Source organism: Netta rufina (assembly GCF_964035555.1).
Source record: "Netta rufina genome assembly, chromosome: 4".
NCBI lineage: Eukaryota > Metazoa > Chordata > Aves > Anseriformes > Anatidae > Netta > Netta rufina.
The window spans coordinates 41355077-41643434 of record NC_140127.1 but is presented as its reverse complement, the minus strand read 5'-3'; the positions used below and the strand labels follow the sequence as shown (position 1 = coordinate 41643434).

At 38.2% G+C, this 288358-nt stretch overlaps 8 protein-coding genes across 10 annotated transcripts; 6 read left to right on the top strand and 2 right to left on the bottom strand.

The window, feature by feature from the left end:
- Positions 1 to 72163: 72163 nt before the first annotated feature.
- On the top strand, positions 72164 to 113384 carry INTU (inturned planar cell polarity protein; the record flags this gene model as incomplete). The annotated part of the gene is made up of 16 exons (XM_084285649.1): positions 72164 to 72330; positions 76416 to 77002; positions 85829 to 85914; positions 91316 to 91519; positions 96064 to 96182; positions 97035 to 97124; positions 97718 to 97795; positions 98897 to 99086; positions 102492 to 102545; positions 103923 to 103985; positions 104639 to 104860; positions 105418 to 105840; positions 106384 to 106481; positions 107154 to 107343; positions 111305 to 111456; positions 113273 to 113384. The coding sequence occupies 16 exons, from the start codon at positions 72164 to 72166 to the stop codon at positions 113382 to 113384; spliced, it is 2835 nt and encodes a 944-aa protein (XP_084141775.1).
- A 3598-nt stretch (positions 113385 to 116982) lies between these two features.
- Positions 116983 to 125190, top strand: SLC25A31 (solute carrier family 25 member 31; the record flags this gene model as incomplete). The annotated part of the gene is given in 10 exon segments (XM_084286506.1): positions 116983 to 117057; positions 117061 to 117114; positions 117118 to 117160; positions 118289 to 118474; positions 121696 to 121814; positions 121818 to 121850; positions 122105 to 122230; positions 124989 to 125001; positions 125004 to 125057; positions 125060 to 125190. Coding segments are annotated over 10 exon segments (834 nt in total).
- Positions 125191 to 126084: 894 nt separating this feature from the next.
- HSPA4L (heat shock protein family A (Hsp70) member 4 like) lies at positions 126085 to 152432 on the top strand. Its single transcript, XM_084285502.1, has 19 exons — positions 126085 to 126244; positions 130158 to 130215; positions 131619 to 131759; positions 133455 to 133577; positions 134779 to 134878; positions 136695 to 136828; positions 137806 to 138050; positions 138182 to 138258; positions 139456 to 139607; positions 140110 to 140216; positions 140609 to 140742; positions 141947 to 142149; positions 144263 to 144364; positions 144877 to 145014; positions 145924 to 146049; positions 147174 to 147281; positions 148361 to 148480; positions 149060 to 149221; positions 149647 to 152432. The coding sequence occupies exons 1-19, from the start codon at positions 126138 to 126140 to the stop codon at positions 149839 to 149841; spliced, it is 2532 nt and encodes an 843-aa protein (XP_084141628.1). The 5' UTR covers positions 126085 to 126137; the 3' UTR covers positions 149842 to 152432.
- An 18961-nt stretch (positions 152433 to 171393) lies between these two features.
- PLK4 (polo like kinase 4) lies at positions 171394 to 186509 on the top strand (the record flags this gene model as incomplete). The annotated part of the gene is made up of 16 exons (XM_084286123.1): positions 171394 to 171423; positions 171765 to 171860; positions 172648 to 172743; positions 172836 to 172950; positions 174880 to 175912; positions 177039 to 177139; positions 178759 to 179132; positions 180060 to 180164; positions 180537 to 180639; positions 181454 to 181603; positions 182487 to 182617; positions 183337 to 183428; positions 183809 to 183947; positions 185005 to 185145; positions 185898 to 186004; positions 186318 to 186509. 16 exons carry the CDS (start codon positions 171394 to 171396, stop codon positions 186415 to 186417), a joined length of 2913 nt encoding a protein of 970 aa, XP_084142249.1. The 3' UTR covers positions 186418 to 186509.
- Positions 175345 to 196971, bottom strand: MFSD8 (major facilitator superfamily domain containing 8). Of its 3 annotated transcripts, XR_014618367.1 has the most exons (17): positions 196823 to 196971; positions 196285 to 196370; positions 195241 to 195284; positions 194161 to 194401; positions 193760 to 193873; positions 193123 to 193267; positions 192447 to 192505; positions 191776 to 191884; positions 190668 to 190802; positions 190176 to 190279; positions 189824 to 190080; positions 189596 to 189658; positions 189153 to 189242; positions 188897 to 188989; positions 186310 to 186413; positions 184098 to 184242; positions 175358 to 175456 (listed from the first exon to the last, which is right to left on the bottom strand). XR_014618367.1 is itself a non-coding variant. In XM_084286124.1 (14 exons), exons 1-14 carry the CDS (start codon positions 196900 to 196902, stop codon positions 188921 to 188923), a joined length of 1596 nt encoding a protein of 531 aa, XP_084142250.1. In that variant the 5' UTR covers positions 196903 to 196971; the 3' UTR covers positions 188124 to 188920. The 3 variants fall into 3 exon arrangements, 1 of the variants encoding a protein (XP_084142250.1); XR_014618366.1 differs by lacking the exon at positions 184098 to 184242 and having other exon boundaries at positions 175345 to 175456; XM_084286124.1 differs by lacking the exons at positions 175358 to 175456; positions 184098 to 184242; positions 186310 to 186413 and having other exon boundaries at positions 188124 to 188989.
- Positions 196972 to 197116: 145 nt separating this feature from the next.
- Positions 197117 to 220850, top strand: ABHD18 (abhydrolase domain containing 18). The gene is made up of 14 exons (XM_084286155.1): positions 197117 to 197149; positions 200619 to 200745; positions 201472 to 201580; positions 204763 to 204847; positions 205432 to 205532; positions 207446 to 207524; positions 207614 to 207700; positions 208491 to 208516; positions 210360 to 210498; positions 212497 to 212586; positions 213229 to 213330; positions 214674 to 215052; positions 216888 to 217050; positions 218050 to 220850. Exons 3-14 carry the CDS (start codon positions 201489 to 201491, stop codon positions 218099 to 218101), a joined length of 1395 nt encoding a protein of 464 aa, XP_084142281.1. The 5' UTR covers positions 197117 to 197149; positions 200619 to 200745; positions 201472 to 201488; the 3' UTR covers positions 218102 to 220850.
- A 2946-nt stretch (positions 220851 to 223796) lies between these two features.
- On the top strand, positions 223797 to 257657 carry LARP1B (La ribonucleoprotein 1B). Its single transcript, XM_084286351.1, has 19 exons — positions 223797 to 224284; positions 231746 to 231807; positions 232877 to 232936; positions 235779 to 235947; positions 237379 to 237522; positions 240126 to 240269; positions 240533 to 240704; positions 244482 to 244626; positions 246180 to 246354; positions 247142 to 247314; positions 247648 to 248019; positions 249167 to 249290; positions 250147 to 250352; positions 250733 to 250839; positions 251386 to 251546; positions 251986 to 252130; positions 254411 to 254520; positions 254735 to 254862; positions 255680 to 257657. Exons 1-19 carry the CDS (start codon positions 224014 to 224016, stop codon positions 255914 to 255916), a joined length of 3105 nt encoding a protein of 1034 aa, XP_084142477.1. The 5' UTR covers positions 223797 to 224013; the 3' UTR covers positions 255917 to 257657.
- Positions 257658 to 263472: 5815 nt separating this feature from the next.
- On the bottom strand, positions 263473 to 274154 carry PGRMC2 (progesterone receptor membrane component 2; the record flags this gene model as incomplete). Its single annotated transcript, XM_084286505.1, has 3 exons — positions 263473 to 264031; positions 264764 to 264919; positions 273800 to 274154. 3 exons carry the CDS (start codon positions 274152 to 274154, stop codon positions 263934 to 263936), a joined length of 609 nt encoding a protein of 202 aa, XP_084142631.1. The 3' UTR covers positions 263473 to 263933.
- Positions 274155 to 288358: the final 14204 nt, after the last annotated feature.

The window sequence follows — 288358 nt, the reverse complement described above, 5'->3', positions numbered from 1 at the left end:
TTTGTGCAAACAAAGCAAAAAATCACTATTTTACTTTTTACCCTATGTATTGTTTTCCCAGATAAATCTGCTGTCTTTTGCAGGGAAATGGCCTACTAGCAAAGCTATTTGGAAGCAAATCTACACGCTACCTACCAATCATTTCAAGTAAATTATAATTATTTTCTTTGGTACTTCGTGAAATGTGACTGATTGTACATGGGGTTTGATGTCCGCAGGACTGGTGCTGTCATGCCCTGTGCACAGTACCACTCCTATAAAAACACCCTCTGCCAAGATAAACAATGGCCTGAAATTTGGTGAATTTTTCTCAGCAGAGATAATGAGGTGTGGCTGACTCTCATCAAGCTCAACTGGGCAAGTGCAACTGGGGTATTCCAGAGGCAGTGGGAAGGGCTGGCTGAAAACCAAAAAACACTTTATTTGCAAAAGGGGGGGAAGCAGAGTACATTATTAAAAAGAGCCTGAAGAGATCTCAGAGTACCCACTTCAGCTGAAAATAAAGAGAAGTCAGCAGCAACTCAAAGGGTTGGTCTTTCTGGTCTTTCTGGGAACTGGGATGGTCTTTCACAAGTCATCTGCATCGTTCATCCTACACAAGCTTTCAGAGACAACTCCTGGTGATGCTGAAACTTCTCATTCAATTATCTAAGTACTCAGGGAGGAATTCTATCACTCCCAGATGATCTGAAAATAACTAATTTGAATCAGTCAGCTCCTTTCTTTCTTTCTTTCATGCTGAGTACTTTTCCCTTTGCTGCTGATACTACACAAGCTTTCTTATCCTCTTAGTGAAGGCTGAAGGAAAAAGACATCTAATATTTGAATATTCTTGCTAGCATCTATTATTAGCTTTCCTTCCTTATTTGAAAGGTGGACAAGCTCTATTCTAGGTCTTCCTCTTAATATTAAAGTGTCTATAGAATGCCTGCTTGTTATCTATTGTGCACCTTCTTGCTACATTTTTGCCTTAGACTTTGATTGAATCCTTGTGTGTTCATCTGATCTCCCGTAGTACTCAATCCCATTCCTATTTCCTTACTAGTATTTTCACTAAGTCATTGTTGTTCTGTGGATAAAGGATTTCAGGTTCCCATTCACCAATTCAGATTATTTCATCAGAAAATCAGATCTGATATGCTACAAAAAGAATAGATTCCTTGCTGTTCATTATAACCCTTTCCTTCATTCCTGTGATTTACATTACTAAGACTGTTGCTTTACCTAGATGTTTGTCTTTTGTTGTAGATGTCTCAAATATACATAAGTATTTCTTTTTGTGACCCATAACCTAGGAAGAGAAAAAATGTGTATTCAGCAACCATCATGTATATAATTTGGACTAATAATAAAAGTAACTGAACTTTAGCTTTGAGGGTTGTGTTCAGTTCCCTAAAGGAACATGAAATGTATCTTTGTACTAATGGTATTTTGTCTGCAGTGTGTCATATTAAATTAGCAGTAAAACATTACCCATCTGTCCTGCTCAATTCCAAGTCAATATTTGTTTAGCAAATGTTTTCACAAACAAGTGAATGATGATCAAGCAAAAATGATAAATATTAGTTAGCAAAGAAATAGCAATAATACAAAGTTCATACAACTTTACATCTACATAAAAATTCAGTTCTAATCATTCATAATTTTGGCAAAAGTTTTCCGGGGCAGAAGTTTTCTTTGTTTGGTCTCAGTCTGAAAAGATCTTTGCCAAGTATGACAAAATATGATTCAGACATCTTATATGTTACCAGATCACAGCATTGTTGAAGATGCTTTTCGTTTCTCAGATAAAATAACACATCTGGGAGTTTTTTTAACCTCATATTTGGCAGGTGATACTATATTGAATTAAAAAAAAATCATATTTTAATCTGTCATTCACACAGTGTTGCCATTGACATCAAAACCTTGTATCAATAAGAACATTCAGGTCAAAATGGCTGCCAAATATTGTTTCAAAGAAGTCACATTAAAAGCTTTATCACCACATATGATTGTTTACATCACTCAGACATCTCTTTTTTTTTTTTTTTTTTTCCTCTGGGTCAATATATTTGTATTGGATATCCATCTGGGAACTCAGAAATACAGTTTACCTCAGGATGCAAGCTATAAGCCAATACATGGCTTTGCTGTATTCTTCTCTAAATAATTGTTTCCATATTTTTGGCTTCCTTTGGAAATAGTGTCAAATTGTTTTGATTATTAGCTGATGAAAATGAGAAGACTTTCTTTTCATTATGCTGCCATGCACATCTCACCTAATTCAAATTATTTCCTTTTATGTCATGACACACAAGTGCCATTAGCCACTTCATTCAAGAAATTTATTTTGTTTCCTTTCTTTATTCACTAGATTCTTGGGGTTATAAAGAACTTTGAAACTTACAAGCATACTGCTCACACATATATCCAGAATCTTACAGGCATAGAAGCATGAAATCGTCTCCAATGGTAACATAAAGCAGCAAATATTCCTCATACTTCAAAACTTTTCGAGTCTATAAACTAAGCCTCCTTACTGTTCAGGGAACAACTGTGGTAGATGATCACCTCCTTTCCAAGAAGCTAAAATGTCATTCAGTTTGAAAGCATGGCTTGCCACTGTCAAAGTGTTTTGCTTTGTTTTTTGTCCAGGCAACTGTAACAAAGCTGTCACAACAGGTTTGTAATATACCATTGAGCACTGTTTTCTAAAGAATCTTAGTATTCAGCTTTGTTATGCACTTATCGGGTATTTTGTGCAGGAGCAATTCTCTTCTGACATGAATGCAGCTAAATTAATTTGCATCAGTTGAGAAGCTGGCTCTGATTTCTTTACTGTTCTATTAATTTAAAGGATTACTGACAAGAAAATTGGGTAAAAGAGTTGCACAGCACTGACTTTCACTTTATTCTCTTTGTCCAAGTATTTGTTTCCTCTAAAGAAAGGGGTTATGAAAGACCTCTGAAGGGTTATGAAAAAATATACATAGCATTCCTCTTTTCTAATTAGGCCATTAGTAGTATATTTCAGAAAAAGATATGTCTGGAAAGTTAGGGTATTTTTGAGCACTGTGAAATGAATATATTCTGTGCTCAAAAAAAAAAAAAAAAAAAAAAAAAATTAAATCCTTAATGATACTATTCTATTGTTATGGAAAAAAAAAATGAAAAAAAAAAAAAGAAAAAAAAGTGGATTATAGGAAGAAAGTATATGCGAAATGATGAGATACAGAAAAGATATGGTTTTATTCTCCATTTGGCACATACATGTCCCAGCAAATGATTCTGAAAAGGCTTTGTGTATTTAGGTAAATTGTGCACAAAACCCTTAGATTAGAGCATTTTCCTAAGACATTGTGTAACTATATGCTCCTAAGCTTCTAACTTTTGGAGCAGAAAAACAGCTGAGTGATTTAGAATGAAAATCAAAACAGCAAAGATTCAAAGTATTTTAATTATTGCCTTCACCAAACTGTTAATTACCCAAATATGCAAAAGGTTTTCAATGTTTGACACCTATATAAAAAAAAGCACCTTCAATTCAGTTTTCCTCAGGTCTAAGTTTGACCTGCATATACAGTGGCTTATGTATAAAAAGTATCAGTGACTGACAACAGACATTTGTCATATCTGTAAAAAGCAACTGGTTTGATACCAGTTTCACTAGAGTACAAATACGGCCTTTGGCTTACAGATATAACTTGATATCCAGTTTGGGAGATCAAAACTGAAAATTAAAAATGAGTCAAGGAGACTGTCTTGAAAACAAGCCTTTGAGAGTCAGAAAGAACCCATGATATATGCTGATTCAAGTGATAGTTGACCAACAGGAATTTCTGGAGCGATTTTCTACATTATATAGATTTCTGTGGATTTTTCTACAACTGAGAAGCAAATCCACATGTCAGGTTGGGCAGATGTACTCAAAATCCCCACCTCTAACTATTTTGGCCTTCTTCTTTTGTGGTTTTGTAATCCACAAATCGTCATAATACCTCATACAAATCATTTTGAGAGACACATATTTATGGAGAGATCTACAGCCAACTCAAGGAGACATTATTTTCATTTCATTATTCACTTTTTCTTTTTACATCTCTGATAGAGTGGTTCAGATTCTGTATTCTATTGACATCAATTGGAGTTACATATATAATGCTCAAGAATAGGATTTATGTTCCAACATATTACCTCTGATTTTGAAAGGTTATATACACTATAGTTAGACTATGGTAGGAATCAGGGAACATATGTTCAACTTTCTAATTCTAAGGTGCATTCAAGACTATTTTTATTAAGAATTCCTTCCCTTTCATTTCTCTATCTAAGCATAAAACAGACTACCAGATTTCCAGCATTTTTTAAACTTACCACATCCAAAATATTCTAGATTTAGAAGAAGCCAAATACTATTGTTTGCACTTTGAACAGAAATTCTAAGCTATAAACCATGAATACAAAAGATATGATCCTGCTTTTTGTATTTTTGCCAGTCCACAGTCTAGTCCCCTGTGTATTTCAGAATGTATCCAAATAGCATTTGTAGTCCTCTGTCATTAAATAAAGTATAGTGTAGCTTTCCCACCTAATGATGACAATGCCATTTGCTTTCGTCTAGTGTTCAAAGCAGTAACAGTCCCCAGGCCTTGTCTGCTGTCTTTGCCTTTAGCAGATCCTCTATAATCTTCAGATTTTATAATGGTAAACCCCAATCAACTCACAAGCTTTTCACAAGGAAGAGAAGCAGATCAGTCATATTTTTCCAACCAAACACACAAGACAAGGACATTGTGTGAAGAATCTAACACAGACTTTTCTCTCCTAAGCTAGTCTTTCCTGCAAAGTTATTCACACCTCCTGTCCCAATGCCTGACTAATGGGATCCATCCGTTCCTACAGATAATATCAACATATAGAGGCGACAGCTATTTAACAGCAGCAGAATAATATAAGTGGAGCCAAAAAAAGTTCCCAGTTTCCCAATCACTTACTGGACTGCACATATGATGCTCTAGTCTTCTTTAGAGAAAACACAGAAACAAATTGAACTTAAAGGAAGCAAAGTGACTATATCCTGCAGTTCTTTTGCAATAAAGTCAAACGAATGGAGGCTGGAATTTCCCAGTTTTTCTCCTTCACCATCACTAGGAATTCAATAAAAGTAGAGCATATTAGTGACAGATTCATAGTTGCACCAGGGAGGCTTAGGTTGTATATTAGGGAGAACTTCTCTACCGAAAGGGTTGTTAGGCATTGGAATGGGCTGCCGAGAAAAGTGGTTGAGTCACCATCCCTGGAGGTCTTTAAAAGACGTTTAGATGTAGAGCTTAGGGATATGGTTTAGTGGAAGACTTGTTAGTGTTAGGTCAGAGGCTGGACTCGGTGATCTTGGAGATCTCTTCCAAACTAAATGATTCTGTGATTTTGTATGTAAATGACAGTCTTTATAAGAGCTTTGTTATTCATGTTCCTTGGTACATCACAGTGTGTGAGATCATTTAGTTACTGATGATTTCTCAGTAACTTTTTTTTTACCTGGAAATTATATTTGTCACCAAAATAACCCACTCACCAAACAATGTGGCTGAGAGCTCTTTCTATTGCTTTGCCTGGAAATGGTAAATGGAATGGTAAAGTTATTTCTGATTATCTATCCACAAAAAAAGGGGGTGATTTAAGGAGTCTTAAAGAATTAAAGGAAGCATCTACAAAGAAAGCTCATAGAGGATTTTTATTTCCAACTTCAGTTCTGGTAGCTCTTCTTCACCCCTACCTCCCCGCAGTGCAACTCAGATCAATAGAATACCAATGTTTCCATAGGTTTCAGCAGTCTGACAGGAGGGATGAGTTCTGCCTTTTAGTCTCTGTGTAAATGTTTATGTCTAAATAGATACACCAGCCTATATTCTGGGCTGTGTTCCAGCACTTCTACTCAGTAGAAGCAAGCTGGATGTCCCCAGTGGATACTTCATTCCTGCACCAAGGTGGAAGCCCAGATGACACAAGTTTAGTGGAATGGTTGTAGGCTTGTCTTCCCTGTTTCCCCTGGGGATGGTGAGAAATGGTGGCAAAGAAAAAGACACAAACTCAAAAGAGATACGAAAGAGACTTTTATGAAGGCGTAATGAGTTCTGGTTGATTCCACTGACTGTTCAGTTGTCCCTAAGACCACTGCAATGGTCACTGTCCTGGAAAGTCCTCAAAATTGTCTTGCATATGTTTGCAAAGATGAGCTAGTATGGACAGAATATTTGACTGATAGCCACTAAAAATTAAAATATTGATCTAATACAATGGAAAATATATATTTTTCCCCTTTTCCCTCTTTGATTCATCTTTTTTTATATCTATATCATTTTCATAGCAACTGCAAAACAAAAGTTCAGGATTTAGGCTTTAGCTTTGACTTTTATAGAAGCGGGATCTTTGTTGGACAGTTTTACTACATAACCTGTTAGCATCAGGAAGTGTTTTTCTTTAAATTCAGAGCCCTACACTTACAAAATGAGTTAGTATTTCTTTATTCACTTTAGGACAGCCATTTACTGCAATAAGCTTACTTCCCAAACTGGAATCAGCAAGACAGAAGCCTATGAAGAGCAGCAGAGCAGAGAATCTATCCTAAATGCAAGAGTTAAGTATATCACCAGTTCCTGGAATCAGGCTACAAAACCATAATTGATAGAGCAGGCTTGTTCCACCTTCCACCCCCCTCTCCCCCCAGCACATACACTATACACTACTCAGAAAAGTTCAAGAATGAGGACTTCAGACACAACCATTTCTCAAATAGGTTAAGTCCTGGGAATTCACAGCAAGAGGAAAAGCTAAAGTGTCACTAGCCACCTTAGGAAAATGTTACATTATCAGAGTGACAAATTTCAAGAGCTCCTTAATTGTATGGTAGTCCCAGTAAGACTGAAAAGAAGCCTGCCTCATTGTGGAGTGAGAATAGCTTTAAAAAGTCAACTCCCCCACTTCAGCACAGCACCACAGAGTGCTCAATCAACAGCTGTAACACTTGCTTTGAACATCAGAGCACCCATGCTTTGGCCACATGTTCTCTGTTGCATCAAGAGATGATTGGGGTCTCCTAAGTATTAATTCACATGTGGAGAAATTGTAGGATTTGGCAGATTGGATGGAAAATGATCGCATTTGCACCAGCTATAAAAAAAAAAAGAATTAAAAAAAAAAAAAATCTAAACTCTCTCATTTCTGGATCTGTCAGTAAAAAGCTGCATGTTTGACAAAGCACCCAACTGACTTCAGAAATTTGCAGCAATAGACCATTATATGCTAAGAACTAAAAGAGCTTCTTTCTAACGTGTTCATGCTTCAGCAGGAAGCCTGGAAGGAATCTGTGTCCTCAGAGGACAACTGCCAGACTATTCACAACAGCCTCTGCATTGTTTACATATTAAGAATGTTTTTAAGACAAATAACGTGTTTCATTTTTTCTCTCTATCATGTTTTATAGCTTTTCCTTTTGTTTTATTCCCAAGAGATTGTGTCTGGAGCTGCCTTGAATTCAGGGAGGTAATTAAATCATGCAATTTAACCTCCGCAAGAAAGTGTTGCTGTGGGTTGATTTTGAAGGAAGGGGAAGAAGGAGGCTACGTTCCATGCAGGGGCTCTAAGCCAAATAGATTTGAGATGGAGGAATGCCCAGCTTTCTTACAGCATGTATTCACTAACCATACTAACTCATTGTGCACTGCAATACCACAGAATTTATCAGATGCCTTGAGAATAATGCTCTGTGAGTTTGAAGCCCTTTGACCCCCTGTGCAATGTGGCCCTGCTCTGTAGAATAGGGGTGTCAATGCTCCTATGGCAGCACAGGTTGGATGAATTCCTCTTGATTGCCAGGGGGGAAATAAAATCCTGACTCTTGTACTCCAGTTCCAGCAGTGCTCATACCTCTTAAATACTATGCACATCAAAAAAAGCATCATGCTGCCAGTTTTCAATAGCTCTCACCTCCATAACCAAGGACTATTACTGGCATTTAAAAACTCTCTGGACTGATGAACAAACCAGTCACTGAAATAGCTAGTCCATGCAGATGCCTTTGCTTAGCTGTAAGTCAGTATGACCACAATCTCATCATTCATTCATGGAGACACTCTTGAAAAGGATTTTTCTCTGCCAGTCCTCACTCATTTTCAAGAGGCTAAAATACAAGTCATACTCCTACAGAAAGATAAGGTTGACTTTGTTGGTAAATCTATTGGAATATTAATCTGACCTTTTCTCTCTCAGCCATACGCAACCATGTTCAGAAAAGACCAACCAACGCATCTATTTTCCATCAGGAGGAAACTTTAATGTCACCTAGCAAGATCCTGATGATGCAATTTTTCAGATGCCTTTGATATGGTTGCATCAGAAATATGAATTAAGCTCTGTATACAATAAATATTAAACCGATTAAAGAAATGGTTCTCATCAAGCCATGCCCTTAACTGTCATATACTTGACTGACAAAGTTGCAAAAATGCCATTACATTGGTTGCAGGTAAATCAGATCACTTTTCCTATTATATCTGTAAGTGAGAATTTCTCCAAGTCTGGCATGTATCTTTTATATTCCATCTTCCTGATTTAGGATCTTTTGTCACTAAGTTGTCAATATACAAATAATTCTTTTGTTTTTGTTTTTGTTTTTGTTTTTGTTTTTTGTTTTTGTTTTTGTTTTTTTTTCCAAAATATTTGGGGAGCAAAAAAAGAGGAGGAATCATATGCAATACAATAGACACAGCATTAACCAGTTATCCCAGAGTCATGTCAGATGTTCATCTAGCAATAGGCAATAGGCAAAAATTATTCTCTGCATAGGACCTTAATTTCAACACTCAGGCAATGTTGACACCATACTGGCGAAGTCCTCTGATAGTTGGTATATCCAGATCTCAACACTGACAGACTTGTATGGATTCCAGAATCTTTTTCTCTAAAAAAATCTTTAGAGAAACTTCTAATCTGTAAAATCAGTTAATTCCTTGATCTACAAAATATTATTTCTAACCAGGTCATTTTGAGAACATCATTTTAAGAACAAATTATGAACTAGAAAGAATTATGTATCACAAATTCACAAAATCAAAATACCGATATAATTGACAATCATTGTGCTTTTAGCTATTATTCAAACTAAAAACTCTATCCAAAAGTTCAGTTAAAAAAAAAAAAAAATGTTTTTTCCTGTATCAAGAGCAATTTTATCCAGTTGAGTACTATAGAATAAAATCTAAAAAGAGGAACGCTAGAGTCTTAATTTAAGACCAAATAAATACATGCACGTCTCTGCTGTAACTGTGTGTCACCTCTTCATCTATATTGATTCTCAACAACAACGAACAGTTTCACATTGGTCTTACATTCAGGTAGATTGTTTGATAATTCCTGTCCATTTTATCATAAAATAAATTATTTTTGCTTCAAAGAATAAAAGTTTTTAAAAGAAGAGTTAATCTTCAACATACATTTAAAGGAACATTTTGACTAACTGAATAACCACAGGTGATTTTAAAAGACTAAACTTGTATGAACCACCTCAAAACACATGATACATCTCTTGGGAATTGAGAACACTGTTTCAGGCAAAGTTTTCTTTGCCAGTCTAGTCTCTTCTTTCATATACATGTATGTGGACTGTGTAAGAATCAAATCAAAGCTTTTTCTCCTTTGTTTCACAAACATCCTCTTCCGTGGCATTGTCTCTAGCTTTTTATATATACTAAATATAGTATAAGTATATATACACATACTAAAAGTAAATGATCAGATGATACAAACATTGATTATTCTGTATTGTACTGATGGATTAATCAGTAAGGAGCAGGGAGACCATTTATATTGGCATTTCCAAACAGTGTTTGATGGCTGATTTCATATTATGATAAACTGCCACAGAAAAATCCAGGGATGCAGAAGAATGCCCATAACAGCGAAGTTGTAAGAGCAGTGTAACTTTTACTAAGAAAGGAAACTATGAAGTAATGGAGGAGTGGAAGGAAAAAGGAGAGGACATAGATGTTCTCTCCTTATCTGCTTTGTATAGCCTTTAAAAGTTTAAATTCAGCATTTTATTTTCCACACACAACACACAAAATTCTAAAAAACTGTAACTTCTTACCAGCAAAATCACTTTTTCATGAATTTTCAGCTTAGAAATACAATCTGACATAAAAATATAAAAGTCATTTAGCTTGCTCTTGCATGGTGCCTAAAGCTCTCCCTCCCTTACTTCTTCACCAGACTTCAATACAATTAATTGTTAAAGAACCCAAAGCTCAAAATCCCTCTATCTGTATTTTCTGGGAGCAAATCTTTCAGGTGATGGTTATGGCTGAAGCTATGCTCAAAAGAGAGACAAGACTAGGTGGTCAAGAACAGAGACAGGAATCAGCAACAGATTGGTAACTGGGCATCTCAGCAGAAAGGGAGCCCAGACCACTTCCATAAATTAATCCAGAGACTTGATGAGATATGAAAGTATCAGAGAATTCAGGTTTTAGTTATACTGACAACTGTGCCAGTATTCTCTTTTGAAACTTATGATCAACATGTAGTGTTTTGCACATAGCCATTGCTTCTGGAACTGAGGGAAACTGACATCAAAGGGAATCGACATCAAACTGAGGGAATGGACATCAAAGTCTTACAGGATTTTAAAATAACTTTCTAGACCTTGGTAAGCTTTGTAAGAGGAACAACCTTGAACTGCAGGAATCAGAAAGCAACATATTAACATACAAAATCATTATTAATACTTAGCCCATGTCATGATTTGGGGAATCTATGAATTGTTAAAAAAATGTTTAGGGAGTGATAAGTTGCAAAACAGCCCATTTCAGCTTTACAGCTGCAAGAACACAACAGCAAAGGGGACAGAGAAAGGACCCAAGATGCTTTCTGTAATCATGTACACAGATACATGGAGTAGAATGTCAAAAAATAACTTTGACCTCAAAGGAAAACAAATTGCTAGGTGACAAAAAAAAAAATCAAAGGTGATCTGGAAAAGCTGCCTTTGTTTGTTTGTTGAGTTTTAGTGTCCCCAGGTAACTAGGGACAGCAACGAGGTAAGTTCTTATGCTTCACAACAAGGACAGTTACAAAAGTCTGGGAATTAGAACTACCAGAACATTTGATTAGGTTTCAATATAAGAGCATTGTGAATGAGCATCTCTTACAGGAATCAAGGGATGAGAGAGAACGTCAGGGGGCTCCTTCAGGAACAAGATGCACCAAACAGGCCATGAGGGCAGGGAGAGAACGGTGTTCTCATTTGGACTAGCTTGACTAGTTGGTGGTCTGTGCTAAGCTAGCTTCTTTTTCTGCTAGCACCTTTCTTTTTTCAACAGCAGGTTTAAAAGTTATGAAACCTGAATATTTTGCTAAGCCATTTAATAAAAATCCTAATTTATTCAACAGTGGCCCTTAAAAAGTGTCAAAAAGTGTCAAAACATGCTTTGTAGAAAAATAAGAACCAACACTGGCTGGAGCTATGGGAGCCTTCCACTTGCTTGAGTGAATAAAATAAAAAATGTAGTTCCAACAATTAAAAAGAGGTTTTATTTTTACTGAAGGTGATTGGTGTTCAGAGAATAATTCAAAGGCTTGAAAAGAAACTGGTTATGATCTTGGCTACTGGAAAAGTAATTTTTTTTTTATAACTGATCCTCAAAACAGTTAAGCCCCTGGGAAATCAACTATTTTTATATATTTTATTTTAAATACCATGAAATTTTCTTAAAAAAAAAAAAAAAAAAAAAAAAAAACTTTTACTTCTAAAACTAACAAATGGTTCTATTCTTTGAGGTGAAAATACGAATATACAGAAGATATTTTAGTCTTCTTTTGTAAGAGAAGTTCAAAGCTTCTGGAATATTGATAAGAATGTTGATAAGAATGTCTCAGCATTAGAGTCAAGGCGGAAAGCATCCCAGGAAGTGTTCACTAGGGTAAGCTTTCTCTAAAGCAGAAGACAACCACTGTTTTTGCAGATCTAACACCTAAGCCCATGTTCTTGCTAGGCTGAACATAAAAATTTAAATGAAATACTGCATACTTGTAGGACATTATTCTGGCACCTCTGGAAAACATGTATTAACACAGAAACCACAGTTCAAAACTTTTGTATTCGGATGAAATGGCCCTGTTGTCAAGGCACTAAGCAGCAAATTTGTATATTTTTATTAGGTAAACTTTCTATCTCCAATCTGTTTTGTGTACATAGGTAATTTCAGATGGACACAGAAAAAAGTTGCACACAATGAGCAATAATACATCTCAAGAAATGGTCAAACTGTGATTTATATGCAATGTGAGACATACATCAGTAGTAGCATAACAAACAAAACATAGGGGAAAATACTTAGGTTTTCAAAGATTCTTAAGACTTGGGCATCATTTTCCTATTGATATTCAATTTCCAGCTGAGAAGTCTGCTTCATTCCAAATATACATGAATAACTGGGAAGTATCACAAATTGTAAAATAAAGCATGGTCACTTAAATAATTTAACAAACCATTATAAAACAAGTATAACTACACTGTTACACTGTAGAAGCTCATTTTTGTGGAAATCTACGTGCCAAAGAGGACATGAAGCAGACTAATTTAACATTTCCCTGGACGTAAGCTATCTTCTTTTCAGTGTCTTCACTTCAAAAAGGGGGCTCACTGAGTTTAAAAGCAATGCATCACAGGCAGGTGTAGGCAGAACAGCAAGTGTTGAGGCTGCAGGACCACAAATTTTGACAATGCCAGCTGATGATGCCTCCCCTCTCCTGCCCAAGGCTGAGTATCCCTGTCCCCTCATGAGCACCTCTGAAGGTATGTGGTGGTCTCTGCATCTCTCTCATGGAGAACAGCTACTAGAAAGGGATGTAAAACATAAACATATCCAACTAGATAGTTTTAAAGCCCTGGAAGACTAACTGCACTACTAGGAAGAGAGAAGATACTTGTTTGCTAAATTTAGATTCAACTTGGAAAAAAAATAGTGTGGCTCTAAAGCATTTTTGAAGGTTTTAGGTCCTGGTTCTCTTTTGCTCTCATAAGATGAGAGTTCTTAAAAAGTAATTCCTTCACTAATGCCAGAACCAGAGAAGCACTGGCTTTAGAAAACCTCCCCTGTTTTTGCAGTACAGGCTTCCATTTAGTAAGAAATACATGTTTTTTAATTAAATTTCCCATGAAAAACAGTGGTTTAAATTGAAGGAAACTGTGCCTCACAAAAACTCAATAATATTGTTAAAACCAAAAGCTTATTTAAGAAGACAGGAGTTTTCATAAAAATCCTAAACACGTTCATTTGTCTATTTCTGAAGGTAAATAAATCAGTCATAAACCCTTCATTAATTCTTCCTCAGGCTTACCCATTTGGATTTTGCTGAACAAAGGATCAGGACAGATGTGCAATATTATGTAGAGATTCAGGGTTGCTTTCTACAGCTGTGTACTTGGTAGCAGTGGGGCAGCCCCGGTCCCTATCATACATATATATGACACCAAGTTAGGTGTGTGTGTCGATCTGCTAGAGGGTAGGAAGGCTGAGCAGGAGGATCTAGATAGACTGCACCGATGGGCTGAGGCCAGCTGTATGAAGTTCAACAAGGCCAAGTGCCGGGTCCTGCACCTGGGGCACAATAACCCCAAGCAGAGCTACAGGCTGGGAGATGAGTGGTTGGAGAGCTGCCTGGCAGAGAAGGACCTGGGAGTATTGGTTGATAGTCGGCTGAATATGAGCCAGCAGTGTGCTCAGGTGGCCAAGAAGGCCAACGGCATCCTGGCTTGCATAAGAAACGGCATGGCCAGAAGGACTAGGGAAATGATTGTCCCCCTGTACTTGGCTCTGGTGAGGCCACACCTCAATTACTGTGTTCAGTTTTGGGCCCCTCGCTACAAGAAGGACATCGAGGTGCTTGAGCGGGTGCAGAGAAGGGCAACAAAGCTGGTAAGGGGTCTGGTGAATAAGTCTTACAAGGAGCGGCTGAGGGAGCTGGGCTTATTCAGCCTGGAGAAAGGGAGGCTCAGGGGCGACCTTATCGCTCTCCACAGGTACCTTAAAGGAGGCTGGAGTGAGGTAGGGATTGGTCAATTCTCCCATGTGCCTGGTGACAGGATGAGGGGGAACGGGCTAAAGTTGCACCAGGGGAGGTTTAGGTTGGATGTTAGGGAGAACTTCTTTACTGAGAGGGTTGTGAGGCATTGGAATGGGCTGCCCAGGGAAGTGGTAGAGACACCATCCCTGGAGGTCTTTAAAAGACATTTCGATGTAGAGCTTAGTGATATGGTTTAGTGGAGGACTTGTTAGTGTTGGGTCAGAGGTTGGACTCGGTGATCTTGGAGGTCTCTCCCAAGCTAGATGATTCTGTGATATATGCAGCAGTACAACATGCATTCACATATAAACAGCAGTCAGGTTTACGTGTCTGCTTAAGTATATAAGTTGGTTTTGTTTGTTTGTTTTCTTGGTAGCATGTTCCAAATACATACGTTATGTCTTGATTCAGTGATCTCTTACAAACAATCAACTTCAAAATTTCAAGCAGCAAATCATAAACTGAACCTGCTACAGGAAAAGGCAAACTTGTCCTCTTCTGCACTTCTCCACCCCTAGTGACAGCACAAGGATTAACTGGATTAATCACATTTATCCATGATCCAGGTTAAACCCCCAGAGTTATTTGCTGGTTTCAGTTTAAACCAGTTCAAAATTACACCTTATCAAAGTTAACATAAAACTATAGTAAAGTGCAAGTCATCTGTTGACATAAAATCCAGATGTCCTTTGGTCTCTCAGCCATCACCATCTAAAAAGCACTGCAGATCTCTTGGCACAAGATTGAACAGGCCCTGCAGGGCTAACTGCCTCTCTCCTCAAATTACTACATCTAGCATAGTTCCGCGTTAATTAGGCTACTCTTCTAAGTACTCTTCATTTTTTTTCTCCCGGTTTTGGAGGTAATGGTTTAATTTGTACTTTTCTGTTGTGTATGCCAAGTATCTGTAAAGGGCTCAAAAGACAAGCACTTAGTTTTGAACATTGTTGGTGCTTTTTATTCAAAATGAAAGGAAAACCTGCTTTCCAAGTTACTTTTTTATTTATATCGACTTCTTTAAGTTATGTTGTCAGTAGCAGAATCCATGTTTTGGAAGTGAGGAATTGGGAAATCAGGGCTTACTATCATTTTACCAGAAAAAAAAATAAAATAAAAAAATGCTTCGTTAGCCTCAAATGAAAGAGACAACAGCAAGGACAAAACTGCCAACTCATGTTCCAGAATATTAAATAGCAAGTCATCAGATATGGAAAGGGTGAGAGTGGGAAGAGAAAATAATGGAACTGTTTACTCCCTTATGGCTTTAATTGAATAACAAAAAATGTAGTTATAACAAGAAAAAAAAAGAAATCTTGGCTTACTCCTGCAACAGCCCTAGGTTTTGGACAGAAGCAATGTTATAATGTATAATTATATAACTTACTTCAACAGTTGCTTTCCATATGGGAAGCAACATATTTGCCCAGCTGCATTTTGGCAAAGCCCAAATCTATCATTATTCGGGGTATAACAATTTTGCTGAAATTTGGAAGTCTTACAGAGAAATCTACACATTTCAGTGATGTTCCTTAACTCTGCTTCTCCTTCTAAGACTAATGCAGGGCTTCAACTCCTGTACAAGTGGACCTGAGCAATTTTATCTCACAGGATTGTCAGTACAATTGAGTTCTGACTATAAATGACTAAGATTACATTTCTTTCTTCCTGTGATTAAAGAAAAAAAACCTTCAGGAAACATGGAAAGGATGCCTTTGAAAGTCTAATTTAAACATTTTGATCTTGTATAATCCTCTGAATATACGGATTTAACTCAGCTGCTTTGTGACCTTCATTACATGTTATCCTGTGTCTTCTGTATCAGTAATTGAAGAGAGAAAAACCATCTTCAGCAGTCTCAAAGCAGCAGAAAGCATTTGTCATAATCAGATAGTTGTTTATTTCAGTAACTTTGCTATAACCAGAAAGTTGATTATATTTGTTAGTATTTTGAAAAATAGGATATTTATGAACCTGAACTAGCATTGATCAGGGCTATTTCTGTATCAAGAATTGTCATCCAATGGTTAGAGTAGCAATTGATCTCACCGGATTCCCTGCTGCTATGCCAGTGTCAAGAACTGCAAGATTTTCAAAATAACACAAAGAAAAATAATAGGGACAGATGTTTGGCATAGATATACAGGATATAAGTTGAGTGTGAGACTGTACAGAGAAGCCACAAAAACTGTCAGTTTCAGAAGATTGATGCCAAAGTGACCTAGTTAGCAGAATGTCTGAGTCCTCACATGTGAGTCAAATACATACCGATTGGAACGTCTTTTGCAGCCAACCTTTCAAACATTTTACAAGGCATTACTCTTCTAAGAATACTTTGCAAGTATATTCCACCTTGTGCCGGAATAAAAAGAAATGGGTCCAACACCAAAAAAATGATAATGCACTGTGAACTGAGAGAGCATCAAGAAGTGGCTCCATGAATGCCACTGTAGCCTCCTGGGAAAAGCTGCAGCCACATATCCCATAACATTTTCAGTATCCCAAAGGGAAATTACCTCAGATTTCCTGTGTTCTCATTTGTCTGACACATGTTTTTATTACATTTTATATCTTTAAGTGTTCTGCAGTCCATGAAATCACTCCAAAAAGCAATTTACCACATTATATTACTTTCTGCTATCTTTATTTATCATCAGAATTTTGAGAACTAAAACTACTGTGGTTTGGAGAATCCATGGAAGGCATCTGGCACAATTAGCAGAGCTCAAGAAGAGACTGCATTTGTTGCCAGATGGTCTTCTGCGTTTTGCACGAAAGAGTGCTTGGATAAAACACAGAAACAGGACCAGGGCAGGGAGAGGAACTGAGGCATGAGAGTGAGAATTTTCAACCTTCACATGCAGACAGATGAACCAAACCAGTCTTCTTACATCCCAGCCAGGTGCTTCAGACACAGAAAAAGCCTAAATGCCAATCCTGAAGATAGCAGTCCAGACTGAACTTCCCAAGTGGGTCAAGAAACCCTCCGAAGCCCACATTGAACCATATGATGGTCCAAATTTCAGGTTCACTTTTTTCCTTCATTTCCCTATTAGGCAGCATTGTGCTTAGCACAGCAGGTGTTTCAGTTATTAGTGACTTGCTCAGTGCTTTGGATGCCAATTTAGATACCAGCTCTAGGTTGGCTCTGATCACTTAATTTGAAGAGAGTTGTAAATCCAAATCTTCACCATGACTCCTGGCTGCTAGTGAATATTGAGAAGGAAACTGTATTTGAGGCTGCATGCTTTTTCCCGAAAGGTAAAAACTCCACATCACCCTGTGAAATAAGTGTTCCCCACACTGTGTATGAATCAGCTGTGACAATAAAGAAAGCAGCTCAGAACACAGGTTCCTCTTTGAGGAAAGAAAAGAAAGTAAGGAAATACACCACAGTTCTTGCCTTAAGGAGCACCACGAAAGCAACTAAATCATTGAGCATATTGTCTTACTGAGGCACAAAATACTTCCTCTACAGGGGTCCCACCGTACAATCATTTTCTAAAGTGCAAAATTTTGCTGACTTTACATTCCAGTAAGTGATCTGGAGTAGCTTACAAATGTTACCATATTTATGCAGAGGGAGTAACTTCAAAGTGCCAGCCCTCCACAGACCATGAAAACACTCCTTCCCCCAAACCCCACAGTTCCTACTCAGTGCTTTTGTAAACTTAAGGCACTGACAATATTTTAACTAGTTCCTCAATCCAACAAGTGCTCTTCTAACTTCCTGCCCCTATCAGAAACAGGGATTCGCTATGCTTTCAAAACTGCTTAAAGAAAATTTGTTAGTTGACTGTATATGTTTGATAAGAAAAATCATCTGTGAAGATGAAGGTGTGCATACTCCTAATCACAAGCTTTGAAAGAAAATAAACCAAAGCATTGGAATATGCAAACCATACTCTGGCCAAGGATGGGTTAATGAAGTGCTCTAGGCTCTGCCCCCTTACACTGGTAATAGGAATCAGGCTTGTAGGGAAGGATTTCTTGGTGACTGGCCAGGAAGAGAGCCTATAATCTGCAAAAGATGGGATTCAGGGCTGAGTCAGAAACTGCCTGAGAGTCTTCTGCCTGTCAGAGCCTCACTGAGAGAAGCTAAGCCTGCGTGTAACAACTGGAGATTTGTTACTGCGATCTTGTTTGTTTGTCGTGTAGGCAATGCTCTGCTTAAAAGGGAGCAATCGCCAAATAAAATTTGTCATACAATTCAACTATGCAACTTTTGGCTATAAAATTGTGGTGATCCTATTACGGTCACTTCTTAAGTTACAGTGGTCAAAGGCACATGAAATGGGGACCTTTCTTTATCATTTAGTCAACAATCAGCTGCCTTCACTTAAATGACAGAGCAGTTCTGGAATTGCAAAGCAATGGGGGAAAAAGTCAAAAGTTTTATTACTGGGGAATCTGGTATGGTTTAAGTCACAGAAGGAAAGACCAGAGCACTATTAGAAGAATCTCTTCAGAAGGGTCCAGACCAAGTCTAAAAACAGATGAAAATCTGGCTGAGATAAATTGAGAAAGACTATAAAAGGTTCATTAGTACATGAATTTTCTGATGAGCAGACAATTGTGATCAGTGTTCAGCACATCACTAGCTCAGACAAAAAAAAAAAAAAAAAAAAAAACCTTACACAAAAGAAAGCACAAGGAAGAACATTTTTTGTATTCATTTCTGGTCTCTCAGCTAATACAATACTCATATAAAAATGATAGATTGACAAATATGTATGGAGGCAAATCCAAACACTCTTCTCTTTCAACTTGGGCTGCTTTTGGAGTGAAATAATCATAGGACCCTACTGGCAGATGTTTTTAAATATATATATAAAAAAAAAAAAAAAAAAAGTGTTTTACTTGGTAGATTTATCAGGCTTACGATGTCCAGAAAAACATCAGATACACTGGGAAAGTTCTTTGCTTTCAAGTCAACCCCAAAAACTGTTAACAAAAATGCACAGTACACCTTCACATTTTCACATTTTAACATTCCATAAATACCTTCCAAAAAACCAATATTATCTTTGTGCATAGTGGATACCAAGATTGTGATAATACTATTGATAAGCGAGGAAAGAGATAATTCGTGATTTCTTCCACAAGAAATAAATTAGTACTTTTCCTCTTAAGGATTCAATATTTTTTCAGTACCTTAAAAGCAAAGATCAATCAAAGAGTCAGAGTGCCCTCTGGTGGTAGTTGGTCATTAGTGTTCATTTTAGAATATTCTTGTTCATACCAAACAAGGCCAACTATTTTCTTTCCCGATTGTTCTAGGGAGAAATCTTATAGCTACTAAGCTATCATACCTAAAAATGTCTTTAAGAGTGCATTTAGATCTAGACAATTAAGCATGTGGATCCGGACAACCAAAGGTCACCTCTGTATAATGAAGTCCAGAAAAACATAGCCCATGCTTTCTCACCACCAATTCAAGACATTGCAAAAAACTGAAATGCAAACCACAACTTGAATAAGCTTCTCAGTGGATAACTTGATTTGATGACCTAAGCACTACATTGGCACAACACAGAAAGAAGGAGAGGAAATTAAACCTCTTTGCTGATGAGTATAAATAACCATGTGGGTAAGGAAGGTAAAGGGAGACTTCCCAAATTACTCCTGCTGTGGCCAGAGAGGGGACTAATTCCCTCCAGGAGCCGCTGGTCCCAGAGTTTAAACTACATCTCTCTTCAGAGAGAGATATCAGGGTCTGCTGTGCAGAGACCTTCAGTTAGTATTACCACATTAACATCATCTTAGATAAACTCTTACAGCAGGTCCTGCAGCAGTGCGACTAAACAAGAAATAAGCTCTGCAGTGAAGCTAAAGCAGGCAGGCCGGAGTTAACTTCCAGGGGATTTTCACCCTCTGTTGCTAGGAGAAAGAAGGGATTCAGGCCTTCAATTTGTCCATCCCCCATCTGTTTCTTGGTTCCTCATGGGCTGACTCCAGTTTTCACTCAGGGATGATGGCAGCTTCCCCTACAGCAATAAAGGGACAGTTCAAAACTAAAAATGAGATATATTATTCCCCAGTTCAAATGAAGAACATCCTGCAAGCAATCAAAAGCAGATGGCTATTTTAATGCCTCGCTCTAGTGAGTTGCCAGTCACGTCATGACTGCCAGTCATGACTGGACCAATGTCTGCTTTGTAACTGATGCCACTGCACACAGAGTGGCAAAAAGTTCTGATAAAGGCAATATGCTGACCCACAGAGACCCCGCTGGTAGGTCACCACTGGCACACTGATATGAGAAGGAAACCTAAACTTGCAGAACTGATTGAAGGGTGAAGGGACAATACCAACATCAAAGACAACTAATTCAGTGTCCACACCCAGAAACAGAGCAACAGAAATACTCAAAGGAAATACTTCAGATCTTTTTCCTCAGGATCTCAAGTGTTTTATACTAAAGCACCTATAAATATTCAGTTCGTTTTTTCTAACATGTCTGAAAGGAACAAAACTAATACCGATATTCATTTCTCAATTTCATTAAATAAGAACATTTTAAAACAAAGCACAATTGGAGTTAAGAATATACATTTTCTGAATATCAGACTTTTCAGTTCCAGGAGACTTATATCCTTGAACAATAAACTGATGATTTAATATATTATCTACTGCCAAAGTTTCCCAAAGAGGGTAAAAATACCCTCTCTGGGCAATCTGTGTGCAAATGGAACAGCTTATTAAGGATTCCTTAATTGAGAACACGTAAACAAGGGTCTTAGCCACATCGAAACAATTTCTTGAGGCAAACTTCATGGTCTGATTTCCCAGAAACGCACTGGAAAATTAACAAAAGGGAATGTCTCTTGCTGCTTTGTTTTAAGCCACAGAAAACAATGCTGGGCCACACCCAAAGGGTCAGCTTGAATGCCCTGGCATTAACACAACTGCAACAAGTAACACAGCTACAGGGGAAAACAAAATCAGGTAATAGTATACGCTCAGTAGATATTCCAGACTGTAATATGTGACAGAAAGGCATCATTGAGCTTTCTAACCTGAAAGCCTGGTGGTGGTTTTCACATTCTTTCTGGTAGTTGTTGATTATCAGCATCACAATTAACCAAAATTTCCTGCTTCTCAGCTGAAAGTCATCATCTTAATGGTGACTGATCAGCACGACTCAGCCAATACATCCAGCCACATTTGCCAACATCAACTGAAGCAAAAACATGTATTGCTAAATCAAATGAAGTGTGGTTCCTCTCTGAAAAGTGGTTCTGTAAAATAAATAAGACTTGTTTCTTGCTTAATAGGAACCGTTTTCAGCTGCTGAAGTTGGATCTAGCCACTTGACCAATACACACATCTTTACTGCTTCCCCCCTTTACTAAAACAGATGCTCTGATCTGGAAATTGTACATGGTAAGGTGCAAAACTATGATTTTAGTGCTTACTAATTTCAAATATTCATTTTGGATTGTTGGTAGTATTAGATATTGTATTCCCTAACTCTTACTTCTGTTGCTCAAAGAGAAGACTTAGAGAAGTTTAGCACGCTGCTTCCATGTAGGCAAGTTTTGCTAAGGAAATTGGAGGCAGTACACAGATTCCACTGTTTTCCAACTGATGCCTTCAAATAACCAAGTCTGATTCTAGTCATAGACATATAGGGAATTGCTGACTAAGATGCACAGCTAAATAGCTCGGACTCCTCTCTCTTCTTCAAAAAAACAGCTTGATTGCTGGTGGCCTGACAGAGGGTTGGATGAAAGCATGTGCAGAAGTCCATACCGCAAAGAGGATCACGGAAGGAAGTCACCTCACCGTTGAGCTTTCTTAAGAGTTCAGCCTAGATCAAAAATATTACAGTGACTGAGAAAGGACAGATTAAGCAGTAACTCCCAGTCCAGACTTGTTCCTAAGATATTCTATTTATAAATCCAAAACATGTATCTAAACCAAATCCAATCAACACTGTTAAAAGAACTTCATTTGCTTAGCTGATCAGCTAAATCCCAGATTCTGCAAGTGCTTCTCTCTCCTCAGATTGTAAAAATATATTAAGGGGACTACATCTTGAACACATGTACTCAGTTCTCTCCCATAAAGTTACTTCTAGGCTTGTTTGCATTCCAATACCACTGAAGTCTTCCTCAGTATTGCAATGAAATACAAGGACAGTGTGCCTAAAACGGTTTTGCATCCTCTCTCATTCTATTGCATAGCCCATTTGAAGAGATTTAAACTTTCCTCAAGATACTTGCACAACTTAGAACAAGATCAGTAGCATGTGCTTCAGAACTGTGAAAGGATTAGCAAACCAAGTTACTGACAAATTATAAACCAACATTCCAATATTTTATTTTTTGATTCAATCATTATTTACTAAAAATAAAAAATAAAAACATTTGATGGACTGTCTTATTTCATGAGGTATTTCTACACATTTCTGAATCATCAGTAAACTTTTCCATATGACCTTGCATCAAGTTATTTGACCTACCTAAGTGTCAGTAAAACCAGCTGGAAAATTTTGTAATAGTGAGTTCAGCCTAAGTGAATTGCAAAAGCAATGAAAAGGTCTTACTGCTGCCTGGAGGCAGACCCATGCTGTGTTGCACTTGGGAGGCCCAAAATGTGAAGGGTGCAGCTGGACTCATGAGTCTGGGTGTTAGGCAGATGGAAATTCCTTAATGCCTGGCTATGTCAGAAAGCACAGTACCAGTAGAGACCCATTTTGCTGCAGCAGTTCTAAATTGAATCAGAAAGCTGAAGTTATTTTGCAAAACAACTTCATTGGTCTCTACCTACTGTAGGCCAAGAGCAGATGTAGAAAATACAAAATGTTGCTTTTATGTTCCAAGGATAGCAAACTTCCTTCTCATTTGAGGTTCACAATTACTGACCTCTTGGGAAAGTGTTCTGTTCAACCATGATTTACAAAAGTAGTTTTAAAATTACTTCATCTTTAGGATGTCCCAGAGCATTTTAGATTGGTTCAGTGAGCTTTTCAACTATACGTATTTCTGGGCAATACAGATTTTTAGTTTAAATTTATAGAGCTGAACACCCTGTTTTGGCTGTGTAGCACAGGATATTCACCCCATTAGTTTTCCAGACTTCTAGAAATATAGAACAAGACTTTCAGAGGATCCTAGCTCTTTTGAATGCAAGGAAGGAGATCAAGAGTACACAGATGTGTACATACGGGAAAGGGGCAATTACCCCTCTAATACAAGTAAAACAGCCTCATGCAAGCTCTACTTTCAAAAACCATCAGCCTTGACTCAAAGAGTTTTCTGACCTTCTGTTTTTGAGTCCAAATAGGTATAAGCTCTGTTATTAGGCACAATTTAATTCCTTTACTTGTTAACAGAATAGCAGCTCACCAAGTTTTCTGTGGGCATGCATGAGTGTTCCTCCCCAGATCCCTTCCAATGCAAAGAGAAACAGGTTATGAGCTATTATAAGCTATTATCATTACATATCAAGTTATATGTGATTTAATTTGATGTATCTGAGGTGAAAGAGCAAGCACCAGCCTTGTTCACAGACTTTGCCCAGTTCACCAATCATTCTGCAAGCAGAATTGTTCAGGCTTCCCTGAGACTGCCATCCTTAACATGCCCCTCATGGGTTGATGCACAGAGCCAAGAAGTTTGTCTGAATGATACATAAGTTTGATTTCAAGCTCAAGTATGGGTCTGAGGATGCTTTATGTATTGTGACCTTATGTGTAAAACAGAAATTTGTTGGAGGATAAAGGTTGTTTTTTTTGTTTGTTTTTTTTGTTTGTTTGGTTTTGTTTTGTTTTGTAAATGTGGACATCAATTCACTCAGCTTGAGTATTTTACCACTGAACTCAAGAGAAGGATGATGGCCCTAGTGGACAAGAGCATTAGTAGTGATTTTGTTAGTTTTGTCTCTGTTCTAGACTTAGTCTTAAAAAATTTCAAAGTACAACTTCAATGTGGTTTGAATTTATTCTACTTTTAATTTCTTTTACTTGGATCAAAAATGGGAGGATTACGATGGAATACATTTTATCATGCTACCATAATATAGAATATTTACTAGGGCATTGTGATCCTCTTTTAGCATGTATAATTTGTAAATTTAAAACAAATTTTCCATCTCAAAATAAAAAATAAAATAAAATAAAATAAAATAAAAAAGTACAAATTGTTAATTATGTTTGGCCACCCTGCACAAACTTCTATAAGTTTCTAGGTTCATTTTTTAAGTTTATATTTTCACCAACAGGTGGAGCCATAAATTCTGAATTCATTATCTGTTGGTCATCTAAACCAACCTACATCTTTACTAAGTAATAGCAGAAAATGTATTTCACATCCTATCTGATGCGAAAGAAAAAAATTTACAGAGTAGAAATTTATAGAGTAGAGAGGTCTTGCTGTTAAGGCAAGATATAAAGATTAGATTAAATAGGGTAGCGTGAAAAAATGAAATAGTGTTTCAGTATCACAACTGCTTTGAAATACTATTAGACTATTTTTAGTCTAAGTTGCACTAGAAGACTTTCTAATTGATTTTCTAATGCAATACTTTCTGTAGTCTATAACAGCAACTTCTAAAAAGGTTAAAGGAGCATAAAGTTTAATTACAGAAAAGGTAAAACAGAAATGTTTCAGAAGTTTAGAGAACATAGGGATCACACTGGAAGTGTTTGCTTTCTCCTGTGTAAGTTCTCAACTACAGCACTACAATTTCTAAAGTTAAGTTATTAAATTTTACAACAGAAATCTACTTCTGGATAAGCATATGCAACTACCACTGAATTCTTAAAATAACCTTTCCCCAAAAGTTACAGAAAATAAAATTCCCAAAGAATATCAAATTTATCATGCCATTATTTTCAGTCTACTTAATTATTAACTTGCTCTCCACCTCTCCACTGAAATAAGAAATTACGACTTTCAAGCTAAAACACATTGAACTTAAATCGTATTTCACATACAAATAAGCAGAAACCACCTACTTCCTGAGGTTTTGGCTTTATTGCTGTTTATACATTATGTAAAACAACAACTCTTGAGAAAACATTTGAGGGAAAAATGTTGAATAATTACTCCTTACAGTATTGCATATTTCAAAATACTAGCTTCACCATTTATGGTGCTCACAGGAGTAAAATAGTGAAGTTTCTTCCTGGTACAACACAACTAGCAGATTTATAGACATTCTGGTTCAGAGCAAATAGCCCTTTCTCTGGCAGGAATCAAAAGAAGGGAGGGTACAAGGACAAAGAAGCATTTTAGCCAGTACAGGAATTTAGCTAGAAACTCAAAAAAGGGGGAAAATAAAGGGATCAGATCTTCATTTTAAGTAAATCAGCACAGTCCTATTGATATTCATTTGATGTCAATAGACCAGGACTGAGAATTTAGAAACATACAGGGAAAGCACATACTGGTTGTGTTCCAGGAACACAGCTCACAAATCAAATTTACCTTCTTCATTAAATTTCAAAAATGATGACCAAAATTCTGATCCAGTAGTACAGTCTTCTATTCCTGTAATTTCTGGAATAAAGTCAGAAGACCTTTATTTATTGAAGTATTCCTTATTCTTATGAACTATCCCAATTTGTTTCAACAAATATTTTCATGAGTGAGAACTGAAGGTTCTGACCACACAAGAGAAACACTTTCTTTTTGCACCTTGAAAACTCAGTTTTGTGAGTGTTTTTTTGTTTGTTTGTTTTTTAAATTGCTCTGTTCAAGATGTCAGCATTTTCCTATTGCAAAGAATTTTTCATGTTTTCTGAATAGGATCAAGTGAATTGACTTGATAAGTGATACACCCATATAGAAAAAAATAGCACAGACTCTGTTCTGGACAAGCTTCAATCCCAGAAAATGCAAATGGAAGAGTATGAATACGCATTGACACCAGAAGGTAAAAGTGTGTGCTAGAGCATGCAACTTTCCCTTGAGAAAGCCATCAAACTTCTGTTCAAACAGCTCCATTTTATTACTAGTAATTTTAACACATTCTACCATGAGTGCTCAATTTCAGAAACAAAACAAAAGCCTCTGGAAAAATCTCACTGGTACCTCTAGAACTGGTCTGTCCTCTAGCTAAGATATCATGCTGGTTTCATCGTTTAACTTTAACCTTTAAAAAGGAAAATATAAATAAGATGCTTTTCATGCTGCTGACCAAGAAAAGCATCGCAATGGTATGGAGACAACCTTGATTTTAATTGTTTTGTTGTTTGTACAATATCAGTAAATGTTCACTAGGAAACTATTTACACAATCCATCTACAGTCCAATACAACCAACTGTATATATCTAATTAAGCCCATTTTTTCATCCTGAAAATGCAGTCATTGTTGAAAATGGCATCAGTGATTATTTCTTTTAATGTCTTCCGAGTGGAAAAAAAAAAAATGAAAAATCTAAATACAGCAAAAGCACTTAGCAGTCAGTGACACATAACCCATAGGTTTTCATGAATCTGCTATTGTTGTTGATGTTCTTACCTAACAGATGCTGGGGAAAAAAACAGAGCTGAGATGGCAAAGATAAATTTAAGTAGAAAAAATCAACTGGCCAAACTTTTTACTGACACGTTATTCATAACAATGTAATTTATTTTACTTTGTTAATTATTCCAACATATTCATGTTATCTGCCTCTATTATACATTCCTGAAGATAAACAACTTTTTGAAAGACATCTTTGAAATTAATTGCTTTTGCTCATAAGCTCTGTTTCAATTCTAGTGGTATAATATTTATTATATTTCAGGAGTACAATAATGTATGTTTCATGATATGAGCAAAAAAAGGAATGGATTTCTGAAGGTCACCCATACAAAAGCTTGGAAGGAGATTAAAGTCATGATGCTGATATTTTGTTGGTTCTTAAGCTTCATCCTCTACAAACATTTAATTAATAATACTTTCAATGTGTTGTGAGCATGCTGCACATAGATTACTGCAGAAAATGACTATTTAAAAGAGGAGAGTTGAAATCAAAGTGAAATCCAACTAACCCCACCAGGGTTGTTATGTTTGAAATTCAAGACACTATCTTTAGTGGTACACAGACTGACCTGGGGAATACACGTTTATTCTCTTTGAGTTCAACCGACAGAAAGAGCTGTAGTACAAATTAATATTAATTCATGCTGTTATAATTTATGATAAAAATATGGATAACATACCAATATATTTTCAGTAAGCTACTTAAAGCAAAACGACTGAACTTGCTACATTACAGCTGAGCAGATCCTTAGGAACATAGCTACCCATTTCCTACTGAAATTCCCTGTAGAATTGTAATATCTGTAAACTAGTTGCTAATGTCACTGCATGAGATCCAAACTGTGTACCCATGGCATCAGAACCTGTTCAGTATAGAGGACCACTACGTGCTTGGCCAGACTATTGAGAAACATAGTTTAAAGGAGCTCTCCCTCTAGTTCTAAGACACAAACTGAATTAAAAATGATCTCCGTGAATAATATTTTGCAGTTATGCATTATTTTGGCAAATAACCCTCACAATTTGGCTGACAGTAACCATTCCATACCAGTAGATGCTACTTCTGTCACTAGGTTTGTAGCTTTATTTTACCAGCTGTGTTTATCAGCATCCTTCAATATCTGAACATTTTCTCTGCATTTCAGCTGGTTACTGAAAATAATCCCCCATCAAGACGTGGAGAGTCTCAGGCCTGGGACAAATTATTCTCACAGACACTTGACCAAAGCAATCAGTTTTTATATGAGTGCTGTAACTTAATTTTGTCAAATATTTAATTATCTGATTTGCATTCTGTAGACCAGGAAAGACTGGAGGCTGTGACACAGTCTTCCAAAGTGTTCCAGAGGCTGCAAATAGTTGCTGGAGCAGAGTGTTGGTTTGTGCCATGTACTCTACTGCCTACTTAGAAACTGTTTTATTATTGGGTTCATGTGCTCTTTGGGATATCTGTTCTATCACAGACATTTCATTGGCTTCTATTTCATGTATAGATATTTTATATTTATATGCAAATATATATACATGAATAACTGTTGACAAACAATACTGTTTAAAACAAATGGCACAAATTCCTCTCATAAGAAAACCATTTTTTTCTGTAACCTAATATGAAATACTGTGATGTAAAATTTCTACAGAAGTAAACATAACTACTTAGTTTCAAAGCAGTTTATATATTAAAAAGTTATACTTGGCCTGCAGACTGAGATTTAAAATGCAGAAGCTACTACATTACTCTGGAGTACAATGAATGAGCATTACTGGCTCTGTTGTCAGTTTAAGTGTCTGTATATCTTGGATATACCACATGGAAGGGAGCTTGTTCTGGCTATTACCTGTGGAGGCAGGAAACCTGACCCATCAACTGGAAATAGCCATAATTGTGATCCACCTTGGCAGTCAGCCTGAAGCCATATATTGTACCTCTGTGTCCACTCCCACAGATGCCATAGAGTTTTGTCAATACAGACAAGAAAGGAAGAATGAGACTATAAAATTAGAGTCAGTCTGAGAAGGGTACTTATAAATAAATGACACACTCAGTCCCTTATGCATGGCTATAAGCCAATAATCAGCACTTGGGTGTAAACTGAGTGCAAATTCAAGTTCTCTAGTTACACTTCCTTATGCTTATTTGCTTACACACTTAGCTACTTCATTACCTCCTGAAGACGACTGTCTTTCACAAAGGGAGCTTAAAAGGCAAAAACATTTAAAATGTGAAGAGGTACTGCTACTTGGTATTACTACTAACCTGAGTCAGTTCTCTTCATTACCTATTCATTTTGTGCAACTCAACTCATTCAAACTGCATAAAAGTGTTAGAAACATTGATGAAGAGACTTCTCTGGTAGAAGGGAATGTCAGAGAGAAAGACCTCCCTACCTCTGGTTTCACACCAGTTCAAGCACATATCAAAAGGAGAATGGAAACCATTGATCTTTGGAAAAACATTACTGCAGCACAAGAACATAAGAAACAGCTGCAAGCGACATTAAATAATATTGAAAAACTGTGAAAAGGCAAGGATCCAGAAATAAAGAGTATGCTGCTTCCCTGCGTCAGCCTAATTTATTCTTAAAAAATAAAAAAGTAAAAAATAGCATGATAGCAATTCTCTGATGGTTCGTGGGGCCTGGCATTTCTGTGCTTCTTTATTGGAGCCCACTGATAACCAAATACACCCACACAGATATTTATCTCTCCTTTTTAACACTATCTATTTTTCTACAGAAACATAACTTATTTATTAATTCCATAGAGAAATGCCTTAATTCTTTAAGGACTCACTAAGAGAGTATTAATTTAAATAAAAAGTCTTTTGTGCCTCTCAAGCAACATAATTTTTAGGGTTTTTTTGGTTTTGTTGTTCAAGTTTTTAACAAATAAATATACTGATGAAAAACAACCAGAAAAATCACAACTTATAATAGGGCAGGCAGATACTGTGCAAAGGGAGGCTAAATATATTAAAATTTGCTGTAGCAACAATAAAACTAAAAATGCTTTAATCTTTCCCAGTATTATAATTACAATACACTCTTTATCCAAATTGAGAAGTTTATCTTGAAGGAGTCTGAGTATATGCTACAGAAGTCTATGTATTTGTTATATTCGGATTCTTCAGAACAAATGCAAACTGTTCACACAAACAACTAAAGCCAAGTACATAACACTTCTCAGATTCTACCAATTCAACTGGAAGAACAAGTAAGCAAATGGGTCATTTTTGTTAAGATGAAGCTGTGGGGAGAAAAAAAAAAAATAAAAAAAATAAAAAAAAAACAGGAAAGCATGACGTCTCCATTGCACAGTCAAGAATCCATGCAGACTACTGTACAAGAACCTCTAAGTTGATGCACAAATGATACTACTCTTTAAAGATAAATCTGTCTTTGATGGACACCTGTTTAACTCCAGTGAAATTACACATTCTTAGACAAATCTGTCCCAGTGATATCAGTGCAAATAACAGTGAAGAACAACTCATTAACTACTATTAACTACTGCTGTTAGTTTAGAGAAGGAAAAAAGGATAATGGAACTGTCAGATGATAATATGTTTGGCATTTAAGTAGTCAACTGAACTGAAGATTAATAGCGGCACAAAAACACTTTAGGGCTCACTGCAGCTCTGAAGTTTGCAGAAAGAAAAAAAAAAAATAATAGTTAATTATATCATTTGTAAAAAACACTAAGTAGTAAAGTAACCCAAATTTTACCAGTATGAACTTTTAAGAGCTAATTTCTTCCTGCTTACCTAAATTCTACAGTAATTCCAAAGAAACTGAATTACTCTTCACTTGCATTGCTCTGTATCAAAGGACAAATTGGTTTCTAACTTGTGATCTCATCCTTCAACAACTCAAGAACATATGAGGATGTTACCACACTTAAGTCAGATGTCATGGATACAAACCAGTAAAGTTTCTTCTTCATCAATATTCTTCAGTAAAGCAATTGACTGAATGAACTCTTTGATGGTGTCATTCTTGTAAGAGGTACATTCAACACAACAACAATCTCTCAAGACTAATAGGCACTTGCCATTCATCATTCTGGGCTCCTCAACACCTAAAAGCTTTTCTTCTTCCGGCTTGATCAAAACCACTTACAATTATTTATTTATTCATGCAAACACAGCCTCCACAGCCCTCTGTGGCAGCATCTTTGCCCACTCTGACTTCTTTACCAGTCCAGATTCACCCTCGACACACACATACGCACACTCACCCCTTTTCTCTTTGGCACTCTTCCTATTCACACCCTCTTTATCTGCTCCAAATTCATCAATCCCATCCAACTCAGTTTCATCCAACTGCTTTTCACCTCTCTTGTCAGAACCACATCACCACAAAACTGACCTTTGCCTGCACTATTGAGAAGCCCCAATCCAGTACTCAGCTTCCCAAATTTTGAACTTTTAACTAGTCTTCAATTTCACAAGGTCTAGACCAGAATCACTCTACTTCATGTAAGAATCTCTCTGCCCAAGAAGTACGAATCCAGGCATCAGGATAGAAATTCACCCTAACAGAAAGCAGGTGAAGTTATAGATACCAGCTGGCTCTGTAAGTCTTGTATTCCTTTTTTCATTCTATGTTCTTAAATTTAGTCTTTGACCTCTGTAATTTCTTTCTCACATGGACACAAAATCAGCCAAACAGCTTTATGTTCTACTTGATTAAATAAAGATAATAAATTACTTGTAATCTAAGCAAACTGCAGAAAGTTGACACAGCTTCCCTTTTTAGCAGTGTTCATGCTACATGTGAAATTATGCATCTTACACTTTCCCAGTGACAATGCTGGAAAGGAAACTTAATTTGCATTATTGTTTTCATAAATGCGTATGCAGATATTTAGACATCGATCAAACCTAGTGCTGTACAACAGATGTTGTAAAGAATGAAAGCCAAAACACTGAAACTCCTGCATTCCTAATGAACAAGCTGTTCCTTTTTTATTGTCTTAGTTATGGTATATTGCTAGATTCAGATAGCTCTGATAAATGTAATAATACAGAGATCTGTGTAATAGTTAAACACTGAGCAGGTGTACCTAATTAATGTCAGATACAGAAAGATGGTTCCTTGGAGACTAGAGATTTATATAGCTGAATGTTTTACATATTCAATACTGAAGCAAGCTCGATGCCATGACTCTAGGCCAAAACAAAGCCAAAGTTCACAGCTAGACTCTACAACATAACCAGCAATCAACTATTTTAAAATGTAAAGCAGAACATTTGCTTTAAAACTACCATGAGACGTAAGCTAACATTTAAGTTCTTCTGAAGCTTGAATCAGAATCATTTTTTCCCCCCTCAAAGTTTCTCCCAGAAAAAGGTAATAATATTACTGTAAGAGTAAGAAATGTAGTACTTTTGTTGGACAAGGAGATAGAACCTCTCCTCAGGCTCATTCGTACACCAGTTCATTGGGAGAGGCCAATAGGAGCTTTTGCCTCTCATTAGTGCTAACTGGTATAGCCTGCAATTCCACATCATGTGGTATAGGCTTGAGCTCATGGTTGTATACTCCACTCCTACACAGAGGCTGTGGGTCTTAGTATATGTGTACTTACTTCTGCTTCTTCCCACTTAAATGAAACATTTAAGTAAATATTTCATTAGTAAATGAAACATTAGAACAAATTGTGCTCAGGCAGCATGACCATTCCTCCTAATGGGGACTAGAATATGCTGGTCTTATTCCCTAAATTTTCTCATATGCTTAAGTAGGATGACTTCTGTATAAAGTGAATAGATATGATTATGTTTTAAAAAAAATGTCTTCATATGTCATTTTTCATCCCAATTTCTCACTCAATCACTCTTTCATAATAAAATTCTCTCATCTTTTCAAACAACAAACTCTCTACTCTATTTCACTTTAAAAATAACATTTCCCCTGAAAACAAATATCAGCTACTGCAAAAAAAACTTGATCTTTGTATTAAAAATATTCTTGATTTATTTTTGCTTACAATTTTTCAGCTTCTTACTGAACTTCCTCTTCTATTTGTGGACAGCAACCCAAGTCCCATTGGACTGAGTGTTTCAGCAAGACATAAGTCAGAAAGAACTTCCATGGACAATTTGTACAAAGAAGTATCAGGATATATCCATATATTCTCCATTGAAACAAGTGGGACACGATAGAAAGGGAATGAGGGCAGGTGTTGTGTACCACTTAATATGATACCGAGTGCTAAGGAACCTGTGAAAAGGTGGTATTAATCTGCAGCTGCTGCCCATCAAGTTACCACTTGCCTAGTGTTAGAGGGGGAATAGAGGATTCTTATGTATCTCAGTGCAATTCTTCCCCTTCCCTATCTCAGGATATGACTTTTGACATAATCTAACTCTTAATATGTACTGAATTAATATTGCTTGTATTTTAATGCAAGCATCCTTAAGTACTCCTGTAAATATTAGAATATTCACTGTACACATGCTCTAAAGTCTGAGTCTGACCTCTTCAAGAAGGACAAAGGGGAGGTTAGATTCCAAATATAGAAAGTGTTTGTCTTATAAATTCTTAATAAGAAAGGCTGCATTGAAGTTTTTCGCTTGGATGCATATGAATCCAGTATGGCTATTTCAAAACACATGGCAATGTGAATCACATGTCCAATTTCAGGAGTGGACTGCAAGAGTGAAATGTGATTGATTGGTAATACACCATGAATCAGCAATTCGTTCTCTGCATATGGTTATGAAAGTTACATTAATGGCAAATCAACCAATTTAAGAAAGATGCCAGAGTCACCTTTAAATTCTGGATGCACTGTAGTCCTGTCCCAGCCTCTCGTCCTCTGCTTTGCTGTTTGTATGAGCAGCTAATGCAGTTAACAGAACATTTGTACAAGAGTGCTGGCTCTATGGCAATCTGAGAACCTAAACTTTGTAATTATTTTCTGTTCACTGTAAGTCTAGGAACATTTTGAGTGTATTGCCATCAGACGATCTTTTTAACACACATCAAGAAACACGCAGCTTTGAAGTGAGAAGGAAGTAGAAGCAGCCCAGCTAAAGGAAGAAAACTAGCAGAACTAAGTATAAGAGGAAGAAGAAACCACAAGGAAAAGCAGTGGATAAGAGAAAGAAAAAAATAAACAAATAACAGGCAAAAGAGAATGACCTGGATGTGCCATTAAACAAAGAAAATGATGGAGAGATTTTTTTATTTTTTTTTTTTTGTCAATACCATTCAGAACAAAAAGAGTAGCTAGCAGTATCATAAAGTAAAAAATGCAAGTCTTCCTTCTACTGCTGGTACCACCACCCAGTCATGGATGTGGAAACTATGGCGTGTTGATATATTCAGCAATGTGGAACCATCAATTAAATAGAAATTAATCTGATAAATACAGGGTGAGATTTGCAAAAGTGTTAATCAGAAGACACAGTAACTTTAGTGGGGATTTTACTACTTGTGTTCAGAGCAATTTAGATAGATGCAGAGATTTTCTGAAGGTCGTACATATAGAGTTTAACTGGTAGCGCAGTTATACTCGTGTAAACCAGACATCCACCCAAGAAAGCTAAAGGACATTAGATCAGATTCAGACCCTTACGGCTTTGACTCCTGCCCCTTATGCAAGTTTCATTTGGTAATGGAATCCATGGTACATTGGGAACTTGGGAGGTTATCTGATATACCCCATAACTGGTAGGCAGAATCATATATATAAACTGTCATTAATCTGTGTTTTTCAAATCTGTTCTTAAATACTTCAGTCAGGCTTTCTCTGAGACCTGCTCCATGATTATGTATCTTAGATAGAGATTGCCACTAAATATTTCGTCTCATAAGAGCATGGCCTCTGATAATTCCCACCTAAATACAGTGGGGTTTATGTATTGTTGCTGAATTGTATTTTAAATACTTCAAAACTTTGTCCAAGATACTTTATAATGCTAGTGTTATCAGCTAATTCTAATAAGAATTATTAAATCTGAGATTCATTTCTCAATAGGAACTGTAATGAAATACTCTATTCTATCATTCATGTTATTAATAAAACTATGAACAATAATGGACAAAGGATAAACCTCCTGTGAACACCACTTGGCATATTTTTCCATTTTCTCGGGAACCTTTGATACTTATGTTGAGTATGACTTCCCAGAAGATTACGTATTCATGTGGCAGTAATTTAATCTACATCATCTTGTACTCATTTGCTTAAGAGAATGTAATCTGAGACAGCGTCAAAAGCTCTGTTAAAGTGCACGTGACACTTACTGCTTCTAATCTATTCAAGGAATCCTGCCAGAGAAAAAATTAGGTTGCTTTAATAACATTTATCTTGAAAACTCTATATTTGTTCTTTCTTAAGAAAGTCACTGAATTACCAGTTAGGTAACTACAAATAAATTAGTTGATTATTTGTCCTTTTACTCTTTCTGAGAGTTTTAAATTGGTATGACCTGTGTATAATGACCTTTTTATAATTTTATTCTGAAGACAGACATATTTACCTTCCATAAATCTCATCTCTTCTTCTTGAGTCCACAAAGACACCAAAACTTTAATATTGCATTGATATTATATTTCCAAAACATGAAGAGCTTAGGTACAGCTATATGAATAGCAAAAGACATGAGCTGTCACTCCTTGGCATAAAAGCATATTTGTCAGTACATATCACAACTTAATGAACCTCTTTTAAATGTTCACTTTTATATTTCAGAAGACCTGACAGGTAGGATAGTTATTTTTATGATGAGGATATATAAGTTGCTCATTTCTAATCTTTAGTGCTATACAATGAAAGTGTCATACATAAAACAATTCTGTCTAACGATGTTTTACTCTGAGTATATACTACAGAATGACTGACAAGCAGAATCTACCTCAGTACACCTCAATACAAAAGTGGGTTTTAATCTTCTTTGCAAGTCAGCATGTAGCTATTAGCCAATTCACACAGCCTTTTCAGAAAACATGAAAAATAAGTGTTCCATGTTAAAGTCTCTCCACATCTTTGAATTCTCACTCTTCTATTTCTAAAACTGTTTCTACAATAAGCTGTAAATCAAAACACACTAACTCAAACTGGTGGGCTATAGCCACTTGCCAGGTTTTGGCACTAAAGAGAACTGTGGGCCATTTCACTGCAAGCCCTGGATCCAACAGAACGTTTGCTACTGCAAGGGTAAGTGCCAGATTCCCAATTCTTCTTCCATGCCTTTTTGTATTTTGTACTAGACAAACAATTTGCCTAAATCTTAATAAAATGGCTTTTTTCTCCCTTGGCTGGTAGATTAAACTCTGAAACTGCATTGCTCTTAATTTCAATTAAACAAATAAGACCAACAACCATGAGCACAAAAGTACTGCTAGCATTTTATAAAAGATTATCTTACACAGCTTTTTGTGGGAACACAACAAAAGAGAGTGGCTATTTTCTCTCAATGAAATAACTTTGATCAAGAAAGTCAATGAATTATTTATAATTGCAAAATCCTGTGCATTTTATAATCTAACCTTTTAATACAGGGTTGGGATATGAACAATGGAGTTAAGAGTGCTTACAGACAAACTTTGCCATTCTCAGTGTGTGGAAAGCCGGGTTGAATTGCACTTGCTTTTAGCTTTCATAACTAGTGAAAAGCCATTCCACCAAAGGATTCTTACTAAGTATGTTAGAAAACCCCATGGGAAATCTGAAGGAACCAGCCTCGTGTAGTGCAGCAGTAAGTAGCTCTACTGCTTCAGACATTCAGAGAAACTGATATGAAAACTGTGTCCATTACCTAGGTGGAGAGAAAATTAATATCTATTTTATAAAAATGCCCCTCCTGGCAATGATTGAGAAAAAGTACTGTTAAAAAGTTGAAATACAAAGCATTAGAGCAGCAATTTCAAATTAAACTATAAAGCAGATTTCAGAGATTATATGACCTGAGTCTATCATGAGAAGACATCATGAATATGTCATTGTATTTTTTGCATGGCGATATCATATGCACGATATAAGGGTAGCTGGCTACCAGACAAATAAACCTACAGATCTGCTAAGACAGTCTGTGTGGAACTGTGTTAAAGAAAGGAATCATGCCAAAGCAAGCATCAGCACTTCAAAAACACTTTTTGAGATGGCTTTTTTCCTGGATAAAAAGCAGAAAAAAACATTTATAAAACAAAGGACAGGGCAGTAAAAAATAGAGGTAAAAAGGCAAGAGGAAGTATGTGGATAATACTGCCAAAGATGTTGAAGTGGTTGCTGAAAGAAGCAATAGTAAATCACTTTATCAGCTCAAAAAGGTCCCAGCTAGCCAGTTTACATTATCTGGAAAAGTTGTCAAGGATAAACAGAAAAAACTTTAACGGAGAAAAAAAACAAAAAGTGACACTTTTCAAAGACTAAATCAACTAGCACCATAAGACACTTCAACAAAGAAATCACATTCCCAGAACTAAATACTAAACATGTCACATCACAAAGTGAGGACTGGAAAGCCTACAGAAAGTTAAAATTTGTGAAAGTTGAGTGCAGTGGGGGAATGATATGGGACCAAGAAAAAACTTTACAGTAACAACAGTTGAAAATGAGATACCAAAAAATGTGTCTTACATGAGTGTGACTTAGTGTAACACTCGTTGAGGTGAGCAAAAGTATGGATATAAGTAAAGTCATCTGCAGTGTCATTTTAAGCATTTTTTTCTTTAGCTAAAGTACATATGAGCAAGCTGCATTTCATGTGTTGGCCAGATTTTTACCCTAAATATAATAAAAGGAGCATCAAATACCATTTACCACTCAGCACAAATTTCATAGATTTCCCCAGCACATGGAGAGCTTCTATCACAAACCACTACAGAACATCTTGAATTGCTATTATATGCTAACAAAAATAATTACCATCATTACAGTAGAGCTTGCATGGTAAAACATAGGCTTGAACAAATGGCTAATCATATAGACTGATATTAAATAGTGATATTTAATATCCAAGCTATCATGTTTGGCATTACCATTAATTTCAATATAAGACAATAAAGACATAAAAGGTAGACATTCCATTCCACAGCAACAATAGATTCTGAAGACCGAGACTCTGTCAATGAGATAGCTTTAAGTGCTAGCTCAACAAAAGAGCAAAAACAAAAGCAGACTATCAGTACCAAAAAAAAAGGATTTTTCTATTATGAGAAAAAAAAAATGTAATGAAATCCATAGTAAACTGCAACTCATTCACTTCATTATAAACAAAGTACAACACAAAGTGAGTCAATTTCCATACACCAACAGTGAAGAAAAAATTTACCAGATTTTGGTCATGTGGGCAAGGAGGTGGATGTATTACCAATTTAGGTAAGATTTGATCACTAAAAATCTACAGCATCAAGACCAATCTGTGAAATGGTAACACGCTATTTCCATCATACCAGACGGATCCAACAATTAAAAATCAATCAGAAATAAAGTTTTATACACCTCATTTTGAAGTTAGCAAAAAAGAAAATGGAGATACTGAGGACATATTAAAAGATGGTCTGTCAAAATTATCAGAATTACTTTTTCTTAAAACTCCTTGGAAGAAATACTGCAACGGAACTAGGAGTCTATTTACATTTTAAGACATAATGGTGAAGCCCTTTCATATCCTAACAGAACTGTGATGCTACAAAAAGAATTCAGACTTCGAACAATCTAAAAATGGCATGAAACAGCCATATTTGAACAATATTTGCTTGTATTACATGTTATTTATAGTTCTTGCAACAGCATCACTTACTGAGAATTCAATATAATAATAAAGTGCAAGAGTGCAATGTACTATACCATAAGTTATAAAAGAACAGGAGTCCATCTGGCAACCATGTAACAGATATAAAAAGACTATAAATGGAACTTCAGTGTAAAGTGTTTCTCAGATTTGATCCTTAAAATGTTTTCAGTTTATTTAAACTGGGCCAAGTCAGTTTTATACCCTGTATCAAAATATGTAGGACTGCTTTAGGTTATTGCCCAGATATGCCTGTAAAGCAATGCATACTGTAGTTGGGATTATGCTTTCCAATCACAGTAGGAAGTTCAACTATCAAAAAAATCTTCAGTTTTAATCCATTTCTAGAGAGTCTCACTTGCTAACGAGTGCTGCCTGCAGAAGAAACTGGAATAACCCAAATGCCTTAACAGCAACCAGAGGCATTTTGGATGCCCTAGAGCATCCAAAACATTGCCTGGCATGATCTGACAAAAGACAAATGGAAGAGCTGGAGGAGCTGCCCTCCTATGGCACCAGCTGGAATCCAGATGGGATACCTCAAAGCACCTAAAATAGCACTGGATACAGTTGAGAGATCTGACTGAGTCCCTTTTTTTATTATTATCTCTTTTATTAAAGTACCAAAAAAGGAATCTCAGTCTGATTAGAATATCGGCACAGGAATGTGGTACAAGAAATACACATAATTTGGTAACTTATTATGAGTTTGACCCATGCACACACGTCAAACATACTGATGAAGGGAGATAGCTTCATTTTCCTACTGTTGCTGTTAATCAGTGTACCTGACTAATATTAGTTTATCTGCATTCATGGCACATACATTGTCTAGATAAAAATATTTAATTTGGAGAAAGATGGCTTTGAATAATTTTATCCAGATGTTGGTCTGAAGATTCCAAAATAATAGAGTTTACACATGCTAGATCTAATGAACCTTATTTATTATCACAGATGGGATGCAGGATACTGTCACCCAAATATTAAGTGTAGGACCACCTGGTTTGACATAGGCAGATGTGGAAGCAACAACTTCTGTTACTGAAGTAGTACATCAAAACGGGACTTAAAGTACAGTTCGACCTCTGTTAATACGCACAGACAACCCATTCATTCTTCAAGAATCTGCTGTCTACCCTGGAAAGTCCAATCTGTTTTAGTCAACAATAAACACAAAAGACTTCACAAAGCTTCATCGTGCAATTTCTGATCACCAGTTTTGAAACAAACTAAACAAGATACTAGCAGGAAACAGTGTCCATCTCTTCCCATTTCCAGTACCCTCTCAGTCCTGTTGGCACTGTGCGGCAATAACTCTCTCTGACAGTTTTGTATTAGTGGGCAATCTGTATTTCACCCATGGACCAAATACAGTTTATGCTGTAGCAGTTTATGCTGTCAATTGGAAACTACTCTTGATGAATCTAAGCAGTCACAGGAGTTAAGGAACGTGTGCTTTTGAAGTCCAAGCCTTTCCTCTTCTGCCAAATCTAACCATTTTTTATAGAAAAACTGCCTTTCCGCATTTGTGCCATTTTGCCCCCTACAACTTCACAAGGCTTATTCCCATTAAAAAAAAAATAATAATAATAATAATTATAATAATTAAAAAAAAAAAAAAAAAAAAAAAAAAAACAGAATCAGGTACAACATTTATTGTTCTTAGCACAAATGGATGTTGACCTGGGCACACATAAACAATGCTTGAGACACTCTCCCACTATCCCACTATCAAACCAGAAAACACTCTTACCATATGACATGAGGTAAAACTCTAATTCATGGGGAAGGTATAAAAGTCAGTTAATCCCTTAAGGCAGTATATACCAATATATCACAATGCTGTTTTAATAATAGGTATTCTTTTTATCAGTTCAATTTAAATCAGCTTTGAAAATATTGTATAGTAAATGATATACCATCCCAAGTAAACAAATAGAAAAAATGTTCTTTTGCAATTCCTTTCTCTTATGGGTCTGTAACTCTTCTAAGGAGGGTTATTCCCTAAATGTTTGAAATCATGAAGACAAAGGCTCCATTTCTGAACTGAATTGGCCCCCATCCTATCTGGTGACAGGTGATGGGGTTTTCAGAGCATTTAGTAATGGGAAATCTGCTGGTATTCTAAGCATCACAAGTGTAATTTATTTTATATATCCAAGTTATCAATGGAGTCATCACAGGAATCTGAGCTGAAATATTAATTTCCAGCCTCCAAATAAAAACTTTGCATCAAAATCACCTCTAGATAGCAGTTACTCAATTTATTTCATAGTTTCACCAAAGGAATCACTAACAGAAGCTAAAAGCAATAAAAACATTTCCTCAAAGGCTGAAATTCAAAGAAAATTATTTTAATGAATGGAAAAACATACATACTTCCAAACACTGGCCAACTAAACCTATGCTATTATTTTGCTGCCTGTCCAAATCTTTGGATTTTATATTTTAATTTAGTTATTTTGTTTCCATTTTCTTACTGATACTTCTGTAATAGAACCATAATTTTATTCTTATCATAAGTTTAGCTAAATCAACTTGCACTGATAATGATAATCTTCTTCTGATACCCAGTAAGAAAGCAAAACAACTTTTTTGTTTCTTTAAGCAACAAAACTTTCAAAGATACATGCTTCAAGTCCACTCCATCATCAAACTGCGTATCAATCATTCTGAATAAATTTAATACAATTTTCATATGAAAAATATAATTCTTATATACAGTAGTCTTCCTCCATGAGATATGAAAACAGTGATGGAATAAAAACAAGAGGGAGCAGCAGTCAACAAATGAGTAATAACTGGGAAATTTGTGTAAGAAACTTGTGGATGCCAGCTAATAAAAAACAAAGAAAATGTGGGGAGAAGTGCAATCTGAACACATTAGTTGGGTGATCCTTCATATTGCATCCCAGATCTATTGCATCTTCAGTACACTATGTGAGTCAAACATTCTATTCCCTAGGAGAACAGTAGCTATATAAAATCACAAATATGCATCACTCAGAATTTCCTTCTTATTCCCTTGGTGTAAACATAATCTTAAATATGATGATCTGAAAAAAAAAAAAAAAAACAAAACTGCTCATGTATCACCTGAAAGTTTTCAGTAGAAACCATGCTGCAAACAAAGACCAATCTATATGAAGGATCAGAAGAGAGATGTGAACAGCATTAAAAAAAAAAAAAAAAAAAACTGCATTGCAGATATTAAAATAAATGTTTGCACTCTTCTGACTCTTCTGTCTCTGAAATTAGATCTCACATGTTTGTGCCTGCCAGGCAAGATTAAGTCATAAGGTGTACAATTATAATAATCAGCTGATGCTGAAGAATTCTGAGAAGATGTGTCATTTGCTCCTACAAAACCAGTTTACTTCTGAATGTCTTTACCAATTCAATTTAAGACACTGTGTTCTCATTACTATTGCTTTAAATATCCTTGAATATTGCTTCGACAATGATGAAATTACAGCCCTGGGGTAAATGATGAATTCTCATTATTTTCCCATTAAAATGTACCATGATTTCTTTAGTGTTAAATTAATCACTCTATAGCTTCACATTAGTTCTTCCTGCATCTTGCTGGAGGTATTGCTGCTTATTTCACGTGTATGCAGGAACAGTGTGGACTGGTAGATATTGGTGCCACGTAAGCTGAACTATATGAGAACTCCAGTGTCCTCTCTGTGTTACGTGAAACAAAACCAGATACAAGACCAATGAAAGCTTTTTACGGAAAATTATTTCCAAATCTGCATGACAGCAGACCCACAAAAGAGACAGTCATACATATATGTGTTACAGAAAAATCCTCAAAAATATTTGCTCTCTGAGATCCTTTTTCTTTTTATCTTAATGACAAAAGGTCATATTCCCCTCAGTCACACACATGTAGTCCCACAGAAAGCACTGGTGCTAAAAAGGAGAGCCTCTGACCCACTCTTGAGAGAGAAATGGTTAGCATGATAGTTGAAAGAGAAAGCTGAAGGTGGGAAATGGGAAAAAGAACTTTTGAACACTAGAAATCAGCAGAAGGAGAGGCAGTGGCTGAGGTGAGCCAGCTGTGCTGTTACACTGAAAGAGCTGCAAATGAACTTAAAAACAACAGGTGACCTGTGTCACATTCAGAGACACTCCACACATGCAGAAAATGGTGAGTTTTAAGATGCATTATCAAACATGATACAAATATATAAGTCAAGATGGTAACTTCTAATGAAAACTCGTGTGCTTTTTTCTAATTACTTCTGCAACTTTTTGTCAAACAAAAATGGCACTGTTACTGACGTTCCTATTCTGTGTGCAGCAATGATGATGCAAATCAGCCTGTGTATAAATGAGACTCACTTTTATTATTTTTTCATTATTAGAAGGTATTTCTGCAACAAAGCCATTCAAAAAAAAAAAAAAAAAATCCCCTGTTTTTGCAGTTCAAATAGTTATAAAACCTGGTAAAATAAATACCTTGGAGGCTCTCATTTTATCTCAATCTGAAACAGAATTGCTGGTTTTTAAATAGTTGCTTTCAGCTACTTGTTCAGAATCCCTTATAGAATTGAATATTCCAGCTTGTCTCTTACTAATCTGCTCGAGGCAGATTGCTATGTTTTCAGAACAAACAAATATTAAAATACACATAGAATTCAACTGAATGTTAACAATAAGGCCATGGAGCATGCATCTCACTGCAAAGTTTTCACAACACTCTGGACATTTCATGAAAATTAATTTCATGAAATTAATATAAGCTTCTGTTAATCAGAATGCTTCTATTATTTTTGCTTTCTTTCCTGAAGACCAAATCAGACCATCCTTAACTGGTGCAATGAGGCTGTATTAAGTCATATTTTAGTACTAACTACTCCAGATATAAGCAGAGTTTCTGATATAAGCAATCTAATGTTTCTGGACTCTGAAGGGAGATGTAGTACCATTCATTGTACTTGAAGGACAGAGAATTTTGAGTGTTAGACATAAAAAAAAAGAAAAAATGTGGTCTAGTGATCATATCATTTGCAAGTAAACATAGCTAGGGATAAAGTGAGTATCTTGAAAAGAGGAATACATAATGTTGATAATATTTCTTTCCTGATGTATATTTGAGCTCTTGTCTACTAACCATTCTCAAGTTTTACTTTATTTTTTTGAAAAATAGTTAAAATCCTGAATTAATATATATTTTCATATACAAATATAATACATTTAAAAGTTGTCCTGCTCAGATTTGATAGGGTATTTATTGCAATACTGATTGTAGGGAAGTTTGGAAGTCACATTAAAATTTGTGGTGCATGACATTCTCTTCACTGATTATTACTCAGATTATTTGTGTTACAATTCATCAAAAATAAAGCTTTGGTCAACTTCAATTTACCTACTGCCTATTTTGCAAGTACACCTGATCTGTGAGATTTTCAGGGGATTTCACTTCTCTGAAACAGGCAACTCTTCCAGGGTCAACTACAGTGGCAGGTTTCTTCTGGAGAACAGTACATGATCTCCACAGATCATGGCCAGCACAAGCCAAGCTAATTCTCAGGCCTATCCCCTTGGCAACTGTTAGTAACAGCACTGTCATGCTGGGCTTGTTGGTGAAGAAATACTTGAATGAGGAAAGGATGAAAACCTCTGATTTCATCTTCCCCACAAGGGCACAGTACACTGTTACTTGACCGGCGAAAGAATAAGCCCCAAGGCTTGCAGCTCTGAAAAGGATAATGAGTTACAGCAGCTGGCATTTAAAAGTGAGTACAATTTTAGAGGCATACTTATAATATTTTTAAATTACTTTTTTTAAATGATTGGTTCATCTTTTTATGACTTGACCAACTTTGGCGTTGATCTGAAGTTGATCTCAAGATTGACACAGTCTCTTCAAATGAACTTTTTTTTGTTGCCTTGAGACACATTTGATAGACTTTTGTGCACCATTGCATAACAAAACTAAGACGTGCTGAAAATATTTTCCCAAAGCGCACAACTGAAAAACACTTATCCTAATTACCACTTTCTAGAGTCATTCTGAGTGAGCACTTTGTCTTCAGTCAGTTAACCATAAAGGTCTATTGTTGCCATCACCCATTAGGGATGTAGCATGGTATTTAAAGCCCAGCAAGTTATAATACTTTTATTTCTGGGTACCAACACAATCTAGTGGTGACAGTATGGAGCTTCAAACAAGTTTTAAAATTTGCTTCCCGGGAGGTCCAGTTCAGTGTGGTTATTTTACTTGTCTTCTGTGTATTGCAAAAAAGTGTGCAGACATACCTTTATGAAAAACAGGAATTTAGTAGTTTGTGTCAAAAGGGGTTCATAACCACTCTGAAATGCTCTACGAGGACTAATGAAAGCTTTTTTTTTTTCAAAATTGTGTCTTTTATCAGGTGATCCTGTTGCCCTGCAACTTCTTAAAAAATAACTTTATAATTAATGTAACTGATTATTTACATATATGTAATCAGGACATTAGAGCATAGGATCTCTTGAATATTACTTGTATCCAGGTGCTCCTGTCTGACTGGTCCAATGCAGCTCTTGTAGGAACTTGTAGGACCCAGCACAGGCTTTATTCAAGACTTGCTGTATCTAAACAAGCACTTAGAATGTGTTAGCTATACCACGTACAAACATCATAGCCTGATAGGATTTGGTTGTGAAATCACTCATATACTTTGCAACAATATCTAGCCTCAGCATGTTAATTCAAGGTTCTCAAATATCTAAGACAAGTTGCATTTTCCTTAAACTTTCTTCTCAGCCTTTTCACAGGCATATCCTTTTGCTTGCACTCTTTTCCAAACAATCTCAACTTTTTTTTGACTCACATCCAAAATATTCTTTTTGAACTCTCTCAGCAACAAACCCTCCTCTGCACAATTTTGTACTATCTGCTCAGTTTTTCTTGTTTTCCTTGACATTCAGCAATCAGCAGGCCTGGCCTGTGATCAAATAAGTGTTAGCACTGAGTACCCCTGAACACATGGAGTGGCTGCTGACATCACAGGGTCAACTACAGGATAGATTTTCCTGGAGTCTTTGGTATAGAGTATAAAACAGACTGCTAATTGCTGTTGTTCTGATAAGTTATATCCATTTTTGCCCTAGTAAATTTTCACAAGGCACTGGAAAACTTTGCAGGCTGAAATTGATGGAGCGAATACATGTACTAATGGAAGAAGTCACATTACTGAAGATTCTAATTCACTGTTTATATCTGGCCAGATTGTGCGTCACATTAAAACTACTCACAATACAGGGCCTTGCCCCCTTATCCTCCATACTTGGCAACACCTGCACAGGCGTAGTATTTACCTTATAAATATATTGCTCACATTTAAGACTATCATATCCTATTCTAATTATAGACATTCAATAATCAGAAAGTATGATTACTTCTAATTATGAATAACTTGTATTTTAAAATTATTTAAGGCCTCATTACTATCCATATGCAAAATCAATAGCTCTCTGTGGTCAGGTTAGGAACGTCCAGAAAACCATCCAATCCAAACAGTTTGAGAGCCCAAAAATTTCTGAGCTAATGCTTTTTTCCTTTGTTTATCAGGAAATTAGGCTTATTTATATAATTTAGGTTCAGGCATGATCAGTCTTTCTGTATGCATAAAGAACTAGATCTGATACCCTAGTGGAGCCAAAAGAGATCACATACCTTTTTGAAAATAAATACACGGCCATTACATTTCCCTAATCATACAATTATGTTATGATCTTCCTTTTACATACATAATAAATGCTCTCAGAGCTGCTTTCGTGACAATTGTATCATAAAAACAGCCTGACAAAATGAGAGCTTAGGATACTGCCTTACAAGGGGCATCACTAGGAGACACTAAAAACAAAAGTATTAAAAATAGTTTTTCTAGTTTGAACAGATGTCTATGCACCCATATTAGATGCTGTAAACATCAAGGAGGGATAGGAATAGGTTACTTTAAAACAGGGCACTATAAATCAGGGTAATGGGATTATTATTCTTTGTTTTATGTAATAGCACCTACTGCCCGAAACTATAGGAGCTGAATTGCTACACACTATCCAAACACAGCAGGTCCTTGCCCGGTTGAATCAGATTGGAAGTTGAAGAGGAGATATAGCAAGTGATAATAGTATGTGGTGGAGGATGGCATAAAATGGAAAATGTTACAATAAGGCATACTGCTGCACTGGCTATTTAGGTAGAGACATTCTTCCAAATGACATAAAAGTTACTGAAATACTGTCTCTATTGTTCATAAATCTGGATGTTAGCAACCCATGCTGACTCTAGCATCTTTTGAAATCAAAGAATAAAAACAGGAATGGCACAGAGGAAACATTTTCCAACAGTGAGTTCTGTTGTGAGATGAAATGCTCATGCACAACTGAGGAGATTTTTATAGCTCAGGTCACTTGAAGTAAAAAGAAACTCAGTAAAATATGTAGCACTGGACAATGGGGAAGAATAATGAACAAAATATTTAATAGGGCCTGTATATAGCCTGAATCTCCAACAAGTATATATATAGATCTTGATGTGCAAGAAAGGGGAGCTCTAGTGAAAGACAGAATGAGAAATGGGAAGAGCAAATGCTGAGTGTCAGGGCAAAAATGGGAAATGAATGTGTGCCGGTTGTACAGTACAGGAAGGGAAGAGAATAGATGGAGAAGAGCTGTTAAAAATAAGGGAAGCAAAACATAGAAATCCTAGAAGAATGCTTAAAAGAGAAAAAAAAAAAAAAAAAAAGTGCCTTTTTTTTTTTTTAAAGGAAGAAATATGTTTAAGGTCTGGGGAGGAGGGAATAAACCAGAATATAAAGCTATAAAGTTATGAGTTATGGACTGGAATTTCATCTGAAGTTCTGCAACTTGAGTTTCACTCTTAATAAATTAACTTAATAGACCCACCCACTACTCTGATAGAAAAATGACCCTTCAGTTTATACTGAACTGTTTATTCTATATTTAATGCTCTCTGTAGGTGATGGAACTCTTGAGACTGCCAACTGTCAACACAGCAATCTGACATTTAGTATTAATGTGTCAATAAATATGCCCTTTTTGTTATGTATAAAGGCCCAAGATGTTCTTTTGTCTTTGATTTTTCGTATTCACTAAAAATATACAGCCTTTCAAAGAATTCCCTGTCAAACAGAGATAATGGAGATTTCATTGGCTATTGCCTTGCACATGCTGATATATCTTCTAAACAAAAGCATCAGAATGTTTACACAGGAGGGATCTGGCCAGCTGGTGGGCTTTACTGAATAATAAAATATAAAATTAAAGTATTTGTAACTGTTGCATGTAATGTAAAACTCTACAGAAAGTAATGAGTGAACGGGTAATTCAGAACAAAAGCACCAGCAGAGATATATAACTAAAAGCTGGCCTTAGAAATTCCTGTTCCAGATCTCTAGAGAACATAGTTGGAATATAGCATATATTTTTTTCAATGCAAAGCAATTATGGTCATCTCCAAATAATAAAAATCCATAAAATGTTCTAGTGTTCTGGTTCATTTTTTTTTATCAGATAATGTTGAAAAGTTACAAGATTCCATTGCATGTTGACAGCTCACTACCTCTGATAGAACACTGGGGATACATAAATGCTTATGTAATCAATGCTGTATAATTGTTTTTAAATGTACCCACTATGTATAGTACAGCATCATGAAAATGAATATACAAACTTGTTAAAATTGAGAACTGTATTTGCCCCTTAAAGAGTCAAATTCAGTGCCTGTGGACATGCAGATACAACTCAGAGTGCAGCCAGTACAACACAAAATAAATTTGCAACACAAAGTAAAATTTGGCCTGTAAAAAAAACATCTAAATCAACTTTTGCAACCTGCTATTGATGGTGATCATAATATCACCCACAGTGGGAAACTGAGCAACCTTTTATTTGCATTCTTATGTAAACTTTAAATACTCAAAAGTAAAAAGGATTTCCAGTTATTTTGAAAACTGGGATGTCCCACTTCCACACTCACAATAAAGGCTCATCCACAGGAAAGGACATTTTAAATTTTAAAGAATTTCTTCCTGTTCAAGTTGATCAAGATAGGCTAAGATGTTCCTATTTTACTTTGTTGCTACTGCAATGAAAATTTCATATTCTCTTCAAATGAATTCTCAGTGAAGCCAAAGTAAACATTTAATATTGAAATGCTCTGAAATGTTAATATAGATATTAAAAAAAAAAAAAAAGAGAGAGAGAGAGAGAGAGAAAGAGAATTTTATGTCTTCAGCAAAGTCAAAAGATACTAAATATAGACTCTATTTAACAAAAAGCCATGGTGTCAACAGAGTTGAATGAAGACAAATTTAAACTGGAAAAAGGGCACCGATTATTAACTGTGAATAACTGCTTAAACTGATTGTCCAGGGAAATGGTGGATTTTCTACCTCCTGATATATTCACATTAAGGCTGAAAGTGATGCTTTGGACAAAGCAATGATTAGGCTTGGAGTGTCAGTAAAAGAGAAAAATGAATAGTGATACATGGAACAGACTGAATAATTCAGGGACATTTTCTTGGATTTAGAAAAAAAAAATATATATATATATTAATCTGTTCATACTATTATTGAGAATGACTAAAACAATGAAACATCATAACCAACACAGTAACACAACTGCAGTCACCATCAAGCCCAGGCTACCCAAGATTCTCCAGGGTCTCAGCAGGTATGGACCTACAAGAAATGCAGAGCTAAGGGGAACCCCTCTCTGGCACAGCCATGGGAATTCACACCATGGCTCTCTCAGTTCCATTAATCTACATGGTAGTTGTAGAAATCATTGCTGTATGGTCAGAGATGTGTCTTTCTCCTCTTTGGCTGCTCCCCGTGTCAGTAAATAACCCAGCCTCAGGAGGAAATGGCTTAGCCCACCGCCACTTCAAAATAGAACTGTATCTGACCATCTCTGCCTTTCATCAGTTTTATTTCAGTGCTTTAATTTTGAATGGCTTCAGTAGTAAGTGCCAATATATTTTTGAAAATTAGCCTTTACTGACTATCTCTGATCAGAAAGATACCTAGAGCAGGAGAGGCAGAACTTCTACAGTTCCTTCAGGAAAAAAAAAAAAAAAATAGGGGAAAAGTGAAGCATCTTAAAACAGCTATAAAATCCTCACTACAGGGAGGAATTAAAACAAACGGCATAATATAAGAGTCTGTTATTTGATATTGTTACTGTATTTTTAAAGTGTATTTTGTTGACTAATAGTATCCCATGTCTTGATTAAAATATTTTGATTCTAACAGCTAAAAGAAATATTTTATTACAGTCATATGACACTGAGTGAGCTGAATGTAAAGGGTGTCTGGAAGCAGTAAGATGCCATTCCTTAAACTTACTTGCTACATAAGATGCAATCACTTCTTCAGCTGTACAATTTGTGCAATTTGTTCTGCTTCAGTCAGCTAGTACCTCATTAGTTCAAAGAACGCAGATATAACTCTTTCCCACTGGAAAAAAAATAATTATTATTTAGTGGTATAAAATATAAAATTTAATGGTTTAAATTTCCTTTAGTGGAGATGGTATAGACATTTTTATATACATGTCTGAGTACTTCTGGAATTATTTCATAAACGCTTGACAGTACCCTTGCAACTTTTCAGTTTAAGATAAAGTATACATATTATTCTTTGACAGAGTTGCCTGAAAAGAGAAGTTTGAAAACAAATTAAATGATCTATAATTGAAGAACAACCTCACACATAAAATGCTCTTACTGATTGGAACTGATAGTCCACTGATACCCAAAATATGGTCTGTATACTTAACATGATTAAAAATTCGTAACATATTAATTCTCTACATACGCTTTAGAGTTTTAGTAGCAATAGACTCAAACTAGAATACATACTGAAGAATACTGAGTTTATTATTTTTAATCATATTAAGATAGGGCAATAAAAGTATTGTTCCCTTTATCTTCTTAGGAGTTCTGAAACTGCCCATTTTTGAGATCTGTGGTCAGCAATTAAATGGATAGTAAATTAGGGAGGAAAACTCCCTTTTTTCTTATTTCCATTATACCTGCAAACTAGTTGACTATATTTGCCCAAATGCAGTCTTCCATACATTATTCAGCAAACATAAGCAAGCTTCTTGATCCTAAAAACACCTAGAAACCAAATTCTATAGGTACTTCAGGTACTAAACACTTGAAACTAATTCTCCAGGTACTAAACACCTGAAATATACATTCCCCTCTGATTATACCACCAAGTAAAACTTTTTTTCTTCCTTTCAGTTCTTGGGGAGTTTTCTAAGTGAGTTTAATGGAAAAGATATATTCTTTTACTATCCTCAAAAAGCAATATCCTAATATTAATGCAACTAGATCAGTATCTTAATTTCACTACATCTGTATTTTTATCTCATAAGAAACAGTTTTATCGTCTTTTGTAATACAGGATGGAGATTTATTTTTGGGCAGCTAAAATGGAGCCATAGCTCAGAAATTCATTCAGGAAGACTGATGTTTTTTTCTTTTGCATCTTAAGGGGCCTGTAGCACAACCAAAAAGCTACATGCACTACCTGATTGGAGGAATGCATTTTACACCTTAAGAAAAAAGACAGCATCTTAGTCCATTACTTAATAGAGAAAGAGAACAAATTAAGAGGAGGCCAACGTATACATTGCTCTCTCTAGTTACATTTTTATAAAACTAATTTTACAAGGTTATAGTTATGCATGTCAGTAGGCAAAGAAAAGGGGGTGCAAGCATATGAAAGCATAGATTTGGAATCAAAAATTACCTTGGGCAATTTGGGATATGATTCAGAATGATAGTAACAAATAAAGGTAAATGCCAAGTGTCACAAATGAAACTAAATAAACAAAAAAATGGGAAATAACTAATACATAGCAGATCAGGAAGTGAAATGAATCCCAAATGGTCCAAGTCAATAGTGCAATGCTACAAAAAAAAAAAAAAAAAAAAAAAAAAAAAAAAAAAGAAAAAGATTTGACCAGAATAGAATATATAAACATAATTGTTATGTCAAAAACGTGTAAAATTTGCTCTGTGACAGAAATTCAACCGAGCGCTCGCACAGTTTCAAGCTGTCATGTAGGAAGGATATAAACATGTGGGAAAGCATTTGAGGAGAACAGGAAGGAAACACTTTGAAAACATGACGTATCAGAGAAACTTGAAGGAACTTATTTTCTCTATTTCAGAAAAGAGAAAGGTGAGAATAAGACATCTTTCAGACTGCAAAAAGCATTTATAAAGAGAATAACATTTGATTTTTCTCCACAGTAACAGGGGTGGGGAGGACGGAAGGAAAGGAAACTTCAATTTGCCAAATAAAAGTAAATGAACATCCAGTTGGATATTAACAAAAAAAATCCAAAACTGCCAGCATGGGGAAATTCTGGAGCAGCCTAGTACAAGACAATGTGTTTAATTCATTACGACCTGGTTAGACCTGCAGCTCCCTGATTAGGAGCCATGACCCCAGTTGGGGTCAGAGCTTTTCTGTTGCAGGAGGATCAAACCCAGTGGATTGTCAGCTGCTGGGAACACAGGCAAGGCAGAGGTCCCAGAGAGAAGCAGGTCGGCAAGCACAGAGGTCTGAGAACTGCTGGATTAGGCAAACATCTGCATTTCTAAAGATCCATCTGATTGCCTAAGTAAACTCTAGACTGCTTCAGTGACAGGAGTAAAATTACATCTGCAATATCTCCAAGCAGATGCTCCTTGAAACAGATGTTCCTGAGGCCCCTGCTCACCCTACAGGTCTCAGATTTTAAAGGTCTGTGTGCATCAATTAGACTAGATTAGAAAATAAAGGTAACCCTGCCACCCTTTGCAATAATGGTAGATTTTATTTTTACATAATTGTGCAGAAAGTTCTCTGTTCTGAACATTCATACCCAGTAAGATAAAGAAGAAAGCAGGATATTTTAACAAATATCCAACAGTATGCACAGTACCACTGTGGTACTGGTAAATACAATAAAAGGTGCCAAAGCAAGTACAATCACAGAATCACAGAATCACAGAATTTCAGTGAGCTTTTAAAATGGTTGTATATTAAATGACTTATTTTTATTTTAGAAGTATTTTTAAAAATAATGTGCACATGTAATACAGGCTGGAACATTCTAAATGTTTCAAATAATACTGCAGGAAAAAAAAAAAAAAAAAGTGTACTTTATAGTTTACTATAAACTGGAAACTAGTGCATAATATAAACAATATGATTACACCTTACCTTTCCAGCAATCTCCAGTAAATTCATAGTATGACTTCATCAGTTACCAATAAGAAAACATAACCCTAAGCTACAGTACGAGTTTTATTGCATACCTTGTCATTGATTTATTATAATCATGAAGGTCTGTTATATATCTTGACATATCTGGCTATTAATAAAAACAGAGCTGCATTAGTTCTGCCTTTATAGATGTTTCTGGAATGCATTGGTATTATTTAGACATGCTCTTTTAAATTGCAAATATGTGCTCTGCTGTAACACAGTTGAATTTTTCTTCATATAAACCACTTGTGATTAAGAGAGCTAACGGTAAAGATAAGTTGAAGCAGTTCGTGCAGCAGCTACTAGATATGACAAACAGTTTAAAGTTAACCTCTTTTCTGTTCCAAACTAACAGATGAAGATTTGTCTTTTCTACTGTTTAGGTCGCACCAGTCTCCTTGAACTGAATGTGAAGCATTTACGTTGCTTTACTGGTTGGCAATACACTGATGTAGTATCTCTTCTTAAAGGCTTCCCAGATGAATCCTGCTTTTCTTCTTCAAGATAGTACTGAATATTAGTAGGCAATCAGCCAGGCATTTTCTGCACATTAAAGACACAAATAATTGCAGATTTCACCATTAAAGGCTCCATCTTATGATTCTGATGAGAAGGAAATGAGGCTTTATCTTAATTATCTAAAAATGTAATTACATTTCCCTTAAGTACACTATGATTTTAACATTAAACTCATTATACATCTTTTCCTGGTGAAGACAAAGGTGTTATACTCAGATTAGACAGCAGCAAGAATCACCATAAAATGATTCACCCTCATTCATTTTGGCTAGCTCTTGGGTATGCAGATGACTCTTTAACCTGGCCACAAATATTTCTGTGTTTTACTAACTACGATTGAAACAGCATATATAGGATAGACATTAGAAAGAGCAGCACATAATGGCAATCTTCTACCTATGTGAAGAATTATCCTTTAAACTGCTAGAAACTGACTTCTAACAAAAATTAGTGGGGAGGATGTAAATATCTGCCACTAAGTGAGATTTCAGGCACATTAGGCGGTAAGAAACAGGAGGCCAGCATCCCTGAGTGCAGAAATGCAGTGCTGTTAACTGACCCCATTAATACTCAAAGCTAAAACTGTTAATATCTTTATTGCAAGGCTTAACTGTGATCTTAGTAGTGCTGGTTAAGAGTCAGATTCAAAGTCTGGAGCTTTTATGTTATTCTTTGTCCTTATCTTTAGAGCTTGGCTTGGCTTGGACTGGCGCAAGCTTCGTTGGGTTAGAAACTGGCTGGATAGCCGGGCCCAAAGAGTCGTGGTGAATGGAGCCAAGTCCAGTTGGAGGCCAGTCACTAGTGGCGTCCCCCAGGGCTCGGTGCTGGGGCCGGTCCTCTTTAATATCTTCATCGATGATCTGGACGAGGGCATCGAGTGCACCCTCAGTAAGTTCGCAGATGACACCAAGTTAGGTGCGTGTGTCGATCTGCTTGAGGGTAGGAAAGCTCTGCAGGAGGATCTGGATAGGCTGCACCGATGGGCTGAGGTCAACTGCATGAAGTTCAACAAGGCCAAGTGCCGGGTCCTGCACCTGGGGCGCAATAACCCCAAGCAGAGCTACAGGCTGGGAGAGGAATGGTTGGAGAGCTGCCAGGCAGAGAAGGACCTGGGAGTGATGGTGGATAGTCGGCTGAATATGAGCCAGCAGTGTGCTCAGGTGGCCAAGAAGGCCAACAGCATCCTGGCTTATATCAGAAACAGTGTGACCAGCAGGGCTAGGGAGGTGATCGTCCCCCTGTACTCAGCTCTGGTGAGGCCGCACCTCGAGTACTGTGTTCAGTTTTGGGCCCCTCGCTACAAGAAGGACATCGAGGTGCTTGAGCGGGTGCAGAGAAGGGCGACGAAGCTGGTGAGGGGCCTGGAGAACAAGTCCTACGAGGAGCGGCTGAGGGAGCTGGGCTTGTTCAGCCTGGAGAAGAGGAGGCTCAGGGGTGACCTTATCGCTCTTTTTAGGTACCTCAAGGGAGGCTGTAGCGAGGTGGGGGTTGGCCTGTTCTCCCACGTGCCTGGTGACAGGACGAGGGGGAATGGGCTTAAGTTGAGCCAGGGGAGTTTTAGGTTAGATGTTAGGAAGAACTTCTTCACTGAAAGGGTTGTTAGACATTGGAACAGGCTGCCCAGGGAAGTGGTGGAGTCACCATCCCTGGAAGTCTTCAGAGTCTACAGTCCCCCTGTAGAGCTTAGGGATATGGTTTAGTGGAGGGCTGTTAGCGTTAGGTTGGAGGTTGGACTCGATGACCTTGAGGTCTCTTCCAACCTAGAAAATTCTGTGATTCTGTGATTATTTTGAGAGAAGATACCCTTTTAACAAGGCTGTGTCATTCACGCCACCTGGTGAAGCTTCTTCAAGTCTAAACACGGTCACGCCATGAGCTGCCATGTGGCTCACTTTGACCATTATTGTCCTTTAATCTGCAAAGATGTGAGGTATAGCAACAGGTAGAGTACTTCATGATTTCAATCTATTTTACACAATACTTTTTCCTGTAGCACTTCAGCTATTCAGCTATGAAATATTTGATGTGTTACAGATCCAGTTACTCTCTTCAGCTAAAGAGCAATGATATGATATGAATGTTGTCCCATCTTGATAAAGTCAGATCCAGTTCATTCAATTCTACTGTGCTTTGGTGTTTATCAAGATCAGGTCCACACACACACCAAAAAAAAAAAAAAAAAAAAAAAAAAAAATCCCACCCTACTCATTTCCAACTGATTTGCATATTCCAGAAACACCCAGCAAAAGCAACCCCAGCTCCATTGAATTCAGAGCCCAGCACCTTGCTTTGTGCCAGTAACATGCTAGAAAGCCCACTGCGGTGTGGCTCAGAGAGAATGATACATCTCAACTTATGACACAGATCATGACCAATAGTTGCACTGTCTCTGGGTTTGCAGTGGTGTAGTTGTTATTAACATCCATATAGTTTGGAACCTGAAAGGTGTGGATTAAGGCATGGATCATTGTGGCAACTCCACTGCCAAAAAAAAAGTGCTGAAATGATTTTCTAATTAGCCATAAATTAAAAACAACAACAACAACAAATAATGTATCATTCACCACTACATAAGGTGGGCAACAATTAAGGACTGATCAGCTGCACAAGTTGTTAGCTACAACTGATTATGGAAGGAAAGGATTTGGATTTGTAAAGAAAACAAGATTTTAAGATAAAAATAATGACAAGACACAAAGTATTTCCACTGCAGCAGTGGCAGATACTGTGTTTCAGTTCCTCTACACCTCTCATTTAGTAATTTTCATCTTGTCAGTGATAACCTTTAGCTCATCTGCCTGCATCTAAGTTCCCAACCTGACAGCTGCTAGCAAAGAGCAGAATCCACAGCATCTGAGACTCTGAATGGAGATGTTTTCAAATCACATGGTGCAATTGTTCTGGTAGAAACTGTAGTGGCAACTCTCTGCAGTGTGCCATAACAATAAAAAAAAAAAAACTATTCACAGAAGCTTAAACTGGTGAGCATGAATCTGATGCTGTTACAATGGGAAAAACTATGGGAGTTTAGGTCTTTCTGAACCTTAAAATTTTTATTGACAACTTGTGATGGGTGCAATAAGATTTCTGTTATTTTTTGTAACCCTTGGGGTTTATGACAGCAAGAGAAAGTCCATTTGATGTTTTCCCTTGCCAAAAGCTATTCTTTATGCTTGTTACTACCAGATAAATATACAATGTAGTATAACCTTGTCCCTGGTATTCTCAGAAGTGGTTAAATTTTATCTTTTGCTTATCTTTATTTTGGTCAGATATTTTGAAAGTGAATTTGAAACAGTAATCCAATGATGGGGGGAAAAATACCTTGGTTTTGCTTTTTTTTTCTTACAAAACATACTTTTTCCAAAACCACATCTGTATTGTGGCCATGACACCTAATTCAGATCTTCAAATAACTTATTTTCTATTTGTAAAAGTGCATTTTAAATCACTATTACTTCATGTGTGCAAGCCTAATACTATGACTCTAATGCTAGCATTCTACACTGGATTTTGCACAAAAGCTTTAAAGTAACAATGGACAATGATTCCCCTTTGGAAAATCACTGTTGTCTGCTTGTTTTCTTATTTCAAAACATACTTCATAGGATTCCTATCTACTACGTGTCTTAATTCTCTAATGGGAATATGTCTGTTGAAACTGGTTTACAGTCATGGGACATGATGTTTTTGTTGGAGTTGGTTTTCTATTTCTCTGCATCACTGCAGTGATATCCCTGATAATGTCATCAATGTGTGTATGTATCCTAGTTTTGTATAATGTATGCCTTATTTCCTCTGATTTTTCCAAAAGAAACTCAGAGACATAAATATGAGTAATGACTTTTTCTTGATATGCAATCACTGAGACCCCTGAGCACAGTTCAGATGTGACAGATGGTGCTAAAATAGCTACATGGGCTGGGTAGTGTAGAAATATGTAAAATGACTAAGGAAAAAACCAGCCAGATTTCATCATTTTTGGACACAAAAATATTTGAATATAAAATACCGCAGATCAACTTACAGATAAAACAGCAATAAAAGACAGAAGGTGGGACCCTTGGCATGTGATGGTGCATAGCTCTCCACAGGTTTGCAAAACTGGGAGGAATCAGAGAAGCAGGAGGAGGCAGCCTTTCCTTGCACCACTTTGCATCCATCTGGCACTATGGCAGCATTTGCACTTTTCCAGAGAATACTCCTTCAATGTCTGCTATGTACACATGTAATCAGACATGTAAAACAAATAAGGGTGTAGGGGAGGGTAAGAAACTTTTTCTTCTCAAAGGCATTCCTCTGTTATATCCCATGTGCACAGTTGTGTCTCAGGAATACTTTGCATCCCTGGAATCTTTCCTGCACTGTTCTTTCCAAGAAGAAAGATCAGTGGTATGTATTATCAGACACAGAATTTCTGAAGAGACCGTATTTTTTGCAGGGAAATCAATGAACCATCTTGCAGGTTCTCCTATCACTGACAAATTACTTCCAAACTACTCCTAAAGTCCTCCCTTTGTGTATACTCACTCTGTCTTTACTTCTCTCTTTATGAAGAATACACACAGCTTAGAAATCACTTAAATTAGATGCTAGTGACATTAACAGTATTTTTGTTAAGTTTGGGATGGAATTTTTACAATGCATAGGGGAAAAAAGCATTCCATTTCTCATCCCAGACAGAGGCTAGAATATACAATCCTACCAGCCCAGACCCAAATTATGCAATTCCACTTTCAGAAATGGCTATACCTAATACTGTTTTACTTCCATTTTGAGAGAAATCCATGTGCAACTTCAATCATGGTTTGTATTGTGTGTGTTGCACGTACTTGCTGACCAAAACAATCACTGTACTCATACTTTAAATGTCAGGAGGTTTTTCTCAATCTGCACATGGCCTTCACAGCTTTTTCCATCATTTTAGTAATCTTTTATTTGCTAATCTCATTGTGAAGACTGCTGTTAAAGTAGAGCACTGCAGTTACCAGATGTACGTGCACAGAACTTTTAATGCCCTCTAGTGTTTTTTACTTGGAAATTCGAATTTATAGTCAGGGAAAAATTGTTAGTGTGGCTGGGTACTTAGATTTTTAAGTCCCTGTGCAGATACTGAAAACAAACCCTTTGTAAACATAGCCATATTATGAAGCACAAGGATTAAGTAAAGTTGTCCTCAAATAAGATAGGCTGTGGGATGACTTCAGTGTCTGAAATTAAAACAGTGAGCAGCAGGCCTCTCAACATCTTTTTCAAACTGTAGCATCCTGTCTATTGGTAAACCCTTGCATTCAGCACATGCCTGCACAAGAAACATGAGGAATATGCACTTGTATCTATGGTCACGTGGTGAGAAAGAAGCTGTGACGCTACCTCCAGCTAAGGAATGAACCTTCCAGAGGTTTTGGGTACAGGATTAGGTAGCTCTGTCCCTGCAGTGCCACTGTCTCCCTTCAGCTATATGATCCTATGCACTTTCTACATGGAAGGAATCAAGGAGGTAGAAAGAGGCCATGTCAGATCAGAATTTCTTGATATGATGGAAGACCAAAAAAGAGGTGAGATTCCAGAGACTGGAAGAGACTGAAGTTGCATGACAGTTCGATTACAACTGCATTACCACAGTAAGTAAGAGAGAGCGTTCTGTCCCATACTCCATGGCTGGATGGATTTCTAATTCCACTGGTGAGAAGAGATGGGGATGTGAGAGACTGACATTGAATGTTGTAAGATGGAGCACAAAGAAACAAGAACAAGCTTCAGAAATGCAGAATCTCAGAACTCCTTGGGCTCTCTGTATAGAGCGAGTTTTCACATTACATCAATAAATATAAATTTACTTCTTCATTATTTTTTTACTTCTTTACAACTTTTTGTCACCAGAAAAAGAAAATGCCCCACTGGCATCAGTGGGAGGAATTCTCACGGAGAATGGAAAGGAGGGGGAAAAAAATAGGAGGAGAAAGTCTCGAGTCCAAAAGACAGCATATCCATAAAGTTCGCTGTACTGTTACCACACCATTCTTTACAGAAGTAGCCCCCTGATAGCAAGCACAGTACCAGAAATCTCCCTCAATAACATCCCCAAATGCAATAAGATGACCTGCACTTCTTGGCTTTGGGGGTGCCACAGGTTTATGCTGTGGCTTTCTTGAGGCACCAGTATCAACTATGGCAGTAGCCACCAACAGCAGTTAGCACCCACTGCCCACTGGCCTAGCCCTTCAGCTGAAGGCTGGGAGGACACCAAATCCAAGACGCAGTACTGGAAGTTGCTCCTACCCAATAAAGAGAAACTTCTGTGCTCAGAGAACTTTCTCTGCTGGGGAGGCAGTGAACTATCCTCCAATGTCAGGACAAAGCTTCAAAAAAAAACATTAAGCAGAAAAAAAAACTTTGTTCTTTCATGTTCTTCATAGCAAATAACAGTAAAAACCATTTAACCTTTTTTGCCAGTGTATCAAGTTTTATGGCAGTTTGTCATCCAATTAATTTCAGCAGGAATAAAATTATGCTCAGTGTTTTTCCCAAGCAGTTTTATTTACTGTTTAAGGGCAAGGTAGGATAGGAAAGATGCAGCTAATTTTTGTGGGAGAGGGTTTGTTTTTTATTTTAATAGTGAGATGTTGGTTTTCTTTCATTATTTGTGCAATCTTCAGTACTAGAAAGCCTGAAAAGTGACAGCACAGTCGGAGACTGAAACCTAAGCTGTAATTTTATGTAGCTAGAAGATGTTGCTTGAATTTAGGGTTCCTTCTGGGCTGTCACATACAAAGGGTTTTGATTTTTTTTTTTTTTTTACTTCTTATCAGCAAGGTAATTGAAGACTGTATAAATAACAAGCAGGAAATAGATGACCTAGATGCTATCTCTAATTCTCTCATTTGGAAAAATAAATACGTAATGGCTAGAAGATGAATCTCTAACTGAATTCTTAGGGATACATCCTCAGGCAACTTCCTGTTGATTTTGACAGTTTTTAGGCATTTCAAGTCCTTTCAGTATGCATGTCTTAACCTCAATTGTGCTTTTACTTCCCAGAACCACAAGGAAGCCCGGAAATAATTGAAAACAAAGAAAAAAAGTGGTGAAGTTCACTTTCTGCTGTAGTTCCTCATCTTCCTCATACATACACTAGATGCAGAAAAGACTAGAAATCAGGTTTTAATCTGTAACTTTAAGTATGTCTAGAACATTTAAGCTACAAGAACTTCTTTATAAGTCCCTAAACAGTGGCAAATAACAGATAAAAAATTAGGAAAAAGTACCTATGAGAAAAAAGGGCCAGGAAACAATAATAATAGAGAAAGCAATAATGTAATGTCCTTAATCTTTGACCTGAAATCATAATAGTGAAAGGCAGTAGTTTATCTATATAGCAATAATCTCAAAAAAAGTGATTTGATCGTAAAAACTTTGCTTAGCACCAGGTGGTGCTATTCTGCTTTTTTAAAAAAAATCTTATGAACTATTAAATATTTACATTTTTAAGAATAATCTATGATTAAAACTAAATAGCAAGAAAATTATCTATTTTCTCAATTTATAAGCCAATTGTGTGACTGCTCTTTGTCTTATGCATTCGTGTATTTAAGAAGCAGAGGATTGTCAGCACACCTGATGAGAAAATGTAAAGTGTCTTTAGCTTTAGTAATAATCCTACTTAGCTCGTGATTAAACCAGCTATACAAATTATTTAGTCCAAAAAAAATGCTACATATGTCTCTTTGAGAGTCTCACATGAACAAGAAAATTCAGCTTAATCCAAAAGCACTGTCTGTGAAATGGCATACAAGTACATACATTTGCTAGCAAATTTTTGAATTACAAACAGGGTGTTGAACTTGTGCTCTGTAATTTTCCTTCAGAGTTAAATCAGATTAATACACAATCTCAACATTACCATTACAAGAATATAGGACATTGTTCTTTGTCATGGGCTACCATCAGTGACTGTGGCATACCCTACACGGCCAAACCCAAATATTAATTACCAGAAGTCAAATAATTAATAGATATTTTTAATTATGAGATCTGAAAATAATTAAGGTAAGCTTTTGCCTTCTTACTTACCACCTATAAGGTTGTCATTTTCACAGTCTACTTTGAAACTACTCGGATTAGGTGTAGGAATAATGTTCTTCAAAGTAAAATGAAATTTTCACACGATTCTATAAACTGGACTTGGAAGGAAGATACTGATTTTTATGAAAGAAAAAAAAATCAAGAACAAACATTCAAGCAAAGTATTTGCAAATAAAACCATAATGCAACACCATCAGGATGCTTGCATTGGATGGGAGAGGCAAGCAGAATTACTTGCTGCTTAAAGAAGATGGAAAGAGTGCACTAGCCAAACACCAGGAGTCCTTGCCACCAGAAACTCAGACAAATGCAGAAGGTGGGGATAAAAGGGAGAAAGAGCAAAATCAATTTTAGGAAAGGAGAAATCTGTGAAAGAAAATAATTCTGGGGTCAAAGTTCTGGGATTTCTCTTGCATTTATCATGTTCGTCATAGATTCTTACATTTTGCCCAGATGTTCGTGTATAGCATAAATTGCCCCTTTTCATGGTTCTAATCTATTTCTCAGAACACCAGATAGTTACAAATTGCATTTAGAGATGAACTTATGAGAACTTTAAAAAAATCTTGTTTTATCAGTCTTTTCAATCCATCAGTGTCATATTAATTTTTCAGACCACTTTTCCAAGTAGATTTATTAGTAGATTTAATACAGTGGAAGCAAATTTGGCAATGAACCTGCTTACTAGAAAAGGCAGTATAACACAACATTGAACGACCAAGCGCTAACCGACCAGTTTCATTATAGGTTTTCATCCTTTGTGGTAATGTAGAGCCCCTGCTTGCCTACTACAACCAAATATAAACAATTTTCTATTTAAAAGTAAAAGGTAAACTACAAGGAAAAAAAAAAAAAAAAAAAAAAAAAAAAAAAAAAAAACAGAGGAAAGTAATCCGTAGGCTGTCAAATCTGTTTTCAGATGAGCAGAAAACGTGGTCTCTGGTTCATCATTCCTGGATCCCTTCAGTTACCACAGCTTAATGCAATAGATATGTGAGCTTGATACTGAGCTGCCACAGCTTATAGTTTGGCATAACAAAATAAATGGAAGTAGACAGGGGCTTAAGTTAATATGCTGGACTATGAATTGCAGCTGGTAAAATACATTTACAGTGCGTGTTCTGCTGTCTCTGTTACAGGGTAGTTTCATAAGGAAAGAGGTGAGGAAGGATGGAATAGCCAAGAAAGTAACGTTGTGCTCAGTCAACAATTTGCCACAACCCTTAGTTTTTGGACTGCAGTAGGTATAATCTACTTCACTCACAGGTATAACTGAGCTTAAAAAGCTTTTTAAAAAAAGCTTTTCCTATGAATTTATCACCAGGACAAAACAAATTATCACCAGAACAAAAATAAACTAAGAGAGACCAATTCTCTTTGCTTAGCATTCCTAATTTCCATTAAATCCCTACACTCTTGTCACAACTTCTGTCTTAACCAAATGGAGTTACAGTTAACTTACTTCCATGCAAGCCTTGTACTTATCCCACCCTGGGTCTGCAGCCAACAATAGCCCAGAGCTGGCTACATCCAGTATATTGGACTAAAGAAGTACGTGCTGCCTCAAGAGGAGTGCAAGAATAACTAGGACATTTTTGGGGACTGATTAGTAATTGTCTAGTATTTTCCTCTCCAAATTCAGTGGAAGGAATGAATAGAGACTTTTCCAAAAGATTTCAACCGTCCCCACAGTGCTAGCATCTCAAAGCTAATGATATAAACAGCAAATGACAAATAGAACGTAATGATAAGCTCACCTTCATCTTTTGCAGCCAATGAAAGCAGATTACTCTTGGATCCGTGGGCACGCTAAAACTCACTAGCCAGCTCAAGGAAGTCAAATACAGCAAAAGTAGCTATAGTACTTTGCTATATAGTACTTTGCTATAGCTAAAGTACTTTGCTATTTCTTTTACATCAGAAGAACCAGAATTGCTCTTAAACAAAGCAAAAGGGCACTCATAAGGCAGCTCAACTGGCAGCAAAAGTACCACAAAAAAAAAGTACTACAGAAGTTCCACTGGAAGGGAAGCCCAGGCACACTACAATTATTTTGTATGCAGGATGCCTGTTAAAATTCTTTTCTGTTGTCATTGCTCTGTTTTTAACGTGGTTAAATTTGTTTCTTTCCCAGTCCCTACTGCTTTTGTTTCTTTGCATTGCAGAACTTTTTAATCTTCCTCCTGTTGCATGTATTTCATTGGACAAGAAATACACTGTAATGCCATATTCTTAATACATAGTTAAATACAAGAGCTGACTTCAAGTGATGGCCTTCCTTTTTCTGTATCATACTGTACACGTGCTAAAATCTTGCACAAAATACAACAGAATAGCACTTCATATACCAGTGAAACTTCAGTCTGTAAGACTCATCTAAAATAATTCTTTTAACCATCAAAGGCTTCTGAGTTTGCATAAATTGCTTTTGAGAATGAATCCTTCTAGCTCAGAACTCTCTCTTTTAACTTAAACTTGTGTGCATAGGACATAAATTTATCCAGGGGAAAAAACTACGCAGCTCTGAATGTATACACCGTATCACTTTGGAATTTCTGTTCCCTTTTCCTTTTTCCAGTTGTCATCTGTAAATATTAAGCTTAGCCACACTAAATGTGACAAAGTTGTAATTCATATCTAGAAAAACATTCCATTTCATTTTTAAATGAGCAATTTTTAATTAACTGTTTATCAGCAGCAAAGTGCTGATGAATCTTTCATTTCATATGCTACACAAAACCTAAATCCCCATTTTTCATTTTGGCATATTTTGAGGCACCCTTGATTTATACTTACATGCTTTTTTTTGGTGAGTTGTAAGCAATTCTAATCAATTCACTATCAATTTTAGGTCAATGTGAAGATATAATATTAGTAGCAGATTATGTTATCATTAAGCTCAGCATTAGGTGAGTAGCTGTAAGAAACTCACAAAAAATGGTCTCCTGTAAGAAGGAACACAGGGACAAAGAAAAGTTGACGAATATCTTGGAAAGGCCTTCTGGCAATGCCATGTGATTTTGATGGTAATCTTTGTTTTTATTGTTCTCTACAAGCAAATGCCAGCCCTAGAAGTGAGTTTCATGTTGTTCTAAGCAAATTGGGAAAACACAACCCCATTGTGTACTAAATTAAACATCTCTGCTCCCTCAGGGCATTAAAAATAAATAAATAAATAAAATAAAATAAAATATAAATTAAATCTCTGCAGCTTATTGCTCTGCTGCTGTTACGTAAGGTTGTTCTCATTATACAGGACTGATGGGAATCCAGTGGTCCAGATAATCTGTTGAAGTCCCAGATCGATGTTAAATTCTAGAGTAAACTTTACTGCCTCAATATGCAGATGTGGGGAATTTGCCTCTCATTTGCCCAGGGAAAATACATGCAGTGCTATCATCTCTAGCTCCTAATCATGCTGCTCTCAGATTCTGAGTTGCTGAAAGCTGATTACTTCAAGAAAAGTTACAAAGTATTTCTGGACTCATTAATGCTACTTTCAACAGCATCCGCTAGTTTTTGCCTTTTTTTTTTCACCCCCAATTCAGGATATACACAGGAGTGGACAGCTTAAAATGAGCTCCACTACTTCCTTTCCACCTTCACAGGGCTACTTTTACCATAGCAGACATTCTGTGAAGACATGAAAGTAGCTCTGTTTATGAACAGAAGGAAAAATTTTAACCTTGCCATCTGATCCATACTGCCATACTGTGGAACACACTAAGTTTCATATCACACATTGCCCACTGATGTTGTCACCTAGAAACCTGGATTGTGCCTAAGTGGAGTCATAGAGTAATGGGGACAGGACCACCATGCTATTTGCATCAACTTTCAGAAATCAGGATGTAATATTGTAAAAGGTTCTTCTCACAGTGCCTCCTGCAGAGGTTTTATGGTCACAGTCCTAGAAAGTACTGCCGCTGTTGCTCACCTCAGCAGATGTTGGTTCTCACATCTTTGACAGTAGCATTGTTTTGAGGATACTGCCCTTCTCTTACAATTTCCAGCTGGTATCAAATAAAGGATTTTTTTTGGGGGGGGGGGGAAATAGATTGAAAGATACCTAGAGAATTCTAGACACAGACTTATGGTGATCCTGCATTCACCCTCTCCAGTGACTTGTTGCCACCGTCTCCTCAAGGCACGGTCTCCAAGAAAGCTGAAACTTGTGCTCAGTGTCATGGCCAAAATCCCATCGACTTGGGTGACAAAACATTCAGCAGCTTCCAGATTGTTATTCATTTTGTATCACGCTAATGGTCCTCCTCTTAACGGTCTTTCCAGGAAACCACGTCATTTTTATGTTATTGTAATTATCTCAGACACAATGACTGAGAGGAACTAAAACCAGCATTGTTAATAACTGATTGCAAGGTCTTACTTGTTAGCAATCTGTTAGCTTCTGTTAAATCACATACAGAAGAAAAGTGGAGGGGATGACCAAGTTTTGTCAAATTCAAAACATTACAGAAAGCTGACCCCTCTGTGAAAGGGAGCATAAATGATGGCTATTTATAAGTAAGAAATAAGAATGGCAAAGATTTGGGTCACACTTTTATACTTCCAGATCTCTGTTCATTCAGTGCACAGTGTCAGAGTTTCGCAGCTGGGAAATCAGTGAGGAGCCCTGCAACTCTCGAATCACCTAGGAGCGCTTGTAATTTCTATTTTGTGAAAGAGGGAAACAAAGGCTGGATTATTTCTGTGGGGTCGTCATTTTTAGCACCGATGTCTAAGGAAAGTGAGTCCACGCGGCAACTCCATTATTTGAACCAAGAGGAGCATGAGTGAGGAAAAGCGGTTTTCTGCCGTCGCGGGAAAAAACAAGCTCCAGGGCCGCCTCTTGGGAGCTCCCTCGCCGAGCTTCCCGAGGGAGTGGCGTGCGGGACTCCGCCAGCTGTGAGAGCAGCGCTCCCCGGGCGGCAGGTAGGCGCCGCGGGCCGGGCCGGGCGACGGGAGGCCGCCAGCCGCGACCGCCCGGACGCGCTCCTGGGCTGCGCTTCCTGGGGCTCCCCGCGGCGCGGCGCCGGCGGGCGGAGCGGGCGAGCGGGCGGAGCGGCGGGGGCGGGCGGAGGGGCGCCCACCTGCCCCCGGCCGGCCGCAGTCCCCGGTACGGCGGGGCGGGCAGCGGCGATGAAGGGCCCGCGGGCGGCCGCGATGTTCGGGGCGGGCCGGTACAGCATCCCGCGGCCCGTCACCAGGAACCTGGAGGACCTGGACTCGGTGCAGAGCGTCCTGCTGCACAGGTCGGTACCGGCGGCGGGGACTAGGACGGGGACGGGGACGGGGACGGGGAGGGAGGTCACGTCCCGGGCTCGGCAGGCTCCGGCGCCCCTCTCGCCTTTTGTTGCCGAGGCAGGCAGCAGCACGGGCCGCGGCACCTTCCCCTCAGCCTCTCGGGGTTCGGGCCGCCCCGGTGCTCGGCTCTTCCCCCGGGGGCGCCGCCGCGGCCGCACGCAGGTGAGGGCAGCCCGCCTAAGGCGCCTCGGAGAGGTGGCGGCACCCCGCCAGGCTCCGCTGAGCTGCGGCACTGAGTAGGGGTGTTCACACGGGTAGGAGAGCGACTTGACAGAAACTCTGCTGGATCGGCTCCACGAGCGCTTTGAGTCCTCCTTTAAGGAGAGAAGAAAAAGATCTGCCCTCGCACGCAAGTCCCAGATGGGCGATCCTTAAGTGAGTGTGCAGAAGCACTGCCTGAGAAGAAACTCCCTTTTCCCCTGCCTTCACCATCCCTAACAGGCAATGCTCCGTGGTACCCCACCACAGAGAAACCTTGCCAGTGAGACCGTGTCCAGGAGGCCAGAACAGGACTTTCCAAGCCACCCTTGCTGCCATCTTTGCGCTGGCTGAGGGCTGTTTAGCTGCACATGGCAAGCACCATCCCATCCAGCAGTGCCCAACATCAGCTCATCTGCAGTTGTGCCCCTTTCCTGAAGTATTCTCTCTGCTGCATTGATTTATTTCCTACTGTAAAGAAAAAGTGCACTTTCTCTCAGTGCCAGCTCCAAAGAGATATTGCTATGGGAGCTAACAGCTAATTAAGAGCTCAATTTCTCCTCAGCTGAAAGCACCAAACTGAATAGTTGCTTAAAAACCATTTCTGTGAGTGCTCAGGATGAAAACTGATCGCAGCAAATAGGGCACTCTGGGACCAGTCTGTGTAGCTGCCCGTGCTGCTCTCTGAAGTTGCTTTATCTATAAGCAATAAATGTGCCTGTGTCTTCCTAGGGGGTCCTCTGGTATTTGAAATACTGGAAATGCATTTGTTAGTGACTTAACAAAAAATGTTTTGCTTCAAAGTCGGATTAAAAACATGCTGCCCCCTGGTACTGCTTGCATGTATACTTTCAGTGTAATGAGTTACATTTTTGTATTTGAAACAATTTGATGTAGACTGATTGCAAATAACTTTCTTCCATGCTTGACATGCCTGCTATGTGTAGCAGGTGATACTAAAAAAGCCTGTGGATTTCAAGCAAAGCAAAAACAGTAGGAAAAATCTTATTTGAAATTACAGCTGCATTTCATATTGGTGGGAACTCAGCCTTCTAAGATTCTTTTCTGAAAGAATGAGATAAGTTAGGTTGAACTGGTGTTCCTGAATTCTTCGTGGCCATCTTCTGTTGTTTCTACTTTCTTCTGAAATACTATTTACAATCCATTTTGACAATCACATAGAGGGAAGCTGATAGAGGGGCTTTAAAAAGATAAAGAACAGTCAATTTATTCAGCACTAGTTTGTTTTCCTATAAAATGTAAATTCTTTTGGTCACAAAGGTAGCCTTCACTCTCTGTGTAGTCTGTTGAAATGTAAATATCCCAATTAAATGACAGTCCAGTATTCCGTTCAATTCATGACACTTTGCTGTGGATCGTCTCTGTATACTAATGTCAGAAAAGCTGTGAACAGAAGATTTAGTAATCACAGTCTTATTCATGTAATCTTGTGTAAACCTTATTGTAATCACAAAACCTTATTTGTTAAGAAAAGCCTTTGAAAAGTGCCTTTGCCTTTGAAGTAAAGAAAGGTTTTGTTGGTGAAGGGGAAAGCTGTACTCTTGTCATTAATCTTAAACAAAGAGTACCATTCCTGTCTCATTTTTGCTGATGCTGTGCACCGACGAAATAAAAAGTCAATAGGACTCAATAACGATAAGAACTGGAATGGGCAATCCAGTTTTACCATCAGTTCTTCTTCAGATGTTTGAGTAAAGGAGTTGTTAACCTCAAGAAACTTGAACAAAGATGAAAATGTTGTCCTCTTAGTATTGTCCATCTTATCTGTAATACGTCATGGTATGTCTGTCCAGTTGTTAGTAGAGTCTTCTCAGAAATATCAACTGATTTGAAAACTAGCAGAAAGGAAAGAATTAAGCCACAGTAAGTTATTTGGGCCTTATTTATTTATCAATAAAGAAGAGCTGTTATTGAAGTATGGAAAAGGAGAGGGGAAAGCAGAAGGACACTTAAAATGCCATTGATAAAACTGGCAATTGGAAGAAAGATTCAGCTGTGTGATCCCAGCACATCCAGTGGGATTTTTCTCACAGTATTACTAGGAACTGGTTTAGCCTGCACTGTACAAAAAACAAAACCAAAAACCAGACAGCTGTGAGATGCAGTCGCCAGAGAATTCTCCCAGTGTGCAGCGCTGTTCAGGTAGTACAACTGTCAGTTCTGTTCTTCACCCCCACGGGCATTTAGCAGGGCAGGTACCCCTGAAGAGGAAGGGGAGGTTGCTGACAAAGCAGTGACCTGGATAGTAATACCCAGTAATTCCTGGACAGTGTGTTGGCACCTCACAGGCATAAACCGGACACTCCTAGGTATCAGGCGGAGTTCCCGTATAGCAGAGGGAGCTGTAATTTGCTCCTCTGTACCAGAGGCATAACGCTGTCCCTATTTTCAGCCCTCTGTTGAAGACAGCATGGCCACATCTGTGATTCAGGCCCAGCACACCTGAATGCAAATCAGTGAAACCAATGTGACATTGACAGTGAATTGTGGGTCCTTGTAAATCTGCAAAAATTGTGCCTAACTATACAAAACTAAACAGGACAAGCTAGAGTAATCATAAACACAAATCCTGACTTTCCATGTGCTCTTACAGCTAACTGCTAAAAGAGACTACAATTCCCGGCTCATTTCTTCACCAGGTTGAAAAAATCAGTTGCCAATGTGTACAAATGTTAGTAGTTTAAATTTTCGGGTACATGGACAGTGGCTGGGGAGGAGTTGAGAAGTAACCATGCAACGGTACCAGAACTGAGTTGCATGCTCATTGTTTCTCTCCTTTATTAGAAAGGAGTATATCTCATTGGAAAGTCCTATGCACTGTCCTCTTTTAACTACTGTCTACAGCAAAGCATATGTGTAGATATGAAGATAGACTTATTTTTAAAGCACAATACCTCCTGATGCAGGTTAAGCCAAAAAGAAACAAGGAACTCTTGTTCTGAAATGAATTTCCACACATGGAGTTAGTTCCTTACAGGAACAGCTAATCAGAAAAACCTTTAGGCAAATATGTTTTTTAATTATCCACTTTTAAATGTTAATTAACCAGCTGTCCAGTAAGGGTGAGTTAGAAGTATTGAAGCCAATGGCGGCCATGGCGAATTTTTACCATTTGCTTATTAGTATCAGCAACGTAGCGTAGGAGGCTCAGGGGCTCATTAGTGAGAAGTATCAGCCCAACTACTTGGACTATGTGTAAAGTGTCTTCAGAAAACAAAGTATTTCAAATCTTTTCCTAATATTTATGCACAAGAAATTATGAGAAGCTTTCTTCTTATGGATTGTGTGGGAAAATCTGTGTCTCTGCTCAAATAAAATTCTGCTGTGTGTGATACGTCCTTCAATCTTTAATTGTTCCCACAGCAGCAAAATTCCACATTGATTTCAGAAAAATACTGAGGTGATTCCCAACTAGCAGTAGACTAAAATCTTCCATTATCCTTTCCTTCATGATATGGTTATCCCTATAAAATAGCAAGTGGTGTAAGACTGCCTCCTCCTTTTCAGAGAGCCTATATTTCTCACTTATTGAGCAAACAACTGGAAACAATTAACCAACTCTTGAACTCAGTGAAATTTAACATAACTAACGGGACCATCTGGCATAGACTATCACTTCTCTCCAGAAACACTTCAGTGTGCTGCCATTCACTGTATTAAAAGTGCTTGCAAGTATATGTGGAATTAGGGTGGGTGGGACTGTGTATTTCACCTACCTCTATTAAAATTTTAACTCCTGCAGTATTCCTTTTAGAAAATCCCAACTTATCAGGTGCTTTGGGAAATGCTGCTTATGCAGACTATTCTGTTTTTACAAAGTAAATTGTTTGGGAAATTGGGTATTTTTAAAATATTTTTTCCACCTGTTTTTCTGGAAGCAATAGAAAGTATGAAAGTTGATGCATAGCTTGCATTCTGGCAATTGGAAACAAATATGTGAATTTTTAAGAATCATCTACCATGCATGGATTATAGTCTTTGCGTAGAGCGTTTTTTGCCAGCTCAGATAGAGGAAAAAAAATATCTTGTCCTAATACATCTTGTCCTAAACTGAATGAAACTGTACTGGAACAAATTTACTTTTTTTTTTTTTTTTCTTTGGTAGGGAATATTTCCGTCTGGAATATTCGTCCTTCCTTTGAATAGATACATGTTGTTAAAATCCACACAACAGTGATGTATCTTTGAAATAAGCTCTTGTACTGGCACTTTGTGAGGTGCCACAAGATTTAAGATATGTGTCTCCAACTGCTGTGGTTGAAGCTTTAATCATGGGGATACAAGTCCAAAACATTCTTGTCTGTCAATTCACTTGAAATTGTATTTATTAATGAACATTTCCCTGAGACAGTTTCAAACACAGGAATTTCATACCAGAATTCTGCGACTCTTGCAAAATGTTCCAGCACTATAAAACCTCTCTGCTGAAGCTGTGCAAATATCCCACTGAGCAGAGATTAAATCCAACACATTTTAAATATTCCAACAATTATTCTCCATCCCTTTCCTTATTTACCATGTGTATCCTGACAGGTTTACTGACATAGCTACACAGCAAGCTGTCTGTAGGGCTGCCACGGGTCTTGCTTCTCATGCACGTGAATAATCTAAGTTCTGAAAATTGAGTAAGGTTTGGGTTTTTTTGGGGGGTTCCTCTTTTTACTGTGTATGATTTCACATTTATGGCCTGCATTGACTGCACTAAGGGGCCAAACCATCTAGCTTGTTTGGTTCTGCCTCACGTCCTTGCCCTTCCTCCCTCATTTACCCACTGTCCTAAGTAGCCTACAGAGAAGTAATCTTTGTTTCTCATGACTCTTTAAGGGAGTGTAATAGAGCATAACATAGCGCATGGGCGCATTCTGCTGCTAGCCCCTTGATGAAAACTACGAACTAATTCAGGTTTCTTTCCCCAGATCAGGTTTTGATTATAAGCAGTGCTTCGGGGCTCACCCCAGGACTATATGAGTTTCATCAATAGCCTCTTTTATGGGACCGTAGCTGGGGCCTCGCCGTCTGAGGGCTGAGCAGTCTGTTCTCCATTACGCTTTCCACACTTACCCGCCGAAAGACTTTCAAGAGACTACTGAGACTCAGATGGTGCTTTCGAGGAAGCGGGGCGGGGGGAGGCTGGGCGCTCCAACGGGCTGGGCTGCTCTGCCGGCAAGCCAGAGAAGGCACGGGAGGAGCTCTCTGTGCCGGGCCCTGCGCTACGGCCGCCTCAGAGCGCTGCGGGGCCGCCGGTGGCTCCCCGCCGCCTCAGGGCCTCGGAGGCGGCGCCGCGGCCGTTAACGGCCGTTAACGCTCCGCACGCGCCGCCGGCTTCCCGCGTCTCCATGGCTCCGGGCCACGGGCCGCCAATAGGAGGGCGCGGTGCTCGTCACGTGCGGGACGGGGCTTGCTGCGGCTGTCATGGCGTCTGGGGGGCACGGCGGGAGCGGAGCCGCCACTGTTGCTGCTGCTGCTGCGGGCGCGGAGCCGCTGCAGGGTGAAGGCGTTGGGCGCGCGGAGGGCGGCGGCAGTGGCAGTGGCAGTGGCGGGAGCGGCTCGTGCGCCTCCTCCCTGTCCGCGAGCTCCGAGTAAGGGCGGGGCGGCGGCGGCGGCAGCTCGGGGCTCGGAGGGTCGCGGGTTCGAGACCCGGCCACGGCGGGGCTTTGGAAGCGGGGCTTGCTGTAGCGTGGCGGGGCGGCGTTTAGCCTGGCGATAAAGGGTCTTGTTGGTGTTGTTTTTCTTGCTTAGTTTTTAAACTTACAACGAGGGGCCTCCCTGGCCCCTCAGTTCAGGCGTGTATTTCCAGTTCTAATTCACGGCGCTTTGTCGGGGACGTTGTTTTCGTTATGTGAGAAGAAAAAAAGAAACTTTTAGTGGGAGAGCTTTGAAGGGTGTTTAAATATTCTTTGTTTTGTGCTTATCCCGCCCATCTAGCTCAGAGAAACAAAGCTGTTGGAGGTACAGCCGTGTAATCCATGCCCGTTTATAAGCCACAACTCAGTGGTGACGCATTTCTGCCTGAAGCCGTGCATTTTTTTGGTTTCGTGTGCTTTTCTTTTCCAATGGTTTCACCTAAAATACCATCTTCCTGTCATTCTTAACTTGTTCTCAAGATCAAGCTGTGGTACAGTTCTCCACACAGAGCACAACATAAAATACTCCTGTACGCGTTGAAATGCATCGTTTCTGTCACTGAACCAACAGAACCATGAGACCCTAATTTTAGGTCCAACAGTTTCTCCTGTTGGCATAGATACCCCTGTAACACTCCAGCCTTCTAAGTTCAGAAACAAGATGGGGTTATGATGGGGTCTGTAGTGAAAAAGGAGTACGGTTTTGCCAAGTTGCAGGTACAAAGGTAGGTTTGGGAGCTATTTTGAGGTAATGGCATTTCTTCCTCTACAGATGAGCTGTGTGTGGTTTCATAATCAACCGGATTTGGTTAAATTAAAGAAAAGTTGTTAACAACTAGTAAAGTCCAGAAAAACTTCTGATGGTTGAACTGATAGTGCTCAATAGTACCACAAACATGGACAAAACAAAAGTACTCTGAGGAACACCAAAGAGAGGTCAGAAAAGAGAGGGAAAAAACAAAACAAACAACAAAAAAAGCAAAACAAAAATGTCTCTTTTTTTTTTTTAATTAATTTTGTCTATTTTAAGAATGTAATATTTGCTATCATTTTTGCTACTTTTGGTGGATCAGAGCCCCTGTAGGCAGCCATAGCTGTGAAGAGGATGGCAGCTCTGCGTGTGCCACACCGGTGCCTCAGTCCACAGCTCTGCTTTGTCCTTGCTTAGCCAAATGCTGGGGAAACTGAAGATAATGATCTTCCACAGAGTATTATATGGGTGGAATTTAATCATGCAGTGCCGTAAAATATTAAAACCTTGATCTGTTATCTTCATTAGTTGCTTTAGAACAAGGCTCATAGATGTTACTGCTTACAAGTTTCTTTGGGTGAAGTCTTATCTTGCTTCAAAATCGGAACTCGGTTCCTTCATTTCTAGTGAAGGTGTATCTCTTGCCATGAATGTACAACTTCAATTTGCATAGCTGTTCAGATGTTCATTCCCAAGAAGAAATTCTTGTGTGAAACTTCTTAGAGGTACGCAGGTCTTCCAGGTTGTTAGATCTTTAATGGAAGCCTTCAGACCTGCACAGAAGCTCAGTTTCTTGTGTGCTTGTTCTGGCACAAGGCAGAGTGCGAGAAATGAGATTTTTTTTTTTTTTTCCTCTTGTTTAAAGTAATTGTGAAATTGTAGCATTAGGTAACAAATAAATAAACATATCCTACGTACAGATTTCTTGTTTCAGACTTTCCTCTTTTTAGGTGCCTGTAGGGATCTGTATTTGGAAAGTCATAGTTCCTTTTTAGTGTGCCTTAGTGACAATGCCTTGAAGGAAAATAGTTTGTTCCCTTACAATACGTTCTCCATTCCCTGTGGGCTTATTCCCGTGGAACAACTTTACTCTGTGTTTTCTTCCTTGACAAGCCTTCGATCTCCTTCTGTTTGAGCGGACCAAGTGTGATGCTCCTACACATCCCTTTCTTTTTTTTTTTTTTTTTTTTCTTGGACCATCAAATAAAATAGATGACAAGTGGAGAACATCATTGTATGAACTGATATCCAAGTTGAAAGTTTGATGTCTACCCCAAAGAAGAAATAGCTTCCCCAAAGACCACAATCCCATACGAAGAGGGAGTAAAAATGCTGTAATATGTCACAGGTGTTTCTGCTTTGTTGGTTTCTAATGTTCCCTTCGTGAACCTTGTGTTTCCCAGTTTTGCTTATGCATGCCAGAATGCACTAATACTTTAAAAAAACAAACAAACAAACAAGTAATATGCTGTCGTGTTATTTCTTACATTGCACCTTTTGCAATGATAGATCAGATAAGTGTCTGTCCACAAAAGCCGTTAGGTGTTGCTATCATTCTGATGCTTCCTTGAATATTTTACTCAAGACTTGAAGTAAGAGCTTGCAAGCAATACAAGCTCTGATTTACTCATGGCCATAATGCCATCAGGAGTAGCCAAATTATCACAGGAGGCGACTTTTCTTCAAGAGAAAGTGCATGATGAGTATTCCTGTCTGCAGCATCCTTCCACATCTTTGAGTCTCTGGAGTTTCAGGAAGAGAGTATTATCAACATGTTTTTTTTTTTGTATTCTTTTTTTCCAGCAAGACCTTCCCTCTGAGCCGTTAAAGGTGCTGTGATGCAGTGTCCATGTGTAATGTTCTCTGCTTAGCTAAGTTTTGAAGCAGTATCATTAAGCCATGTGTTCAAATTATGTGGTAATACTATGGTTTTAAACAAAGCTTGCTTCCTCTATTCAGTCAAAGTAGCTAGTTCTAGTACAAAGTGTTTGAATGTACGTTAGCTTCACACAATTAATGGTGTTAAGTATTATGTGAGTCTCCATTCCATTTTTTCCTCGTTTGATTGTTATCAGTGCAGTCTCAGATTTGTAGAAAATGAGATGTGGCTGTCATTAAGTCAGTCCGTGCTGTTTTCCAGGGGCAGGGAGTTTGAGCTGGTGTTGTCTGTTGGTGAAAATCTTCCTTGCAGAATATCCCAGATGTGCTTACACAGACTGCTAATGCTGATTCTGTGTGTCCGTGAGATCAAAAAGCTCTCTACTATTTAGCTTTAATGTTTTGGTAAATTAAAACAGCGATTGCTCTCCCTATGTTGACTGTTGTGATCCTCAAGCTCCTCATGTACTAGTGCTCTGTGGTTCATCTTGGAGTGGGGGAGTTGACAATTTGGCCTGTTGCCTTTTCAGCTATCCTTTTTTTCCTCAACCAGAAGAGCATGATTTCCTTCAGTCTCTTTCCATTTAAAACATGTTTATAAACTACTTATTACTTGTTTCTGTGCTCTTGTTGCAGTTACTACATCTTTCTTAAACTGTTTGATCCAAAACTGGACATGGTTGACACGTCGCCATTGCCAAATTAGGACAAAAATGTTCTCTGCCTTGCCGATGGCGCTCCTGCTAATACATCCTGCACTTGCCTTGCCCTTGTAGCAGCTTGATGCTAGTGGCTTAGTGATCTGCTCCAGCTGCTAGAACTTTCTGTAGCAGCACTGCCTATTTTCTCCTGTGTTTTTGTATGTGAGTTTGGGTATACTAATTTTAAACGTGTCTTTAAAAGTGTTACCTGGATTTCATCTGTTTTTTGTTATATTAAGATTTTAAAATGTTCTTTACTTTCAATGACCTTGCAGTACGAGTCTTTTAAGTATGTAAGGGGAAAAATAATGGGAGAGAACAAATAGGGTGTGTTTCTTTTTCTCAAAGCCAAAGCCCCATCGTGCCCATGAACATAACTACTAATTAAAACTTGTAACACTTCTGTTTGCTCGCTTTCAGTAAAGACAGCACTTTTTGCTATGACTATTTTCCTGTAAGGCATTTGAAGAATCAATTTTAGTATCTGGGAGGAATGTCTTTCCTTCCTGTATCCATCATCTGTCCTGGAAGAGCTCCTATCTTCATGGCAAACTTCAAGCTGCTAAGCTTCCAATACTCAAGAGGCAGCATAGCTTTTTTTTGCCTTGCACTCTCTGTATTCCCCTCCCCACTTGGAAGTAAGCAGATGTCACTTGCATAGCAGTCATCCTTATCAGAGCTATCACTGATCATTCTTCTTTCCTTCCCAGTGACCTTGAGCCTGAATGGTTGGATGGTGTCCAGAAAAATGGGGAATTATTTTATTTAGAAATGAGTGAAAGTGAAGAAGAAGCTTTACTTCAGAACACCTGTCCAGAAATACCAGCAGTGAATCATGTCAGGTTTCGTGAAAATGAAGCTGAAGTTATTCAGGAGGGATCACGAAAAGAAAGAAAGTATGAACTGAAGAAATTGACAAAAATATTAAAAAAGAAGAATCTTTTGCCAAAGCATTCTGGTAAGAAAGGGAGTGGAAGCTGTAACGTGCACTCCACTGGTCCTACTTCCATACTGAAACACCAATCCACTCAGAAAACGGGTGTCACTGTTCAGCAAAAATACAAAGATATATATGTTTATGTAAATCCCAGAAAACTGTGCGGTGCTGGAGAAGATGAGCAGCCAAGGCTTCTGGAGGCCTTGGTAGGGATTGTCCATCAGTCCTCATGGAGCAGCAGAAGAGCAGAAAAACAAGGCAAGAAGGATAAAGTCATCAGAGGAATCAGTGAAGAGAAGCTTGTAGTGCATGGTTTGGTGCCAGGTAGTTCAGCAATGAAAACGGGTCAAATACTGATTGGTAAGTAATCAAATAAATGCACTCTTCTTTAAAATAAAGTTTTGGTTTTTTGAGAGGCAGCTGACTTGAATATTCCCAAGATGTAAGTATAATTACAACAACTATTTTGTTAATTCTTGAGGTGGTATTTTAAATAAACATCGCTGCGTTGGATGTTTTATTACCTATTCAATTTTACTGTATTAGTGGTTTCAAGAATATGTGACGTAAACCAGAAGGTGTTAATACAGCAAGAAGATGGCCGTCCGTTTAGCCTACAAGGAGTGAGCAGCTTGAACTTAAGAAAAACAAATACTTCTGCCCACCTTTACTTAATGCAGAATTTACTTTGTAGATAAGTGAGACTGGGGAAAAACTTGAGTAGGCCAAAAACTATATTTTGTAGTGATTCTTTTCTACTGCCCATCGTAGGTAAGATGCTTTACTGAATATCCATTAAATAGATTTTGGGACACAAAAATGAGGAAAAAGCATTGAGTGAAGTATATTCATATGTTATAGACTTCCTTTGTGCACAGCCTTGTGTAGATGTTCTTCAGTTTAGCAACAGCAATTGTGATCTGGCTTCCAAATATTTGGAGAGGCTGTAGGCCTGAGAAGGCAGTGAGCCAGTGTAGCAGCTCTCCTGTGTGCTGGGTTGGCTCCTCAGACACTTCCACAAGCTGGTACAACTAAGTAACCTGGCAGAAAACTAACCCGGAAGAAATATCGCCTGTCTAGTTTTTGGTGGTAAGTTAAACTGGGTCACAGAAGGCCTGACAAGCACCAGGGCTTGAATGACACAAAGGAATGAACTTCTGTGGCCAGCAGTGAAGGAGCAGAAGCAAGGACTCCCACCTCTAGCATTGGGAGGACACTGAAAGCACTCATGAGCCCCCAGTGTCAGGGACAGTAAATGTGAGACAGCTAGCCTGCATCTCTAAAGGGCAGGAGATGGTTAATTGCCCCTGAAGCTCCTCCCTCGTAAGGAGAGAGCAAAGATGTGATACTGCGTAGAAGATCATGAAAATCTTAATAATGTAGTAGCACAAATCCCACAAAGTCAGCATGAGTGCGTTTGAAATTCCAACGTTGTGTGCATAAAAAGGCAAATCGTGCTTTGACTAGCTGATTCTCCTAGCACGTGTTTTCAGTAGGGATGCTAAGGAATACTCCAGAGGGAAAATTGGATAACTTTCAAATTTTACCAGAAAGAACTGATTAGTCAAGAAGTAGGGGATGCAGAATCAGAGGAGGAGGGAGGGAGTTTCAGCTTCATCTGCTGTGCTTAATATAATGGTATTTAACCCAATTAGGGTAATGGTGGGTATTTATAACCTGCAAGTTAATTTGGGGAGACAAATTTTTCTGTAACTACCTGTTCGTAAGAGCAGCCATGAAGTCAGGGTGGTATAGGCAAACATGAGGTCCAGGAGATAAGGCAAGCCTTCTCTGTGGTTCATCTTCATCTGCAGCATTTGATGTTTCCCAGAGATAATGAGCACGTTAGCACAATTGTTTGATGTATTTTTTTGTTTTGTTTTAAATAGAAGAACACTTAAATTAATCTAAGGACTCTAGCAGTGTAATGTGTGTAGGGTTGTCAACCAATATTGCATTGGTTTTACATGTTGGAAAGAAATATTTTCAAGCATACTATAGTTATTCAGCTTGCAGTTGGGAAAATGAGCTGTGTTCTGTGCCAATGGTATAAAGTATATAATTTGAAAGTATTTTTATGTGAAAATTATACATCTATAGCGAACACTGAGTACTCTAAAATTTTTATGTGGTGCCTAGAAGCAGAGAAGCTTTGCATAAATTAGATGCTTAAGTTTCAGTGCTGTCAGCATAAAGAATACACAGTAAAAATAATTTTGTTTCTGTGGGAAAAAAAAAAAACTGTCTGGTTTACTGTCTCTGCACTGCACATCAGAGGATGAGATAGTTACAATATACACCCAAAGCATGATTTATAAGCAGTTCTAGTTCAGTAGATGGCCTCTTCACATCTTCTCAGATCCTCAGAGGATCTGAAGTTGGACAGAAAATTTAAGAAAAATACAGGAGAGCTTGTAAGTTCTAGGAATTCTGTTCTGAACTTTGGAAACATTCAGTAAAGAAAGCTGTGGTCAGTCTAAAATGAAAGTATTTGCATAAATGTTAGTAATTTCTGGAGCTGTTGCAAATGAGAAATACCTGATCAGTGCAGCATGATGCCTGCTGGCTGGCTTAGGTATAACTTTGTTCATCTTCATTAACTTGCAGCTTCCTGCTTTACTTTTAGCAACCTGTGAGGGATGGTTGCAGACCTTTTTTTTTTTTTTTTTTTTTTTCCCTTTTTTTCTTTTCTTAAAGTGGGTACCAAGTATATTTTCCTCTGCAGGAGGCTGGGATTGTGCCTATGGTGGCTTCCTTCTGCCACTCCTTGCTACTGACTTTTGTTTTCCTCTGCTGCATCAAGACTCCTCCACGGACCATAGTCCTTCAGGGAAGGAATCTTCTGTGGGCCACAACCCTTTGCCTACTGACTGCTTCACTTTCTTAAATAGACCTGGGCAGAAGTGCCATGGGCTCCCCTCACTGGGCTGTTTTGGGTGCATCGTGAGTTGCTTCAAAACTGGCTGTGAGCAGTGACACTGAGCTCCTTCCAAACAGGTCACTCCTGGAGCACCCTGCTCCCAAAATCCTGCCAGGTGTGCCGAGGAGCGTTCTAACTCTCCAGCCTTTACATCTGAGCTCTCTAGATTTCCTCTCCAAGACTTGTGTTTGTGATACATAAATAATCAAGTTACTGATTACCTGATATTTTCATTAGGAATTCAGTTGATTTATCAGCAGCAAGTATGTTAGCTATTTTAGTGGCTGCAAAGGTTGAATCAGGAGAGAGACTAAGCACTCTTGTTTTTTAACTTTGAATGACCAGTTACAAAGTGGTTATTACTTTAATGTTTTTAATAGAAATAACGGATTTTTTTCCCCAATAAATAATCATTTTCCTCAGGTGGCTTCTTCAATTTATTCTGAAATGTGTATCCTGTACAGCATCGAACACTCAGAAAATGAAACATCTGTTTATTATTTGTGCAGTGCACTATAACTTTTTTAAGTTTGCATATGGAAGTCGTAAGTCTTGTTGCTGTAATTTATTAACCAAGTAGAATGCAGCCGCTGACCATATGAAAGTAAATAAAAGTTTTGTAAGCCAAAAAAAAAAAAGACGCTTTAACCCCGTAAAAAAAAAAATAACACACTATCTATGTGTCATTTTTCAGTTTGTTTATTTATTTACTTTAACAGCCCAGTATCCATCTTAAATTTATGAATCAAGCAAGTCCTCATAGTTTTTTTTAATATTCTTGCTGTCACTTCCATTTGTGTTACAAAATACAATTACTTTTATCTCATGTTCCTTAAGTGTCTTTAGTATTTTTGGAGTATTTTTTCTTTCATTAATTCATTATTAACAATATGCCAAGCCTCATCTGCTGTGTAAATCTTTCTAGTTTCATCTCTAACTGTATCTTCAAAGATAAAAAGCTCCGCCAAATACTCACTTAGATCCAGTCAAATAAGGGTTGTAATAGGAAATGCCATTATAATTTGATTTCCTCCCCTCTCTCAACATCATGTTGAAACCTATCCAATTTACAGCAGGGGATACTTTCTGTAAATGCTGATGATGGCCATCTTTACTGTGGTATAAATGGAAAACTAATTTGAATGATACTGAAAATACAGAGAAGTTCTTTCACTATCAGAGTACGATCATCGCCCTCTTTGCTGTTATCTTTTGTTCTTACTACATTCATCGCTGAGGATCTGAATGCTTTGCATGAATTCTCTCATCTGACCAGTAGGCTCAACTGTCAAAAAGATGTGAGCACCACCTAGGGAGAGGGATTATTCCTGAAGCATAGTGAAGATGGACTATAACAATCTGGCTTTGAACAGCTATCTAAAAGATGCAGGCTACTCTTGCAAGCTTCAGTTGAAAGATCCAGATCCCAATCCCACTTACTGATGGATGGCTTTCTGTGGGGTTTTAGTAATTCTGTTGATGTTAGGTGGGAGGGTTATTTATTTCCACTGAATAAAGAAATGCTTAAGTAGTAAACTTTGCTCCTTTCATTTGAATAGTACAAACAGTTTTTACTCCTTTAGAGTACCTCTGCTGTTGAAGGTCCAAAGTTCAACTCCTCTGCATAATACCTGAATTTAGCAATTGGACACAGATCACTAAAACAGGCTATTGTCACTGGAAAGTGGTCTGTACTACACAAATTTAGAAGATACACACGAGTTTCAAACAATAATCCATCTACAAAAGAAACCTGCAGTCATCCTCAGACAGTCAAGGTAAATACTGTTTTTTTTCATTTGCAGAGGATGGAGCTAAGAGTTCTGGCAGAAAAATGTTCCTGAAAGGACCCCAATACTGTGAGAGTTTGAGATTTTCCGTGAGAAATTGCCATATATGGTGTACTTGTTGAAAAGGCTCTCCAAGGCGGAGATGCTGGGCACACAAGACAGAAACACAGAGCTTGTGTAAGCTTTGCTGTGCTCTCACTGTGGAGTTTGGGAAGTCGTTTATGTTCTTTTAATCTCCTCTTGAAGCATAACAGCGTTGGTAAAAGCAGCCTGTTAACATATAAAACAAGTAATTGATCTGGCTTTCTTCAGGAGAATGTGTTCCACGCTTTGCCTTTTTTGGAGAGAAGTATTTGAAGATTTATAAGTACTTCCACTAAGCCGTTACCAAGAACAGAGAAAACTAAATATCAGGATTTCATGGAAAAAAAAGTGTTCTCAGTCCTCTCCCATGTGAACAGCATGCTTCTGATTTTTAATTCAGCTAAAAATGTTCACTTCCCATCACAGTGTGGAAGTGGTATTCATTCATCAACCCATGCCCCCTGGTTAATGGGAAGAAGTTCTGACTTAAGAAATGTTGCAAGAGGGTTTAACTCTATGGAATGGATATTTAAGCTGTGCCTCATGGGGGTAAAGTGATAGCAGTCCTGAAATAAACATTTTAGGGATGCCATACTTTTCTGAACTTCATCTTTTTACAGACGGGAAAAAAAAATAATTTTTAAACCAGGTGTTTGAGATCAATGCATGTTGTTCTTAGGTAATAATGGGTGGATGTGAGAAATCATTTTCTTCTCAACAGAGAATGAAGAGTGAATAATGAATACAGGAGCAAATTCCTGATTCTCTTCTGCATGTATATGTTCCATCACTCTAATAAAATTCAATTCTGTTTGCCACTGGATGGAGAACATGTAGAGACATCTAATAGTTTCGTTGTGGACTGAGAACAATCTTTAAAAAAAAAAGTGATAAAACACAAAAACTTGATTATTCATTCTTCATTACTCAACAACAACAAAAACTTTATTCCTTTAAGAGAAGGATATATATTTTCTATAGCTATCTTTACTGACTGGAGATTTGATATCCTGATGCTATCAGAAAAAAAATGTACATCTTCTATTGCAGTAGCTCACAGTGTCCCTAAAGATGGAACTGAGACTTTGGTCTAATGTTCTTTATCCTGTAACATACATAACGGTGATTTTCATGATAGGCAATTACAAGCTTATGCGCTGGTAGAAATACAAGCCGATAAGAGCAGGTCAAGTGCTATTCCACAGAACATTTTATTATACAGTATAATTTTTGTATACAATGGTTAATGAAAAAGATAAAAAAGGAAAGTTTTACATTTTTGTATAACAAGTTTGAAAAGACCATTTCAAGGAAATGTCTGCTTCTTGTCTATGTAAGTATACATGTCTACTGCAGCAAAAAAGGATAAAGTTCACTTTGATTTCTGTAGTTACAAAGGTAATTTTTATTTTTTTTATCATGTTAATAGAGCACAGAAATGATGGGACAATGTATTTGCAGTACCATCTGTACAACCTTTTTATCTCTAGTGAAATATCTTTCTGCATCTCAAAATTCAGTTGTTTTAGTCTGGGAAAATTTGACTTAACTCTGCAAGCTATCAACCTCTTAAAAAAAAAGTCATGATTCTTTTTTGATCAACTGAAACAATTGTGAATATCATTTAGCCTTTTATTTTGTTTAACCTGAATTGCTTAAATGTGAGTGAAGTTAAACTTTGTATATTTGTGCAGTCTTTTTAATAGTTTTATCTAAGAGTGTAAGTCACTCACACTTCTAAGTTTTTCATGCTGCTAAAGGGGACTAAACATTTCTCAGTGAAAATGTAGAAGCAAGACTAACAGAGGAACTCTTGCATATATAAGCTTTCACTGGTGTTAGTTATCGCACTGGGTAGATCTTGTGGTCATGTGCCACTCAAAGATGCTCTGCGTTCATGTATTTACATACTTCCTATTGTGCCAGTGGTGTCTTTCAATTCTGTTGTGTTTGGTGAAAGGAAAAGGCAAACATCCCCACTCCGATTCTGGAAGGGCATACTGATAAATGTAGCTTTTCTTAGTTGTATGTCAAGTTGCAGTTCTGTAATACTGATACTGCATTTTCTGGCAAAATGAAGACAGCCTCATGGGATTGCCTTGGCTGTGTCTTCTGGAAGGCTATTCCATTTATCGTACATGATCACATTTTTACAAATTGAATGGAATAAATATTTACCGTTCCAATGAAAGTTTTACATACATACATTAGGTGTCAAATGAATAAAAACCATTTTGAGTATGTAACATGTAAATATTGATGGATCTTCTTCTTTCAAAGTGTATTTGTATATTCCACCCTGTGAGATGTGGTACAAAAATATTCCCTAAGTGCTAAGGTACATGTGTCTTCACTAAGTGTATGCAGCTGGTTTGAATGCCGTTTTGGAGCAGGGGATTAGATGCTTAGACTGTTGTCTTTGCAGTACAATTCATAATTTCCATAATGAAACAAGCAGAATACAAACAACTTTTTTTAAACAGTTCTCCAGATTTCTAGATTAGTACATATGTTTCCTCTTGTATTTGCGAGCCATGATCTTAAATATATATGGTACTACGCTGCTCTTCAACAAAGAACTTAGTTCTGTTTATAATTTCTTGTTGCATTAGTGCAGCCTGAATGCTCCACTCTTGACTGCTAACTTTCAAGTCCTGGGGTTCAGGCTTGGGCTCCCCTCGTTGCTCTTCAATGGTGTTTAACTTCAAATTTTCCTATCTTGCAGTTGTCCTTGTGTTGAAGATTCACTAGGTGAAAACTTTACTGTGTTGTACATCTAGAAACACAGAGGTTAGGGGGAGAGTTACTATTACTTGAAATAGGGGGGAAAAAAAAAAAAAAAGTCCTTCCAAATAGGATTTGCCTATTGCAGGTATAGCTGAATGCTATTACTAATGCTAACTCTGACAGTTTTTCACATGTCCTGGCACTTGAGAACAGGATAGGTGTCATGATAGCAGCTTCTAGCCTGCTAAATATGTTCTGGAATTCCTATACTAAATGGACGGAGCATAAATGTTATAAATGTAGGTACAAGTAATAAGAATACTGTGAACTGAGGAAATACATGATATGGGAAATACATAACATGAAATACCTTTAATTTGTATCCTTTTCTTACTGGAGCTTCCATTTGCTTTGAAAGTAGATGAATGTCCAAAAAAATCTTCTATTTTTTACTTCTTACTTTCTATTCCTTTTGTCAGGTCTAACTACTTTTATCCTTTGAGATTCTTTCTTAGCTTATTATTTTGTAATTTTTTTCCTCATCAATCTCTGTTTTCTTCCGTACACACTCCATGGTTAAACGATCTGTTTTTTCGAGGGGGATGAGGCAGAGGTTATCAACTAACGATTATCAACTAACTGTCATATTTCTCTAAAATATTTTCCTTTACTTGAGGTAAAGAATCTATTTGATTTTTGTACTTTCAGTGTGAGGGTGGTTTTTAAGTTTGTAAGCTTTACTTCAGTAAAGCTTCTCTTGGCTTTTATTACTGTGCCTTTAATTTTTCAAACCCTTTCTACTTGCACTTGAAGAATTTCTCTGGGATCCTGTTTTCAGATGCATTTTCAGTAATGGGAAAAGAGTCAGATTTCAGAAAACATGAGATGTCATTAGGCTGGAAGAACTGGCAGCCAAAAGCATGAAGAGGGCTGACTAAGATACCACAGAAGAGGGGAAGGCATTGGAAGGAAGAGAGCACTAAATTGTCATGTGACTTGAGAGACGAAGGAGGTGTAGGCATGAAATGAGGTAGCTGTGATTAAAAAGTCATGAAGATGAGTGATGTTTCACAAGATGACCAGCCAAACAAACTGCTCACCACCATCACAAAATAAGGGTGGCCAAAATCTATCATATCTTGCCTCTACAGTCCTTGTTCTCTTCTGCTAACTCTAGTGCTTGTTAGAGCATCTGGGTTACAAAAAGTACCTACCAGGGGAGTGAAGAGCGTTCTGCCAGTTCAGGGAACTGAGATGAGTTACTTAGGCGCACAGGAAATGCCAGGACTGCTTTGAAGAGAAGGGCTATGGGATGGTGAGATCCTCTCTCAGCTCACCCTTGAAACCTCTTCTGTAAGCAATGGGCTGGAACTTGTCAACAGCACAGAGGAAGATTGAGTCAACAGGAGTGACAGAAGCCTGGGCAGAGGGAAAAGGCTGTGCCAGTTGTTTTTGTAAAGCAATCAAGTGTGGCAGCTAGGACTTAGGAACATTCAGGTAATAAACTTGTTTCTAAGTACAGGAAATGTTGCAAGTACATGCAATCCACTTACTTGCAGTAGGTTAGTTATAATTGGATGCCATATTCATTTTTAAAACAAAACTCTGGCTTTGTACTGTGGTGTAATACCCTCTAATTTTTGCTTTTGTCTGTTTTATCTCCAGGAGATGCTCTAGTTGCTGTAAATGATGTTGATGTGAATTCTGAAAACATAGAAAGGGTTTTGTCTTGCATTCCAGGTCCGATGCAGGTACAGTAGTTGAACATTTATTGAATATGTCCTTTGTAAAAATGAATACTATTTATAGTTTTTTTTTCCTTAGGAAGAAGAACTTAGGTGGTCTTGCTCTTAGATGGGGAAGGTCTAATTTTTCACTGACATCAGTGAAATGTGCAATCTGGCAGTAGTGTGTATGAAGCAAGATATTGATGTCTAGCTTTCAAATAAATAAATGTCAGCTGGAGACGGGTAGTGGTATTGAATGGATAGATAATGTATACAGTGCTATTTTCATCTACCTTGGATAGACAAAGTGTCAAAAAATGTCTGAATGGCATTTTTTGTCTATTGCTTTTTTCTTAAAATATTAATGATTGCCATGCAAATACTTAAAACTCTATCAATATAAGAGAATCACAAGAGTAAAATTAAAATTGACAGTGCTATTAAAGACATCTAAAAGCATTTAAATGGAGAAAATGATAGTTTTCACATTTAAATAGAAAAAAAATGAATATTTAAAAGCCTTGAGATTAATTGTGTTTAAGATCTTTAAAAATTGAAGTGATTGAAATTGATATTAAACAAACAAACAAAAAAAAAGATGAAGAATGCCCTTTCCCACAAGACCTACTGCATTTATCTTGTCTTCTAGATGAACAATTATTTTGGAGCTATAATTTGGAGCTATATAATTACATAGCTATTCAAGAATTAAAACAGAAGAGTGTTAATTACCTGGGATGTTAGGAGCATAAGATTAAGTGGTTTTGAGTTACTCAGCTTAAATCCATTTCACTGGTGAACAGGAAGACAAGGTGAAAGTTGTAACTCGCTGAGAGAACAAGTTAAAATTAGTGTTTCTTACAGTAGGTCTGTAACCCCTTGGTAATTTTTCTTCAGATATAATATATGAGATGATGATGATAATAAAAGTGTTCTTCTGCCCCGAGATAAAAAGAAGTGGGAATTTTAGGTTTTGTTATACATGCCTCTGTTGACAATCTGCTGTAAGTGCGTATAGAACTGCATCTGCAATTGCAGTGAGATTGAGTACTAGTATGTCAGTTTAGGAAGCTTTCCAAGATACTAGACAGCAAGAAGCTTGCCTAAGCTACCGGAGTTGTGGTGAGGTATTGGCAGAGCTCCATGGCAGACAAACCTTGTCTTGCCTGTCTTTGACCAAATATGGAGCTGGTGTAAGTATTGTTAAACACAGAATGATTAAAGAAAAACAGAGATGATATAGTTAACTTAATTGTATCCTTGCTAGATTAGAGGATATATGTTACTTGTTGCTAAAATGCAATGCAACCCTTTGTTTAGTAGTTATTTTTAATGCAACATTAACATTTACGTTGTCAGTAAATTTGTCAAGTAGACTATGATTACTTGAAACGTATAACTGTTTGTCATGTTGGCTTTCCAAAACCTTCTATTAAAGTGCAATTATTCCTTTTTTTACTGTGCAATTTCAGTCAAGCCAGAAGAGTGATTGCTGAAATAGACCAATGGAGAATTTAAATACATGGTTGTTTTTTTTGCGGTGTAGAACACTGCGTTCATACTGCTGAAGAAGCAGAGGGTTGTTATTTCTGAGATTTAGTAATGAAGACAGCTGTTACACAAGCAAAATTGCTAATGTATTGTCATTCATTATACACTGCAAAAAATGATTTCTCATTCATTATACATTGCATCTAAAAAAAAGATGCACTTTAAAGAATCTTTAACATAGTTATAAGTTAACTAAATAATAAGCTGTGTCACTGTTCTGTGGGTTTAATGTTTAAAATTACTGGAAGTAATTTAGAAAATTACATACAAGGCTTCTCTCAGTTGCAGCAGGTGGTATAACTTCTCTCCTTATTGTGTCACTTTTCCCGGATTTTGTTTTCCTTACCTGAGTTTAGGCAAACTTGCTTCTGGGCTAGTTCAGCATATTTCTTGAGGAACAGCAGTCAACTGCTACATCAGTCCTGCCCCCCTCTACCTCCTTGCATGGCAGAGCTGTTTCTGGTGAAATTACTAAAATACACATAGGTGACAATTTAAATTAGTCACTGGGATAGTTAAAAATAAAAATTAAAAAAAAAAAAAAGTCATAGTGATCTCTTTCAATCAGGTAACATTTTAAATATCCCAAAACCTAATGTACCTGACAGTTTTGGTGAGCTTTGTAGTCCAAGTTCCTAAAGAAGCTGGTATATTTCAGAGAAACTAAATATTCCTCACAACAACAGAGTTGTTTTTGTAATTTAAGGATTAAAAAAGGTGCTTCTTGAACATCATTACTGCTGTTTTTATTGTGTAAGAATTACAGTGATGTCCTGTGCTGCCTGTGACTGGTAGCAGAGATATTACTGCTTGTCTGCCCAGCCACCAGTTCTTCAAGGACAGACTTGGAAGCAGCAGAACCTTTGAGATGTTTTCCTTGCACAAGAGAGAGGAGACCAAATAGGAAGAAGATGTGCATTAAGGAGCATACTTATCTTTAACCTGATACTTGGAAGTTGCAGAACCATATTACCTGAAACTTTCTAAAAATATTCAGCCTGAGGCAAATAGTCAGAATCAGAAATCTCAGCTTGAAATTTTGAGTAATGGTTTGGCAAATCATAAGCACATGGAAAACAGAGACTTAAACAGGAAATGGCAGGCAACCTTGAAAGGCAGGCAATGCCACCAGTTCTCCCTATAATAAAATCCATATTCTCAAGTATACAGCTTTCTTGCAGATAAACACAAAACATGCCTTTCTAGGTTAGACCAAAGGGGCAACAGCAATATTTTCTGTTTCTTACACCAACAAATGTTTAAGCAAAGAGAGTTAAGAAGAAAATCAAGTGTAGGGTGACCATTGCATCATATTTTTCCAGATTCCAGCAGTCCACCAGACTGCACAGGGCCTTGTTGGTCACCTACTGGTTTGTAGCTTATTTTAGTGTAGTGCGTAAAATTGCATTGACTTCCACAGCATCGTAGAGCAGTGATTTACATAACTGAGTTACATGTTCTGTTAATTTCTGTTGGTTTTCAAACTGCTACCTGAAAAGTGCTTTTGGTACCTGCAGGCTCCTGTGTTACGAGTAGTAGTTAGCTGTCCATGTCCATGTCCTATCATTCTAAGATTTTGGAGAGCGCTGTCATGTTCCATTTCTGTCCTACCTTTCCTAAGCTGACAAATCCCCATCTATGTACCTTGTAGTTTTTTTGTTATTGTCACCTTCATCAGTTCCTTCATGCAGTTAGATTAATTTTTTTTTGAGAACTAAGTATTGAGAATATATCCATACTTTATAGAATGGAATATTAATATTTTCTGTGCCTTTCCAATTCTCCATTTTGAAATGATTTCATTTTCTTTTCTATTTTCTGCTGTGCATTGACCTGGTTTTCTTTAAGAGAACTGGAATTAAAGCTGTGAAAGATTTCAGTATTCACAGAAGAGTTCTTCAGTTGTCACACATTTAATCAGATCCTGTGCATTGTTGAGGATGAAGATTTGTTTCTTCTCTACAAAAAAAAAAAAAAAAAAGCACTAGAGGGATAGGCTATGTAAAAATGTAGTCTCTTGGTCATTCTCTGTTTCAACATTTTCCAGCCTAGATGATCTTTTTCACAGTGAGCTTTTTAAAGACGAAAAGTAGATTAGAACTTGGATAAGAGTGAAGAGGAACAGAACAGGTCGTGCTTCTGGCTGCTATATAGAGTTAAGTAGACTCGGAAAGGAACTGGAAGCCACGTTACAGATACAGTTCTTGCAAATCTAGTGTCTTCACATCCGAGTAGTGCGGCATTGCACACAGTGATGGGGGAGTCAGCATGGAGCCCTGCAGGAGGGGGGAGAGTTGAGGTTCTGTTTGGCCCAATTTAGTTTGAACTCTTGCTTGGGGGGCCATATGGTTATGTCTCTAAGACAAGACAGACTGAGATTTTTTTGTTTGTGAGACCAAAAGATAGACTACAGCAAAAATTACATCTGTGCATCATTAGTGTAGGAACTGTAGCCTAAGTGTTATAAGTTTCCACAGACAAGATGTAGTAGAAGTTAAGAGAAATAGCTCTTGAGCCTTGAGGAAATCTGCAAAAAGTTAAACAGGGTATGAACAAAATCCTCTGAAATACATGCAGATGGAGTGACGAAGAGAGAATTGGGTCACAGAATGCTGCAGAAGGAAACCTGCATCTCTACAACTGTGAGTGATCAAGTTACTGGGTCTTAAAAAGCCACTGCCTCTTAGCTGGATGTTGCTGCTCCTTGAGTCCTGTTAATATGCAGTGTAATGAATTGAAACTGAAATGATGAGGAGAGAGTGAGGGATGAGTTGCAGTCAGAAAAGAAAGTGGTAGCACGTGGCAGGAGAGCATGATGGAGTGCAGTGCCATTCCAAAGAACAGGAATAGAAAAGAGGAGGAGGCTGATAGCAGCCAAAATAGGCGAGGAAAGATTAATGAGTAGTGTCGGGAGGGAGTAGACTGGAACGGGAAGGAGGCAGCCAGTGACACAAATGTTGTAGCTTGAAGAGCTGATGATGGCACTGCTCTCAGATCCAGTGACAGGCAGTGGGTGTTTTTAAAGCATTGCAATTCCTTGCTGGCACTCCTTTCAAAGTGTGTACATACACACAATTATGAAAATATAAAAGTATCTATATTTAAATGTATAAATTGCCTTTACTTAGGCTTTTCAGATTGATTGCAACTGGGGAACAAAGAAACCTTTGCACTAATCACTAGGCTAAACTCACTGGCTTCAAAGACAATCAGGATTTGGTGTGACACATGATGCTTAGAACTTCCCAGTCCACAAGCTTTTTAAGGATACTTGAAAGCAGACAAACCATCTTGGATAAAAACACATGAAATGAGGAACTGAGAGTGGGCCTACTTGGTTTTTGCTGTCCAATGTAAATGGATTTTCCTGTGCAGTTGTATCTGTCAGTGTGCTCAAAACACCAAAGAAATGGTCATGAAGGAGCCTTGAGGATATATATTTACGGAAGGGCTGATGTTTTGAAAGAAGTCAAATATTGTGTATGTTTAAAGATGGTGATAATAGGTTTTGTGTTCAAACAAACCCAGAGCAGTAAGTATATTTTTCCATTCTCAAATCCATAAAATTTGAGTATGAAAACACCCCAAACCACATGCTTACTCGCATCTTTCAGAGAGCATGTAATAGCTAGCTTTGTTGTTAATAATAAATGGTTATGTAACACTGCGTGTATAATTGTTTTTCCTCAGACAGCAGCAATTTTTGAATGCTTTTGTCTTGAATGTATGCTTACAAAAACTTACCACTGTGCCAGAGAAGTTTGCCTTTAGAAAACCCATCTCTTAAATGGCTAAAACTACGTCTCTGTCATCTGATCTTAGAATGTAATTGTAAGTACAGCATCATTTTCACACTGATTAATTATCTTCATAGGTAAAACTCACATTTGAAACATCAATATTTGAGCCTGAAGGAACATCTCAGCAAAGGAGCAAGCGGGCACAGTCAAGTATGAACAACCTGGTTCGGCTTTTGTGGGGGGAAGACAGCGCGGACCTTCAACAGGCAACACGAGATGTGCCTCATATTGTTATGTTCCTCTCGCTGAAACTGGACTCTGAAACATCTAAGGATGAGGTATGTTGCAAACTAAGAAAAATGAAGGTGAAAGATAAAAACTGACAACAGCAAATGTTATGTCTGTTGGTATTGAAAAATAAATAAATCCTGGTAATCATTTTGAATAGCCTGCCAAATATCTTTTTTTGACAGAAACAAGGCCTGAAATTCCGGGGGGGGGCAGCATCATTGCTGGCAAATTCTAATTATGCTTGAAATCACTTCGGCAGTACTGAATGTCTTGATAGAAAGAACAGACCAGGTGTTAACAGAGAAAGCAGAGGCAAATTCAGAAGTTCATTGTTGTCTCCCAAAAGCTCACTGTGACGTTTTCAATGCACCTCTCAAACTTGAAGTATGAAATCCTCCTAATCAAAAAAAGCTTTTCCCCAGCAGGAGCAGTTGGCAGCCTCCATACATAATCTGTCTAGTGCCTCCTGTTTTGAAATGCTAATGTACCTTTTCTTAGAAGACTCTTGCTTGCATGTCTGCTGCTTGCAGCCAACTGTTGATTCTTGCATGGGCAACATTTTTTGAGCTACCCAAGTACTCTTTCTTTGTCCCATAAAGTTCCCTTTCACTGCTCTTTCCTTTCATGCTCCTCAGAAAACTTGTGCCAGTGTATGTATAACCCTTTGTAAGTTTGTGTGGATGTTGTTCCTGGCGTAGCCATAGCTACAAAGGCTCCGGTCAGGATGCAGGGCAGGCACAGAACCGTGGGGAGGGCTGAGCTTGGCCTGAAAATGACAAATGGCCAAAGTGGACTCTTCAAAAACAGACGTTGGAAAAAGACTCTTGTCCCCGTCCGTAGAGTCTCCTCAGATTTAATATAGGCCCCGGTGACTTATATTATCTGTGCTGTGGAGGTAACAAATGAAACAGTTTTTTCCAGTCTCTGGGGACTGGTGGGACAGTGACAGAGTGGGGAGCAGAAGACAAACAGTTCTTTTTCCCTCCCCTAATTAGTCAGATCCAGGCAGCACTCCATCCCTTCTCTGGGATGTCTTTAGCTTTTTAATACTATTTTTCAACTGATAGAAGTCAGTATTGCTTTGATCTACTATAGAGAAAGTGTTACACATAATGGAGTTTATTTTCTAAAGACAGGGTTAGGGAGGAGAACCCTAGAAAATTGCATGATATTATGATACCATTAAAAATGTTGTATAGTTTGCAGAGTCAGTTGTGTGAAAGCTAGGAAATGACAGATTTATGGCTGCTTGTGCAACTTTAATTGAGACATTTTGTATATATGTAGCATGACATTGTCTGTATTATTTTTTTCTGAAAGATGCCAGTCTTGTGTAGAGCAGAAGATGATGGACAGATGAGTATGTATAAATAAGGCTTAATAGGCAGCCATAAATCCAGTACTTCATAACTCGACTTTGTAATATAAATCATGTGCTTTTTAACCCTAATATTTTTAAGGTAACATGTGCTTCATTATGTATTGCAGTTACATACTGACACTATAAGCTTTGGTTTGCAGTTCTTTCCAATCTTGTGTAAGAGACTATGGGTTTTCATAGAAGGTACCTTCAGTAGAAATTATTTTATATCAAACTCTTGCAAATTTTATAGAACCTTCTTTCTGTGATTTATACACACACACACACACACACACACACAGAGACTGCTTTCATTAAAACATACGATGCCACAGTATTTTTCTGCTTTGGTATTTCCCTGTAATAAAAATTAACAAAAAAAGCTCATTTAGCTGTGAATTAAATAAATGTTACATGTATGGAACAGCTGTGGGCAATTGTTGTAGACTTAAGTGACCAAGAAAACATTGGTCTTTAGATAAATTTTATGAAATATTAAAAAATAAAAAAATAAAGAAATCAAGGTCTCTGTCTCCTCTGTTGCAAGGTAAATAGATATGCAAATGCCTAATGGTAACACCTGCACTTCAGAGTAAATGGAACAGTGCTTTCTTGCCCCATTCTTTCTCTACTTTTTCCCTAGAAACAGGATTAAGTCAGAATGTTGAGCTGAGGTAAAAGAGGGATCATATTGCACTTTTTCTCCCTTCACACTGTGGAAGAATTGTTTCCCGATAAGTCTTGGCAGTTATGTAGCCCCAGATAGTCTCTAATGTGCAGATATGCTCTGCTGGTGTAATCGAGCTCTTTAAAACATATATTAACAAAAGACCACTGGCTTCTCCAAGGCATTTGTCTTTAGTTTCATTCGGTATACAGTAAGCAACATCCTGTAGATTTACCTTTCCAGACTTAGTTTACAGTATTTCAAATTAGCACTGAATTATTATACACCCACGCCATCTTGCACAATTGAAAAATATAATGGCTCTTTACTAAGTTTCTTTACCCATATCCAAAGGAAGCACCGTATGCAGATCACATCCTTGCAAACAGTGGCAACTAGGGCTAGTTACTAATTCTTCCACTTGTGAGCCTTTGGCACCCAAAGATCAAATTAATGATCTCTGAGACTTGTAAACTCAATCTGACAGTCACAAAGGAAAGTATTTAGGACGTGAGCATGTGTGTAGTGAGAAAGTTTGATCTTGTCTTTTATGCTTTAATTCCAGGTAGGTGTTATGATTATAACATACATTATTTGTACCAACATGCGTTATTTGCACCAGCAGACGTTACAACATCTTTATGCATTTGAACTGGTTTTGGTGATACCATGTTTTAGAAGAAATGGCCTTTGTATTCCTTCTACATGACAGTTTTACTGGTAGCACGTGGTTAGTACGTGTGCAAAGTAGGTGTTACTGAGTAGGCTGTTGAGATATCTTCGTTCTTACAGACACTTGGACTTCCTGTAGCATTTCACTCCATTTTTATTATTTCTAAATGAATCTTGAAGAATTTATAGCGTTCTTTTAATCTGTAATTTATTTTTACTCTCATATAAGGTGCAATTTAAAGCATCTTTTGTCAGTGTACTGTGAGGACAGTAGGAATTTTTTTATCTAGTCAGCATCGTTACGACACAATTCCTTTTATCCATTTTGTTTGTTGTCAAGACTGCGCTGAGTGAAAAAAAAAAAAAAACAATTTAGGCTGAGTTTGAGAAATAAAGAAAACAGAAATAAATAAAAGGGCAGCTGATAAGTTAAAGGCTAAGCCTTCAATTTAGATACTCTGTCCAGGTTTTGGGTGTTTGGGTCGGGGGAGGGTTCACATTTAAAAAACAAACAAACGAAAAGTGCTTCTAAGCTTTTGGATATAATGGTATTCTTCATCTTACTCTGAAGACAGCTGATCTTGTATGGAAGTATGTGCTGAACCTTGCTAACAACTCATTACTGTGTATATATATGATGCATCTAAGACCTTTTGTTGCAGTTGTCTTTTCTTTCCCTGGGAAAGTGTTCAGAGAATTCTCAAATGAGTTTTGTGTAAAGGCCCCAGTTCATAGGAAGGAGTGGAAAAGACAGAATGTTTTCTTTCTAGCCCTTTGTAATGCTGTAATTAGAAAATGGCATTTTTTTTCTCCTGCTGAGGGATTGACTTAAGAAAAAAAAAATCTGTGCTACTAATGAGTATTTGAAAATAGAGCTAATTAAATTGGATAAGAATGAAGAGTTTGCCAGGTCCTTCTACAATGAAACTTTATATACTTTTAATCTTGATGAAGGAAAATGTTCTAATGGATATTGGCACTGAGCAATAAAATAGCAAGATTAATCATATTGGTGTTTCTTTTGCTTGTGTAGAAAGATAATTTAGCCTCCCCTTTGCATTGGACAGGCTTAGTATTATACAGATTATTTCTGACCATCATGATTTGGCAGAAAGCAAAAGTAGTTCACTTATTACTGCTTTATTGTTAAAGTTCCTTAAATAATATAAAAATTTGCAGCATACTTAAAATTATTTTAATACAATAGCATTATATTAAAGAACTAGTTAGAAAAATATAAATAACTGTTACAAATATTTGTGTTTATTGAACTTCAGTTTAAGATTGACCTTTTTAAGCATATGATGATAGTTTGTGTTTTCGTGATAGAACTGTTAATGGTTTTATACATTATTTGAATGTATACCTCAGTTTTATTTTTTTGCTGTAGATGTAGGGTGATTAGGTAGGGCTACAGCGAGAGATGAGGATTCCTATATTCTTATGTGTTGGTTTTCAAGAGTTGTCCTCTTGATGGGCTCTTAAATCACAATTTAAATACTTAAGGAACTATACAAATGTTAGCAATCTCTTGGAATCTGATTTGTTAACAATGTATTTAAAACCATAAAATTCAGTGGCAATGCTATTTGTCATTTTATGTTTCTCCATATGATAGTGATTCAAAATAAGTCCTACCTTTCTATAAAGCAGAAATTAAATTGTTTATTTAATTTAAATGTAAAATGTAAAACATTCATGTTTTAGAACTTTCCCAGTAAGCCCAAGCGTGCATTGCTTGTTTTGATATCAAAACAAATGTTCAAAAATGTAAAAAAAAAAATATATATATATATAAATGATACCAGTAAAAAAAAAAAAAAAAAAAAGAACATTTTTGTTTGTTTTATTTGTGTTTGCTTTGCTTAACTAACAGTTAATTTTGTTCACAGCAAGAAATTCTTTATCAGTACCCCATATCGGAAGCGTCCCAAAAACTCAAAAATGTGAGGGGAATATTTCTCACGCTCTCTGACATACTGGAAAGTGTTACTGGTACCCAGATTATCAGGTAAAAGTATTTTGAAATTTTATGTATTACTGCTTCTAATATTTTATATGTATGTGTACAGAACAATGTACATGGGTCATATGCTGCTATCTTGCTATTTTGGCTGAGAAGTTTTAGCACAGTGCTTTAACTGTGCTTAAAAATTTCTATTTAATAAAAGCATGTTACTAATTAAGTGATCACTACAATGCAGATTGATTCTTAACAGCAGCTACTAAGCTGCTGATCATTTGCATGTACCAGTATTCTACTGCAACGTCACATGAATTGGCACTGAGGTGTGTTTACCACTTTTAAATGCTTGTGCATTATTAATAGGAATTCTCTGCTATAGAAGCATTTTTGACATGTCAAGATTTTCAAACATCTGAAAAAAACAAGTCAATCCATTTATGGATGATCTGTATTTGCAGTATTATCAGAAAGACAGTACAGAAATTCATGATGACTTCGAATCACATTTCCTGTTAAGGTTCTCCATTCCCCATTTTTAGATGAATTCTCAAAATATGGAAGTACCTCTGCTGGTCTCTATGGACTTTTGTCTTTTCAATAAATATAACAGAAAATCCCCAGCTCTTCTATGAAGTTTTTTCTGTCAGAAGAATAAATTATGATCAGTGTGTGTGTATTAGTACTGGTTTGACCTCTTACTTGGAAGGGAAATAAGATGGTCTTTGAGTTTTCTAATAATTAATGTAATTATCTAGCCCAGTTGCAAGTTGCATGCCTGTTACTTTACATGAGCATAAGACTTTATATCTAAAATACATATAGATCATTCCAGCTTTAATGGTGACCTTTAATAACTGCATACTGTTAATGGAAATACTCCCGGCTTAATTTTTCTAGTTCCTCCCTTTTCTTATGTGAAAAACTGGTTCAAGTTGTTTACTGGAAAGAATGTGACAAGTTGCTTGTAATTGGCCTTCCTGAAGAAAAGTGAGTTTTAAATATTTCATTTTTTTCCTTATTTTTCTCAAGTACAGTCCTCAAATTATACTGTTCTCCTATCAAAAAGCAAGAAAGGGAGGGTTTACAATGTACTCTTCTTAGTATACTTTTCTTAGTATACATAGATTTTTTAGTATACATAGATTTTATAGCAGCTATCCCACTTCTTGGATCAACTTTGTACACATCTTTTATATAGACCTTGTTACAGTTTCCTTTTTACTCCTTATGAAGGGAATGAGTTCTCGTTACATCTCAGAAATACATATAAACTGTAAAACAGTAATTTTCAGTGTTTGTTAAAGTCATGTCCCAATTAGAGACTACTGAATAACAAGAGTAGTAGCAGGTATTTATGTGTTCTGGGAGGCAAGAAGTACAGACATTTTTTTCCAGCTTTACTACTATGTCTGTGTGGTCATGGGCAAATCACTCAAATGAAAATTCTTATACAGTACGATAAAGTATATGTTGCTTGCTATCACTAGTTATGAATGCATCTCTCTTCAGAAGATGCCTATGTGTACTGACGGTAGTTAAAGATGTTATAAACATAGATGTATGTTTGACTTTTTTTTTAGTGTGCCACTTTCCCAGTTAAGGATCATGTTGGAAAATGTTGTCAGGACCTTAAAATTTATGTACAGCTCTTTAGACAGGTGAGTTATTTCAAAAGTATTTTCTTTTCAGTCACTAGTTTTTAACTGATGCTCACTGAAAAAGCTTTTTTTTTAATGTTTATATGGATTTTCTTTGCATGTTCTTTCACCTTTGCACAAAACCAGGATTCTGTTCTTGACTTTCTGTTTCAGTCTTAACACTAGTAAGACTCTTTTTAAAAAGTCTCTGTTATTTCAGAAAATTTGGTCCTTGATTAGGTTAAATCATTCACATAACCAATGTCACTCTAGATGTCAACAGCACTCTGCAAATGTGTTAAAGCACTGTCTGTAAAACGCACATATGAATCACAGTGTTATATTTGTAATAAAATAAACACTTCAGACTTCTCAACTTTATTTGGCAGAGTTCTCTGCATTTGGAAATCACCCAGAAAATTTTCAGTCTGACTGTAACCTAAATAAAATTGCCAAGGTAGGCTATTCATATGCTTGCATTCAATTCAGGGTGTAAGTGTGTATGCCATGGAGAAAATCCTAGCATTTATATTTTGTGCTGTTCAACACAGAGAAGTGTAGAAATATAGAAAGAATAATCACATGTAATATCAAGCCGTATCTTTTTCTTACAGCATTTTTAACGTCACTGCACTATGAGCAACTTACCCTTGCTATACTTGCAGCTATTTAAATGCATCTCAGAAAACATTTAGCTTTGAATATGAAGGGTAAAGTAGGTCGTTTTTATGTTAAGTATAGCAGACTATTTAGAAATGTAGAATTTTTTTATACTTTCTGAAGGAAAGTCATACAGTGATGTCTAGCACACCAAAGTAATTAAATTATTAAAATAAAGACAAAGAAGAATCTGGATTTCTGAAAGGATGAATCTGATCATTGCCTCATCTTATGTTGCTCTCAGATATCCACTATAATACTGTACTGCTTTCAGCTAGGCAGGCAGCGTCATCTTTGTATGTATGTACTGTCTGCATATTGGCCTAGTGTTTGTTTAAAGTGAATGTTAAAAAATTCAAATGTATTATTGTGCTGTAAAGAGACTTATATAGAATAGAGGGTTATATAAACAAGCTATACGTTTCTTGATGATATTCTAACTTGGAGTTCATGTTTGTTCAGTGCTTTTTGCCAGGTGGAAAATGTTTCTCGTCTGGATCATTTTTTCAACCTCTTCTTCCAGCGAGCACTTCAGCCTGCAAGATTCAACTCAAATGCCAGCTCCAGTGCTCAATACAATGATACCTTCAGTGCCTTATTCTTAGACAATCTCCCAGGCTTGCGCTGGCTGACATTGCCTCAGGAAATCAAGGTAATCTTGTTTTCACATCTCTTCAGAAAAACTTGTACATGAAAGGCCAGAAAATTGACTCAGGTCTTGCATATATCATTTGGTGTCATCGTGTAATTTGAATGTGCTTTACCCATCCAAAGCCACCATTTTTCCTCCAGGATCTTTTATTTAAATTTAGAAGTATGGAGTCAATTCCAGAGGAAACAGAATGCTATTGTGAGTGTAGTTTGGTGATTTCCTTTTCTTCTATTTTATTTCTTTTCTTTTCTATTTTTCTTCTGTTTTTCTATTTCTTCTATTGTGCCTAATGTGACATTTCTTAACTGTTTGGTGGGGTCCTTAGAACCAGTTTAAACATTCTTAGTTCTTAGAACTAGTTTAAACATTCGGATATTCCTTGCACCTACTTTTTTTTCAGTAGTGTGACTTGGGGTAGCAATCATCTCACCTTTTCTTCAGTCTGTGATAGAACTACAGTTGAGGTGCTAATCCTGATCTCTTCCTACTAATGAATGGGGAAAATTCAGCAATTCACTTGTCCTACTCCAGCTTTTTGCTTTAGTATTAGATGAATCATGCCTGAGGACTCTAACTATGAAGACAGCCTGAAGTGAAGGGACCATCTCAAACAGGCATGTCTATACTGTAGGTATTTAATGAAATGCAGCCTCATTCAAGGACTAAACATGTGACCAAGTAGCTAAAATCTGTTGGTCTTCAATGAGACAGACACATTTTGAAATTTTACTCTTTTCTATTTAAAACAGTCTTATTAACATACAAAACTCTAATATCTAGTCAAGTTCCTGTTGAGAAGGTTACTTTCCATACAATGCATATACTGTAATGACAATTTCCTACTAATTTATATATTATCCTATATTCCGGAAGTATCAGGTATTGTAGTAAGGCAGGGTGGACCCCTTAGATTTTCAGGTTTCACTTCAGGGTTTAGAATGAGTGAAAGAAAGATTTACTGCATTTTCATTTTCCATCCTCCAGTGAATATTAGTGAATCTAGGGAATCATGTTTTGTTTACCTTCATGATTTTTAAGTATTTTCAACCCTTCAGTTAGGAAGTTATTTTCCATATCATGTGAAGAGTTGTTTGCATATCATATTTATGTCAGCATGTGTTTTTACTAAATTTCACAGCAGAAAAAAATGAAGCTGGAAAGATGTTAAGGGTATGTTAGTGCCGTCCTTCTAGAGTTTGTTTTCTTTAGTAACTATTTGCCATGATTTAATGCAGATGAAACAGTTGGAAAATTTTAAGCTGGGAGTTTTCTTCCGTGGAAAGACCCAAAATATTTGTATGCTTGTGGCTAACACAGTTAAGGTTAATACTAATTATTAGACAACGATTGTGATCTGAGCTGACCAGAAGCTGTTACCTAAACTTATTTAATGAGTAACAGGAAAGAGACTTTGCAACAATCTTCACTGTTGTCCATGAAAGTAAAGACACCGTGCAATGGAAAATTACAAGTTCTTCTCAGAATGGCTCTGCAAGAGGACTGAGTTTGGATGCTCAAATGACCTTACTTCTGCAGTGGTGTGCTCAAATAAAGAATCTATAAAGAGCAAATTATTAACTAAGACTTACCTCGCTTTCTGAATTGCATGTTTAATGAGAAGACCTTGTGTATGATTTTTGTAAGTCTGCTTTCTGGGGAGGGAATAAGTGGTAAGTCTTACAACTTGAATATTGACAGGGTTTGCAGACTTGTTTCAGGCTTGCTACTGTTCATTAATAAAAGTTGCCATGGACATTGCAAGCTATGCATCACTGAGTGCCATTCATTACTAAACAGATTCCTGTTTGCTAGTGCAGACTTCTCTCTCCTTTCTCCATAATACAAATTGTCTTCTCTGACTTGGTTAGCAGACCCATAATGATTTAGTTCTCTCTACCTTGCCCCATGGTATCTGTTTAGATACACTTTTGCTAAACGTGCTGGATATGTTGGGGAGAATTTAGTCCAACTGCTGCATTTATACTACATGTTATATATGTTGCAGCTACAGAAGTGTGTATTCCCTGAGTGTCTCAAGAAAGTTACTTGTATATCATAACTCCGGAGTTATATCTACTATCCAAGTGAAAAATCTAGGGGGGTGCACATAGTCCTGTAACATACACATCCACTCACTTGCAAAATCCATGCTCCATAACCAAGGGGAATAAAATGTTTATGCAATACGTAATTGTAGAATATGGCCAATCTGCAGTCTAATATACATTAGAAATGTAACTCAGTGTATCTCCGTTGTCACATGTTCTTACACAGGAAATGACATGTTTATTTTCTTGTGCTATTTGGTGACAATTTTTTTTTTTCTCCATGTCTTTTTTCCTCCGTGCTTTTTTTCTTCTCTCTTACGTTTCTGCAGGGAGAGACTGTAACAGTTTGTTCTCTACCTTAGCTTTCAGGTTGCTTCCTTTCTTGTAAAATTCCAGGAATTTAGAAAACAATGTATTTTATTTTATATGTATGATATGAACAGGGGGTTCCAAAATTATCTTAGATCATCCACATCTGTAAGAATTATTTTTTTTTTCCTAGAAAAAAGAGGAAATTTCTGCAACATAAGTTTTAGTGAAGATCTTTTTATTTGTGTATTCTTTGGAGAATACAAATGTCAGTTGCTTGTTGGGCAGAAAGCCATTTATATCTTAACTGGGGAAAAAGCTGAGAGGTTGGTTAGTTTGTTGACTGCCAACAGCGTAGCTGACATTTCTGTTTGCAAAACTGGCTGTATTTCAATTAGAGTCAGCTTGTTTATATAGCCCAAGGAGTTTGTCATGGTGGGTTTAGGTTCTTTTCATTAGTAGCACATTTATGTCGTGAACTTCAGTGGCTAGTACAATATTCTTTAAAGCAAAGTATTTTTAGTAAAATTTGAGTTAACTAACCTCCTGAAGTAAGAGAAATGCAAAAGCATAGAGCAGTATAAGCAGAACAGAGCTAATGTATGAGAAACTGCTGCAGAATTCCATAGAAACAAAAACCAAATGTATTGTGAAAAAGATTTGTTTAATAACTCAGTTGGATATAGTAGCTTGCCAGATTTCTGTGTTGTCTCTAGCCTTCGAGGAGTAGTCACTAGGCCTCATATTTTAAACCACGCTGGAATAAGGGACATCTCCTTTATATACAGAACAGCGGGTCAGAAGGCAAGCAAGCAGAGAAATTTTAGTCTCAAAGAGGGAAATGCATAGCAATTGAAGAATATTTCTTTAATCTAATAAATTGAGGTGTTCGTGATACCTGATACTGCAATTTTTCTCCATTCACTTTGTACATGTGAATCCTAATCTTCTCAGATTAGCAAGATAAAGTGAACTATCTATTAGTGAATATGCTGATATTGTAAATTAATGTGTTAGAAGAGTCTATTAAAATGTTTAAATATTTCAGATGGAAATTGACACAGCACTGAGCGACCTTGAAGCAGCTGATTTTGCAGAACTGGTAAACATTTGTCTTAGTTATTTGCATTGCACAGTATCCCTTTACCTTGCTCATATTCAGTAGCTTAAAAAAGCACTAACTACAAACTCATCCATGTTTTGAAATCAAGTGGGAGTCAAAGTAAAAGTATACTGCATTACTCTTGTTTTAAGACGGATCAATTTTACCCATTTTTATCCTGAATTTTACTCTATGGTTAATGTTACCATATTGTAATCCTCTAGGATTAGTCACTGAGAAACATCATTTACTATAATTTAAGTCCATGGGTTATTTACAAGAACACTCTAATTTCAACATAACTGTTGTTTGTTGTTCCTTTTTCTTTGTATAGAAATTGTCTCCTTCCCAAGCAATTGCGAATAAAACGCAAAGCTTCTGTGGAGCTCAGAGAACTTGAGTTATCAGTTTGAATAAAACAATTACAAGTTATGCATACTTTTAACACTCATAAAGAAGAAGATAGTAATTTACTCGAGTATATGTTCTTTAATTCCTCTACAGGATAGTGAGATGTAAACATATTGAATTTTCAATTTTACTTCTGAAAGAGCTTTCTTAAAATCACATTTCAGAATAATTATGTGTATTTTTAAATTATTATAATTATAATATACCTAATAAAGAATATAATTTTAAAATATTAGGTGTGAAGAACAGGTGCTTGATTTAGTATATTTAGTATAACAATTTGGGACATAGATATTCTTCATTACTAAAAATAGCTAAAGTTGCTTAAAGCTTAAAATATAAATTAGGTAAATGTACAGTCAATGTTTTGAAAGAACAAAAAACAAAATATGGATGAATATTTACAGAAAAGGATGTTTAGGTTGTATTTTAATTCAAAGAAACTGATTGCACCCAATAATTTAAAATATTCTAGACTCCATATAAAGTTAGTCTTCACTGAGACCAGTGGGCATCTAAACTAAAAAAAAAATAACAAATAGGTGTATTTGGGGTAAAATTGCAAATACTGGATAAGAAAATGCTTTGACCTGGAAGTTTTGCTCTAGGAGGGCCTCTGGTGTCAGTAGTTATGCTTCAGTTACTTTGCTGTTAAGAATTGTGAGAATTAGCATATCCTACAAAAATAGTTTATGAATAGATAAACACTGGATAGGAAAACTGAGCATCTTACCTTGAGCTGAAAATTGTTAGAGAAAACTGTAGTGACATGAAAATCTATAATGGAGGCTAAAAACTTTGTATTTCTCTTAACTGCTCAAAATACCGTTATTAATGCCTTTCTGATGCCCTCATGATATAAGAAGTCAAAATACTGAATAAGTCTGATTACAGCTGATTGGAATTAAATGTTTTACTTGTATCACTCAAAAATTCTGAACTAAAAATCCATGCCTTTGTTCACAGTCTGAAGATTACTACGACATGAGAAGATTATATGTGATTATGGGCTCTTGTCTCTTCTACAAGGTAGTATTACTGATTAAGGTCTATAGATTAAGAAAATACAACTTCTAGAAATCTAACCCAGTCACGGAGTAACTCTTTTCAGAACCTTACAAATAGGAGAAATATGTGATTACTTTAAGTGTAATTTTAGTGACACAAAACTCAAACACCATAACAACAAAAAAAGATTTCATGAAGTGAAATGTCCTATATGATCAATAAGGACAAAATACTTGTTTGAAGTTGTCCTACGTAAATTCTGTCATATGACCCATGGATTGAAGAAAGACGGTATTATTAGATTAAAATCACACTTGAATTGATTCAGTGTGATATTCTAACAGTATCTCTTTGTGGGGGCATTGCTATTATTTAATAGAGACAACAGCTCCTCTATTTTTAATGGGTCTTCAAATCAAAGACTTGAAAATTTGGATCAACAGCTTTTTTCTCTTCGACCTTAATTATAAATTTATTTTACTAAATATAGATAATGTATTTGACAATATAAAGAAAGAGAAAGATAACAGTTGTAGCTTTAAGTAATTTATTGTCATCCAATTGATCTTTATGCCAGTAGCATTATGAGAGTAAACTGTCAGCATAATTTTTTTTGCATAGTTTTGTCAGCACATTTCTTACTGAATACGCTTCCTTTTCTGTGTTTAATTAAGGGTTACTTGATCGGTAATCACTTGCCAAAGGAAGATCTTATTGATATAGGTTTATATAGCCGGCACTATTGTCTGTTACCCTTGGCAGCAGAACAGAAGATTGGTCAGTTAGTGATATGGCGGGAGGTATTTCCACAGCATCACATCCAGCCATGTGAAGTGTCAAGTTTTACAGGATACAGAGAACCTGAAGCAAGATACTTCTTATTGATAGTTGGCTTGGTAAGTTAACACCTGCAGTATGCCCTTTCTCCTGTGCTCTGTGTTGGTGTTGGGTATTGTCTGTTGTTCAGTAAGATCATAAATTTACAACTGTTAATTTAGTAATTTTAGAAAATACTCATATTGTAGAAGTTCATGGGATAGAATTTCTCAGGTAGTACAATAATTTCTATGTCTGTAAAGCTTGCAAGTTCTAATAATTCTCGTTACCTTTTCTACTTTCTCACTTCAGTTGAAAATGTTTTTACTTTCATGATTTTGTATTTTCAGATAACTCACTTAAGATTTTTTTAATGTGTTGTGCGTTCTTTTTGCCTTTTTTTAAAGGCAAGTATCTAATGAGTGAGTAAATCATACTCTTTTTTGTTTGCATGTTAACTTAGATAACATGTAAGGAGAAAGATCTCCTTGGACATGATTTGATTAGAAAAATAAAAAACTCCTCTGGGGAGGAGGAAGGACTGCTGAATATTGTGCTGGTTTTTGTCCAAGTATCTGATAAGATATAATGCTATATTTGAAATCAGAGGCTAATGTTGCTACCTCCATGTTTACAGAGACACTTCATGCTGTGTGTTCTGCTAGAGGCAGGAGGCTGTGCATCAAAAGCCATTGGGAATCCAGGACCAGACTGTATATATGTAGATCAGGTCAAAGCCACTATACTTCAGCTGGAAGGAATAGATGCCAGCATAGAGGAAAGGCTAGATTCTCCTTCCATTCCACCTTTATCTTGTGCAGACTGGTTCCTTCCTGCAACACGTGACAAACTGGAGAGCTTGACCACCTCACCCATCCTAAGCAAGATACAAAATGCTTCCAAAACAGTAACTACTCCAGCAAGCAAAAGGACCCTGTTTGGTGACTCATCCTTAACGACACGTAAGCCAAGTCCTACGAGAAGCAGTGGAGGACCTGACCATGGCAATGAAGGTCCCGCAGAAGATGAAAGCAGTAATCCACAAGCTGTAGCTGATCAGGTCTGAGAACAGGGACAAAGCAAATTGTTCAAGGTTCTTCTGGGCTTGGGGGAGGTAGCAATTCTTCTAAAAAATCATGAACTAAAACCAAACAAACAGGGAAAAAAAAAAAAACACACAAGTAAATAAAAATTCAAGAGTTACTGAATTCAGTAGAAAATACTGCTGTCTTGGGAAGCTTTGGGTCAGCCTCACAGCCATCACATTTTTTATTGTGATTATTATCACTTCTAAATATTTGGTTTTCGGATGACTAAATTGGGCACAGCTGTGTTGGAATCAGCAGAAGTAATTGGAGAATATCCCCAAAATAATAATGGTGTAAACAAAAGTGATTATGACAACTTGCTGTACAGTTGTACAACTGTTTCTAATCAATTTCAGCCTAAAATAGACTAAAATACATTTATGTTAGTTGATGCAACTGAGCCTTTTTAAAAGCACTATTTTTTTTTTCTTTTAAATAGGTGATTTCCTGGTTTGATTTTGTTCTTTCCTTACCTTTATTTTGTCTGTTAGTTCATCTATCTATTTGTTTTTCAGGTCACTAGAAAAAAACATACCCTACCAAATCCATTTAATTTAGGAAACCCTAAAAAGAACCTGTCAGAAAAGGATATAGAACTCTTTAATGCTATCAAGTAAGATTTTTTTTATTAAATATTTGATTTTTAAGGTCATACATGCATGGATTTTTGAAGATGCATAGATCACAGAAGTTCTTGCTTACTTTTATTCTAACCAAAATTTTGCTATGCAAGCTCTTAATGGAGTATAAATTAGAAGAGAAGACTTTCTCAAGAATACTTCAGTAGAATGTATCCGTGTCACATAATTATATAACCTTAGAAGCTCAAATAAATGAGTTTTTGGCATGCATACACCTTTTGTGTCCCTGGTGCCACTAAGCACAAAGGACATAGAAGCCATGACCTTCCTTGTTTCTACCTGTTCCTTGTGACAATGCAGTCTGATCTGGTGGTTTTTTTGGGTGCTAAAGAAAGCGTTCCTTTCCTTCAAAGCTTTTATTTCTCCCTTCCCTTTTCTTTTTTGATGAGAAGCTTTGAGATCACAAGCAGAATATCTAACTAGCACCAGACTTGCTTGAAAAATACGTATTTGAGTATAAACAGTCCAAATTAGCAGATTTCCTTGGTATAAAAATAAGCACCTTTCAAATGTGTCCTTTGTTGTATTCCATTGTAGTTACTGGAAAAGACAGGTCTGTTTTAAGGAAAAAAAAGTTTGCATTGTTTAACTGAAATTTCATACAAATGTATTTGAATATTAAATGAATTCTCCTATTTTTGAAGGTTGACATCTGGTCCTGAGAATACCCTCTTCCACTATTTATCTTTGGAAACAATGCAAGGAATCTTTATTACTCCAACTCACAAGGAAGTAGCACAGCTCGGTGGCTCCATCCACCCACAGTTAATCGAGAATTTTCATCGTTGCTGCCTTTCAATTCGCTCAGTTTTTCAGCAGTCCATGAAAAACCAAGTATGAAAGCTTTGTCTTACTTCAGTTTTCCTCTCTATTTACCTTCTCAACTCAGTATTTCAATATCGTTTTCACTTCACTATTTAAAAAAGATCACTGACAGGCAGCTCTTTGTGTGGTAGTTTATAATGCACTTTCACTGTTACGAGAGGGTTCTCTCTCAGAGCATCCAACCATGTGTGCATGTAATTATGGTCAGTCCCTCCAGCCATGCCCTCAAAGTAAGTACTCCATGTATCCAGTATGGTATTTTCTTTTTCTGTTTGATGTTAGGACTCTAACTTAGCAAAAAGTTTCAAATACTGGGTTTAAGAGCTGTAAGAGTGAAAGGGGTCATTTTTTAGTCATATTACTTCTATAAGGAAACTTCACACTGGCAGGAAAAGGAGATGTAGGCCCTCTGTTTTTCACAGAAAATGTTTGATATGAACAGTGATAGTGCAGCCTCCCCTCAGTGCCCTGTCATAGTGTCTGAGCACTGCCCTGAAAACGGCCTCTCTGCAACTGAGAGGGTGTTCATTCTGGGTTTTTGGTCTCTGTGCTACCTGAGATTGCTTAGCCACTTGCCAGACACTAACGTCTCTAATAGTTTGCCCACAGTGGCATCTGTCTAGAAGATGACTGGCTACAATGATCAATTCCTCTTAATTATGCTGCTAAATCATCTCTTGGATTTTAGATCATGTGGGATGGCAGAATAGGTGAGGGGTTTTTTCTCTGTACAAAGATAGCAATTCAGGCTTTGCTCTACAGTTAGGCTGAAGCCCAGTGGCAGCTGCCAGACCTTTACGCGGGTACTAGGAAAAAAAAAAAAAAGATATGATGCCAGCAGCTGCCCTGCCTTGATTTTGGTTACAACTTTCATTTTTCTTCAGATGATCCATTTAAAGTAACACAGTAATAGTAATGCAGAAATCTAAGTAATAGGTATAAGGATCAATTAGAGACACTCAGAACAGACATTTTGCGTTCAATGCGCTTTTTGTTTTTCTAGAAGTCTGGTTTGTTAATTGTGCAGTTGATTTTTACTGACATGAGCCAAATTAGGGTAACATTTCATCCATGATAATTTTGCCATCTATTTAATCCATTTGAAAAAGAGAAATAATGAAATATAAGTGGAATGATGTATACCAGTTGCAACTTTTTAGGTCCTAAAGTGACGATCCAAGTGTGTTAAATGAGAAATGGGGAATAACAGTACAAATTGAATGAATGCCATTTGGAAATATCAGTATAATTTCTCTTCGTGTTTTCTTTAAGTTACTGAAGAAGTCAATTCTGGTTAGACCGTGTCTCATAAATCATCTGGGAATTTTTATTTATTTATTTTTAAGTGTTAGAAAAACGGATTAATTTGGATTGTTCTGTCAACTTCCAGTGACAATGAGGTTTGGCCGAATGGAACATTGGCAATGGGTCTTGTGTTTTGGGCGCTTCTATCAGGAGATCTGGAAACCCTAAAGGAAGCAGAGAGAATACACAAATGTGTCTTATGATCAGATTGCTTTCGTTTACAACTGTTACAAATGTTAAATGGACGGTTTATAATTCAAACCAAAAATACAAATGAAATATGAAAAATAAATAAACAAATCATTCAACTGCTAGGTATAATTCATAAAAACTGAAGAACTCATGCTTAAAAGTGAAAACTTGTGTTTTGGCAATAGGTATCTTGGCATAGGCTTTTCTGGGTTCTTTGGGGCAGCTGTGTTCATTCTGCCCTGAAAGTCAAAAATAATTAAACACATGCTGGAAAACAAAGTTTCTCTTAGAGAAAAATCTAAGAATCTCCTGTAAGCCAGCGTGGTAACAAAAGAATTAATAGTATTTTGACTCTACAAATTGGGGGTAGTTTTGTTGGTTTCAACAATTAAGGCTGAAATTGTCCAGTTGCATTAGAGCATGAGGAAAATGTAAAAGAATGAATAGCAGTTTTCTGTGTTCATAGGGCATGACAAAAAAAAAAAAAATACACTATCATACTGTTTATTCTTTGACATCACATCAGGTAAATATTGTTATGGTTTAGGATTTAGAAAATTGCAGCAATTATGCAAAATTATTGTAATTAGTAATAATTTTTACCAACCTTTTGAGAACTGAAAATTTACCATTTCTAAATATGCACAAAAATGTTGAAAAAAAGAAAAGTTGAAATTGAGCAAAAATAAGTTCTGTAGCTTTAAACCCTATAATATATATGCCTGGATCTAACAGGCAGCTCTGGCCTAATTTTCTTAATCATTGTCACATATTCTTACATTTAAAATCACAAGGAAATAATTCTTTATGCACATAAAAGTACAGAAGTAAATCATGTCCACACTTCTATCCAGTATCCCATCTTAATGCATTATTTTTCTTTAATATTTTCAGTATGCATGTAAGACATGCTAAAATTTAAACAAATGTCCACTTGGAAATTGCATGATAGCAACCCCATTTTTTTGTTGAGGAAAAATCATTAGACAGCATTCTAACATATTCCTTAAATCTCTTCAGTAGCAGCATTAGCAAAAACAGGTTTAATGTTTTATAATATTACATACTAAAGATGCAGTATTGTCATCTATTGTGAAATTTCTTCTACTGTGTGTAGTAATTTAGAATATACTGTATGAATTTAATCCAAAGCATGCTTAGGGAAATTTAAAAGACATTTACTCAAGCAAATATTAGCCATTTTGTTTTCCAAGTACTAAAGTTCATTTTTCTTCAACATTTTGAGAGAGACAGCATAGTTACGGTACTGTGAACATCTTTTCTCTTCTAGACACTCCCCACATTTTCAGTGTTATAGGCACATTGAGATATGTTGGTTTACGCTTCTGCATATGGCAGACAAGTTCCCTATTTCCCTATGTATGTTTTGTTGTTGTTGTTTCCCCCTCCAGGAAAACCTTTTCTTTCCTCTCAGAAGCAACTGATTGGAACAGAAGTTGATTGGCATGGTCGCAATGGAACCAGAGATGCCTCATCTTAACAGTTCTCTTAAAGCAGATTTGTTTCAAAGGGATTTCCACGCATTTCCATAATCTCATCTCACTTCTCATGCTTCAAAAAGAAAATAAGATACAAAGTTTGTTTTTCCACTATGTAGATGTATGCAAAAGAGTAATAAACATCCTTTGACTTCAGGGGGAGAAGAGTTGGACAAGTGACAAACCCTTTCAAAATTTCTCCTCAGCTTATCTCAGTGTCTGTTCCCTTCCCATTTCTGGTAGAAAGAAAAGTAGCTTTATTGGACTTACAGAACTGTTGAGCACGAAGACAGAGCAAAGTAGACTTTGGGCATGCAATTTCATCCTTACAGAATGGATACCAGGGGTTCAGTTCCACACCTGGAACTTCTATAGGTTTTGTTCAAAAGCTCTACATAAAGCATAGCCCTCAAAAAAATAAAATCAACAAAACACATAAAAAAAATGTACAATGCGTTTATACTAAGTATAAGCAACAAAATGCTCTGAGCAAAGTACTTCAACTGTTTGCTTAAAAAAAAAAAAAAGAAACACCTGCCTGACCAAGTTTATTGAATAGGCTTTTAATATCGCAATTCTTAATTAAGAAGGCAAACAAAGAAAGGAAGATGAGAGGGTGAGAGGTTTAACTGTTTAGCACACTGTTTTTAATGAAGCTGTAAGAGCTCAAATATCTTATTAAAGAGAATGTTTTTCAGATAGAAAAAAAAAAAAAAGGATTGTGGAATATACAAAGGAATATACAACCTCCTGATTGCATAATATGGTAAAAAAAAAAAAGCCTTTTTATGCCAAAGTAACAAAATTGTGGAGAAAAGAATCATATAAGCAAAATACTTCTCTTCTAAATCTGGCTTTTTGAAAGCAATATCATTCAGCAGCTTCCTGAAGAAAGCATGTTATAATTATATTTGCTAGTAATTTACGTAAAAAAAAATAATTCTTTACTAACACTTCACCTTTTTTTTTTACAGAAGAAGAAGAAAGGCAGTAAGATTTCAGAATTTAGTACAGCAGATGACGACCTAGATCTGATAAGAGAACATGGAGTTTTGTTTGAGTGCACTCCTGATAACTGGACTGATCAGAAGAAACCACCACCAACAATGAGTTACTGGGTTGTGGGGTAAGTTTAAAGACAAATGTATTTACATGTATTTCTCCCCAAATTTTCCATGTTGAATGTGCCACTGTACTCTTTAGGAAAAAATTTCCCTGTAACAAATCACAGAAATACTCAAGTGGACTCTGATGAGGTAGCTTTGATTTGGGATCTAGGAAGCTGCATTACTATGATGTTCCACCTGGTGTTAAACATAAATGTTGTTAACTTGGGAGCAGCATGATAGTGTGTTAACACCACAGAGCTGGCACAAGGCACAGCACTGCACCGTGCTGCTCTGTGCTCTGCAAACATGCTAAAGTACTGTAATCATACTCTGAACTTGCTTTCAAAGTTCTGCCATTACCACAAATCACAGTCCATTTGCTATGATGTCACTTAATTGATTTTCGTAATGACATACGTGGTTATTGCTACATAGCTAAGCCTTATTTGCCTGACAGAACAGCATTTTGCCCTAGGTATTAAATAGTAATAGTAAGATTTTTTAAAAATAATTAAGTGTAATGAGAAAATAGCATGTATCATCACTTGACAATTAAGAACATAGCAACTCTTATAATTGTTCGAAGCCTAGGCCAGTAAGCCAGTAGCCACCACTTCTTATGTGTTGTTCTGTCCTCTATTGACCGTATTTTTTGTGATGTCTACTTTGTATCTGCATTAAGCAGACAGTCATGTCAAGATCAGTCAGTCAGCAGGATTTTGCCTTCTTTTCTGGATTTATCTTCTATCTTCGGTATTCCTACTAGAAAATAGAAAGAAAAAGGCAAATGGTTGGTGAAGTGGAAGCTATACTTTCACCATATGAAATGATAACTCAGTATGGCTAGGGTGTGAAAGGAAGATAAATGATTACAATTCATTGAATTATGACTGTTGGCTAGTTCAACTATTGCACAAATATGAATGTCTTTAAAATCGGCAAAATATATTTTGAATATGGCATAAGAACTTATTTCTACTGTAATGAGAAGAAATGTCATCCACAGGTAATGATTTTGGCCAGGAATAATAATGCAGAAATCCTCTACTTTTTTTTTTTTTTTTTTTTTTATCTTTTTTTGAACCTGTTTGCCTTTAAGTCAGATGTTTTAAAAGCAAAACAAAAACAACTGAATCTCACAGGGGATTGTACAGAACTGTAGTTTATTTGATAATAAGCGCTATCCTTATCCGTTTGCTTATAAGCGCTATGGGAAAATTAAGAACCTGTCAAATGTCAAGACTGCTGTTGATATCTTTTAAGTAATAACAATAATCTTTCAGTCTCTGCATTATCAGATCATGTGTTACATCTGGGACAATGCATTAATATTTACAGAGCTATATGCTACATTTTAATGCTACACAGAGTTGTGCACAAGTATATGAAGAGCTTTCCTGTTTAGTTCTTTCCCTTGAAGACTGTGTTGGAGTGACATGTAGGAATGTACAGGCCAGTCCGTATTAAATTTAAAAATGAGTAAATATGTAAATACAGGAGCTTGTGCCGAAGTAACCTGATTGCAGCTTGTAGTCCCGAAAGCTGGATTATTGCAAACACAACAGCACCATTGAAATACGTACTAAAAACCTGAATACTGGTTTTCAGGTAGTCTTGAGAAAACTGAACAGAAATTGTTGCTTTAAGAATCTAATACATGAAATCAGTAAGATAATGCAGGAGAGCCACAGCAATTTGCTAGCAGTTTTACGCAGCAATTATTCTTAATGTCATACTGAAACCTTAAGATTACAACCAGAATGTATTGAACGGTCAAAAAGAAAAAGATTGCACCTGTGATTTCTTATTTTTATGTGTTTTGTTGTTTTTCAGGAGACTCTTCCTGCATCCAAAACCTCAGGAGTTTTATGTCTGTTTTCATGACTCGGTCACAGAAGTCGCTGTTGAACTAGCCTTTAAACTGTCCTTTGGTTTAGCTACATAGATGAGCTTCGTGAATATTCAGCCATCCTTGTCGTCTCTTTAAAGTTCTTAAGTATAATGAGAAATTAACTCAACTGTGGTATCCACATATAGCGTATCTTTGAAATGCTTTTAAGAAGGTAAATTGTCATTGTGGTATGACACAGGTGAAACTTCAGAGATGGTTCCAATGACCTCATCAATTGAATACTTTAAAAGTTTTCAGAGAACCAAAGTTTTTATTTTTATATATTGCCAAATTATTTATCCCAATTGTAACTTTATTATATGAAAACCTCACATAATTTGTACGTTCACTGCTGTTCAGTGTACAGTATTCAATATAAAATGATGAGTTGATATCCTCAAAGTGCTCTGTGAATATTTGGCACTCACCGATGGGGAAAAATATATTTACCATTAATGAAAATTTTGTACCTCTAAAGGCATAAAAAATACTGAAGTGTATTCAGTAACATTGTGTTAATCAACACAGAGAAATATTTTAGCAGATTAATGGCATTTAGCCACACAAAACTGATGTCTTACAATTTTTGTCAGTATAGTCTGCTGCACACCCAAGGCCTATAGCGTGAGTGATGTTTTACTTGATTTCATGATTTTTATTGTAAATAACATATTTGTTAAAAAACAATTTTGAGGGCATAAAAAAAGAGGTGCTGAGGGTGATATTTTTGTTTATGCATGGATAGCTACTTTTGTATTATAATCATAATTTCTTAATAAAAATGTTTATTTTTCAAAGACCAGTACAATGCTACTCTATTTTTTTAACTTAACATATTTTCTCTTTTGTTTATTTGAACAGTGTTTGTTTAGCTAAGTCTTCTACAATTTACCACTGGATATTAAAAAAATAATTTAGCTTACATCAGTACAAGGCAAGAGAAGGCAAAGTACTTGCAAAATCAGGAGAAGTCTTCTGCAGAATTCAGCTTTCCTACAAATTGTTGAAAGGTTTGTTATAGACTAGCTGCTCCTACAGCTTTCTGTACTAAAGGTTTAGTTTAAAAGGTATGATTTTGGGCCATTTTTACCCCTAGCCAGCACACTTAGATTTGGCCATCTGCATAGTGTCTCATCACATTCCATGTCAACAGTGCATTTTTTTTTCCTTTCTGCTGCTTCTACTTGGTTTTCCTAAGTGTTTTTCATAAAATGCATGACTAAAATTGCATTTCAAACAATGGGATCAAAAAAATAAAATTAAGTATTTAGAAAAGTAAATTCAGTTCCATAAGCTCTCATGATCAAATCCTTTGATCTTGTTTTAACAAGTAAATTGCACTGTTTAGACTAATTCTAAAATAATCAATCAGACGCCTTTGACTGTTCACTCCCTACAAGTGATTCACAGCTTGGCTTGAATCATTCAACAGTTGCTTTAATTCCAAGCAGTAGAAGTCTTAGGCCTGAAGTTTAAGCATGTGACGGAAGGTTTTATAAATCAGCCCTCTCCAGAATTTATGGCCCCTTGATGAGAAATAGTGTATCAGTTTGAAATGTACAGAGCTGAGTTGCATATAGTGCTTTTGCATTTGTGTTCCCCATCTGTAAATTAAATGATATGAGATATACTGCTTGGGAAAGAAGAAAAAGAAAAAAAAAAAAAAAAAAAAAAGGAACAGTATGGAGTATGGACAATACTTGAATAACACCTTTAAAAAGTCTAAAATAGGAAGGCTTTGAATATTGTGTTTCTCTGTAGATGGTAAAAGGAATACAGAAAAGAAGGCCATCATTATAAACAATGTAAACAAAGACTTAGGTCTAGTTAATTTTGCTAACTTATTAAAAGATTTTTTTTCTAGGTTACTTTGCTGCCAGAGTTGTGGGCTAAACTCTGTTGACTTAATTGTACTAAGTCAATGGTCAATGCAGAAAAAAAACAGTGTGAATATGTAGGTATGTGTGGAGAAAGAGGGAACGGAAGGAAAGAGACTCCTTCAGCAGCAACCAGCTATTTAGATTGGCTTGCTCCTTCACAAGAAACCCCATCTTAAAAAGAATTAATGGCATCTATCAGGATATGGTACAACTTTTATACTCAGTGTCGTTCAGCAATAAAATGTGTTGCAAAATCTGCCTTAATCTTGTTGATACTACACTTAAGGAGACTCTTAACGGTTAATTTGTTCCCCAGCTGAGCATAGACTTGATTTTGTAGATTTTTAAGAGATGTTTAAAAAGAGCCCCAAAGGATAGGACTTAATTTCCTACAGAACACAGATTTTTATGAGCTTTGATACAAATCTTGTAGCATAGTAACTTGCAGGAAGATTATAGCTGTGAATCGTGGTGTATGGAATTAATGTTTAAAGGAACAGATATGGAGAAGCTACTAAAGGAGTTGAACTGGCAGTGTTAAAGTTCAGAAGAAATGCATTTATTTTGTGTTTAAATTATGACTTACAAGAATTATTGGCAAGGCAATGTGTACAAAAAATCAGTGGAGTATCGGGGTTAAAATGACTAATTTCAAGGGAATGCAAGCAATAAAATCATTTTAAAAACATTAATGATTAAAAATGACTGAATAAATATGGTGCTTCATGCCTTTGCTAGTAATAAAGTTTGTAGATACAGGGGTGGTAAAGCAATGAAAGAAAATACTTTCTTGCTATCAGCAGTTCTAGCAGGAATTGACGCTTACGAACTGTAACAGAATGGGTATAAATAACATACTAAATTGTGTTTTGACTTAGTATATATGATGTTCATTAACACACAGTTCAATGGAATCAGCAAATATTCTGGCTTAAACCATTTGTTAGTTGTTCTTTTTCCTGGTTTCTTGTTGTGGGAGAGAGGCCAGTTTCCACAGCTTACAGAATGTTCTGGAAAGTTCCCCAAGTTTCTGTGAAGCTTGCTGACTGCAGTTCAGGGATGGAGGCTATTTAGGAATAAGATTTGTTGCTCTTTGTTCAATTGTGTTTAATATAAAGGTAGCTGTAGGTACATTATAGCAGTGCCATGTTCACTCTCATAGCTTTTGATTCCCAGGTATAGTCTGTGTCCCTTACATGTTCTGCCAGCTGATCACCAAATTGGCCTGAATGATGTGTTTAGGTTGGATATTAGGAAGAACTTCTTTACTGAAAGGGTTGTTAGGCATTAAAATAGGCTGTCCAGGGAAGTGGTTGAGACACCATCCCTGGAGGTCTTTAAAAGATATTTAGATGTAGAGCTTCGTGATGTGGTTTAGTGGAGGACTGGTTAGTGTTAGGTCAGAGGCTGAACTCGGTGATCTTGGAGGTCTCTTGCAACCTAGATGATTCTGTGATTCTGTAACAGGCCTCTTGGTTAACTTTCCCCCTGGCAGCCAACAGGGAAAAAACCTGCCACAGTGTCCACTGAGGGCCTGGATTTCAGTTATCCAGAAAGGTGGCAGAAATGACCAGCCACCAAGGGAGGGCAGTGCCACCCCCCTGCCCCTTGAGGCTGTTAATGGCGGGGTGAAGCCGCGCAGCCACCACTAGGCATTGCCATCTGCCCAGGGGCCACGTTCACGCAGGGACCAGGTGTTTCTGGCCGCCGAGGGTATGGGGTGGAGGTGGGCACCATGGCAGCCCCACAGGGCTAGGGGTCTGCTCGATCCCATGTCCTTCACAAAGGCCCTGCTGGCCAGCAGTGTGGCAGCTGCCATTTCCAAGACAGCCATGGTGCCCATCAAGTGAGTGAAGCTGTTGCTGCAGGTGCAGGCTTCGTCCAAGCAGGTGCAGGCAGACCAGTAGTACAAGGAAGGGCATGATCAACTGCTTTGTGCATATGAGCAAGGTATGGAGCCCAGGAAACAAAAGCTTTTAGAAACACCTCTGTGTCGACAGCAACGGAGAAGCCATCATGGGCTGCATCATGGGCTGCTGGTGTTCAAAGTGGCGTTACCTGGGGAGAGGGTGAGTTTGCCATGGGAGTACCCCCTGGATTTCTGTTTTTTCAGAAAAGGAGTGAAACCTGCAGCCACTGAGTGGTTGTGCATTCATGTGGCATAGTAGCAAAATCGTGCTCAGTGGTTGTGGACAGTATGAAAACATCTTTAATGTTTTCCTTCTGATAGTTTTGCAGAGCACTGCTTATATATTTGACATCCCCATGTTGATGCATATGAAAGTGTACTTGAAGTAAGAAATGAACACCTAGTTTTGACTTTTCTTTATCATTAAGGAGTCTTTACCTTCGCCAATGGTAACAAGATATTTGAATGAAGAGCATGGCTGCGCATTACAGAGATGGCTGTCATCACTGCCTACCCAAATCTAACAGCACTGATCAGAGCCAGCCGCAGTGCAGGTGCGATGTCTGTGTACATTTCTGCATATGCTTCTTCTCACGATTCCCATAACATCTGTTTCTGCATTAGCTCCTCAGCTGCATTTAACATCTTAGTGCATTTTTCTTAGTGTCCAAAGGAATCCTTTTCTTCCTTTAGAAAAAGGATGTAATTACAAAGGCCCTGTGAAGTTTCTCATATGCATATAAACCATTTAGCCATTGCTTTAATGGTGTCTGAGCACCCCCTGTGGAAGCTAAAATGCATAGGCAGGCTACTTCAAGGAAACAGTTTCTACACAGGTGAAATGTTAGCCTGTTTCCAGACTGCAGTTTACACAGGTATCCTTAGCCTTATAAATTTTTGAAGTGAGGACGCTGAAAATGTTTCCCATTTCTCAGCATTATTGCCATTTGTCTTGTAGTTATAGATTTTCTTGTGCTAACACATACATCCATTGGTAAGTGTCAGAATAAATACAAATACCCATAAAGTAAATGTCCTGAAAAGGAATATTTTTGGCCTTTGTTACAGCTCAGACCAAAGTAGAAACAGTGGAAGGAAAGTTGCATGATAGCTTTGGTGTAACATGAACTGTGGAAATGTATTTTAATAATCCATTTCTTTTCCTGTAGGATTTCTCAATTTCTGGCATGGCAATTTGGCAAACGTTATATCATATTTTCCAATACAGGCTCTAAACTTTGCTTTTAAGGACAAGTATAAACTGATTTTCATATCCAAAGTGGATAAAGAAAAACAGGTAAATAATCTATTACTAGATCTGGCCAAGAACCGAGTAGTTCTTTCACTCATGGTTGGTAATTCTTGATAACATGTTGATAGATTTTTTAGTGATAGATTTTTTAGTAGATAGATAGTGTTTTTAAAGCGCACGTGTCTTACTATATAGGTTATTGTTGAGGTAATGAAATCTATGTTTTCATCTTCATTGATTAGTAACCTCATAAGGTGTGTATAAGTGCTTATAACTGCAGTCAAAATTTTCAAAGTTTTGTTCAGGACATACAATTATTTCAAAATTAATCGTTGCAAGTCTTACGTTGTATATTCAAAATCTTGGACGCAGGCACCTGTGTTTCAGGGCTTTGTCAAAAATCCCAGTCACATTTTCACAGTTATGATTGCACAATGGACTCTAATCTCAAAAATATTTATGTTCATGGGTAATCTCACTCATGAAATTACAGCTGTTTTTATTTTCATGCATAAAATTCTTGGGTTGCGTCCCTCAAGCAGAAGTCTGTCTTTATCTATCTTCTTACCTCTCTTTGCATTATTTTCTTGATAATTGTTACTATGCAACTGCCAGAAGAAGCTTTTGGTATTACAGTGCAAGTTTTGCACAAAAGGAGCAGGAAAAGGAGTGGAACAATTTTAGGTTATGCTGACTAATTTTGCAATGTTATGTACTTGAAGAACGTTCTTTAATTTGGATGGATTTTTGTGAAGACACTAGAGGTCAGCACCCAGGGAATTAATTACAAGAAATACAGATCTTGGAATGCAAAGTGTTCATACTGGAATTTGAAAAATTGCATAAAATTCATTCATATCAGAATGGAAAATAAGTTCTTCATCTCTAGTTTTTTCATGTGGAAATAGCTGAAAATCTGCTTTATTTGTGTCTCTTTTAGGTTATCTGTTTTAGAATTTCTTTGGTTAGGTTTTCATAATTTAAACAGAAGTCCAATGATCTGTGGTTTCTCTTGTTGACATTTTTTTCTGCAATGCCAGAAAATGTACTTGCCACAGGCTTTCCTGGTGTTTCTTACCAATGTTGTCAGTCGTTAATGTTTAATTTCTCTGTATTGCATGCAAATTCTTAAGCTGTCTTTTTTCAACTGCACTTTCTTCATATGTAAAGAGTTTAAGGTTGCTGTTTTCTTTCTTTTCTTAACAGTGGAAAAAGTAAAACATGCATGATGTAAATAACAGTGTTTATAGTTCTTCAAATCTCCTTTCCGCCTCCTGGAAATGTTTCCAGATGGCCTACATGTGTATGTGCTTGACTCAAATTTTAGAAACATTCCTTGAATAGCATTCAAGATTAATTTCTTTAGAAGCATATTTAACAAAGTAGCATATGCATTTTTAAAGCTCAGGGTCTTTCTTACATGCTTTGTGCAGGATAGGAAATTGAGAAGACAGTATGGTTGCATGCGTGCTTTTTTTGCTTTCTGGATTATCTTTAAAAAAAAAATAGCTTGTGGAAAGTAAAGTGCAAAGGAACCTCTTTTGAAGAACGCCAGCTGTATCTACATGCCAGACGCTGTTTGTATTGAAGGTAATACAGTGTCGTGGTTCCGCTCGAGTGGGCAGCCGAGCTCCACCACAGCCGCTCTCTCACTCCCCCTCCTCAAAGAGGAATGGGGAGAAAATATGTGAAAAGGGCTCAAGGATTAAGATAAGGACAAGAAAATCACGCAATAATTATTGTAACGGGCAAAACAGACTCGGCATAAGGAGATAGTAAGATTTATTGCCTACAACTAACAAGCAAGAGAAGTGAGAAAACAAAGGAAAAAAAACAAAAGCACCTTCCCCCCATCCACCCTCTTCCACCTCCTCCCCCCGAGCGGCGCAGGGGAACGGGGAATGGGGGTTATGGTCAGTCTACAGCACTTCTTCTCTGCCGCTCCTTCTCGGTCACTCTCGTCCCCTGTGCTGTGGGGTCCCACCCACGGGATGCAGTCCTTGATGAACTGATCCGGCGTGGGCTTCCCACAGGCAGCAGCTCTTCCAGAACTGCTCCAGATATGGGTCCGTACCACGGGGTCCATCCCTCAGGAGAAAACTGCTCCAACCTGGCTCCCCTACGGGCAGCAGCTCCTGCCAGATCACCTGCTCCTGCGTGGGCTCCTCTCCACGGGCTACAGGTCCGGCCCAGAATCTGCTCCGGCAGGGGTCTTCCACAGGCGGCAGCCTCCATTGGTGCAGGGCCACCTGCTCCACCGTGGTCTCCTCCACGGGCTGCAGCGTGGAACCCTGCTCCACCGTGGTACTCCATGGGCTGCAGGGGGACATCCTGCTTCACCATGGTCCTCACCACAGGCCGCAGGGGACTTCTGCTCCGGCGCCTGGAGCACCTCTCCCCCTCCTTCTACACTGACCTTGGCGCAAGGCTGTTCCTCGCTCCTCTCACTCTCCCGGCTGCTGTGTGGCGCAGCGTTTTTTCCCTGTCTTAAATATGCTCTCACAGAGGCGAAAAACAACATCGCTTATTGGCTCGGATCTGGAAAACAATGGGGCCCTTCCCAAACATGGGGCAGCTTCTAGATCTTTCTCACAGAAACCACCCCTATGGCTCCCTGCTACCAAAACCTTGCCACGTAAACCCACTACATACAGGCACAGTCAATCATCTTGAAATTGCAGCTTGCCCCTTCTGCTTGCTACTCAAGTGAGCAACAGTTCGTGTTGGCTGAATTCGTATCTTCAGGATACCTTCAGTATAATAATGTGCATGCTTTGAGAGTTTGAAGTAAGATTGGTTTATTACTTGTTGAGTTTTCACCTGTTGAGAATCCTGTAAATTAGAAGAATGTACAGATATAAAAAGTGGATTTTTTTTTTTTTTTAACTATGTCAGAGCTTATGGCTAGTGTTCTGCTATGGGGAAAAGCTGAAATGAGTAGTACTTACCACATATTTGAGTAAGAATGTGTGGGGAGAAAGTGGAAGCATGGCATTAGGGGGAGAAATCTCAGGAGAGGGTAAGAGAATTCTTACTTCAGTATTTTGATGAATTAGGACAAAAATTAAGTGATAGTTATTTGGCTTGAAAGTGTTTCAGCAGCTGGGTACCAGTATCTGTTTGACTTTTCCTTTAGGTTTATATTTACTGGAATGAGTAGTCTCCATCAGAACTAATAAACTGTCTTCATCCATCCACGTTTTTCTATATTTTCTTAATGTTTTGTTCATAAGTGGAGGAAATAATTGTTCTTCATACTATTTTGATACGTTAAATGTTTCAGTCATAGTACATAACAATGTGAATAAATTTATTTTATATCAGGTGCTGCTGAGCGACAGTTCCAGGGACTTGGTGACTGCATTGTTAAAACTGCAAAGACAGATGGACTTCCTGGCTGGTGCCAGGGTTTTGGCGTTTCAGTACAGGGGATCACTGTATACTGAACCTCATATTTTGGATATTACGATACCATTAAGGTAGCTCTTATGAATCAAAATGCACGTTTTAAATCTGTATCATTTTAAATATTAATTAATTATGAACTAATTAAAGGGTTAGTTATAGCGTTTGTCTTTGCAGTTATGCATGCTTAACAGAGTATATTACTGAAGAGCCAAGTCATTTTACAGTAGGATTAACAACAAAAACGATGGAATTGTTTGCTATCTGCTAGATTGGGCGTGCATTTTACAGACCTAGTGCAGGCTTACGTTTTTGTTTTATTTTGCAGGGATTATTGCCAAATCCAAAACAAACACCACTCATTCTTTCCTTTTTCATTGCTCAAGTTGTGACTGTGTTCTCAGGAATGCTGTCATATCCGTTTGACACTGTCAGGAGACGCATGATGATGCAGGTATGATCTAGCTTATAGTTCTTTTCTGGAAATTACTAGATCTTTGCAGCTTGGCATGCTAACTGGAGTGCTGTATAGCCTTACAGCATGTGAGACTATTCAGAAAAAGAAGGAGAAACAGCTCCAGAAAGAAAAGAAGAAAGATTTGAAATAATGGCATTGCAGGCATCTGGCTAAAAATATGTTCAGTTAACAGCTTGATGAGAGATTTTAGTAGAAAAGTGAGATCTGTTTTTTTTTTCTCCTACTCAGATGCTTGGTATTTGGATTAAGATGGGTCTGTGGGCAGAATAATATGCTTTATTAGTCCAGCTAATACAGTTGGAAGACTAAGCTTTGTGGAATACAGCCATTCTTCATGTGTGAAATAGAATCAATGTTCTGCAAAGCTCAGTATATGCTGGGAATTATTTCTCATCATTTGACTGGATGGGAAAGTATGTTTTTAGCTATCTTGTTGGTAGTTATTAGGTAATTTTACTAGGTAGTTAAGCAGCATTTGAAGTACATTTAATGAAGTATGTTCTCACCATCAAGAGCATCTTTGAATGTGAAATTAAAAAAATAAAATTAAAATGATTGGGACCTTGTTCCCTGCATCACTGAGAAAGTTTTGCCGTCTGATGACAAAAAGGAACATGTACTCTCACTGTACTCCAGAAAATGAAAAGAAAATCAGAACAAATGTTGGCATAGTTGTTTTCAAAATACTCCAGGAGATACTTAGCTTCTTATGTAATGCCTGCATACCTCTGGTAATCTGTCCTAAATCTGTCCCAAATAACATAAATCCATGAAGCTTGTAGTGGACAAACACCATTAGAAAGCACTTCTTCCTTACAAACTAAATATGATTTCACTGTCTTCAGATTCTGCTTTTTCTGCTTAGTGAGCAGTCAGCCTATAGTTAGTGCTGTTCATATTCAGAAGTACTATGTTTCCCAAGGCTGGCCTTACCAAAAAATTGCATGTATTTCTGGTAGTTAACCTACTGCTGGGATAGAGAAGAGCATCAACATTATTAAAAATGTAAAATATATTAAATAAGATAATGGTTTTACTAGGACACAAGAAACAACACAAGATTATTTGGATATGTTGTGGATATGTATGTACTTCAAGTGGTGTCCCTGTTTTTTTACATAGTTTTGAAACCACAGGTACAAATAAAGCTGCTGTTCAGTATGATTTTTATGGTGGTGAAATTAACATTCATACAGAATCAATTTCATATTGTGACACTCATTCTGATCCAAGAGGAAGCCCTGGATTAAATACAGCACTTTCTGTTTCTTCAGTTAAAAATGTATTTGCTAGCTGGGGTAACTTTCTGAAATAATGAGCACAGTACAGTTATTGCATTCAGTAAAAGTTGATTTCTGTCAGCTAGATAACACAAACCGTTACCACATATCCTTTAATTTGCATATATTCATGCAGAGTTAGAATAAGATATTCTAATGCTTTGTAGTTTTATTACTATGGTTTTGGGTTTTTTTTGTTGTTTTTTTTTTTCATTGCTGTATTTCCTGCATTTCTTATATTCAGGAAATCTATAGTGATCTCATACTTTGATGAGAGTCTAGAAGAGACTAGAGGCTTACCTAGGTATAGGAGGTGGATTTGGCTTAAAATGTAACTAATTTAGGTCAAATAATTTACATTAAGTAAATATATATACATATATAACATTATACATATCTATATATACAGTGTTTTGTTTCCAGTAGAATTTCACATAAAGATGTCAGCTTTAGATTAATCTCTCAAAAAAAAAATGTGTATTATGTTTTTGGGAGTGAAGACAAAACTGGTGTCAGTTCCTAATACAGTCCCCAAGACAGACCGCAGTTCTAAACCAGGAATGGTTTGACAATTCACCAGGCACATCCACAAGAAAGCAATCTGTCAGAACAGTCGTGTTACTCTGAGCTATCTAAAAGATGTGTTGCAGTCATTATGCTAGGTTCCACAGCGGGCGATTGCATTTCCCAAGTGCTTTGCTGTGCAGAGCACAACTGTCTGATATTCCTGTGGGCTGTCTTTACTACACTGTTGAATTTTTAAAAATTTAAGAATTGCCGCAACCTCCAGTTGTACTGCACTTGAAAAAGGCAAAGGGAGGGTTCAGAAGTTGAGCACCAACTTGTACAGAAACAGTAATGCCCATGCTCTTGAACATTCACTGCTCCTCATCCCTTCTTTCCTTCACCTGTAAGCACTTGCGGCAGGTTTTAGTCCATGTGCCAAGGTCTCTAACAAATCTTCCTTTTTGCTTTGTTTTCTTTTGTTGAGCAAGTTAATGTTCAAAAATCAAGGTGGGCTAGATCAAAAACTGTACTGTGTGCTCTGTTTTAGCTTTCTTATGCTTTTACATTATTGTGCTAGTCAAAACCTTAACATCATTTTAAACTCATTTTAAACAACAGCTGATGATTGGAAGGAAACAATAAAGCTGTAGAAGTTTTAATAACATTTAAACATTTCAGAGCACCTTTAGGATTAGAATTTAATTCTTAAGCCTTCTACTTGCCCAGTAAAGCTTAAAAGAAGCATCAGAGGAAGGATCACAGCCTTTCTAAATTTAGCTATTGCAACCAGATAAGAGAGCATTACATCAGGTAAATAGTTAAAAGATCTCTGCTGTAGGTGAAACAGGAGGAAAATGTTCCTTAGTGTTCTTTACTGAAGAAAAACAGATTTTGCTAAGCATCTAAGTTTTTTCTCAGTACAGAGCAACAATGATTCGTGTGCACAGTGGGGAGACAATAAAAAACCCTTGACTGCTTTATGGAAATTTACCCGCAAGAGGGGCTTAATGCTTTTTTCATGGAGCATTCTCCAGTATCCTTTGTGCAACAGGAGGAGCCCTAGTGCTAGTTCTTTGTGACAAAATTAAGGAAATTTTTCCTCGTGATGCTTCAGAGTGTTCATTGGGATCTGATGAGAGCAGTGGATGAACACCTGCCTTGTGCACGCAGTGTTCATGATAGCATTCTCACTGAACGTTTAGTTTAACAGTACTGCTTGTGTAACATTTAAGAAATCATTTGGACGTTTTTCCATGTCTGCTTATATAATCAGATATTTTGGTTTGATTTAGGGAACTGAGGAGCACAGTTTTCATTTCCAAGAAACTACCAAGAAACTACCTTGTTTAAAATTCTCAGTGTCAGCATGGTGCTGGTATTAATGTTACAGGTCTGGACTTTCAGCTGGTGGCAGGTACTTGAGCGTGTTGTGGTGACAGCCGCTCACCTGCCGTGTCAGCCCAGCGCGAGTGTAGCTAACATTGCTGCACCACGAACCGCAGTGAAATGAGAGCCTGGCCCTAGGCTGCTGATGTGTTTCAGGGTCAGTTAAGGCACGACAGATCCTTTATTATTATTATTATTATTATTATTATTATTATTATTATTATTATTATTATTATTATTATTATTATTATTTTAAGCCAGCACCAAGAAGTACAGCAGCTCCCTTCTCCTCAAGCCTCACGCTCTGAGCCCCGCACAGCCCCGCCGGCCACCTCACCCCTCAGGTGAGCTCCCCTCCCCCCCCCCCATAGCGGCCGCCGGCCCCTTTAAGGCCCGTGTGGGCGCGCCCCGCCGCAGTGCTGACGCGCGGGCGGGGGGGGCGGCGCCGCGCCTCCCTTCCCCTCCCCTCCCCGTTCCTTTCCAGATCTTTCTGGAACGCGCCGCCCGCAGCCCGCGCGGCCCGCGCAGCCCGAGCCCGGCCGGAAAGAGCCGAAGCGGCGGCGGGCGGGCGGCACCGCGCCTGCGCGGGGGGGCGGCCCCGCCGGTTGGCGGCCGGCGCTCCGCAGTGGGGGGGGGGGGAAGCGGAGCGGAGCGGGCGGGAGGCAGCAGCAGCAGGAGGAGGAGGAGGAGGCCGGGCGGGGAGCGCAGCCATGGCCGTGGTGGGCATCGACCTGGGCTTCCTCAACTGCTACATCGGCGTGGCGCGCAGCGGCGGCATCGAGACCATCGCCAACGAGTACAGCGACCGCTGCACGCCGTGAGTAGCGCCCGGCGCGGCGGGAGCCGGCTCCCTCAGCGAGGGGGGCCCCTGAGGCGGCGCCTGAGGCCGGGCCGGCCGCCGGCCCCTCCGCGCGCCCTTGAGGCGGCCGGGCCGGCTCCGGAGGCACGGCGGGTTGATGGTTGATCTTATGCCGGCTCCGCATCGCTGGGGTTTCGTGCAGCAGAGCCCCCCCTGCGCTGCCGCCGGCCCTGCGGCACCTGCGTGCTCGCCGTGAGGAGATGGAGAGGCGGCGGGGGGGGACGGGCCGGCCCCGTTTCCAGGGGATACGGCCGGGCCGCGGGGAGCGCCGTCTGTGCGTGCCCGGAGGGGGTCGGGAGAAACCCTAAAAGCTCCAGGTTTGGGCAGTGCTTCTCTTTGTAAAAGGAATTCGTAGCCAACAGCGGAAAGTTTGGGGCTGTGTAAGGCCATGCGAGGCCGTCATAACTTCAACATCGCTGTCCTTGTGATCTCGAAGAAATGTAGGCTTTGGTTGGCTTTTTAAGCTTTTTTTATTTTTTAAACGCAGAAGGAAGTTGAATGTTACCATACGCATACTGTCTGTTCAGAGTATGCTCTGAAAATATTTTTTACGACCTAGATGAAGTATCTTGCCTTTCATATTGGGAAGTCCCAAGGAGGAGTTACCCTTGTGTAACTTGATGAAAACAGAACCTCTGGGGCCTTTTAATTCTGCTCAAGGAAGCCCCTGGAACTTTGGCCCTAAGAAACCCCAGTCTAGGGCCGACTTCCTCCCCCCTCAGGACAATGAGTGCTGCCAGTTCTTAGCTATTCGTGGAGTGCATTCTTTGCAGGTAGACGTTAGGTAGGTTTTCTTGTATTTAATATTTTTCACTTAAACTTACAAGTAGCTGTACTTTCAAGATGTGTGTTGAGTGATTGTGAAAGGGAGTTCAAGCAGTCTGTAAGGTAGTGCCTTGAGTGCAGAATACGTAAAGGCAGTATTGACCTCACTTAATGACGTTTCTCCTGGCTTTTTTTTTTTTCTCTTTCTCCAAAGTGCACTATAAAAGGGTTATATAACATAGAAAGGAATTCCTTTTCTAATGGTAATGTCTCGAAGCAAGCTTAAAAAGAAAAAGGAAACAGAAACGTTACAGGTTTATTACTGTTACAGAAGCTTACCATAGTAACTAAACCTTATTTTAAGCAGTTTGGGGCTGATATAATGCCTAAACCATCAAAACTTTTCCACTTACTTGCTGCGTTGCTATGCTCAACGAGCTCTCTATTTATACGTTTCTATAGGGGTGCTTACATCGCTTAAACATTTGACGTTAGCTAATAATTAACATTGGTTGGATACATCCCAAATACTTAGGACTTAATTTCAGATTTACAAAGTTTTGATGTTTGTTGTGTCAATGTAGTGTGATGAAAAAACACCTGAACTGGCTCTGGACAAGCTGGTACGCTTCTGTTCACAGTATGTTATTAAGCCATGTAAAGATACTGGGTTACGTCCTAAAGATAGGACAGTCCTGGCTGTGCTGTGCAGGGCTAATTACTCTTTCTGGGCAAGGCTAATTAGTGCAGCCAGCGCCTACCTTTTGGAGCTGATTCAGATAGCTGTGCAATACTGTTGTGGACTGTACAGCTTGAGTCTAAGCATGCGGGGTAGAGCTCAGGAAGACAGCGCCACATTATCGCGGTTCCATACAGCTCTCTTGGAGTCCTAAACCCAGTGTCCCAGTTGTAAAAACACTTGGGTGATTTGTTGCCTCCAACCTACCTCGTATAATTGAAGGCATGGGATTGTTAGCGCTTGTAAAATGTGCATCTTCTTTTGGCAGTGCTTGTCCTTAAGCTTTGAAAGGAAACATTCTTCCATTAAGCCATCCATTTCAGCAGGACTTGCAGTGTTTCTTCATGCTTTCGGCCTCGTTGTCTCTTTTGATGTTAACTGACACCTCATTTCTCTGAGCTGAGAACTCCAGCAGGTCAGATGCTGCGTGCATTTCCAGTGAGCCTGGGGTGTTAGCTCCATGGCAAATGGCGCTTTCAAGTAGTATGCCTCACCACCAGGGTTTCGTGGAGAGGAAAAAAAAGTGATTGCTGATAGCTCATAATTTTTTAAAGCTATTTTTTCAGACCACATGTAATTAGTGTAATCACAAGCTGTAATTAAAACAATGATGTAGCATCTTCTTCAAAACAGTGAGTGGAGAGGGTTGAAATGTCCTGGTGAGGAGAGCTGCTGTTTTAGAAAGGTCTCTGTCCTGCTCAGATCCTCCCTTCCCATTAAGCCGAGGCGGGTGAGAGGCAGGCAGTGCAGTTGTGGGACCTCATTTGTTTCCTCCTGGTGGTGGCTGTGCTTCCTAGAGGGCTGTCTTGGATATGGCTTCAGCATTTGGAGCTGAAGAGGACAGGCGCCTTCTGGTTTTTGACATCTCAGCCTCCCAGCTAAGGGAGAAACCACCTATCTCCTTGTGCGGGAACTGGCTGGAAGTGAACCATGGCAAGACTCATCGGGTTGAGTGGCTTCAGACTTGATGTTTCATGCCCTGCCTAGGGGTATTAGCATGTAATGCTGCCTGTCAACAGAGGCAAATCCCTGCACAGAAAACGTGTAATATAATAACAGTAACAATTTGTAATCACAATCCATAAAATAAACGTATTATAAACTGTTTAAACAACATGAAAAATAGTAAAAGCTTTTCTTGAAAACTGAGTTTGTGTTTGAAAATGTAGGGCAGCATGCTGTCAGTGTGCAGCAGTTAAATCCAGTGAAGGTTGTGAGTGTTTAGGGTGGTGTTGCAGCCCAAGAGGTTGCTAGGTAATGCTGCCAAATTGGATGCAGCGCCCTCATGTAATGAAGGAGGAGTGGAGGCAGAAAGTAATCCATTATAGTGATCTTATGCATTCATTAAACAGTGAAGAGTAAACCATATGAATCTGGGTTGTATTTGTTATTTACTGCTGAATTAGTTTAGACAGATTGGTTCTCTTTTGGAAACAAGAACTTGAAAACAAGTTTTATTTGATATCTGTAGAAACAAAGCAGATGATGGTTACTTAAGGAAAAGAGCACCACTGACAGTACTTGGAAATGCACTGACGAGCTGATGTACTGATTACAGAATAAATTAAAAGTAACACGTAGTAACCACATATTGGTGGAGCTGTTAACGGCTAAGGTTACACTTCAGTAGCTGTTTGGGACAGTTGGCTGAGGCCATGAGCAGTGCTGGTGCCTTGCTACCTGTATTTCTCACCGGTGCTGTTGCTCTTTCAGAAGCAGGCCGGTGCTTGGTGCTGTTGGTGCTGTTGCAGAGCTCCGGGAAGCCAGCAGGGAGGCAGCCAGGTGGCAGCTGGTGTCCTCAGGTGGCCTTAGCTGGAGCCGAGGCACAGGGGTACACGGGAAGCAGCAACTGTGGGTGCCACAGCCACTTGGAGTGCCCCAGCCCTTGGTGCTTGGCAGCTGGTGTGTTTACCTTGGGCTTGGGGGTTACTCACAGTTGCTGTCTCGGTGCCAAGGTGTGGTGCTTTCTGACTGCGGGATCAGCATGTTGAGAAAACTTGAGCAGTAGAGCTCAGGGGTTTTAACTAGACGGCCCAGACCTTGTCTGGTTATGACCTGTCACCCAAAACTACTAATTCCGTACCTTCGTGGCAGGATCTGTGGAACACGTTAGCTTTAAAGGATTCTTTAAATGCAGAGGATACAACTGCAGTTGCCTGCAGTTTCTAAATCAATTTGCAGAGAACAAAACCAGAATTGCACTGCAATTTCTGGTGCTTCATGCAGTAATGCTATGAAATGCAAGTGTGTTTTGCTGCTGTACTTCTTGACTTGTTTCTTTTGTTTTGTTTTATTAAAGTAATGTAGAAGTATTTTATAACACTTCCCTTTAAAGCTGAATTTCTTTTGTTTTCTTCTTTTACTTAGAGCTTGTATATCTTTAGGATCCAAGACCCGGGCCATTGGGAATGCAGCAAAGAGCCAGGTAAACAGACAGGGGCGATAGGATTATTACTGACCTGACTTGTTTCATGTTGAACTGTGGAAAGAGAAGTAATGAATAAACTTGGTCTTTTAAAGTAACTTGTCTACTACAAGTGTACGTTTCACAATAATGCTGCATCAATAGGACATTCACTATTAAATTTGAAGCGCTATTTCTCCATCATCTCCTCATTTAGAATACAAAATGAAGAGAAACAGGGTAATCCCTAGTTTCTTTCCCAGTAGAATATCTTTCTCTTGACTACTTGTGACAGCAAGAGTAGAATTCATTCTCAAATCTTCTCCTGAGGTGTTGAGGGGGTAGGGGTACCATACGTATGGTTTTGAAAAGTTGAAACAAATTGAAGAACAAAAGCTTGATATAAATACTAATTCTTGGTTATGAAGTTAAATTTATGTGCCTGTGCAATTTAGTGTTTTAATTTGGAACTTTGAAAAGAAGTACAACTCCCCCAATTGTGTTTGACTTCATTTGCAACCTAGGAGAACTGCTTTGCAAGAAAAATGCTTAAAAACTTGTAGTAGTCCTGAAAGTCAAAATAGATTAAGTCTTCCCCTCTCCTTTGCATTCATGCATCATGTTGACATTCTGAGGGGACATCTTTCCCTGTAGTAGTGGTCCAGTAGGCAGCTGGACCTGAATGTGGCAGAGGCTGCATTGCCTCTTGTTCCATTGCCATTTTTGTTCCATGAAACTTTACACCGTTCATCTGAACTCAGCCCCTGAACTTGCTGGTGAGAAGGTGTCCTGTCAGTAATTTTTCTGACTATAATCCTTGTTATTTAGCCTAGTAAACTAGACCAGTTTGTGCTGGAATAGATTACCCTGGAGTAACTCCTTTTGATAGCTTAATTAAATATATTGTGTTAGCATTTGTTCAGGTCCTTTGTTTACTTAAAAATCTGTCCTTAAATAATTCAGGTAAAACACTGACGAGGGAATAGGTGTGGGAAGATTTTATGTCCAGATGGAATCTGACTTAGAGCTTAATTTTAAAGGAAGTGGAATGCATTAATTTGTCAAAGCTTCATTTGAAGTTAATGTAGGTAATAGCTTAACTTGTTGCTGTAGACCGCCACTGCTGCAGTATTTAATACATCCTGTACTGCATACTATATTGGGAAGCTCCTTTAAATTAAAAGGTGCAATGAAAATTGATGGTAGCAAGCTAATGGTTATTAAAGAGGGAAGCAAACCTGAACTTTATAATGGAGACCATAGATTAAAAACAGGGTGTTTATTTCCCTGCACCCTTTCTTTTCCAGTAAATGTGTGGGGCTTAAAATAGATCTTTGGGATGTGCAGTAAGCTGAACAAAACAAGAATGTGGTCTTCTGTAGTCTACACGTCATAGGTAACTAAAGATAAAATGTCTTTCACAGATTGTCACAAATGTAAAAAACACATTGCATGGCTTCAAAAAACTGCATGGAAGAGCCTTTGAAGATCCTTACATACAAGCTGAAAGGGCCAAACTTCCTTACGAACTTCAGAAGATGCCGAACGGCTCTGTAGGAGTGAAGGTGAGAGCTTCATACAGCGTATCTCAAGTGCTAGAGATGAGTGCTTGAAACCTTTGCCACTTCATACTTGAATTGTGTTTTCCCTAAAAAAAACTCTAAATATATTCTTGTTTTTGTAAAGAAATGTCAGGTGATAACCTGTACAGTAATAATACCTTTTATTTCATGCAAAGCCTTCCTTGGCATAGTTTAGCTATGTTTCTCATTCTTCCCTATAATTCATTAATTTCTTTCTGTTCAGGAAGTTCTAGAGTACTTGTTCTATATTACATACTTGTGTCTTCTGTTAAATGTAGTGTAAAAATGTGTTGTCTTCTGTTGTACGGGTGTGCTATAAAATGTTAATAACTAACCTCAGAAAGGTTAAGCTTAGGTTTAATTACCTTGAATAAAACTGTGTAATAAATCTGCTCTGCTCAAAAGATGAACATTCCTTTCCCTGCAGTAACATTCACTAAGCATAGTACTTTGTCTGTGTGAGATGTCTGTTGAGATTTCTCGTCAATTTTACTAGCTTTCTGTAGTCTCCCTTAGTAGTTTGTAGTTTACTAGATTTACCTTCAAATAGCTTCAATTACAGTGTGTGATTGTTAGTGACATCTCAATTTGTCTGGAAATGCAGAGACCAAGTGTTAGGAAAACAGGGTAACTCTCTGAAGATTTAATCTGAACAAGCTATTTTTAATTTGCTTCCAAACTAAATGGTTGGAAACTGTACTTTTAAAATTCAGACTTTATGGCTTCAGTCTCTGAATACGTCTACCATTAGCAGTTTAATCTAGATCAGGAGTGTGCTTCCAAAGTAAATCTCCCTGTCATCCTCACTTAGCTTGCACTTCGGGTTGCTTTGTGGAGGGACTTTAGACCACATGAAGTGAGTTTAGTTTGCCCTGTACAGGTACTTATTATCATAGTAATGGCAAATGTAAATAGAGTTGCTGCTCCTCTTTCTGGGTTTCCATGCACAGGAGTGTTTGTGATTATTAAATAGCAGGAGTTCAGGACATAGACCTCCTGTGAAGCTTCCTGATTCAGATGTACTTCCCAAGAAGAATAGGGCAATTAGGCTTGCCTTGTTTGTGGAAAGGAGTTGCCACACATGTCTGAGTGACCCTTGCAGGAAATATGTTCTTGGGTTTTCTCCAGAATTCCAATTTTTTAGCTTGCATTAGGAAGAATGTGATTCTACGTATGTTTTACACTTCTTTTCAGTTCCAAAACCACCCAATAAAAGTACTGCAGTGTTTAGAAATAGCCCCTTGAGATAATTCGGTCGTCAAGGTTTTCCACAAAACGATGGTCAGCTAATTTGAACCATTTACAATTCGGAGTAAGTAGCATGAATCCATAACATCAATTCATATGGAGAGTTACTTGTGTTCAGTGTGGTGTTAAACTTGACTCATTGCTCAAAACTATAAACATGTCCAAACTGCGTATCTCAGAGAAGAGGTGATTGATGTGTGAAAGGATTTTTGCTGGTATTTGTCTATTCTTTAAAAAAAAAAAAAAAAAAAAAAAAGGTGGGGGGGAGCACATTTTTCTAATTTCATTTTATTTTGAAATATTGTACAAAAATCTTCACTTGCCTTCTGGTCCAGGAGAAAATGCTTGTTAGTGCAAAATTATACCCATTGCTGCTGGTAAAGCTTAACATGATAACATTTATTACAGAATTGCAATTCTCTATTTCAGGTGAGATACCTTGATGAAGAGAGGCTGTTTGCAGTTGAACAAATTACAGGAATGTTACTGGCCAAGCTTAAAGAGACTTCAGAAAGCGCTCTGAAGAAACCAGTGGCAGACTGTGTCATCTCAGTAAGTTGTAATACCACGGTTCTGTTTATAGATAACTTCACATAAGCTAGTATCATTTATGCCATGGTACAATGGGAAAGAGATGCAAGTAGTGGGTAGAAATCACATTGCCAAAAAGTTGGGCTTTTATTACATTTTTTTTCCAGCTGGTAATGCTTTTGTAGTGATGTGTGTGAAAATGGAAATTTTTGTTAAAATTTCTTTGAGAGAGCATACTACTTAGGTGATCCAGGCTGGTTCAGTGCTACGTAATTTGCCTGCTATAAATGAGAAGTATTTTATGTGTAAGCACTTCTTTTCCAGTCCAAAAGTTGAATTCTTTGTAGTGTAGTTGAGAGTTGCCTGAAGTTCATGTCTCTGAGGATAACAATACTAGAAAGAAGCGTGAATTGCCTGCATTTGTTTGAAAAGGTCTTTGTATCTGGCCTTTAGCTGTTAGAAATCTGCTTTGATCTTTCTTCTTGCTTCCTTATGGCATACAAAGACATGTACAGAGAATACCTTCCATACAAATAACGATTCTTGGTAATAACCCTGAAGTGGTAGCCAACAGAATAGAAACTAGAAATACAGCCTTGTATCTTAACTGAGTGCAGCCATTTTCTACATGGGCTTTGACTGTGCTTTGGCTCTTTTTGGTGGAACTGAAGATGGTAGGGGACTGTAAGCTGGAGCTGTCATTTAGATGATAACCAAAAAATTTCACAGCTGGACATAGCTCCAGTTGTAGCGCAGAGTGGTGCTGGTCAGTGGTGCTGAAGCTAAACTTAGTGCTGTTGAGCTTCTGCAATAGCTTTTGGGGGGGGGACTTTTTATTTATTCCTATTTAATTTAGCAAATTTGTTTGACTTCATGCTGTGTAAATGTTTACAGAAACTTTCTTAAAATGTTTTGAACTGGTAATTTTAAGATCAAAGGTTCATCAGAAGAATCTGAACTCTTTTTTTGGTGCATAAGTGCACTGTTTAAAACAAGTATGGATTCCACTTAATTTTTGTTATGTTTTGAAATTTTAATTAAAATACACAGTAAAATGAATTACTTAAATGTTTTACTTGGACTGCCTTATTCATCTGAGGTTAGTTTGTAACAGTTTCTTGTGGTTTTGAAATTTATAGGCTTCCTTAATGGGTAAGTCTGACTTTTAATTTAAAGAGGTTCATATGTCATAATATCCTGTGTAATTATTTCTTGGAAACAGGTACCCAGTTTTTTCACTGATGCTGAGAGAAGGTCTGTAATGGCAGCTGCTCAGATTGCAGGACTAAATTGTCTGAAGCTGATGAATGAAACTACAGCAGGTAAAGGCCTAAGTGAACAGAAATAAAGCAGCAATGTGGATAAATGCTTTTTTAACAGCTCAAGCTATTGAATCTGCAAGGGCGATGACACATTACAGTTACACAATTAGGAGCTTGGGAAAAAGCTATCCGGACTTGTACTGCCCAATCCAGCTTGGGAACTGGAAACGCAGTAACTGGCAGTGGGGTGGTGCTCAGATTTTATGAGGCAGGAGGAAAGTTTGGATTTCGTAACCTGAATACAATGCTACTTGAAAATAGCTCCTCTGCTTCTGAAATGAAGGGAGGAGGGTGTCTCTGCCTACCTCTGCTGTACCGTGGAGCTACAGCAGAGAGATCCAGAAAGCCAGAGCTACTATTGGAATCCCTTAATAGCCTAGCTGGGATACGCACCTGACCTAAATTCTCAGTTGTTGTATTAAGATAGTACTATAGTGTACTATTATCAGATGTAACCCGCATATTTTCTGTCTGAAAGATTACAGTAAATACATTACTTAACATAGATCTGTTGTGGGGTCTTTTAAGAGTGACATTTCCTGTGACTTTGCTCTACAACACACTTCCAAATGACCTCATTCATGTCTCTTTACTTACAGTTAGCTGTTAATAAAGTTCTCCTCTCCAAAGTTAAATAAAACAAGGATATAACAGATTTTTCTTTCCAGCTTATTGGCTATGCTGGAGTAAAAATAAATCTTGTGGAAATACTTAGGGAAAAACTTTTTTTTTATTGTAATCTAATATTTACTTGAAATAAAAGGCTGTTAAGGGAAATCTCAAACTGTGTAGTTCAAATAACTTCCATTTTTAACTACTACTCATGTATGGTTTAAAAGCTGCCTCTACACAAACTGCGTTTCTATGGAACTTTCTTTCAAACAGACCTGCTGATCTTATATAGAAACTTCAGTTATGACTTTTCAAACTATTCAAATAGAGTCAAACATAAGTCTGTGGGAGAATGACAGTTTAAGCTTATGGAAAATCTGTCAGTTGTAGTGTTGGCACAACTGTTTTTTGCATAAAGTGAGTTACTTACTGCCCTTTTCTAGTTTTTGATGTGTTCTGTGGTAGGTTATAGAAATATGCTACGCTTCCTGGGAACTGAATTTGGAGCGGTTTAAACCAGTAATTTCATTTTTTTGTTGTTGTTTAAATTTTCTTTTAGGAAGTTTAAACCAGCCCCTTGAATGAAGGCTGGTATTGAAATCTTAGTTTCTTGTAAACCAGTTTTGAAAACGTTTTTTTCTTGAACATGTTAATTTGAGTACAAGCAGAACTTTGTGATGCTTTAATGTTAAACTTTCACTTGACATTGATTTCTTCTGTTGACAGTGAAAAAGACTGTTTTCAACATCCTAGTTTTGTTCATGATGACTTTATATGAACGGTCTATTTTTGTTCACTGTATATGTACACCTCTAAAACAGAAAATAAAAATAACTGTTCTGATAATATCCTAGATCTAAAAATTTAAAATTTATGATGGAGCATGTATTACTAACTTAATGTGCTTTGGAGGCACACAGCATGTAGTTGCTTTTGGAAAGAGAGATGATACAGAACACTTGAATGACAATTATGAATGCATATGATATAATAGTAAAATTGGAAATCAAATAAAAATAATGTGGCAACTCATATGGAGTAAAACTCATGTCCCCTTGCACCCTTATGTTCTATCTGAGTAGCGTAATGGAGGTAGTCAGAAAAACTGGAAATAAGCAGCATCCTCCTTTTGGTAGTGCCTTTAATGGATGCTTTACATTGGTACACAGCTTTGCCTTAATTTCTGTGGGCTGTTCTCTTTCAGTTGCACTAGCCTATGGAATATACAAGCAAGATCTGCCAGCCTTGGATGAGAAACCAAGAAATGTGGTCTTTGTAGATATGGGGCATTCTGCATACCAAGTCTCCATCTGTGCTTTTAACAAGGGAAAGCTGAAGGTAATCTTCTAAGTCATACAGGAAAGTCTTATATTCCTAAAGTATTTAATAGAACAGTACTCAAAATACTGTTTGATGGGAAGATTTTTAAACTTAAAAAAAAAAAAAAAAGGTAAATTAGTTTTGAAATTCAGAACACCACAGTTTTCTGATTTTTCTTTTGGCGGTTCTAGCAAAGCATTTTTTGTAAGAATGCAGAAATGAAGTAACCCAAAGGGTGTTTTCAACAGTGCTTGACAAGCAAATGCAAAATGCATGGGTTTTGTCATTTTTCTATCTGAATGAAATATTTGTGTATTTTGGTAATCTCACAGCTGTTGTAGTTGAGCAACTTGTTTACCTATAGGGAATTGTTGAATTGCCTTAAATTGTTCTATGATGATTATTTTTCCTGCCATGAATGTGAAGGTTTAAAATCTAAATCCCATTGAACATGAAATAAAACTGTGTTCACTCTGTAGTTCTGAGAGTTTAATCTTTGAAGTTTGAGCTATTGGTGGTTGAATGTTTTATAAATGTCTTTGCTGTCAAAATGTGGTCTTCATCTGAAGTCATGTGGAAGATGATAACGCTTGTTTTTTGGTTTTTGTTTGTTTTGGGTAAATGTCATAGAACTAGTAATAGCATGAGAAAATAGCTATCCTAGTCTGCTTTTTCTTTAGTGAGCTAGTAAACTGAGTAGGGGGTGTAGCATGGTAGAAAAAAGCATGATAAATGTGATGTTTTTTCTTAAAATAATAGTAGTACTTTATTTGGCAAGGGCAGAAGCTAATTGAGAAGAGTCATGCTGTTTTTTTTTTTTAAGTTGTTTCACTTACCTGACAGAAGATGGTGAGAAATCTACAAGGGATTCTGTCACATCAAACCTGTTTTTAAAGGTGCTGACTTGTAAAACCAGTGACAATATGAGAGCTCTCTCTATATCTAAACAAATATTTTTTTAATAATTTGTAATTCATTCTTTCACTCTTACACAGGTCTTAGCTACTACCTTTGACCCTTTCTTAGGTGGAAGGAATTTTGATGAGGCACTGGTAGACTACTTCTCTGAAGAGTTTAGGACAAAATACAAGCTGAGTGTAAAAGAGAATCCTCGAGCGCTGCTACGATTGTATCAGGAATGTGAAAAACTAAAGAAGCTTATGAGTGCAAACGCCTCTGACCTTCCACTCAATATTGAATGCTTCATGAATGACCTTGATGTCTCCAGCAAGATGAACAGGTACCATGGTTTGTTGTCTGTTTTTTTTTCTTTTGTTTTTTTTTTTTTCTTTTGTTTTTTACTGAAGTGTAGTCAAGTGCGGTATCTCAGCTGTCTTCTTGTAACATGAAACGTATGTCCTGTTCCTGCAGAGCTCAGTTCGAGCAGTTGTGCGCTGCCCTTCTGTCCAGAGTGGAACCTCCTCTAAGAGCTGCCATGGAACAAGCAAGTAAGTAGGAGCTGGATACCTTTGGTTCTAGAAAGTAACTAGTAATGCAGTTATCCTAGATCTCTTTAATGATTATCTCTTTAATGTATTTTTTGTATTCATTAGAATTGCAAAGCTAAGTACTGAAAAGTTAAATGTAAGTTCCATTCATATGCTTGTCATGTATGCATGATCCCATTCCTGCCTCATTCAGTGCACAAACCACTCTGCAACCCCGACTTATTGACCCTCATTCACCCTGTGAAATGGAAAAGGTTGGGCCGTGGAAAGATTATTGTTTTTTAAAAAAGTGGGGGCGGGGAAGGGGAGGGCGAACACAATTGTCATTCTTTACTGGAACACTTTGCAACTGTCTGGCCAGCCTGTTCCATATGATACATACATCTTCACTGACCTGAGAACTTGGCAGTATATTCCTAAAATAAGTTACCTGCAGCATGTGCAAATAACAATTCTTTTGTATAGTGTGCTGTAAAGGAGAGGAATAGACTTTCATAGGAAAAGGGTTTATGCAGTTTTTAGCATCTTCAACTAAAAGGGAAAACATCTGCTTATTTTTGAGTTGGCTCTAACTAATGCTGGAAATAAAAACTTGAGTAACTGCTGAGCAAAACCATACAAGGACTGACAGCTGTTTGAGATCTTGGGATCACTTCCTCCACATATCTTGAATCCAGAATTAAAGTTATCCTGCAAGCACAGTTTAATATTTATACATTTTTAGTCAAGGGTTTTTTACGTATTGGCAACCAACATTAAACCAAACATAAGATGTTTGGGGTTTATGTATTTGGGGTTTATTTTGTTCCTACTTGGGAGGAGTGAGGTATTGGCACCCAGTACTACAGGGGTGCCAAAGAAAACCTTATCACACGCTTGGGTTTATGCCCACCAGAAAGAGGATACATACAGACAAGGCACTTTTGAAGAGCAGCTGTCATCAAGTAAGCCCTATTTGATGCTTCGCTTCTGCATTTTTCATGATTGTGAAACCAGAAAATTGTGTAGTCTGTAGGAAGGATGAGGATTTTGAGTAAGACAGAGCACTATGAATCTGGTCTTAAAGGTCTTGTTGGCTGTTGAGTATATTCAGTGCTTGTGACAGTGCATAGAAAGAGAACTCGATCTTACTTTGGTTGTCCAAAGACAGCTTTTTGATATATTGATGATAACTGAAGGCCATGCACTCTTTTCTAGAACTTGACCGTGAAGATGTCTACAGTATAGAAATAGTAGGTGGGGCTACTAGAATTCCAGCAGTGAAGGAACAGATCTCTAACTTTTTCTGTAAAGAAATAAGCACCACACTAAATGCTGACGAAGCTGTTGCGAGAGGCTGTGCCTTGCAGGTATGGATATTAAAATTCAGTATTGCTCATTTAATGTGTTGTGGTCTACTGCAGTGTAACTAATCAAAACCAAGAGGCATTGTAGATGAAAGAAGACACGAAGTCGTACTTGCTACGTTAACAATAGGTGACAGTGACAATGTCAGAAATGATTGTATTAGGTTTGGTAGCTTGCCACTGTGTCCCATTAAAAGGAATGGTCTTGTTAGAGACCTGCTAAATTTGATGACCTGAATTCGCAGTTCTACTTCATGTAAGTCATTTAGAAGCTTTGCTTCTATCTTTAATGACCATCACTCAAGAAGTGGCGTCTTTCAGTTGAATTAACTTTCTACTACGAGTAGGAAGTTTCTGTTAAAAAATACGGTGGCAGTCAGGACCTCCATGTACTTGTATGCATTGTAACCTTTCTACGCCTTTCTTCATTGTAACCTTTCTTTTCTAATTATTGTACTTTATTGTGATACATGGATGTAATAAAATTCTGGTCTTTGTTTTCTAGTGTGCAATTCTTTCCCCAGCTTTTAAAGTGCGTGAATTTTCCATCACTGATGTTGTTCCTTATTCCATAACGTTAAGATGGAAATCATCTTACGAAGAAGGAACAGGGTAAGTTGTACGATGCCTGCTAAATAAACATGGGGTTTTATGTGTGTATTAAGAAAAATGCTGAGCTGTGTGGAAGACCAGGCCTTCAGAGTTCTGAATTAGCTATTGGAGCAGTTCTTTTATTCTTCTCTTGTTTTATTTCTTGATCATTAATTGGAAATACAGCTTAAAAATGAAAAAGTTGTGTGAACTTATTTAGTTTTGCTAAAGTGACATAAAGTACATAGTCCATTTCGAGACATACAGCCCATTAATGTGCACCTCTTGTCAGACACTGACATTCTAAGTAAATTATTTGGTGGCTTGTTCAGTATGGCTGCTGGTAGTAAGGTAACTTGATTATCCATTGTATTATGCTCAGTGGTTTAAATTTACTTAATGTATCATTTTAGGGAATGTGAAGTCTTCAGTAAGAACCATGCTGCTCCATTCTCAAAAGTAATTACTTTTCACAAGAAAGAGCCTTTTGACCTGGAAGCTTACTATACCCATCCACATGAAGTGCCTTATCCTGATTCAAGAATAGGTAAGAACACATGAATTAAAAAAAAAAAAACAGCTTTTGTTGACAATGAGAAAGGATAGTTCTCCTTTATGTAAGAGACTTTACCTCCATATTTCCTGGATTATAGAAAAGCCTCGCCCCTTTAGAAAGGCTCAAAACAGTCTTCTTGGCTTAGGTGCAGTGATCAAACAATATCGATGTCATCTTACGGTAGTTACTAGGAAACTTATTTTCTTCATCATTTCTAAATGTTTTAAAAATGTAGGCACAAAGAGATCAATGCTCTATTTTCTGGTTCTTGAAGCTTGTTTAAAACGGAACATGATCCAATGTGCCCACCAGCCTAGATTTTTTCAAAGAAATTGGATCAAAGGAGCTGTTGATGCTTTATCTGTCTAGATAGGTATTTGTCATGTCTCTTTCTGCTAATATGAGAAAATACAACATAGGTGTCCCCTGAATGTAAACATCTGTAGTAAACTCTAATTGCATCGTATGAATTAGTTTACTTGTAGCTAATCTTGCTTTATTCATGATTTGTAGCTGACTGTTCAGGGTCTTTAAGGTAATTGATTTTATTGACTAATTTCTGTCAGGTATAAACTTGGTAATGCCTTCTAGGAGTGTCTTTTCAAGATGTCTGTCATCTTCAGGAAGGAGCATTCTCATTTATACATACGCACCCTGCATTACTTCATGTTTGCAACAGTTTTGAGAACATCAACCTGACTGTTTCTGGAGGCCTTGATAAACACACCATTTGGTCTCCAAAATGTGCAGTGTATCTGCATTATCAAATTCAAAGGGCACCTTCCTCTGTTACCATTTTATTTTTCAGTGCAGAGATAGTTGAATGAAAGAAACCGTTTGAGGCAAATCACTGAAGTTTCTTTAGTGTGATGGTTTCGAGAAGGCAACAAAGAAGTGTAACATCTAATAATGTTATGTTGAATGCTTTCCAAAATTTAGATAAAAAGCAAAAGTATCTTGTGGCTGTACAAATTAGCAATAAGTGAGGAACCAGATTTTAATTTGTGAGGTAGACATTACATTGTAAAACAACTAAGTAAGAAGTTTCTGAATAGAGTTGATCTGATAGAGTTGCTATTTAAAACAAAAACTTTTAAGTTGTGTATCTTTCTTACTTTGTCTATTTGTATGTTTTTGTTGTGGTGTTTTTTTTTGTTTTTTTTTTGAACAATAATTAAAATCTTTTGTTTTAAAGGGCGTTTCACTATTCAAAATGTTGGTCCCCAACACGATGGTGACAATTCCAAAGTGAAGGTTAAAGTGCGTGTCAATATTCATGGCCTTTTCAGCGTGGCTAGTGCTTCTATAATAGAGAAGCAGAACATAGTGGGAGATCACAATGACACACCTATGGACACTGAATCATCAAGTAAGAACCAAGGCAGAGATGATGAGCAGGTATGTAAACTTGTAAATATCTACACTCCTTGTAATTCCGACAAGAGAGCCGATAATTGGCGATGAAATCATAGTGTATAGCTTTTGAAAATTGCTACTTCTCCACCCTTGAATGATTTCTTCAGTTACATAACACGTTTCTTCATGATTGTTTATTATTAAAGTACTGGTACTATGATAACAAGAGTGTAAAACAACTAGATTGCAAAGAAAATAGTTCTCATTGTATTTTACCATCTCTCTACTAGTCTTTGTATTATGTTGGTATCAAAACGTTACAATTAATTTGCCAGATCACAAAAAGTGTTGCTGTTTAAGTACTACATTTTCATAGAGTAGAAAAACGTGATATTTTTTCATAAACCTTTCACTTACAGCACTACACTACTGGTAGTTCTTATAAAATGGCTTGTAAGCCTGGGGGAGGGAGGGGATTAATGGGTACAAATGTGTAACAGCATTGCTACCAGTACTGAGAGGTTAGGATTTCAGACTTCCTTACCTCACTATAGTCAGTATGTTGAAGTACTGCGGAGGTGCCTGCTCACAGTGTTCTGCTGTCAGTTTTCCCATCCAAGTGCAAGGAGGATTAATTTCATTTCTGGTGTCTTGTATACTAAACAAAAGTACATGGCAAGTCACAAGGTGCAGCTTCGGTACTGATCCTCCAGGTGTGAGGCCTGGGTACCTGGGAGGAGTGTTTTTGCAGCTGGGAGAGGTGCCCCAGTGGTGGCCTGCAGCTGCTCCTTGTGGACAGGTGCTTTGCATCTGGGCTTTGTGTCCAAGTGAAGCACTTGATAGTGATGTAGCTGGCACTTCATGTTACCAGCATGCTGCATGTGGAGGTTACTAAGCTGCGTGCACTGTGTTCAGTGCAAGAATAATCACTTCCATCCTCAGGCTTTCTGTTTGTTAGTGCCTCATTCATCCTAATACATCTTCTGTGCTTGTCAGCAATTTCCTTTCATTATTGAGGATGATGCCCCCGACTCTGATGAGGAGGTTTGTGGTGTATATGTGTACTTCCCCCCCCACACCTCTAGCTTTTTGTGTAGGCAAGACAGTTCCTTCTGGTTGTTGCCTTTCCTGTGTGAACAGTAAGAACAGTAAATACGTATTTTTTTTATTCTGAAATGAAAAAAGGTGGATAAAGTAGCCTACTTACCTTCAACTTCACCATTACAGCTTTGCTAAATCAGCTACAGCTAGCCTGCAACATGTTGCACCTGTACTAGTTTGAAAGCTTTTAAATAATTAATTTCTTGTATTTCCCAGAAATAATGGCAAACTATTTTTACATGCGTATGTGGTCTGTGAATCCACGCATCTTAATTCCTTGTAATAGAGGTAGTCTTTGACCTTTCACACCTCAGCTGCTGCTCTATATTTATTGATGGTCTGAATGCCAAAATACTGGAGTCATTTTGAAAACTTGAAATTTCATTAATATGCTGTTGAAGGATTTTGTAATGACAACAGGGAATAGCATAACTTGAGTCTTTCAGTGATGTCTTCAAGACACTTAAATTTAAAATAAGGCATAAGTGAACTACAGATAAATTTGAGTGAAAAATGGGGTGGCAGGGGAAGGCAATCAGTTATGTGCTCTAAAAGGCTACTACAGAAATGATTTTTTCATTGTCCTGTGAGACAGATGCAGGTAACAATTGCAATGATTGAATTACTTCTGCTTTGATTATAAAGCTTAAAATTGAGGGGAGAAATGGTATTTGTTCCAAGTTCTGGCTGTTCCATAGAGAATCTGTAGTTACTGTCTGTGTTGGTGTTGTGTTTCTAAACCATTATTTGCATACATTTCATACGTATTTATTTTGAAATTAAAATGGAGTATTCACTGGGCTTAGTATAATATTATGGATGGTAGCATCATAACTATTTAAAAGGGGGGTGGGTCAAGTGGAATCTCCATTTAATTTGAGAAAGATACAAATACAAGTAGCATTATCAAAATGTCTGTTTAAATACAGTGAATCAAACTTTTCAAGACTGAATTTTCCACTTCATCTGTGATGTAAGTTGGCCTCAGTCTTAATGCAAAGGTTTGCTGTATGATTTATGTAATTTTTTTTGTTTTTTTTTTTTTTTTCCCTAGGATAAAATGCAGGTTGATCAAGATGAAGGTATTCAGAAGAGTCAAGCTGAACAACAGAGCCAAGCAGATGAGGAAACTGAAAATGCAGGAAACGAAACAAAAGTTTGTATTCAGTATTGATAAGGAAATGTAACATTGTTTCCCTTAGACATTTTTGCCTAGTATTTTCAAATTTATTCTCAGTCTTAGTTGCGATATGTAGGGACTGTATTTGGAAGAGCACAGCTAAACTGAAATGGTTGAGTTAGAAATCATACCATAGTGCTTACATTTTCGACATAATATGCAGTCAAGGCTTTGAAGTAGGTTTCTTTTACTTAAGGTAGTTTTATAGTGAAGATGGAGTTCAGGGCAATTTAGGCATTATACAATTCCTTTAGCTTTTCAGCAAGTTTTCTGAAAAGCTCTTCATGTTATGTGTAAAGGAATTAAATACTACAAGTTTGGTTCAAAACTAAGGTAATGGTGATTTCAAATAGCAGATGTATAATTTTGTACTTTGTGTATGTGCAATTAATTTGTAGCTCTCTTCATTAGTTTGGTTTGTCTCTTTTTGAGCATAAATGTAGTAATATTTCTGTTCCTTAAAGTTTCTTAAAATGTAAATCTTACAGGTTGCTTCTGGAGACAAGCAAGATAATCCAACCCAGCCAAAGGCTAAAGCAAAAGTGAAGAGTATTGACCTACCTATACAGGCAAGCCTCTACAGACAACTAGGACAAGATCTTATCAATTGCTATATAGAAAATGAGGTAAGGAGCGTAAGCAGATGATGACTCTAATGTCACTAGATAACTATTTGGAAAGTGTTTGCAACCATAAATGTTTCCTAATTTAGAATTTCTTGGGACTTTGTCTTCAGTTATGGGGGTTTTCATTTTGCTGTTTCTGTTGTTGTTTTTTTGTTATTGGTGGAGTTGACCAGTTTTACTAGTAAGCTGAACTATCCAGGTCTGAGGTGAACCTTTTAGCCTGTCATTACTGAACAATCAGTGCCTTTCTTAGGCAGGAATTTCGTAGGATTTCCAGTAAAGGCTGTGCAGTATGTGACAGGCATGTGAGTTGTTACTGACTGACCTGATAAAGGTCAGGATTTGCACTTGCAGACTTCTTTTTTTTTGGTGGTCTATGGAAGCCATGTCCTTGCTAGACCATCTTTTTTGTCCTTCAAGTGATGTATCAGCAGGAAACTGGAAAGTATTGCATATAGAAAACATGGCTTTCAGAGGATCCTGTCTAACTTCATAGGTGTGCCGTGTCTGCTATTGTGATGATCATACCAATTGAAGTTCCTATCTGAAAGCTGGTCATGGCAAAGAACAGAATACCTTTTGTAGGGCAGAGTAAATCCTAGTGACTTCTAAACTGAAGCCAGTACTTCAGTACTTTACTAGTGTTGTCTGTGCTGGTCAGATTGTAATTTTTACCTGATCCATTTGTTTTGAAGCACTTGCTGAAGTGCTCCTAAATGGGAACACGCTCTTGTCCCCCTTTCCAGTTCTAACTGGGTGTGAAGAGAAGTTACGCAAAGGTGAAAGTTTAATCTGTAATTGTGAATTAATAGGCTTCTTGAAAGTTCTATAGTACGCTTCGAAAAGAGTAATGCTCAAGCTTGACACCTGAAATGCTTTGAGTTTTAACTAAGTTTTTATCTGCCCTAGGGGAAGATGATGATGCAAGACAAACTAGAGAAGGAAAGAAATGATGCTAAGAATGCTGTTGAGGAATACGTATATGACTTCAGAGACAAGCTGTGTGGAGTCTTTGAGAAGTTTATCACTGAAGAAGTAAGATTTGCCTACGTTTCCACTGTCAGATGGGGGGAAAAAAAAGCTTTAAAATTCAGTGGTATATGTAGAGGCTGCAGGAATCTGTAGGACTTGTCTCAGAACGTGGAATGAATTAACTTCACAAAAGTGAAGTTCAGACTATGCTTCAGCCTGACATTGCAGACAGTACAGAATTCAGCGTATTTGCATGTCAGAGAAGTTTCTCGGCAGGGAAGCGTTCCAGATGTAGGCAAAACATTCTGTGGTTAGGGGTGTAGGAAAGCAGGACAGATCAAAATGAGCATAAATGGGTAGGAATAAATGAAAATGAGCAGAACATAGCTGTGCTGTATTGATCTGCATTTCATTAACTTATAAATACGGTGTTTGCCCCACTTACAAGTATGTCGAAGCTGATGTGCTGTTAAAGTCCAACTAAAAGATGGTAAAGTTTGTACACTGGGCTTTTGCAAAAGCAGTAGTGAAAGATAACTTCTGTAACAGTTTATCTGTAACAGCCATTTAAATAAGTGGCTGGTACACAGGCAGTGAGTTGTCAAAACAACTCTCCCCTAGCTACACATGTTTTAAGGCCTGCTCTTGTTAATTATGAGTACAGATGGCCTTCCAGTATAAACTCAAGGATCTAAGGCTGTCTTTCTCATACCAATTTCAAAACAATCTCTTAAATATATTAAGGGCATAAAGAAGGTATTAATTTCCAAGTAAATAAAGATAAGGTCTTTATCTTTGTTTACAGCTGATAGTTCAAATAAAACTATCTGAACTTCAGAGTTACAGATGTGCACGTGTGTCCAAATATTCTGTTCCTCTCTTGTGCTATCAGAGAACCTGAACAGCAGGACTTAAGATGTAAAAAGAATACACAGGAATCTTATTTAGCGATGTTTATGCTTGTATATGAAACTAAAACAGAAGCTGTACAGCTTCCAAACTTCACCTGCAAATCACATTAGTAGGACTGTATTGCCTTTTGTGTCTTTCTATAAAATCCTGTTTTTGAAGTCTGTTTTCACCAGTTGAAGGCAAAGGAAAGGTGAAGGAAACAGGTGTGTTTTTGTTCAGCAGTCTCATTTGTATTGTTCCCTGCCAACCTACAGTGTCTGTAACTTGCTTCATAGGATACAAACAAGCTGACTTTGATGTTGGAAGACACAGAAAACTGGCTTTATGAAGATGGAGAGGACCAGCCAAAACAAGTGTACATGGATAAGCTTCAGGAATTACGAGTAAGGCTCTAAGTGCTTTTCTAGAAAAAAGGCATTGGGGGCTGGGTGTATACATACACATGGCTAATGTAAGCCAAGCTGTTGTGCTGAGGGGTGTGCATGTCCGTACCCATATGTGAGTCTTGTAAATCACTCACTTCAGAGGACTGACATCCAGGTTGTGTATGTGGCTAGTGTCCAGTTGTGCAGTGGATGCACTATGTAGAACTAGGAATACAGGTTGTTCTAATGGCAGTTGTGCTTCTAATTTGAATAGTCGCAGTGAAGCATTCGGTCTTGAGTGAGAAATAATAGAATTGCTGCGATAACTTTATGTAGTTTTTGCTACAGACTGGAAGAGGCTTTAGAGTAATTGACTGTTCTCCCAGGTATTCAAAACTACACTTGAAAACAGATGCTCTGGTTTTCTTGTTTTAAATAGTCTTGCATAACTATATCATAAAATGCGATTTTTGGACTAACCTCTAATGATAAAGGCTGAAGAATGCGTTAATAGCTGCTTCAACTGTACCATTTAAGTAGTAATGACCAAAAAAAGAAACTGAAGTCTTCCAGTAGTCTCAAGGGCAAACATGAATTTTGATGACTACTTAGTTTGTAAAAATCTTTAAGGATACATCTCTAACTCTTTGAGTTCCAACTGTTTTCTCTTCAGTTAGGTTTTCTTTGTGGGAAGGGGATGTAAACAGCGGCGTGGGCAACTACCTTGCCTGGATACCAGTATTCAACAGAAGAAAAAAAACATGATAAACCTAAATATTTATTGACTATTTTAAAATTCAAACCATGTGTGCCGATCTGTGTGCAAAATGTGTATTGTTTCTCCTGCAAGTGTGTTGTCCCACAAGTTCTTTTTTCTGAAAATAACTGCGAAATACTAAGCTATATAAGGGCAGAAGCACTACTTGTTCAAAGTTGTGGGCTTTTTTTGTTGCACTGAAGGAAAATGCATAGATTAAGCTTTGGAATGGGTGTGAAAAGGACGAAAAAGCAGTCTTCTTTCTGGTGCCATGTTTTATTCTTTGACCGGAGTATGCTAAACTTCTATTTTGTCAAGATGTTTGTGCTTGTCTTTACAGAAATTTGGACAGCCTATTCAGGAAAGATACATGGAACATGAAGAGAGACCAAAAGTTTTAAATGAACTCGGAAAAAAGATTCAGCTCCTTATGAAAGCAGTAGAAGCATACAAAAATAAGGTAGAAGCAAATTATTTAGGGAATGAACTATTATGGATGTGTGTTTGGTTGTAAGATTATTTTCAGTGCTGAAAAAGAAATCCTATTTAGATGAACTTTTAAGCTGCTCTGAAATGGCTGTTGTGCTTACATTCCTGAGAACTTCAAAAATCATTCTTGATCGTTAGCAAAAAAAAAAAAAAAAAAAAAAAAATTCTTCATGAATGTGAATTAAACACAGCCATGTTATTTGTGGTGGCTTGTACCATTTGAAATGGTTATCTCAACTTAGGGTTGTTACCTGTGTTTTTATAATTAACAAGATAGTGTTTTGGGGTTAGTTACTTGGGTGAATTGTTGTTCTCTCGAAATTTCCTTACAAACTTGCGCTTCAGCAGTGTGCACTTAAGATCAAATTTCCAAATATGTCTAAAAATAATATCCTGTGTTCAGTACTACAGTCACTCTTCATACCAAACTCTAGTTAGAAGCCCTTCTTTCTAGTGGGTTGTAGCAATGTTACCCTATTGTGTGTCCCTGAAATTCTTAAGTGGTTGAAAAGCATGTGCTAATTGATGATATAAACATCTCTCTCCTTAGGATGAAAAATATGATCACCTAGACCCTGCTGAGATGGAAAAAGTTGAAAAATACATCAGTGAGGCTATGAATTGGTTGAACAGCAAAATGAATGCCCAGAACAAACTAAGTCTAACTCAGGATCCAGTTGTCAAAGTGGCAGAAATACTGTCAAAATCCAAGGTAAAAATTGTCATAAATGTTGTATTTTAATAAAGGTTTCTTTAAAAGATTTTAGCCTCTGTATTGAGCTAGGATACAATACCTACAGAGATCTTCAAAGCTCTGGTAAGAGTCATATAGAGGGAACGGCAGTTTTATCAGTGTTAGCAGTCCTAGCTCTTGACTTGCAGCCAGTACCTCTGAATAGCCCTTAAAACATTCAGAGTTAAAGCATCAGGTTTGCTAGAAAATAGATTGCTGTAAGCCCTTCAGCTATTGGAAGGTTCTTTTGTTTTCTGTAAAGCTTCTAGATTTGATAGAATTGAGAAGTCTAGTCCTTGAAGTTTGAAGTCTACATCATTATGAACCTGAAATAAATTGAGACATTCTATGGTAATGAAATTACCGTGCCACCAAGTAACTTCTCTCACTTCTGTTACAACCAGGAACTGGATAGCTTCTGTAATCCTATCATATACAAGCCCAAACCCAAGGTAGAACCACCCAGCGATGGGCAGTCCAAAGCTAATGGTGAACACAATGGACCAGTGAATGGACAGAGCGGTACTGAAACAAGACCTGATCCAGCGAAGGACAATTCTCAGCAGACCAAACCATCTGGAGAAATGGAAGTGGACTAAACCTTGCTTTTCTTTTACTTAATTAAAATAGTGCAAGTAACCACAGGGTCCATTCTTTTTGTCTGGTACACACCTCAGATGTTGAGTTATTCTTAGCCAACCTTCTGTCATTTGTTGCTGAGTAGTTTTGAAAGTGTTTCATATTAAGTACACCTCTGATGTTCATTTCCACTGATGCTGCTTATGTGGAGCTTTAGCCAAATGTAGATTGTATAAGTCAGTTTAAGCTTTCCCAATATATTTTATATCAAACATACAGAATTGATATATAAATGGCAACAATCTACCTTATTTAAAGCTTTTATTGTGGATAAACCTCAGCTCCTTTATTCAGGAAAGGATACTGTATTGCACTACTGATGCTCAAGTGTAGATCTAATTGCATCTTTATTTTGGAAAAATATTGGAATTGAAGTGGCAAAACTTGTCACTTGAAGCACTGACCTTTTCTAGTTATTGTATTGTTATAATTTAAATATTAAAATAGAGGTTAGTTGGCATACTAGTCCATCTTGTTGATGTACCATGAAAATTGTACGGTCTCTTTCATATAAACTAATATAAGCTTAAACACTTCTAGACTCCCATACCACTAACGAGCTTAGTTACAAAATACTTTATAATGGCGCTGCCATTTGCTGAAATGAAATGAATGGTCTCGTTGCACATTGCTGTACATAATGGACTGTGCTTATGATAGGGTGATGCCAATGATAATAGTATGAAGTGGTAGAATATACAGGGACTGTTGCATAGCTTTCCCTTGAAAATGTCTTGCTGCACATGTTGTTATTTCCACTTCCATTTTTGAATGAAGTCTGCATCTTGATCACATGTTATGCTGGAGAGGAGAAACAGCAGAAATGGCGCTGTGTGAGCTGGATATTGGCACACCTAATTTTGAAGCTGCTTAAATCCTATTTGTGGCAAACTTGAAACAAATACTGAGCGCTTACTTAACCCGTGGTACTTGACATACACTCTTTTGACCAAGGATCTAAATGAAAGAGCATACAAACTGGATATTCACCCCAAAGATGAAATTGATGATACTTGATGAAATTGGAATTGCTTACCTGTTACCTTTGCTCATTTACTTTCTAATGAAAGTGTCATGTTACATAGCTAAGTCACTATTTTCTTTGTCTTGCATGTCACGAAGATCCAATGTCTGTTCATACATTTATAGGCTTCTGCTAGTTACGGAGTTACTGCTGCACTTGTTAAAAACAAGCTGCTTTACTTCTGACTTTAAACAGCTCTATTACCAGAACAGGAATGAGGAATGGGCTACTCCATGAAAAGTGGTTTATTAGCTACGTCAGCCTGAGAGTGAGATAAATTGCAGCGTAACATTTTACTGACATGAATTCCATTGTAGATTGGTGGTTATCTGTTCAGGTGTTAGGTGTTCCAGCAGCAGCTCTCCTGTATAAGCTTGTTGCTCTCGTAAACAAGCCAAGGATTGTGTTCTTGCTTCCAGCTTTGGCAGCTGTTTTATCTTCATCTGTGCCCTGATGCTACAAGAAGAGTCCTAGGCCTAAGCTGTGGTTGACAGAAGGGAACTGTACTCTGCACCATATTCACAGAAAAAGGAAGCATCACTTACAGATACAGCTATAACTGCTGAACTAGCTCAATGCTGGGATTGTACTTCTATGACTGAGGTGCAGGCACCTCCCCTACTCAGTGAGTTGTGGGTGGTGTGACACCTTGCATTTACTTTGTGAAAGCTCTTGAACAAAAGCTGAGTGACCTTGAGGCAAGCTGCAGCTACTCTGCAATCTCAGTCTTGACTTCCGCTGCTGCAGTCGCACATTTTTGGCACCCAAGTGGTGCCTGTGCTTCGGTGTTAATTGTCCTTTGTGTAAGTCAGTACATGACTGAGCAAGCTTCCAGCCCATAGGCTTGAACATTATGAGCATCTTCGTGGCTTTACCATAGTAATGTAATAACTAGAGTTCTTAAGTATTGGCTTCCTAAAACCCATCTAAACATTAATTTGTTGAGTAAGTAGGCTTCCTGATACCTAGCAGAGGAAGAGCTCAATCACTGGAAATCTCCAGTGTGCTCTCCAGTAGCTGAAAGGTCAGATGTAAGAACAAAAAATGGTTCTCCTGCTCTTGGTCATTAAATTCTCAATGTTATACTGCAAGCAGTGGAAGCAATTTTTATGCATAAAGGCCAGATAAATTCTACAGCTGTTTAATATGTCAAGCTTAAGCCGATATGGCGAAAGTAATCTTAGTAAGACTGTTTTCTTACTAGAGTAGCGTTTTGCTGTGCTCTGTCTCTAGATGTGGAGAGTATTGCTACATGTAGACTACAGACAGCAACTGGTTGCTGGTAACAAAGTACATGTTAAGAATTCCGTTTGTAAGGGCAAACTTGGTCTTTCCAGAGCAAGTTCAATATTAACGTGTGAAGGTGTTGTTAACGTGTAATCTGTTTTCTGTTACGAAGAAGAAAACTTTACCAGGTCATAGACATAGGTGCTCATCTACTCAAACTATGCACAACTTGAACAGGTTTTGCACGTCAGACTCCTGAGTTACCTTGTGGCCACCCTGACAGCATCAGAATGAATTAACCTTTACATCACAACAAGCTTTGGGGGGGGGGGGGGGGGGGAAGGGGGAACCAACAGTAGTGTGCTACCTTGCATCTTGGATAGTTTAAAAAAACAGGTATTCATTGCTAACATCCTATTCAATGCTTCCTGTTCTGTTGAGGACAAGATGGTTTCTTATGGTTGAAGATGTTCCCTCCATCCCATAACGATAAAATAGGAAGCAACACTATCTTTATAAAGGCAGTAGAGTGTTTCTTGTTTGTTGGGGGGGCGGGGGGGGGCAGAGGAGCAGCCTACAAGTTTATGTAAAAGTTCAGTTACAAAACATCACAACCCTTTCCTTCTGCTTTACCAGCAAGATCTTTTGCTTTCCTGTAAAAAGTACACATTCTTTCCCTTCTATCACGCTATTTTAAAAGTCAGGCTTCTCTTGGGAAGTCACATCGATGTACAGCACAGATTTTAAACCATCACTTAAGCTTGTGCACTCTTATGTTCATCTGACAAGGGAGTTTTAACAGTGTATACCTGCCTTTGTTGCTTGGTCACTGAGTTGGCTATGTATGTCTGAATTTGAATGAAGAATCCTCTCCCTTCTTTGCATCTGGTAGCATTCTGGTAGCATCACCCTCCTGTATGACTACTGCCTTCAGGATGTGCTTGCAAGTCTTCAGTAACTGATTGGAGCCTAAACACTCGAAGCTTTTTGGGTGAAGCACCTAATGCGTGTTTCAGCCCAGGTTAACAAAACAGTTTGGCAGGAGGTACTCTCTTCTCCCGGCCTGGTGTTGCTTAGTCTCAGCATAACCCTCATCTCTCAAAACAGTGCTTCAATTTTTGTCATGCAGTAATATTTCACTATTCTGACTTCGCTGTGAGCCATCCTAAACTGAATTCCAGATGACAAACCTTAAAGCGTGGATCAATGTATTGCCTATAAATACTAATGCTGCTTACATTACTCATAACAAGTTACGAGTTTTCTTTAACTGAATGGCAGAATGTTTTGTTTTTTCTTGATGCTTTTTTCATTATTCTGTATTTTCTAGCATTTGAAGCACCAGAAGACAAAGATAGTAAAAACACATGGCTTAACAAGAGGCAGTTAAGGCCTTGTATGTTTTAATTTCAGCTCCCAAGATAACATTAGGAGTACAAATTCTTAAATATGCTAGAGAAACTGTGTGGTAGCTGACTCTTAGATGAATTTGTAGTTCTCCACAGTTAAAATTTGAAGACTTCAACCATCTACTACAAATATAAATAACAAGTGAACACCGTTGAACATAACTATTGGTGCTGCAGAATGGTACAGTGGGAATTGACTCATGTGACTTGCCTGGCAGTTACCAAGCTCCATTTGCTATTTTTCTTGTCGGAGGGAAACACTATAAGCCGTGAAAAGCAGGAATCATTGCACTGATATATGAAGAACCATTTTAAACAAAATGCAATTAAGAGCTATACCTATCAGCTACCTTTATAAAGTGCTAAGATGGTTTAATTGAATTAACTAAAAGAAAAAAGGTGGTAGTTGCTGAATGTTACATAGTTGGAAAAGTTTGTTTACATATTCTAAACATATCTCCACCGGACTGGGGGGGAGGAAAGGGGGATTAAAATTAAAAGCAGTGTTTAAGTATGCAAAATGTTTACTATGTATGTAAATGGGACCTTGATTAGTGACAGATCATGTGCAAATTGACAATACTTCGATTTATTTTTGAATGGCAATATAGATTGTCGAGGTTGTGTATAATTATAATAAATATATAAACCGCTACTTGAACCATAAATGACCACCCGAGGCCTAATTTTTACCTCAGTGTTCTTAAAAGAAGCTTTGCCTTATTTCTTGGATGTACCTAATGCATAGTTGTCCGGAAGACCCCAGGTAAGAGCTAACGGGTTTTCGCCTCACCCTGTCCTGCTTGCTTAGGTAGCAGGACATCCCAGTTGCTGCAGCCTCACTTCTGGGCTTCACCACACAACTCTACAACTGCAGCTCTTCACCCGCTGGAGCCCAAACGTGCTGCTGTTCTGGTGAATTGCACAACATTGTCATTTTCACATCTGAAATCACATTTCTGCATTTGGATGAGCGCAGTTTACCGAATTTCAGGTAATTCCCCTTTCACTGAATAATTTACTGCAACACCTGAACAAGTTCAAAGCGTAACCTTTCTGGGTCTTGAACTGCTTGGGAAAGCCAATGGTTTCAGGTGTTGTTGGTTCTCTGAGCGAAAAGATACTGAAGCACAGCAAAAAGGCGAGCAGTCTGGCACCTGCTTACTCCAGGAGTTCTTGCTGCATGTCTCAGCAATGGGAATCCTTCCGTGCTCCACCAGCGTGTAATGACTGTAGGATGTCAGCATAACCTATGGAAACATCAAAACAACAGGATTCAGCATTTTGATATCCATCATCCTCGATACATTTTAGTTAAAATCTACATGTATATCAATCTGTTTCTTCCAGGTTTTATGTACTTCTTGGACCTCAAGGAATAAGCTCTAATAAAATACTTCAATGATGCTCATTTTACCAGCAAGGTTTGGGACTTAGGGGTGAAGAATGGTCCTTCCTGTAAAAACAAACAAAAAAGAAATTTCTGGATAGCTGGATATTTGCACATATATACGTATAAGGAAGGGTTTATGAAAAACTATGATCTAAAAATCAATTCCATGTGCTTAACAAGTCAGCATGGAAGAAAACTCTTAACCTACTTTGTCATCTGAGTACCTCAGACAGCTGAATAGGCTGGTTTATACTCCAGTATTTTTCAGAAATCAGTTTTCAGTTTAAGAATCTAAAAATCCACATTAAGACATCAGATGTTCAAGAGGGATTTATTTGATTTGGTTTATCATGGGAAAATTTTATTTTATTCCCAACTGCAGAAAGTATAACATAAATATAATTTGATATCTAAATTTACTAAGTTGCCCAAGACTATGGTAGTTTTTTAATAATTTTCCTATGACTTTATACACAGGAAAATAGTATTTGCATTTGGCTTTGCTTGAAAAGAAATATAGATAGCCATAGTCTAATGTTGTGATTTATCACAATAATGCTTTTTCAAGATAAACTACCTGAGTTCATACAAGAGAAGCTGATTTGGGGGTAATTTCTTGCTACAGCATCTTGGCTATATAACAAACCATTAGATAACTATTTGTCTTCCTTTACATCAGTATCATGTCAGAAAAAACAGCACAATGACCAGTTTGCCAGAAAAAGGGCACTAAAAAACATTTGTCTTAATATGCTGATCTATAAATCCTTGGTAAACAACTGCTTATGCTCATCTAAACAATTCTTATGTTCAGGTGGCATTTTGTTTTTGTGGATAACGTCAATAAACCAATTTTAAAAGTCAAGGGGACAGATGGCAAAGTATAAACGGGAAAAAAATAAATAGGATTTCAGTCAGGCATACTAACTACAATGTAACTAACATTTTGTTGAGCAAACTTTAAACTATCCCCCTCCTTACTTTATTAATTCAACTTGCAATACTTTTCTCTATTGGTGATCACAACTGCTCTACAATCAAGAGAATAGCAGAAAATATTAAAAGACGGAGATACGGAAAAGTATCTGTGGAAAGATATTTTGGAGGCCATCTAGTCCACCTAAATCTTACAAGACAAAAATAAAACAGGTGTACTTGTCCTAACAAATACTTTGTTTTTCTTGAAAATGACAGACTTCATAATCTCAGAAGACAATCTATTATAGTTAAAATGTAAATACATTTGAAAATGTAAATACCTACTCTGATGGTTCACAGAGAACACCAAAAACAAAAAGAAATAAGTAAAAGCTCTTAAAGATATTTTCTTGCTAAATGGATTTCATAACTACTGTAAGGAATGGAGCATTAGCTGTTACTGCTGGCACTGAGAACTAGCTACACAGCCCCCAGCTCTGCTACAGAGCTCCAGTCTGACTGTGAAGAAGTCTCATTTTTGTCAGGTCTGTGTAGACAAATTTCTGTAAGGAAAGCACTCATATATCTAGAACTTCTTGTATTTCGCTATTCTTTACTGTCGTGCTGTTAAAGAATAGAAATGTTAATTCATTTTCAAAGGTATTCAGATATGCATAAGGCACATCATTGCCACTGAGAAGTTTGATGGAACAGGGAAGAAAGGGGAAAGGCAGCTATACTGTAAGTCACATTAAGTTGCTTTTGTTCTTCAGCAGTGACATGGAGATCATTCTGTAGCCAATGCACCTACTACATACTGATAGCCACTGAGGAGTACAGTTACAAAGAAGGCTGTGAACAAATAAATATAATTGGGAGTGGGGAAGTCAAACCAAGATCTGACCTCCAAGTACAGAAAACTAACACGTTGAGAGGGGGACTGAGGACCCTCAGACTGAGGACTGAACTTCCAGAGGACAGAATAAAAAAGCCACTTTCACAGTGATTTGACTCCTACTAAAGAACACTATGTGCCAACTATGACAAAACCACGACTACGTTCCATATAGTGACAAAAATGGTGGAACATAGAGCCAGGGCTTCAGCTCTATTAGCGAAACATCCCAATGATCTAATTGTTTCCCTAACAACACAGGCATGACGCCATCCTGGCTCTGATGTTAAGTCAGTGACTAATCTCAGGCTTGGTATCTACAGAGGCAGGATTTGACTGCAGATGACACAAAGTCACAGATACGGTAACATCGCTAAGACATGCAAAAGATAAGGGAGGAAAAAAGTTGCTGCTGGTGTAAGTGGTGGAATTGCACTGAGTAATGTCACTGCAATACCAAGTGCTAGCATTGTAGCCCAGCACTGCTAGCAAAAAGTGAATATTCACCTGGCTTTGATATTTTATCAAGTATTTTTGATATTTAATTTATATATGCAGCATGGTATTCCTGTAACCCAGGCTTAGGGATGTTGCTGCAGGGCCAGTAACTCGATGGGAGGGTTCAAGGTTGGAATGCCCATAAAAATGTGTTAGTCACCAAAACAAAGCCAAAGTGACGTACCAAGGTTTTTACTCAAACCGCAGTGTATCTAACAGCAAACATTTCAGAAACAACCATTCTTTGCAAAAAGTATTTTTTCTTTCACTTACATTACAAATAACTGCCCTCCACCCACACTCCTCAGCTAAGGAAAAAAATATGTTGTCAGTTTTACAGATGAGTAAACTAAATCACATGGCTGACAAGTTTGACCTGTTTCTTAAAGATATGGATTTAAATAATAATAATAAAAAAAAAATACTTATTTGAAATAAATGGATTTTTAACTAGCATAGGAGTAGGGTAGAAGATAAAAGAAAAAAGCCTGCTCTATTTTTTTCTGGAAAAAAGCGGCAGGGTCAATTATGAGACAAAGAAGCTTGGAGTTCTCTTTTCTGTCTGAAAGAGATACTCTCCCTAGAGAAGCTGCCATCAGATAGACAAATGAGAATCACAGCCCTCTCCTCTGTGAGCAAAGCATTGAAAATTACACAGCTCTTGAGATACCTGTTCAACTCCCAGTCTCGGTTCCTGCAGTCTGACATCTGCATTCACATGTTCCCTCTAAACTTGCTTTAGAGAGAAACATCATTCTCCTGAGCAGCTGCATGAGAGGAATCTGAAGTGGAAAAAGTTTTTGTTTTTTTTTTAATAAAAAATATCTTGGGCTACTGGAAGGAAAAACAGAGACTGTACTGTAACAATGCTATTGCTTCTCAGCCCTTAAGCAATAAAGAATCATGGGCATGAACATGCCATGGAAAGTTCTCAAGGAAAACCAGTCTGGTCTCTTAGTGGTAGGACAGAGTATGAGGGAGGAGAGCTACGAGCTCAATAATTAAAGCTCAGCAGAGGCTTTTGTCTGAGAAAGGACTTTCAAAGGAAAACCTACATACAGCTCCACGTATATTCCAACTTCAGTCACACTGTAGGGATAACCAGGACAGTTTTAAACTGCCTTGTTCAAGCACTGGTTTAGTCACATCAGCACAAAGCTCAACAGAGACTTACTAATTCTGGCCTAACCTTAGGCTCTGCTGAAAACTAGACACGTGTTGTTGTACAGGTAGTGGAGCAAATGTGAAGCTGTTTGGTCAAAGTATTCCTGAGTCTGAAACACACAGAAAAATAAGGAATCTGACAGTATGTGAATTTTACTGGAAAATAAATAAGTAAATACAGACATAAATTCTTCTTCCTGTGAGTAAGGCTGTATACCGTTGAGCTGGAAATGTCACAGAAGAAATGTAACTTCATGATTTTTAAGAATTTTAAACCTCAACCTAGGAATCAATTGAAACCTCTCACGAAGCAATACCACTTCTCGAATTTCAGCAGAATTACAGTTGCTTATGTTTAGATCTGAACGTAGCCCATTGCAGTTTCTGCTCTTACAAAGCAATGTTCTATGCTTACTTCAGAACAGTTGCATGGTTTAAGCAGGAACTGATACATTCTCAGTCAAGTTGGTGGACAAAAACTGCATGCATTAGTCAATGATTTGTTCTACTGATAAAACTGATGGTATCTTACCCTCTTTTTTGCTAAGGTCTCTTAGAGGAAGCGGAGCATGTTACAGCTGGGCAAGCCTCTGCAGTTACACAAATGTTGCAGGCTGTTTCAGGTCCCAGGAATACAGTGACAGCATTTCTGATCATCTACTCACTCAGAAGACTTCTGTGCTTGGTGCGATGGTAGGTAACATTTGATGGTTCAGCAGAAGATCTAAGTGTTGTTCATAGCACAAACAAATACAGCTAATAATATCATGGTGTATATGACTGGTACCTATATTTCCTTCTATAATTTAGGTAGCTTTACTGCTAAAGACTGTAAACATCAGGGTAAATCTACTCATTCTCTTTTGATAAAAGAATGAAACAAACAACATTCTAAAAAGGGAGATTAACTCTTTTTTTTTTTTTTTTTTATGTCCAGGAAGAAGTCTTTAAGGTGATCTATACTCAATAGGTTGCATTTTTGCTAACATGAAAAACTGCTCAGATAGGAATGCTCTCTTTATCATCAAAAGCATTGCTTACTATGTTCCTGTCTTCTTCATGGAGGCATTGAAGTGCAGTTGAAAATCCAGTTGCTTCCTATTCAGCAGTCTTTTTGCATCCTATGAAACATGCAAAATCTGCTTTCAGGAAGCTCAGTTCACAGGTAAGCGCAACGATCCAAGTTCTGAAAACATATATAAGGACAGATGGTAATTAGAAAAAGGATTAAAGTATGACATAAGACAGTAGTTACTCTCATGACTGTTGCGTAACTCTGTATAGCTTGGAAACATCATTAACAAAGGAATTGTGCCTAAGGGAGCTGTCTGTGTTTGCAAATGGAACTAGCTGTCAACACAGGCAGCTACACCCACTGCTGGCAATTGAGTATTCAACAAGGAAGACCAAAGAAACCTCTAGCAAACATCTGAATAAACTAATATGTTAGGCAGTGTATCTGGAGGGGGGAAACGATGCTGCATCATGCAAGGATAAAAACAACGAATCCTCAGATACACTCAGTATATGCTTCAGCCAATAGGTGTATCCGTGGACCTGCATCTCCAGCATACCAAGGCGCTCAGCTGCCAAGAGAAAAGAGAAAGAAACGCAAGAGGAAAAGGTTTACAGAGCTGAAGACAAAGAGCTGAAGTTCCACCTGCATCTCAGCTGCAGGTTAGTGTCACTTTTGGTCATTGGGATGCTCAAGAACCCAAGACAAAGAAATTGGGAGACCGAAGCCTTTCCAAGAATAAAATGCATTTGTAACAAAATGACGCTGCAGTGTTCCTCCCCAGGCATTTTGGCACGCTGAATTAAGCACAGAGAAATCTGAGGTGGAATGAGGTGATGACCATACCCTTGTATAAGCCAAAAATTAAAAGGTTGGGTTTTTGTTTTCTTTGTGTGGTGTTTTGGTTGCTTTTGTTTTCCAGATTATCTTCTGAGTCATAGGAAAACACTTCAGATTTTCTGGGCAGTTTATAATTTAGAAAACAAAACAAATTTATGGACACTGAAGGCATGGATAATAACCATAAGGTCATACGCTCTGAATCACACATAGAAAACAAAAATTTCAATGAGATTTGCTCCAGCACAATGGAGATACAGAGGTTTTGTTCTCACAAGTTTTGGCCTGGTGCCTTCTAAGATAAATCACGACAAAAAAACAATAGTTTCTTATGCTGATCCGTGAGATGTTGCTATTGCAGCTCTTACATTAACGTGTTTAACACAAGAAGCACAATGTGAAGACTGCAGACCACTGTGCACAGCCAAAGTCCAGCAAGTATGTTCCATAATTAATGATCACACTGTTGAAATGCCAGACTCAAACAACCACGCATTAATGAAATGTTACTGACAGAAATTTTGCTTTTCACCGCTCAAGTTTTCATCAGACAGACGATTCTCAGCAAGAGAAGGGTTTCTCATCTCTGAAAGCAAAGCTCAGTTCTCTTATTGAAAGGTTAACTCTGAAAGCGTTTGTGTGGGTGGGCAGTGAAACAGAAGAAAATTTGCATTTGATAAAATTTGATATGTTTTGGGGTAACTCATAACTCTCTTCAGTGAAACAGAGAGGAGCATCCAAATCTCCATGATCACATATTTTTCCCCAAATAAAATAAATGAATAAAAATGCACAACAAAAAGCATTACAATCCTAAATCGGATTTGATTCACTTCTAATTTTCTGGTAAACCAGTCCTTTCCTTCCAGCATTATCATCTAGAGGGGAGGATATGGGAGAACAACTGCCTGTGTGGTGTCACTGAGGCAGCAACTGGCCTCTTGTTTCATAGGGCAGTCATGCTAAATACGAAAACAAAATATGCCTTCCAGTGCTATTATACTGCTAAATACCCCACTACGGTTCTGTGTCCATACAACTACAAGCTTCAGATTTTAAGAATAAGTCCCTCTTCTTGACACTTGTGACTTGGTTCCTAGTGAAGAAATCTCGCAGAACTGCATTGCCTTTATCATGCTGCTAATGCTCGCAGGCAGACTTGTAGGACAGGCCGCGGTGCCTGCATCGCCTCGCTTGCCCTTCTTGGCTTCAGCAGCTCACAGAGCAACGTGCTCCTGCACAAGCATGCTGCCCATGAGCTCACTCGCTGGCAGCTCACCGCAATCTCTTGTGCATATGCCTGTGAAGCTGAGGCATAATTCACTCTGACATTCAGAATATAAAGTTAACACTTCAAAGCAGGATGTGACAGGGATCCTTTCAACATCTTCCTGTGCCACACCTTAAATTGTCTTAAGAGAGCGAATGATGCATTATGTGGTTTGTTTCCTTTCCTTTTTCCCTTCACCTGAGAACATGTTATTTCTAGCATTCTTGCATACTAAAGCAGTCATAAATGAGAGAAGTTATGCAAACTTTAAAAAATTAAATCTGAAGTTAACGAAGAACTCATCAAACTTTGCCATGTGGTCTAAACAAGCTTTCTTCAAAAGCACAGCCACCTGCCCCGATCTTCAAGGTGTGAGGGAAGGTGCCCCTGAGTCATCCTCCAAACGATTTGAGCTTTCTTGGGTGAGAGAATAATAGCTAGGAAAATACTGTTAATAGAGAGTAAACATCGCCGAAATACAAAGGGTCAGCTTGACCATCTCTATATTACACCAGAAGAATAAAGCTTTTTAGAGTAATCTTCGTCTATAGCACCACTAACTAAACACAAGAGTACCAGAAAGGAACAGCTTCAAAAGAGAACAACTCACCAATGTAGAGTGCAAAGTTTCTATGAACAAACAGATCTTCTGCAGTTTCTAATCATTTTACTGATGTGTCTTTCTTAGTTGGACAAGAAAGAGCATGAAACACAACTGACCTGTACAGATTTATGTAAACATGGACAGGTTTTAGGCTAACCCTAGTCACAACCCAGACTGAAAAGAATTACAAATGGCAGGCAGTGTATTTGTTTCAGTGTGGAAATATCTGTCCATTGTTACTAAAACTAAGCATCTCTTTTGGCTCCAGACTTAAACCAGAGAAAAACAAAGAACAAAGACTGGCACTTCTCTGAGGCAATAAAATGGAGAGGGAAAAAAAATCAGAGGTTACTCTCTAAATGACTCCACCTCTCTGTTTTGTTTTGTTTTTGTTTTTGTTTTTTTCAAATAGAGATTATTGAAGCAGTTATCTAAGCTGCTGAAACTTGAGGAAGCCTCAAAAAAACTACTAAAAAATAATACTGCAATGCTATTTTTAAAGAGTTAATGGGATGACCTGAGATACGGATGGATTAATATGATGTCAGCGCAGACCAAAGCAGAAGATGTGAAAGAGACAAAGGGTACTGGCACAACAAACTGCAGCCGCACAGGGTCACACAAACGGCACCAGACGCACCGGGCGTGCTTGGGCAGAAGTTCCAAAATGCAAACCAAACACAACACCATATCCTTACACTTCTGAAAGGCAGAGGACCTAGCACCACCTGGCATTTTTGTTAAAACACAATGGTAGTGAGTTTTGTTTTAGCAGAAGTGAAACACAGAACAAAATGGCTTGAAGCCAAAATTAGGTATGCTCACTCCAGCACAAATGCACACATTTAAAGTGGGGGTAATTAACTTCTGAGACAACTTAGCTAAAGGCAAGGCAGAGTCATTGTCACTTGACGTGTTTGACATGGAAATGGGATCCCTGGAGATGGAACTGCAGAGCTGTGGGCCTCTCAGTCAAACACACCACCGGTACTCTTCCTTCTCTGCTGTGTAGAAAATGATGTAGTTTGAGTACTTCTCGTGGCAGCTGCAGCAGAGCAGCAGGGAGAGGTTTCTCTCTTAAACAAATTGGCTCGAACATATTTTACAGTACCATATGTCCAGCAAAAGGCTGGTATAATCTTTGAATCCCAAAGGACAGCTATCATGTAATCATTAATCCAGAAACCCTAACCCAATTAATTTTGTTTTCAAGTCTACAAAGCATGATGATGACCACATCAATCAGAAGTGCCATGGATAAAACAAGGTCACACAATAAGTCTGAGGGGAACTCCAAACTGGGATTCAGATGTGCCACTGGGGTAGGGCAAAAAGTCCCCAAGAGACAGAATTGGATTTAGAAACAATTAGTGTTCTTCTGTGACCAGAAGGAGAAATTTTGCAGTGTAGTGTCAGCACGAAAAAAATCAGCAGAGGAAAGGAAACTGCAGATGAATCAAAGCCTCTGCCATTCGTAAACAGAGCCCGAGAGTGCTCAGAAGACAAACCTTTGGAGATGCAGCCTGCACACAGCTGAGTCTCTCTGGGCACCGGTCTCTCACACCACATCTTTTAGAGCACCCATGACCACGTGAAAGATGCCATTAGGCATTCAGGTCGTGCAGGAGAAGCATGCAGGTGAGCTTGCACCAAAGGCTGAGGGATGGATACTTCTCCAATCTGGGCCCAAGCCAGGTAATTGGTACCCAGGCCACCACCGCCCTCACAGGGCGGTGAGAGGCAGAGCGCATTTACGCAGAGGATGCAGGCTGTGACACACCATTCAGACAAGGACCTGAGAGAGGTCTGGGACCCTTTCAATTTTCTAGTATACACACATCCAGCAGGCACAGAGAAGAGATAAAGAAGCCACAGTATGCCTGGGCAAGAACAAGTATGCTTAAGATGACTACGTATATATATACATAGATAGAGAAGGATATTTAAACCTTTCAGAACGGTAAGTTCTGAAGGAGCCTTTCCAACAACTGCAAGATCTTGTATTTTTAAGACAAAGCATGGACAGTTTCTGAAATATGCCAAAATGGTCTGCAACAGCAAATTGTATGATACTGGAGTCTCATTGCAGCCCAATGCATAAACACAATTAATAAAAAACAATGAATAGGAGGAGTTGTCTTCATTTAACAATTTCCATGGTGCTCAAATTACAAAGACACATGCAAAGCAGCCTTAAAATTAATTTGCTTGGCTAAAGAAATCAAGTCTTGGCAGCAGCATTGCAAGGGTGGTGACAGCAAGGAGAAAGAATACATGTGAAGCCATTGGCTCCCTCATTCAAACTTCACCTCTTGGAGCAAGAAAGAAGCCTTTGAAACATCACTATTTATTTATTTATTTTTTTTAATTTCTCCAACTACCCTTCACTTTTGGTTCCTGTCACAAAAATTAACCCATTGTGTTTAAGGTACAGTGGGATATGATTTGCTGGAGCTATGTTCTGTAGAAAACAATGAGTCAAATTCAACTTGGAAATAACACTTGAAAGACAAAAGTATAAAATAAGTGGTTGTTTGTGTGTGTTTTTGTTTGTTTTAGTCCTGGCTGGAAAATACAAGCCGCAGTGGATGGATCATTACATGCTTACAGTTCATCATTTACCCAGGGTATACAAGGAATGCTGCTGAACAGAGAGCCGACTATTATTAGGTACCACACTAGCAGATGCATCTGACAACCCTTCCCTGCATCTGTCAAAAGCAGCAAAGAAATAAATATGGACATGTCTCAGATTTGTGAAACTACCAGTGTCATGGAGCCTGCTGCCAAGGCGCAAGCAAAGCTGCAGGACAGCTAAGGATGACAGATTGTCACTTGTCAACTCTAACTTTATGCCCTGTGGTCAAGCACTCCAAGAGTGCTCCCAGTGTTGCTGTATAAACATGTTTATTTTGCAAACACACACTGTGACCTGTATGAACCCCACGACTGTATCCGTATATCTTTTAACACTGCTTTACAAATCTACTGACTGCTTCCAGGCTTAGAAGTAACTCTTTCCTATTTAAATGGCTTGTTAAAATTAAGAGCTACAACCAAAAACCAAAGGCTTTTTTTTTTTTTTTAATCAAGAAAACTGCAATGAAAAAGGTCTTCTAAAATAAAACGTTTGCTCTTGTTCTGATCCAGCAAAGTCTTGTGTATTCTTCATGTCAGAAATAAATAGGAAAACAGGCTCAATTTGACCATCCTCACTTCTGACTTTCCCCACAGGAAAGGTCTAATTGCTAGCTGCTTACAGCCTCCACCAGCAGGCAGAAATACAACTGCACAACGCACACACTATTGGTTATGGACGAGTACTGGAACCAGCGGCCAGCCCAACATAAAAAGTGACCTTGGATCATGCAGTTTGCATGACATATGAAGCCTTTTGCATAGACCTGATTACATATCAGTGGAAAACAAAGCAGGCCTGAGCCACTGAGCCCTTTTTGTCTTCTTTGTCCTGTCTTTGTTTCATGGCAAGGAGATGGCACAAAGAAACCCATCTAGAGACTTCACATAAGAGCAAGACAAGGACTACTGAGAATACTGTTCTCCCGTCAGCCTGCAGAACACTAGCCAGCCACATGGAGACTTGTGTAACCTACTGACACTGCACCTCTGCCATTTTGCTCAAGGACGAAGTTGATTTGCATCATTTGTGATTCACCCAGATGAATTTCAATAGCAAAGGCAATTATCCGTGCTCGTAAAATTAGCCCACGTAGCCAAAAGACCTCAGGTTGAAAATACCCATTTTCCCTGCCTGGTGCCGTACACAGGGGACAGTGCCCCAAGCCCCACGCAGTGCTCCAAACACGGGCTAAACCGTCATCAGGGCTGCAGCTGCAGGAGCGCTCATGACAGTTCTTGTTTGCCTTCCACCCAAAATCTCTTGGTGCTCCCTTACCTTCCCTCCTGGGGAAGGCTGGGAGAGCTCCAGTGGCTTTGGAAGGTTACAGGGACACCTGCATGAAGCTGAATGCCTAGAAAGGAGAAATACTTCCCTTCTTTCTGCAACTTTCTGTGTTCTGAGTACTCTGGTTGTGCTTTTGATCATCCTTCTTGCTCAGTTCCTCTTCTCACTCTTGTTGCTGAACAGAGCTCTCCCCTGACAGAGAGCCCTCAAACTCTTTCCTTTCTGTTCATGCAGCAATGTTGAAAGAAGGCCTGCATGTCCCATTTAAAGGGAGTTCTATTACTGTGCTAACGCTATTTTAAAGAGACCTTATGTTAGCATTCTTTTCAACACTTGAGGATGGAGAACAAGATTAGATATGCATTTGTTCCCTGATAAAAAGAGTTAGCGAGGCATTTGTTACATCACTAGCTCTTCCTGCAAGCTCAGCTTACAGCAGATGCTGACCCCTGTGGTCCAAAATTCAACTCACCAGCAGAATAGCAATTCAAGTTCTTTTTTAGTCAGGCAGAGCAAAGTATCATTTCACTGGCTTGGTGCCGGCTCGACAATTACTGGCGGAGCAGTTACCCACTCGCTGGAAGTCCAAAGACTCTCTGGCTCCCCTTTTAATGGGGACTACATGACATGAAAGAGAAAGAAGCCAAACCAAACAATGACTTTGTCCTCCCGATCTTATGCAAGAAACACGATAACCTTCAGAAGACTTCCTACTTACAACCTCCTAACTACCAGGCAACCCCAGCTACACACTGTGCAGCAGAACTTCACAGAAACCAGAGCCTGTGCCCTACAGCACGTACACTTTTCCAGCCACAGTGGCTAACATTACAAGTTATTACCTCTACCTACAAATTTTGTCTTCTGTATCGTCATGCAGCATATCTCGAATGCTGCTCATTAGCTGTGTAGTTTGCCCCGACATCAGTGTGTATCAGTCATATTTTTGACACATGAATTCTCTCTCACAACTTTTCTCATCACTGTTCAGATTAAAAATCTAGCAATGAAATTAAACTGAAAGTCTTATTTTTGCTGATCTTCCAGCCTAATTACTCAAACCACTGATGACTGCTAATGTTGCACAGCTCCACAAACCAGACCTATTTAATCAGTCACACGGCTTCCTTTTTTACATTTAAGGATTCTCAACAATTGACACAGGCACTTATCTGTAATTATCGGGGACCCATTTTACATCCATTAAGAAGTGGATGACTCTCTGCAACTTCCAGAGCGGCCTCCTTTTCTGAACTGGAAAGTGCAGCTTGATTATAAGCCACCTCCATATTTTATTCCATCAAGGAAAGCTGGCAGGCAGTGGGGGAACTGTTAAGGTTTACAGCCAACAAGCTTACAAACACTGGCGAAGGTGAAGTGCCAAACCAGTGCATTTGCTTGCAGCTCGGATGCTGGCCTGCCCTAGCCAGAGTAAATCTCTGGGAGTGCTCAATGTGCACCCAGTGAAGTCATTCAAGGGGTGGAGTCATTCAGAGGGCAGGCTAATCCACAACAACAAAAAAAAGCTTTTTTCCAGCCAAAACCCATTCCTAGCTCTGCTTCACTGGGCAGCCACATGCACAGTCCTGCCACTGAACTGATGAAGAAACAGAGGCTGGAAACAAATTGTCACGTCTGCTTCAGCCCGCTTAAGCAGTGCTGCATCTGAGTGTCAGCAACTGAAGTACCATTTGGAAAATAAGAAACAGAGGAGCGAAGAGCTTCTCCAAAACTGGGGAAAACTTATTCCGTGCAAGGCACCTGCACCAGATCACAACACTGCTTAAGTCTGAATATTGTCTGAAGGCATGCTTTCCCAAAGATGAATTTAATTTTAATAGAGTAGCTAGGAATAGAAAAAGGAATAGAAATAATGAGGATGTAAACCAACTGCTCAGGTAATAGGGCCTGAAGATGCTTCCTCACATTTTAAGTTCATCTTAAAGAAAGAAAATTCATCAGTCATACCTGCAACAGGTAAAAGCAACTAGTCCGCAAACACAAATTTATTGTAAGAAGCTTGTTCTGTTTTATGTTAGACATTGAAGTGCTGTTGACCAGATCTGATTGCCACTTTGACATAATAAACAAAAGCTAAATGCAGGAGCCAAAGGACACAGGCAATATGAGAATCTTTCTCTCTGCATAGCTAGAGGATTTTACCTTATATCCTACATAAAGCACAACAGAGCAAGGGCAGTCAGTAGTTTTCAATTCCCATGTGAAAACAGCACTTACCAGCCAACTCTCCAGCACAAACAAAAGGAAAGAGCACAGGGGCTCTTCTCCCAGTTTAGCCTCATCTCACCCCCTTCTCACAGAGGGTGCAATTCCACAGCAACATCTGCACATCCCAGACAGCTGCTGCTGTCCCACCTTCCCTCTTGCTCCCATTTTGCACTCCTGCCCCCTCCAAGGCGCTGGCACTACTGCTTGCACAAACACACTGAACCAATTCAGAAAAACCTAACCCTGCTGAACGAGAACCATTTTTTTGCTGCTTCAGCTTCTTGGAACAGCTTGACAGCCAGCTAAAAAAACATCATAGCCAGCAGAGGAGAGAAGATGGGAGACAATGGCAGCCCTGAATAAACTCAAGCCAAGCTAACACGAACCAGCAGCCTCAGAAAGGATGAGTTTGTCATTAAGATGTAGGTTTGGAGGTCTGCCAACAGCTGTGACACTCGGGGCTCTGCCCAATAATGCATTCTTGCCTCAGGTTAAAGAAAGATTTATGTCAAGAAAGAAGAGCTTGCTAAGCACAGGTGATGGAATGAGATTCACATCCTATTTTCTTGACCCTTTTTTTTTTTTTTAAGCTCCAATCAAACTCACCTTTCTGAAGTTATTTTGGCAGAAATGCAGTTGGAAATAGTATTTTTGGAAAATAAGCCAATGTAGCTAGGAATTAAACCCACAAATGGATTAACCCAGCTGCTCTGTCTTTGCCTCTCAGTTCTGCCTGTACTCAACACTCATCACTTTCTTCCCTCACCTCTTCTTGTTTTGGTAGAAGACAACTTAAACAAAAGCTGTGATATATTCTAGTAAAAATTAGAAGAAAAACAAACAAACAAACAAACAAAACACCACAGTAAGGTTGGCATAATTCCTATCAGAGGAACAGACTAACAGAAGCAGGATTTACAATACTTTTGAATAAGGTTAAAACAAGAGGAATTTGGTTGTAAAAGTCTGGCTTGAAGCTGCAGGCAGCACTGAGAGATTAGAAATAAACTGAGAACAAAGATGCTGGCAGAATAGTTATGGAATCAGTGAGCAGTCCCAGATCTACCTTAAGCACTTTCATCCTAAGTAAAAGAAACCAAAATATGAAGAGAAATCTGACAGCAAGTAAAACAACTGAAACTAAATAATGAAACAAGACTGCTCTCCCTTCTGTGCCATTCCCTTTCTGAATGAATGTTTCCAAAAATGTTGACTACCCATCCGTAGCTTAGATTCTACAGCATTAAAGGTAATTTAAAATCTCTCTGGCTCTACTTTCAAAACTCTGTGACCCCGACAATTTTATAACCAAGCTGTAACCCAGCAAGAAGTTTGATTATTAAATTTGATTATGTAAACAAAGATGTGTAATGATCAGAGAGCAATATTTTGTCACACTAAGTGTGACAAGTGTGACAAAAAGAAACAAACATATTGCTATTCCAGTTACGTACCTCATAAATCAAAGGCTAGAAAAACAGTAAGGTCTTTGGAAGAAAGAAGCTACAGACAATTAAAGGAAAGAGGTATGTCTCTTAAAGGACATCATAACAAAGTGACAAAACCTGCTGTTTTAAGGGAAGCAGTCACTTATTAAAGAATTACGATCAGTTCAAATGTGAGAATGCTGACCTGGTCCCTTGGTAGAAAAGATTGTCTCAGAGAGTTCTTACTGCTAAACGTTTCACTACACAAGATGATTGCGCATCCAAGCACCCTACTTCCACTCCCAGACCGTGAGAAAAGCACTTTTCATTGACTCCTGCTAAGAGCAAAGCAAGAAGCCCTCCTCTCCCTCGCTGGGAAGTTCACTTCTGTGCAGTCCCTTCTTCTCTGCCTGGTGCGTTGACAGCTCCCCCTCCTGTTCTGATCTACTTTTACTATCTTTCAAAGTATGTGCACGCTTCCCATCAGTCAGAAACTGCTGTCTCTGCTGAGAAAGGCCAATCTATATTGTAAGCCTTCATATACGCAGGTCAAAATGCCATATACACATTCTATAAGAGAAATACAACCTGCTGATGGACAGTGGTGTTTCAATATAAAAATACCTCCTCTTTGCCTTTATTAATGTCCATATTTAAGTTTGCTTTCAATAATGTCTATATTCTATATGATGCAGGATAGAAACCACCCAAGGAACAGATTTTAGTCAGAGAGAATCACCACTGTCAGCTCAGTGCTGCATGCTGCCTTGGTTACAAACTAGTTACCATCTTACAGTGTGTTTATGTTGAAGCTATGCCACCATCCCAGTAGGTTATTTTGGCACTACAGCCCCTAGATCGGGGGATCATACATGGGGTTTTACAAACACAAAACAAAACTCAGCGCAGACCTTTTAACTGCTCAGCATGCGCTCCGACAGCTCGCTGCCTGCAGTACTACCGGCACGCCTGGCAGCCTGCAGAACCTCAGCGGCCCGAGGTTTTCCAGCTATTTCGAGCACGGGGACAGGCTGCCCAGGCTGCTCCAACTGATGGCGTTGGAGCAGCGCTAGGACACCGCTCTCAGCCATGGGGGCCGATTTTAGGGCGGTCCTGTGTGGAGCCAGGAGTTGGACTCTGATCCCTGTGGATCCCTTCCATCTCAGGATATTCGGTGGCTCTGCAAAAAAAAAAAAGAAAACCGAGCAGGGCAGCTCGGTGTGAGAGGCAAGCAGGAGCCGCGGGCTCCCCGCAGGGCCGCTCGAACCCGCTCAGGCAGCGCCTCCCCACCCGCTCCCTCAGGGCGCTCCTGAGGTAACTCCAACGGCCGCCCCCACAGCGCGCACGCGCGCGCCCATCGCCGCCTAACGGCCGCCGCAGGCTGCGCGAGCCCCCGCGCATGCGCGGCTCCGCTCCCCCCTCAGCCGCGGCGCTGCTGGCGGCCCGCGTGACGTCACGGCGCCGAGCGGGGCGGGGCGGGGCGGGAGGGCCGGGGCGCGATTTTTCAAAATGGAGGCGGCGGGGGGGGGGAGCGGCCGCCGGGCCCGCGAGGCAGCGGGGCTGGGCCGAGGCGGGCGGCGGCGGGCGGCGTGAGGGCGATGGGGAGCCGCGGCCGGCGCCCCGGGGACAGCTCCTAGCGGCAGCCGGGCGGCGAGAGAGCGGCCGGACGGCGCCATGGCGACCTGCATCGGCGAGAGCATCGAGGTGGGCGGGCGGGGAGGGCGGCCGCCATTTGCTGGGGGCGAGCCCCGGCTGCGAGGGGCGGCGGTGGCCAAACGGGGCCCCGGGGTAGCCGCGGGGGGGGGGGGGGGTGTGAGGCGCTGCGTGGCGCTGCCATAGCAGCGGGAGCCGGGGGCGGGCGGCGGGAGGGGCGGCGGGAGGCGGCCGCCCCGCGGGCAGGATGGTGCCGAGCGGGGCCGGGGGCGCCCTCCAGGTAGCGCCGCGGCAGGGCGGGGGCAGCGGGGCCGGGGGGCTGCGGGGTGGGAGAGGGGTGTGAAGGGGAGCGGGGGGGGAGTGACAGCCGTGCCGTGCCGCTTGCCTTGCAGGACTTCAAGGTGGGGAACCTCCTGGGAAAGGGCTCGTTCGCCGGGGTCTACAGAGCGGTGTCCCTGAAAACGGGCCTGGAAGTGGCTATCAAAATGGTAAGGCAGCCGGCACGGGGATCTCAACCCTCTCAGAGTTCTCGAGGGCAGGCTGCAGCAGGCTCTGTGTTATGGCGTTGGGCATTTGTGCCTGGTCACTCGTTTCTAGGTAACTGACGGTTAGAGGAGAGTTTCCTCCTGCAAGAGACAGCACCAACAGAAAGACTCTATTGATAGTTAATACATTCCTATTAAAAGAGCTTGAGCTGAAAGACTCACTTCTGGCTGGACATTCAGCCCTGTAATTCTTATACTGAAACCTGCAGCCACAAAACCTTAATTTAGATTTCATCTGGCTGGAGAGGTCCTGGACACACGTAAGAGCCTGCAGCCCTTTAACTTGTAAGAGTCTTGAAAAGTTTCCCTGACTGCCAGCACAAACTGTTACGAAAGAAACTCATGTTTCACAGGTGTTTTGCTACATGTAATTACAGTTTATAATGCTTCTATTTGGCCACCTTTTTAATATCAACTATACTTAGCTTATCTGCCTGGCAAAATACGCAATAGATTTCTCTGCATAACTATTTCAGAAAGCTTTGCTATTAGTTTTAGTATTTAAAATATTCACACTTGTCTACTTCTGGACACTCGTATGTTCCAGTTTCTCTAAGGCACCTGCTCATGAAAAGCACCTAGTAGGCAATACTATGTGAAACCTTGCTTGTATTTCAGCATTTTCAGGCAAATGTGTTATGCATTGAATATTTAGAATTTCAAGTTCACCTGAAACTAATTTGTGTGGTCAGTCTTGCAGTACTTGAAAAGCATTGTGTTCTACTTCCAGATAGATAAAAAAGCCATGCACAAAGTTGGAATGGTACAGAGGGTTCAAAATGAGGTGAAAATACATTGTCAGCTAAAGCATCCATCTATACTCGAGGTAAGAATCATGTTTTTTGTAGCAATAACGGTATATGTGACTTGCTGTGTAGTCTACAAAATGTATTTTAATATTTTCATTTTCTTTTCTAGCTTTATAACTATTTTGAAGATAGCAACTATGTGTACTTGATACTTGAGATGTGTCACAATGGTGAAATGAGCAGATACATAAAGAACAGAAAGAAACCCTTTTCAGAAGAAGAAGGTGAGATTTTTTTTCTCTATACGTCATGTTGGCTTATTCAATAAATTTAATTGTACTGAAAGAATATTTACAATTGCCATCTTTATGAAACAATCAGCATAGCTTGAAATTTTATGAAAAGTAATCCAGGGATGAATTATAGGACTATACGCATATTCACTCGAATGTCTGTACGCTTTTGTTTGGTTTATGCCATTTTATGCTTGTACTACCTGTTTTTGTCTTTTAAAAAAAAAAAAAAAAGCCATCAATATCTACCAAAAGGTAGTACTTCATACACCAAATTACTTTGAAATAGAGTTTAAAACTGGGAAATTCAGTAAAGGAAAACAGGCAACTGCATGTAAACAGCTATGTTTGCTTTGCATTGTGCCTCTTCACCTCAGTATTACTGCCTCATGTCACCAGTTGGAAAGCCTTCCAGATTCCAGTTCATCTTACACATTATTGTTGGAAACATTTATGTTTCAAGACGTGTGTAAACGAAGAAAATGCAGTTAATTGTTTAAAAGTTGTTTGAAGGCTGAGTTAACAAGAAGTCCTGTATGAGAAGCAAGTATCCAGTTTGACAATTCTAGAATTCTTGAAGGACTGCAGCTGAGGAGAAATCCTGCTGTTTTTATCTGTTTCTTATGGAAGTCAGTGAACTAAAATAAAAAATCATATCTTACACTGAGAGCTCACTGTCAGTGTAATTTAAAAACTTTAAATTGGCTTTATTATTCTTCTGAGTAGTGTCTCAGAGTCCTGTCCTTAAAAAAAAAAAAAAAAATTGCATTTATGAGCTTACTTGTGTTCTATTTTCTTATAGCTGTCAGTGAGAAGATTCCCATTAGGACATGGATCACTGAAAGGCTAAGTGGGACAGTGCAGTTCCAAAACTTAAGGGACGTGGAAGCATGCTGCTATGTGCAGTGTTTTAGGGTGCAGACAGACTTATTGTTCTGTCCTCATCTGATCTGGGTTCAGTGGTTAATACCTATGCCAGTTCCCAGAATTACCATGCTGATCTTTTTGTCTGGTTCTTCCAGTTTAGAAACTGATGGAGAAACAAGGAAACAAGTAATCTTATTCTGTAAAATTCCTAGATCACAGGACAGGACTAAAGAGGTGCTGTTACAGAGGCATCTGTTGAATTCAAGTCCACTCCAGCAAAAATAGTTCATCTGATGGTAACACAGGTCTGAAAGCTGAAAACCACTGGCTCAGGTTTAAAGAAGCCTCTTCGTTTGAGAAGAGCTTTCTAGTAATGTTTGTTGTCCTGCAGTGTCTGCCCCCTGCTAAGAGGAAGGATTGTAAATTCTTTGCTCTAGAAAGTGTGATTCTTAAGATTACTGTAATTGCAACATCATTATAAATGATGCTGTTTCAGCCTGGGTGAGGTTTTATTTCTAATGTAATAGAGCAGAAAGATTATCCCAACATCATGAACATAGAAGACTGAGAAACTGAAATATTGGTAGCCTTGAAGGTTTGGGAATAAACCATCCAAGTTGTGTGCAGTATTTTATCTGCATGTAGTAATGATGCTTGATTTCTTGTATTTGTTTCTGCAAGTGGGAGTGCAACTTGAATTTTTAGCTTCTCAGAAACCTAATTTTAAGAAGCTTAGGCGAAATGAAAATATTTCCAGTCCTTCCTTACATCTTACATGTTTCTGTTATCAAAGCATCACATGGATTAATGCATTACAGAACATCCTTTTATGGACTGTCCTAGAACATAGTCATACTGAATTGCTCCAAGCAAAAGAGCAGAAAGTTGTTCCAATCTCATTAGTGTGATGCTTAACACCCTTATAACATCCTCACTTTAAAAAAAAAAAAAAAAAAAAAGGCAAGACCAATAGCAGACTTGAAAAGGTTATTTTCAAGACTTTGATTTCAATTATACTACTGAAGCATGTGTGTTTTCTTGTATTCTTGACAGCCCGCCACTTCTTGCATCAAATTATCACGGGTATGCTGTATCTTCATTCTCATGGAATACTGCATCGGGACCTCACCCTTTCTAATCTCTTACTCACCAATAATATGAACGTCAAGATTGCTGATTTTGGACTAGCAACTCAGCTGAAAATGCCTCACGAAAAGCATTATACCATGTGTGGAACTCCTAACTACATTGCTCCAGAGATAGCCACAAGGAGTCCGCATGGACTTGAATCTGATGTATGGTCTTTGGGCTGCATGTTTTACACTCTTCTTATTGGAAAGCCACCTTTTGACACGGACACGGTCAAGAACACACTGAATAAAGTAGTGTTAGCAGATTATGAAATGCCAGCCTTTTTATCAAGAGAGGCGCAAGACCTCATACACAAATTACTTCGCAAAAATCCAGCAGATCGTTTGAGTCTTTCCTCTGTGTTGGATCATCCTTTTATGTCCAGGTGCAGGTCTACGCGGAGCAAAGATTCAGGAACTTCAGAAGATTCCATGGACAGCGGAAACGCAACCATCTCTACAACCTTTACGGGCTCTTCCAGCATCAGTACCAGTGGTTGCTTGAAGGAAAAGAAGAAGCTGTTAGTGGGGCAGCCGCTGCCGAATAAAATTACTTTTTTTCCCAAAAACAAGAATTCCAGTAACATTTCATCTGTAGATGGAAGCGGTTCTTTTCATCAGTGGGGAATTCAGGGAAAAGAAATTGGCGTAACTGGCAGGGGAAGAACCATGCAACCTTCTGAAGAGAGACCACATTCGCGCTACCTCCGAAGAGCCCACTCTTCAGATAGGTCTGGCGCATCCCATAGCCAGACTCAAGGAATATCAAATATTGTTGAGAGATGTCACTCAATGGAACTGCTTTCCAGGCCTAGAGCAGGAACAAGGGAAAACACAGAATGCTTTTCACCTTCAAGCAGCTATACTGATGTGGGAGAAATATTTAAGGAAAAGACTTCTGGTAGTTCTGGTCCTTTTGAAGGGCAAATGTCTCCACCTGTGAAAGATCAACCACAGTAAGAATCATTTTTTATTAAGATGAAATGTAGAGCTGTCCTGTGTAAAGTGAATGTTTTTTTTTCCCCAGGTACTAGACTGCAGTAAGTGCCAAAAGTGTCTCTGCTTATAGCTTGAATACAAATATAAAGAGGGTGATAATTGATGCTGTTGCTAATGTAGAGGTTCACCTTCCCACTAGTCCATCTTAAAGTTCATAGATGCTACATGCCTACCAGCTGGATTGTAGCTTTCATTTATCCTGGTAATACTCTGTTATTTACTTATTCCCATGTGCAGCAAGGTGAACACTTCATTCCCCACAGCAATTGTGGTAGGGCACCCTTTCTAATTGCTCGTTTTAGAAATACAGATTAGAGTAGAAGTCATTCAGAGTATGACTGCTAATGCATATACTTGCTGCTCTGGGGTTTTTCAGTTACTATGCCTTATACCTAGACAAGATAAAAAAAAGAAAAAAAAAGATTAAGTACAAGTTAAGGGTTATAAAATGAGCAATGCTTTCTGCACTTGGGGTAAAAACAAACAAAAAACACCTTCAAAGTTACTTGAAACTTAGTTATGTCCTTAGAAGTTCTGGATGAAAATCCTGACTTCTTTCTTCATATCTGACAGGCTTTCCTAGCTCATGCAAACTAGCCCAGGTGTAAAATCTGCAAGGGATGCTAGGATGTTTGTGCGTGTTGGAGGCCTGAGCTTTGCTTTCTGTGCACTGCTGTGCAACTAAAATCCTCTGTTATGATAATGTTTTCCCGTTAGCAGAATGATGAAGAACATTTCCCTGTGTTTAATGTAAGGACTATTGCATATCCTAGTTCCTGCTTTCCCCTCAGTGTGAAGAAGTGGCAACTTTGTGTGTGGTCTCATTTGTTTTTCTTTTTGTAAAGTGTTTCAGACTTGATTCATACTAAAAATTAGTACAAACTTTCTATTACACTTGGAAATGGGTTTTTATGAATGTTCCCCGTGAAAGGAGAAGCAAGTTCTATGCTGTCTGCAGCTGCAAAATGCTGCCTGAATTAAACATTTTAAAGGTTGTGGTTTCTGCAGCTGCAACATCATAACTTTTGTTGTGCAAGTGTCTTTGATGTAATTTTGATTACATGCGTAACTTTTATTTTGCAGCTCAGATTATCTGTGCCCAATGAAGCCCCACCTTGGTTTGTTAGAGCAGAAGTCCCAGGCTGAAACAATGCAGCAGTGGCTTGGAAGCATGCAAACAAACGGTGCGTTACTAAGCGATTGTGTATTTTTGCACTCCAGTTGTAGTTGTGTCCTGTAACTGTTTCTGTTGTTTTTCCAAATTTAGTTTCATTAAACTCATGATAGAAGCAATTGGCCAAGTAACTGTGATATTGGAGTAAAATGCTGGCATCCTAAATATCAGTGGTTGGATTTTAACAGAAGCCACTGCAGACACAAGAATTCCTTTGTGAAGGAAAAGCATGGGAGACCCTAAACTGACTTGTCACTGCCAAAAATTGACAGAGCTATTGAAAGAGGCAAAATGATTTCCAGCATCACTCATCTGTGAAATCACTCTAAAGCAAGAGCCATGCCATTGATAATATTTTGTTTTCTCTTTTGGACTAAGCTGTAATATTTTAATTTCCTGAGGTAGGAAATTCAGGAGGCTTTGTAGTTAGTTCTCCCCAAGCTGTTGAGTTGGTACAATGAGCTACATATAACTGCCTTCAGAACAGTGAAGAAATTCTATGTTGTATTTGAATGCTTAGCTTCCTAAAATAAGGTCATCTTTTTTTTTCAGTATTTCAGCAAAAAGTAAATAAGGCCACAAAGAGGGAAATGCAATTTTAGAACCTGCCCAAATTATTCAGTTTTGACCTGAGTCACTTTATATATATGCGACAGAAGATTGGCAGGTGACTCAAACTCTGTTAATTCAGTTGTGCAAATATGCCTTCAGAGAAAATGTGACCTCAGTGAATGAGAGAAAGATAATTAGGCTGCAGAAGGAGGGGTGGAGGAAAGGACAAAAGACACAGAAGGGAAGGAGGTGTTCTTCGTTACGCATCATATTACAACATTTTTTAGTAATGTAATTCAATCATAGAGCAATCATAAATCCATTCTGTTCTCTTTTGTTCTGATATTACTGGACTCCTTTCCTTTGTCTGTATAGGGAATTGGAATCATGACACATGGTCATGATGGAGTAATCCTACTTAATTTTTGGTCCCTCCTCAGCTGTTCTGCAACATGACAGGAGGAGTGCATTACTTGTTTGGGTGAGGCCCCTTTTGATATTTGGGCCCTTGTCCAAGGGCTTAAATATCAAAACTAGAGAAGTGGTTATAAGAAGTTTAAATATAAAAATAGTTGTTTTTTTTTTGTTTTTTTAAACAAGTGACTGGGGATAAAACACAGGTTTTGGAGTGGGAAGTTAACATTTGGAGCAATGAAACCTGGCTGATGTTAAAACACTCTGGTTAGCTAAGCTGAAACCTCAGTGAAACTTGGTGATTATCTGAATGGCAATGAAACTGGCTTTCAACAGATCAATTATTGGGGAAGTATATATTTGAATCAGTGTTTTGTTTAGCGATGCGTTTGTGAGGTGATTTGGTGCATGTTAAGACCAAAGGCTGTCATAACTGAGATATAGTAACAGTTTAAAAATAAACACTGCAATTTTATAAGGGCTGATATTGATTGGTACCTACATGTAAGTCATAGCCTAACAATTTGGACTGATTACAGAAATCATTCTCTGCTTAAATAAGCCTTCTAACATGTTACTTTTAAAATCTTTTTTTAAAAAGTGACTTTTTCCCCCTTAGTAAGGCTCTTCAAATTTCCAATGTACTTCTTACAATGCTTTCAGGTCAGCTGAGACCATCTGCAGACCTAACTGGCAGCAGTAATGCACATGGAGGTTTCCAGTATCATGTGGATGTGCAGCAAGATGCATCAAGAAATGCGTGGAACACCTTGAAAGATATCAGGAATCATGATGCATCCCTTGACATCCCTCCGCATTCTTTAAACCAGAGAAACCCAAAGAAATACATCTCTGAAGTTCTCTGCCAGTCTGAGAAAGTTCAGTCATCTTCATGTGGCCTTTGGTCAACTACAGAACAAAACCAAGCATGGGGCAAGGAACCACCAGCATATCAGAAGCCTACACTGCGAAGTATAGTATTGCCTCTCAATGCTCACAGGCTAAAACCGATCAGGCAAAAAACAAAAAATGCAGTGGTACGTGTCAGTTCTTAGAACTAAAAGGATTTAATTTTTAAATAGTGTGAATCTCTTTAAAAATCAGTTAGAAAACCAGAAGCATTTGTTCTTCTAAAGATCTGTAATTACTTAAGATTATATGAATCTATATTACTAGTGATTAAATTCAAAATTATATCAATAAGATGTTAGTTCTTCTGGATATTGAATACTGCAACCTGGTGGCTACTTGTTGCAAATGTTGATGTTGCATTGCTTCTAGCTTACAAGCAAAGAAACTATAGGTAGACATAAGAAATATTAAGTGCATATATACTTCCTATAGTTCTAAACATCTGCACTGCTTATCTGTATAAGATACAAATTTAGACTTTAAATATTAAGATTTTAACTATGTCTGATACACTGAACATTTTTTAAGAACCGGGTAGATAACTGGATTAGAAATTAAAATAGTTTTGCTCTCCAATACTTGGATGTTTTTTTATAGTGCTGTTTCATCCCTAACTTGTGGGTGAAGAAGAAAGCAAAAGAAATTCTGTTAATCCTTACGGCTCACGTGATTTTTCTAGTTGGTCTGTTTCTGGTTCCTTCTGCTTTTTGTTCAGTTTTTTACAGTCCTGCTCACCTGTTCTCCCTTCTCCACTTCTTTTTCTAAAGAACATAATAGGACCAACTGGTGTTAGTTTGATTTGTCAGCTAACAAGCCACACCCTTGCTGACCAGGTTTATAACCTTGAGTCATGAAGAAGCACAGTTCTAATAGCCCTAGCAGTAAAAGTTATTGTAAGAGGTATTTATCAGTTTGCACTATATTCTAGAAATATTCTAGTCCTTATATTTTTAGAAAGCTGTGTTCATAAACCATTTGTAGAAAAAATGTTAGCTTAGATTGCCAGAGAGTAAGGCTTTTTGGTCTAACTTGTATTTCTTAATTTATTTTAGGTGAGCATTCTAGATACTGGGGAAGTGTGTATGGAGTTTCTAAAAGAACACCATTCACAAGAATTTGTGAAAGAAGTTCTCAGAATATCTTGTGATGGAAATGTGGTGAGACTTCTCGGATTCTTTATTGTAATATTAATTTCTTTCAGTTTTCTGTTGTTTAAATCTTTATTAACTTTCATTTTAGCAATTATTTGCTATGATTTACTGTTATAAATTATTTGTTTAGAATTGCAAATAGCCTCCTCCCCTGCACCCCCACCCCTGCTGTGGTACAGCCATACAGATGTAGGTAGCAAACAATTATTTCCCAGCAAGATTGGACTTGACTTAGAGAACAGTGGAGTATTGCTGAAAACTGCAGCTGTTAAATAATCACTTAGTGGAATAGAACAGTTCATGGTGTTATTATGGTAATTAAACTGACGTATTTCCATATGAGTTGCAAATGTAAACACAATTCTTCCCTTTTTGTAGATTGCAGTTTATCATCCAAATGAAGGAAGAGGCTTCCTTCTTGATGACAGACCTCCTGCTCTTCCTGAAGACATCTGTATGTATAATTTTGACAACTTGCCAGGTAATGTGACATTTATTTTAAAACTATTACAAGTAATCTGATGCTTAAGTGGATCTTGTTTTGAGACTTACTAGCTTTTACCTGCTTACTCAAATAATCAGGAAGATAAAACGCTTTTCAGAATAAGCTGAAAACTACAGTTTAAATGAATACTTTCCGCAAACTTCTGAAACTTGATGAGACTGAAGTCACAGGTTTTAAGTCATTTTATATTGAAATTATAAGGAGTCACTTGCCTTCTTTAAAGTGTAGTTTAAATGGACGCTTTCATATTCTGGTCATTCACATTGGAAGCTGTTTTAATCAAATTTTAAAAAGCAACTTCAATTTGCATTTCGTAGTACTTATTGCATGGGGTGAGAAGGGGAAAAATACATATTTGAAAGCATTGACAGTGTTTAATCTAGAGAAAAGAAGAACAAACAAGCTAACTACAAATTCTTGAAAGACTGCTCTACTAACTGGAGGTCAAAGACAAGTTTTATGAAAAGTTTTATGGAGGTCAAAGACAAGTTTTGAAGTCAGGAAACCAGCTGGACCATGTTATCTTCGTAAATGATGCATGCAGTGCTTTCCTCTATGTTGTTGAGGTTATGAACTATGGTAATAGAAGATACAGCTACTGAAGATGTAAACTTTTCTTAAAAAAACAAAGTTAGTGGAAATTGAATTCAGTTTCTTTAAGCATATTTCTGTGAATTATTTAAATGTTATTTATTGCCTTCATCTGTAAAATACGTATTTTTAAATTGTTTTCAAGCTGATATACACTGTTTAATATGACTGATAAATGTTTTAAAATACTTTTTTTTAGAAAAGTACTGGAAAAAATACCAGTATGCAGCCAAGTTTGTGCAGTTAGTAAGAACAAAAACCCCCAAAGTTACCTTCTACACAAGATATGCCAAGTGCATGTTAATGGAAAATTCACCCACTGCAGATGTTGAAGTTTGTTTTTATGATGGTATGTATTCACTTTTGCAAGTGGTTATGTTATTAAAGCTGTACTAAAAACATTGCCAAACAAAGCTTCAGGTTGAAGAAAATACTAGAAACAAGACTTTACCACTTAGCACTTTGCCACATTCTAGCACTCACAGATGAATTTATTCATTAGTTTCTTTCTGCCTATCTTCTTCCTTTCAAAGGGAGTACATGACAGAAGTATTGCTAACCTACACCTTGTTACCTTTCATGAATTTGTTTCATTTCTTTGGATCTACTTTTGATAGTTAACCTACTTAATGAAAGGTATGTCCATACATCAAGCGTTCCATTGTTAACTTGAGAAAGCGACTGTCTTCTCCAACTTTCTCTCCCTTGTTAATCCAGACAGCACTGACTATTGTTTTCTCACTATAGACCACTGTGAAATAGTTTGATTTGCCACATAAGTAGACATATGCACAGAATTTATGATTTTAAGAACAATTCAGTAACAGTTCTGTGATTGTGTAGAACGCTCTTGAAAGAATGTGTATCTTTAAAACCATATTAAATACTAATAGATCATATTGAACTGATTCTTGGCAGTGCTATTAGAGATGGCAATTTTGTCTCAGATTAACGCTTAAAAAGGCATTTGTTAATAGGTAGTGAATGCATCATTCAACCTACATAAGTAGTGATATTTGGTGAAAGAAAATGTTCCACTAACATCACAGTCCCAATTTAACTGGCATTTGTTTCTGCTAGGTGCACAGAGCTTAACCAGGAGCAGTTCTATTGTTGTAGTAATTCTTCTGTCAGTGAGTCACATTTTAGTAGAGTACAATGTAACGGTGGGGATTTCTATTTCATAGATACTAGCATTTTATACAAATCAGACTAGAAAATCCTTTTTACAGGAGCAAAGATACACAAGACAGCTGGTATAACTCGTGTGATTGAAAAATCAGGGAAATCCTTCACTTTGAAAGGAGAAAGTGAAACAGGTTTGAAGAAGGAAATACAAGTATATATGGATCATGCAAATGAGGTAAATGGTTTTATATAGCCCTTTCAAATGCTAAGCAACCTTCTGAAAATTCGTTCTTTCAGAAATCTGCCTCAAATGTTGCTTTTCATGTTTTTCCATTATGGTGATAAGAAGAATGGTTGAAGCGCTTTTGGTAGTGGTGTGTTTTAGGCTGTTTCTTTTTATGAAAGAGCAAATATCAGTGTAGTGGTAACACCAACACTGCCTCAAAGGCTGTTATAGGAAATTCTTTACTAGAGTGTAAAGCAGGTTTGCCTGCTTAGTGGAAGGTTTAAACAGGGCAAAGCTGTTTTAAGTGATTTTTTTTTTTTTAAAGAGGTGACAACTGCCAGGTGCTTAACTGGTCTACTTGCTATGCCTTCTCATGTTTCATGTCACCCAGTTAGCAGTCACAAGAGTCTTGAACTTGGGAAATGGTAAAAATTTCCAATTCTGCCTTTCTTTTGTTCTGTTTGCTGGAATGGAATTCAGGAGTCTGTTGTTCCCCTGTCTATTCCTGCTAAAAGAGGAGGAGCTGTGGTTATTACAAGTAAGCCCAGATACGCTGAAGCTACTGGGGGTAACAGTAATATAGCTTTTTTTTTCTAGTTGCCTTTGCGTTCATGGTACATACAATATAGCTATTACCAATATTCAGTACCATTGGAAAAAGTATTTCTATGTGTAGGCAGTCAAACCCTTCTCAGTTAAAAACTTTAACAAGCTCTTTCTAATTCCAGGGACATCGTATATGCCTTGCACTGGAATCTGCTATTTTGGAAGAAGAAAAAAGGAGTGAAAGCGTTCCGTTTTTTCCAATAATTGTTGGAAGGTAGTGTTTTTGCTAGTACATATTTACACACTTGCATATTCCTCCTAAGCAGCCTGTTGCGGCTAATGTTAGCAGAAGCCAGGGTTAATTAGTAGAGGCTCGTAGTCGTTAGCAAGATAATCATCAACTTCATAGCATGTATAAAAGATACTGTTTTGGACCTGCATACCCTTCTTTTGATACTAAGATAAAATATACTTGTGGGTTTAGACTAAACCAGGCTAACAAATACCATGTGTAAAAACAAGTCTGCAGATGACTAGTGTTCTCAAGTGCTTTTCATTCAGTTAACCACAGACTGTACAAAGCAAGGTCTCCTCACTTGTTACTTTAGACCCTTTTGGTAAGACCTCTTCACATTTGTTTCATTGTTTTTCCAGAAAACCTGGCAATACTGAATCGCCAAAGGCTCTAGTGCCTTCATTGTTGGACAATGCAAACTGTTCAAAAGAAGTTATGGCACTGGATAGGAATATAGCTGCCAGTTCTACTCCAGTTCAGACTCCAAACTGTACTCCTGTAAGTATACAAGAACAAATGGAGACTGCTGTCCAGCAGGAAATGAAACATTGCTATTTTATTTTCATATAATTATATTTGTATAGATGTATGCCTTTATTAACTGTTTGAGCATGCTGGCTAGAAATATTTGTTTTGACTTTAACTAACCTGAGATATCTGGAATTAAGATCATCTGAAAAGTCCATGTCCTCCAAAACTTTGTCAACACCATCTCCTGGGAACATAGCTTGACAATTGCGTACTTGTGTTACGCAGAACTGTCTTGAATTTGGAGGGCTCTGTGTCCTCAGGCCTGTATATCAAATGGTAGTCACAAAAGATATGAGCACTTGAGGCTATCGATCTGAAATCAAGTGTTAATTTAAACAAGGCCAAATGTAAACATATGAATATACATATAGCCAATAAGGCTTTTTGTGCAGTTTGATCAATTTGTTTGGAAGACCTGCCAAGCTTCAATTGCTGTATCACAGTCCCAATAAAGCATTCCTAGCTGAATGAATTCTATTAGTCTTAGCACACTGAGTTTGTATGAGCTTCGCTTTCTTGAATTGATGTGCACCCCTGTTCTTTGATTGTTTAGTGCACATGCTTTATACAGAATCTGCCAGTTTTCACTTGGCTGAAACGAAGCTAGTAACAAAAATTCCTTCAGGCTTCAGCACTAGTATTGATTTTTATGCTGAGTTAATATTAAGCTTCACCAGATTTCTAACTTATCTTCAGGAAAATTGAATGCTGAAACTGCATAGGGTTTTCTGCTAATCAAACACAGAAAAATAGATTTTTAAATAGGAAGTCTGCTTAGGGAAAGCCTTTCCTCTGTGAATACAGGGAATCAGTGGAAAAACTGTTGTAATACAGTATGGAGGAAGTCATGAAATCCTGCAGGCTTTTTACAATATAATGGTGTTAAACGAAGCTTATAGACTAAATCTTTCTGTGTATAGGAAAAGATTAAGGAAAAAAAGATAGCAATTAACCACTATAGTTAGTACATTATCTGTTGGCTTTAATACTAAGGCTGCTAATACCGTGTGTTTCTGGGTTTTAGGTGGTGTCATATGAAAAGTCCACATTTATGACTAATGCTGCTGAAGCTACGTGCTCTTCCATTCATCAGACAGAATGCAGCCCAAATTCAGCCCAACTTTTAAAATCTGTCTTTGTGAAAAATGTTGGTTGGGCTTCGCAGGTAAGGAATGAATACCAAAATTCCAAATAAGTATGTTAGGTAAATGCTATGGTGAACTACTTAAGTATAAGAAACCCAAGTAATAGTTCAGTACTTCTGTTTTATGTGTCATAAATTTCCTATGATGACTACTGCCTATTTGAGTGCCTTCTGTCATGTTAATTTCCCTCAAGAAAAAAACTGAATCTGTTTCAATTTTAGCTGTTCAGTACTTAGCAGTAAAGGTGCTATGGTGAAGTGGTTTTTAATGGAAATGTACGGGTCCTGTGCAAGGTGACTGAATCTGCCAATGCAGCAGGAAAAGCTGTTTTCTGATACACAACTGTTTCCTCTCTCCTTTTCTGTGGTACCAGATTTAGATTTAAAAAATGTTCTCTGCAATCCAGATACAGAAATCATGCTATCCTAACAAAGGAACAGTTTAATTTATATTTAAACTTTAAAATGTATATAAGTGTGAACTCGAACAAAATGGTCCTTCTGTTTTATGTTCAGTAATTCTCTGAGTGGTTAATTAAAGATAATTCTTTAACTCAATGAAAAGGACATTAGATCTGAACATCTGAAACTTGAGGAATGCTGGTTCTTGAAACTGTAAGACTACTATTTACTAAGAAGTAGTATACATATAATCACTGAAAGAGTGGCCTAGATACCGAAGTGACTTCAACTCAGAACAAGTTTCAGCTTTAATAGGATAATTCTAGGTGTGCAATCATGTCCACAAATGACACTGCAACTTGTCTTGTTAGCTGACCAGTGGAGCAGTATGGGTTCAGTTTAATGATGGATCCCAACTGGTAGCCCAAGCAGGTGTTTCTTCTATCACTTACACGTCTCCGGATGGCCAAACAACTAGGTGAGTCTTGTTACTGCCATAAAAATAACTCAGTCTGCTGTCAGTTTAAGACTCTTTAACCTAAGGTAAACTTCATAGTTGCTGTTCTTTTTTAATTATTATTAAAAGTAAGAATGCACATTTCCCAAATTGTTTTAATAAATATATGATCAAACAACTGTTTTCCATGTTTAACATACCTATAAATAATAACTTTAAAATAATTTATAATGTAGTAATTTAAAACAGATAAGTTTTTAAATACTTATACTGTCCTTAAGTAAAATAATTTATTGCAAGTATCTAAACTTTGTATTCTTATTTACCTTTGTAGGTATGGAGAAAACGATAAGTTGCCAGAATACATCAAAGAGAAGCTGCACTGTCTGTCTTCTATTCTTGTGATGTTTACCAATCCAGGTGGTCCTCACTGATAAAAGCAAAGCACATGTTGGGGCACAAAGCTTAATAAAATCACTCACTGATATTAAAGTGACTGATTTTATTCAGCTTATCCAGAAATTCTTCCAAAAATTGGTTAAAAAATAGGAAAGCAAGGGTTGCTGTGTTTATGTAGCAAATTGCTTGTAAAGTATCTTACAAAGTATTTTTCCTCAAAATGATGGATAAATTTGCTCAAGCAAGACCTTGAGTTCTCAACTCAGTTCTAAATGACCTCAACATCTTGGAAATAATCTGAATCTATTGTATTTTTTCTTTCCCCACTGCTTACTCAAATGCTAAAGATTAAGGAAAATGCATCTGTGCTGTTGAAGCGTTTGTATTTGTAAATAACTTGTATTTTTATGTCTTACAAGTAATATATGTAAATATGTACATGTTTTATAACTCCATTTTTATTTTTGTAGCAGCAGCTTTTAAATTTCCCTGCACAAGCATTTTATACCAAAAAAAAAAAAAATAAATGCAGTGGTAATTGTCTAGATCTATTTGTTTGGTATTCAGTGTCACTGAGAGCCTTTTCCTGTAAGTAGTAAGTTCAACTCTACCAGAAACTGATGTAATACTTTAAGAGCATCATCGGTTGGGATTTTAGGGATGTGTGAAGCTTGGGGCAAGAAAGTATAAAACTGTTGCACAAAGTATCTTCTAACAGGTAGAACTTGTTAAAATTTGCACAGTGATTTAATGTTTTACCTCTGCAGTAGAGATCACTGAAATATGTTCATAGGAAAGCAAATTGCACATGCTGTAGTTACCACTCAATTTGTTACTTTATAGGAATTTTAACTTCAGATACTTTTATCTTATGCATTAAGGACCACACTATTAGAGATATATAACAAACTGAGGAGCATTAAGAGAAACTGAAAGTATTTAACTTCACTTGTGCTGACATTTCTGCTTGTATCAACATACTTTTGTAGAATGACAGTATGGTGAGAGTTTAACTCTTAGAAGTCTTTGATAAACATGTGTACACATGCATGTAAACACATCCTTTTCAGATTACATATTAAATATTTTAAGTGTAAAACCCTTGACTTTTCAGGTACCAAGTTATTCTTGATGAGATAGGGACTGGCACTGAATATTAACAACTTGCAATATCAATTATCTGCAGTCTAGGCATAATATATAGTTTTCATGTGACAACTAAATGTACATACAGTTAAGTCATCAATACTAGAATGTGAGGTGACACAAAGGGTTAAGAAAGGGATCAGCTACTTTGTGAAGTGTGACTGTTACATGCAGTTAGATTAGTGTTAACCAGATATCAAAACCCCTCAGGCCCTCTTAACAATACAAATCTTTTGTAAGACTTTGAGGCTGATAATTTATAACAGCCATACACCAAATTAAACAACAGACTGGGGAAAACACAATTGTGTCCTTGCTTTCTTGGTTGAGCACTGTATGAATATACCACTGTTTAGAGATACTACATTCCACAAGTATTCACCAAGTCCAGTTTTATCATTAACCCTTTATAAAACATTTATTATGCCTTAACCATTAGTACAAATGGAGTTGGAGAACATGAAATGCTAATCCATGCTAGCTCTTTTGAAAACTCCTGCTAGACTTTGGTTTCACATGTCCACAGTAATTTCTGCTTGCTGTAAGTGCTTCCTCTTAGAGCTTGTTTCCACCACTACAATACAGTGGTTGTGGTACTATTTGTTATGAACTAGATTATTAAAAAATGCTCACTTTCTTGAAAGAGAGTTAAAGAACCAAAGTCTTCTACCAGCCTGGAATTGTAGAGCAATAAAGCAGGGGGGAAAAAAAAAACAACTTGCCTTCAGTCAGTACTGAAAAAATAATCTTTTAATTCAGTAGTCTTAGTGTTTTAACAGTTGGTTACATAGGAATAATAAATTACATTTAATTCAGTAAGCATCAAATACTAGATATGTTAAATAGCAGCTTTTATTGTTACTGGAGGTTTTTAGATCTTCCAGTAGTATTGAAACAGATCAGCTCATACAGATAGAGTTAGGCAACATTATGAAGAATTTTTTAAATAAAAATATTGAATGATCCAAATGTAAATTATTTCTTACACGATATTATCAGGAAAACTCTATAGCTAGTAGTTAACATGCAAGGAGACATTAGCTTCCTCCTTTTTACTTAATTAGCATGAGCAGTGGTTGCTCATATAGGAAATGAATGCACTGTTCTCAGATGACAACAGAAGCATAAACTACCATGCTTAGTATTTCCTTTTATAGTAAGGTTAAGAAAAGCTGTGCATAATTTACTCTGTGCAAGTTAGCCTTCTTGCTATAAAAAGGCATTTAACAAAACAGTAGACAGTAGGAAAAAATTGCACAATTTACTGTAATTCAAGTAACAGTCATGGAGGCTGTGATTTTCAATGGCTCTTAACCAACTGAAGTACCCAAATCCCACATAAACTACTTCTATGAAGTAGGCACCTACCTTCCTCTGTAGTTCTATCACACTTCACTTGAAATCCTCACACTGATACAAGGTTCCAAAGAAAGACATTTTGTATGAACCAGTGCTTTCACGCTAGTAAATAAAGCATCAGAAGGTTCACTTACATAGTGATGTCTCCATAAAAAGTGCATGCTGCTCTACTCATCGTGTAGTTACAAATGACTTATTAATCCTGATTCACAGAATCAAGACAATGTTTCACTTCTTGCTGAAAAGGATGCACTTAACCTGTCACCTTCACAGCTGCACTCAGTACACAGGTGCATGTAAACACTTCAAACGTGCCATTGTACTGGTTCAACTTCTTCATATCCTTCCTCTGCTGCTGGAAAAGCAGAATACAAAAGCTCTGTTGCAGTGAGTATAACCATGGATCAGGATATGGCCAAACTACGTGCTCTGTCACTGTGTAAGTACAGGTTCTTATCTCACAGCCAACAAGGTCAGTGGTTAGGCACTCCTCATTAAAAACTAGTAATAAGCTATAATTTCTGGGTTGGTTTTACTCCGTCGTTCCTTATTTATTTAACAATTCTCTTCTTGCATCCTTCCATACCTAACAGAAAAGGCAATAAGCCTCTTGTATACTATCTCCAAGACTAAGAGAGAAATTATGACTACTCCACAGATTAAGCTAAATGCCCAACGTGGCCCCAGGTGAGTGTATATTTGGCTCACAAAAACAGGTCCAAGTATGCGTGCTCCACTTCCAGAGGCAGTTAACCATCCCATGTAGACACCCTTTAAAAGAGGAAAAGTTTATGTTACACAGGAATTTGACTAGCCAAGAATTCCCACCAATCACCCTAAACAAACATTACTCCCACCAATTATCCTAGAAACGTGTTTGTCAATCACTTGTCTTTCTGAAACAAACAAAACAAACTGTTTAGGCATCATGCTTACCTGAGGTTTTGGGCCTAGAAGTTTTGAGTATAAAGTGTAGGACATGACATTACAAACTGGATAGCCCAATCCTATTAGTATGTCAGAGCTGATATACTGGGCCAGGTAGATCATGGGAGTATTCAGGCACCAGGACTGTGTGACAGGGCAGCCTACAGGCTCTGAGTGGTTGGATGGAAGCTGCATTGCTTGCAAACTCCAGAAAGGTATCACCATTTCACTGGAAACTGTTCGAGGAATAGAATTGTTCTTTATTTCTGTAAAAAGAAGTAATACGTGCCACTAAGAAAACAATAAAATTAAAAGCGTTCAATAAAGCATTATGACTAGCCTAGCACAGCTTGAATTTTACCTTGCCATTGGATATTTGGTAGTTTTTTCCCCCAAGGCAGTAAGATAAAGAATCCAATTAAGACGATCAGTAAGCCTGCATGGAGTATGGCACGCTCACCAGTCCTATCAAAAAAAAAAAAAAAATCCAATACGTATATCATTTAGTAAAAGTATAATTTGTAGAGGTGTTAATGACACAGCCCATTAGTTTATTGAAAAGATGCCTAACCAAAATATCTGCAACAAGGACAGCAAAATCACAGTGACATCAAACAAAAGTTTTTCTTGTGACCCCAGAATGAGACACAGAGAAGGAAGGGGCTCATGTTACCAGAACAAAGAGTAACAACAGCATCATGCCTCTGTCAAAATCAGGATACTTCACTGTCATAGTATACCCAAACTCCTTAACAAGTAAGAGATTTAGGTAATGCAGATTTGGACTTGCTAGAAAACTTTTCAGACTTAGCTAATATAAGTATCAAAATTTCAATAAAGTCCAAAAACTTACCTTTTAGATAGCATTTTAACCACCATGAAAACAGTAACTGATTCAACGCCAATCACACTGAGGATTATTCCATTATAAAAAACAGCTTTTTCCCTTGTCCAGGAATACATATCCATCGTCAGTGGAGTAGCTATGCTAAATCAACAAAATTAAAGTAAAAAAAAATATTGTCATACATCATTTATTAAAAATAAATCCACTAGACCAGATTCAGAACTGCATTACAACAGCCATATTCTGAAGCATCATTAATATATTTCAGATAGTTCACAAAATGATGATGGAATTGAAGCGAAGCAAGAGTTATGCTTTGACAGAAAGACAGGGAGAAAAAATTGGGCCCTGTGAATGTAAAAATAATGTATATTTATATTAACCTATCAGTCACTAGGAACTCAATTTTCTAAAAAATTAAAGCAATTAAGACAGATGTACTGTTAAAATAAATGTTAGTTAGAACTCCAAAATTTGTAAAATAAATCCCATATCCTCTAAGTATTTCATAAATTCCAAAAATTAAATATTCTTTGGTCTAAGGTTTTTTCCCCACTTATTTTCTTAAAGAAAATGACTGAATAACTCACCTCTACACATAAAAGTTACGTATAATAGCGTATTTAAGAACATAAATGCATTAACTGTATCAAAACAATTGTTTTAATTATCATTGACATAAGAGCTTTGCTGGAGCTTTTGGAGCATATGAGAATCATACTAAGAAACTACACAACGTTAAAATAGGAAGTATAGAACCAAGTACTCAAATGAAGACACAATTTTCTCTGAAGGTATTAGGTAGTCCAAGTTAGGCAACTGGTTTTTAACAGTTAAGAAGTTGAGGATATGTGTTTGTGTCCATTCAAAAGCTTTTACATTAACGTTCCACATACCACACTGTGCCACGTATTTTTGGTTATTACTGTGCTTTAACTCATTACGCTGTTTCAGTATACAGCAATTTAATTGCTTATGGTTTTGGACTTATAAACACTTCTATTTATGAAGAGTATGATGAAGTAAATGAGTTTAACAGAAGAGCCTTTACATGAACACACTGTCCAATCACATTATATGTCAAAGTATTTTAAGCAAAAATAGACAAACTTACGTTTCAAAGACAGCAAACACAAACAAGATGACAAAGAAAAGAAAATTCATTGCTACCACAGCAATATGGTCAACATTTCCTTCTGCATCCTGATCCGGAACACCACTTTCTGCAACAAAACAGAAAAATAACTTTGTAAACTAATCTTTTTTTACACTATCACCTATTACAGACATTAATCACTTCCTTACTCTATTAAGTATTTAACATGCAGTTTGGTGGGCAGTTAGGCAGATGTGTTTTGACAATCTAAATAAAATATTTTTCAAATCCAAATTGGAATTGTTGAAACTCCCATTTTTCTGACTATGAGAGAAAATTATTTCCAAATTGGTTATACCGTCTGCTGTTCCACTGTAATACTAGGACCAACAAGTCCTGAGTAGTGGTAAAATAAGCAACCTGTTCTCAAGATCTTTACAATGGAAACTAAACCACTTGCAATTCTTCTTGCTAGGTCAAAAGTACACAGCAGTGTAAATACCCACACAACGGAGGCTTTGTTCCTCTAACCCGGGTGTAGCATTTTCATAAATAAAATCATTGAATCATTTAGGTTGGAAAAGTCCTATATGATCATCTGTTTCAACCTTTAAGTTAGCACTGATACTTAGCTTTAAGAAAGTATTTAGAAAGTGTCATTTGGTAAGCTTGAAATAAAACATAGATACCTTCTCCTTCAAAATTGATACTACTGCATTGCCGTCCCATGTCATCCACTCGATGCTCTCTAGAAATTTACAACTGTTATCATTAATACACATATTTATTTGCTCTATTACTAAGTATACTTCTAAATGGCATTATTTTATATTCTAATTATTCCCAGCTCCTTTAAGTATCACCTGTGTAGTCTACATTTGGCTGATGTGACCACCACCATCTTTAAAAAAGGAAATACTCCGTTGGGAGAATACTACATATCTCTGTGCCTCTGTCCCATCCCCTCCCTGCCACCAGTGGAGCAAAGCACAAAAATTCCCTCAAGATTTTTAAAAGGAAGACAATGACAGTGAGCACCCTGTAAGCAACCTAACCTTAGTTCTCTTTAAAGAAAAAACGTGCAGAAACTATCATCACTAAAAATACAAAAATCAAGGTTAATAATCTAATAGCTTTCTTTTCCATTAGTTTATACTCTAGCCATAGCTTCACTATGATTCACTTACCAACATAATGAAAAAGATCTGTATTACAGAAGGCAAAAACTCTGAAGTGATAAGAAATAAAGATTTATAGTTTTAGCACTCCAGATTTCAGGCTTAGTACTCCTTCTAAGCAATGCAATATTCATCACCTGCCAACACTTAAATCAAGGTAGAATTGCTCTATTTCTATCTTGATTACCTGAACACGGCGAAGATGAGAATAATATTAATAATTCCTAAAAGAGCTCCAAATAAAACTGGTGCTGTATACATGTTCAGCTGAAGATCAATTAATTTCCATGTTACTCCTTCTTCTCCAATAAGTGTAAAACATGTCTGAAAAACTTAAGAACAGACATATTAAGAAAATCGTGAGAATTACTAAGAAAATACAACACAGAAAAAACATGTAAGACTAGATAATCAAAGTTCTAATTGACAACTAAAGTATTTTACCTACCTTCTGATATTTTGAGAAATTTGTTCTAAATAAACTCTCAGATGCCAGTGGGATCTCAACTAACCAAAATACTTCTTGGTTACATATAAATATACTGTACACGTAATAACATGACCCATAAAGAACTGAAATTCAATTCTAAGTGTACCAACAGTTGATTTTCTTGACCATGCGCAGACAGTTGATTTACTTTTTTTTATTCTTCCTTCCAAATGGAAAGCGTTGGTTCTGGAACAAGAGTATTGCTCCTGCAATGGCAAGCTACAGGGACCATTTAACATATGGTCACTGAGAATTCCTACTTCTGATGCCCAATTTTAAAGAACATTAGAGGAAAGCCCACTTTAGAGAGGTGAAGTAGTAAGAAATGCTCTACCTGGTCCTAATATGAAGCCTATTGCTTGGCAGGCACTGGTATTGGCCATGGCACTCGTTCTTTCTGTAAGGGAAGTAGCACCCGCAATATATGACCGAACTACAGCGACATTTCCTTAAAAAGAAAAAACCAAAAGTGTTCCTGTAAATACTAAGTTATATTGTTAAATTCTACAGTTACAATTATTTTTTCTTATTTTGCAAGAAAATAAAACCCAGCACTCCCTCCCACATTCATATACACTGAAAAATTACACAACTTTATAATAAACCAGTATTGACAAACTCTTTGCTTTGCTTATTCACATAATGATAAATAAGGTACAAAAACACCATGTTAACTATCTTATATGAGATGCAAAACTTAGTAATTTTCAGAAACGTCAATTCTGCTGTGATTACCTGCTCCAAAACCCACAAGAGCACGTGCAGTCAGCATGTAGTATTTGTTGTGTGAAGGAGGTACATGGACATAAGCATAAAGACAATTAGCAGCTACTGAAATTGCCGTTGAAACAACAAGAGGTTCTCTCCTTGGCCTGTAATTGGACCATACGCCGAACAGGGGAGAGGCGATCATTTGGCCAATGCTGTACGAAGCTATAATCCATCCCAAGAAACTTCCATCTGCTGTTGGATCAATCTGCAAAAACAAATGAAGCAACTGTATGGGTAAAATATTACAGATTTTTATAGTATCAGCAAAACCAATTTAGAATCAGTGCCTGAAATACCTAAGACTCTGCACTGTATTTCTGAGAGTATATGGCAGTGTCAAACATAAGCTGAACAAGTTAGCGTATCTTTGTGGCATTGTGCAGCACTATGTAAATATGTTCTTCTGGGTCTCAGAAGCTTTCACGTAGTATTTTGTCTGGGGCAACAGACCCTGGCTAATTGTCTACAAACTGTACAATTTCAGCAGTAAAATCCTAGGATAGATTAAAATACAGTTTTAGGGATTTTTTTTTATGTCACTTCTGACAAGAAAGCAACAAAGAAAAAATAAAACCACTACCCAGGTACACATTTTAATAAAACTACTACCCAGGTTCCCTATTTACGACTATCAAGAAGGCCTGCGTACAACAATCCAGCACGTACAGAGAAACTTCTAGCTTCAGCTTCCTTTTTTTCAAAAGGCAAACAAGCCTTATGTATTGTGTTTTCACACTACACATGCATGCACAGAGATTTTATTGATTTTTGATTTTATTGATTATTGATCAATGAACAGTGAAATAATATTGGAATACCAAACGTTTCTGAGTTATGTTGTACTTTTATGAATTCAGTAACTAACTGACAGATTTTATACAACAGTAAAAGCTGTCTTAGACGGCAAAATAAAAGCCTCAGTATAACCACATAGTTCCCCATATTATACCTGTTCCTCAATAAAATACCAAGTTTTATACCACATAATTTCTGAGCAAGAGTTTTGTCTTCTAATTAATTAAAAAAATGGTAACATTTACAAACCTTTTGTAGATACGGCCACACAGACATAATTACAATTGAGAAACCTGCAATACAGTAAAAACATAATCAAAGTTACTTTGTTTGCCATGTGTATGAGTAATACCATTTACTGAAGCAGCTACTACAGACACATTCTTCTGCTACTAGGTATATGATAGACAATGTATGAGTCTGCCACCTCAAAAAAATACATATTATGTGCTTGCGTGAAGAGTAATCATTCTTCCTGATAGGAGCCACTATTTTTTAATAGGACATTGTATAGATGCATACATGCTAAACAAAAAACTCTTATGAAAAGAATACTGATGCACCAAGCAAACTGCAAAGAATTTTTCCTCCCAATTGAAAGACTACAAGGTCCCCAGAGTAAAAAGAATTTCTTCACACACAAATATAAATTGTACTAAATAATTTTTAATACATAAAATGAAACAACAACAACAAAAAATCACTGAAATATCCTATGATTCACATGATCATTTCTAGGTGCACATAAAATCACTAGAAGGCAAAAATCAACAGAACTCTTACTTCAAGTGGCAGCTATTTAGGACTAAAACAGTAATTTGCTCTGCAGTGGAAGTACAAAATTCCTTAAGCGAAAACACATCCTGACATGTATTTTGAAATAGATAACATGCATTCCCACAGAGATCTTAGCACTTCAGAGCTAAGCATTACTTCTATTTTAATTCCCTAGAAGTTTTTCTTTGGGTGATAAAGCATGACCTTTTTTTTGTTGGTTCTGAGTCATAACCTTACTCTGCCACTACTTTCTACCCCCAACGATTACAAAGCCAATAAAACAGAGTTAGGTAACGTCATTCATTCTCAAAACACAGTATTACTTATTTTATCAAACGTAACTTTGATTTACTAAAATTATCTTCTCTTTAAAAAAATAAATCACAACATACACATTTTTATGAGTATAAAGAACAGTAGCATTAAAGGAGCTAGTTGAAAACCAGACAACCCTATAATTTTCAAATCAGACCATATTAATTAAACAAACAACAAAATTCTTCCACGTTTACTCACCTACACTACTGAGAAACATAGTAAGATACATGATCCAGATGGACCTCCACCTGCTTTTATAATGCTCCTGTGTTTCCACAACATCCCTGTTTTTTGAGGGCAAGAGAGAAAGAATCATTATCAAGTTCTCTCAGGACACTGTAATCATGTTTCACAGACATCGCAGTACAACTGCATAAACTGCTTTTCAGTCTCATACAGGAACGGACTCCTACACTGAAAAAAACATGATTTATTTTAGAAGCAAACACATTTTTCTCTGACAAACACTACACTGACAGAACGTAAAGCCAAACAGAACTGCTGTCAGGCACCGCTGTGCTTGAAAGCGCGACCCGAAGAGAACTTTACCTAGAGAGAACTTGAGCGCTCCAACCTGTGCACTGGCACACAGGAGCACTACAGACCCCGCGTGAAGGCTTTACCAACTGCGCATTAAACCGCAACACCCAGATGTCCTCTCACAGAACCGTGACTTCAAGCCAGAAGAAAACAACAACAACGCAGCCGAGCTAGGACGGCAGGAAAGAGCCCGTACCTGCTCTCCTGACCCTCGTCCTCCTCCTCCTCTCCGGCTCTCAGCAGGGGCTCCTGCCCCTCTGCCGCCGCCGCCGCCATGCCCGCCCGATGCCGCCGGGACCCGCCTCCCCCCTCAGCCGCCACCGCCTGGCCGCGGGTGGGCGCTGCCGGCCGGGCGCGAGGCCCCCAACGGCCGCCAACGGCCCCGGGCGCGAGCCGCGCCGGTCACGTGCCCGGCCGGGCGCAGCTCAGCGTGCGCCTGCGCGCGCCCGCCCGCCCGCGCGCGCGGGGCTGGCCCCGCCCCCTCCCCCCTTTGCCTTCCCCTCCCACCGCGGTGCCCCGGCGGGTGAGTCACCTTCGCGGGGAGCGGCCGTTGGGCGCCGGTGGCGGTTGGGGGGTCGCGCGCTTTGAGGCGTTAACGGCTAAGGGGCGGCTCGCGCCGCTGCGCTCCCTCAGGGGGGCCCGAGGGGCCGGCTGCAGGAGCCCGCCCGGGGGCTGAGCGGCCAGGGGAGGGGGCCCCGCTGCTTATCCTTGGGCTCCTCCGCCGGGGGAGGTTCTTACCTGGCCTGTTGGCGGCTCCTCGGTGTAATGAATGCGGGATTTTTTTATTTTTTTTTTTAAAAAAAGCCTTTTTTTTTTTTTTAACTGGAGAAAAAATAAAGCATGACCTCAGTTGGCAGATATATATATAAAGTAACGTGTGACAGGAAAAAGGCTTTTAAAATAGGCACACCTTGCTTCCATCAAGTAACTTCCCGATGGCAGCTGCTTGGTGTTCACTGGTGGAAGCAGCGGGCTGAGGAAGCTCGGTGTGAGTGAGGCGGCTGTGTAAAAAGCGGTAGCTGACCTTTTATGTGCTGGGTTTGGGATGAATTATTGTGCCTGTTCCTATGAAGTAAGCGCACACCAACAGCCTATAGCATGTATGCGGTATGAGGGTTGTGAGAGCAAGGAAAAACATTCGTCCAGGAGGACGGACTTTAGTCTGTGGTTTATCACTAGGCTTTCTTGCTGCCTTATCTGGAAGATACTTCCTTAAAATGAAAGGGGCTTTTAGCAGATCATTTATTAATGTGCCTGTGTACCTCATACTATTTCTAGTCACAACATTACGTAAAGCTTATTGTATAAACAATGTACGCATTGGATACTCAACACAGGTGTTGTTTCTTGGCCTATGCAACTATGAAGCATCTTCCTTAGGTCATTATTTCCAGCTGGCCTGGTGTACAGAAGGATCCTGATGTGCAACACCAAGTGGGGGAAGCCCACTTGCATTTGGAAACCAGCTCTGATGATTCTTTCCTCAAGTTCAAGCTCCGCAGTAATAAATCTGCAGCCTCCAACAACTACATTTGCCGTTTCTGACAGTATCTGTAATTCTCTTTCCATGTAGTGACTGAAACATGCCCTACACTTTTGTTAGTAAGTCAAGCAAATAGGGGGGTGGTTGTCCTTTTTTGTTTCAGTAATATTTCTGAGAAGTTCCCTGCAACATACTTTACACCGTTGGCATCCTTCTTCTAGTGTTTTCTGTAGTCTTTCCAGTAGTGGTTTAATCTCGAGGCATTCTTATTGAAATATCCTGAATTACTTAAGTGTCTTCATTTAATCAATGAAGTAGAATAAAGAATGAGACAGCCCTTTCATTTCAGTCAATGTTGCTGTTATATGTAACGTATTTGTTTAGGAACTCAACTTGGCATTCCTTTGGAGTTGCGGATAGAACTCATCGTGCCAGCCTCCAAACTCATGGCAAAGCGCTCATCCTCTTTCCTCTCTTATTTGCCTTTTATTTTGGAGAAAATTCAAAAAAAAAAAAAAGGGGGGGGGGGGGAAGTAAATAAATAAATAAAGATCTGCAAGGCTGCTTTGTTAGGCTGCAAAGTGTTCATTATTTCTTTCCCAGCCTGTAAAAAGCCCTCTCTGTGTTGCTGTTCCTCTCTCCACCTGCTGCTCTCTTCTAGCACCAGGAAGGTACCAAGCTGTCCCCCTGCTCCGAGCAGCACAGGGGCCTTGATGGGCCTGGCGAATGCCTTCTGCCAGACGCCCCAATGGCAATGGGAGGTCAATGGATGTCTCCAGAGTCAGCAAGGGAAAGGACTGTATTAAGGTAGTGGGAGAACAGGCAGCCAGGAAGGATGGGAGAGCAATTTCTGCTATCCCATCGTGGGGACAGTTTTTGCCTGTTCCTTCACCTGTACTGTGAGGTGAGGTTGTTGGCCTATTTTCTGCTCAGGTTGGGGTAATGACTGCTCTTTGTTCTGACCATTGGGCTGCAAGTGGAACTTCAATTTTTTGGTTTTGATATGGCAGTAGTTTGAAGACTTGAGTGCTGTCCCTACATCCGGCAGTAACTGTGGGAAGTTTAGGAGTAAATAGTTGCTAATGGCATGCGGCTGCCAGACTGACTAATAAAAATGTTGGTTTATTCTGTTTACCTTTGCCTTGTGCTTGGGTCTCTGTTGAGGTGGCCTTCACTGGAATGGGTGTAACCATTCCTGCCTCAAGTTGGTTACGGGGTGCACATCCTCACGGTGAAGTACCAAATGAATCACCGCAGTTTATTGCTGGCCATGTTGAAAGTACACTGTATTGCATTCTGTTTTCCACAGTACTTGTGATTGTAGTTTTGCTGTGCTTCAATAGATTCAGGGAGAAGCAATACAGTGGTCTTCAGCATTTTGGGGAGAGCAGGCAGCTAATGTAGCCTTTCCCAGAAAAGTTTGAACTGAAGACGTTGTGTAGGAAGTTTTTCAGGTAGAGTACACCATGTTATGGGGTACTGGTGGCTTCATTTAGACTTCTGATAGTAGAAAATATTTATGAAGTGAAAAGGAGCATTCATACAAAGATCAGACAAGGTCTTTATTACTTGGTTACACTTAAAAGGTAGCTTGAATTGCAGGTAGCAAATTTTCAGTTGTTTTTTTTTTTTTTTTTTTTTTTCCAGGTAAGGAGAAAATACATATATACACACATACCTCTTTATAAAAAACTTGGTTTTGGTAGTCTGTCCATGGCAAAAGTTTCTTCCCTATCTTTCCGCTCCTACATTCTGATGCCAAAAGCTTGTGTCACTCTGGATTGATAGATATTATAGCTATAAACACTTGTTTGGTTGTGTTTATGTTGGTGCATAGCTTATGTTGCATAACATCATATTGTTTGGATATTTCATTGCATGCCTATTTCAATACCAAAGTAATTTATTCTACTAGCCCAAGCAGATATGGATCAGCATAATAGGATTCCAGTGTCAGCTATTTGAGACTGACTGTTGGAGTAAGCTCTACCACTTTTTACAGTGTTAAAAAAAAAAAAAAATCCCCCTCTTAGGCTTTCTGATGGTTTTGGGTATCTATTGTCCTGTAATGACTGAATGTGGTTTTCTAGAATGCTTCTTCTAGCACTCAAGTACCTTAAGTTGTCTATAGTTTCTATTTTGATAATAACTTATATTAAACATTAAACCTTTTATGGTATCTTGAGTTTTAATACTTCTTAATGATATACTTAAATATTGTTTGTTTGTTTGTTTGTTTGTTTGTTTTTTTAGAAGTCCAAAGAGTGTACTATTCTAACAACAGTTTTAACTTGTTATATTCTGATCAGATCATTTTAAGAATGACCATATTAAAATATGGTAGAAGAAATTAACTTGGAATTAACATGAAAAAACATGAGTTACACTGTTTTGGAGTGTTACGAAGTTATTGAGGCCTTTTGGTATAGAGACAACTAGAAAAAATAGAAAATAATTGAAGGTAACTTCCTAACCAAGTCTTTGCTTATTATATCTTCTGTTCTCTTAGGCATAGGACAGATCGTGGACCTTATTTTCATTGAATAACCTGTATCCTGTTGATTAGGAAATCAGATTTGATTTTTTTTTTTACTTCCTCATTAGAAAAGCACAGTAGTTGCTCCCTGTTCATTTCAGTAAGTATTGCTTTGAAAATAAGACTGTGTTGGCCTAAGATCTTGTTGGCTTTAGCTTATATTTGGGCTAGTGTATTTGCTGAGAGTGATGATGCTGGTGTAAGGATTTTGATGGTGTGATTTGTTTTCTCAAAAGGGAATGGGATTTTTTTTTTTTTTTTTTCCAAAACCTTAAGAAGTGAATTGGGGGAAACTGGAAAGGAAGGGATAGAGTAAGAGTTAGAATGTATGCTTAAGATACTGATGAAGGTAAGTTTATAAAAATAAGTTTTCTATGTATTGGTGAAAAAGTTTTTTTTGTCCATATAGCTATATGTTTGCTGTCGATATAGATGTATGGACAGTACAGAGACAGTGCTGCTCCTACTGGTCAGAGTAAAATACACTCAGCACTGGTTGAAGATGTAGTTCTGTGACCTCATGTGCCTCTTTAGTAATCTTGACCTAAATTATGTGTTAACTTTCTGGCTCTATTAGACATACAAATTGCTTCTCCTTCATTCCACTTTTTTCTTTTTAAATTTAAAAAAGGTAGAATTGGTATTAACTGCCTTTACGCTATACTCTGTTTTGAATTGACCTGAATGTCTAGGTTAACTTGGAATAAAATGGTATGGCTTTTCATTGTCACAGATACCAGAATAAGAACGCGCTTAGAGTCACAAGCAATGAACTTGTTATGTTAACCACTTTAACTGCCTTGTTTTTACCTGTTCTTTTTTCTAGATGTGAGTTTGCTGCTCATGGGTGTAAGTAAATTAGATGTCCTATACAGAAAACTTCTCCTCACTAAACTCTTCATCAGAGGATGGGGAAAACCAGAGGATCTGAAAAGGTGATTTTTTTATTTTTTATTAAAAAAAAAAAAAAAAGGCACGAGTAGTACTTTATATTAAAAGGGAAAAAAAAACAGCCCTGAAATACTACCAGTTGTACGTATTGTCCTGTTCATTTTTGAGTTCAAGTTTGCGTTTTTCTTTATGAAGTCATGTATTTCTGTACAGATTGTCTTAAAGGAAGTCTTAAAGGGGTTTGTGATTTTCTACTTAAAAAAGGTATTTTTGAGAGAACGTGTATATATCCAACTACATTTTTGATTTGTCTATATAAAACAACGCAGTAAACAACAGCATATAAAAGTAGTGTGTCTGGAAAGTATCGTCTAAGAAAAAAATTGCTAGATTGTTACAGAGGAATTGTTCTGTGTAACATAAAGAGGATCTTCAGTTAGTTTTCTGTTATTGCATAGTAATGATCAATCTTAGAAGTATAAGATATACATAGAAATTTCTCTCTCTCTCATTGAGTGGTAAACTCATTTTTCTAAGATGTCTTTAAAACAAAAAGAAAGAAGTAGGGTTACCGCTTAATTTTTAAACATTTGCAGATTTTTCAAATTACTGTTAACACCTGGAAATTAAACATGTGTATCTTAAGAGTTCACAAGTTCAGTGACTGAATAAATTCCACATCATGTATTATTTAAATAGGAAATGATAAATTTCCATTTAATAAGCTAATTTTCTGTATTTGAGAATTAATAAAGAAAACTTCAAACAAAAAAAAAATGATTTTGTTCACTATGGATAGTAGTGGAATTATGTGGGCTGTTTTTCTTGTTTCAAAATTTCTTTCCTTGGTTGTTCTGAAGTAGCAGTTTCCTGCAGATAGAAAATGTTGGATTTTTAAAACATTAATTTTCTTCTGGAGTAAGCAAAAATGTGTCTTTTACTTTATAACTGCAGTATTTTACTATTGATTGTTGTATGTGCTTGACCACTTTGAAGGACTTGATTAAGTTTCATTCTGCTATCATCCCCTCTTATTATACTGGGGAATGTCTGATGTGAATTTCTGTGGTGATCTCTAAGGGTCACTACTGTCAAAGAGCATTGAAGAAACATTGCTGCTAGTGATAATCAAAACAGCTGCAGCTCTTCCTTTTTCATGGTGGGGATACATGAAATCAAAAGCTGTGGAGAATGCATGAGACAGGCTTGCTGGCCTGTTGGTCTGAAAAGAGAGAGAATTTTTCTGTGTGTTGCCCCTGGATGGAGAGATGAGCTGTCCCCCAGGCAACTTGGCTTCACCAGGGTGAAGAAGGAAGAACAGTAGCTCCTTCTGACTGCTCACATCAGCTAGTGGGAGGAGGGAGTACCATTCCCTAGTATGCAGATCAGACTGGAAACAGCGTTAGCATTTGTTTTAATTGATAGAATAAATTGTTTCTTATACTTCAAGCGTTAACTGAGTTTGACTGACAGCACTGACTACCTTGCCTAGATGTAATCTGAAGGTTTGCTGAGCACACCCTTGATGTGGTGACTTGATATCCTAATCCTTTATCCTTAACTCATCAACAAGAGTTGGAATGCCTTAACATATCTGTTAAGATTTAACCCTCATTATCCTCATAACTACAGAGGAAATAAATACATGTAAAATTTTTTTTTAAGAACTGGTGTCAAGCAAAACATCTTTGCATTCAGCTCACCCTCCATACTCATGTCTTATACCTTTACCCTTGCTCTCTCAGAAATACTCAGTGTACTGTTCTGCATAAGAAAAACAAAGGCTGTACAGTAGGGCTATTTTTGTGGTGATGATGGTAAACTGCCTTTTCTTTGCTTTGTATAGTTGCTTTTTTTTGGTGTTTGGAAGGTTGAACAGGTCACTCTTGTTACACCCCTCTTCTGTACTGTCCATCCAAATCTGCTGTTTCAGTTGGTCAGGTAACGTGTTTGTGTGTATTTAGAACCATAAAGACAAAGAAGTTACTCTTAGCATAGAGCATTTAAGGTTGTGTGGTGCTGCTTGAGGACATCTAGTTCCAAAACCTATTCAAAACAAAACTAACTTTATAGTTGTTTCAAGTCGCTCTGCACCTCATCCTGTTAACTTTGAAAGTCACTTGAGGGACAGACATTTCAGTTTCCTGGGGCACTGTTTTCCAGTGCTTAGCCGCTACTGCTGTGAAAAAAAAATCATGTTTCACTAGGACTTTCTTATGTTGCAACTCACAACCATTGCCTCTTGTCCTCTCTCTGTATACCTCCGAGTCTTGATTCATCTTCTGCAACACTGCAGCCCAATGAAATAGCAGAAGGAAGTGGCTGGATTTGCCCTTTAGCTTTCTGTTCCCCAGGCAGTGCATACCTGGTTCCTTCAGTCTTCTTGTAAGTCGTGTGTTCCATTTATACAGTGCCTGTCTGCTGGTCTCTGCATTATGCCAGCATCTCTTTAAGGACAGAGGTCCCCAAACTGGACTCTGTATTCCAGATGTGGTTTCATGAGGGCTGAGTAGGGGAGGACAGTTTCTTCCCCTCACCTGCTGTCAGCTGCCTTGCTGAGTGCAGAGGGTGTGCTGCAAACTCCCACTCAGTTTGCTGTCTGCCAGAAGCCCCATGCCCTTTCCTGCAGAGTGCTACCTAGCCAGGCAGTTCCCAGCTTGTATTGTGTGGGGCTAGGTGTAAGATTTTGCAATTATATCAGTGAGCTTCACAGTGTTTGTTGACTTGTTCTTCCAGCTTATCCAGGTGGCTTTGAATGGTATCCCTACTTTCCAGCTATCAACCTCACCCTCCAGTTTGAGTCACTCAGGAACTTCCCCAAACATGGCTGGTGACTTGTGGCAGTTGGACTTTGCACCGTTGGCAGCTACTTTGATGTTGGCAGTCTATCCTATCTTTTATCCGTTCAGTCCATATCTATCTGGTTTGTCTGTGTAGGAGGTTCTTATGTCTTAATTTAGCCCCTGAAAAATGACATTAGTTTCGAAGTATCGGATGTAAAATACTATTTGGAAGCTGTGTAAGCTGTAGCAAGATACTCGAGCCTTATATTTTCTTACCTTATAAATGTTCTTGCAGCCATGGTACCCGACTAATTTGCAAGTGCAAAGTTGGCTTTATAACTTTTATTTTCTTTGTGGCTTACTTCAGCTTCTGATGTTTTTTTATGTATGCTTATATATTTAGATTAAAATTTGAATCTTTTTTCCTTGTTTCTGTTCAACAGAATATTTGAATTCAGAAAGATTATTGGAAACAGGGAAAAATGCCAGACGCTGGTTTCAAAAGATTACCCAGTTTTTATTGACAAGGTATGTAAAAGTAAGGGGTGCGGTTTACCTACTTTTATTTGCCTGATGGTATAAAAAGGTGAAATAAACTTAGTGTTTTCCAGGCTGCTTTTATAAGCATTGAATTTTGATGTCATATGAATCTGCGTTTTTCTGATGTCTCACTTTGTCACAGGATGCTTTACTGCTGGGATTGGCACCTGCAGGGCTTGAGTTAGGGACTGCATAGTCACAGGGCGATGAATACACCCCTGACAATATTCAGTTGGTGAACCAGTAATTTCAGTTGTTCAAGCTCACAAAATGATGAAAACTTAGTATATGTTATTGGAATACATGTTACTAAAATGGGACACTTTAAGCTTATTACCTGTTTTTTTTTAATAGGTCATTAGGGAAAAAAGAAGTGAAACACATTTGACTGTGCTGATAGACTTGTATCAGTATATTTGAAATAGATTCCAGCTTTTTTGTTGTTGTTGTTTTTAAACTACATTTTTATCCTATAAGAAATAATTCTCATTGGAGAGCTAATACTGATGTTTGGCTTTCAGAGCAAGTTATACACTGACATGAAATATACTGCTATCCCATTCTCTCTGTAGGTCGAGGAGCAATCAGACTGTAAAATCCTTGAGGGACACTTTATTTCCCCTTTGGCTCATTATGTCCCAGGTATCCTGCCAGTCGAATCTCTTGTAGCAAGGTAGGAGAAGCCAATTGGTGTTTCCTTTCTGCAGCTAGCACTGGAGAGAAATAAAAATGATACATATGTAGTTTGCTGTGAAGTCAATTTATTGTTACACCAATTATCTGCAAAATAAATCAAACTCTGTGGGTTGTTTTTGTTAGCTAACGTGTTGAAATAGATTTTGACCTCAGAGTGAAAAATAAATCTTACTCCTGCGATAATTTAATTTGTGTGTAGATAACGTAGTTTGCTAGGGGACTTTATTCCAAAGTGGCGATGATATATGTGTGTTGTGCAACAAGGTTTGATAAAGGTTGATTGATTATGCTCTGAAGCCAGGAAAAAAGTGAGCATTTCAAGAGATTGAACTGTTAGGGTAATGATGTGCGTATTTAACTATGACTGGAAGAGAGCTTCTATAATTAGTAGTGATAATGTGGAAAACCTCAAATGTAATACTATCTGAAAGAGGATGGCATAACACTTTATGAAAAAGCTTAAGCTATGGTAATAAAAGTTAGGATTACCTGGCTGTTAGTCACAGTCATTTCAGGTAACGCTTTGGCTGAAACTGAATTTTATTTTATTTTTTTGGTTGGTTGATTTTTGAGCATAGAAGTCATGCACAAAACTATGTAATATATTTGTCTTCCAAATGAATGAGATGCTGGAAATAAAGGTTACAACAGACGTTTGTTTTATATGTAGGAGAAGCTGCTTATATAGAAGAAACATTTTATATTGTATTTAGAAGAATCATTCAAACCTTCCATTTACATTCAGTACAAAAATACTACCTGTGTACTGAAATAGTTTGTTTAATTGCAACAAGAGAAGCTGGTACCTTTTTTTTTTTCTGGTAAGCCACAAGGACATAATTTTGTTTGCTTTTAGTTCTGAGCTAAATTTTCATGATGGATTTTTTGTTTTTCCAGTCTTAGTTTGCTATTTTTGAACACACAAGTTTGGCAATGGAAGCTAATACTGGCATCATTGATTTTATCAATATTGACAGGTATTTTTATATAAACTTAAACATGAACTACACTAAAGAATGTAGTTCACAAAAAGTTCAGTAGCCAGAATATCAGTTCTCTTCCACCTCCCTTTGGTTAGAGAAACTCTCTCTTAATAGTACTGGGCTAAGTAATACTATAGTTGAAAATACAGTGTACTAATTGCTTGTTTGTGGGTGCTTTCTTACAGTTTGACATTACATTATGCTACCTGTTACGATGGGCACTACTGTTACAGCTTTTAAATGCTCTATAAATTTCCCTTAAGATCATTGTGCACTGTGTGAATTTTTTTTTTTGCCTTCATGAATGTCATGCTGCTATAGGTAACAGTGCTCCATCTTGTGGGGACAGTATTGGTGGCTTTGAAGTGATTTTTTTTTCCCCAAGTAGTTAGACTGTAAATAATTTTTGAGTAGACGTTAAATGTTGGGTGTATAAAGTAGTTTCATGTTTGGTTGCTTTTTTTATTATTATTATTATTTAAATGTATTGCTCATCTTATTCTTCAATTTCATCTGTTGTGCCCTTAGGAGAAAAGTAGCAATGCTGCCTAGGAGAGCTAGTCATACTTGTTCAGGCAGCTCTTCATCTGAAATTCCATTTTTCCACTCTGCAAAATTTGAATTGTGATGATGAGGTAGTGGTCTCTTTTAGGAACATGATCTGTCAGCTTGGCTCCTTTTCTTGTTTGGCATTTATTCTGTCTTACTTTTGAATTCCTTTCTTTGTTGGATGTGTTTATGAAAAGTGATACTGCTATATCTATGACAGTTTGCCTGAGTGTATGACTGAAATACTTAATTCTATTTGTTTGTTTTATGTATTTTTTTTTCTTGTAGATTAATTTCTGTGAAGCAACTTGTAAATATAAATACTTTCTTTTCTGTAACAAGTATTTGTTTCTCATAGGTTTCAGTTCATAATACCCAGAAGATGGAATAGCAAGTACAGACCTGTATGCATTCATTTAGCAGGCACTGGAGATCATGTAAGTATATAAAATGTAAAATTGATTATTATTGACAAATTAAGTATTCAGATTTTATCTTAACATGTTATCCTACATCTTATCTTCAGCACTTCTGGAGGAGACGCACACTGATGGCACGTCCAATGATAAAAGAAGCCTGTATGGCTTCTCTATTACTTGAAAATCCTTATTATATCCTTTTGTGGAAAGCCAGATACTTGTCCTGTTCTCAGTTTCTCCAGGGAGTAGAAAGCTTATCATACTGGTACAGTATCTAATTTGTAGATCAGTTTCAAGTAGAGTTTCAGTGGATAGAAGCAAAGAGCAAAGTATGACCATTGAATGAGATACAACGTGGAACACATTCTGATGCTACTACACCAACTAATACTCTTCTGATTTTTCTTTTGAAAATCTCTCCTGCAGCTTCTTACCATAGTCATCAGAGTAAAAGTTCTGACATGAATCTATTTTCATCAAGGTATTGACGTGATCCCTTTAGTTGAGGCCGAGTGAAAACTGTGCACTTATTCTGAATCACACTGTGTGACTTCTGGATGTATTAATGATGGAAAAGAATATTTTGTCTCCTGTCTTCCCTTTTCAAATGCAAACCTCAGGTGCTTTTGAAAAACCTACTCTTGCTATTTAGGACTTGATTTAAAAACGAACAAACAAACAACAAAATTGAGTCATCAACTCATCAGTAACTTCTGTAACAATGTTACCTCATTTTATTAAGTAGAATATCAGGTTATGCTTTTCTCATACTTATATACCTGACAAAATTAAAATCTAATGTTATAAATTACATCAGCAAGCATTTAATGTGATTTAGTTCCAGTTAAACATTTGGAATGTAAGTTCCAAATTTGAATTAATCAATGTGCTACTTATGTGTGTGATTTTGTTTTTTAATTTTTATTTTACTTGCCATTTTTTACATAGACAATTTTTATTTTCTTTAACTTGAGTCTTCTACATGGCTGTAGAAAACCTAAGGATCAATTGTAAGTATTACTGGCGCATTCATGGATACAGTCTTTTCAAAATAGCACTTCCTCATCCCTGAAAGTAGTGTGAACTCTGATAGCTTATTAAGAAAGTGAAATTTCAAACATGCTGTTAATGTGAAATTGTTAACCCTTTGCTGGGCTACTTCGTTACTGTTTTTGTTAAGAGATCACAGTGATCGGGAAAGTCTGCACAAGATGGAATTGCAGTATAAGAATGAGATGAGTGAGTGCAAGCAAGAACCAGTTTATTTTCTTGATTGGCAACTGTGTGTGTATAAACGCTGCAATTGTTTCAGTCAACTATGAATTATCTTTGTCCATATGGTGTATTTCCCTATTTTAGTAGTGAAGTTTTTCCTTTTCCAGGATACTTCAAAAGGACCACAGTCAGATGTAAATTTGATGTTGCTTATTTGTTAGTCTGTGGAAACAATGCAGTATTCAGTATTGAGAAAATTTTATAAGCAAAAATAGTTTCTAAGCTTATTTTCAAAGCAGATGTAAAATTGTATTTATTTTGATATAACCATTAAAAAAAAAAAGTGATAAAAAATTGCCAGCTGATTGTTGTAAAAATGCTTTTTAAATAGGAAGACCATTTATGGATATGCTTTGATTATCGTGTTTAGAACTATAAGATTATAGGAAAGTGAAAGGAGAGGCTGTATACTGGAATAGGTTGGATTTTTTTTTCTCTGTTACTGAGTAACTGATACGGAAAAATAAATAATTTGGTGAGGATATTTCTAACTCCTTTTTCTGTTGTCTAGCTTGACAGCTTAGTATATGAATGATGTAGACAAGGATTCTCTGAAAGGCAAGTGCTCAGTCTAATATCCCAAGCAGTAATTGTCAATCTTCGATACAAGGTTACATACCAGGAGCAGTTTTTTAGTTAATACAGTAGTAACAGTGCTTAATAAACATAGCAGCTATTATATAGCTATATATATGTATATATATGGCTGAGGAATCTCTCATAGTAAAGCTGTAGAAAGAATTACGTTAGCTTATAATGGCGGTCTGCAGCAGCTCATTTTTTTTCTCCCTTGACTAGCACAGCAAGCATTGTCCTTTTGCTTCAAAGTATCTTAAATGTGATTGTATGCTGGCCAAAGAGGCCAATAGCCTTTTATAACCTGTATCATACCGAAAACACACAGTCCCCCTTCCCAAATTAAGGTGTGTTAATTGCTCTGTAAAGTACAATTATTTTTCACTTTTCGAGAGTCCCTCTGATGGTTCAGCTGAACAGCTTTCTCCTTTTTTGTTTCCTCTGTTTCAATGCTTTAGAGTACACTACATGAATATCTCAGTACCGTGACACTTCCCACTTTACAGTTTCAGTCTTAAGTGACACTGATGAGTTCTTCCAAAGCTGGCATACTGATTGCTCTTCAAATGTTGTGTGCAATTTTTCAGTGATATGAAACAGGTAAATAAGAGAAAAGAAAAAGGATTGTTTTCTGCAAGTAAGATAGCGTATGTCTAGGATTGTATCACCGATTCTGTTTTAAAAAGAGCCATTATAACTTTACAGTGCAGATCACTACAACTAATGTTGGTAATAGCTGTTTCTAGAAGACTAGGTGGTCAGTAATATTAATATTACATTAGAATCTTAGAAGGGGTCTTCCTAGTCCTCATTTAGATCTGCATTAGGAAAAAGTGCCAGAGAATCTAGACTTACTTCTCCTGTTGAATCAAGAGGAGTAGAGCTCCAAAATTCTCTGGGAGTATGATCAGGCTTTGTATACAAGTATGCATAGAATGATTGAGAACTGTAAAAATCTAATCTTAGAATAAATCCTGTATTTTCCTTTTCTGGGGAGAAAAGACGGTCATGTTTAAAAAATGTCTCGGACCTGTTTGTGATGGGAGGAGCTCTTGTTCTAGAATCTGCAGCTCTTTTGCACTGGCTAGAGAGAGAAGGCTATGGACCGCTAGGGATGACTGGAATATCCATGGGAGGACATGTAAGCTTTTATATTTCCTGTTTAGTATTTTTTTTTTTTTTAATTTCTCATCTGATCATTTAGCATACACAAATAATTTTTTTTATAGTGTTCCTCTCTGAAATACTTTAAACATTTGGAGTCACAAGGAAAAATTGTTGGCAATTCTCATGTTCTGTAGTAATGAATTACTATAATCCTTAATAAGTGCTGACAACTCATAGAGCCTTTTGTCAGCCATCTCCTCATAGACTTAATATCAATATAAGCTTCTCACATAATTATATTTATTTCCCCAATGGGAAGAAATGTTTTATGAAAGAAGATCTGTACTGATCAATTGCTAGTTCTCCTTCCTTTCCTCCATTCTTGCCTAAAGTTCTGTGTTTGAATGCACTGAGTGAAATGCATTCTCTCTGTAGGCATATCATAATTGAGGTGACTTTCTCTCACCTCTGTCAGTTCTGTTGTTCTCAACTCATCCTTTTTCCTGGTCATTGGTATTGATTACAGAAGATATGTGGAGTGCGGTGGATAACATTTTGTGTGTGATTGTGCATATTAAAACTAAAACAGCAGTGTATTGTTAGAAAGATGCTTGAAATCCTAATATGCAGTCAAAATATTAGTGCTTGTGTCTCTACAGATAATTGTTGATCTGTTATAAATGTATAAAAAAGCTATTCAAACAACATACCTGTTTTGCTGATCCTTTTTAGTTTGTTTGTTTCTTGTTAGGAGCTAAGTAGATAACACTGGTAATGGCTGTGTCTCCTGAAAGAAAAATGTTTTCCCTCAAAAGCACAATTTTATGATTATAAATAGCATAAGTGTATAAAGCACCTTACATTCACATAGGTATTGCCCTGATGAGACAACTTTTGTGTTAAACATGTCTTCTCTGTCTCATAAATAAGTTGAATAATATCTCTTAAACTGGTCTGTGCACCACTAACTGCAGGCCACTTTTAATGCTGCGTGAACTCTGTGGGAATAACAGGGTGCTATATCCCATACCAGTATGTACAACATGGGTATAGAAAGAGGCAAGATCAGAGAAAGTGCATTTGGAAATTCCTTTGGAATATTTTTTTTTAGTCCAGAAAGATACATTTTTGGCTAGTCCTGATTTAAATATAAAACCATGGAAATAAATAGTTTTTGATGTCGCAAATATTTAGAATGTGATTTAGAACAGGAAGGAGGTAGTGTTAATTCAGTTCTAAGGATGGAGAGAGCTGGAACTAAGAACAAAGAAGTCAGCCTTTCTGACTATTAGAATATGGATATGTGGTGCTTTTGTCACTTTTTATTAATAAAAAATAATCAGAATTATATTTCACTTATGTAAGTCTATTAAGAGTGTCTAGGACAGACATAGGGTATTTTGTACTAGGGATTTTACGCTGTTCTGTTTAGGCAATAAAATACAATCTGGCATGCTGTATAAGGAAGTATTTGCTTGCCATTGCTGTATGTTGAGCTTCTTTGCTCGAATATTTCTGGTATAAATAGAATATTTACCAGAATATGTCTTGAGAACTGATGTAAAAACAGTAATTTAGATGTTAAAGGACAGAAAAACAGTCCACTTAATATCCTGAATTACTTCTCTTCCATATTTTGTTTCCACTGTACAGATTCAGAAGTGTAGAAGTGTAAATAGTTCTCATAGATTATGTTCATTTTGCCTTGAAATAAGCTTGCAAGAGCCTGGTGAAAGAGCTATATGGAAGTTTTTCATGGTTTGAAATAACTAAAGGGTCAGAACAAATATTCTGTTCAGCTGTGAAATTAATTCTATCCAGAACAATATTTATTGTTAGGGAAATCATTGAAGAGCAGACACTATCTTTCTTCTGAATTTTAAAGAGGTGGAAGTATATCCAATTACTACAGTCTTTAACAGCTTTGGCACTGCGTATTTAATACTGTATAAACAAATAAAGGCGAGAATTCTTAGAATTCCTTTATTGTGAATTCAATATTAAAATACTTGATAACTGCATTTGATTATAGATGGCTTCACTGGCTGTGACGAACTGGCCTAAACCACTGCCATTGATTCCATGTCTTTCCTGGTCAACAGCTTCTGCAGTCTTTACTACGGTAATTATCCTATATTTTTACTAATATATTAGAATGTAATCAGAAATGTAAGGTTTGGGTTGGATATGTTCACCTTTTCAGGTAGGCATTTCATTACCCTTTGGCCCTTATTTAGTGGCAAAATCTGCCCTTCCTGTTCAGGATGCAGAGTATGTGATAGGGAAGGTAGCTTTGAGCTGCTTCAGTCGGTCATGTATGAAATTGGAGGCAGGGGCTGGTTTGTGACAAAGCGTTTGGAGTCCTGCTCTGAAGGTGTTTGAAGGTGGGAAGGTTAGGAAGGAAACCATGAAAATGGAGTTTTTCTTGTCAAAGCCTGGCTTAAATAGTGGGGTGATAGTGCTGCAACTACCATTAGCAGTACCTGTTTTAACTACTGCTGGGTTAGGTGAATGAATAGACCCACTTTGACACTCATCATTGGCTTAGTCCAGTCCAGATGTGCATTAAAAAAAAAAAAAAATTAAAGGGAAGTGGGTTTCAATGTTATATGTTATAATATGTGGCTTAATCAATTCCAGTAATTCTAAGGGTACAACTGGAAAAAACAAATTACAGACAGGAACAAATCAATCTTCTCTGCATTATTTTAGAATGGTCTCTGGCTTTTACTTGTGTAACAGATACTTGTGTTTCTAATTTCAGGGTGTGTTGAGCAAGGCAGTGAACTGGAGAGAGCTGGAGAAACAGTATTTTACGCAAACTGTATATGAAGAAGAAATCATTCAAATGCTTGAATACTGTGGAGTAAGTACAGTTTATTTTTGCTATCTACTAATGTTTACGTTTTTAAATATAACAAATAACATTTATTTATTATCTATTTAAAGTAAAGGTAGCCAATTGTTAGGTAAAAACATGTCTGCCTGTTGTTTCCGTATGCTTTTGATAGGTTTAGTCTTTGAAAGAAATCCTTCTGCAAAAAAGAGAAATTAACATTTTGGTTGAAGCATATGTGTTAAGTATAGCCCTTGCTGCAAATTTTTGTTTGTGATCACAGTTCATGTATTCTGCAACATAAAATGGATTCAGTCAAAACATGGGAATCATAGTTAATTCTTCCCAGTTAATGGCTTTGTAGTCTAGAAAACTTGTAGCTGGAAGTGTAAATATCTAAAACTTCCAAGCAATTGCTTTCAAATATTCAATATTGTATAATATATTTTTTTTAAATGTAGCAACATTAAGTTACTTTTCTACTTTGTTTAAAGTGCTAGGTCTCATTATTTCTGTTTCCAGCTGTGATGTTTTGCTTTCTTGACATTTTTGACTAGGGTTGAAAAAAAACTTCTCAAAAGGAATTTCTAATGTAGAAGAGAACTGGGACAATGAGAGAGAACTTTTCGAGAATATTTTTGTTTCAACACTTCTCTAACAAATTCTTATAAATAACCTTTTTCTAAGATTCTTTGTTGGGTGTCAGTTCTTTTTCAAGTATATTAACACAGGAGAAGGGGGGCTAGGGAGGCAACAGCTATTTAGGCACTTGCCATTTTTACATTATACATGTTCTGGGAGTACTGATGGAGCAGACAGGATGAAAAGAAGAAACATTTCAAGATGTTCAGCTTTTGTCATCCTATTTCTTGGAGGGAGTAGATTTTTTTTCAGTCCTAAACCAAACATTAGACCTGGTCAAATTATTTTTCTTCCCACCAGTGAAATGTTTTAAAGAATGTTTGAAGAAATTTTTGAACACTTTTTCAAAAAGGTACTACTGCTGTTTTGAGAGGAACGAGTCTGAGAAATGCATAGTTTTTGATTTATTTGCCCAGAAATTTAAGCTGACTAAATTGCAGTCACGAATTCAGAGTTTAATACAGAACTAAAAATAGACAAACATTTGCATCATATGCTATCGTGGATAAGTACTTACTGCAATTCTTAAGCTGACAGAAGTATAGAATTAAAATATCAAAACGTTATGGTGATTGAGATTTAATATACTGAGTGACATGTGCAAACTGAAAATAACAAGTACTGCGAGCAGTCTTTGTCTCCTTTTTATTGGATGTGGAGTTGATCTGAAGTGTAAGATTAACCAGCTGATATAAAGGACCCTTAATAAAAGACTTGTTGTCTTTGTTTAGACAGATTCTTTCAAGATGGGACAAGACTTTGTTAAAAACTTCCCTGACAGTGTGGACAGACTGGCAGACATAGATGTGACTTCCAGAATATTCAACCTTGATTCCTCGAACAAGTCTGTATCTAAAGAAGCTGTCCACAGCTTTACCACAAATAAAAGTACTCTAAGTGCCTCATCAGAAAGACTCTTAACACAAGATGCTCCTAAAATGCAATGCATGAATCAAACGTTTTCAACCAGTAGCAACAGCAATAAAAACTTAAACAGCCAACATGGACAGAGGATAAATAATAGAAGAAGGAGTGAGACTTTACAGAGAGAATCCTTAAGGTTCATGAAAGGAGTAATGGATGAATGTACCCATGTAGCTAACTTTTCAGGTATGTATTTGTTTATTTTAATGCGGAGTTTGGAAAATTGAAATAGAATACTATGGAAGGAAAGGTATTCTTTTCATCATTCCGTTGTGTAAACCTGCTGGGACCTTAGGTGAAATACGAAAATGCCCTGAGTATTGTTCAGCAGCATCTATTTACCACTCCACTTCCTAATTGGTTTTGTTTATTTCTTAGTGGTCAACCGATGTTAGAATTAATTCAAAATTTGCCTTTCTATATCTTTGCTCATTTTTTCTGTGCCTTGCCATGGCTATTTTTAGATACGAGTTAGTGCACATTCATATTATTTAAAAGAACAAAATGTCTTTGATATAATGAATATCTGGCTCTAATTAATCTGTTTTGTCCTGCTAATAAGGTTTTTCAAGCAGATTCAAGTAAATCTAATTGGTTAGAAATCTATTACTGACTTCACATAGAAAGTAGGCTACATAGTTTAGAATGAAGATCGAACGATACTTTAAGACAAATGTAACCAGTAAAGATAGATACACTGATGTCCTGGGATGGTACAGTCTGGCGAGTGTAATGCTTCCCAAGACAAGCACAGCATATAGAGGGAGCTGTAGCCCAGCAAGCCTTAAATCTGATGAAGCTGGGTTTGTTGGCATCTAGAACATCTTGGCACCCCTTTGCATTGCTTGCAAGCAGTTAGAACAAGTGATTTGGACTTGATGATCCTTAAGGGTCCCTTCCAACTCAGGATATTCTATGATTCTATGATGTCTTCCTAGAGCTGATTGAAGTACTTTTGCTGAGGTGAGGGTTTGGAATTGCTTTTGAAAAATGTCCATTCATAAAATGGTTCAACTCTGCACATATCCACTGAGGACTCTTTAACGTGTCCCAGAACATACTTTGACTTCATACAGGTTTCTGACAGACCTAACTTGATACTGAGACCCTGTGCCACCTCAGTTTTGAATTCTGGCATTCAGTACTCCACTGGTAAATGATAAAAAATAAAACAAATATCCAAAGCTTTCTACACTAATGCAGATTTCTTAACATGGAAAATGTCCCAGATCACTCCTACCCAGGAATATTTTGTGACACATACTAGTGAAGTGCTTTCCCTAAAGCTTCAAATGTTATTTCTGTAGACAGAAAAAAAGAATGTGAATTTCATTCTAATTACAGACATATTTATACCTAGACACTTATCCAGGTATCACTTAGCTAAAGCATTGGCCTTTCTTGAAGTTTAAGAAGATCTTTGATCTCAGTGCGCTTGCCAAAGTGATGTAGTCCTTTGTACCAGTTGTCTCTCGGGTCACTTGATGCTCTGGGATACACTGCATCCCTTGCCACGATATGCTTGAAGTGTTGTCTGGAGAGAGCTCCAGGAAATCCACCTACCATTCGGATTCCATGGAAAATTGAATGGAAAGCTAGAATCTATCTTAGCATTTTGTATCCTTTACACATGAGTATATACAGAAAGAAAAGGTCTACATTTTTTGTGACCTTCCATCTGCAAACGGCTTAGTTTGTCACTATCTACTGTACCACATATATTCTTTGTGAAGAGACAACTGTTCTGTGTTCTACCTCATTTTGGTGTTATTTCTCTAGTCAACATTTTGGTATTATTCCTTTTAGTAATCAGATTGGTGAAACTCTGCCTCTAATTAGTAAGTACTGTAGCATCAAAAATTGGATAAATACTGCTGGAGACGTTAGAAAATATCATTTGACTACAGTTTAAAATAACTTTTTAAGCAATTGAGAGCATCTTTCCAACAGAAATTTCAGCTGAATTATTTCAATCTTGTTATTATCTCAGATGAATTTCATTTTGATTTTTTTTTCTATAGTTCCAGTCGACCCAAGTTTAATCATAGTTGTACAAGCAAAGGAGGATGCATATATTCCCCGAACTGGGGTGCGTAGTCTTCAGGAAATCTGGCCTGGATGTGAAATCAGGTATCTGGATGGAGGTCATGTCAGTGCCTACCTCTTCAAACAAGGACTCTTTAGGTAAGGTAGACAGGAGATTTTAAAAATCGTTGAGAGCTTAAAATCGTGATTTGAAGATATATCATTTTGCTTCTAAAAAGCAAGTCTGTAATTACTTTAAAACAACAAATAGCAAACACTGCTAAACACTGTTTTGGAGAACAAATTATTGCATCTCAGAGGATGTTTCCATTCTATTTTATGAGCAAAGATGAGGTATAGCATACCTCAGATCCTTCTGAGCTTATGCTTATGTCAAGAGAATGATTGTTATCACTCTTGCTTTCCTTGAGTTAGTTTGTTCACTGGACACCCGGAAGTATTTTTTTAAGGAGTAACCACTTAAGTTGTATTGCACAGCTGTTGTCTTTTTGCAAATGCGATTTTTTGAGAACAAACAATTGAAGACAAGAAATAGAGCATAAGCTTAATTGCACATGAGTATTACTTGTGTGAACGCTTGCTTTAATAATACTAGGTGGCAACTTGCTGAAGTCCGTTGTCTAATGCAGTTATATAGCTGCAGTTCCTTACTTCTGAAGAGTTAAATACTTGTGGTATTGATTTTAAAACATAAGGAATTAGCAAGAGTGTAAATCCCATTTAGGAAGTCTGAGCAACAACAGAAATGGACATAGCAGGTCAATGTATGTTAACCATTAGCTTACGCCTATTTAAAACTTCAGCCTTGGTTTACATTATGACAATTGTTTGAAAAGTCTGACATACTTCCTGACACGTTTGACTAGAAAATTCCTAGTTCATTAACACTTGCATTCATATGAAAGGTGGAAAGTAGTCCCATTCCCTCTTGAAATAGACATATATTACTGGATTGAAATGAGAAATCCCAGAAATAAGTGAAGGAGAAAAGAATACTTAATACCACTTTTTTACTTAATGGTGTTTTCAAATGGTAATGATACATATATTTTAGAAATAAAAGGAAACAGGCCATTTGCATCTACCCTTTCCCAAATTATAAAGGTGATCTATAATTGTTATTTCTTCTTGTTCTAGGCAAGCAATTTATGATGCGTTTGACCGCTTTCTTCAGAAATACGCTGTTTAACAATCTTCAGAATGTATTCAAAAGGATCTCGTTTGTATTTCCCCTTACTGGAGCTCATATTTGGAAAACAAGCCTCTTACAATGTTGAGTAGATGGTCACTTACTTTGAATGTTGTAGGTAACAATTATAAAAAAAAACAAACAAAAAAACACACGTAAAGTACCAGTATTACTTTCATGTCAACGAAGTGCCATTCAGACATGTTCCAGCTTTACCTGTGAAAAAGCAATGGCAGAATTTGTTAGTGCATGAATGGTTCGTGTACTTCATATTTAATTGCATTATGTATTACTTTAATTCTGTATTTGTTAAAAATAGACCAATTTAAGTATTGATAAAATGTAAAATTTGATGCAGGGCTAAAATGTTGTCTTGCATTTAGTGTATTTATAGTTTGTTCCAGCTGTTTTGTTCTCCTCTTGCTTCCTTGGCACCTTGGTATTCCTATTGCATTTTACTATGGCTTTGCCAACACTGCCTCTTGTGTTTGTCACTATTTTCTCTTTTATGAATTGGAAATGAGTTGTAGTGGAAGGGGCAGAATCAAATCTTGCAAAAAGAGCTTGTAAAAATGGAATACAGGGTGAGAGAAAGACATTTTCATTCAATGCATCCATTAGATTTTTCTGCCACTGAATTAAAGCGTGCCATTCTGGAAGAGTCATGTAGCTATTCATTGGTTGGTTTCACAGAACTGAAATAATTGTAAATGGAGCATCCAGTAATTCGTTTTTTACATACGTTCAGTTGGATGATAACGTTTTTCTAGTAGTTTTTTTAAAATCGCTAAAGGGAATAAAAATGTAATAATTTTTCTTCAGAAACAGTGGCAGAAATAGTCTGATTCTAAACAGTTAAATCAACAGCAGATTATATGGTGCTATAAACACCTGTTTGAAACATTTCAGCAGGGGTCCTTTTTAAAATGCACTCAGTACTGATATGCAAAATACAGCATAATATTGTATAATTTTTTAAATGTGTGCGAGACTAAGGGTTATCAAAACAGTTACATTGGCTCCTTACTTTTCAGCAATGTATTTTTAATGGATGTAAATAAAAAAAAAAAAAAAAAAAGAAAAGTTAGGTTTAAGAAAAATCTTAAACTTGTTTAAGAAAATCCAAAATGTGTTGTTTCCTCTTTTGGGATGAAAAATGCCAAGAAACTACGGTAAAATCAAAGGTCATCACGCATCAGCTGTATCTGGTAGCTGTCTGCATCTTATATTGTGGTTATGTCCTGTATTGTTCTTTTGAAGCAAGTTTGCAGAGAAGTTGAAGGCCAAAACACTTCAGTTACTAATTTAAGTACAGTAATGACAGGAGATACACAGAAATAAATGGTAAAATCCAGATAGTTCTGGAGATATGTGACTTTTGTACCTTTCAAATTAAGCACTTTGTTGATATTCATGGGTACCATAATGGTTTTTAATAGTCAGTGTGAAGCAATCAAAACTGAGTTTGTTTAAATATATTGTCTTGAATTTCAGTCTAGCAGACATGACAAATAACTGGGAATGAATCATGGTTCACTTGAAAATCAGTAAGTTCAGGTAAAACTGAAATGCAGCAATTTGTAATAATCAAAGTCAATTAGCATCCAAATTTCCTGAAAATGCAAAAAAAAAATTATATAATGGAGGTTATGTTGCTTGTTTCAAGTGCTTTTTTCATCATTTCTTTAGGAACTGTTGGTTTTATGTATATTGGGAGCAAGTATGAAGTGACTAGAGTGTTTAAATAATTGAAAATATTGACTGTTGGAAGGTTTGAAATCAATTATTTGCAAGCTCAAAATTCTAAAAGTAAATGCTTGAATACTAAACTCAAAGTTTTACGGGTTTTAACTTGATGCAAGCTCAGTTGTCAGCTTAGCTCAGTCGTCAGCCTTAGCTCAGTTGTCAGCTAAGGGTGTTTTACACTGTCTGCTGTTCGCCAAATTGTTTTTGTCTCTGGATGGTTGCGTTTGAATGTATCTGTGTGCTTTATGTCCTGTTTCTGTTGCAGCTATGAAAGAAAGGGAGATAACTGGTGGCAAGGGAAAGGGCTTGAATAAATGGAAGAGAGAAAAGAGATTTTATAAGGCCAGGAGTAAGTCTAAAGAATCAACTTCTCTACGCTGTGAAGTATACATGCCAATGTAAATATTTTCAAAGAGCACAATACAAGGAATTACACAACTCACGAAAACTTGACATTCTGAGGTTAGTGTTCTGATGATACTACTACTGAGGCTTAACTTTCCGTAAGGGCATGCCATTCAATGAAGCAGATTTATATTGATGTAACTCCTGTTCCTGAGAAAGTCTTTTGAAAGTAGTGAAGGACTGGTCTCTAACAAGTGAGAAATCACACTTTGCTACGTAACTAAAGTAGCGTTGCCAAATATAAGAGTCCAGTAAAAGCGTTTAAGAAATTTCTGATAATAATAACAATAAAAAAGGAATAATTGCATATGTGGTTTACATCTGCCAGTTATCAGACACAGGAAGCTATTAGCTGATCTGTAAAGGGAAGAGTCTTGCAGTGTAAATGTTTTAACTTTTGGAAAATGGGCTTTTTAAACCAGATTTTATGAATAAGTCCTAAGAGTATTATTAGTAATCCATTTTTGATGTTAAACGAGAATGTGATTTTAATTCAGTAAGTGCATGAGAAAAACATTGGAATAAGGTTCCTGCACTAAATCCACACAGCAGGTAGCCATTCTGTGTGTCTTAAACTTACTGTAAAACTGACCTTGCTCATTTTTCGGTTGTAATGATTTTTCAATAAAAATCCTACAAAGCAACTGTGTGGTGTTTTTTTTCCCTTGTCAACATGAGTTCAAAATGCTTCTCATTGTCATCCTCTAATCCTTTATATTCCTACTAGCACTGTAGCACAAGAAGAGTAGTTAATCTACAGTACAAGATAAAGGCTTCACATAATAAACAATGATACTGCTTTCATGTTATTCTACATTAAGCTTGTATCAGCTAATTAAGATACCGTTGTGATTCTAATATTAGACTTCCCAGTGGCTTCACTGAGCTAGAATTTCCCAGGCTTACTTATACTTACTTATACCTCTACTTCAGAGGGTAAAAAAATCAGTCTAACGTTTTCCTGCTTGCTGCTGTATTTCAGAGTAGGGTGTGTTGTCTTACAACAAGCTCAGAGCATATTGTAGAATAGTCCAGCAGGAATTGTTGATGGTTATTCTATCTGTGTGGGAGGAAGGCTGTGTTAGGCTTTTGGAGTGTTGCTGTAGGGAGAAAAGGAGTTTATTTCATCATCTGCAGCAGTCTGCCATACAGATGGGAATATCTCACATGAATTGAAAGGCTGCTTTGAACAGATAGCTGTAAATGTTACTGGCATGTGCATCTTTGAGTCTTGGTGTTGTTTATATACAAAGAAAAAAAAAAGCCTCAGAAAATTGTTGTGGCTCGCTCTCTGGAACTGGAGCAGCCAATGTAACAGAAGCCTGCCGGTTGTACCCAGCAACCAAGATGCAATCAATTTTATTGCAGTTATTTCTGTCTGAAAAGCAAAGGCTCTGGTAACCCTTCTGCATACTAAGATTGACAACACATGAGTAGGAAAAATGCAGTGGGTAGTAGGCTTTGCCTCTGAAAGGTTCTGGGCAGAGTGAAAGTTAGGTCTGGTGTGTTATCAACGAGTGACACAGTTATTTTTTTTTTTTTTTTAAAGTGTCTGCACATTTCTTTCCTGGCACCTCTGCTGATCATGGTCTTGAGTGGACTGTGTCTAACGATTGTCAGGTGGAGCTTTTTGTAATGTTTTTCCCATGTCCAAAAATACCCCCCTGAATTGTGACCACTCAGCTTTTCTTTTAGTGAGGATAGATCATTTGTGTTGTGTTAATCTTAAGTCAACTACATCTTCACATTGCAAAAAGGCACAATTGCATGAAGTAATGGTCTTGCTGCTTTCCTTACTGGCACGTCATATAAATGCATATAGATACTCTTTAGATAGTTTTATTATAAAGTGATGATCTTTGAACTGATATTTTTACTTAGTAGCTGCTAACACTTTGAGGCAGTAAATATTTTTCATGTATATTTTTAATTGTTTCTGTCATGTGTCACTTTTTTTTTTTAATGTTGATCATAATTACAGTTGGTTGGGCAGGGAAGTTTCTTTATCTTAAAGTGTCAGGTTCTGTGTCAGCTTGGCTGTAATGATAAGTTATACAGTATTGAAAGAAGGTTTGTACAGTCCGTGGGCATGTAATTCCTCATGCACAAGTGTTACATGAGTAAAACGCTGTTATATTATGCTATAATGTTATGCAACTCTGTAATTTGCAGTGTTTGCTGAAGTGCTCGGATGCTTCTACGTGACAGAAAGCATAGCCTTTAAAGCATGAAATCGGTATTCTTGGTTTTGTGCAGGGTAAATGAGCCTCTCTTACAAAGAATAAATGTTTGAAATAGTGTGCTAAAAAGTAACAAGAGGAATGGTAACAACTAGACCAAGAGGTAGGGGTGAGTCTTAGGCAACTTGCAACGTTCTTCACAGACTTTTGTATACTTGCATACAATTAAGTATACAGCAAGTCCTCTTTCACCACAGAGTTAGCAAAAAAAAGTACTTGCAAACTCCTGTCAAGCCGCCATGTTACTGGCTGCCTTTACTCATATAGGTAATTCTTAATCACTTTCCTGCTTTTTCCCTGGTCTTTTCAGATCCCTGTACTGCAGTGTCGGGGTGTTCCTAAAGTCCTGGCTGGCCTACAGTCCTGCTGCCTTCTCTTCTAGCCCTGGTGTGAGGAAAAGAAAACAGGATGGGTAATGCCCTTCTCGCCACTGACTAGGTACGGCCTCTGCACGTTCACACCACTCTAACAACTCTTCATTGCCTCTGCATACCCTCTGAGTTTGGGACACCGAATAACAGATGGGGACAGTGTTTTGAGCAGATAACATGACTGAGAACACCTGTTTTCAGGAGCGTAGGTGTAGGGGGGTGTAAGCAGTGCCCTTCTTTTTTCCTGAGCAAAACTTCATTAAGCATTCTTGCCTTGCTTCAAGTACGTTGTTGTTGTGACATGCTGATGGTGTGTCCTCAACTCGTGCATTTATTGCACCTGAATCAATGCAGTTCTTAGTGGTGGAGAAGAATGCTTCTAAGAGCCCGAAAACTTGCTTTAATCTTAGTCATGCTACCTTTTTTCTTGGTGTAAATTAAAAAAGGAAGAAAGAGTAATTTGTCATCACCTGTTGTACAAGAAGTGCTTAGAAGCAGTTGTCATTTTTTTTTCTGTTTATGAGTCTCCCTTATTACCAGTATTTTAGCTTAATAGCCTTAGTTATTGTGGATTGTCTAAACTCTGTCCAGTGTCGTTAAAGCAGAGAATAGTGTGTTTTGAGAAAATCGGGTTCGCCGACACCAAACCCCGGGTATTTTTAGGGCCACTGCTTCACAACCTCCCCGCCACGTTTTACACAAGCGTCTTTAGCCACGTGCTGAGGTGGCCGTGGCGCTGTGAGGGAGGTTTGTGGCGGCGGTGCCCCGGCCGCGCTCTGCCCCCTCAGCGCCTGGCGGGGCCGGGCCGGGCCGGGCCGCGTTGTTCCGAGCTGGGGGGGGGCAACGGGCGCTGTGAGGTCACGGCGCCCCGCCCCTTCCTCCCGCGTCCCCCCCGCGGCGGGGCCGGCAGCGCTCCGCCCGCCCGCCCGCTGCTGCCCCGCGGGTGCCGGCGGCGGGGGGCGGTCGCCCCGTGCGCGGAGCGGAGCGGAGCGGAGCGGGGCCGAGGGCGCGGGGCGGGGATCGCAGCACGGAGGCGGAGCCGGGCGGCGGCCAGGGGCGGGCAGGGGCCGGCTCCCCCGCCTCGGCTTCCCCGCGGCTGCCCCGCAGCCTTCCCCCGCGGGCCGCCCCCCGCAGCCGGGCCGGGCAGGGCATGGCCGCCGCGCACGTCTCCGCCGCGCCCGCCCAGCGCCGCGGCTGGGGAGCACGGAGCCGGCCCGGCCCCGCGGAGAGCGAGCGCGGGGAGGCCGCGGAGCAGAGCGGCGACTGGCGGCAGCCCGAGCCCGAGCCGGAGGCGGCCGAGAGGCGGCGGGCGGCGGCGGTGGAAGCCCCGGCGCCCAAGGAGAACGCGTGGACGAGGCGCAGGGCGGCGCGGGACGGCGGGGACACGGACACGGCCGAGACCGCCGGGCTGCGGGACCCAGGTGCGGCGCCCTGCGAGCGGCGGGGCGGCCCCGGGGCCCTGCTCGCCTGCCCCGGCTGCTGCTCGCCCGGCAGGGCCGGGCCGGGAGGGAGGGAGGGAGCGAGCGGTTGCCGCAGGCCGCGGGGCGGGCAACGGGCAGCTGCCGAGCGGCGGCCCCGTGCGGCCGGGCTGGCTCCTGGGAGCTCTGCGGGGTCCTGCGGGGTCCCTCGCCTTGTGCGCTTTGGTTCTGTGCTTTCTCTGCGTGTTTTTTCTCTACCGTGCAGCCCCTCTGCTGGGTCCGCCGCTGGGTTTCGCTTTTCACGCGGTGCGGGTTGCGGAGGCTCGGCGCGGCAGCACATGGAGGGACTTTGCTGGCGCTGAGGATTCAAAGCGCTTATGCGGAGCGAGGGTAGCCAGGGTGTAATTTTCTGGTGGCCTTTAATCACCGCCACATGTGAGGTAAAGCTGCTTGAGAGGCTCCGTACCGACTAAGCAGGCAGATCGCAGACCTGACTTGAAATTGCCGGGCTCTGTGCTTAGGCCACTGCAGCGTTCCTCGAAGTTAGCAGCTTCTTGGAGTATTGTTCTTGGCTAGAAGCAAGCCGGCAACCTCAAAACCCATACTTCAGCATGTGTTTCCCGAGAATCTCGGTCTCTGCACTTGCTCCTGAAGGCACCTGACAAACCTTCCTGTGTTCCGACAGTCGCTTTTATCCTTAAATTAACTGTGTGCTTCCTTCACAAAGACAAGTATGGCCTTTTATGGTTTCAAGTATGCAGATCATGCAAGCAGACAAAAGGGTTCTCCAGACCACAGGTTCTTTATTTAGCCGAAGATCAAACCTTTTGGCAACACGTACAGTCACCTTTATCATCTTGACTGTTTTGTTTGTGTGTACTGACGCGCTCATAAATACCGACTTACGCGTAGCTTCTACAATCCAGCTTGCCGGGCAGCAGCTTGCAGTCTTGTCCATACATGAAAGAGAGCTTGTCACTCCTTTGGGTTGCTGGGGCAGTAACAATAATAATACACCAGAAGCTTTTTTTGTTATATTAACACCTTGTGGTCCTGCTCAGGCCTCAGCTGAAGACGCTGCTTTTTCTGCAGAGTTTACTACCCAATTTAAGACAAAACACAAAAATAATTATTGAAGAAAGAAGAAGGGAGCAGCAGTGAGTTTATATGCTGTGTACACTATATGCTTATTTTCAGAGAGATTTAATTAGTTTTCAAGTGTACAAAAGTTGTGCTTGCTGTTTATGAAATTAACACCTAATTGAGCAGTTGCACTGGAATACATTTTTCAGTGGCAAGTGTATAATTTAGCAAATTTAGGAGTGGCTGTTGGTTGTAAAGGTGCTGGTAATGGCATCGGTGAAAAAGACACATGGAGCTGTACATTTTGGTTCAGCCAAATGTTCGCTCCTCAGGGGAGAATAAGCAGCCGATCTGTCCTGGCTGTTGGAGGGCAGGAATGACCACGTGCCTCCACCTCCAGCAGGAGACGTATTTTCAAGCAACTAATTGCACGTTGGCAAAGCAAAATCAGTCGCGTTAGGCCCTTATGAGCGTAGTAGTATGGAAATTAGTCATGTGAAATAATAAGTAGATGAGCAGAAATACTACTGGGATGGAATGTAAAACTGTCCATAAAGGGGGTAATAAAATGGGAAAGAATCTCACATCAAAGTAGCGACCGAATCCTGTTCGACTTGTTGATCTTGGCTTAATTTGTTGAAACTTTACTGACACATGCAAGCACAGTGTGCTTGGTGATAGCTGCGCTCCTGGGAAGGTCGCTTCCAGTCAGTCCCCTTCAGACTGCCGATACGCTGCGACAGCCACCTGTACCAGGGCAGAGCTGCCTCTTCCTTGTGACACCAGCTGCTAAAGTCACCTGAAAGCAAAAAGTATTGGTAAAAGCTTAAAGTCCTTCCTCACCGAAAGAATTCTGTCCAAGCATTGTTACTGCCACCTTTTATTTTTTGGTCTCGGCTGTGTAAGTAGGTTTTGATAACGTCACAGCAAACCAAACACCTCGTGTAAACATACTTGATTTTTTTTTTTTTATGGTGAGTTTGTTGACACGGTTCTGTGTTTTGGGATAAGCCCTTTATTAAACTCCTAAACAGAGTCATTTCAGAATTACACGGCTGCTTCCACCAGTCTCCATTTAATTCATGGAGAAAGTCTGGTAGCAGCATGCAATTGCTAGTGAAATTAATAGGCTTCTGTCTTATCCTGGAGACCTTGAACACAGGCAGCTAGCTTCAGCAATGGCTGTCAGATGATTAAAGGCAGCCCTTGCAGCCTGCCTTCCTTCCCCACCTTCCCCTGTATGTTGAGCTTCGTATATTTCTCTGAGTCTTCACTTCTTCAAGTTGAAACTTGACAATGAAGAGAGGAATGGTTGCGAGGAAGGAGTCCTATGTAATCTTGTAGATAATCATTTTTTTACAAGGTAACAAGATAAGTTGTGTTTTAAATGGAGCCAGGGAAATATGTCCCTACCAAAGCCCTGTAACAACCCACAATTATTCCTGTTTTCCTCATCTTCCCTTTGAGTCTTGTTTTACCTCAGCCAGCCCTCAGAGCTGGCCTTTGGCAGAAGTCAGTTACCTTTCCTTCATGCGTGTACAGCATGGAGTTGGTGAAATAATTTCACTCAAAAGTTCTCCCACCTCTTTGATGAAATGCCGCCCTTTCAAGGGCGCCCTTTGCAAGCAGGACCCCAAAGGACAAGTTCTTTAGCCTTCATGTGATTTGTGTAGCTGATGTTAGCCTCTAATGAGGCATTAGACAATTATTCAAAAATGGGTCGTGAAACTTATGAAAGTATTTCATGAAGCAAAATACATACCTGTGGTTTTGAGCAGTGAAAGTAGCTGTGGTTCCCACTGTGCTCTGATGCAGCCAGTCAAAGTAGCCGCATGTTCCAGTCTCTTACATCGTGCTCAGTTTGGCCTTCCTCACTGCGCTGATTTCGGGACATCAGAGAGCACCCTTCGTCTGGCTGGGATTTTGGTTCCAGAAGTTCAGTGTGGTGCTGTTGAGTAACTGGATTTGCTTCACTATTAATAAATGGGTTGTAAAAGCACAGTTTAGTGGAGGTGTACTGTATTATTAGGAATAACGAGTTTAAAATTTTGATTAGTAAATTGGTAAATGATTGGTAAATTGGTAAATGATCTGGTTATCAAATTTTTGGTGTATCTAATGCAGGCACATCGGTAGTTGTCAGGAATTCCCTGTGTGTTTGTTTAGTAACTTTTTTATTATTTTAAAAATTGTAAAAAGGCACAACTTTGACTGCTGTCCCAAGCCTGAAGGGATTAAAGGCATTCTCTTTCCAAATGGGCTGTTTTTATAGACCTATAGCAGTGTACAGAAAACAGAATATGGAAGTTTGTATGGAAGATTTTCTGGTTTCTGAACTGGAAATCTGTTAGGAGAGAGAAATACATCTTGCTGCCCAGAGTCCCAGACGTGACCCTGGCTTGCTGTGCTCTAGCACGTGCTCCTTTTTGACCACAAAACCTTTTGTAGAAATTGAGCCACAGGTTGCAGCTTTCTATGAAGAAGCTAAGAACAAAATAGGATTAGAAGCAAAGCACAAGAAAAATAAAGAGTGTAATGATTAATCAGTCATGTGTTGGGGACTTTTTTTTTCCTATTGATTGTTCAGTGCTTGTTCCATTGGAAAAGTTTCTTATTATAAACATGTGGAAGCCTGCTGCTGAAATAGTTCTCTACCTTGGTTAGTTGTTCAAATTGTGCAAAGAAGTCAACTATTGTAGGAAAGGATGTTAGCATAGGTTGCTTTTTTTTTTTTTTATTTCTCATAAATCCATGCTCTAGATTTAAACTGTCCTGTACTCCAAGGGATTGTGTTGTCATATTTGCAAGACTGTTATATTTGTTTGTTAAAGTAACAGATTGAAGCATAGCTACCTTGTCTATAAACCGGAATACAACTGGGTGGAAAATGTTCTACAACTTCAACAAACAAGTTCCACTCAAATTTTGAAGAGCCATTCTGCTTCTTGATTGCACCACCTCACCCGCCTCCTGAAGGTTTTCTGGTGTTTATGATAGGGTGTTCCTTTGCTGAGGAGAATGCACGTGCTAAGTAAAAGTAACACTTGAAAGTTGTCTAGAAATCACAAAACATGTTTGTATCAAAATTGGGATGTGTTGTACCTTTTATTATAGGAGGCATCACTTTCAGAAAAAGTTGGCAGTATCTCCCCTGTTCTCCCATCAGAAAAAAAAAAATCTGACTGGTTATTTCCAGAACTTGAAAACATCCGTTTTGAAATGAAGTATTGAATGGAGTACTCTGAAGCAGTATTACTGAAAAAGTAATTTGTCTTGTGCTGGGCAGGACTTTGGTGATGCATCGTTATGTGCAAACTTTGCTTCTCCATCTCTGCACAGCATTCAGTCCCACCTTCCTGTTTCTGCTGCTTGAGGATTGCTGACTTTTTGGTGGTTCCTAGATAGATTCATCTTTCATTTTTAATAGCTGCATAATAACTGAAATACTGCGGTTGGCATGTTTGCATATCCATGTCTTTTTGCAGAATATATCTTGTGTTAGGGTGTGGTGTGTTAAGAGACTTGGAAGAACCACTATGAGAAAATGGCTTTGAAAGGTGATTTCGGTTTTCGTGTGTATGGCATCTTCACTGGAGTTCAGTGATTGAAGGGTGATCACAAGCAATTAAACTTGCTCATCCTTGATTTTTTGTTTTGTTTTGTTTTCTTTTCCCCCACCCCTTCAAAGTTCAGCTAAAACCCAGCAAGTGAAGTAGTTGAAGACAGCTGAATCCTTTCATCAGCACAGCTTGCTCTTCCTGAGCTAGTTACCTTGTCTCCTATGACCGAATAAACCATTTAAATACAGTTAGGCTGCAGCTAACAGCAAGTGAAATAGTTTATTTACAGGGGCTTGTTGGATTGTGCTGTGGCAATAAGCTGAAGATCCTGTTTCTGCTCTTCAGCACTGCTATGTGATGCTGAAACCGAAGGCCGGGCTAATGTTAGGCATGGAGCTTTTATTTAAGTGCACTCTAGAGTAAGGTTTGCCTGCACAGTGGCTGTAGTCTCTGTCATAACAAACTTTATCAGGGAGGAAACCTTTAAATGATGTGGTGTTTTATTCTTTTACTCTCACCCTTCTTCCCTCTGACCCCTTATCTCCCCTTTCGTACTTCGCACTAAAATCCAACTCCCACGTGACAAGCGCCAGAAAGCCAGTCAGGAAAGGTCAGTTAATCTTGGATTTGAACATGACTCTTACGGAAGGCCAGAAACTTTGAGGAGCTGCTTGTTAGGGAAGTCTGGCGTGTGGCGGGATCAGCGCTCGGAAAGGGCACTGTCAGCCTGATGGTGTTGTTGCTTCATAGTAATTTTCTTTTCACTGAGCGTGCAAATGCATCTTGTAAGTCTTAGGTTACTACATCCTTGACTTAGATAAGAGAGATTATTGAAAAACAAGTTGGGTCTCATTCTGCTTGGTTCAGATAGCCTCTGCTGCTGTCTGGAATAATATCTCCTGACTAAGATAGCGCATTGATGTTGAGTTGTCTTTTTTAATTCCTTGCTACACCCTCGTGACACACGGAGTAGAACTTCTGGCAGAGCAGTCCTTCAGTAGCAATTTAAGTAAAACTGCTGTGAGATGGAAAAAGAGCTTCAGGAAGGTAATCGAACAGTAGAGAGAGAAATTTCCATGATGCTCCATGACTACAGCTGTTTTGCCTTATTTTATAGTGGCACTTAGTTTACTAGTGAGTGATAAGTTAGAATTAGGATGATACAGTCACTGTGTGTCTAGAAAACTGGAAGCTCTCCATCTAAAGTCAGTTGAGATTGGGAAACAAGCAAGAAGCATTTGGGGGAATTGTTTTGTCTCTGTTTTAAAAAGCAAATCTTTAGGGGTCCATTTGGTGTGGGGAAACTGCCAGTGACAAATGGGGCAAAACTCTCCCATTGATCAGGGTGCTGCGATACGCTGGATTCAGGTGAGTTGTACCTAGCTGTAGTAACAGAGTTGAGAGTGCCGCATGGAGCAGACGTGAACTTGTGTTTATAGGACTCACGGCATATTCCAGGAAGAGGACTGAGCGAGTTTTCAGAGTCACTGTGGGGCATGAGGGTGGGGTTCCCAGTGTGAAGCTGCGATAAGGAAGATGAGTGAAGTCGCTGGATGCGAGAGAGATAAGGGTTAAGGAGGTGATGTTATCTTCCTATGAAATAATAATCCCCTAGCGATTTCAGTCATGCTCAGTGTTACAAGCTTGGCTTTTGGTAAAAGACTGAATAAGACTTTTCAAGGAAAGGATGTAACCACTTCTCTATTGGAAAATGTGCCTAGTTCTGTTCTTACTGTCGTGGGAGAAACTGAACAGTGGTTTCATCTGTCTGAATTAATCTCCCAAGAAAAGTTACCTGAGAAAAGTTACTGTTTTTTCCCTGAATTCCCAGCAAAAGTTGGAACATAATTAAATGGGTAGAAAAATAAGAAAACTGGATTTGCATACAGAATGGAAAATTGCACGTGCATTAAAGGATATAGTGCATTTAGACTTTTTTTTTGCAAATGTAACTCACTGGTCCTAGCTAATTAGGCCCAGTAGTGTTGATATGTGTGTGAGAGAGTTCTTAGCAAGCATTAAGTTAAATCCTTATGGATACTACAGGTTGAATTAAAGGCAGCTCTGTTCAGGAGGAGAATCACTATTATGAAGTTTAGGTCTTGGCTCAGGAAGGTTCTGAAAATGTGCAAGTATAAACTTTCTTGCAATTGCTTGTATTTTGTTGTAAACAGTTCTCGTAGCTTGTGGAATCTAAGCATTAAAATGTATTATCTTTAATGTATTTTTATAGTCTTTTTTTTTTTTTTTTTTACCATTTTTCCTTTTAATGTTTTCCATTCCTTTGACTTGATTATGAGCAATATGGCTAAATTCTTTAGCATTTGCCTGTTTGCTAATAAATGGAAATTGCTAAGAATTCGTCAATACGTAATTGCTTCTAGATTTTTTCATGCTCACATAATGGTAGATTTCATAAATGAATCGTGTTCTAAATTTACCCTCTAATAGGGTATTTTTTTATGTTTTGGGCATCACTTTCTTTGCTAATACTTAGGTTAAAATAACAGTGTTTTGAGACAATCTTGGCATTATAGTTCAAGAAATGCTTAAATACTGTGCTACACTATATTCTATACACATGTTTTTCAGGATTAGTTACACTTCTGAGTGTGAGTTTTTCAATGTCATGTACTATTTTATGGAAATATTCTTGCAATAATTATGTTCATGAATGATCATTGGCTTCAATACCAAAACCACCAAGAAAAAAAATAAAAGTTCGTTTAGCATACCAGGTATTTGCAAGCTGTTAAGGTATGCTGTATGCTTTTAAGCGCAACCTAATTCTTCACCTGAAAATATTTTTCTTCCTTTTCAGAACTAGAAAATTCCACGAAAGTTATAAAGGCAGCAAAACCCAGGACAAGGAAATACAGCAAGGTGTGTATTTGGAAGAAGAACGTTTAGCTTTGAGTTATTGGACTGGTTGTTTTAGAAGTTGCAGTTAATCTAACCTGTTTATCTTAACTGGCATTTAGTTCTGCTGATAATATGGTAGGAAAATGAAATAATTTCAGAGAAGTATCTCTGGTTGTAAATATTCACTGTGATAAATGGCTATTATTACTTAAAAAAAAAAAAAAAAAAAAGGCAAGGTGTTTTGAAGTTACAACCATAAGTGTTATGTTCTGCCTTGGTTAATTTTGAAGACAGAGTAAAGTCAGAAAAGGACAGGAAATTTAAAATTAGAAGGAAAGCTGAAGTGGTACATATTCAAGGGGATACAGAAAGGCACTCTTGTTTTAGAAAAAAAGGTGATGGGATTATATGAAATGGAAGTGCCTTCAGTGAAACAACACCACTTGAGCACAAGAGATGATAGGTTGGTATCAGAAATCCTATCTGTGTATTATGCTTTATGGTCTGTTACAAATTCATTGTAACGGGAGACATTGAACCCTTCTACTGAAAAAATAAGAAAAAATACAGTTACGCTTTCTTAGACTGTGAAAACACAGTGTTCAAAGGTCTTCCAAAAGCTAAAAAGCTTGTAAAGTGGTAGATGCCTTTAAATTGTGTAGGGAGGTGTGTATAAGACAACATTTAATCTGAACATTGTTTTCTGTGTACTTAAATCTTAATCTCTGTTAGTTTGTTTTAATAATAGAATGAAGAAAGCTTTGCTCGCTGGGCATCTGTATTTGGCCATGCCCACTTAATACATTCTTAATGAAGGCATTTGTTAGACAGTTGTTAGTACGAGATAGGTAAGATGTGTTGTACCGTGATCTGAATGTAACTGCAATGATTGGTTGTTTCTACAGTTGAACATATTCTGTTTTAAAAAGCTGCTTGTTTTCTGCTGTATTTCTCAGTTTTTTAAGAATTGCTGTTTCTGGCAGTTTTGTTCAAAGGTATAGTCTTGCCATCTGACTTATGACAGACATCTTCCATGTGTTAAAAAGGAATAAAGTGAAGAAGTAGTATAACCTGTGTATTGTCTTTGCAGACTGGTGACTTTGGTGATATCACAAACTGGCCAACACCAAGTGAAATAGCAAATAATGAAGTAAGTTTTCTTTGTTATCCCCGTTATTGTTTTATTAAAAATCATGTTGGCTGCTGTGATTAATATTATTTCCCTCAGAATGTACTTTGGGTGTTCTCAGGCTTCAGCAGAAGTGTTGTCAATAATTCTGGTCTGTGCTTGACTCTGTATTGGTATGAGAATTTCTGAATCCTTCACAAGCTCATGCACACACACATTCTTCTTAGCTTAACTGGTGTGTGTACACATGTAAATAAAAATGGTGCCGTATTTACTCCACCATTTTCAAGCTTCTATATCCATTTTCCTCTCCTTTGGAAGTTTGTGAACAGACAAGAAAGAAGGCCAGTATGTATTCTTTGGGACTGTGTAGATGGTGTGTTCCCTTGTGCCTGGCATGCTTTGTGCAAAGTTGCCTTGGGAGTTATCAGAGGAGTGGGGATGGAGTAAGGATATATTTTCCTGTTGACTGTCCTTAGCATCAATTCTATCAAATTTTTACTTTTATCTCAAGTGGTAAGTATATAACATATCTTAGATCTCTTTTATGCTGTATTATTTGAAACAATGAAGTATAGATTATTCTAAGCTATGTGGTACCATTTTTGGTCTTTGCTTTAGTTCTAGCATCATCCTTGTGATGCTAGACTGTTTTCTTGGTGAGGGAAACCAGAAGATTTGTTCATTTGTCCTGTGGGCTTAGTATCTAACATCTTCTCTCTCCCTCGGTTGAGTAAGTTACACCTTGTTGTCGTATCAGCAACAAAACATCCACAGGTGTCTAATAAGGCATTTCATGTGGCAGGTCAAAATTCTAGATATCTGTAGATTTGTCACAGCAGTACATTTTCTTCTAGGTAGAATTTGCTGCTTCTGGTATCTTGTTCTACAGGATCTCAGAGAAGATCTTTGAAACTGTTAGAAGAATCTTCAAAATCTGAATAGATTAGATTCGAATAAATTAACAGTCATTTGGTTGCTGAAATGCCAGTTAAAATATTGTAGTGTGTGTACCCCATGGAGGTTTAGGATTTGTGTAAGAGCCTCAAATTGATTTTTCTTTAGTATTTGTAAGCTCTTCCATCACCAATATTCCTGTCAATTGTTGAGATGTTTTAACTGCCACTGCTCACAGGAAGACAGTGGGTGATCAATATCATAAAGGATACGTTATATTCTCTACTGGTAATATTCCGGTCCTCACAGAAGGAGAGGATCTACCAAGCCTAGCTCTGACGGACTGAGTAGCATTGAAAGAATTACATTTTATATCCTTGTAATAATATTTTTAAATGCTAATGTTGATTTATGACCAAGTCTAGAATATGCTTATTTTAGCTTTTTTTTTTTTTTTTTTTTTTTTTTTTTTTTAAGGGTGGGAGATATTTAATTTGGTGACTTAGAAAAACATGTACCCATGTCTTCATGCTGTCTGTAATACCACAGTGCTTTAATGTCTACTTGGTTGTGTTTAATTTTGATATGATAAATAACATCTGCACAGTACTAACCAAAGTGGATGAGATCAATACATTAATCACATTGCAAAAGAATATACTTATATGATATTTTCTGAAATAGTCTGCTTTAAGAGTATTTTTAATGATTTTTTGCTTTACCAGATGGTCTAGATTGTATTGCATAGATGTTAATTAACCTTTTGCTGACTTGGATGTGTGAGAATTTAATCACAGAAATTCATGTAGGGTCTGTTAAATCAAGTAACGTTTATTTTGTACTTAATCTCAGTTGATTTGTCTAAGGGAAGGTTTTGTAGTCAAATTAATTGCGGGATATGGGATAGTACCGCAGTATCTACTATATGTATTCCAGCAAGTTCAAAGCAGTCTCCACAACATAAGAGAATTCTTTTTGTTTGGCAAAAATGTTTGTGAAGTTTAATTTTGCTGTTTTCTGCAAAAATGAAGTTTTACACTATTTGCTGAAAGGCTGTTTATTTTGCCTTCTTTGAAACCTGCTATTTTATGGGATTTCCAAGAAGTGATGATCTGCAGTATGCTGGCACTATTCAGAGGCAAACAGGTCCCAGTAAATGGCGTATTCTGATGTGGAGAAAAAGAACTAGTCATACACTTCCGCATCCTCTGGTCTTTGGTTTATGTTCTGATTTCGTGAAACATAATCAGCAGAGTTAAGAAGCTTAGGTTGGATATTAGGAGATTTTTATTTTTTATTTTTTTACTGGAAGGTTTGTGTGACATTGGAATAGGTTGCCCAGTGTCAACTATAAAGTGGTTGAGTCACCATCCCTGGAGGTCTTCAAGAAACATGTAGATGTAGAATTCAGCATGGATTAGTGGTGGACTTTAGTACTAAGTCAGGGGTTGGACTAGATGATCTCAGAGGTCTTTTCCAACCTGAACGATTCCATGATTCTAAGAACCGTGGCTCCTTACAGTTTACATGGACACTTGGCATGCTTTTGGGATTGGTAAATCAGAAGGTCACATAGGCAATACATTCAATATTCTGTAAGAACAGCTTTTTAAAGATAATCAGTCTGAACAGTAGGTACTAGTAAAGTAGTGTTTCTTTCCCATGGGATGAATGTCAGTTTTGAGGCAGGGAAACATGATTGTTGTGCGTTCCACAATTCTACATCTTCAGTTTAAAAACCAAAACAATACTTCTATCCATCTAAATTCTTGTTTATAGTCTTTCCAGACTAGCAGAAAATACAGCTATGTAAAATGAGACTCTGCAAAACACCGTTGTTAAAACTCACCCTCCTGAAGATATTGGGAACAGCTAATAGTAAAGGAATTTCAATACGTAAAGGAAACTTGCATGTTTTGCTATTGGTAGCTGTACTGTCAGAAATAATTACCAGTATCTTTTGCAGTGTAAGACTGTAAGTCACAACAAGAAGCCAACAAATAGAAAAGACAAGGAGGAGAAATCTGATCAAAAAGGCAATAATGGAACCAAGGACAACCTGGAGGCAAAGACAGAAGTTCCAGGAGATAACATCAGCGAAGATGAAAGTCAAACTAATAATCAAAGGAAAAAAGGTTGGTCTAGGTGCTACATGTAAAGCAATAATTCATCTTTGATACAGTTACATTAATTCTAGTTTAATGACTTGAAACTTTGTTTTTCAATTTCCAGGTGATAACAGGTTATATTGTGTTATATATATGTTAGGAAGCTTAAAACAAGCCTTCTTTTTCAGGTTTTGGAGTGTTCTGTTTAGTTAAGTAGTAATTCTGGGTTCAGTTCATCTCTTAGAGATGTGAGAAGCTCTGACAGAGAATCTCCAGAATACCATGTTCTCATTCCATTATGGTGTCTCACATCTTTATCTACTGAGTAGACAGAACTGTGTTCGTATAACTTCATACATTTATGTACATGTATGTATGCATATGCATACTATGCATCTTACTTTAATTTTCATATTTTGCTATTAGAAAAGATTGCTGGAGAATTAAACCAGGTTAGTCATTTCCCCTTGATCCAATCTACTGCATAAAAAATAAGAAACAAACCTCAGTTTGTCTTGGTCAGTAAACTTGAGTGGGGCCAAGGACAGAACTGAGGTAGTTGTATATTTCTGCCATCAGATGCTTTATTTCTTGACTCCCTGCTGGAATATTTTCAGATCCTAAATACCTTTGTTGATTAGATTTGTTAATCTCGCAAAGTATGTATTTAAAAAAAAATGCTATAGTGCTTTTAATTATTTCAGTCTATGTGAAAATTTAAAGCAAAGCATTCCACAAGTACAAACCGTGTTTTTCCCCAGTGTGGATTATGCATGTTATGTGTTTGCTTATGTTTCCTGGCTACAAAGATATGAAGCCATGATACCAATCAAGTGTAGAACAGCAAATATTATCACTAAATAAATGGTTAGTGGATACTTTAGGCCAGCCTTCAAAAAAATATGGTTTTGCTAATCATTTTTGATGCCTATTCATGAATTTAATCGGAATATCTTGATGTAAAAATACTGAGCCACAGCTAAATTCTCAGGAAAATTTTTACAGTTGGTGATTGAAATCTTTATTTCAGTGCTTAGGTTGGTGATTGAAATCTTTATTTCAGTGCTTAACTTGATACGCTAATTTTTACCTTATGTTTCATATGCAAATTGTGAAATTATACAGTCATGAATTTATTGTATGTGTATTTGATGCTTAGTCGTACTTGTAGCTGTAAATTCTTGGTAATGGAGCTTACATCTAAAAGTTTGTTAATAAAATATAAACTCACTTTCATTTTCTTTGCTTAAAGTAAGTTTACCTTTCAGCTTGAGAAGTTGTTTACTGCATTTATTATTTTTAGTCATTATATACTAAAAATACAATGCTTTTCCTATTTCTTAAACATTGAAATTAACTGTTATTAATAGTTTTACAAGAAGAATTATATAGGATCTGGAACAGGACCTGAAACTTTAATCAGTACTATAACTAAGACTAAAATATTAACTTTTCAAGGTAACAAGCAGAAATGGCTGCCACTTCACTTGGATGATGTACGGTCAGATAGTCAAGAAAGACCAGGCTCTCGAAGTAGCTCAAGATCTCAGCTGGAAACAAACAAGTTAATACCTCATAACAACAGACGGAATGAGACAAGAAGTAAGTAGTTTTCAATCTCTTTGGTTTGTAGCAAATGAGGGAGTGAGACACATTGGAAGTGCTATGCTGCTCTTTTTTTTCCCTCTCTGATGGATAATATCACGAGAGTAGGTGTTAGATTTGCAGCTTATGTTGAAACTTGACTTTGCTAGTACTTAAACAAATCAACAAAAAACACAAAACCCCTACTCTTAATATTTGCCAATAATGTTTAAAAACAAATAAATTGCAGTGTAGTTTGATGTTTGAATTTTAAGTTAGAAAGTTTTGTTTAAAACTTACTGTTAATTTCTTAAACCTCTTTGCATATTCATCAGAATTGCAATGTCTCAGTCATTGACTCTGCTGAGTACAAGAGCTTGGAAACAGCATTTTTACAGTATATGCTGGTGCAGTGTCATATATTTTTATCCTTGTGGCTAACTACTAAGTCTTGGGCCACAGTTTCACAATGCAGAAAGTCTGATAATATTTTCATAATGTGGCTGTTCTGTCCTGCTCTATTCCTGTTCCAATAGCTTGTTGCTGCCAGAGCAGTTACTTATTGAATTACCCTTTGAATTCTGCTTTGGCAATTCTTCTGATGCCATTTTCTCCTTTAAGTTGGACCACTTCCACAACCTATTTCTCAGCATGGTCTTGCAAAAAGCTGTATGAGCATAACAGAGGGGATGAAGCATCACAGCTGGTACTGCCTCTGATCTTCAGGTGTTCTGAACATTGCTTATCAGAAGGCAGATATCTTAGTCACACTCTTAATTCTTTGGTTTGTATATTTGCAATTAAGTTTAGAATCACAATGTACGTTAATAATTTAATGTTTTGCTCATTATCACGATAAATGCTGGACGCTATTGAGATGAGATTCGTTTATGGAGTCATTTTAGGAACGTTGATACAAGGGTGTGATCCGGATGTCTGAAGAATGCAAGGGGGCAGGGGGAGGATTTTTATTAGTGTATTGCTTTTCTCCAGCAATTATTTCTCAGGAACTGTATGGTCAAATGACCAGAAACTTGTAGCATAAATTCTGTCTCAAGTTTCTAGTCATTTAAGATCAGTTTCAGTGTGAGAGAACATAAAATGTCCCCCGTTCTTTGGGAACATTGTCTATATGCATTAAAGCAAAGGAAAAAAAGTGCTTAGGCTTAAATACAGCGTTAGCTCTTGAAAGTGTTTTGCAGGACTTTTGCACGCGTCTAGGAGACACAGGGACACTCAATGCAAAAATGAAATTGATCTGGGAAAATACTTCAAACAGTGCCACATTTGGAATCTCCAAGGTTGAGGGTAGTGAGCTCAGAGGCTGGGGTCCAAATTCCCAATGAGAGGCACATGCAGATTATGATATTCCTAAATTCAGAGTCATACTTGACAGAAGATAAAATAGAGGAACTTGAATGTACAAGCATACGTATGTTGTTGCAAGCTTCCTTAGAAATAGTTACTAGTAAAATAGGATTCCTAATAACAAAAGACTAAAGATACAATTTTATTGTTCAAGTTAGCACCTCTCAATTTCATCAGATAGGGTCTGTGTCCCCAGCTGTTCTTCTGACAGTGGGTTCCCCCTGAATCTGGAAGATTAGCCAATTACAATTTAAATATACTTACAGCAAGGTTGACTGGATAAAGATAGAAGTCCCAAAGACTGTTAGAAAGAAAAAAAGAAAGGATGTGAGGGTGTGTGTGAGGGCTTCACTTCCTCATATGAGCCAGGTCAGGTGAGGAGAACTATAGCCGTCCTGTGGTGAGTGGAGTCAAGGCCTGGTGTCTGCGTGGACCTGCTTGCTTTCCTTCCTTTCTTCTCTATTTCCACTGCCCCGCCAAAACCCACGCATTTATTAATGAAACACTTACACTGATTATTACAGAACCATCTTAGATTTGCATGTGTTAATAAAAACATAAAACCAAAAATTCTTTAAGGTAGAAGCTCTGTCTGGGGGCAAGCGTAGAGAATAAAGATTGCTGTTAAAAAGGCTGAGTCAGGGGAGTGGCAGATGGCTGCTTCTGGGAACAAAAGGGAGGTTCCCCCTTGGAAATCCTCCCCAGAGCAGGATTATCAAGAGCTAGCAGCTCTTTGTAGCTTGCCGTAAGTGCTGGGAGTTGTCCACAGCAGCAGAGTGCATTATCGTGCCTGGAAGGAGAATTGCATGATCACACATTCCTATCCCATGCCCATCAGAGGTATTGTGATCCCTGAGCTGGCATGAGAGCGTCCAGTTGCTTCAGAAGCATTTGAGGTTGACTGCCAGACAAGCTCATTTGCTCTTTATTGCTAGCAGCTCCTGCCCACTCACCCTTAGGCACTGCTCTGCAAACCTTCCTCTTTAACCCTTGAAGCTTCAGATCTGACCTTCTGCTTCCAGCCAGCATGGCTGAGTCTTGGCGGGTTGCCTGGGCACAAGCTGGGAGCTCTGTGTTGACGCCAGTTGTGTATTCTGCAGTGTCATTTTCTTCAGCCTTTCTGAGCATCCAAAAGGTAGTGAGGGACACTTCTCAGTGCAATGTTTTGTGTTAACACCTAGGAATAAATCACAGACTACTTGATTATACCGTGATATTTAATTATGGTTGTATTATGCTTTTTTCTTTCAAAGATTGGCGTCGTGATAGAGAAAGGAGAGATGATCACGATGAAGTGTGCAGCGTGAGAAGTGAGGGTGGCAGCGTTCGAGGATTCTCCAGAGGCAGAGGAAGAGGACGAGGCAGAGGAAGAGGACGAGGCAGAGGAAACCCTAGAAGTATGCAAAGAAATAAATGCTTAGCAGACATTTTAAAACTACGCTTATAATATTAATGCTTTCATGTGAAGTTAGAGTGGTTGTGAAACATATATTTTGTAGCTTAATCTAGTTAAGTAGCTTGAGTAGGTTTTTTGTTTGTTTTAAATCAGGTGTTGGAAGCAAATCACAAAGTAGCGCTGTGTGTCATGTTTGTGTCTTAAGATGTCTGTGTACCGACCTTAATAATTTTCATCTTTTCTCCTTTCTCCTTTATTTTGAAGTGAACGTTGAATATTACTCAACTGGTTATCAAGAACTGTATGGTGAAAGAACTGACCAAGCATTTCAACCTGAGCTTAGTGCTAGTATGATGTATTACTACGATGATGGAACAGGAGTACAGATGTATTCTGTGGATGAAACGCTTCTCAAAGAATATATAAAACGTCAAATGTACGTAGATTGTTTAAAGTACAGACATTTTTAGAGATCAATTTAAGATGAGGATTAAACACTTTGAAGTGAGTTATCATCCATAAAATGGTGCAGATGAAGACTTTTCCAATTTCTTTTTGATCTGATGGTTAGCAGTGTCTGTTAGAACTTACTCACAAGCGGGGTGGAAAAGCTTGAGTGACGGGGAGGAGTTTTAAGGAAGCTGTTTTGCATCTTGTGCTGTAGCGTGCTCTAATTCATATACCTTCTTGATTTATGGTAAATAGCACTATTTTTATGTTGTCATGTAATTGAGTTACGATGTCTCTGAGCTCGTGTTTTTGAGTACTGTTGGTCTGTTTGCCTATAAAGCTCTTCTTGGGCGATGTAGCTAGAATTTCCCCTTATTTGCTCTCAATTTCATTTTGAGAAGTCTTGTTAGTTTTATGTTCTCAGAGTGTTTCACTTGAAACATTCAACTGAAAGAGCAGTTTTGCAATGATACTTGATTTTTCAATAATCTGAAATGTTTACTTTCTCGTGTACACCATTAGGAATGAGAAACCATCTGGAAGACTGATTATCACCAGGAGACATGTCAAAAAGGGCCTGGAAACCACTAGTTCATTTTAAAGAGACAGTTTCCACCACTGGCTGATATTTCATCTTCTGTACTTGGCAACGGCATTTCTCTGTGATGCCTTTGTGGTGGTTTTTTATTGCCCTTGTATCCCATAAAGCAACTTGCTTATTTTATTCTTGCTTCTTTTGTTACAGTTGACGCAAAAAGGAAGAAAAAGGCCTCTTTAAGGGCAGAAAGTATGTGGCATGTGGCTATCAACTTCAAAGCTTCTATTGCAGTCTTTTTTGTTACTCTTGCTGCCAGGCCCTTATGAGACCTGACAGTGGACATGTACCCCCATGTCAGGATAATCGGCCTCCACTGTCCTCAGACAAGTGAGGGAGGAGCACAGACACTCCACTGTTGGCCAGATTTCTGGGCATGCAGTGTAGAATCCAGACCTTCTAAGGTAGGACATGATGATGTCCCCCTCTGCTGAGAAAAATGTCAGTTACAGCATTGGTCACATCTGACTTCTGGTTATATTTGTGTTTTATTTTAGCAAAAAGAGGTTGGCAGGTGTCCATGAAAGACTTGGCATGGCTGGCTAACTAAAGCCATCGGTTGCTTGTCTGGTTAAAACCTACACTTTGGTTATGGAGTTAACTTCTCGTGACAGAGAGAGAGATTCTTGTGCAGGTTTAGAGTGTAGCTTCACTGTTTTCATGCTCCTTAAAAAAAAAAAAAAAAGTGTTGTCCATTTCTCGTATTACAAAAGCAATGGGAAGCTGACTGTATTCATCAGTTGCATATTATTAGCCTCTCGATGGAGGTGGTTTGGTCTGTCTTTCGTAACTGAGTTCTAAAATATTGAAGTGACTATGCCAAAGAAGGAAGTATAACAAAGTAATGCTACCCGGAATTGTTAGGTGTTGGAGTTCCTTATGGAGTCCAAGATAAGTGAGGATATATCAAAGAAGTGAGAATGTTTTCAGTAGCTTATTGCTGAATTTTAGAAGTGTTTACCTGCTTAATAGGGAAAAATGTTAGAAACTGTGTCCAGCTGAGTTGATTTTTAATTACTGTAAGAAGTATGCTCCTATCAGGAAGTTTATGCTTGTCCCAAGAACCAGCTTGATGTGCAAGAGGAATATTTATACTACATATACAATATCATTAAAACTTTTAATTATAGACTGAAATAGCCTGAAAAATTTCAGTGCCTAACAACTCCTCAGTCTGCAATATACAGTAGATCTCTGTTCAAGTCCTCTTCTTTTAAAAGCAAATAAATAAAAGTTTGGATGCGCATCCAAATATGCATCAATTCAAGAATAAAAGGATTCTGAGGAAAATTAGAAGGAAAAGCAAAGCTGGAGGGTGTATGTGTGTTCAGATTTTTCCCTCTGCTTGAAGCAAACTTGTGCGTTGTCTTTGTTTATGATTAATGTTCTTTCAAATTCCTTTTTCTAGAATGATGGACATCAAGTGAGGCAGTTTGAGTCGAGTTCAGTCATTGTCCATTTCTGCTTGTGGAATTTTTAACTAGGTGAATCAATACAAGATTTTACCTTTACTGTATGCCTGTAAAGGTAACATTAGTACAACGTTGATATGGCTTTTGTACTTGTTTATCTTCTAGATTGGGAGGGGAAAAGAAACATAGCAGTTCAGAACAGTAAATAGAATATTCTTGAAAGAAACTTTTGTGCACAGTTGCTTCACTGATCAACTCGTTTAGTTCTGAGTAAGAGCTTAATTCTCTGAAAGTGTTATTCTCTTCTCTGTTTGCTATGAATTAATGGCAGTTTTCATCTGTCATACATCTTATTGCCCAACTTCAAGGGTTTTGCATTCATTCGGTCTTGGAGCTGAGTGTTTCTTATAGACAGCTTTTGCTTCAAGTTTCTGTAGCTACCAAAACTTTTAAAAAGAAATGGTATCAAGCTTCTCCTTGGGTCAATGATGGCATCACAGTCCTCTCCTTTTGGTTGGCCTTGAGCCCAACTTCAGTGGAGACACTTAGCATTTTATTCTTTGCTGGAATTAGAATTAACTTTATATTTGCATGTGGTTTTTCTTTTTTTTCTTTTTTTTTTTTTTTTTTTCCCCCTCAGTGTTTTAATGCTCTCTTGTTTTATTTTTCACTACCTCTGTTTTTAAGTCACGGAACTTTAATTGTTCTTCATCTCTCCATTAAATATTTCACTACCTCCTTTTTCCTGAACCTGATGAGTAGTACTATTCCTTGGATGTAGTATGCTAAATTATGATATGATTTGTAAACCCTGTGAAAGGCCTAGATCTTAGTTGTCATTATTTTTTTTTTCCATTATTTTTTCATAGGTTGTTTTCTCATTCCCTTGCTTTCTGTGTCAGATCATGATTTGAATTCTTTACTTTTTCTCATCACTAAGCATAAAACGTCTTGACAACTGTAGCATTTCATACAGCAACTTTGTTTTTTAAGATGATGTGTTTCTGCTATTTCTCTGTCCCTTGTCTCTCTTGTTCTATGGTATTGTCAGATTCATTAATGGTCATTGTTCCTGTTCTCCTTACCCACTAAGTATCTTTTATTCTTTTAGACTTTACCTTTCTTCATGAACTGTTGTGCTGTTTGGTGCAGTTTCGTGAACAATACAAAATTACTATTTTTGTTCTCTCGTCTTCCCACAAGCATGCTTGAAGTAATGGTTCAGAGTGTATATATGTGCCTCAACACTCAGATAGGAAAATTAAACCTTCTAATGTACTGGAAACTGAGAAAAGAAAAGATACAGTTGAGGATGAAGGTGCACTGACACTGCTGTATGGGAATAACTTATGCCCTGACTGTAAGCAGTAGTTGTCCTTCATATATATGGAGGCTAAGAGAATGTTGTTGCCTTCTGGTCATGTAAGTAATAAAGGGGAACGGGTGAAAGAAATGGAGCATAGTCTTTCCTTATGCAGTTCATATATGCAAATGTTGCAATGAGGCTTTGATTTATATCCCTGTGTGCAGTACTGGATCAAAAGTTGTTCTTAAGATGTTGAGCGTGCATGCTATTCCTGTAAGTTTTGCTTATAGTAATATACCTGTTGAAAGAACAATTTTGCTGGTGACAAAATATGCTCTATTTTTAGTGGAAGACTTTAATAAGGAATATCTAGGTTACTGTTTTAGGATTTTTTTTTTTTTTTAAATTTACAATAGGTTCATATTTGCATCTTTTCTTTTTTTCCTCTAGTGAGTATTATTTCAGCACAGAAAACTTGGAAAGAGACTTCTTTCTGAGGAGAAAGATGGACCAACAAGGATTTCTGCCTGTTTCATTGATTGCTAGCTTCCACCGGGTGCAAGCTCTGACTACAAATGCTATGCTTATTTTGGAGGTAAAATAATTGATAAGTATGTGCGTAGGAATTTGCTTAGCTTAATTTTATACTGCCGTTTAAATTCAGCACTACGAAGTTAAAAAGAAATCCTCTCTGCTTGTAATGACAAGGATCCTGTAAACAGGCTATAAAAGGAAAAGTTTTGGATTTTTTTTTGGTATGGATTTCTGCATGTTCCCATTCAAATTGAGAGCAGAATGCTGCATGAAGTGCTTAATTTTGCTGCTCATAAACATTCTGGGAGTTCAGCTACAAAAGGGGGGAGGAGATGTTGAGGGGCAGCTGTTACAGATGTCTGTTCTTTGGCTAGAATGAGTCTAAATTACATCATAACACACTTTGCAAAGCTGAAGTAACTTTAACAGTGTGTTCCTGAACTATGCTATATGCCTTCAGTGGCAATAATATTTTCCTCAGGTCCAGAGGTACTTTTTCAATAGCAAGGCTGTCCAAATTGTAAACCCTGCTGGCAAGCAAAAAAAGTGGAAACTGTTCTCCACAATTCACTTGCTGTTTGGCTCCTATTGTGTTATTTCCCTCGACTCTGATAAGATAAATGCCAACTCCCTGCTGACCCTGTCATTAACTGCATTGCCTGGTCCCTGAGCCAGCTGTTGGCATGCTGCTGCAGGGAGATGCTTTTCTGCCCTGTAGCAGACTCATTCAGGTGTGGTAGGAGCCTTTCTGGCATGTTGCTCATCGGAGGAGTGCCTTGCTGTTATGTAGTTACCTTAAGTCACATTTAAATAAGCCAGTCCAAGAAATACTGGAAGCATTCTTTTGTAAAATCTAAAATAGGCAACACATTTGCAAGCGTTTGTGGAGACCTAGACTGAGAAATGAAAATTATCTTTTTATACTTCAACTACTTTGAAGTACAAGGGTCTTACTTCCTGTATCTTTCTCCGTGTTAACATCAGAAAGGAAAAATGCTTGCAAAAATACTGGAAAAATACTTGAAAATACTTGTTGCTTTTATTTATTTATGTTTTTATTTTTATTTTTTAACATATTGTGGGTTGGTTGAACACTGGTGTAGGTTGCCCAGAGAGGTTGTGGGGTCTCCATTCCTGGCTCAAAAACTTGCTGAAGATGGTTGACCCTGCTTCAGCAGGAGGGCTAGACAATCTCAAGAGGTCCCTTCCAACCTCGACCATGCCGATTCTGTACAGTCTTTTAGCTCTGTTTAGAATGAAGAAGAAAATACATGGAGTTGGGGTTTAGTTTGGGGAAGTAGCAGTGTGAATAGGAGAGCTAGAAAAAGGTGGGTTTAGTGCCCTCACACGAGAAAGAGGTTGCATGTTGGGAAGTGGCAGGAAGTGGTACTTGAAATGAAAACACAATTTGGGTAGATATTCTTGGACTGAAAAGGTTACCAACACCTGTACTAAAAAAAAATAGAGTGATGTTGGCAAACAAGCACAAAAGCTTGAATTTCCTTTATTAATTACTATGTAAAGAGTTAATTGTTTTCCCCAGACCTAAGAAGGTGCTGGATATGTACCTTTTTTTTTTTTTTTTTTTAAAGTTGTAATATGTTTGTCCTACAGGCCCTGAAGGACAGCACAGAAGTTGAAACGGTGGATCAGAGGATAAGAAAAAGGGTTGATCCAGAGAAGTGGCCAATTCCAGGTCCTCCTCCATGCAGTCTGCCACGGACGGACTTTTCTCAGCTCATCAATTGTCCAGAATTCATACCAGGACAAGTTTTTGGCTCTCATACTGGTAAAGGATTTGTCTTACAGAAACTTAAGTTTAGGGCTGTCAATCTAGCTTAGGAAGTTTTCCTCTTAATACTGGTTTCATAATAGAAATTGTGCATTTGGTAATGGCTTCTGCAGCTGATATCCCTGGCAACCATACAGTTGCCAAGTCATGGGGCTGGCACGGCTGATAATGAGGTAAATAAAAATGTTTTCTATGTGCTATGGCTGTGACTGTTGTCCAGAATAAATTATGATGACCTATAGTCCTTTAGTATTACCAATAGTAGTAGAAGTAATCGTAAGTTAGTTGTGAAATCCACGTCATTCTGAGAGCAGCTGAAAGTTAACTCTATTTGGTGCGCCCTGGTTTTGGATGGGGATCTCATTCACGTTATGAATATGGCTTTGTCTGTGGACAGCACTTGGCAAGTAAATCTTTTACAAAAATGGTGGCTCAAAGTGAATGGGAAGAGTGAAGACTGAGCTAAGCACCCATCCATAGAGCTGGTGGATGGTGTAGAGAAGACACATCCCTGATAACTGAATTCTTGTTTTCTGAATAACAGATGATTTATTTCACTGTTAGATACATTTTCATGTAAAGAACTTGCTAAATTGGTTTTCTGCTGGAATGATGAGTGAACTATGAAAAGTTACCTCTGAAAACAAAAAGTTATGCTGATCAATGCTAACTTCAACCCCAGAGGTAGAACAGTAGTAGCTGCAGTTAAAGGAAAGAGCAATGCAATAATTTAAGTAAACAAACAAAAACAACAGGAATTTGAACTACTGTTTTCCAATGCTAGAGTCTGCACCAAGTTCTCCAAGAATAGGAAGCTCGCTGAGTCCAAAGGAAAACACTGAAACAAATAATTTTCAGATGATGTCTAAAGGATTGTCTACAAGTTTGCCTGATTTGGACTCTGAACCTTGGATAGAAGTGAAGAAGAGGCATCATACATCCACAGTCAAAGTAAAGGTAAAAAAAAAAAAAGAAGCAAGACCTGCCCACTTTCAGGTTATACTATAAAGCAGGATTTTTCACATCTTAATATAGATGATGCTTGATAACGTAATACTGCTAATGTGCATACTTCTCACTCTAGAAGCTCATCTGAAGCTCGCTACAATGAAAAGGAAATACTGTGTTTTTTCTGATGGACAGCTGTATCTGTTCATTATTGAAAAATGTATTGTGCATTGAGAATTGTTCTCATATTTATTGAAAATGTTTTATTATGTTTTATTTGGCTCCCATTTTGATAATCATTATCTAGTTCAAATATAAAAAGCTTCACCTTCTCTTATTCAGGAATGTGTTCCTGTACCTGATCAAATGTCAGATCAACAACAGCCACCCCCACCTTCAGAGGAACAAGAACAAGAAGAACTTGATTTTTTGTTTGATGAAGAGATGGAACAGCTTCAAGGTTGTAAGAATAAACCTACTGATTGGTCAGACAGCGATTCAGATTATGAAATTGATGATCAGGACGTAAACAAGATTTTGATTGTAACACAGACGCCACCATATATGAGAAAACATTGTGGTGAAGATCGTACTGGCAACCATGTATGTCATGCAAAAATTACATCAGAACTTGCTAAAGTTATTAATGATGGCTTATACTATTACGAACAAGACTTGTGGATGGAGCAGAGTGAAAATGACACTACAATGAAGGTAATTTTCTTCATCTTTGACCTTTGGGCCCCTGATCTTTGAGGCTTTCAAATCTTTGGAAGGAGATTGGTGGTTTTGTTTTTAAGTACATTAAACAGCTATGAAAATACAGACAAGTTGAACTCTAGCACTTTGTAGGCAGAGATCAACTGGGAACACTGCAATCCTGTCACTTGCTGCTCTTGATTTAGGAAGAAACCACTTCTTTTGTGAATGTAAGCCCAGTAAGTGGTGTCTCTGTAGGCAGTGCTGCTGTATTACTAGCAGATAATCAGCACACAGAAAATATTAAGTTACCCAACGATTGAATGGTGAGGGGAAGGACCTTTATCTGTGCATAAAAACAAAGGTACAAAAGGGATCTGACAAAGTTAAAAATGAATGTTGAGAATGAAAGTATGAAGTAAAGGTGGAATTCAGAATATGCAATTATTACAACAAAGAAAATGGCCCAGGAAAATCAGCAAACTGGAACAGGACAGTGAGAAATGGCACACAGCAAAAGAAATTACTTTGTTGCAGTGGTGGTGTTCTTAACAATTTAAACAACACTTTTTCTCCTATACTGTGTACATGCACACATCTCCCACCCCACTTTCAGCTGAGTAGGACCACTAGTGATTTGAGATGCTGCCACTCATCTTGTAAAATTCAGTCCTCAGTTTGTTACCATTCAAAAAAAAAAAAAAAAAAATTGAACATTATTTCATTATTTACAAGTACTGGCTTTTCTTTAGAAGTAGCCTATGGATAGAAGCAGGTCATCTGCTCCCCCAAACTGCTTTCCTTGTCACAATTGCTGCAGAAGACAGACTGTTTTGGTCTTGGCAAAAGGGGCAGGATCTCAGTCATATCTGTTTCTTCTGTAAAAAATTATATGTGAATGACTTTGGCTTCCATTTTCTGATTTGTTGGCGTAACTTTTTTTTTTTAGCAAGTAGGGTCATTAGAATGTTGTATATTGTCTTTTTTATGTCAGCTTTTTTTTAAGCTGTATCTAGGGACTCCCATTTTCATTATACCAAGTATACTGGCTGTGTGTGATTTGTTGTGTGTGAATTCTGGCTTATTTTCTCTTAAGAAATTCACCCATTCCTCAGGATGATAACCATTGTGTTCTCTTTACACTTTGTTTTCTCTAATTCAGCAAGAGATTGAGAACTTTAAGAAGCTAAATCTCATTAGTAAGGAAGAGTTTGATAATCTTGCACCAGAACCAATCACTGATCCGACTGAGGAAATTCCTCCAGGGTCTTCAGGGTTAGAGAAAGGTAAATGATAGATATTTCTTGTTTACAATGTCCGTAATAAAGCCTGTATTTTAGCTTCTGCTAGTGGTTCAGTCAGCAGTCTCAAAGGGATTTTTCTTTACCAAGTTCTCAAATTGTCAGGTGTTCATCAGTATTGTAAGTTTCCATTACATTAGAAGAAGCTGATCCTGGTAGTACTTTGCAGGATATATATGATCATCAATAGGTAGTGTTCTGGTTTGGTGTTACCATATAGAACACCAGGCACCTTTTGTGTAACTTGTCATTTATGATATGTAAAGCAAGAGCTATCGATGTGAAAAATTTTCTATTTCAGAATTTTTAGGGGTAATGTGGATAGAAGGAAGTGAGAAGAATTTTCTACTTTATAACCTTACTGAGAAGTCAAAATGTTTAAATCTTACAAATCTTATCTTTCAAGGCATTTTGATGTTATTAATGTATACTGGGGAACGTGCTAATATCTTTAAAGTGGTTGAAGAAAACCACCTCACCAAAAAGCAGGGATGTGTTTACAGTTTTGTGAATGTTATTTTCCACACACTTGTTTACTTTGCCATTATACATGCAGAAGAACAGGGAGAAAACAAAGAAGTGGATCTAAATTTTCTAAGGAAGATGTGTTTTAAATATTTATTTCATAGTTTAAGATATTTGAAATATTTATCTCATAATATTTTGAGCAGTAAGTCTGTACTGTGTCTGTACCAAGTGCTTTTTGTTAATTCAATTATCCTTTTGGGGATGATGCACTTGAAGTGAAGTACCTTTAAGATATTATATAGTACAGGAGCTTGAGATTTCAAAGCCTGTTTCTTTTGAAAACTAAGTGTTTCTTTCCTGTTTGCTGATGTAGTAGAGGAGCTGGCTTGTAATTCGGTCGGTATTGAAGCACCTCCAACAGCGGTGATGGCTCGATCACTACCAACAGTAGTTCCAGAATCTCCCCATGTTCACCCTGGCTTCACTCCACGAACCCCTCGCACCCCGAGGCTACAGGATCCCAACAAAACACCCAGGTTCTACCCTGTTGTTAAAGAAGCACAGTCCATTGATGTAAAGGTAGATGGAAAAACTGTATTTTTTTAAATCCATAAAAAGCCTGTACAACTTGTGTCTAGGGTATAATTTATAACAAGAATGGAAAGGAAAAAAATGAAATATTTTTACTTGCAGTTTTCTTCAAAAATTTTACCACATTCATTCTTTTTTTATTTCTACAAAATTATTTCTGATTTTTCTCTGTAATGTTTCTTAGAAGTCCATGATGAAAAAGTGTAAAGATGTTAAAATTGTTATGTTAAGATTAGTTTTGAGGTTATGAAGCTGGAGTGTTGTGACTTTATATTGTGTTAGATACAAAATTGGTAGAATGCTGTTTTGAGAAGATTAAAACAAGTGAAATCAAATTAGGGAAATAAATACTTCATTTACTTTCTTAGACTCCAAGAAAAAGAAAAACACGACACAGTACAAATCCTCCCTTAGAATGCCATGTTGGTTGGGTGATGGATTCCAGAGATCATAGGCCAAGAACTTCCTCTGTGAGGTAAGTTGTTTGTTTTTGTCTGTTTCTTTAGAGATTTTTTTTTTCCAATGTCATTGGCTCTCACTGCTAGTGGAGGAATAGATTATAATAAAAGAGAATTTATAAATACAGTGGGAGTAAGAATGAGCAATGGAAGAAGGGCAAATGGGACTAAAGACAAACCTAGAATATAAATCCATTTGGAAGTAAGCTAACTAAACTATTCTTATAGTGTTCTTTTTTGATCCATCTTTAGCATAGCATTAAGATTACTTGAAGCACTGACGCTCACTTCAGTAATACTGTTTGCCTTTCAGTGGTCATTTCAAATCATGCATTATAGTAATGCTCAACTATCATCATCCAGAACTGCCCATGTTTTAAGATATTAAGACAGAAAGTGATTTTTGAGGTGCACCCTAAAACAGATGACCAGGAGCACAGGCATACATTGTAATTGTTTTTAGGTGATCATAGTACTCTGACACAGCTTGCACTGATCAGAACAGTTAAAAACTGATTCTGGGGAAATGCACTGTTTATGGAATATAAACGTTTCTTCTACAGCAGTTCCAGTGCTTCACCCTCAGAAGGAGCTCCACTCGCAGGAGGTTACGGGTGTACCCCAAATTCTCTACCAAAATTTCAGCATCCTTCTCATGAACTGTTAAAGGAAAATGGCTTTACACAACAAGTGTACCACAAATACCATCGGAGATGCCTAATGGGTAAGCCACTAAATGGACTTCCTACAATTTTAGGTAGAAGTTACCAGGTATCACCTGATAGCAGTTTTCTCTGTGTTGTTCTTTATCCTTAACTTTTCCTGGGAAGGGAAAAGAAAATTGCGTATGTTTTATGATCTTTTATTTCCATTTAACTTAAAATTCCTTGACCCCCCCAAAAAAAATCCCCTCAAACTCCTTGGCATCTTGCAAAAATATTTTCTGTGTTATTGTTTGTGGTTAAAACAAATAGAGTACTTGAGAGAAGATATTTAGTTGACTTAATAAGTCAATTAAGCCTCAAGTTAATGTTAATTGAAATACTTTTGGAACGTTTAGAATTAACATTCCTTGAAGATCTTTTGTTTGTGTTACTAATGAAAAAGCGCTTGAAAACATTCTGCTGGAACCTTAAAAAATTGTGTTTTTTTCCTCCCTTCAGAGAGGAAACGGTTGGGAATTGGCCAGTCCCAAGAAATGAACACACTTTTTCGTTTCTGGTCTTTTTTTCTGAGAGATCACTTTAACAAGAAAATGTATGACGAATTCAGACAACTCGCTCTAGATGATGCAAAAGAACACTACAGGTACTAGCTTTTCCTTGCAACTTAAAAACTGGTTGAGGTCTTACCAGTCATTTTAAAGACTACAATGTTCATGTGTATCTGAAGTGAACATTTTTATTGTTAGCTTTGACTATTTGTAAATCTTTAAAATAGCAGTCTGTGCAGGTTGTTTTAACACCAAAAACCCATTTGTATGTGTTTGTGCTTTGCTGATAAATAGCTAAACTTACAGCATTTCCTGTCCTGTAATTGGTCCCATATTCTACAGAACCGTGCAACCTGTTGTCTGTGACAAGGCATCTCTGTTCCTGGTAAAGCTCCCATGAAGGAAGGAAAAAAATATTTTCCTTCCATGGCTGAAGACAATCTTAATCTCATCAAAGTTGTTTGAACTGCTTGTCTTCCAAAAATACCAGAAAAAATACTGCTGCACTGTTAACTCTTTGCTATTACTCCCCTCTTTCCACGTACTTCCCCCTCTTCCTGCCCCCAGCCTCTATTTCTCTTAGCCAAAGAGACAAGGTAGCCAGCCCAACGTTTTGAATGCCAAGTGAGGAAGTACTGTCTATGGAAATCATAAAGTATGGATATGTTGTCTGAGACTTCAGAGTGACAAGGCCCTAGGATGCAAAGGTGGCTTTAATAATAATTTTTATATCTGTTCAGAGTTTTCTTTATGCTTTGAGATTATCCAATTATCTATTTACCACAAGGAACTTCAAAAGGCCCTTAAGGGGGGGAACAGATGAACGCAGAACAGAAGGAGGGCCCAATTTTGTTCTTTTCTTTGTGATTATTTTTGCTAAAAGTAGAGGACATGGTATCATAAAGGGAAGTTGATCCAGATTCTTACAGAAAAAAATGCTGGTTTTCTTTTTGTCTGTCTGATATTGCAGAATTATGTTTCAAAGAAATGCTATTGGCATATTGGGCTAGCATTAAAAGTGAGAAGAAAAAATATCTTATTCAATTTCATACCACCTACTTATTAACATTTAGCAAATTTGCAGGCTGACACAAAGTAGCACAAAACAAACAAAACATTAAACCCTTAAAACTTAGGTTGTTGACAAATACTTATATGGTATCCAGTACTGTAGAAATCATACACACATTCTTCAGTCCAGCCCAATTTTCACTTTCTAGAAAAGGAGGTACATATGTATTTCAAGATCTAGCAGGTGTTGTTATGTGAATTATTTACACCTCACAAAGTGAGTTTTTTTTTTTTTTTTAAACAGGCAGTTGGAATTGATGCATGAGAATTACCCTAATGAAGTGTTCCTTAAAATTGTATTGATTACCTAGATCAAACTGTGACTTTAAGAGCTCTAACCTCTGCATCATTTCCTACAGTCATGTGGTATTGCAGTTATCCTTTGACTGAATGAACTCAGCCATCAAATAAGGGTGTACATTTGTATGATGCAATTCACCATTCACAGTAACACGATGGCCAGTGTGGCACTGGGAGTCAGAGTCAAACATTCTTCGGTCTCAGTTCACTTACCTGAGTAGTTTGATTTTTAATTATTTTTTTTTAATCCTCACTTGGCTGTGCACATCAGACTTCTTCACACATGCCTGCTAAAAAATTCAGATTAGTCTGCAAAGGATGTAACTCTGAAGTGGAAGGAAAACAGTAATACATGTAGTAAGAGTAATTTCTGGCAATATGACTTTGTGTTTGTGTGTGTGTGTGTGTGTTTTCCCCCTTGTCCCCTTTCTAAAAATAGATTAAGAAAAAGTTCCCAGTGTGGCAGCAAAGCTAATGAGGATAGTGAACAGCTTCTGTGTAACGTAAAATGAAGTTGCATGTGCACCTCAGCTCAGAGATGATTAAGGAGCATGTGATTGAGTTGTAAAAGAGAGTGGTAGCAGAGGAGAGGAGAGTGATGTCAGATGTTTATTCTCTCCAGTAGTAAACCTAAGAGGTATGGAATGAAGCTAGATCCAAAACAGTCGGAGGTGTTTCTTCATGAAGTGCTGTGGGTCTCACATCCTGAAAATACAGAAGCACTTGTCTTGCATTTCTTATGTGTGTATAGCGTCTGTAGTTTGTGAATTGAAACTATGTGACAAACCTGACGTTCTGAAGTCAGTTTTATTTGTAAAGGTGTTTCTGAACAATTGGTTAATAAAAATTGTTTGGAACAGGAAGTGGTTTTTATGAGAACGGAAAAATGAGACTAAGCCATTTACTTACATGCAAGGAGAGACTGAAAACTTGGGTCCTTTTGAGGAACTGCATGCATACGAGTGTATGGATAAGATTTTTCAAACCTATTTGTTCTCTTTTAGGTACGGATTGGAATGCTTGTTTCGATTTTACAGCTATGGCTTGGAAAAGAAATTCAGGCAAGAAATATTCAAGGACTTCCAAGAAGAAACAAAGAGGGACTATGAAGCTGGTAATTATCATAGCCCAGTCACTGCTCACACAAGGGTAACTTTAGCTGGGAGATCCCTATTCCTTGGCACTGACTTGTTACATAAGGTCGGTTCTAAGTACAAGAGCAGCTTTTGGTTTTGTTCCTCTTATCTCCCAATTCTCGCACGTGTATAGTTAACTATAGTTAACTATAACCTTCATAAATTGGTAAAATTATCTTTTTCCATTATTAGGTCAGCTTTATGGACTGGAAAAATTTTGGGCTTACCTAAAATACTCTCAGCACAAAACACCAGCCATTGACCCCAAACTGCAAGAATACCTTAGTAAATTTAGAAGACTGGAGGACTTCAGAGTGGATGTAAGTTTCAACACCCATTTTAAACAAAAATGTGGTTTATCAGTACTTTATTACACAGTAAGGTAGCTTTAAAATCCCATCAATCACTACAAAGCATGATTTAAAAAATTAAACTCAAATGATAAATGCGTTTTGTTCCTAGATGTGCTTTTTCAAACCAAACTATGGTGCTGAGATACCGTGGCTAGGATGTTAAGTGTTGAATCATTTGTGTTGTGTAATGAGATACAGTAAATAGATACGAAATGCTACCCAAAGTGGACTTCAAGGGTTTTTCTACTCCATACAGTGTCATCTGATGAGACATTACTTCTATGCTGTTTAGGAATTCAGAAAATCAATTAAAGCCCAACAAGCAGGTTTTTTTTTAACAAACTGTAACAGGCATTTAACAGGCATTGTCCTTGCTGTGACTTAGTATGCCAAATTCAATGCATCCTTCTTGTAGAATGCTGAAATCTTCAACTGTGTGATTCCAGGTTACAGAGTTGCCATGCTTGTCTGAACTGGGTTATGACATACTACTGCATTACCATCATCCTCTGCAGTCCTCATTTCTAGGAGTTGTGGCAAATCCTTGGCAGTGACTATAAAATCATGTTCCAAGACGGTTTTAAAGTCCTAAATTTGACATGTGTTTACACTTCTAGTTAAAGGGCCAGACTATCATCAGTGAGCTAAGAATAACTACTAGGATTACGAAGCCTAACTAAGGGCCCAGCTACAGAATGCTCTTTTTTGGTCCTTGGACTATATGAAATGACAAATACCCAGCTTTATAGGAAAACTTTTAACACACTACCATGTTTATTTTTAGCCTCCTATTAGTGAAGAGCCCGGCAAGAGGAGACCGTTTGCTGCAACAGGTGAGGATTCAGGTCATCGGAGACAACTGTCTAATTCTTCTAAAACACTTCTTGCGGCTCATCCCACAGCTGCCAGTCAGTCCCAGGCACTGGAAGACGTTACCGGTGGGAATACTGCACAAGCGCACATAGTAGGTCATAATAATGCTGCCACAAAATTGATAGAAAGCGATGTACCAGAAAAATAGACTAAGACTTGCGCCCTTGAGAATCAACTTTTACATCACTATTTCAATTTGGAGATCTCCAAGGTGAACCAATCTAATATGTGATTAAAAGAATATGGGAAGACAAAAGTTTGCATTTTCTTTTTCAGAGGATTAAGTTCCAAAATGCTTACCCTAGGAGAGTCGTTCTTGGTTTTGGGATCATCAGGAAGGTCCTAGGGAAGATTCTTTGGCTTCAGTATTGCTTTCCTCAAGCTTTTGTTTACAAAAAACTGCATTCCTTGCATATGCAAAAAAATACTTTGGGGATGCCTTACATTTCAGCTTGTATTTCTTAAAAAAAAGGTATGATATATCCATCTTATTTACTGTGCATTCTTTGTCCCGATTTTCCCATTATTTGTATTTTACCAAAGCAAAAAAGATGACATATGTATAATTTTAAATGTAAAGAAGGATCTATGTGATTGGTTTGCTCTCAAATCTGTAACTATAAAAAGTATGTTTTTGTGTAAAAGCACTCAAGAATGTGCAGCTATATATGAAACTGCATTGCTGGATTCTATTTAAAGACATAGTATCTATTTTTTTCAGGGTCTCCATAGTTAGTATTAAGTATGGAGTTTGAGTGGACATAACTGGGATAGTTTTGCAGATACTTCCTTCAATACTGGTTATTAATAGGCAACAGTAAAATACAGGGAAAAATTGATCTGTTGATTTCACAGTGTTTTAAATTAACGTACAGTATCTGCAATTTGTGCAGGTTGTTAAAGTAGCAAACCTCAAATTATTCTCAGTTGGAGAGGTATTTTCATCTGAATTCTCATATGATTATAAAGTACCGTAACAGAAGAGGTGTAACTTCTTAAAGACTCTTTTTCTCTGTATTTCAAGGAATAAAAATTAGTTTGGAGGGAAACGAAGTGTTCCTTGTGAACTTTTTTTTTTTTGCTTTATTTTGCAATATTTGAATGAAGTTCTGCTTAAATTGCGCTAGCTAAGATTAAATAATTTCAAACAGGTCTAAGTACAATTTCACTGAATTTAAGTTATTGAAATACAACTTCATTTCTGTAGCTAAAGGATAGGGGTGGTTATATCCTGTAATTTCTTACTAATTTTTTTTATTTTGATTTAAAAAAAAAAACTCAAAATTATCTGAGTGAGTAATTTATTTCTTCCAAGGGTAGGTGAAAAGAACTTCAGCTTTTTGTTACTTGTTAGCTGTGAAAAAGCCTTCAGTTGAAAACTGTCTAGCACAACTGCCTTAACCCCTGGATGTGTCCGAACAGAATGTTCATTCTTATTATATGCAGTTTCATACTTGTATCACATCTCAGAAGTTGTTATAAAAAGCCTGTTATTTTTTTTTCAGTCATTGTCTTGTGAATCTCACTGAAATGAATGATGAATGCCTGCACTGTAAATGCGTACGGTAGCAGTGGCTTGACCAACAGTTAACAGTTTCAATACAAAATTGAGCCTTTTGTTTAGTTGTTCATGTTCATTTGTAACAGGCCACTTAAGTAACATCCTTTCAATATGCTGAAGTGACACATCTCAATCCCATGTTCGATCCCTGCCTCTTGCTATCCATGAAAATGATGAAAATGTAAATTTGGATTGAAGTTGTATATAAAAGAAACACTTATGTTTCCTTTCACTTTTTTCATTGGACAATATGCAGATTAAGCTTTTAGTGTGTAATTTTGTGATATCTTGACAAATTTTATAAAAACAACCCAAAAAACTCTAATAATGGTGTATGATCAATTTATTTATTTTTGTTCCAAAAGTGTGGAAAAAAAATCACCTTGAAAGAGTCTAAGGCTGTAGGCTTGCATGTGAATTCCTGTTGCCTCTGCTGCATGAAGGTATTAGGGGACTTCTCCAAGCTGAAGCAGGTTCTTAAAATGTAAGCCAGCTTTTTTTTCCAAGTTCCATAATGATTGTTCATGTGACTTTGTATTTTAAAATAAAAAATGGGAGGTGAATGATAAACATGGCTGAAGGCAAAAGGCAGTGACTAGTCCCTGTCTTGGTGATTTCTGTAGGCAGAGTAGTTTGGTGTCCCCCTGAAGGGACACAGTCTAAGCAGCCCCATCTGTCTACGGTCAGGAATGCTCCCTTTGGCTCCCTCCTTGCTGCCCTTGCAGAGCAAGGCAGCACGTAAACAGCAGCAGCATAACTGAGCTGAGAACACATAAAAATTTAGAATAAAGCCCAAAGATAGCACTGGTTAAGCAGCTTATTCTGTAAGGCTCAACACCCTTTCTGTAACTGGCATTCACGTTACAGAGCCATAGATTTGTCTTTGGACATGCGTACAAGTGTCCATCATGCTTTCTGATGCCTGGTAAATCTATTTAAGCTAACTTTCAATTTGGCTGTCTTAAGACTGAGCGTAGTTAACATTTTGTCTGCTAAATACTTAAGTTTTAGACCTTTCACGTGTCTAAACATGCTTGTGTGCTTATTACAGAATTGTCTGTTTATCTTCTTTGCTTTTGCTAAAAATGACTCCATCAATACTTCAAAACTATACCTTGCTTAAACTCATTCACTAAGGTTTTTCTTTAGTCTTGAAACTGGATTTTGAAGGCTTTTTAGGGAAGACAAGACTGGAGACAGCTGTTGTTCCTCATGGAGAACAGCTAACATATTTCTACAAGGAGTAGCAGTAGCCTGTCTGCACAACTGATGCTCCTCCTGGAGTTTAACAGGGTTAACAGGGATTTTGGTTTCTGCATGAGATAACAGAACAGAAACCAGGTTGTATTCATGGCTGCTTTGCTTCAGGCATCCCTGCTGTGCCGAGGGGGCAGACCACACTGGGCCCCTTTCAGACTGAGAGTCAGCAGTAGCTGATGTTCTTTTACTGAGCCATCCTCCAGCTACACTAACCCATATCTATAATCGTAAATCTGCTCTCTCCATCCCAGAGTTTTGGAGAGAGAAATACAGGACTGTGTAATACTTTTCCAAACTCCACTAAACATTGAAGTTAAAAAAAAGTCCCTGAACCTAACCCTGTCATGGAATTTACACAGCAAGCTGAGGTGGTATTACATGACCTAACTAATAACAAAACTTCAAAGTACAGCTAAAAAGCAGCATAATATTTTAAAGAAATCTAAGCATCAAGGTTAGCAGTTTTAAGGCAAGGCTTTGGGTTAATACCATCAAAGCTGATTAGTTGTGGTTTCTTTTTAATAACAAAAAAGAGTTAATGCCTTCAGCTACATAAAACCAAATTGCAGTCTTCATACTCCCCTAAAATGGGCATCCAAGTCAGTCACTAGAAAGGAGCTTTTATACTCCAACAGCAAATGAATGCTTGTGGTCGAGTGACAAATACAGAACTTTACACCTCCAAAAAGGCTTACACAGTACAGTTGTAGGCTTTTCCCAGTTACCGGAAAATGTGACAGGTCAATAAAATATTATCATCACATAACAAGTACAGTTTGTAACCAGAATGGGGGTAATTACATTTTTTTTGTGAATTTTGCAAGAAGGTCGCATTGCTAGACTGTGTTCCATAGAGCTCTAAAGTTGCTGCCTTCTGGAACAGTGAAATGCACAGAAGCGCAAGAATCCCCCCCATCTAAGGGAAGACTTCTGGGTTGGGTGAGTTTTGTTTCTTCCTTTAATTTTCACATAAACAACCCTTAACTGGTATTAGAACTAGCCTTGGCACACATGGTCAAGTAAAAGCAAGTCTAAAACCCTGTCTGTAAACACGTGCTAATGAACATTCACCTTTAACCATAAATTGGAAGTCTGTGGGAGGATTTACCAGTAACAGTCATACTTAATTATTTATTTGGTTTCCATATTGAATCCTTTAAGGCCAGAAGTACGTTATTACTACTTGTAAGTAGGAAAAGGCCTGAATTGCCAAATCTACAACTGCAATTGCATCACTTCATTCATGGCTGAAAAAAAATGAGTCAGATGACAGTTATAGTAGTTTTTTTTTTTTTCCCCCCACAACCTCTACTTTTATCTGTAACATTAAAATTGGAAAGAACCAAAACTGCAACAAGAAGAAATTCATAAATGAATTTCAGAAATAATTCATAAAAAAACTAAACAGCTTCGCCCTAAAGAAAAAAAAAGCCACCAAGCAGAAATGGTTAGAAAGGCTATTATATTCAAAGTACTAGGTCTTGGTCAATATTTTGTATTATTATATGCAACAATGCATGTGCTTCCTGGAGGGGGGAAAAAAAAACAAAAGAGAACACCCACCAATACATGGAGAAAACAAGTATCAAAGACTCAAAAAAAAAAAAAAAAGAAAAAAGACTAAGGTTTAATTATTTCCTGACCTTTTCAATCAATAGGTATCAATGAAGGATACTGAGATCAACTTGATCTCACAGAAATTAAAAAAAATAGAAAAATAATTTTAAATATTATAATAGCTTAGAATAACTATTTAAACTGAAACAAGAAAGTACCAAACTTTCTGAAGTACCAAACTGAAGCAGAAAGTACCAAACTGATATTAAATGCTGTGCTAGACTCTGAAGGGTAGAAAATACAGATTTTAACCAAGGAAAAGTAACTCTAGCTCAATAAGAACTTATGAAAAATTACAAGGATGTGGGAGGATAGTTCTGAAGTGCCTAATAAAAATTTGGTATGTTCAGATTAGGTAAAAACATGGCACTTTTTCTTTTTAAAACCACAAAGATTTTAAAATTTCCTGCTCTAAGAAAAATTCTTTGGGAAGCAACGTACTGATGAGGCAGAAGTGTCAAAACAAATGACTGCTCTTAAACTAGCTTAAGTCTAGTCTAGGAAAACAACCAGTATCTTAAACTGGAAATGTATTTTGTTTCTACTGAAGATAAGAAATCCTCCCTTCAAGCCCCTTATGTTGCTTAAACAAAAATTTAACACATTGACAGTTTGATACTGACCTTTTCATTAGTTTATAGTGAATTTTAACTAAGTGACTGACACAAATGTTACACGGATGAGTGTCTCCAAAAAATTATAATACTAATTGCATCAAAGCTTCCACAGATTCAATGTTGTTCTGAACTACCTGGTCCATGTCAGCTTTCTGCAAAAAATGAAAGATACAGGATACTTTAAAGCATCTTCCGTTGTCAGCTTTAAATCACTAAAGAGTTTTTATGCAGGCTGAATGAGACAAATTTAGATCTACTAGACATCAAAATACTGGATTTAGTCTGTGTAACATACTGCTATCATAGAATGACAGAAGTAGTTTGTTTTGTAGTCTTCACAATTACCATTAAATAAGGTGAAAGCAAAAATCATCCTTCTACCCATCCTTGATCACTCTTCCATTTAACCGATCTTAAACCATAAAAGACTGGAGCAATGCTCTTTTTAAAGAGATCCGCCCAAAAAATCATGTAACTTTGATCCTGTTAAGCTTTATTGCAGTTCCTATAGCAAGGAAAGGGAAAAAGCTGCATTGGGTTTGGAAGTCATACGGTATGTGTCACTACTGTTCTCTCTGTGGTAGGAAGTTTCTACATAAAACAGACACAAGCAAGATAAACAGCTAAAGCTACAGCTATGCCAGATGTAGCAACAGTAATAGCTGTAACGAGTAAATAGCAGAGTAACTCACGTCAGGCGTTAGGAACTTGCAGCCATGACTTTGTACAGTAGAAGCTGTAACACAATCACAAGTGTATTTTTATAGCTGGCTGTCCTATTTGATACTGCCATAAGCCTTCTTTTCCTGTTACACAGCTACACACATCTTGATGCCATCATGAGGAGCAAAAGCTAAAAATGAAAGGCATACTCTAAATGAAGTATAAAATCTTTTATAGAAAGATTTGGTAAAAGGAAAAAAAAAAAAAGAGTAGCGAAGTGTGCACTGAAGTACTCCTAGCTACCGTCCTGTGCGAGAAAGCTTTTCATTTGTTGGTATCTCTCCACTCTTCTGTCTAAAACACATTTTTGTGTTTAATTTACTAACATGCCCAGCATTTCAGCAGCATTAGACACTTAGTAGATACTTAATAGAGTAATAATGTGCAAACAGAAGTATGGACATCAATGCTAAGTTAAACAAGGATGTGCCCTAAACAGAAACCAGCACTTTCATGAATTATATCCAGTAACTGAATAGCCAACATGCCTGACTGGATTGTTCAGCCTGTACAAGAACCTGCTAGCATAACCTACTAACTGTTGAAATGGCTTCAGTTTTGTTATTTCTTCTTCTTTGATAAAACTTCTATTTCAAGCGTGGACATGCAAGAAAGAAATGAATCTGCCTTCTAGGACACGTGATTTACAAGTGATTCAATGGTGTATTTTTGTTTCATTTACATCAATATAAAACTCATTCATTCAAACAACAATAAAAATGCAGTAGTTCCGGGAATTCCTTAGTTTACAATTCAACAGAATAGATGGATGGAAATTTGTTACTGTAGACTTATCACAGGTGAAAACTGCAAGCAGAAGTACAGATGTAAGCCATAAAGCTGTGAGGCACAAACTTAATGGTGTCACAGGTACGGATTTAGCAAAGGAGACAGTGAAGTTTCCGCAAGATGTTGAGTGATACACACGTATTGATCTCCAACGTCCTGGTCCTGTAGGTGACATGAGACACAGTCCTCTTACTGTATGTTATACTTTTTCCTAGAATGCTTCTCCTTATTTACAATCAGTTCACTTTTTTTCTAACATAACAGCATTGGCATAGGTTTATTCTTTTAACTAGCACTTACCTTAGTAAGTCTTCCAAGTTCTCCAAAAGATGGGACTTGAAAAATAATACCCCAAGAGCTAGGAACAATATTAACAGCAATAAATATTTCACATCCCAGACTTCTTCCCCTTACTTTGTATTCTATCATATTCCAGCTCTGCTTAGCAGCTTCTACATAAAGTCTGACAGCACATTTGGTATTGTACATGCTTTATTAAAATGGTACTCGTATTTACAATATCTGCAGAAACAATCCCTCCCAAGTCTTGCATTCAGACAGACACGCACACATACACACGCGCGCACGCCCCTTCACTCTACAGGGGTGTGAAGGCTATGCTCCCAAAAGTTAGGCAGCTTCTGGAAGAGGAGGAAGGGTGACTTTTTTTTTTTTTTTAATTACTTAAAAAGAAGCATGGGAGTATGCATTTGGCCATCACAATGCTAATTTAAGTATATGTAGTATTAACATATGGCAGTAACACTGAGTATTCCTCTTTTACATTCTATACACAGAATGACATCAAGGTTTTCCAGTCAACAGAACTTTCTAACTTCAGTCTCAATGCTGCTTGTAGTGACTATGAAACCACGATTTGGGGCTTTCCCTTAAAACAATTCAAGTCTATGTAAGCGAAATAAGGCACAATTAATATTCAATTTGATTTAGACAATGGGAAAAAGGAAGGTGGGGAGGGCAGGCTTCAGATAATAGTTGTTGCAGAGGAAACAGTTTTACCCAATCCTTTTGAGAAAAGGATGAATTTTACCCCCATCCAGATCTACATGGACTTCTCGTAGAGAACTGAAGTATTCTGCCAGGGCTACTAACGCCCACATACAAAACAAAATTGGAAGTTCACATTTTCACACCAGTTTCAGTAGTCTAACCTACTGATACTGATGTACATGAGTACATCTTTCTTTAATGCTGAAGGAGAAGACACACATGAAACAAGTTTCAAATCTTTCACTGAGCTTGAAGACTCGCGTCTTTAGAGAGCTTGTAATATATGCTATTTGAAAAGGCTTCAGCTTACTGATAAAAAGGAATAGCGTTTTTGCCTTTAAATCCCTGGCCCCTCTTCACTAACGAAGCCTCACCAGACATTACAAATAAACTGCAACAAAACGGTTGGCAGCACAAATAATGTCTAGTATTCAAATCTTCATTTGTGAGTATATTATTTTCCTTGTACAAAACCTGTTGAATGTTTTTCGCAGCAGATGAACTGTACCCAAAGATGCAGGACATTCTGTGATGGGGAATAAGAGGTTGCAGTTCCGAAGGCCCCTGACTTTGGTTGTTTACAAAGTTCATTCCTGTTTAGTGTGATCCTTGGTATCTTCCTCATCTGTGTATTCTGATGGTTCTTCCCCTGGTTTTAGGAGTCTACCTACGTAGTCGTATTTTTCTGAAAGAGATTTATGATTCCATTACAATCAAATACAGCTAGTTAGCCTGCACTGCTGCAAACGCACTTCTTCCCATACATGCTAAGGTTCTGAGCCTGAATCCCTGAAACTGATGGCAATTTATCAGCAAGCTCAGCTCTTAAAACAATCTTGATACCACTGCTGTTCACCACTTTTTCTGCTCACAGTACTTTGTTTTAGTTCTCCCACAGCTCATCAGCCCAGGTTTATCGCACAGTGGCTGAAAACGCTGCTACTAAATCCAGCACAAATTCCCTCAGCTTGTTTTGATTTCAATTAATGTGAAAAATTGTTTCCCCTCCCTCCAGAGACATCCTTTCATATTCCTCAGAAATTATTTCAAGACAAACTTGTTCAAACCTTCATACCAAAACAGCTCTTAGTCCTAATCATAATTCAATGGAAGCCAAATTCAACAATGTGAGAGCAGGAATTCATTGGCTAAGCTACACTGAGATTCAAGAGTGAAACTCTATTCTGTATAGCTGAGAACACCTTTCTTTGTACAAAACTAGCAGGCTGAAAAAGCTATAGCAGGATACAGTAGAATCCTCCCTAATTCCTGAGATTCCTGGTCATTTCCTAAGAAAGCTACACTACATTATCAATGTTGCTACCAACATCCCTTTAAAAGATGCCCCGAGCCCAAATCAGTCATTTTTATTAAAAGCATTTCCTTAAGCTAAAGACATTCTCATTTGAGAAGTTACCTTTAAATTGCATTTCCCACTCTCTTACACTTTCCATCTGTACAGCATTTAAGTCCGATAGGTCATCATATTCATCTCTGAGTGCATCTTTATCTAGACAGAAAGTTGCTAGTCCCCTGGAAGCATCTCTGCCAGCAAATATTCCGTATGGACCCTCTGGAAACAAAAAGACAAAACCAATACCTTCAAGTTTTTGTTTATGGTGTCTGATCTCAATTCATTACAGTCTGCTGAAGCGGTGCATCAAAAGTCCCACAGTTTTGCAGTGACAGGAACAGCAGCAGTTTCAACACCATGGCTGTTCAACGTTCAACAACACTGCAATTCAAACTTAAGTGTCACTCGGAGATAAAGTCTGCTGAGAGAAGCAGAATTGGGAAAAGAGCTTTGGAGGGGTATCTGGAAAAATCCCTGACACTCGGCACAAGTCAGGTGATGCAAATTCCAAAGAGACTGGAGGCTGGAATTCAAAAGAAAGCTACTTCTATTAAGCAAAACAGAATATTTAAAAGTCACGCATGAACAGAACCAAATTATATAGACATCTTAGTTCGATTAGTACTGTAAATGGACCTCTATCATTTCACTTCACTTAAAGAACCACCATAACTTGACAGACAGCTCATCTTCTGACACATTTCTAACGCCTGTGGAAATCACACTGCAAGTGGTTCTCCTCGTTTATTTTGGGCAGCAGATCACCCATATACCTGTCCGGTATTGTTCCTGAAGACTGCACAGATCTTCATGTTACGAATGTAAAGCAAGTACGTCCCTTGTGGTTTTTTGACTGACACAAAGCAGCACAAAGACGCTGATAAAATACTGAGATTTTCAAAGCTAAGATCATCAAAGAAATAATGCTACGGGAGCGGGATGATTTGTAAACCAATAGCTTCAGGATGAGGTTGGTAACAGTCTTCCCCAAACTCAAATTAAAGAACTCCAACCATACCATTTAGTTTTTCTGAACCTAAAACTGAGTACCTTGATTCATCTCAATTAAACATACAGAAGAAGAAGAATAACAAAAATCCAAGACTTTAAAATTTTGGCTAACAGTGGATAAGCAGCAGAGAAATGCCCAAGGCATTACAAAGAGTGGTTGCTATTTGAAAACAAATAGGCCAGGACCCTTCTCTGGCTCACCTCTTGGAGACAACAGTGGCCATCAGCCTGAAGAAAAGGCAGCGCTAATGGTAAGCACAAACACAAGCGAGTGGAAATGCACTGTCCCTCACCTCTACTGCTGAAATGACTAACAGCACCCCTGTGCTTGTCCTTTAGGATACTTAGCTCCAAGAATGGCATCCGCAGTAACCACCTCTGTGATCAGGGACAGTATCTGTGCTATTTTAGAAAAAGTCTTGAAAAACAGGATTCAGAAATTGAAATCAAACCTATACCAAGACATTTGATTTATTCCTTTAGCATGCTAGTCACTTCTCGTAAACCAGGTAAGAGGTAGTAATGGCCACCACCTGCAACGTAACAGAGCTCTTCAAGTCCTGCTTTACTCCAAAACAGCCGCCATTCAGCTCACCCAGCTGTTGATGTTCTGAACGAAGAACACAGGACCACAAAGTTATAAACTGCTTTTGCAAAGATCACACACAATCCGTAAATCCTTGAGCAATTAATTACAACTTGCTATGTAACCTCCCTGCCAACAGTATTTTGTCCCAGATTTTTCCTTTCCCTGAACTCTTTAAACCAAAGCTTCCATAAACTCTGCTGGCTATTCGAGTAACCCATTCTCAAAATTCTGGCTAACCAGCGTTAGAGCAGGACACTGCCCCTTCCCTTCAGCTCTGCATTTAGTGGTTTATGGAGCTTTACAGCCTCTGCTGAGAGGCCACCTCCTGATCCACCAGCTTGATTCCAAGTGTTTCTGTTAAAGAGAGAATTACTTTATATTGATCAGCACCAAACCCTGAACACCCTGACATCTCAGTAACACACTTAGCTGAAAGCACGAATGCCTTTAGAGCATCTCAGTTTCCTTTAAGATTGATGGATCCAAAATTTCTGCAAATGTAAGGTAGTGTTATTATACCAAAACTTTTTTTTTTCCTTTTCAAGAACAGATGTTAAATGTTCTGGCATGTTTACTACAGAAGTATTCAGGAGCCACAGAGAAACCACCAAGCCAGGTCCAAGTGTTCAGCAGAATGCTGACTGATAAAAACAAGCCTTCAGACCTCAACAGCATCTCAAATTCCAGCTCTGCAAACCTAACTTAAAGATGTGTCGCATTCTTTTATCCCTTACTAAAAAAGCAACTACTGAATTCTAATTATTTAAAAAATAAAGGAGTACAAGCCCAGCTTTACTTTAAAGAGCTGCTAAAGCAGAAGTTCAGACATCTCGATATGAGCAATCTACTTCAAAATTTAAAGCTTCCTTTCAGATACTTCTACACGGAGATTAAACAGAGCATTTTGTATTAACAGAGCATATACAGGCCTGTTTTTTGCTGTAAGCCTTTGTCTGTTATTCACTTTTACATGAATGGTCTTAAATTGTGCAATGGTCTTAGAAAGGTGTTTTGCACACCAGATTTTTAGGGAAAATCACTCAGGAAGGTGAACTCATGGTGAAGCATGGAGAACTCAGGCGGGGGGAAAAAAAAAATGCCTCGTGAGCATTACTCCGTGTCAGACATTAATGTGATCCTTACAGTCCTCCCACTGAGTTCTTTCATGACCAGACGCAATTCTCTCTGCAACTCCTACCTATAGTCAGACCTTCTTTTGTTTCCTTTTGTCTGCCTGTCTATTTAGACTGGCTCCTATTCTAAATTATTGATTGCATCGCTGATACACGTACTGAAGAGATTGTAAGAAGAGATGCTAGTAGCATAGGTATGTACACTAAACCAATTTTTCAAGACTGTCACAAAATTTCAACCATTTTCTTTCCCTATACCCCCAGATTAGCTACTTTCTAGTCCAATTCTTTAACCAATTCTCCTCCCACACCTAGCTGGCATCTCACAGCTACAAAAGGAAGTCAGGCAAGGATCAAAAATCATTAAAACATCTCCTACACATTCCTTGGCTACACACGGCTCTGAGCCTCACACCAAGGAAAAGCCTGTTCCTTGAAGAACGCTTTTCTTCCCGTCCCTGCTTTCACACATGGAAACACTGCCACATAGCCTTTATTTTAGCATAAGCTCAGCTCTGAAATCAAACCGTTATCGAGACTATGCATTTGCCTACATTATCTCCACATCTGTCACACCACATTTGCACACTGCCTGTTTCCCTGTGTAAAGTCCTCGTTTACCTTACAACCCTACCTTGCATAAAGCATGCCCTTTTTTAAGCCAGGGCAGGTGCAAAATGTTGCTCCCCACCGCCTGCTTCCACCCCCAGCAAGTGCAGATTCTCACTTCCTTTCAGGATCCCATTAAAAATCTGGACTTCTTGATGAATTTGTTCCAGCCTGACATTCATCTTTACTCACAAATGAACTGAGTAGGCTTCAGACTTGGCAGAATCAAACTCTCTTCAGCCAAGGAAAATACCTCTCCAATTCCTGCACTCAGGAGCAGGATTTCAGCACCTCCTAGCCTGGTTTCAGTTTCTAAATGATGATTTAATTTCTCTTTGCTTACCTATGTCAAAGAACAGCAGACACAGACAAATAAATTTAACATTAGAAAACCGTATTTAAAAAAAATCTGAGAGAGAGATGAAGCTATCCAACCTGTAGTTTTTATTTGCAAGCACTGTTTCCAGTCACTTGGTCCAAAACACACCAAGCTGGATCTTGGAACAGCACGTGCTTGAATTTTCAGATGATTTGACCACAAATTCCCCCCAAACCTATGCTGGAGCTCCAATTTTCAGTAGATATTCTCGGTGTACCAGCAGGGCTGTCTGACCCCATCAGCTGCATACCAGTCTTGCAGAAGATCCTGGACTACTGCTCCAAGACCAGCCGTGGAGGCGAGCACTGCTCACCGGGCTCTGGTTGCTCCAGCTCTGTGCAGGGACCTGCACCGCCAACAGCTGCACGTGGGCTCGGTATCTAACGAGGCGATACCGTAATCTACGCAGCGGCACTCGTTCTCACCAGACTGATGCAAGCTCTCCGAAGGAGCCACGCAGGCTACCAAGGTTCAGTTGTAAAGCAGCTTCCATTTCTGGGAGCAGCCTCCAAGCTGTCCCCAGCCATGCAGACCCCTGCAGCTGCTCTTTGCACCCACCTGCGCCACACAGACACTGGCAGCACAGCCCGGCTTCGTCTGCAGCTTGGAAATTCACAGGCAGCTTTTAAGCTGCAGAAAAGAATAAGGACAAATCTCTCTTTTAATGTAAGTGAAGGGAACAAAGGGAGAAAGACCAGGAATTTATTAACAGCTGCACTATTTTACCACCTGGTCTACCTTTTCCAGTCAAAATCAATGCAAAATTTCCATTACACGTTTAAAATGTTCCATCCGAATCCTGAGATGTTAGTTGAGTGTTGCTTCTCTTATGAGGGAATGAAAAAGCTACAAATTATACAAAGCCATTTTGAGATGCAGCTTAAAAGCAGCAGCTTTCTTGTAAGATACATCATTGGAATTCAGGGTGACATTTTCAACTTTACTGCTCCAGATTCACATGAAAGGAAAGATTTGGATCAGCCTCAAGTTACAACTTGCATGGAAAGTAAGTGTTCTTAGGAGGATGATCCACGAAGTCTACGTGCTAAAACAGGAACTGTTTAGAAAACGGATTTAGGGCCTAAATCTGACTTGTTGGGCACAGGGCTAGAGGGCCTCTAGTCTTGCTTCTCTCTCTCCTGCCTGCTTCCCCTTTACCTCTGTGAGGTAAGTGTAAGAACCACCAACCCAATCTGAACTGAAGAGGCAGACAGAAAGCACTGTGAGGAGTTCAGCTGTCAGCAGCTCCTGGCAGGCAGCTCCACGCTGGAAGAGGACGCAGATCACCCCGCATCGCCTTAGCGGGAAGTGCTCTGCCTGCTGCTTCGTTCCTCAGTAAGGCGAGCGATGCTGGCCACGTTTCTGACTGCATGCAGGAGAGATGCCCTGCTTCGTACGGGATTGCACGCCTACAAGTCACTGACAATGGTGGGACGATCACACCCCAATAAATCACGCCTCCAGCATTCCTGCCCGGCCCCCAGACCTCAGGTGGCTAGAGCCTGAATGATTTAATAGGAACTAGGGATTTATCCAAACAGACAGCATTACCGAACTTCCATCAAACACACAACTGTTCCAGTTTTATGATTCCTTAAAATATTGATATTATTATTAATATTCAGCCTATTAAGGGGTGAGGGAGGGAGCCCACAGACACCAAGAAGGAGCAGGGGAGGGCAGAGAGATGCATCTTCCTGCACAAAACCACTGCCTCGTCTCCTGCTCTCAGGAACAGCTCTGAACTTTTTTAGTTTTACTTCTCCTGGTAGTAATTTTTCAGAAACACTATTTTTGAAAAGTTGAGTCTTGGGGCAAGGCGTACCTCCCTTACAGACACGGAGGAGCTGGCAAGCATCAAAACAAACCACAGAAGACCCACACCTTACAGGAAGCACTTCCCCCCCCAATCTTATCCTCTATACTTATCTGTAAGCCCTTGGCCTGTTGTGTTCTTAAGATAAAGCCACCCTTAACAGAGCTCTCCAGACACAGCACACGTGTCCCTCCTGCAGCATTTCATGTTGCAGTACCACGCTCTTGGAAAGGAAGTATTCAAAAGCATCAGCACCAACCAGGAGGGTAACTTTTAAATAAAGCCACAATTAAGCTTATAGCACTTAATTCCAAAGGAAGTCTGGCAGCCTCGGGTTATTTTTATACAAACGATGGAGGAAATGGCAATGTTTACTACAGATCTTCTCAAAGTCTTTAGTATCAGAAATTGTAGTGCTTAATTGCATTTGCAATATGAAACAAAGCTAATTTTCCCCTAACAAAAAATGAGCTATGATGGAGATATTTGTGGAAGGAAACACTACTACTACCTAATATATTCTTCTTGGAAAACAAACGGGAAGCAGACACCTTTGTGACACTTTGAAAGACAGAAGTGGGTGAGAAACGAATTCACGGTGACAATGTGGGGATGGAAAATCAGGATTTTTTTTTTTAATTGTGAAAAACTAAGACCCAAGAAGTGATGTGGAACAGTTGCGTACACTGGGTCAGATATAATCCTGCTGTCATGTTCTAAAGCCTGTATTTTTCATAACTGCTCAGAGCATTTGGTAAGTTTATCTAACTAAACCTGTTTATAGCATTATACTAGCACACCAATTTAAACTCCATTAATATTAAGATTTGTTAAGAGTGCTTTATCTCTTACTATCCCCTTCTATTGACCAGTAAGCTAACAGGAATCTTAATGTAAACAATTGTGAAATCTAATGTTATCATAGCTGAAACAGTAAAAGCTGTGTCGCATGACACGGATGTAAAGCCAACACAGCACGCAGGAAAGGTGTCGACCACTAACTCTGAGACATGAGACGTGATCACGGATGGGGAAATCACTCCCCAACAGTTCCTCTGACATTCTGGTTCCGTGATATTTTTAACAGTGAGCCATTAACAGTTTGCTTTATTGCTTTCAGAGCTTGCAGATGATAAAGGGAAAGGTAATTAATTAAGATTAAAAACGAAGCATTCTAGAACACTTACTCATCTGGGCACAAACCAAAGCGATACTGAATACAACTAAAAGTAAAGCGTTGAAGCAAAGGGTATGCTTGCAGGACAGAGGACTATCCTGGGAAGCAGCATTTTGGAAAAGAGGTGTGTAAGTGAGGTTTTTAAGGAGTTCCGTGTAAACTGATTGATTCTTGGAGGTACAGACCAGACAGCTGAACACGTGCCACAACCTTCCTGCTCTCACCTGAAATGCATTAGACATACCAAAGACTAATTACCGCTGGGATAAACTGTGAAAGTCTTAAAAGAGACAACAAAAGAAAAAAAAAAGTTTGAAACATGTTTTGATTAATTGCTCAAGAAACTGAAATTTTCAATCCTATTTGAAAAGATGACTTGAACAGTCTGTCCATTTTTGTGTTAAATCTTAACCATAGGTATTTAGAGGGCTCCTCAGTGAAACAGACCAAAGCATGACAGGACTCAATGGATGATAACTTAAAATAACAGAGCTTCTATTAAAATCAAAGCTTGGTGGGACCTTTAATAGAATTTCAACTGTAGGACAGAGATCTGGACTGTAGGACAATTCTGTGCACTATTAGCCTTACACTAGAGGCAAAAAATAAGAAACAGCTGTGCATCCAAACTGTAGTGAAGAAGAAAGAACAGACCTTAACTTCTAGACATCAGAAGGCTTCTGAGACAGCCGCGTTACTCAGCAGTCACCCAGCAGTCAAGCAATACCTGCAGTTCGATAGCAAGCCCTCAGCCAATGCTACTTGCTGCCCTCAAAGCTGAGGCTGTTTCGCATCAGTACCTCAACAAAGCATGAGCAGCACAGTCCCAGCCTGCGCTGTCAGCAAAGACAGTGTCCTCAACCATTTCTTCTGTTAAAGAATATTTAGCCCTTGCATGGTCAGTATGCTTTGCAGTTCTCTTGCTATACTCCAGCATTTTATGAGGCATAAAATTACCACGAGAACTTCCATGGATGTCTGGCTACTCTGACAGAAGTCCTTCTGGAAAGGTGTAGTGCTAGAAGCTGAAGAAGACTTCTCCACTCAACTCTTCTCAGATCTTTGAAGGCCAGCAACCACCCACTTGCTGGGGTTTGTTTTTTTTTTTGATCTCATTTTCAACCAGAAGATATCTGCAAGAAAATACCTCCTGACATGCATCCACACAGGTAAACCACGTCTGCACAATTCAAAAATCAACATGTTTGGTAGAAAACAGAGCTGATGCAAAGGTTGAGCATCACCATCCTCACATGCAGGGTCCCACCTAGCTGAGAAAGTTGACATCACTTCTGTTACCAAAAGGCCACCCTTCACTACAGGGTTAAAACCCAAACAAACATATTTGCTCCTCTCCATGAAAAGCTGGATGCACTGCTGTAGGGAAACCAGCTGCCGCCACTTATCAAAAAAGCAGACTGACATCCTAGAAGAGAAAGCTTTAGCTTTCTCACAGTAACAGGCCTCCAGAGGCTGAGGATGTGAACCAGTGACAGCATCTGCAGTGAAAAGGCCAGAACTTATGTTTGATATACAAGAGTGCACTGGGTCTGGCAGTGAATGCTTAGACTATGGCTCAATATCCTTTCATTGGGTACGTTATGAAGAAATCTGTCAACTGGCTGTTGTTTTAACCTTCGTATGCATACGTAACATACGTTTCATTAACATATGTATTACCTGCATTTTACACCAGCACACAGGTCTCAATTTAAAAATCCCTGAAGCAAGGGAGACGAAAGAACTAGTCCGATGAAGGGTACGAAAGCTGCAGCATACCAGGCTGTATTCTCTCTGCTTTCCTGGTCAACAGACATAAACAAGGCACGGCCAGGTGGTTCAGCCTCCAGCGTTAACTTTTTCAGTACCAGTCGGAACAACATTTTGACCCAGTTATGGCACCTTCAGCCCGCGCGACTGGCAGCAGAGCCGGTACCACAAACTCAGAGGGGAGCAGCAGTGCACTAGCCTCAACGTGCTGTCACTGCTCCTCGCTTCCCTGGTAAGGACCAAAGATTTGTTATGGTTTGTATGCGGCTTTCTTTTAGGAACCTAAGGTTTAAAAAAAAAAGGCAAGAAAATGACTTAATGAACTGTTTCCTGGGGAAAAAAGGCACGGTATCCTCTCCCTCCTGCCCCCGCCGCACAAAGCGCCGTGTCACACCTCCCGCACGCCCCGCTCACACCGCGTTTTCCGAGGCCCCGCGGCTCCAGCAGGGCACCGAGCGGCGGCCGCCTCGCCAGCAGCACCGCGGGCACAGCGCGGCGGCCTCGGGCGCGGGCAGGGCCGGCTGCGAGGCTCCCCACAGCCGCCCCGCGCCCCTGCCCGCCCCGAGGCGCCCCCTCGCCCCTCTCCCTCCGGCCCCGGCCCGGCCCCGCGCTCACCGGGCCCGTAGAACTTGCTGCCTTTGGTCACGTCGAAGACCTTGCCGTTAACGGCCAGGAGGATGCGGGGGTCGCGGGCGCCGTCGAAGTGGCGCAGCTGCTGCAGGGAGAAGTCCCGCCGCTTCATCCGCGGCAGCGCGGCGGCCTGGCTGGGCTGCCCGCCGGCCCCCGGCCCGCTCCGCCTGGCCCAGCGGGCGTACAGCCGGTAGGCCGCCAGCAGCGCCAGCGCCAGCAGCCCCACGTTCAGCAGCATCGCGCCGCTGCCGCTGCCGCCGCTCCCCGCGCCCCCCTCCCCTCCGCCGCCGCCGCCGCTGCTGCCCTCGGTGCCGGACCGCCCCTCGCCGCCGGCCGCCATCACCGCCAGGACAGCGCCCGCCGCGCCACGCCCCCCCCCGCCGCGCCACGCCCCCGCCGCCGCCGCGCCACGCCCCTCTCGCTGGGCCGAGCGCCGCTACCGCGCCTGCGCGGGGGCGGCCCCGGAGCCGTTTGTCCCCCCTCCCGCCATGCGCGCGCGCACGGCCAGGTGGCGGGGGGGGGGGGGGGCTCGCGCCGCCCAACCGTCATAACGGGCGGCCAACGGGCGCGGCGCGTGAGGAGCCAGTGTGAGGGGGGACATGGCGCAGAGTGTGGCACGCTTGCTCCTCGTCTTGTCAGCGTGTTCCCGAGCCAAACAGCCGCTCTCGTGGCGTTAATTTGTTACATAAATGTGTAATCGGGCTTCGGGGCTGGAGTGTGAGGCAGGGAGTACTTTGGACCCGCTAAACTTTGGTACTCCACGCAGCAGTGTGGTGTGGAAGCATCCCTTCGTAATAGCAACCTTGAGACCAAATCACGGTTTCATCAATAAATCGCTCTTTAATAACTCGGTCACAAACGTTGGAGAACTCGAACCTTTTCACAAATCGGTAAACAGTGCAAGAGACTCAACCCAGCAGAAAATAACCCTAATCATACTTAGCATTTACATGCAGCTCTCCATCTCCAACACCTTCTGTGAGTAGGTGTTTAATCTTCTGCCCTCTGAGCCGGTTTAGTAATAACTGCCTCTGCAAGGAAACAGGATGAAGTTCTCACCAGTTAAAAACCTGCAATTAAAGTACTACTATTCTTCCTCCTAACCTAAGTAGGCTATAGTTAATATATGTATAATTAAACTCTAATAAGAAAGTCATTTTATCTCAACAAGTCACAGCTTGATTGAGATTAATAACAGTTTTGCTTTTTTCTTTTTAATCAAAGAATTGTAAAAATGTTGGGATTGTCTGGGCACAGCCATGGCGCAGGTCAGCAAAAGATCAGGTGGTACTTTTAACTACAGTTTCCTTCCTTCATGACTTCAAATTAGAACTTCCACAACATTTTACTATGTTCTAATTTCATCTGCATTTTAAAGATGGGTTTACCGAACAAAAGCAAGTGGTAACAAATGTGAAGTACCTTTAACCACCTTCCTACTGAACTACCATCTCCACAGTCATACTGACTGGCATGCATCTCTTTGAAAGCATGTGGTTTTCCACTGCACCACAGTGATGCTCTACTGTTCTGGAAAAAAATCCGTCAGAAGTCAGCATGGAGACCAGAGGCATTTCATCCTCATTTTTTTGGGCTACCCACTTAGAGATTGTGTTGCTACCAGGGCTTGACTAGAATATGTCAACTCCTGTGAGCCTTGGAGCGGGTGCAGCAAAATGGTGACTGTTGCTAATCCCCACATGAGAGCTGGAAACCAAGAGGTGTTCCAGGAACCCTCTCTAAGGAAGTGAAAGGCCGAGTTTAAAAGAAGTTTGCTTGAAGCGATTTAAACACTGGGAAATAACCAAATACATTAGAAGTAATGCAGTACAAATACTAAATATGCTGAGTGAACATTTCCAAACCCAACAGAAAGAAAACACTGAAAACGTGTAGGTGCTGAAGTGCAGACGCACTAGCCGGTTGCCCTGCTGTCAGTGATAGACCTCACACAAGTCCAGATACAAAGTGCTGAGGAATTTGAGGTCCTAGCTCACCTGCAAGCACCTTCAGTGCCAGAACAGCACCATAACAAGACAGAGGCACTCAGGATCTGCTAACACAAATGTGACAGGTAAACATCTTCCTGTCTTCCTTTATTTTTTGCCTGTGTTTGGTTTGCCAGGACAAAAAGCCTCTCGCTGTGAAGTGTAAAAATTACATTCTATAAACCTCAGAAAGAGCTTAGTGAGCCCTGGAAAGATGTACGTGAAAGAATATTACCAAGTTTCTAATTGCATATGTTACTGCTCAGTAGCTTTTGTTGTTCCTGAGTGATTATTTATTTATTTATTCTAACAAATTTCGAGGAATACCTAGAAAAGGAATACTTTACGCTATACTCATGTGCTACGTCATCTATTATTACCCGTTTTTCCTCTAGTTCTTGGAGTTCTTATCTCTAGTTCTTCTATAATAGTAGAAGATTCTATAATAATAACAGTAATTTTATAATAACAGAATGTAATAGCCATTATTTCCATAGCAGGTTCTCTACCATATCTGACATGACTTGTTTCAGCAACAAGAGTAGAATAGTAGTGTCTTTTAAAGGTACCTGCATGCTGGTGCTAGACCTTGATTTTTTTTTCCTTCATTAGTATACATTTACTTCTTCAAAATAGGGCCTTCTGTGTTACAATGCGTTAAATATACTATGGTTTACTGTTGTATCTTTGTCCTCAGTTTCACTACTTCTCTTGAAGAATCTGGTAAATAAATCATCTGCTACCTACTTTTTTGCTGCACATATGAAATAATTCCGCAATATTTCTTCAGAGGGAAGCAGGCAGGACTTGTGCCTTTTCCACTAGGAGGCGAATGCCTCAACTCAGAGCTGTGTTCATCAGCTTTTCTTTTCAAACACTGGTTATTACATTCTCTGGAAAGAAGACAGAACTCAGTCAAAAGCACAATGAGACCAGAATTTTACAAAGAGAAACTGAACTCTGATACAAGCTGGTATCATTGCTAAAGTTTATTTTAATGATTTTGAAGCTGAGGAAGTATGTCTTACCACCCTAAGCAAGCTACATGCAAGACAGGTTAGGAGGTGAACTGTGCATGAAGGAATATGCAGATGTCTCAGTAAATTTGGAATAATACAGCGATCAATCAGCTCTATTGATTTTGGATATTTTTAAACCTAGGTTAATGTATGGGATGCACTGATGATTTTGTTTTAAGCTGATGCAGTATGGAAATGCTTACTGTTGTGGTCCATCTGCTTACATTCCTTTATTTCATATTTATTGTGCTACATGTAAACCTATCTATAATTTCTAAATATTGTGTAACAGGGGCTCTTAATGAAGTGATACTGAACCTGCATGAGTTATTCAGAGATTGCTTTCAAAAATTTGAAAGTACAATACCGACAGTCTTATAGTGAAATTCGTATCAACATATACATTTTGTCTACAAAAGGCTACTGTTATGTCTTAGTCTTTGTAAATGGTGTGATGCCTGAAGTGCTTGGTCATGATATTGCAGAAACAGATTATGTTAATCGAACAAAACAATTTGATTTCGTTCATTTGTTATGAACTTATTCTGTCTAATTACGTACCTCACAGAAAAGTCTCTCAGACCAGGGCTGGCAGAAGGTTGTGAACACTGGCATAGCACTGGCTGTGCCTCACCACAGGGCCTGAGGTGGATTTGCTGAACCCAGAGCTCAGCTCAGCTGGGGAGCTGAGAGCTGCCTTCCTTCAAAGACGAGTCTCTAAAGTGACTCTGACTTGCAGCTCTTGGTCTTGCAGTGGCTCTGGCACATATTGTTCAAAATCTGGTCAAGTAAGTTACAGATATGAGAGAGACATTTTCAAAAAACATATGCCAGTGACTTTGCAAAAGCAGGTTTTTAACAGGACAACTAGTTTGGAATATTTCCAACTGTATGCATGCAGTTGTGTTTTTTAATGGTAACTTCAGAACTGAATCATTAGGCTGAAGTGAAACAGCAGTGCAGGTACACGGGTAGGTCTTTGCGCATCGCCGTATGGGAGCAAGAAGATAGATTTTCAATATAAATGGGGCATACTCCTACACTAAGTAACTACGTTTTCATATTTGTCTACTGATGGTATAGGAGAGATACTAAATGCTCAGGCCTATTGTATAACCTCACAGTATTGTGGAATATATCTACAGAAAATGGGGACACTGCGTAAGACCTGCAGAAGACCTCCTCTTCAGGAGGTCTCCATAAAGGAGCACAGGACAAAAAAAGGCCGGTTACACAGACAGAAGAGCATAGCAAGGAGACTGGGGACAAGACCTGTCTGGAGGGTTGGGAAGTAGACGGTTTTCCGGTACCTTGTAGCTCCTCTCACAGCTGCAGTGCCTCCTGCTTAGATGATGAAATAGATAATGAAACTGTATATATGTAAAGTCAGAAAATCAGTTGAACTGCGTAGTGCAATTGCAAATAATTGAGGCATTCCTTTCTCCCAGCTCAGTTCTCACCCATGCAGGTGTGACCTTTAGCACACTGGGCAGAATTGTGCCTTGTGTATTTTACTAGAACACTGGCAAACCAAGCACTTAGGTAACCAGGTTATGTTTATCTGTACAATCACGGAGTTTAAATCCTGTGAAGTCAATGAGAGCACTGCCACTGGCTTCACAAACTAAGTAATACTGGTAACCGTGATTTGGGTTTAAAGAGGTTTTTTTTGTTGTTGTTTTGTTCATGTTTGTTTTGGTTTTGTTTGTAGTTGTTTTGCCTCATGGAAAGCACCACTAACACGGATACTTTTCATCTAGTTTTAACACTGCGTGATTTAGCCCACTTTCAGTTAATTTTTGCATTCTAACTCTGTCTTGGGAGTATCTTTGCAAAAGATACTCCTGTGTTTATGTTTACATTTTGTTCTGTAGCACGGTATAGTATCACATTAAAGATTCTTGTGATAATTTCCTTGGTTCACCACAGTCATCTGCTAGGTTTTGTGCAGGTGCCTATCTCAGCTGCTGTGCGCTCTGTAAGCGTTAGTGTTGATGCACAGTGCTGCTAGCTGTGAGTTCAAGATCACAAACATCAGTAAGCCACTGTGGGCATTCCTTCTGGTCTCCATTCTCTTTTATCTCTTTGTCCTGCTTACCTGTGTTTCCATCTCTGGTCCGTTAAGTCTTTGGGACACTTCTATTCTACTGAGTCTTTAATCTCTAATTTATTTATGGACTATTCCAGGATATGGTTCAGGCAGGCAGCTAATGAACGCTGGTTTTGTCCAGCCAACGAATTACTGCAGATGTCCAGTAGCTGACCAGAGAAGCACAGCTGCATTTGATAGGTTGTGGTAGGAAGTAGACTACATGCCCCAGTTTTGACCACAGTGGAGTAAATATGCACAGTTCAGATTCAGTTTCAAGGCAGCTGGCTCACTGCAGCATTTACAAAACCATGTTACAAGGCTAAAGTAAAAGCAAATAGCTACATTTAAAGGCAGATCTTATCAATCAGAGGTCTGTCAGTGCCTGTGTGCCATACTTCCTCAGGGCACCTGGCCGGGATCAGAGCTATGAATACTGTGTCTCCCATTTCCACTTTTTTCTAATAGGATGCCTGCTATACAGAGGGGCTCTTGGGGCAATTAAAGTGCCTCAGTTTTCCAGTGAGCCTGAACAATCATTCCAGAAAGTAGTCCACTAGTTGCCCTAGGAGATTTTAGCAATGAATTTATGGGTGTTTCTTCAGGATAAAAGTGGAGGAACCAGAGTTTCAAGCCAGCATGCATTTTTTGTTTTCCATATCTGTTAGTTACAGTCTTGGTTTTCCTGGAGAGATCAGCTTCTGTCAAGGGTAAAAACCATTTAAGCAGCTTATGCAGGAGGTTGTTGCCCTCTTCCATCTGAAAGTCCACATCATTATTGAGGAGGAATATATAATTGAGTGTAAATGTGTCAGAGTAGTGACTTAATGACTCAAAGCATGGTTATATGGACACAGGACTTGCAGTTATTTCATGACATTTGATGCCTTTTCTGTTGTGTGTTGTCATAATCTGTAGAGCTGCATCATTTGCACTCAATGGGAAACTGAAGTAAAGTCTAGTCATAACTTAGACTACCTGTAATAGGACCTCTTCATTGGACAAAATGTTTCAAGGTTAAAAGTCACCAAAAGTCAGTCTGTCCTAGTAGGTCTTGTTTGTTTGTCTGTTTTTTTGATGGAAAGCGTGCACACATGGGCAAGCATTCATAGTGAGGAATAAATTGCTGAAGTCCTCTGTGGCAAAGTCCGTGTTTTTCAGTTTCTGCCCTCTTTTTCTCTTTTTGATTGAGGAAAGGGGAGAAGGGTGCAGAATAAAGACAGATTACGGTTATCAGGTAACAGCAATTGTATTAGCAGCTCACCAGTAGCAGTTGCCCTTCTCCTAATAAATAATATTTAAAATTTATTATGCAGTCAGAATTTTGATTGATCTGTTTAGTTAATAATGTGAACTTTCAGGGTCATTTCTGTTATGAACACTTTCATTTGCTGATATGCAGTATTATCACCAGGACCTACAAAATCTCCTCTCCATTGGCTGAAGAAATTTCTCTACTGGAATAAGATACCATCTCATTGCTCAGAGAGACAGTGTAGCTATTGTGTTAAAATTTGTAAATTGGGGCCTTTATCACAAACAAGCTAGGCGATTGTTATTTGCATCGTGAATGAATGTATAATTAATGAATTCCCCTTCTTTCATTCTGCAGGTACTCTGAGTATGGAAGAGCCGTTTCGGAGACTGAGCAAGGCCGTTGCTACAGCCAGCAAACAAGTGTGTTTCATTCCCGCTGGCATTGCTGTGGAGATGCAAGAGGAACACCAAATCCTCAGACTTATTGCAGGTACTATGGGAACGAGGAATAAGAACCTGACATGAGGAGGGTAATGAATAGTTTCCAGAATCAAAAGTTCATATGCAGATACAGATTCTGTAAAGACTAATGAGGAGGTCACAGAGCAATAGCATTTTTAGTATAGCACGAACACATTAAAATCATGACAGAGCATTTATAGACTTCATTTTCACAGATATCACTTCAGGTTTCATTTGCACTACGCATGCAAAGATGCACAAGATGTTTGAAAAATGTCTTTTGTTAGCTGACAGAAGGTTTGATGCCATTGCTTTTAAACATTTCTTTTTCTGTTGCTAATATTAATGAAGTTGTTTATTTATTTAGATGTTGGTTGTCCACTTAGTCATAAGGAACTGGCAGTTAGGCTAGAACATTTTAGTGAAATATAGTGCTGTGTCCCTTTCTCACAGATGAGCACACACTAAAAGCTGCTGGTTGTTACTGGACATGTCTGCCAAGCTAGGCAGCGCTACCAGGGAGAGGGAGGTCAAGTGGGAAGGATCTGAGGTCTTTAAAGCTCGCTCTCCTGCTAAATACACAACTAGCCTCAATACATTCCTGGAAAATGTTTAGACACTATAGTAACATGTAAGATAGAATACCTTGCAAGTCTTTCATTATTGAAACCTTTTGAAAGTGAGTATATAATACTAACAAATCAAAGTAGCAGCCTTTGACCTGCGTTTTACACTCTCCTAGCAGAGGCGTGTATGACTGAATAAAACACAAGACACTGGAAAAGCAGGCTTAGTGTGCCTGCATCCATATTTTCGCTCTTTGCCTCCTTACCTTCTTTTAATTTTGAATAATGACCTGGACTAGGCTGAAACTAAACTGGAAATACATCTTCCAAAGAATCAATATAGTATTATGATTTAAAAGTCATTTTGTTAGAGTTGGAAGCCCGGGGTGGGGACTGGGGGGAGCATTAAATGGAACCAGACTCTAGCGAGTAAGAAAGAGAAAATTTGTCTTTAATGTAAGTAGGGATTTGGAAACTTCCTGTTAACATCTTCTGCAGTTTTGCAGAAGTATTTTTTAGAGACTAAACTTTTCCTCCAGTGTTAACAGCAACCATGTACTCTAGTAATTTGGGTTGAAAAGGGATTGAGTTATGCAGACAGTGTGAGGTGTGTATGAAAGTTCAGGCACAACATAAAACTCGCCCAGGACTGTCTCCAATAGAAATTCAGAGTAGCTTTTATTTTTTTCCTTTTTCCTTTTTTTTTTTTTTTTTTTTTTTTTTTTTGCTGTTCCAGTGCTGTTAGTGACTGTGAAGAGGTGAAAAACAACACAAAAATGTCCGCATTGCACATGAGTGTATCTGAGTTGTCCAGTTATACTGCCACATCTTTTTTGCTGAAGGGTGTTACAGCATTTTTTGCCTTAAGTAAAATCATCTCTGTTTAGACCACGAAGGTCCAAAATCATGTATGCCAGTGTTACAAAAGAAACATTCATACTGTGTGGAGATCATGTTTGTCCCTATTTGAAGAACCATTCCATTACAGTAGGCTCACTCCACACCAGTATTTGATAGGGGGATTTCAAACAAATCTGTACTCTTTATTCATGCTCATAATAAAGTAATTAAAAACTAATTCATACACAGAGAAAATGAAGCAGTATAAGGCTGCATTTCTGCATTAAATAATACCAAATCTGTGCATGCCGGATTTCCTGGCAGTAAAAATTTGATCTGTGTTGGCATGTGCACATGACTACATTTTTATCGAATCAGCCAGAGCATATGTTACAGTGTTTATGCAGATTTTATGTCAGCTTTCTGTCAGCTGGGTAGGATATATTGTTCCTGATCCAGCTTAAAGGTAGAGTAGTGTAAACAGACAATATCTCATCTGATGTGAACTCTCCTGGGACAAAATTATTTCGTCAAGGTATTTACTATCTCACAGGATGATTGCCTACCACCCTAATATGCTGTAAACCCTACAAAGTCCTTAGACAGATCTTTTTCAAGTCTGAGCATGCCAATATCTGATTAGCTGTAAATAGACCGACATTTTTTTCCTCAGAGGGAAAGAAGGGAAGAGTCACAAATTCGAACTATATTTTACACCTTAGATACAGAAATGGTTTAGAGTATGATTTATATAGAAATTCCAAGTGTACTCATATATAAATGTAAATAATGAGATGGGAAAAATTGAGTCGTAATGATAATTAGTAACATAATTCTTGAAATTACAGGGTTAGGTTCAGGCCCATATTGTGAAAGAGAAAAGATTTGATTTTGTGCATCCCTCTATATTTCTTCTTTTAAATATGCAGCTGCATATTTATATATCATATTATGTCATATTATGTATCTCTGGCATTTCATGTTGAAGATTAATTGTCTGGATGGTATTTACTGGAAATGAAGATAGTAAACAAGAATATTATACTGTGAACCAGATATTTTTGAGAGTCCTGAAGTCTAAGGGCCAAACTCAGTGGGTGTATACAGGTGTTACTGACGTTGATATAAATTTTGCTGAGGTTGTTCAAGGTTCTGCTGGAATTCTGTTAATTGTCATTTAGTACCATTAGAATTTATGAATTTACTTCTGTCACTGCAGTATTGTCTATCTTTGGCCATAGATTGTAACTGACTGCAATTCAGCATTCAATTACAGTACTAACATAGTTTAAGCAACCTTGGCTACTCATTTTTGCACCTGCACTTCCGTCTTTACTGGGTTAGCACTGCAGTTTTGGGGGGTGTGTAGTGGACCAGCCCATGGAACAGATTTAGCTGAAGAATAACAGGGATTATGAAAACTGGCACTGCCTCTGATTTTTTTTTTTTTCCTTCTCCAAACTATATAGTTTATGGAAAAAAATGGAGCTGGGAATTTATAGCAGACCTGGCAAGAATGAATGGTGGTGTGGGATAAACTGAAGGGATTGTTCCTGGTGAACTCAAGGTAAGATCATGCCTGTACCTCCATTTCAGAGAGTAAATTGAAGTAGAAAAAGATATTGTAAGGCTGATGCAGTTATATGAATACAGATACACTTCTGTAATGCACAGCATGTACTATGGGTTGTAAGGTGTTGTTGTTCTGGTATAACTACATCTATAACAATTGTGCTGGTATAACAGTGTAAATAAAAAATGTTCTAACTGACAGAGTTATGCCAATAACACTTTCACAGGTACAAGACCCCTGAGATTGGAATCATCAATAAACAGCATACCTGCCTTATGTAAACATCTCCCCCCAACCCCCCACCCCAATTTAACAATAATTCCTATAATGCAGATCTTAGTTAAGAGTTTGTAGAACTGTAGTTCTGCTAAGATCCCACTTTGGGAGAATCCAGAAGTTCTTCTTTAGAAATTAAGGGGCCATTCCATTTCTCCTGATATGTTTCAGTGAACTTTGCAAAAGCATTCTTGACAGAGCTGAAACATCTTACAGCATTCTTCTACTACTATTTCTGTTATCACTACCACCTCTTAAAAGCTTATATTTGTTCTCAGAATGGGACCAGATTGTACTGAGAGATTGGTATTTTCCGTACAGTTTCCTGTGGAGGAATAGCATAGACTCTTGGCAGCATACCACTATTCAATTCTTACAAAGCACTCACATCATGTACTCCAGACACAGGCTTGGGCTCATGACCATTCAGATGTAATCTGTACTACTGGTGCTATTTTAACTGCAATCACATTGCATTATATGCAAGTATGAAATGTATAAGAGAAGAGAAGGTAACTTAAAACATGCTGTGGGGTTGAATTTTGCATAAAGTGATGCTTTGTTAAAGCTCATCAATAGAAAGAGAAAGTTGATGAAATACATGAAGTTCTGATGTACATAGCTATTTGCTGCATATATGGTACTTAATCCATAACGTGATTTGTGTATTTGATTTTAACCTGCGAGAGAAGCAACAGCCATACTGTATGATTACAGTGTACTTGGGACTGAATGGGCCCAGCTACTCAGCAGCAGACCCATTCCTGCTCTCCTCTGTAGAGATCTTTTCCTGGGTAGGCTGTTTTGGATGCTTAAAGATTTAGGAGAAACCACAAATCCTGAAGCAAAGAAACTACTGAAAAATACTGAGTACGCTCAGTCCAGATGCTACAAGGAGCTTCTGATCTCCTTGAATGATAGGGCTTGTTAATTTGTTGGGCTTTCAGCAGGATTCAAACTAAATTGGATATTTTAAATAGGCATCGACAATTTTCTCTTCCATTTTGGGCAGCAGACAATGTGTAAGAGGATAGTAAGCATGGCATCACTGAGAAATGCCTGTATAATCATGTCTCCAAGAGATCTTTGGTACGCAGAAACCTGATCCCTCAGACGTGGGCATAGCCTTGTATTTTTCCTTCTTCCTGCGTACCTTCCTTCCTCCCAGTGTCCCTACTGCCAGCCAGTTTTATGTCAGTGACGTGTTCTGGCTGTAAGCTGCACCTCAGAAGAGTCTGTTAAGAACCATTGCCCTTAGCATAGTGCCACTCCAGTGACCTAATCAGTTTCTCTGTGCTTCCATGCCTATCATACCAGCCTCCAGAGAGCATGCCCTATCATCAAAATGTGTCTGGGTAAGAGCATCTTGATCACAAACAAAATAATTAATTATACAGTAATGTTTATAAAACTTTACTAATGTATTTTTTATCTGTCAAAAACCTTACTAAAGATTTTTTTTTAGATATAAATCTCTTCTAAAATAAGTTATATTGCACCAGTAAGGCAAAACACACAGAAATGTTTTAGACAACATGATTTATAATTATATGTAATTGTTATGATTGTTACGCTGTTAACTCCCAGTGTACTTAAATCTCATTGCAATGCAATGATAAATGGCACACCTAACTTAGGATTTGCCCATAGCTGATAAGGAAAAAAATGCCCCCAAAACAAAAAATGCTTGGAAAGGTTCTAATACGGCAAGGCAAAGGCACCTTCTGATTTCTCGAATGGGTCTATACAGCCTTCCAGAAAATTAATATAATAATGCTTTTGTAAATATGTATTTAATTTTATTATTATTATGTTGGCAACATAAATCAAGACCTTATCCATATCCCAAGGCTTTAGCCGTGTAAATGATTCTTGAATTACACTTCGTTATGGCTTTGTCTTCCCTATCTCAGGCTTCACATTAGCTCTGTACTGTTACAAACAATATTAAAAAAAGAGTGAGAATGGTTCCAGTGTGGAAAACAAGCCCCCATAACTGCCCTGCCCCAACCACCAACAGTGTCTGAGGAACACTTTGTAAGCATATGAAACAAGGTGGGAAAAGACATAGGATTCCACAGTCTGAAAAGAGACTCAAACCCCCAAATCAATACCTTCTTCTTTGCTACTATAAAACCTGAAAATTTAACAGTAACTCTTCACCTTTCAGGTTTTGCTTCTAGGCACTGAACACCACAGAACCACCTGTATTATCGTATTATCTAATGCTTAGATGGCAAACTTATGAGGGGTTATGTATAACAAAAAGGGAGGTTTTTGGTGACTTTATGACATGATAGTTTGGGAAATGGGGTAAGTAACAAAAAGACAGGCTGATGGTTTGCTATGACTGCTATTTGGGATTAATCCTGAGCATTACCTTTACTCAGTTTAAACCACATTTTGCCCTCAGAACCTTGTCAGAGTCATGCACATGGTGCTCCTTGGCCACAGAATTAGAATAATTTAGTTTGAATGGTTCCTGGAGGCCACCTCAGGTCCAACCTCAGTTCAGAACAGGTTAAGCTGAGATGAGGTTGGTCATGGCCTTGTCCTGCCAAGTTCTGAATACCTCCAAGGATGGAGAGTCAGTAGGCCCTTGGACAACTAGCTCTACTATTAGGCTGCCTTGTTATGTTTTTTGTTTGTTTGTTTGTTTGTTTTTTCCACAAGATCTCCTCTGCAGTATGTCTATTCTAGTATTTGATCTATGAGCATAACCACTGTAGGAAGTAATTTTGTCTCTTCTTCCAGTCTCAGAGTCTGAGGTAAGGGGAGCACAAATGGCAGGAAATTACAAGTCAGGACACCAGAGTTATTTACTAGTGAGTTTGTTGTAGCTCTTAACAACCTGGGTGAATTTTGTGCAGTGTTTTGGATATGGTCTTCATTTAGCTGCCACCGAATTGAGATGGGGAGTCTCTTTTGCTGCTGGTAGTCAGAAAGACTGAGGTTTGTATGTATATGTCAGTGGAACCCAAATTTGCCAAGTTTTAGTTTTCCCTTAAGATGGGGATTTGCAGTCGGGTGCTAAGAACACTCAGATGTTAATCCAGTTCCTGCTCTGCTCCCAGAAGGGCAGGCAAATTCCCTCACAAAGACTGGGGAAGGATTGCTGGTGCTTCAGCTACTTGCAGTATGTGGAGTCATGGGCCATGGCTCTGGAACTGGGCAACACACGTGAGTACACTGTGCCAAGGCAGATACAGTAAAAGTATTGTTCCATGCGCACTTCTCCCAGCAGCAGCCTGTTTTAAGGCGTTCCCAGGACCCACCTCAACTGCCAGCTGCTTGTTCCTGACACCCTTTCAGCTGTGCCAACACAGCTGTTTACGCGGATGTTTGTGAACTGAATCAGGAAACTGATTCAGTTTCAACTGCCCAACAACAATTTTTTTTTAGAACTTTTCTTTAATACCTGTTTAGTGCCCTAGGCCTGATTCAAAGTGTGGCCTTACAAACAGTTGTGTTGATAAAAATCATATGGTTGTCACGGGAACAAGACAGGCAGGAAGGAGGGAAAAGTTGTTGGAAGTATCTCAAGTCAATATTGCTGCCAAAGGCAATGTATCTTTGTGTATGGCTTTGGTGGCGTTGCTGCTGACAGCTGAGCCAAATGGTTGCTGTTGCTTAGAGTCCAGTGTCTGTCTTGTACTCAACCTCAGCAATGCTGACAGATCTGTAGGTATATTCGTATCACTTTGCTCATCACCACTGATAAGCAAAAGGTTAAATGAAAAGAACAGTTGCCAACCCCACACAGTGCATGCCTACTAACTTGAGTTTTACCAGGTGCCTAATTCAGACTGACAGTGGGCAGCCAGTGGATAGGCCAGTTCTGCTCTTCCCCCAGACTTACATCAAGTGCCGCACCTCTTTTCTTAAACCAGATCAAATGGTCGTGCTATTTATTTATTTATTCTGAGAACACCAGTCTAAATTGAAGGGATTAGCAAAAGCAGAGGTAATGGGCTAATTCTCCAGTGAGGATATAGCTTCCAAAATACTTGAAAAGGGATCCTTCATAACCTTCAGAAATTTTAAAAGAGGAATTTCCTGTTCTCTGCAAATCCAGTCCTGCTCATTGGAATTGTGGAACAGACTCTGAATGAACATTGTATCTGAAGCTGAAGTTGTCATTTTAATTTTTATGTTAATTTTATTCTGCCACTGATGTCACACAAGGATACAGCCAGAATCATTTTACTGAAGTCACAGGTCTTGATTGTTCACTGCTGTGCCCCTTGTGAAGTTACTCGTACCTGTGTAAAATACACATGAAATGTTAGCAAATCAAGTCAGAGCATTGCCCACTGGACACCCATATTGGAGCGGTGTAAATTACTACAATATGAGGCATCAGCAAACAAAATTACACTAGAATAAAAGTATAGTGTCAGAATTTGATCCCATGTAAGTGTTTTGTACTGTCGTTTTAATGGAACATTGCAAAACTGAAGAATCATTAGTAGTC

Bases quoted from the DNA above. Each gene is read 5' to 3' on its own strand.
- ABHD18 (XM_084286155.1), top strand. From the start codon at position 201,489: ATGGGTGTAAGTAAATTAGATGTCCTATACAGAAAACTTCTCCTCACT. The intron at 204,848-205,431 runs GTATGTAAAAGT...TTCTCTCTGTAG, and splicing joins ACCCAGTTTTTATTGACAAG to GTCGAGGAGCAATCAGACTG. The intron at 208,517-210,359 runs GTAAGTATTACT...TGGGGAGAAAAG, and splicing joins AGAAAACCTAAGGATCAATT to ACGGTCATGTTTAAAAAATG.
- HSPA4L (XM_084285502.1), top strand. From the start codon at position 126,138: ATGGCCGTGGTGGGCATCGACCTGGGCTTCCTCAACTGCTACATCGGC. The intron at 138,259-139,455 runs GTAAGTAGGAGC...ACTCTTTTCTAG, and splicing joins AGCTGCCATGGAACAAGCAA to AACTTGACCGTGAAGATGTC. The intron at 144,365-144,876 runs GTTTGTATTCAG...TAAATCTTACAG, and splicing joins ATGCAGGAAACGAAACAAAA to GTTGCTTCTGGAGACAAGCA.
- LARP1B (XM_084286351.1), top strand. From the start codon at position 224,014: ATGGCCGCCGCGCACGTCTCCGCCGCGCCCGCCCAGCGCCGCGGCTGG. The intron at 240,705-244,481 runs GTACGTAGATTG...TTTTTCCTCTAG, and splicing joins GAATATATAAAACGTCAAAT to TGAGTATTATTTCAGCACAG. The intron at 254,863-255,679 runs GTAAGTTTCAAC...GTTTATTTTTAG, and splicing joins TGGAGGACTTCAGAGTGGAT to CCTCCTATTAGTGAAGAGCC.
- MFSD8 (XM_084286124.1), bottom strand. From the start codon at position 196,902: ATGGCGGCGGCGGCGGCAGAGGGGCAGGAGCCCCTGCTGAGAGCCGGA. The intron at 192,506-193,122 runs GTAATCAAGATA...GTAAATTTCTAG, and splicing joins CTCATCTTCGCCGTGTTCAG to AGAGCATCGAGTGGATGACA. The intron at 189,659-189,823 runs GTAAGCATGATG...CCTCTTTTAAAG, and splicing joins TTCTAGGCCCAAAACCTCAG to GGTGTCTACATGGGATGGTT.